This window comes from Ranitomeya imitator, chromosome 2 (genome assembly GCF_032444005.1).
Source record: "Ranitomeya imitator isolate aRanImi1 chromosome 2, aRanImi1.pri, whole genome shotgun sequence".
Taxonomy (NCBI): Eukaryota; Metazoa; Chordata; class Amphibia; order Anura; family Dendrobatidae; genus Ranitomeya; species Ranitomeya imitator.
Window position 1 is genome coordinate 83411200 of NC_091283.1, and position 288358 is coordinate 83699557.

Here is a 288358-nt window from a genome sequence, read left to right on the forward strand (position 1 = left end):
AAAATGCCTAAACACTAACAGGCAGGTCATTGCAACTCACCAGCCTGTTGTGTAGTGGGCAATTCTTCTGCTGTGGATTTACTGTCGGGAAATCAGCTGCCTCTGCTGGCGCAGCGGGCTGTGACTTCTGACATCATTCTGATTAACAGCCTGCTCCCCCAGGTAGGCAGCAGTGATCCAGCTGTCAATCAGAATGACATTGGAAGTTCCGCCCCTTTGACTGAGCAGAGCAGAAAATAAGCCTCTGTTCTGTAAGTGTGACATCAGCAGAGGCTTCTAAATCTCCGGCAGGAGCGTTCTGTGACCTCTTTTTGCTGGGATAGCCAAGAAAAAGATGGACACAAGAGCTAAAATTAACAATTTTATTGAGAAGACTCTAAAATATTACATATAAATACAACAATAAAAACCAGAGTAAAAAAAGAAGATACAATGTAAAAAAAAGAGAGGCAAACCTAGTGTCACACATGGATACAACAATCAGATGAGGAGCAAATCAGCAATCATGAGTATACCAAAAAACATATATATATATATATATATATATATATATATATATAAACATGTAAGGATGTTACAGATAGGTAAAGATGTTAGCCCAACATACAATCTAATCATGGAGAGTAATTATACCAATAGGTGGGCAAATACACCAAAGAGAGAGCTCCTGAATAATTAGCAAACAGCAGGGAGGTTCAGAAGGTAAATTACCATATAGACAAAGTGTCCAATGCAGGCGTTATATAGTGACTCACCCCTAATGGCTCACCAACACAAATACATGTTAAATAATATCCCGGGAGGTCCCATATATATGTGTGAAGAAGACCGAGCCAAGCTATGCCTGCCAAATGGCAGATGGGGAAGAGATGGGGAACATAAGATGCAAGGTACACCAACCTGCTGCCGCCGTGCGTGGAAGGAGAGGCCCCGACGCGCGTTTTGCAAATATTGCTTCCTCGGGGGGCGCTAGTGAGGGGTGAAATGAGGGTCCTTTTATGCAGAACTGCTAAGACTCCAAGCGGCAATGGCGGCACTTACCCGGGCACGGCAGTGACTGGAGGCGGCGGAGTCGGCGTCCAGTGAGAGGGGCCAGATGTGCGACGCAGAGAGGACGCGTATCCACGGCAACCAGGTCACGCCGACCCGGAGAAGCGCATGCCGCTCGGAGAATAATAGAAGGCAGGAAGCGGCAGACAGAAAGTAAGCAACAAGGAGTCCGCAGAGAGCATGTGCACATACCTGACCGGACGGTGAGGGTGACAAGGCGAAAAGGGAGATGAGGACTAGAAAGAGTGATCGCAAGAAAACCGGACACAGCTGCAATAAGAAAAAACACAGGGATATGAGAGTGGGCAGATGACCATATAAATATCAATAACAGTAAGCATAATAAGTGCCGGTCTAGATAGCGCCTGGTTACGCATGAGAACTAATACAAGTGGATAAGGAGAAAAGCACTAAAGGATAGTGAATGTACAGTATGATAATAAGAGCAGGCAAATACCCTGCATATATTGAATAACATTTCTATAGAAAACCCAGACTGAGGTGGTGCTGAGTAAGGAATAAAAAATATATATGTGTGTATGTAGATGAGTGACCTAAATACTAAAGTGAAAAAAAGATCAAAAAGATGCAAAAAATGGGCCACACATTAATCTGCTGCTGTGGACTCTATGAAAAAGACGTGAATGTGAAAGCAGCGCAAAAAATCCTAAAGTGCGCGAAAGGAGCTAACAATAAAAATGAATAAATGATGTCCTAACAAGACTATTGTAGACATGGATGCGTACACAGGCAATAAAAAAGTAATGCATGTCAAAAGACACAAGACAGTGCATACAGGTAAAAAGAGCACAAATGTGTGAATACATACATATTGGGCTGGAGATAAATACCACAAATACAATTGGTAAAAAGAAATATTGGTAGACCTAAAACAAGGGTATATGAAGGGAAATGAAATAATCACCAGAGGTTATATTAAATATTAAATGAATAAGAATTCCTGACTTCTTGATAGGAGAGTCTGTTGTCTTTTTGCTGGGGAAGAATGGAGCCATGCACAACAGGCAGGTAAGTTGCAATTGCCTGCCTGTTAGTGCTTAGGCACATTTTTTTTTATAAAGTCCCAGATATTCCTTTTAAAGAGGTATTTCCATCTCCAAGATCCTATCCCAATATATAGCAGGTGTAATAATAATAATATTAGCAAATACCTCCAATTATAAATGTAGTATAGTTTTTTTCTGATTTCCTATAACTCTTTCATCATGTAAAGGCATTGTAGGACCATAGGTATCCATAGTTACATCCACAAGCAACTAGTTAACTAACTGTCTCACTAACTATCACTATATTAGTGGTCTTAACCATGGATACATAAGGTCCTGCAATGTCTGCCCATGAGGAAAGAGACATAGTGAATCAGAAAAAACTATCCTACATTTCTAAATGGAAGTATTCGCTAATATTATTTTTATAACACGTACAACTAGTGTTGAGCATTCCGATACCGCAAGTATCGGGTATCGGCCGATACTTGCGGTATCGGAATTCCGATACCGAGATCCGATACTTTTGTGGTATCGGGTATCGGTATCGGATACATAGAGATGTGTAAAATAAAGAATTAAAATAAAAAATATTGATATATTTACCTCTCCGGCGGCCCCTGGACTCAGCGCGGGTAACCGGCAGGCTTCGTTGTTCAAAATCAGCGCTTTTAGGACCTGAGAATCACGTCCCGGCTTCTGATTGGTCGCGGGCCGCCCATGTGACCGCCACGCGACCAATCACAAGCCGCGACGTCACCGCAAGCTATTAACACGCTCATTTTTAAAAATGAGCGCGTTAATGACTTTCAAAGACGTAGCGGCTTGTGATTGGTCGCGTGGCCGCGACCAATCACAAGCCGCGACGTCACCGCAAGCTATTAACGCGCTCATTTTTAAAAATGAGCGCGTTAATGACTTTCAAAGACGTAGCGGCTTGTGATTGGTCGCGGCCACGCGACCAATCACAAGCCGCGACGTCACCGCAAGCTATTAACGCGCTCATTTTTAAAAATGAGCGCGTTAATGGCTTTCAAAGACGTAGCGGCGTTAGCGCGTAAAGGACCTGCGAATGACGTCACGGCTTGTGATTGGTCGCGTGGCGGTCACATGGGCGGCCCGCGACCAATCAGAAGCCGGGACGTGATTCTCAGGTCCTAAAAGCGCTGATTTTGAACAAAGAAGCCTGCCGGTTACCCGCGCTGAGTTCAGGGGCCGCCGGAGAGGTAAATATATCAATATTTTTTATTTTAATTCTTTATTTTACACATCCCTATGGATCCCAGGGCCTGAAGGAGAGTTTCCTCTCCTTCAGACCCTGGGAACCATGAGAATACCTTCCGATACTTGATGTCCCATTGACTTGTATTGGTATCGGATATCGGTATCGGCGATATCCGATATTTTTCGGGTATCGGCCGATACTATCCGATACCGATACTTTCAAGTATCGGACGGTATCGCTCAACACTACGTACAACATATCGGGATAGAATTTTGGAGATGGGAATGCCCCTTTAAGAGAATCGGTTACCAAGTTTACCTTTCTCTATGTGAGGACAGCTTAAAATAGGCATAAAGACCCTGAATCCAGTGGTGTGTCAATTACTGGCATTCTTGCTTCAGTTTTGTTATAATCATTGTTTTAGCTGCTGCGGTTAAAAAAAAGCCCAGAAAGATGAATGGTCTGGAGAACCAGATGTAAACTGGGTGCAGGGAATGAAGTGAAATTCCAAATACAATACAGCACTGATTAGCTTAAATTTTTTTTTAGGATTTTGTGGTCTAACAACCTATTTAAAATATTGCTGGATTCTTTGGTCCCCTGAATCAGTGATTCCTTTTGCACATATATTTTGCCCTTTTATATTTTTAACCTTTCAGAACAACTGAGACTTTTTCGATCTTCTTAATAATATAATCGTTATTTATTTTTAATGAACGATGACTATAATAATAACAACCATACTTGGACTTCTTTCTGTGAATTTATGAAGAAGAACTCATTTAGGATAATGGATTGCTATCTTTTTATTTTAGTTTTTCTTTTGCCTTTTGTAGCTCGCAAATCTTCCTCTGGAATACAAATGTGTTTTTATATTCAACTTTGCACAATTTACTTCTCTGTGAAAGCAAATACAGAATCTACATGGAATAAGGTGAGATGTAGTTATAAAACCAATATTTGTTACAAGCTAAGCCATTTCATACTCGGTATTATAGAATTTATAGTCGAAAAATTCTAATTTCAGGCATGTGAACATGATTCACTCTTCTTTTCAATAAACATTAAGCGATCCAGGGAGTAATAATGGCAATACCTAAGGGCCCTGTAAACACTATACCTTTAAAATTTATAGAAGTAGACCAATATGTATATAAAGTTGGAGATATACAGTATATGCAAAACTAGTGTTTACTCATAAAATGCAGATTCCAAATTACATTTCTTGGCAGGACCAACAGCGCAATCCTAATAAGCGCAAAAGTCTTTTTTTCAATGCCATGCAAATTTACTTGTGCTCGTTTCTTTGCATGTGGTTTTTGCTCTATGTGATTTTGTGCTTTGTAAATTGATGTGTTTGTTTTGATTAGTCGTGGAGCTTTATGTACATGTATTATGATTGCAAGCATGGGCCAGTTGAATATATTTAATTAGAAATGAAGCTGAGTATAAGTGTTTTGAATCTCAGGAGCAGTAGGCTGGATCAAATAGAGCCCAGCAGGGATGGAAGCAAGTAAACACACAGAAGGTGGAACACACCAGACATGAAGGTCTAGAAACTCAATCCCATGATACAGATTTTTGTGTTGTAAGGAGGAAGACCGAGCAGCGAGTACCTGTATTGAGCCAGGTCCGGAACTGTCAAGGCTGCGTCCCATGTTGCCCTGGGGAAGAAATAGGGGACCGAAATGATCACATGACCCAGGAAGAGGGGGCGTATTTAAGTCAGAAACAGAGAAGAAAGAGCGCAAAGCAACAGTTAGTTTTCTGCCATCAGGGATAGCACAGCAGGGTGAGAAGCGCGCACCGCACCGTGAGCCCCGGTGGTGCAACGTTCGGCAGCCAACATTTCCGGGTAATGTCAGTGGGACAGTGCATGTAGAGAGTGCTGTGCTCCCAGAGTCAGTTAAGGCTGCGCATAAACAAAGAAGTGTGGGCCAGTTGCAGGACATTGGGCCACAGTACTGTAGGCTGGACTGCATGCCTGAGCTCACGTTTGATTCCGGAATTGGTGCAGCCCTCATTGTTTTGGCTGCACAGGCTCATGGACTAGGGGCTCAACAGGTAAAACTGGAGACAGCCCGTTGCCACCAGAAGCTGGATCACCATCTGTGGGACCCCATCTATTGGCACTACTCTGGCCGCTGCCAGTACAACAACCATCAACGGATCATCTGCAGTGGAGGACCATAAGGACGTGATAAGTTTGATAATTGGACTGCTGTCATCTTACATTTGCTCTTTTTTCAAATTTAACTGTTTAACTCCCTGCGAGGTGACTATTTTATCCTTTATTGTTAAAAAAATAAATAAGTACTGTTAAGGCCCCGTCACACTTAGCGACGCTAAAGCGATCCCGACAACGAAAGGACCTGTCAGGGATCGTTGCTGCGTCGCTATGTGGTCGCTGGTGAGATGTCAAACAGTGAGATCTTCCCAACGACGCAGCAGCGATGCGGCGACCTGTAGCGACCTGTACAATGATGTCGTTGGTCTTTGTGGCCCTGTCACATGGCAGCTATTATGACGATTCAGACCTCGATGAGGGACGTCCTGTGTGACGTTGTAGTCACACAGGCGTGCATTTGTGTTGCCTTTTCCGCGCCCATTCAGTTCCGATTGGTAGTCACTACTGCGTTCTGATTGGTGGCGGCCTTGCCTTATGAGGTGATACAATAGCCCTTCCGTCCTTTGTTCCTGACCGCGTGGTGGTTTGCAGATCGTTGTAGAGTTCTCCGGCCTGCGACTCCTCTTCGATTTATCTATTCTTCAACGGTTCTTCTGACACTTAGGATGGAAGCGCTACTATGTCGCCTTCTGTTGAAGGCATGACCGCCAATCAGAACGCAGTAGCGACCACCAATCGGAGCGGAGGGGTGTGGAAAAGGCAACGCAAATGCATGCCTATGTGTCGGTGTCTGAGTCGTCAACGAGGTCGTTGGTAAGGTGTCAAACACAGCGATGTGTGCTACCCAGCGGGACCTCAATGAACAAAAAAAGGTCCAGGCCATTCCGACACGACCAGCGATCTCACAGCAGGGGCCTGGTCATTGCTACATGTCAAACATAGCGAGATCGCTACTGAGGTCGCTGTTGCGTCACAAAACTTGTGACTCATCTGTGATCTCGCTAGCGACCTCGCTTAGTGTGAAGGTACCTTTATACCATACTGCTCTGCAATCACTGTGTACTGCATTTCAGCACCTACTTACATTGTCTATTTGTCTCAAATAGATCTAGAGAGAAGACGTCACTGATTCACACCAGGCAACCTGCAAAACCCAACATGGAGCATAACAGAAGGTACCTTCACACTAAGCGAGGTCGCTAGCGAGATCGCTGCTGAGTCACAAGTTTTGTGACGCAACAGCGACCTCAGTAGCGATCTCGCTATGTTTGACACGTAGCAGCGACCAGGCCCCTGCTGTGAGATCGCTGGTCGTGTCGGAATGGCCTGGACCTTTTTTTGATCGTTGAGGTCCCGCTGGGTAGCACACATCGCTGTGTTTGACACCTTATCAACGTCCTCGTTGATGACTCAGACACCGACACATAGGCGTGCATTTGCGTTGCCTTTTCCACACCCCTCCGCTCCGATTGGTGGTCGCTACTGCGTTCTGATTGGCGGTCATGCCTTCAATAGAAGGCGACATAGTAGCGCTTCCATCTTAGGTGTCAGAAGAACCGTTGAAGAATAGATAAATCGAAGAGGAGTCGCAGGCCGGAGAACTCTACAACGATCTGCAAACCACCACGCGGTCAGGAACAAAGGACGGAAGGGCTATTGTGTCGCCTCATAAGGCAAGGCCGCCACCAATCAGAACGCAGTAGCGACCACCAATCGGAACTGAATGGGCGCGGAAAAGGCAACGCAAATGCACGCCTGTGTGACTACAATGTCACACAGGACGTCCCTCATCGAGGTCTGAATCGTCATAATAGCTGCCATGTGACAGGGTCACAACGACCAACGACATCGTTGTACAGGTCGCTACAGGTCGTCGCATCGCTGCTGCGTCGTTGGGAAGATCTCACTGTTTGACATCTCACCAGCAACCACATAGCGACGCAGCAACGATCCCTGACAGGTCGTATCGTTGTCGGGATCGCTTTAGCGTTGCTAAGTGTGACGGGGCCTTTAGGGCAGAGGACCCAGGAGCAGTGAGATAAGCCAATGATACCTAGGGAAGGTGTATAACACATGGCCTAGATGTATGGCCAGTTTCACAAAATTTGTAATAAAAATGAGGTGCAAGGGATGTTTGACTTTTTACTTAGAAAGATAAAGCTTCCATCACACATAATGGTTGTGGCTTTTTTTAACTTGTTAAAAAATGCTATGAATTCAATGCATCTTTTTCATTCATTTTGAACTTTCATTTTTTTTCAGGCAAATTTTTCTTCTTAGGCTGGTTTCACACTTGCGTTTTTGAACGCATGCGTTTTTAAAAAAAAACGCATGGTGCAAAAACACATGTAAACGCGTGTAAACGCTGCGTTTAACGCGTGCGTCAAAAAAATGCAGCGTTTACACGCCTTTACATGCGTTTTTGCATGTGTTTGTGTTTTTTTGAGCATTTTTCAAAAAAAAAAAAAAATAAAAAAAAAAGTTACCAGACACAACCAATGGTAATAGAAAGGGCGTATATGATTGGCTCTCAATATATAGACCCTAGGGGTACAGAAATTTTCAGAGCTTGCTACTGTTTCCGGTGTCATGATGGATCTTTCAATGGAGAACTTTTATTTCAAACTGGAGTTCAGCTTCAAGATTTTCCTTGCCTGTGATTTTGCTTGGGAGCAAGACCGAAACCGCCAAAGATGGAGAAGGAGACAGCGTCGGCGTTTTTGGAGGCACCCCATCATTGAAGTGCGTGAGACCCGTGGAGCATATCACACGCTCTATGCGGAGCTGAATGCCAACCCGGAGAAATTCCAGGATTACACGAGAATGTCTCAAGAATCTTTCCGGGATTTACTGTCTCGTGTAGAATGTTCCATATGGCGACAGGACACACGGCTCCGTAGAGCAATTCCACCCGAGGAACGTCTGTTAGTGACATTACGGTACGTTCCAAAACTAAACCAATGACAGTCCAATTTTTTGGTTATGACATGTATTTTTGGTTGTTTTTTTTCTTTTTCTTATTTAAACACACCATTAAGAGCCGATTTTAAATGTTTTTTTTTGTTTCTTTTTCTTCTAGATTTCTTGCCACAGGAGAGAGTTTATCTTCCCTGCACTTCCAATACCGCCTTGGAATATCAACCCTGTCCAGAATTGTTGTGGACACCTGTCATGCGTTATGGAATGTACTCCGTGAGGAGTTTATACCCGTACCCACCGTGAACATGTGGCGGGAAATTTCAAATACCTGCCAGAACCGGATCTGAGTTTTATAATTATAAAAAATATTTTTCGGTAGTGCTCATGGCAATAGCGGATGCGGAGTGTCGCTTCATCGCCGTGGATATTGGAGGTATTGGCTGTGGCAATGATTCCCAGACCTTCAAGAGCTCGGATATGGGCCGTCGGGTGTATGGCAACAATTTTAATTTTCCCCCTCCACAGCCTCTCCCCAACACTCAAGGCCCACCGCTGCCATTTGTTATGGTTGGGGATGAGGCCTTCCAGATGTGTGAAAATCTCCTGAAGCCCTATTCTAGTAGGGACTTGGACCACACTAGAAGAATATTCAACTACAGACTGACCAGGGCCAGAAGAACCGTAGAGTGCGCCTTTGGCATTCTGGTTGCTAAATGGCGCATTCTTGCAACAGCCATCAATCTAAAAGTTGAAACAGTGGACGAGGTGGTCAAAGCCTGTGTGGTTCCACACAATTATATAATGGCTAAGGAGCGACCCCACATTGAACTTGATGAACCAGTTTCACACCCATTGCCTGATTTTCAGCATCACCCGATGCGGTCAACTGCAGCCGTTGGTCTTATGCGGGACCAATTTGCGGCCTATTTTGTGTCCGATATTGGACGGGTGTCATGGAAGGACAATGTTGTGTAAATGTCCTATTGTATGTTTATGTTTACCAATTATTAAATACTGATACTAATTTTTCTAATTAATAAACTTTAGTGTTGGTTGTGTTGACCATGTCTCCTATCTTTTTCCTCTCTAAACAAAGGTTGACCAAAGATGGGCAGTAGATATGTATATCATATTTTGTAATCCAAAACCAGGAGTGGGTGATAGTTGATGAGGTAATAATTTTTATTTTTTCATCATAATTGACCTCTGTTGCACTCCCTATTTTGCTTTACAAAGAATGATATAAAACACGGGCCGCATACTTATAATAATGGAACAAAATTTTTATTTATTTATTGGTAATCTTCTTGACGTCATTGCGTCAAGACTGTCACGCTCTCTATACCCATCAAGTCAAGTGTAAGAAATAATGAATTCATGATAAACATATACATGATCATGAATTCACAATTTCTTACACCTGGCCAGGTGAGCATAGATATGTAGCGTGTGACAACCATTGTCCCATCAGTTTGACTACCATTGTCACATAGTGTGCTATATAAATAAGAGAATATGGTGAATATACAAGGCAGTAATCAACTAAATAGGTCAGGTGTCTATTTTGACATCTGACCGGTTCAGTTGAGTTCTGAACTTGATTTCCACCATTTTCTCTTTGTACAGTGACACTACACTAGGTACAAAAATAAGAGTATGGAAATAACTACTATTTTTTTGGCCAACTCATATCTGTATACTAAAGAAACACATATAGATGTAGTGTTGTATTTTATACTACTGGAGATATGTTTTGGCCAAAAGAATAAGTGTGTGGCGAAGTGTATTGGTTTGTATTGAGAGCGGTGAAAGACACAATAAACCAAGCATAATTGTTGCAAATAAACTTTTTTTTTATTGAGTAAACACAAACAAATTTATTTTTTTGTACCGCGACGGGTTGTACCGCATCGTCTTGGGGTAGAGTGACGTAACTGGGGGGTGTTCAGAACTGAAGCCTGGCTCACCGTGGAGGAGGCAGAGGTGGCAGGAGAAGGGGCAATAAAACTGGAAGGGTCTGGAAGTTCGGGGATGGGGCTTAAAACATGAGGGGCTTGAAACACACTGGAAGGGTGAAACACAACAGACAATAGAGACACATCGGTAGGTGATGGGGGAGGAATAATCAGAGTTTTTTGTTTTTTATGAGTTTTGCCGCTTTTCCTTTGGGTTTTCCCGGTAGGGGGATGTCTTCTTGGGCTAGGTTGTTGAGTGTTGGCGGGAGACACTTCAGGTCCCGGCTCCACAATAACACAGTCCGTCTCCATTGTGGAGCGCTCGGCAACATCTGAGTCCAACACCATTGTAGTGGGGGGGAAAGATAAAGTCCCGCCTGGGTCCTGGTGCCTCGTTGGGGGGGGGAAACTAAAACCCTCCCAGGATCCTGGTGCCTCGTTGGGGGGGGACATAAAACCCTCCCAGGGTCCTGGTGCCTCGTTGGGGGGAACATAAAACCCTTCCAGGGTCCTGGTGCATCGTTGGGGGGGGTAAACAAAGCCCATACCAGTGTCCTGCTGCATTGCTGGTGGGGGGAACATAAAGCCGTGGCAGGGTCCTGCTGCATCGGGGTGGGTCCTGCCCAGAAAGCTATGGCTTGGTCCTGCTGCATCATGGGGGGGCCGGTGCGATACGCCATGCCTGGGTCCTGCTGCATGGGGGGTGGGCCGTCCTATACGCCTGGCCTGGGTCCTGCTGCATCGGGGGGGTGTCCTGCCCGGAAAGCAATGCCTCGGTCCTGCTGTATCGGGGGGGCCGGTCCGATATGACAGGCCTCGGTCCTGCTGCATCGGGGGTGGGCCGGTCCGATATGCCATGGATGGGTCCTGCTGTATCGGGAGGGGGCCGGGCCGATAAGCCACGCCAGGGTCCTGCGTCATCGTGGTATCAGCGGAGGAGGTCCAAGCCGGAGCAGCGGTTGTCACGGTGGTGGCAGTGGGATGTCCAACAGCACTCGTCATCGTGTTGGCGCTGTAGTGGAGTACACCTGTGGATGGAATAGAGGTGGCCATGCAGTGGTATGCAGCAGAGGTAGGAATGGTGTTTAATAGTGACAGTGACGGCACAGTTGGATATGCCGTCACATTACGACTCTGACTCTGCTGCATAGCCTGCACAAAAGCAACATTGCAGGCCTGCATCACACTCAGCTGGAGATCAGGGCTAAGGTGTTCCGACATGCCCTGTTGGATTTGATTAAAAAAATGATGAGCTGGCTTCTGAAGGTCGGCTTTCACTTGATCAATGCTTTTGGCGACATCCTGGATGCGGCAATCTAAGAGGTTATGGGACACATCCATTCTGTCACCTAAAGCCTTGATAGCTTCGTGTAAAACCGAGCTCAAGTGCAAAAACTCGGGCATGAGGGACCTATCCGAAGCCCTCTGTCGCTGCCGGGATGAGCCCGCAAAAATGGGTGCAGCGAAAGAGGACTGCGAAAGGGGAAGACCTGATGGGCCAGACCCCTGGTCTCCAGTGAGTGTGGAAGACCCATCTGGTGCTGCGCTGCTGGATGGCTGGGACGGGTCCGTGGCTGCCGGCTGAAGGACCACTCCAGAACCTGGTGCGACAGTCGTGCAGTGTGTGCTGTGAAAAAAGAACACAGAAAATTAATACCAAAATATAGCAAGACGGTACATCCTGTGGAATTTAAAATTACAGATTATGTCAATGCAATACAACCGGAAGCATGTGAGAAATACTTACGTTCTCATGAGAAGGACCGGTCTTAAAAAGGCCAGCACACGGTGGTATTTGTAGAGCCGGTGCCTTGCTCCGGAACCACTAGCTGCACGATTCTCTGCACGAAGGTCCTTGTTGAAGCGGTCCTTCATGGAACGCCAACGTGTTCTTATTTTGTCCACTGTGAAATAACAAAAACATATAATGGTCAGAAAAAGTACTTTTGGCCATGCTCTCTTGACTGTGTGTGATGACAGAAACTCCAAAAAGTTTCTTTCATCACACACAGTCAAGAGAGCCCGGCCAAGGTCTCTGCTGCTTCACACTGCAGTGCAATACTTACCAAATGCATTACGGACCCGTGGCGGGGCATTCTCCCAGCCATCCCACAACGCTTGGGCCACCTCACTCCACAACCGACGTAGCGTACTATTGACTGCGTGCTGTGGATCCCGGCCGTCCCACAACGGGACTCGCTCCTGGACCAGAGTGATCAGGAGGTCATTATCGATCCGGTCGTCATCCCGTTGTGAAACCTAAAAGTAAAAGAAAATCATATAAGTTTGTTCAATCACATTGGGAAAAAAGAAAAAATAAAGAAGATAAGAAAGGCCAGGAATATGAAAGTCAACTTTCAGAAAAGGATCATACAAGAAAAATTAAAAGAAAATCAAGGGTACAGAAAGGAAGAATCAAGAATATTACAATGAGGACAGTCTGCCTTGTATACATACCCGCTGACGTCTTCCCACCGGACCTTGACTCCGCTGCTCCGTCCCTCTCTGTCCCTCAGTTGAAGTGCTCTATAAAAAAAAATCAAATTGTCTCATGTGTCGATGCGACAGTCAATACTTACCAAGCTGAAGGGCAAAAAACGAACCTCACTGACGTGATCCACTTCTGACTGACGTGGCTCAAACTCTTCATCAGATGAAGACTCCGCAGAAGACATTCTGATGCATGTTGAAAAAAAAAGAAGAAGAAATTAGGACATGTAGATCCAAAAAATTAAAAATAAATGCATTGGCTAGGATATACTCACATTGCTCTGGGTCTTGTCCACCAATGCGTCCGAGCAGGGTCTTGTCTTCTTTGGAGTCTGATGAGAAGTGACCAGAAACTTCCCCCAACCTTCCTTTTATAACCTGCTGCTATGGGGGAGGCTTATCAGTGTCTAGACAGCCTTATCTACAGTCTATTCAACCTTTGTTAAAAAAACGCATGCGTAAAAAAAACGCATGCAAACGCATGCACAAAAAAACGCATGCGTCCCCATTGACGCCAATGCATTTTTGGTCCCAAAAAAACGCATGAAAACACATGCGTTTTTTTGTGTCCAAAAAACGCCCCTCAAAAATACTACAAGTTGCATTTTGGAAAATGAACGCATGCAGTAAAAAAACGCATGCGTTTCAAAACGCGACCAAACGCGTACCACAAAAAACGCATGCGTTTTCAATGTTAAATATAGGGAAAAATAACGCATGCGTTTTTTGGAAAAAAAACGCTGCAGACAAAAACGCAAGTGTGAAACCACCCTTAGTAAGCCTATTAGAAAATGGTTTAAAAAACTTAGCATACCTAAGTATGCTCCATTTAAAAAACAAAACACCAAGGGACAAAACAGCCCATCAACAATTTATTAAGATGTCACAAAAATTTACCTTTTGTATAAAATCTCATATCTACTTATTGAACTACAGGTTTCATGCACAGGGAGACTTCATCAGAAAAGATGTCCTAATTGGCATCTATAAGACCAATATATAGCAGTCATTAAAGGGAACCTGTCACCCCGTTTTTTGAGATTGAGCTATAAATACTGTTAAATAGGGCCTGCGCTGTGCGTTACTATAGTGTATGTAGTGTACCCTGATTCCCCATGTATGCTGAGAAATACATTACCAAAGTCGCCGTTTTCGCCTGTCAATCAGGCTGGTCTGGTCAGGTGGGCGTGTTCACAGCGCTCTTTTCTTCCCCAGCTTTCCGTTGGTGGCGTAGTGGTGTGCGCATGTCCAGAGTTCCGACTTCCCTGCGCCCACGTGAAGACACAGCGCGCGATCTGCGCTGTAATCCCTTGCATCGGTGGGGGCGGCCATCTTCCTGGGGCCGCGCGTGCGCAGATGGAGTGCTCTGCTGCACGGGGCTTCAGGAAAATGGCCGCGGGATGCCGCGCGTGCGCATTAGAGATCGCGGCGGCCATTTTCCCAAAGCCGAGATGCAAACGGCGACTTTGGTAATGTATTTCTCAGCATACATGGGGAATCAGGGTACACTACATACACTATAGTAACGCACAGCGCAGGCCCTATTTAACAGTATTTATAGCTCAATCTCAAAAAACGGGGTGACAGGTTCCCTTTAAGAGGTTAACATCACCTGCTCTAAATGGATTTAGAAATGCACATAAAAAAAAATGATTGTTCCCGTTTGTCAAACACTTCTGTCTTTGAGGTTTATCTAAAATCACATTGCTTGGAAAAAATATATATTAACAATGAATGGGTTGCTTAATATTTTACCACAATGTTAAAATAAGGAGATCAGATACAGTATATGAGCAATACGCAGTCAGCAAAATGTAGACTTTATTGCAATATTTGTCAATACATTACATATAGTTGGAAGTTGTAACTGTTTTTGTTATAGTCAAAGTTGAGTGTCTGTACATAGATGATAAGAGCGTGCTGGCTGCCTTACAATCTGATAGCATAAGGACATAGTGAATGTCAAGACCTCAAAGCAGAGAATAAATACAACTCCGACCAAATATGACTAGCATCATCTCACTTGGTTAGCTCGTCTGAGATCCATGCTTCGCCATCTGGTGTCACACCTGAACAGAATAGGATGAAGCGTGACGTGATCTTGGAATTGCACTTCATTTCCATAATTAGGACTGAATATTGTTGTGTTTGATAGGGCAGCGGGATAAAGAAAACAGCAGATAAATTGCCACCAAACTGTTTAGATAAATGTAAATGTCTACCCCGAGCAGTCGAAACAATTACCATGCCCTATCAGAGAAAACAGATATCTAACAAGTTCTGGCTCTAAAGGTGTAATTATCTCTGCTTTCCCAAACAAGTAGCACATTTGCTAAACATCCCCGAGGTACTAACACAGTTAAAGAAATTAATTATAAACTGTTTATGTCCTTAACATATTGATTGCGCTAATCAAGCCAGTTACTCTTTAAACAGATGCATATTTATGTATTGGGCTCACTCTTTATAGTTGTATTGTATCAGTGAGCTAGATTGTAACATTTTTTTGAAATATTTTTTTAAATATTTTCTTTACTATAAGTTGAGCTTGAAGACCAGACACAGCAATTATGCGAAACGCCCATTAAGTGCTGTGACTAACCTTTTGATTATTATGCATTGTTCTTAGTTTTCATGTGATTTTCGTTCAGGATTTCTCTATCATTCTTAATTTTGTTTTTGCTTTGGTGCTTGTTAGAAAGTTTACTTTTAACAAACCAGTTTCTGTAAAAATTAGTTATTGATTTGCGCTTGCTCATTATATACTTGTGGTTAGTAATTTCACAATTTTTTCTTTTTTTAAACCTGTCACCAGGTCAAAAGTGGCCAGATTTTGCTCATATTTTATTCACACTGCTTCGTTGAATATTCCATTTTGAAAAAAAAAATATTTGCCAAACAGCTCCTAACATATGGGAGCGATTCATCACAGTTTCTTTGCCTTATTTTAGGCAAACTAAAGTTTGGAAAAATTAAATTTTTGTGTGCAAACTCTATACAGTTATTGCACTTGGTCAGATTCCAATGAAGAACCCTAATGCTGCAAGGTGACAAGTTGCAGCTTTCTGATTTACTTTGATAACAAATTCTACCCAATTTTCAATATCTCAATCATGTTTTCACCAAGGCTGGCACATTGGTATTTCAACTATATGTATACACATCAGCAATATATAACTACAGGAAATATGTGCTGAATATGTGTTTAGCTTACAATGCTGCCTATGATAAGTAAAGGAAAGCATATTCTAAGCTGTGAAAACTGTTTAGTCTGTATGAAATTGTAGCCTCTGTTTAAAAGGATCTGCACAGCCATTGGCTTACTGTAAATTCTAGAGACTGAACAGCATCAGTTTATCTAATGCTAACCAGACTGTCAATGGTATATCTGTACTTTAAAGGGATTCTACACTACCTGGGCAACAACTTCTTTAAAGGAGTGTGCCAGCACAGAATGAATGTTCAATCCAAGTACAGGTGCTTGATGCATCATGGAAGGGCCTAACTTTTAAGTGTTCCTTCCCATATACTTGTTTTCCATCTATTTCTGTCCTTCTCTGGATCTATAAGGCCAGAGCTGTCAATCAAAGAAGTTATGGGGCAGTGGACATAAGGGAGGAAACAAGTAGGTGGGAAGGTTCACTTAAGGAGAATCTGTCTGGAGGTTTTTGCTATATAATTTGAGAGCTGACATCTATATCAAGGACAGAGTCTCAATCAAGGAAAAACAGGTGCAAAAGGAGTACAACACCAAAAGTGCAGTATAATAGGTAAGAGCTCAATGATCAAATTCATATAAAATGTAACGTGACAGTGCAGTAATAGCTTCAAAAGACCAAAGTGATCACATCAGCAAAGACACAATAAATCAAATGAGGTAAACAGCAGAACAAAGTGAAGGTTCTGGAGTGGCCATCTCAGTCTCCTGACCTCAATATCATTGAGCCACTCTGGGGAGATCTCAACTGTGCAGTTCATGCAAGACAATTTACAGGAACTGGAGTCTTTTTGCCAAGAAGAGTGGGCAGATTTACCATCTGGGAAAATAAAGAACCTCATCCACAGCTACCACAAAAGACTTCAAGCTGTCCTTGATGTTAAAGGGGCAATACACAGTATTAAGAAATGGGGTATGTAAACTTTTGATCAGGGTCATTTGGATGTTTTGGGTTGTCATTATGATTTAAAAAGAGAAAACACAGCAGTTTGACAATAAATGGCTTCACCCAATCACTAACCATGAGTGGAGAAAAAGTTTTGGTGTTATCATTCATATTCTCTGAAAAAAGGCCAAGAAAGCAAAAATTATGCCGGGGTACGTACATTTTGAGCACAACTGTATATATAGCGCTGACAAACTTATCACGATAGTCATATATAAGTATTGCTCTTACCCATTACTGCTTAGGGTGCCGCACACACCGCCCTGACACGTGTTTCATGTGGGCTTCATCCGGGGGCTTCTTTACATTGAAGAATAATAAAAATATTAAATTTTCCATTTTTTGGTGGATTGATTACTTTATTCTTTCTTATATGTTTACAACTTGGTTGGAGTATATCTATTGCTATTGTCATTTATGGTTCTGTTGTTACGATTTTGTATTATATAATTTGAGAGCAGCATGATGTAGGGGCAGAGACCCTGATTCCTGTGATGTGCCACTTTGCCTTCAGGTTTCAATAAAGTCAGTGTTTTATCAGCACAAGATTATCACTAGATGGTTAGCTGTCGCTGTTCCAGAGATATCAGGGCAGTATCTGCCAGAGCCAGTATGACATTATTGTATCATGTAAGCTCTGCAATCCATCAATGCCAGCTAATGTGCCCCATGAGCGCTGCAGGCTAACAATGTTACGAGTCCTGGCAGTCACAGCACCAGTACAGGAGGTGAACAAATAGTGTTTTTTTTTAAAAAAGGACCATGTTTAATTTAAAAAGTAGTTGTCCAAATAGTGAACAAACTCTTTAAGAGCTTTAAAAGGAACAAATAAATTTAATTGGCATAATGACTAGAGATGAGCGAACCTTTCAAGGTCCATTTCGGTTTTTCCTGTCAGTCACCAGGAAAAGTGGCATCAATTGACCCACAGAAGAAATTTGCGAATGGCACAGCAGCAGTCAGCCATGAGCCATGCATGAGGCATTTAGGGTCTGGCCCAGCATTTACAGCTTGGAATTGAAGTTTAAATGAGGACCTGGTGGTTAAGAGAGCGTTGTAAGTTTTCTTAACTGGGAGACCTTACACCTCATGCAATACCGTCATTCTTTTTTATTCCAGCCACAATCAGATGGCAGAAACCTCTGTTTTATAGACCACTATTGGTAGAAAAATGAAGGGAAGTAACACAGGTAGTTGACTGAAAGTAAGTGCAGGCTTGCCTGTCTGGGAGACCTACTTACACAGGCAACCCACCTGATGGAAACCCAACTTGAAGTCTCCACATTTCTAAAAATGATGTCACACAGCACTAAAGTGGCATCAATTTCCGCAGAGTAGAAATTTTATAATAGGCCTCTGACACACTTTCCACCGCAGGTAACCTACCAAATGGAGACCCAAATTGGAGTCTCCACTTTTCAAAAAAATGTTTGTAACATCAGCAGCAGTAGCAATAGCAGGCACAAAAGACACCACAAAGAAGGAACAGACTGCAATAACCAAGATCAATACATGACACTAAAAACAACACCATTGCCTAGTCTGCCCAATCTGCGACTGTGGTGCAAAAGTCATCGAAGATTCATGACTTGTTCATTATAATGAAAGTTAGGTGGTCTACACTTTGACAGGACAGCCGGATACATTTATCCATCAGGACACCACCAGCAGCATTGAAGACACTTTCTGAGAAAAGGCTGGCTGCTGGGCATGACAAAACCTCCAAGGCATAGTAGGCGAACTCAGGCCACTCTTCCATTTTTGAAGACCAAAATGTAAAAGGGTCCAACACCTCTGATGGCATTGATATTGCGCTCCATATATGCCTGCACATCCTCTTCAGTCGTTCACAACATGTCAGACTTGTACTATGATGGCTGCGGAGTATGGAGGTGGGAGACATTATATCTGCACTGTTGGAATGTATGTCTGATTAAGGCCTCTTTCACACTTCAGTTGTTTGGCGTCAGTCACTACCGACATAGTGACAGATTGACGGATCCGTCACAATTGTTGAGAAACGGTTCTAACGGATCCGTTTTTTTGACGGATCCGTTACTTGGGGATTGTCTGGGAAAAGTATCTACTTTTTGGAGCATGCGCAATTGAAAAAACGGATTGGGGTGACGGATCCGCTAAAAAAACGGTTGCGGCGGATCTGTTGCCCATAGGCGGCCATTCTATGGAATGGCGGATGCGACGGATCCATCGCGATCCGCAATTTTGGCGTTGTCAAAAAACGTTTTAATGTCCGTCTATTTTCAGAAAATGTCCGCCAAATTTCGACGGATCCGTCGCATGGCGGATGGAATGGACGACCATCCGTCACAATCCGTTGCTAATGCAAGTCTATGGGAAAATAACGGATCCGTCAAAAAAATTGACGGATCCGTTATTTGAGGAAAATGGCGGTTTTAGACTGACGCCAAACAACTGAAGTGTGAAAGAGGCCTAAGAGAGAGGTTGAGGGCACAGGTAGAGGCCCCAGAGGAGGTGGAGGAGGCAGAAGCAGTGGAGGAACTGTTAAATACAGAGGTTTGTCCAGCAAGCATTGGGGATTCAAAGACTTGTGGAGCAGCCCTTTGACTGCCTGCTCCTACAGCCACCAGAATCACCCAGTGCCCAGTGATCGAGATGTAATGCTTCTGACCATGTTTGCTCATCCAGGTGTCAGTGGTTAAATTCACCTCCACAGACATACATTTTTTCAGGAAATGGGTGATGTTGTTGGTGACATGCTGGTATAGCATAGGCACAGCTTTCTTTTAGAAGTAATGGCGACTGGGTATCTGGTACTGGGAGACTGCATTGGCCATCAACTTTCAGAAACCATCTGTATACACCAGGCTGAAAAGCAGCATTTCTGTGGCCAACACTTTTGGAGATTGAGAAGTTCAAAGTATTAGCTTTGCCATGTGTAGGAGGAAGCATTCTTTTGCATTACCACAATTGTGGGACCGAGAGCTGGATGCGGTACTGAGAGAGGGTGGAGTACGGAGAACAGGACAAGCTGCTGGACTGTGAGTGAGGTGCAGGCTGAGATGTTATGGTGGATTGAGAAAGATGTGTTGTGCTAAGTGACACAAAAGCAGCAGTCATGACTACTTCCATAACTGCTGACCGACTCTCACTCACCCTGACTGTGGTGGGTAAACAATTAGCGTTTCTCCAGCCAGAGACCTATGTGTGAACACTTGTAATGGTGACAGAGGAGGAAGACGCAAACAGATGGGGTTGATGGGAAAGCTGGTGGTTGGTATGGCCCATTTCTCCGCATCTTAGCATAGTGAGAATCCCACACTAAGGCATGATGATTGCGCATGTGATTGTCAAATTATTGCAATTTTAGCCTCTACTGAGTTTTTTTTTGCAAATTTGACAGATAACATGTGTTGGGTCATCTTTTGCTGTCTCAAAAAAATGCCCAGGCTAGGTAAACCTTGCTGCCCCTGTGAAATACACATTTGCTACCAGTGCTGGCCACAAGCAGAGTTGGGGCTGAGGATGCAGTGCTTGTCATGCTTTCATCTCTTCGTGTCTGTGTGGGAAGCCGCAATGTAACCTCCTCATCTTCCTCCTCCTCCACCTCCTCTGTTGAGCTACTCAGCTGCATATCTCTTGGTTCACAACAAGTGGGATCTACAACCTCATCGTCATCCTCTCTGTTCTCACACTCCTCACCCTGATAGTCACCCATCTCTTCATGCCCTGCCACAGTCCAGTCCACACGCGCCTCTGGCACCTGAGTCTCATCAGGATCACCTCCACCCTTGGTGGTTAACTTCTGGAGACAAGCATCTAAATTCTGCTTGGACCCTACTTCGTCAGTTCCGGATCCAACATGAAAAACAATTTGGGCATTGGTGCAGATGCTTTCCTCGTTGCTTTAGGCCTTGTGGCTGCACTACTATATTATGTCTAACAATTTTTAAGTGGAAATCTGGCTTTCTGATTTGCCTCTGAAACACAATTTTAGCACACACGATTTGGAGTAGCTAATTGGGCCTCGTGGTTGCACCACTATATTAGGCCTAATAAATTTTAACTGGAAATCTGGCTTTCTGATTTGCCACTGAAACAGTTTTAGCACAAATGATTTGTAGTAGCTAAATAAGGCTACTGGAGACTGCCACACAGTTTTTCCCCAAATAATTTGATGCTGGAAGATCTATTTCACACAGGATAACTTCACTTTCAGCACAAGCGCAGGAGTGACCTCTCTGCATGGTGAAACTGAGCAAATCATAGAATCAAAGAATTATAGAATGTTAGAGTTGGAAAGGTCCTCCTGGCTCATCTGGTCCAACCCCCTGCTCAAAGCAGGATTCACTAAATCATCCCAGACCGGTGTCTGTCCAGCCTCTGTTTGAAAACTTCCATTGAAGGAGAACTCACCACCTCTCCTGGCAGCCTGTTCCACTCATTGACCACCCCAACTGTCAAAAAGTTCTTTCTAATATCTAATTTTTGTCTCCTCCCATTCAGTTTCATCCCATTGCTTCTAGTATTTCCTTGTGCAAATGAGAATAAAGATTATCCTTCTACAATGTGACAGCCCTTGAGATATTTGTAGACAGCTACTAAGTCTCCTCTCAGTCTTCTTTTTTGCACGCTAAACATTCCCAAATCCTGCAAATGTTTCTCATATGTCATGGTTTGCAGACCGGTCACTATTCTGGTTGCTCTTCTCTGAACTTGCTCCAGTTTGTTGATGTCTTTTTTAAAATGTGGTGCCCAAAATTGGACACAGTATTCCAGAAGAGGTCTGACAAAAGAGAAGTAGAGGGGGGCAATGACTTCATGTGATCTAGACTGTATGCTTCTGTTAATATATCCCAGAATTGCATTTGCCTTTTTTTGCTGCTGCATCACACTGTTGACTCATGTTCAGTTTATGATCTATTAGTATACCCAAGTCCTTTTCACATGTGCTGTTACTTAGCCCTATTCCTCCCATTCTGTATATGCTTTTTTTATTTTTATTGCCCAGATGTAGTACTTTGCATTTTTCCCTGTTAAAAACCATTCTGTTAGTTGCTGACCACTGCTCCAGTTTATTTATATCTTTTTGAATCCTCTCTCTTCTCTAGTATTAGCTGTCCCCTCCTAGCTTTGTGTCATCAGCAAATTTGATCAGTTTACCTTCAATTCCTTCATCTAAATCATTGATAAAGATGTTGAACAATACAGGGCCCAGGACAGAGCCCTGTGGTACCCCCATGAGACATTCTTCCAAATGGATGTGCAGCCATTTACGACCACTCTTTGCGCCAGCAAAACAAGATGTCCGCTTTTTATATGGCCAAGATGTAACATTGCCAACCAATCACAGAAGACCTTGTGTCATGATGTTGTGGATGGTTTCTGCACCCTGATTGGTTGCCTGAATCAATACACATAAAGTTAAGGGGAAAAAAAGCGCTTGCAGAGGCTGTAACCTCTTCCCATGCTCCTCTAACCTAGACACATCCCCTCCCCTCATCAAACTTGTTCCCCTCCCTCTCTTCATACAGCACCACTATCCTGGCCAAAGTAATAGCAAAAGCATTAGTGGAAATGCAATGATTTACCGAACTGTGACAGACTTTTGCCGACTTTGACAAATGTTTTCCGAACACGTTTGCTCATCTCTCACGCACCCTGAAGAAGGTAGCCGCCGAAATGCACGTCGGGGTGGACAGGAATGGCGTGCATGTGTGCTGTGACCTCCCATTGTGGTATGTATATGGATTAAAACTATATCTGTAATTAGGTCGCATAGGTCCATGACACTAGTTTATTATTGTGATAAATTTGCATGATCTAGTTGCATGCGGAATATGGGCCTTTGGACAATGATTAAGAGATAATCACATGCACCCTGACCTGTCCTTTTGTATGTGCTGGGTTTGACGGAAGGGATTTCTCACTTGCTATGTTTTATGCCTGTTACTATGAAATAAAGTTTTGCACGTTTGTATATTTTTGGACTCTTTGACTGCTTTTTTTAGGAATATACTCTGTATGAATTTGCAGTTGTCCAAATATGGTCCCATTCTGTCCTATTAATACTGTGGTTAAATGATATTGATTATGAAGTAACAGATAATTAGAGACGGATTATGCATTTCATCTCTATTAATGACATATCAGCAGAAAATTATGGCACCAGTAGTGATTGAAACAAGCCCTACATTGTAACAGTCAAGTTCAAAGATGGAAGCAGAAAATTCCATAGCCATGAACTACAACTTCCTAAGGTTAGGGTCACAACTGCGCATATTCTCTTTTTTGAGAGAATCAAGTCAATTATGTTAATCACACTCAGAATTAATTCTGTTTGAGTTTGATCAGAGTGTGATTACAGTTCTGATCTGATTCTCTCAGAAGAGGAGAAGATGGTGAAAAAAAATCGTCATCTCCATTCTCTCATTCCGTTAAAATTTCAACTGAATTCAGATGTTATCTGAGTGCAGTCCAATGTTTTCCATCCTATAAGAAGATCAAACTTGGACATCCTGCTACTTTCTCCCCACACTGACTCCATACAAGGAAAAATCAGACATGTGCATGGCCCCATAGAATAACATTGGTCCGAGTGAGATCCAGTTTTTTGTCAGATTGCAATTGGATGAAAATATGGTAGTCTACACCAGCCTTACTACATAGCAATAACCCAAGGGCTGTACTCTACTTAGTACGCCTCATTCACAGTTATCGTCTTGTAACAGGTCAAAGTCTATACTGTACATACTGTATGTATACAAGCATGATCCTATGAAATCCACTTTGGCTGAAGCATTTAATTTTTTGCTTATATAGCATCATCATTAGTGTTGAGCATTCCGATACCGCAAGTATCGGGTATTGGCCGATACTTGCGGTATCGGAATTCCGATACCGAATTCCGATACTTCCCGCGTATCGGATACCGGAATCGGAAGTTCCCAGAATTCAAATTGCACGCAGCAGCCAATGAGGAATGAATGGAAGTGTGGGCACATCCTGTTTAGCATGGTGGGCATGTAAGTACTGGCAAGGCTGTGATTGGCTGCTGAAATGATGTCACTCTGCACTATAAAAAACGCTGCCGCCATTTTGCGCTCACTCTGCTGTGATTTCAGTTAGGGACAGGACGCTGTGTTCTAACTGAGGGCCAGTTGAGATAGCTAATTGCTTTATTTTGCTTTTCCAAGGCTAATTTAGCAAACGCTGTGTTCACTGTTCAGTTCACCTTGCTCTTGCCTTGCAGCGCTGTTTTAACAGAGTTCTGCAAGGTCTCTCTCAGTGTGTGTGTGTGTGTGCAGCTCACTCTGTAGTCTGTGTGCAGCCATATACCAGGTTGTATTCAGCTCAGGGGGGGTTCACACTGCCTCACACAGTTCTATCCATTGTCCTTTTTTGCTCATAGTGCAGAATGCTGCACATTTTTTCTAAAATTTCCTATTAGTGTCTTTCCACCCGTCCCCAGCCAAATAGTGGAAAAACACTAGATAGGATAACCTAGAGGGGGGGTTTTGGGCCTTGCAGCGCCGTTTACGGCTGTCTGCACTGTCTCCGTGTGAGCGCAGCTCGCCCTGTAGTCTGTGTGCAGCCACAGCCGGTTGTATTCAGTGCAGGGTTTGTCACTGCCTCATACTGTAAAATAACTTGTCCTTTTTTCAAATAGTGCAGCCTGTTGAAATTTTTTTCTAAAATTTCCTATTAGTGTCTTTCCACCCGTCCCCAGCCAAATAGTGGAAAAACACTAGATAGGATAACCTAGAGGGGGGGTTTTGGGCCTTGCAGCGCCGTTTACGGCTGTCTGCACGGTCTCCGTGTGAGCGCAGCTCGCCCTGTAGTCTGTGTGCAGCAACAGCCCGTTGTATTCAGCTCAGGGTTTGTCACTGCCTCATACCGTTAAATAACTTGTCCTTTTTTTCAACTAGTGCAGCCTGTTTAAAAATTATTTAAAAAATTCCTATTAGTGTCTTTCCACCCGTCTCCAGCTAAATTGTGGAAAAACACTAGATAGGATAACCTAGAGGAGGGTTTTTGGGCCTTGCAGCGCCGTTTACGGCTGTCTGCACGGTCTCCGTGTGAGCGCAGCTCGCCCTGTAGTCTGTGTGCAGCCACAGCCCGTTGTATTCAGCTCAGGGTTTGTCACTGCCTCATACCGTTAAATAACTTGTCCTTTTTTTCAACTAGTGCAGCCTGTTTAAAAATTATTTAAAAAATTCCTATTAGTGTCTTTCCACCCGTCTCCAGCTAAATAGTGGAAAAACACTAGATAGGATAACCTAGAGGAGGGTTTTTGGGCCTTGCAGCGCCGTTTACGGCTGTCTGCACAGTCTCCGTGTGAGCGCAGCTCGCCCTGTAGTCTGTGAGCAGCCACAGCCAGTTGTATTCAGCTCAGGGTTTGTCACTGCCTCATACCGTTAAATAACTTGTCCTTTTTTTTCAACTAGTGCAGCCTGTTGAAAATTTTGTAAACAATTTCCTATTAGTGTTTTTCCACCCGTCTCCAGCAAAATAGTGGAAAAACACTAGATAGGATAACCTAGAGGAGGGTTTTTGGGCCTTGCAGCGCCGTTTACGGCTGTCTGCACGGTCTCCGTGTGAGTTAAACTCGCTCTGTAGCCCGATCTGCACAAAAAAAAAAAGTAAAGTTCACCAAACACCACTTAACACTTGTGTAGGCCACATTTTATCAATAATAAAGTCTAGTCCACACTTTACAACATTAGTGTTTCTTACACCTGTTAGGAGGAGCATTTCAGGAATAAGCACACTAAGGCCTTAGTACTTTTCTGCTTATCTTTATCTGTCAACCAAGATGAAGAGGGCAGGGAGTAAGGGTCGTGGGCGTGGGCGTGGAGCACGGAGAGGAGCAGGGAGATGACGTGGTGATTCTGTGCCTGCTGCGGGCACCGGTGACTCATCATCACCCAGTTTCAGCAGGGAACAGTCCTTCATGCGCAGTTTTGTCGGAGAGCGCCGTGCACCGCTGCTGCGTGAAGATCAAATTGAAGCCGTTGTCGGATGGATGGCAGCTAACGCATCGACTTCAATGAGTGCCACATCCTCTCAGGCACAGACCACTGGAGAGCAGCCATCTGTCTCTTCACCACCTGCCAAATTGGCCAGGGAGTCAGAGAGCCCAGGACAGGAGCCGTCTCTACTTCTGTTCTCTGAATCTCTTGGCTTGGAAACAGGGGGCCAGCCAAGCAGTATTGGAGAAATGGAAGAAGAGGCAGTGTGCAGTGATGCCCAACAGCTTTGTCTCTCTAACTCTGAAGAGGCGGGTGGGCCAGTGCCTGCGGTGACCACAGCACAGTACGCATCTGATGATGAAACTCAGGTGCCGCTTTCTGGTGCCTACTGTGCTGCCGAGACTACCCAGGAGGAGCAGTTGGTGGCAGAGGGTAGTGGAGATGATGAGGTCCTTGACCCATCGTGGCGTGAGGAACAGGAAGGTGGTGGGAGCAGCTCAGAGGAAGAGATTCCCCTAACGGGCCAAAGATGGAGAGGGAGGGGGAAGACTGCAGAGCCTGTAGCCTCCACTTTGGCACCAGTTAGGAGCCTGTCTCTTTCAAAAGCCAAAAAGGGCGCTCCCAAGACTTGCAGTGCCTGGTCCTTTTTTGACACAGTTGCAGATGACATTTGTTTTGTCAAATGCAAGCTGTGTCATCAGAAAGTAAAAAGAGGTAAAAGTGTCAGCAACCTCAATACCACAAATATGTGGAAACGTGCGGACCAGGCACGCGGTGGAGTTCCAAAAACACACTGAAGACCTAGGCCAACCAACAGCGGCAGCTACCACCTCTTCAGCTTGTGTTGCTTCTTCCTCCAGCTCACGCACAGCTGGTTCGGCGTCCTCCTTGGATCGCCATGGAAGAACCTCTGGCACTGTTGTCCAGAGACCTAGTGTAATTCCACCCACAGTACCACGTTCCCAGTCATCCTCACACTCCCAGCCTAGTCTACAGCCATGGGTAGTACAGGCATGGGAGAAAAGGCGGGCATTCTCGGCAAACCACCCCCGAGCACAGGCTCTGAATGCAGGCATTGCCAAACTTCTGTCCCTGGAAATGCTCTCATTCAGGCTGGTGGAGACTGACAGCTTCCGTGACTTGATGGCATTGGCAGTCCCACAGTACAAGGTGCCCAGCCGCTTTTACTTCAGCAGGCAAGCTGTCCCTGCCCTGCACAAGCATGTGGAGGGACAAATAAAACACGCGCTACTGAACGCCGTCAGTAGCAAGGTCCACCTCACCACCGATGCGTGGACCAGTCAACATGGACAGGCACTGTGTGTCCTCACTCATTCATTCATTTCCTTACATAGCACTAACCATTGAGTAACCATACTGTGTAGTAAGATATCCTCCATCCCTTAATCTCATTGCATGACATATAGCTTTCTCCTGTACATTATGATAACAGTAATTTTCCACAAATTTTCACTTGGTAATATTCCAAGATCAGCTGTTTTTTTTTACCAGTGACCATCAATGTGCAGCCATGAGCAGCTGGTACTATTGAAACAACCCCATAAAATCATTTTAATTAAGCTACGGCATGAGCTAGAGTGCTGTGAAGGGAAGGAAAAATAGCCAGCACTAACTCATATGGAATAATTACAACTGCTAGCTCTGTTTTACATGACAGTAATGCAGCTGGCATATTTTTTTAGGACAATATTACCTGTATTTCTTGCTGTTCAACAGAGCTTGATTCAGAAGAACTACATTGGGGGTCCAGGTGCTGCATCCACATATACAGTATACAGCATAACGTACGAAGATAAAACTTAACTTGATATATTCTAAAATGGCTATCAGTCCAATAAGAAAGCAACAAGACTCGCATAACAATCATGGTAAAAACTAGTTGATAAACAAAAAATAATGCCCATATTCATGTTTGGGAATATCTTAACAGTGGTCCAGCCAGGGCTACACTATCTTTGTCAATAGCATACACATAGTCCAGCACACACAAGAGATCGCTTGGTTCTTTGCTTAATCACAACATTGTGTAGTTCTTAGTAAACAAAGAGGAATAAATGGAACAATCTCACCAAATTCTTGTAGATACTGTATGTAGTCACCAAGAAGAAGTGTAGTGCAGATGGTTACTAGTGATGAGCGAGTATATTCATTGCTCATGTTTTCCCGGGTATTTGGGCGTGTTTGGAGAGTTGCCTGTTTATTAGGAAATCCCTGCATGTGTTCAGGCTGTCTAGCAGCAGCAAATCATGCAGCTGTGTTGACAAAAACTAAATCTCCGAGTATGCGAAAATTCTAGAAGGACACCCGAGTATGCTCGGGAAATCCCAAGCAATGAGTATACTCACTCATCACTAATGGCTACTTCAAGCCAAAACAAGAGGAGTCCTGGTATACAGCCCTTTCAGTCTCTGATCAGACAGACGTACCCTGATACCCATGACTTCTGCCCTTCCCAGGGCAGTGCATAACTATCCCTTGATTCTAGGCAGGCCTGGACTGTCCAATCATGCCTCCTTTCTTTAAAGTGATTGAACAGGGCATATGGCACCATGTCATCAGAAAAAGGATGGCAAAATACTGAACCAGGTGCTGCACTCCACCTCTGTGTAAGATGCTTTCATGTGACACTTCTGCTGACCCCAAAAAGTTTCAACATATGGCCTATTGCCTTTATGGAGCCAATCAATTTTTTCTGTCTACCTCTGTCAAATTAGTATTTTCCCTTTGTGGCTCCATGACGTAGAAGTTACAAGTCCAAAGGAACTGGCCCTAAATGAGTACCAACTTGACCTAACTGCCCAGGTCAATGCCACTAAATGCCATGTAACTTAGGCATAACATCATTATCCCTTTTGTACTGTCTGAGCCAGAAGAAAAAGTATTTCTTTTGTCTTGTAGGAAAGTCAAGAGGACTGCAGCAGTCATGTGACATATCTGCCAAAAGATAAAGTCACGACACCGTTAGGCTTTAGGTTGTGAGGGAGCACCAGAGAGCTCGTAGGTGAGAATCTGTTAATTTTTCATCTTTCTTTTTACACACAGTGATCCCAATTTGATTATTGAAAGTAGTAGTGGACAGCCCTCTTGATTTACAGCACACAGAAATAAATGGGATCCATTAAAGGATCTTTACTTTTGTTATAAGTCATAACCAGAGATGGGTGGACACCTGGATGTTTGGGCCTGGTGGGTTCTGCTGAACAGTTACAAAAATATCAGGTTTGGGTACCAGAACAGTAGCCCAACCCAAACCCTATTCACTTGAATGGTGGGTCTGAACATCCAGTGATTGCCACACTGTCATGTGCATTATAGTGATCCACCCACGGCAATTAACCCGTTAAATGCTGCTGTCAGAGTTTGACAGCAGCATTTAACATGCATATACATATTTGGTATCCACGTGTTCAGAATCACCCGATTTATCAATATAAAAAAAGAATTAACCCGATTGCTAAATGGCGTAATGAGAAAAAAATTACGAATTTACGTTTTTTGGTCGCCGCAACATTGAATTAAAATGCAATAATGGGCGACGAAAAGATCATATCTATACTAAAGTGGAATCATTAAAAATATCAGCTTGGCATGCAAAAAATAAGCTCTCACTCAAGCCGAGATCACAAAAAATGGAGATGCTACGGGTCTCGGAAAATGACGCAATATTTTTTATTTTTAACAAACTTTGGATTTTTTTTCACCACTTAAATAAAAAAGAAATTAGACATGTTTGGTGTCTATGAACTCATAATTACCTGGAGAATCATAATGGCAGGCCAATTTTAGCATTTGGTAAACATGGTAAAAAACAATCCCAAAAAAGTTGTGGAATCACACTTTTCTTGCAATTTCACCGCAGTTGGAATTTTTTTCCTGCTTTTGAGTACGCAATGTGGTAAAACTAATGGCGTCTTTCAAAAATACAACTTATCCTGCAAAACATAATTCCTCACATGGCCACGTTGACGGAAAAATAAAAAAGTTATGGCTCTGGGAAGAAGGGGAGCGAAAAACAAACGCAAAAATGAAAAAAGGCTGCGGCGCGAAGAGGTTAACCCATGAGAACGTAGCGTGTTACTAATGATAATATTTGAGACTGTGGTCCCAGCTTTCTTCAGGACATTGACCAGTTCCTCCAATGTAGTTTTGGGCTGTTTCCTGATCTTTTACAGAGCCACCCTTACCCCATGAGGCAAGATCTCGCATGGAGCTCTTCCAAGGAAGATTGACAGTCATCTTGTGTTTCTTCCATCTTTGTAATAATTTTGCCAACAGTTGTTGCTTTCTCATGAAGCTGCTTGTCTATTGTCCTGTAGTCCATCTCAGCCTTGTGCAGGTCTACAACATTGTCCCTGTTATCTTTGTACAGCTCGTTGGTATTGGCCATGGTGGAAAGGTTGGAGTGTGATTGATTGATTGTCTTTTATACAGATAACGAGTTCAAACGGGTGCAATTAATACAACAATTAATACAGATTTTGAATGCAGAGTAGGAGGACTTCTTAAAGAAAAACTAACAGGTCTGCGGCAACCAGAATTCTTGCAATAAAACGCAATGTAATTATTTAAAAATCGTGCAATCTGATTTTCAGTTTTGTTTTTAGATTCTGTCTCTCACAGTTGGTGTATACACGATAAAAATTGCAGACCTCTCCATTCTTTGGCAGGTGGGAAAACTTGCAAAATTGGCAGTGTATCACGTGACCGTGACGTCATCGAAGGTCCTTCACTCACTGCATTCTTAGGAACAGAGGCAGACGCTTGCAGCGCTGAGAGCCAGGGTTCGTCGGAGGGGTGAGTATATCCATATTTTTTATTTTTATTCTTTATTTTTTGCATTAATATGGATCCCAGGGCCTGAAGGAGAGTCTCCTCTCCTTCAGACCCTGGGAACCATCCAGGATAGCTCCATGCACTCATACCCGGCGTATAAGACAACCCCCGACTTTTGGGACAATTTTTAGGGGTTAAAAAGTCATCTTATATGCCGGAAAATACAGTACTAGCTCATAGCTAAGTCCTATATATTCAATGAGAACATCAGTGGTTGTGATTCAATTCAAGTTTGCTATGTATGGTATAAGTTATCTTCTGAAAATTTTGTTCAGTAACTTTAAAACAATACTGTATAAATAGCTCATTTTTTCTGAAGGTCATTGACTATATTAATTTTAAAGGGACCAGTAAGTAATTTTTAGTTCGAGAGTTTCCCATAGTTTTTGCTTCACAGATAATGATTCAGTATTTGATGTGTTATTTACACTATTAACCACAGAGAAGCCTATTTCTAGACATTGTACAGCGTCACATAATTGAGACTTCTGTAAAATGATATACTTCTTGACATATTAATCTGTATTGTTGATCCAGGTTTTCCCTGTAAACAGACACAAAGTCATACATTTCATGCAGTGCTTGAAACTATCATATTTCTATCATGTCTTTCTAAAAAACGGAAAGTAGGTACTTTTGAAAAAAATTGACTTGTTTGGTCTAATGGCTTGAAATAACTCCAATTATTGGACAGCTGATATGACCTTTAAAGATTTGCTAAATCAATAATTTCTGTCTTAAGTCTTTGATAAAAGCAACAAATTATATTGTAGAGGGCATCTAGTTAAAAGGTTTAGAAAATATATATTTTTAGAACTGACACAAATTGAATTTAATGTATAGAACTGAAAGTAAAAAATTTCCTGTCATAATCACCAAGGCGACCTACTGAGTTGCTGTTGACTTTATTTTAGAGCTGGTATGGGAAATACAGGTGGTTCTTTGCTTACAATATTCTCCATAGACTTTGTTATCCTACGTTCAAACAATACAGACCAAAAGCTTGGACACACCTTCTCATTTAATGATTTTTCAGTATTTTCATGACTATGAAAATTGTACATTCAGACTGAAGGCATCAAAACTATGAATTAACACATGTGGAATTATATACTTAAAGGGACAATGTCACCTGAATTTGGAGGGAACAATCTTCAGCCACAGGGGCGGGGTTTTCGGGTGTTTGATTCACCCTTTCCTTACCCGCTGGCTGCATGCTGGCTGCAATATTGGATTGATGTTCATTCTCTGTCCTCCATAGTACACGTCTGCGCAAGATTGCCTTGTGCAGGCATGTACTACGGAGGACAGAGAATGAACTTCAATCCAATCTTGCAGCCAGCATGCAGCCAGAGGGTAAGGAAAGGGTGAATCAAACACCCGAAAACCCCGCCCCTGTGGCTGAAGATTGTTCCCTCCAAATTCAGGTGACAGAGTCCCTTTAAGTATGTAATTCCACATGTGTTAATTCATAGTTTTGATGCCTTCAGTCTGAATGTACAATTTTCATAGTCATGAAAATACTGAAAAATCTTTAAATGAGAAGGTGTGTCCAAACCTTTGGTCTGTATTGTATGTCCAGTAATCATTTGTTAGATCGGATCCAGTAACAATCCATTGGCAAAAAAGTAGTGCAGACGCAACTTTTTTGTCCAGCTAAAATGAAATGATTTACCTCTATCCGTTTTTTTTAACATTGAAGTCATATTAATGACAAATAGGTTACTTTCCAATAGAGGTAGATCTTGCAGAAAAATGACATAACTGTCATATGGTACATCTTACCAGCACAAATATGTATGCACTGTAATAGGAAGCTTTAAATTTATGTATTGCTGGGTGCCACCACTGTGTGTCCTCATTTGCACTTTTTTTTAGATATAATGTTATGTATTGTTCAATATGTCAATAAAGATTTTTTGTATTTTTATAAACACTCCGATGTTTCTACTTTTTGAATATGCTAATCTTGGAGTGGTTTTTGTTGGGGCTAAGTGTACTGTAACTTGCTCACGGATCAACATGAGACTGGGTTTGTATTTAACAATATAATTCATGCATACAAGTTTCAGTACTTTGAAACATTGTTATGCTTGCAAACAATATGCAGAATATTTTGTTATGCCAATTTTCTGATATTCATTTAGAGCGAACTTGGTAACATTTCAAAGAACTAAAACATGTCTAAAAACTATTGCAAATTATAAACAGTTTCAGAAATTGCACTACAATAATTGGTCCTCATTCGGTGACACCTCTTTTTTCTTGTCTCTTGTACTCCTGCATCAGATCATCTTTTACAAGTGTCCAACAGTAATCTGCAAGCATTGATCGGTTTCATTTTCCTTGATATCTTTTCTCCATAGCCGCAAAATCTTTGAGAAATCTTTCACCGTGCTTGTTACTTACTGCTCCGCAGTTTGGTGGAAGAAAATCTAGATACAAATGTAAGAAATCAATCTCTAAAAGCATCTTACAACAACAAGATTTTTAGATGTTTTGATGAGATTTTCCACCAACTCTTTATAGTTATCAGCTTTTGAGTTTCACAAAAAATAGTTACCAATAATGCGAATGCTACACATGCAGCCCTTTCCTTGTCCTGCAACAAACGGAGAAACTCCTCATCTTGAAGAAGCTTATGAATCTGAGGTCCAATAAAACTCCTTCCTTTATCTTTGCTTCACTCAATCATGGAAATGTATCAATAAGATACTTGAATTCTTTTGTATTTTTATCTATTGTCTTTACAAAGCTCTTCATTAGATCCAACTTGATATGCAATGATGGTAACAAAATAAAATCTTATGTGAATCAGCAAGTGATGAATGCAGGACAGTTTTACTCCCTGGCTGAAGATAATGATGGAGAGGCCAGTCTCTTTTAGTGTATTGATATTGCACAACTATCCCACACACAGAAAACAGCAGTACTTTGTGTATCCACCCTGTAAACATAGTAAGAGGGTGACCACCTTTAAATCACCACAGAGGAGCCAAAAATGTTGGTGATTGTTCAGGAACCTTAACAGTTGTTTCATGTTGCCAGAGGTTTCTTTCATGTTGACTGCGTAACCAACTGGAATTGAAGGTAGCACATTGCCATTATGCAGCAAGGCAACTTTTCGGCATGTTTTGAATGAATAAATATTGAGCCTCCATTCCTCTGGATTATGACTTATCTTCAGAGCTTCCATTAAACTAATGATGTTGTTGCATGCCACATGATCGCGTTCCCTACTAGGAGATTCCAATGATATTGCCTTGTGCCTAAGAGCTCAGCTTTACTCTTGGCAGATACAAATTTCTAACAAGATCATTCTGTTCAATTTGTGTTAAGATGTGGTTCAGATGAGGTTGCTAGCAAAAAGTCTGGGTTATGAGAAGGAGCTACTTCATGAGACCAAGTGCCCTCTTCTACCCTTGACTTGACTGAAAATGTTTCTGTTGTTTTTGGAAGTGGCAATTCTTCTGTATGTGGTACTGGGTGTGTTGCAGATGGAATGTTTGAATACTGTGAAGTCTACTTCTTCTTCCGTGCACTTCCTTTCCTAGTGGAAGGCACCATGCAGAAATAACAATTGGGACTGCAAAAGGCATAGCTTGCGGCTTCCTATGCAACTACTGGATAAAATGTGATGCACATAAATTGCAGCATATGTGTGGAGCCCAACTCTTGTCCTAATCTCCTATTCTGCAGCAAAATCCAGGTTGAAGGAGTATAACCATCTCAAGGAGGATCACAAGGAAGTCGACACCATGTGACTTAAATATGAGCGTCTGAGCAAAAAGTCTGGATATTTATGAGCTTGCGATATTTCAGTTTTTCTTTTTAATAAATATGAAAAAATTTCTACATTTATTTTTTTTCAGTCAAGATGGGGTGCAGAGTGTACATTAATGAGAAAAAAATGAACTTTTTTGAATTTACCAAATGGCTGCAATGAAACAAAGCGTGAACAATTTAAAGGGGTCTGAATACTTTCCATACCTACTGTAGTCGGGTCATGGTGTGACAGTTTTGTACCTTGCATGTGCAATTATTTGATCACTATATGGTGGTAATATGTGATTCGGTCATGGTACGGCAGTATTTGTTTCTTGTTTGTGATATTATTGGTCATTTTAAAAATTGAAAATTAAATAAAAATATACCAAAATTGTATTGGATATTTTAACAAATGTTTTGTAAGTTATAGTAGAGTAGAGCCCAGCCAATAGAGTCTACCTTATCATGGTGGCGGATTAAAAAATCTTTTGGCCAAAAGAAAAGCTGCTGGCTATGTATGTGATCTGGTGATGGGAACTGTAAATGTGTGATTGGTGATGACGTGGTGCAGAAGTGGAGTTTTTCCAAGAGAGGGCAGTGGCACAGTAGATGATTCGAAGAGTGGAGGTGGGGCTGGGGTGGAGCCTGGGTGAAATCTCAAGGTGTCACTGAAAATGTTGCCAGTATGGGGCCTCAAAATTCCTAGTGGCAGCCCTGGTCAACAGTAAGGTGATGAACAGGCCATGTGATGTATAATAAAATGGTTCTTGATCATAATTGTGCACCTGTTAAAATTTTCAAAAATACCAAAAGCATTATTTCAGATTCACAGATAATAAATATTGGTTGAAACCATATTGGGAGATTCGTGTTTTTATCGATGTCCTGGCAATTTTTCTCCATTGCCCTTAAAATGTCTTAAAACATCATACAGCAACAGCAGTTGAAAAGCAACGCAGGCAAGGTGCAAAAGTATGTAGGATATGTTCTACACAATTCTTTTCTTATCAAGTTTGATGGTGGAATGTTTGCTTAAATGATAGAGGGCCTGAAATGGGGATGGAGGCTCATGGGGCAATAAATTGTTATAATTTCAGATCTATTTTTTTCAGTAGCTTAGTGAAAAGTAGATAACAAAGTTGCAATCAGGTCTTTGTTTTATCCAAATTCTTCCTCTACTTGACCAATAAACCGAGTATGAATTATAAAGTAGGGTAGTTATACTGCTTAGACTTAGAAGTCACTTTATCAAACGGGAGCATTGTTTTATGTGTACTCTCTTTCTTTCTAGTTCATAACCCCATAAAAATATGAGTTATTTTGTAATAGAATGACTAATACACAAATATCTAGTGACCTTAAGGTTTTAATTGCTAAAATTAAAAAAAAACTCATTTTGTTCAGATTCAGGCTAATCTGAAGATAAACATTATTCAGAAGATTAATTTTAAATAGTAGCTTCCAAGTAGGACATACCTTCTTCACAGAATAATGGTGGCATAAAATTGGCTGCTCAGAAGTTATTGCTCGGTAAACAAAACATTAATTTATTCCATAATTGCTTTTGGAGATATCCATTGAAATCCATTATAGTGTCATAAGTATCTGTAGAAGATTCATCATTTGAATGACTGTTAACTATGCAAAATTAGAGACAAATTCTTTACTTAAAACAATAGTTACTCACTTGAGCTTAATGGAATTTGTACTGTATATGTCCATGTTAGAAAATTTGATGGCATAATTGATGGTGTTTATAACAGAATATACAGTGGGGCAAAAAAGTATTTAGTCAGTCAGCAATAGTGCAAGTTCCACCACTTAAAAAGATGACTGGCATCTGTAATTTACATCATAGGTAGACCTCAACTATGGGAGACAAATTGAGAAAAAAAAATCCAGAAAATCACATTGTCTGTTTTTTTAACAATTTATTTGCATATTATGGTGGAAAATAAGTATTTGGTCAGAAACAAACAATCAATATTTCTGGCTCTCACAGACCTGTAACTTTTTCTTTAAGAGTCTCCTCTTTCCTCAACTCATTACCTGTAGTAATGGCACCTGTTTAATCTTGTTATCAGTATAAAAAGACACCTGTGCACACCCTCAAACAGTCTGATTCCAAACTCCACTATGGTGAAGACCAAAGAGCTGTCAAAGGACACCAGAAACAAAATTGTAGCCCTGCACCAGGCTGGGAAGACTGAATCTGCAATAGCCAACCAGCTTGGAGTGAAGAAATCAACAATGGGAGCAATAATTAGAAAATGGAAGACATACAAGACCACTGATAATCTCCCTCGATCCGGGGCTCCACGCAAAATCCCACCCCGTGGGGTCAGAATGATCACAAGAACGGTGAGCAAAAATCCCAGAACCACGCGGGGGGACCTAGTGAATGAACTGCAGAGAGCTGGGACCAATGTAACAAGGCCTACCATAAGTAACACACTACGCCACCATGGACTCAGATCCTGCAGTGCCAGACGTGTCCCACTGCTTAAGCCAGTACATGTCCGGGCTGTCTGAAGTTTGCTAGCGAGCATTTGGATTATCCAGAGGAGTTTTGGGAGAATGTCCTATGGTCTGATGAAACCAAACTGGAACTGTTTGGTAGAAACACAACTTGTCGTGTTTGGAGGAAAAATAATACTGAGTTGCATCCATCAAACACCATACCTACTGTAAAGCATGGTGGTGGAAACATCATGCTTTGGGGCTGTTTCTCTGCAAAGGGGCCAGGACGACTGATCCGGGTACATGAAAGAATGAATGGGGCCATGTATCGTGAGATTTTAAGTGCAAACCTCCTTCCATCAGCAAGGGCATTGAAGATGAAACATGGCTGGGTCTTTCAACATGACAATGATCCAAAGCACACCGCCAGGGCAACGAAGGAGTGGCTTCGTAAGAAGCATTTCAAGGTCCTGGAGTGGCCTAGCCAGTCTCCAGATCTCAACCCTATAGAAAACCTTTGGAGGGAGTTGAAAGTCCGTGTTGCCAAGCGAAAAGCCAAAAACATCACTGCTCTAGAGGAGATCTGCATGGAGGAATGGGCCAACATACCAACAACAGTGTGTGGCAACCTTGTGAAGACTTACAGAAAACGTTTGACCTCTGTCATTGCCAACAAAGGATATATTACAAAGTATTGAGATGAAATTTTGTTTCTGACCAAATACTTATTTTCCACCATAATATGCAAATAAAATGTTAAAAAAACAGACAATGTGATTTTCTGGATTTTTTTTTCTCAGTTTGTCTCCCATGGTTGAGGTCTACCTATGATGTAAATTACAGACGCCTCTCATCTTTTTAAGTGGTGGAACTTGCATTATTGCTGACTGACTAAATACTTTTTTGCCCCACTGTATAACATTACTTTAGGGAACCTAGTAAACTCTTTTTTGATAAACAAAAATATGTAAAAGCCATCCCATCATGTCGAGATGTACACCAATTGAAATGGTCCTATCCTCTAACAGTAAAACCTCCACTTGTGTCAGACGACGTCAATGCAGATGGAGGCAGAGCAGCACCGGATCACAACTGTTCAGACAAGCAGTCATAGGAAGACTTAAAAATGAAATACCTAGCTAAAAAAGGGGGAACAAACCCCTGCTTGTACAAAGTACAGGACAGCAGAGCAAAAAAAAAAGTGTGAAATAGAGTATAAGTTCATATAGGGCAGCATGGTGCCTCAGTGGGGCTGGGGTCATGGGTTCAAATCCCACCAAGGACAACATCTGCAAGGAGTTTGTATGTTCTCCCCATGTTTGCGTGGGTTTCCTCTGGGTTCTCCGGTTTCCTCCCACATTCCAAAGACAGGGATTCTAGATTGTGAGCCCCATCGGGGACAGTGCTGATCATGTATGTAAAGTAATGTGGAATTAATGGTGCCATATAAATGAGTAAAATAAATAAATAAGTATACATGCAACATATAGAAGCATGTTCACATTGTGGCCATTCAGCACACAAAACATAAGGAAGAAAGAAAATGAGGATATACCCTGCAATAAGTAAATGTAATTAAAAATTAATAATATTTATAACTATCATTGGATACTTAGTAAACACTGTTTTTGTCCAAAAAAGAATAAAAGTCATCCCACTGCAACAAGGCTTATCCCAATCAGGACGGTCCTAACATTATCTTATGTCAGATGACATCTATGTAGCAGCAGGAGGGGAGGCAAAACAGGACCTGAGATTTTAGGTCTTAATATTAGAGGATAGGACCATCGTTATTGGGGTACACCTTGTTGGTCAAAAACGGTGTTTAATAAGTACCCTTTATTATTTATATGTACTATTACTTTTTACCTATTTACACCACGGTATATGCACGTTTTGTTTTTATCTTAAGTTTTGTTTTATATATACAGTCATGGCCAAAAGTATTAACACCCCTGCAATTCTGTCAGGTAATACTCAGTTTCTTCCTGAAAATTATTGCAATCACAAATTCTTTGGTATTATTATCTTCATTTAATTTGTCTTAAATGAAAAAACACAAAAAGAATTGTCCTAAAGCCAAATTGGATATAATTCCACACCAAACATAAAAAAGGGAGTGGACAAAAGTATTGGCACCGTTCGAAAAATCACGTAATGATTCTCTAATTTGTGTAATTAACAGCACTTGTAACTTACCTGTGGCGCCTAACAGGTGTTGGCAATAACTAAATCACACTTGTAGCCAGTTAACATAGATTAAAGTTGACTCAACCTCTGTCCTGTGCCCTTGTGTGTACCACATTGAGCGCGGAGAAAAGAAAGAAGACCAAAGAACTGTCTGAGGACTTGAGAAACCAAATTGTGAGGAAGCATGAGCAATCTCAAGGCTACAAGTCCATCTCCAAAGACCTGAATGTTCCTATGTCTACAGTGCGCAGTGTCATCAAGAAGTTTAAAGCCCATGGCACTGTGGCTAACCTCCCTAGATGTGGACGGAAAAGAAAAATTGACAAGAGATTTCAACGCAAGATTGTGCGGATGTTGGATAAAGAACCTAGACTAACATCCAAACAAGTTCAAGCTGCCCTGCAGTCCAACAGTGTCAGCCCGTACTATCCGTCGGCATCTGAATGAAAAGGGACTGTATGGTAGGAGAACCAGGAAGACCCCACTTCTTACCCCAAGACATAAAAAAAGCCAGGCTGGAGTTTGCCAAAACTTACCTGAAAAAGCCTAAAACATATTGGAAGAATGTTCTCTGGTCAGATGAGACAAAAGTAGAGCTTTTTGGGCAAAGGCATCAACACAGAGTTTACAGGAGAAAAAAAGAGGCATTCTAAGAAAAGAACACAGTTCCCTACAGTCAAACATGGCGGAGGTTCCCTGATGTTTTGGGGTTGCTTTGCTGCCTCTGGCACTGGACTGCTTGACCGTGTGCATGGCATTATGAAGTCTGAAGACTACCAACAAATTTTGCAGCATAATGTAGGGCCCAGTGTGAGAAAGTTGGGTCTCCCTCAGAGGTCATGGGTCTTCCAGCAGGATAATGACCCAAAACACACTTCAAAAAGCACTAGAAAATGGTTTGAGAAAAAGCACTGGAGACTTCTAAGGTGGCCAGCAATGAGTCCAGACCTGAATCCCATAGAACACTTGTGGAGAGATCTAAAAATGGCAGTTTGGAGAAGGCACCTTTCAAATATCAGGGACCTGGAGCAGTTTGCCAAAGAAGAATGGTCTAAAATTCCAGCAGAGCATTGTAAGATACTCATTGATGGTTACCGGAAGCGGTTGGTCGCAGTTATGTACATTAATGAGAAAAAAATGAACTTTTTTGAATTTACCAAATAATAATGCCAATACTTTTGTCCACCCCCTTTTTTATGTTTGGTGTGGAATTATATCCAATTTGGCTTTAGGACAATTCTTTTTGTGTTTTTTCATTTAAGACAAATTAAATGAAGATAATAATACCAAAGAATTTGTGATTGCAATCATTTTCAGGAAGAAACTGAGTATTATCTGACAGAATTGCAGGGGTGTTAATACTTTTGGCCATGACTGTATGTAACAGAACATAGGATCACTTTAATGTTAATGTTCGTCTCTACTCTTTGGATTCGGGAACAATTCTCTGCTATATACCTATTATCCAAATTCACTATAATAGCAACTATCAATGGCTTCACAGTTTGATTTCCCCCCTGCTGCCCTATTTTATTACTCGAAAATGCTTTTTCTTCTAGTCTTGGAGCTTCCGTTTAAATATATGAAAGCACTCACTGCTCCGAACTAAAGGGAATATCCCGTTATCATTAGCATTTTTCAGTACAACGTACTTTATGAACCTTTAGAATAAAATTACCATTGTCATTAATCGGCCTTGGACCTTTTTAGATTATTACAGTATATTGAGAATTCCTAACTTGAAATCGCATCCGTTAAAAAGATCAGTAAAATAACAATTCAATTTAGTGAGTGTTTTTTTTTTATCCCAGACAGCAGAGGAGACTGTTCTAATTGGCAAGAGAGTAAATTATAGTGTAATCGCTTGGGTCCCTGGATCATAAAATGACATTTTGATGGAATCATCTGGACATCAGTGAGTGAGATGTGGTTTATTGTGTTCAGCCACCAGGTCGGAAATTAGCGAGACTGCTTTCCAAAGAATTTCTCTCAACCCGACTGATATGTATACATTCACTATCAATAAGAATGTTGACAGTTATGGAATTTTCATTCTCTCCGGACTGTGTATAATTTGAGGAGAAAAGCGGAATGATCTCTATTAAAGATTTAATAAAAGAGCGGTTGGTAAAAATGAAAAAAAATAAAAATTGGTGTCTTTTATCTGAAAATTACAAATGAGAAAACGCACATGAGCGGCATACATAAGCAGTGTATGGGTGTAATTATTCCTGGGGCGGGCTTTTAAGCCTTCCTGAATCTTTTCTGAAAGTAAATCATTATCCAGAGCAGGAGCTGTCATATACGAAGCCTCCAGGCTGGGGGCAGACTCCACAACTTTTTTTTCTAGCTGTTGCTTCATTTTCATTTTTTTTTTTTTTCATTTTGACTAATCCTTTTGATATTAGATCCACCTTGCAAACATGTTCTAAATTGAGAAATTCAATTGTTAAAAAGAGATCATCTTTTTTTTTCTTGTTTCCGGAGACAAAACATGAAATCACATAAGCAAAACAAAGCGAGATTTCACGCAGAGAGCTTTATTTATTAGCTTCTTTGCATATTAATTGCTTGCTCAGCAGTGGATAAATTAGATATTTCCCATCAATTTGACAATCTGAGATTTTTATTTTTTAACTGTTGTTACCCTGGCAATTTTTATAGCTTAGCAGATTTTTGTCAATGCGGCAGATATTTATTTGTTAGAGAGACAAGACTCGCCTTGGAGTACAAGTAGCGAGATGTATCAGAGCTCTCATACTACTGGATGTGATGGTAGAAGGGTCGAAATGGTGAGAGATGGTAACGGGGATGATTTTAATGAACGGGTGTTAGAAAAGCAAATGACAGGACAATTGCAATAATTGTCCACTCTCCCTGATAGGAATTGCCCAGGGAGGATGAATGTAATACAAGACTCTTTAGCAATCAATGTATCCTACAATTTATGGCAATTATCACAGCTAATTGCATTCTTCATAAACCTAATAAATCTATCACATGGTTTGTAAAGAGGCATTTTTATTGCCACAACATTTTAGAACTCAAAGAGAAATTTATTAAGATTGGCATTTCATGCACCGATTTTAGACTCATGGCCCGCTGGAGAGTAAGGGGCATTGAATGTATTAAAAGATTTAGAAAGTGAAATCTACACTAGTCTTTAGCTGATGTGGATTTAAGCTACAATATATATGCAATTTTATGGAGCATATTATAGCAAATTTGTTTGGGAAAAAACACAAAAATTAGCATAAAGAGGACAAAAGGTCACAACATTTTGTAGACATACCACAGGCAACACATTTATGTGATGTGTTGATGCCGGGAAAAATGGTGCAGAAGGGATAATACATTTCAGGTAAAGATATATATTTGTTTTATTGTTTTTCTCTTATGAAAAGATATCTACCACATAGATGGGGGAGGCACTGTTTTTAGCATTTGAAATTTTCCAAACATCTTATTTTTCAACCCAGTTTAAATCTAATTAAAGTGTTTGAACACCTAAGGGACATTTTGTTTTACTTCACTTCATTTATTTTGGGCAACGTAGGCTTTGGTGACAATTGTGCATAGTTTGGCATTGATAGTCTCTTATTTGCCTGGGGTCAAACTTGCGTGTGCAATGCGTGAAACTCGCGCGAGTCTCTCACATCAATACATGGCACTGCCGCCGGCACTCGGGACCAGAGCGTGCGGCTGCATGTATTTGTATGCAGCTGAATGCTCCTCTCCCGAATGCCGACGGCAGTGCCAGGTATTGATGTGGGAGACTCGCGCGAGTTTCACGCATTGCACACGCAAGTGTGACCCCGGCCTTTCTCTGTACATTTTTTGCTACAGAATGAGATTAAGGGAGCACTCACATCAACGTTTAAACTCTGCAAATGCTTTGTGAGAGAACCCCACATTGCATTCGCTACAATGTTAGTCAATGCTCATCTGCGAGTTTTTCCTCATCTGGAATTGGGGGTGAGGAAAAATTGCAGGATGCTGAATATGACATCATGAAGTGGCCGACACTCACTAATGAATCTCAATGGGTCTGAGAAAAAAAAATTCTACAGCACACGGATCACACTGAATGTCAGCTATGAACTCTGGTGAGCTTTCTCACATCAGCGTTAGGCACTGCAGGAGAGTTCTCCTCCTGTGTCAGTGTGTTCCGGCTGGCTTGCTGAGCAGTCCGGAATTGTTGTAAGATTGTGGACATGAGGAATAAAAATAATTACATTGTAAACCTGCTTTGATGATTATTACAACCCACAACCTCAGATCTTTACAAGTGGTGGCAGCAGTGTGATCACCTATCTCTGGATCTCTGGACAGCATACCAGGCAGGGGCAGGCTGGGCCAGGTGGCAGGGAGGCAAATGCCCCCTGGGCCACTCTCCCAGGCGCACACATTGGTGCTGGGGCCGGGAGCTTCCTCTGAGCTATGTGCACGGCCATCTTATCTCGACGGCTGCGCAGCTCTGAGTCTCCGACTCCTCCGCCCTCCCTGGTCTTCTGGTCAGGTGACATGGTTGTAGCTAGAATATATGGGCTCCTTGCAGGTCCTGACTGCAACCCATACAAATGATGATGGAGTAGGGGGCTGTAAAGGATGGAGGGGGCTGAAAATGATAGAGGGGGCTACAAATAATGATGTGAGGGAGGGGACAGGGGACTGCACATGATGAAGTGAGGGAGAAGGGGGACTGCAAATGATGAAGAGAGGGGGAGGAGGACAGCGAATGATGAAGTGAGGGGGACTGCAAATGATGAAGTGAGGGACAAGAGACATCAATTGAATTGAAGTTGGGGGAAAGGGAGAGCAAATGAGGACCTGGGGGAGAGCAAATAATGATGAATTTTCAGGGTGGTGGGAGTAAATTATGTATTGAACGTGGGGGAGAACAGTTGATAATGAATAGAGGGTGGGGTGGAAGAGAGAGAAGACATGACAATGAATTGGGGCCGAAGGCGCATGTAAATTTAATGAATCGGGGAATTGGAAGCAGAGCTCTAGGTAACTACGTGTTATTTTATGTAACCAAAAAATTACCGCACACTCTGACTCAATATGATGCAAAAAGTGTTCAACAAGTTTATTACAAAAAAGTTGCCATGGAATAAACAGAAGCACAATGAATTCAGATTAGACCAAACCGAGCGTTTCGACCCACCAAAGTAGCGAGTCCACACACCATCCCTGCTCGGGATGTGCCGCTACTACACTCTACCACATCAGACTCAGCAGTACTCCTGGTACAGCAATCACACCGGGAGCCAAGAAATCCATCATCCCCATCACCCTAGTACATCCTACAATACTGGGCATAGATGTACTCTGGTTCAAGGACAATACAGGTCCAGCACGTCTAGTCCTGCCTTACCAGTGAGGGTGTGTGGACTCGCTACCTCCCCTCTTTCTTTAGTGAACTATATTGAATTCCATACGGAAGTACTGCAGCTCCAAGCCTTAACAGACACAACTTATGCGCTACAACGCTACCCCTGGCTATTCAATTGTTTGCCATTTGCCTTCATCTGTATTGTCGATGACACTTATGCGCCTTCCTGGGACACCATAGCGACAGGATTTATACTAAAAAGATTGCCCACCTGCTTTCCTCTTTTGCCATTTGTGTACGCACTTCTGAAACCAAGTAACCCCATGAATAAGACCCTGGTGGGTCGAAACGTTGAATTTGGTCTAATCTGAATTCATTGTGCTTCTGTTTATTCCATGGCATCTTTTTTTGTAATAAACTTGTTGAACACTTTTTGCATCATATCGAGTCAGAGTGAGCCGTAATTTTTTGGTTACATGACTCTTTGGGCCTCCGGGTCTGTCTTACCAGCACCTCGTATTATTTTGATCACAGTGAATACCATTATTCCCCCTATATGTGTTATTTTATGCAGAGACAAGTCCTGGCTGGAAGAAATGATGGCGGTCTGCGCTGCATGAAAAAGAAAAGCAAAGATGAGGGACTTCAGCTACAGACGTCACTGGTGAGTCAATGTGCTACCTGTACACTGGCACTATACACTCTATTACCTGTTCACTGTACACTATATACAGAGCACATGTGTATAATGTCACTGGTAATCATGGTATTACCTGTACACTGACACTATATACAGACCTCCTATTTATAATATCACTGGTGATCTCCGTATTACCTGTACAGTGACACTATATACATAGCTCTTTTGTATAATGTCACTGGTGATCTCTGTATTACCTGTACACTATATACAGAGCTCCTGTGCATAATGGCATTGGTGTTGTGTTTTTTTTTAAATTAATGATCAGTATTAGGGTTGAGCGAAACGGGTCGAACATTTTCAAAAGTCGCCGACTTTTGGCTAAGTCGGGGTTTCATGAAACCCGATCCGACCCCTGTGCGGGGTCGGCCATGCGGTACGCGACTTTCGCGCCAAAGTCGCGTTTCAGTGACGCGAAAAGCGCCATTTCTCAGCCAATGAAGGTAAACGCAGAGTGTGGGCAGCGTGATGACATAGGTCCTGGTCCCCACCATCTTAGAGAAGGGCATTGCAGTGATTGGCTTGCTGTCTGCGACGTCACAGGGGCTATAAAGAGGCGTTCCCGCCGACCGCCATGTTACTGCTGCTGATCTGAGCTTAGGGAGAGGTTGCTGCCGCTTTGTCAGAAGCAGGGATAGCGTTAGGCAGGGTCCATTAACCACAAAACCGCTTGTGCTGCAGCGATTTGCACTGTCCAACACCACCCTCGGTGTGCAGGGACAGTGGAAGTTTTTTTTTTTTTTTTTTTCCCCTCAGCGCTGTAGCTCATTGGGCTGCCCTAGAAGGCTCCCTGATAGCTGCATTGCTGTGTGTACGCCGCTGTGCAAACCAACTGCTTTTTTCAAAGCACAAATCCTCTTGTTCCTTCCTTTCTGCACAGCTATCTTTTTTGTTTGTCCACACTTTTTATTTCATTTGTGCATCAGTCCACTCCTTATTGCTGCCTGCCATACCTGGCTGAGATTACTGCAGGCAGGGAGATAGTAGCTGCCTGCCATACCTGGCTGAGATTACTGCAGGCAGGGAGATAGTAATTGTAGGACATTCCCTGTTTTTTTTTTTTTTTTTTTTTTTGGTGGGAGATTAAGATTGGCAATTTGGCATTTCTGCTAGAGTGCCATCCCTGTGTGTGCCATCTCTCTCACATAGTGGGCCATAGAAAGCCTTTTCATTTTTCTGTATTTTTTTTTGTGGGGTGTATAAATTCTCCCTGATAAAAATACAGTGGGAGATTAATATTGGCCTTTGGGCTTGTGTGCCAGTCCTGAGTGTGCCATCTCTCTCACAAATAGTGGGCCATAGAAAGCCTATTTTATTTTTTTTGGGGTTTTATAAATTCTCCCTGAAAAAAAGGGAGATTAATATTGGCCTCTGGGCTTGTGTGCCAGTCCTGAGCGTGCCATCTGTGCCAGCCCTGAGCGTGCCATCTCTCTCACAAATAGTGGGCCATAGAAAGCCTATTTATTTTTTTTTTTGGTTTTATAAATTCTCCCTGAAAAAAAGGGAGATTAATATTGGCCTCTGGGCTTGTGTGCCAGTCCTGAGCGTGCCATCTGTGCCAGCCCTGAGCGTGCCATCTCTCTCACAAATAGTGGGCCATAGAAAGCCTATTTAATTTTTTTTTTGTTTTATAAATTTTCCCTGAAAAAAGGGAGATTAATATTGGCCTCTGGGCTTGTGTGCCAGTTGTGAGCGTGCCATCTGTGCCAGTCCTGAGCGTGCCATCTCTCTCACAAATAGTGGGCCATAGAAAGCCTATTTAATTTTTTTTTGGGTTTTATAAATTTTCCCTGAAAAAAGGGAGATTAATATTGGCCTCTGGGCTTGTGTGCCAGTTGTGAGCGTGCCATCTGTGCCAGTCCTGAGCGTGCCATCTCTCTCACAAATAGTGGGCCATAGAAAGCCTATTTAAATATTTTTTTGGTTTTATAAATTCTCCCAGAAAAAAAGGGAGATTAATATTGGCCTCTGGGCTTCTGTGCCAGTCCTGAGCGTGCCATCTGTGCCAGTCCTGAGCGTCCCATCTCTCTCACAAATAGTGGGCCATAGAAAGCCTATTTTTTTTTTTTTTTGGGTTTTAGAAATTCTCCCTGGAAAAAAAAAGGGAGATTAATATTGCCCTTTGGGCTTGTGTGCCAGTACTAAGCGTTCCATCTCTCTCTCTCTCTCAGTCAGTGGGCCATAGAACGCCTATTTTTGGTTCTATTTGTTTTCTAAATTCTCCCTGAAAAAATCATTTTATTTTATTTGGTTTCTAAATTCTTCCTGATAAAATCATATTTTTTTTATTATTTTTTTTTCTAAAGTCTCCCTGAAAAAAAAAAAAAAAAACAGTGGGAGATTAATATTGGCCTTTCTGCTTGTGTGCCAGTCTTGACTCCTGGGTGCGTCATCTCTCAGTCAGTGGGCCATAGAACGCCTATTTTTGGTTTTATTTGTTTTCTAAATTCTCCCTGAAAAAATCATTTTATTTTATTTGGTTTCTAAATTCTTCCTGATAAAATCATATTTTTTTTATTTTTTTTTTTTCTAAAGTCTCCCTGAAAAAAAAAAAAAAAAAACAACCAAAAAAAACAGTGGGAGATTAATATTGGCCTTTCTGCTTGTGTGCCAGTCTTGACTCCTGGGTGTGCCATCTATCTCTCTCTCTCTCTCTCTCTCTCTCTCTCTCTCTCCAATTGTGGTCCATAGAAAGCCTATATTTTTTTTCCTTGATTTGGGTTCTAAAATCTACCAGAGAAAATAACTACATCAATCATTGGTAGAAAAATATTGGCCTCTGGGTTTGTGTGCCACTCCTGACTCCTGTGTGCGTCATCTCTCAGTCAGTGGGCCATAGAACGCCTATTTTTGTTTTTATTTGTTTTATAAATTCTCCCTGAAAAAATCATTTTATTTTATTTGGTTTCTAAATTCTTCCTGATAAAATCATATTTTTTTTATTATTTTTTTTTCTAAAGTCTCCCTGAAAAAAAAAAAAAAAAAAACAAACAGAAAAAACCGTGGGAGATTAATATTGGCCTTTCTGCTTGTGTGCCAGTCTTGACTCCTGGGTGTGCCATCTCTCTCTCTCTCTCTCTCTCTCTCCAATTGTGGTCCATAGAAAGCCTATATTTTTTTTCCTTGATTTGGGTTCCAAAATCTACCAGAGAAAATAACTACATCAATCATTGGTAGAAAAATATTGGCCTCTGGGCTTGTGTGCCACTCCTGACTCCTGTGTGCGTCATCTCTCAGTCAGTGGACCATAGAACGCCTATTTTTGTTTTTATTTGTTTTATAAATTCTCCCTGGAAAAATCATTTTATTTTATTTGGTTTCTAAATTCTTCCTGATAAAATCATATTTTTTTTATTATTTTTTTTTCTAAAGTCTCCCTGAAAAACAAACAAAAAAAACAGTGGGAGATTAATATTGGCCTTTCTGCTTGTGTGCCAGTCTTGACTCCTGGGTGTGCCATCTCTCTCTCTCTCTCTCTCTCTCTCCAATTGTGGTCCATAGAAAGCCTATATTTTTTTTCCTTGATTTGGGTTCCAAAATCTACCAGAGAAAATAACTCCATCAATCATTGGTAGAAAAATATTGGCCTCTGGGCTTGTGTGCCACTCCTGACTCCTGTGTGCGTCATCTCTCAGTCAGTGGGCCATAGAACGCCTATTTTTGTTTTTATTTGTTTTATAAATTCTCCCTGGAAAAATCATTTTATTTTATTTGGTTTCTAAATTCTTCCTGATAAAATCATATTTTTTTTATTATTTTTTTTTCTAAAGTCTCCCTGAAAAAAAAAAAAAACAAAAAAAAAAAACAAAACCCCCCAAAAAATGGGAGATTAATATTGGCCTTTCTGCTTGTGTGCCAGTCTTGACTCCTGGGTGTGCCATCTCTCTCTCTCTCTCTCTCTCCAATTGTGGTCCATAGAAAGCCTACATTTTTTTTCCTTGATTTGGGTTCCAAAATCTACCAGAGAAAATAACTCCATCAATCATTGGTAGAAAAATATTGGCCTCTGGGCTTGTGTGCCACTCCTGATTCCTGTGTGCGTCATCTCTCATAGTTTGTTACATTTGTTTTCTAAATTCTCCCTGCAAAAATCTATTTTTTTTTTTTGGGGGGGTTTCTAAAGTGTTCCTGAAAAAAATAAAAATAAAAAAAAAATAATAGTGTGACATTAATATTAACATTTGTGCTTCAGTGACAGTCCTGCGTGTGGGGCATCTCTCTAATTTGCAGCCACCAAAAAAAGAGTGTGTAACATTGGGCCTGATTTTCGCTGTGGTCTCACCAACCTGTAAAGGGGTAGCTAAATCATACTGAAGTTATAGCTCACCGTGTAAGTTGTGTGACTGCAACAAATAACGTTAGTTTGGTTACGTTTTTAAAACAATGAGGAAGTCTAGTGGAAGAGGTCGTGGCCGGGGGCGTTCATTGTCAGCTGGTAATGAGGGTAGTGGTAGTGGTGGAGCATCAGGTGGTCGTGGGGAAAAAAATATTGCACCTAAGTCTGGAGCTGTGGAGCCAGGTTCGTCGTCCGGCTACACAAGGCCTCGAACGCTCCCTTTTCTGGGATTAGGAAAACCGCTTTTAAAGCCGGAGCAGCAAGAGCAAGTTTTGGCTTATCTTGCTGACTCAGCCTCTAGCTCTTTTGCCTCATCTCGTGAAACTGGTAAAAGTAAAAGCAGCGCGTCGTTAGTGGATGTTCACGGTCAGGGACAAGTCACTTCCTTGTCCTCTTCAGCAAAAACAACAACAGAGAAGAATGCAGCAGGCGACACAACGGGTTACTCCATGGAGCTCTTTACACATACCGTCCCTGGCTTAGAAAGTGAAGCAGTTAACAGTCCATGCCCATTACAAATTGAATCTGACATGGAGTGCACTGACGCACAGCCACAGCCAGACTACTATGCTGGTCCTTTGACTCAGACCACAACATTGCCCTCGCAGGGTGCTGATCAAGAATCAGACCCTGATGAGACTATGTTGCCCCATCACGAACGCTATACCACCGAACGACACGGTGACACAGACGAAGTTGCGCAGGAGGTACAAGAAGAGTTATTAGATGACCCAGTTCTTGACCCCGATTGGCAGCCATTGGGGGAACAGGGTGCAGGCGGCAGCAGTTCTGAAGCAGAGGAGGAGGAGGGGCCGCAGCAGGCATCAACATCGCCACAGGTTCCATCTGCCGGGCCCGTATCTTGCCCAAAACGCGTGGCAAAGCCAAAACCTGGTGGAGGACAGCGTGGCCATCCGGTTAAAGCTCAGTCTGCAATGCCTGAAAAGGTATCCGATGCTAGAAAGAGTGCAGTCTGGCATTTTTTTAAACAAAATCCAATTGATCAGCGCAAAGTCATCTGTCAAAAATGTTCTACTTCCTTAAGCAGAGGTCAGAATCTGAAAAGTCTCAATACTAGTTGCATGCATAGACATTTAACCACCATGCATTTGAAAGCTTGGACTAACTACCAAACGTCCCTTAAGATTGTTGCACCCTCGGCCAATGAAGCTAGTCATCAACGCAACATCCCTTCCGGCAGTGTAGGACCACCATTTAGCGCACCACCTGCTGTATCTGTGCAGGTATCTTTGCCAGGCCAAAGCAGTCAGGGTCAGGGAATCACCAGTTTCGTAGTAGGAAACACTGCATCTAGGGCACCGGCGGCAACAATACCATCTCCCACCGTCTCTCAGTCTGCCATGTCCACCGGCACCCCCGCTAGTTCCACGATCTCCAGCTCTCCAGTCCAGCTCACCCTACATGAGACTATGGTTAGAAAAAGGAAATACTTAGCCTCGCATCCGCGTACACAGGGTTTGAACGCCCACATAGCTAGACTAATCTCGTTAGAGATGATGCCCTACCGGTTAGTTGAAAGCGAAGCTTTCAAAGACCTGATGGACTACGCTGTACCACGCTACGAGCTACCCAGTCGACACTTTTTTTCCAGAAAAGCCATCCCAGCCCTCCACCAGCATGTTAAAGAGCGCATCGTCCATGCACTCAGGCAATCTGTGAGCACAAAGGTGCACCTGACAACAGATGCATGGACCAGTAGGCATGGCCAGGGACGTTACGTGTCCATCACGGCACACTGGGTAAATGTGGTGGATTCAGGGTCCACAGGGGACAGCAAGTTTGGGACAGTTCTGCCTAGCCCACGGTCTAGTAAACAGTTGTCTGTAGCCGTTCGCACCCCCTCCTCCTCCTCCTCCTCCTCGTCCTCCTGCAGAAGCAAGAGCTCGTCCACAGACCGCAGTCGCACAAACACTCCATCCGCACCTGCCACTGTTGCACACCAGGTCTCCCATTATGGGGCAGCTACTGGCATACGTCAGCAGGCTGTATTGGCTATGAAGTGTTTGGGCGACAATAGACACACCGCGGAAGTTCTGTCCGAGTTCTTGCAGCAAGAAACGCAGTCGTGGCTGGGCACTGTAGATCTTGAGGCAGGCAAGGTAGTGAGTGATAACGGAAGGAATTTCATGGCTGCCATCTCCCTTTCCCAACTGAAACACATTCCTTGCCTGGCTCACACCTTAAACCTGGTGGTGCAGTGCTTCCTGAAAAGTTATCCGGGGTTATCCGACCTGCTCCTCAAAGTGCGTGGACTTTGCGCACATATCCGCCGTTCGCCTGTACACTCCAGCCGTATGCAGACCTATCAGCGTTCTTTGAACCTTCCCCAGCATCGCCTAATCATAGACGTTGCAACAAGGTGGAACTCAACACTGCACATGCTTCAGAGACTGTGCGAACAGAGGCGGGCTGTTATGTTTTTGTGGGAGGATACACATACACGGGCAGGCAGTAGGATGGCAGACATGGAGTTGTCAGGTGTGCAGTGGTCGAAGATTCAAGACATGTGTCAAGTCCTTCAGTGTTTTGAGGAATGCACACGGCTGGTTAGTGCAGACAACGCCATAATAAGCATGAGCATCCCCCTAATGCGTCTGCTGATGCAAAGTTTGACGCACATAAAGGATCAGGCGTCTGCACCAGAGGAAGAGGAAAGCCTTGATGACAGTCAGCGATTGTCTGGTCAGGGCAGTGTACATGACGAGGTACCGGGCGAAGAGGAGGTGGAGGATGAGGAGGATGATGGGGATGAGTATATTTTTAATGAGGAAGCTTTCCCGGGGGCACGGGAAATTGGTGGCGTGGCAAGGCCGGGTTCTGGTTTTTTGAGGGACACAAGTGACGTAGATTTGCCTGCAACTGCCCCTCAACCAAGCACAACCGCAGATTTGACAACGGGAACTTTGGCCCACATGGCGGATTATGCCTTGCGTATCCTCAAAAGGGACACACGCATTACAAAAATGATGAACGATGACGATTACTGGTTGGCTTGCCTCCTTGATCCTCGCTATAAAGGCAAATTGCAAAATATTATGCCACATGAGAACTTGGAACTAATATTAGCAACAAAACAATCAACTCTTGTTGACCGTTTGCTTCTGGCATTCCCTGCACACAGCGCCCGTGATCGTTCTCACACGAGCTCCAGGGGCCAGCAGACCAGAGGTGTTAGAGGGGCAGAAATCAGAAGTGGCGTTGGCCAGAGGGGTTTTCTGACCAGGTTGTGGAGTGATTTTTCTATGACCGCAGACAGGACAGGTACTGCAGCATCAATTCAAAGTGACAGGAGACAACATTTGTCCAGTATGGTTACAAACTATTTTTCATCCCTTATCGACGTTCTCCCTCAACCGTCATTCCCATTTGATTACTGGGCATCCAAATTAGACACCTGGCCAGAATTGGCAGAATATGCATTGCAGGAGCTTGCTTGCCCGGCAGCTAGTGTCCTATCAGAAAGAGTATTCAGTGCTGCAGGTTCAATACTAACAGAAAAAAGGACTCGTCTGGCTACCCAAAATGTAGATGATCTAACCTTCATTAAAATGAACCACAACTGGATTTCAAAATCTTTTGCCCCACCCTGCCCGGCTGACACCTAGCTTTCCTATGAAAAGGTCTTGCCTGTGGACTATTCTGAATGACTTTTCCAATCTCGTAATTTTCTTCACCTGATTGTCCAGCATACGACATGTTTCCACCTCACGAAATGGCCAAACTCCCCACACGGGGCCGTGCTATCGCCACTTTGCGCTTGGACCCTTGAGAGTGCTGTTTGTCTGAAGAGGTGGGTGTGGCCGCTTTTGGTCGACGGCACTGCCACTGGGTCCCTCATAGTACAATAAAGTGTCTCTGGCGGTGGTGGTGCGCACCCAACGTCAGACACACCGTTGTAATATGAGGGGCCCTGTGCCTGTACCACCGGCCACAAGCCAGTTCCCCCCCCCAGCTCAAACAGTGCTCTACCACTAGCAAAATTATCTCTCACAGCTTCACCAATGTGTAGTCTAGGCGCTGACATCCTTCAATGCCTGGCACTGACAATACCATTGTTTTGACATTTTTGTTATGTTAGGCCTTCGAAGCCTGTCTGCGGTCCCTTCTTTCTACAACTACTACACTGACCAGGCCACTGCTGGCCGTGTTACCCTGGAACCAATTTAAAAGTGCCTACAGTCAGCCCAATTTTGTTATGTTAGGCCTTCGAAGACTGTCTGCCGTCACTCCTTCCACTAGACTTCCACTGACCATACACTGCTGCCCATGTACCCCTGGAACCAATTTAAAGTGCCTACAGCCAGCCCAATTTTGTTATGTTAGGCCTTGGAAGCCTGTCTGCGGTCACTCCTTCCACTAGACTTCCACTGACCAGACCACTGCTGCCCATGTACCCCTGGAACCAATTTAAAAGTGCCTACAGCCAGCCCAAGTTTGTTATGTTAGGCCTTCGAAGCCTGTCTGCGGTCACTCCTTCCACTAGACTTCCACTGACCAGACCACTGCTGCCCGTGTACCCCTGGAACCAATTTAAAAGTGCCTACAGCCAGCCCAAGTTTGTTATGTTAGGCCTTGGAAGCCTGTCTGCGGTCACTCCTTCCACTAGACTTCCACTGACCAGACCACTGCTGCCCATGTACCCCTGGAACCAATTTAAAAGTGCCTACAGCCAGCCCAAGTTTGTTATGTTAGGCCTTCGAAGCCTGTCTGCGGTCACTCCTTCCACTAGACTTCCACTGACCAGACCACTGCTGCCCGTGTACCCCTGGAACCAATTTAAAAGTGCCTACAGCCAGCCCAAGTTTGTTATGTTAGGCCTTGGAAGCCTGTCTGCGGTCACTCCTTCCACTAGACTTCCACTGACCAGACCACTGCTGCCCGTGTACCCCTGGAACCAATTTAAAAGTGCCTACAGCCAGCCCAAGTTTGTTATGTTAGGCCTTGGAAGCCTGTCTGCGGTCACTCCTTCCACTAGACTTCCACTGACCATACACTGCTGCCCATGTACCCCTGGAACCAATTTAAAAGTGCCTACAGCCAGCCCAAGTTTGTTATGTTAGGCCTTCGAAGCCTGTCTGCGGTCACTCCTTCCACTAGACTTCCACTGACCAGACCACTGCTGCCCGTGTACCCCTGGAACCAATTTAAAAGTGCCTACAGCCAGCCCAAGTTTGTTATGTTAGGCCTTGGAAGCCTGTCTGCGGTCACTCCTTCCACTAGACTTCCACTGACCAGACCACTGCTGCCCGTGTACCCCTGGAACCAATTTAAAAGTGCCTACAGCCAGCCCAAGTTTGTTATGTTAGGCCTTGGAAGCCTGTCTGCGGTCACTCCTTCCACTAGACTTCCACTGACCATACACTGCTGCCCATGTACCCCTGGAACCAATTTAAAAGTGCCTACAGCCAGCCCAAGTTTGTTATGTTAGGCCTTGGAAGCCTGTCTGCGGTCACTCCTTCCACTAGACTTCCACTGACCACACCACTGCTGCCCGTGTACCCCTGGAACCAATTTAAAATTGCCTACAGCCATGTGTGATTATTTTAGGCCTTCGATGCCTGTCTGCGGTCACTCCTTCCACTAGGCCTCCACTGACCACACCACTGCTGCCCGTGTACCCCTGGAACCAATTTAAAATTGCCTACAGCCAGCCCAATTTTTTTATTTTAGGCCTTCGATGCCTGTCTGCGGTCCATTCTTTCAACTACTACTACACTGACCAGGGCACTGCTGCCCAAGTACCCCTGGAACCAATTTAAAATTGACTACAGCCATGTGTTAATATTTTAGGCCTTCGATGCCTGTCTGCGGTCACTCCTTCCACTAGGCCTCCACTGACCACACCACTGCTGCCCGTGTACCCCTGGAACCAATTTAAAATTGCCTACAGCCAGCCCAATTTTTTTATTTTAGGCCTTCGATGCCTGTCTGCGGTCCATTCTTTCAACTACTACTACACTGACCAGGGCACTGCTGCCCGTGTACCCCTGGAACCAATTTAAAATTGCCTACAGCCATGTGTTATTATTTTAGGCCTTCGATGCCTGTCTGTGGTCCCTCCTTCCACTAGGCCTCCACTGACCTGTCTACTGCGGCCTGTGTACCCCTTGAACCAACCTAATAAAATATTTAAAAAATTAATTTGATTATAAAAAATAAGATCGTGTTGAGATCTCAAATGCAGACATTTTAACAATCAAAACAAACACACAACAAATATCTGGAACTGTACTACAAAGGTCCAACAGCTACAATTTCTTTCTCCTGCAAGAAGTTAACTGAAAGTTTTTTGGAGTTGTTAACACAGATATGGCATCCACCGAGTGTTGTCCTGTCGCGTCTCCTTTAAATTATTTCCAATAAGATGTTAAACTATTAATTTAATAAAATCAATAATTAAAAAAATAATTGAGTAAGTCAAAAGCACATTGCAAATAAACATTAATTACAAATCAAGAAGCATGGCGCGTCCGAGGGTGAGTAGATACCGAATAAGAATATAATCACCCTCGGACGCGCAATGCTTATTTACAACAGCCTTCCTTCCTAAGAATCAGCCCTTCCGTGGTGTAGAGAGAGGTTGTGTTACACTCCAAGGTGTTCCCCAGGTTGCCTTTCCTGAGCTTCGATCTTCCGGCTCTCGTTTAGTAGCTGTTGGAAACTACGCTGCATTAAGCCTACTAATTGTGTATGGGGTGTAGAGACAGGTTGTGTTACACTCCAAGGTTTTCACCAGGTTGCCTTTCCTGAGCTTCGATCTTCATGCTCTCGTTTAGTAGGTGTCGGAAAGTAGGCTGCATTAGGCCTACAAATTGGGTATGGGGTGGAGAGAGATGGTGTGTTACACTCCAAGGTGTTCCCCAGGTTTCCTTGCCATTGCTTCGGTCTTCCGACTCTCGTTTAGTAGTTGTAGAAAAGTACACAGCATTAGGCCTACAAAATGGGTATGGGGTGGAGAGAGATGGTGTGTTACACTCCAAGGTGTTCCCCAGGTTGCCTTTCCTGAGCTTCGATCTTCATGCTCTCGTTTAGTAGGTGTCGGAAAGTAGGCTGCATTAGGCCTAAAAAATGGGGAATGGGGTGGAGAGAGATGGTGTGTTACACTCCAAGGTGTTCCCCAGGTTTCCTTGCCATTGCTTCGGTCTTCCGACTCTCGTTTAGTAGTTGTAGAAAAGTACACTGCATTAGGCCTAAAAAATGGGTATGGGGTGGAGAGAGATGGTGTGTTACACTCCAAGGTGTTCCCCAGGTTGCCTTTCCTGAGCTTCGATCTTCATGCTCTCGTTTAGTAGGTGTCGGAAAGTAGGCTGCATTAGGCCTACAAATTGGGTATGGGGTGGAGAGAGATGGTGTGTTACACTCCAAGGTGTTCCCCAGGTTTCCTTGCCATTGCTTCGGTCTTCCGACTCTCGTTTAGTAGTTGTAGAAAAGTACACAGCATTAGGCCTACAAAATGGGTATGGGGTGGAGAGAGATGGTGTGTTACACTCCAAGGTGTTCCCCAGGTTGCCTTTCCTGAGCTTCTATCTTCAGGCTCTCATTAAATTGTGGTTAAATGGAACAACTGCATTTGGCGTACTAGTTGGTTTGGGGCCTACTATCGGTGTCTGCCACTCCTTGCTGTTCTCCTGGTTTCCTGTCCTGAAATTCCATTTTCAGCCTCTCGTTAAGTAGTTGTTAATGTTAGACTGCATTTGGCCTACTAGTTGGGTTGGGGCCTACTATCGGTGTCTGCCACTCCTTGCTGTTCTCCTCCACTGAACAAAGCTGTGCCGCCTGTTTACTACGGTTGCCAATTTTGAACTGCATTTCGACTACTTACTGATTTGGCCCTACTCTCTGTGTCAGCCTCTCATTCCAGTTGTCCTCCACTGCAATGCCCCCTGGTTATTCCTGTGTTACCAATTTTGAACTGCATTTAGCCCACTTTCTTCTTTGGGCCTATATCTGTGTTTCCACTTCATCGTGCCCATTGCCCAGCCAGTGATAGATGAGTCTGCTGGTACATTGACCCATAACGCAACATTCCCCGTGCACGCTACACAACAACATTGTGACCCTGCTGAAAGTCAGGTTGCTCTTCCCGCATACCATACCACCTTACACGGGGACAAAGAGGAAGGTGCAGATGAAAGTGCAGGTTCCTTCATCAGGTGGGGGGAGGAATACTAGTTGGCGACGTCACTGGCACAGGGCCTCTCATAGTACGCTAAAGTGTTGCTGCCGGTGGGAGGCGCCCCCGCCGTGCAAACACACCGCTGTACTTTGAGGGGCCCTGTGCCAGTGCCAATGCCAACGAGTGGGCCCCCCCTGCTTGCTCAGGTTCACAGCACTTGCAAAGTTGAAATACTTACCTCTCCCTGCTCCACTGCCGTGACGTGGTCCAGATTTCCTGGGCCCACTAATTACTTGAACCAGCCCTACCCCCCACAACTTTAGCCAAATGACCCCCAATTTCAAATGCCTTCCAATTATTATAAGGTAAATTACGCTTGACAAGCTTCATTAAGAAGAATGGATGGTTTTGACATTAAAATGGGCACTCTAGGTGTTTTCCTGGCCCCCACTCACTGCCGACTATGCTGCCCCATTGACTTGCATTGGGTTTCGTGTTTCGGTCGATCCCGACTTTACGTCATAATCGGCCGATTTCACTCGACCCGACTTTGGACATAGTCGGGTATCGCAAAACCCGGCTCGACTCTAAAAAGGTCAAGGTCGCTCAACTCTAATCAGTATTGTATTGTAGTATTCGGTCACTATGTGGTGGTAGTATGTGATCTGGTTATCATGTGGCAGTATTTCTCCCTGTATGTGGTATTATTTGGTCACTATGCGACGGTACTATGTAATCTGGTCATGGTATGGAGGTATTTGTTCCTTGTATGTGGTATTATTCAGTCACTATGTGGTTGTAATATATGGTCTGGTTATGGTGTGACGGTTTTTGTCCCTTGTATAAGGTATTAATGGTCAATCTAAAAAATATTTGTGACTCAAAGAAAAATGAATAAAAATAGAGGGCCCGGCCAAAAGAGTCTACGTTGTCGTGGTGGCTTAAAAATTATTTTGTCACAAACAAAACTGCTGGTTATGTATGTGATCTGGCGTTTGCTTGAAACTGTTAATATCAGATTGGTGAGGACGTGGTTAGGGTTGAGCGAAACGGATCGTTCATTTTCAAAAGTCGCCGACTTTTGGCAAAGTCCGGTTTCATGAAACCCGACCCGATCCCTGTGTGGGGTCGGCCATGCGGTACGCGACTTTCGCGCCAAAGTCGCGTTTCGTATGACGCGCTTGGCGCCATTTTTTTCAGCCAATGAAGGGGCGTGGGCAGAGTGATGACATAGGTCTTAGGGGTGTGGACGCCTATCGCCATGTTGTCGCTTGTGCGCTGTAGCGATTTGCACTGTGTAACACCAGCTTTTCAGTTCAGGGACGGACGGAGGGGAGAGGGGGAGAAAGAGAGAGAGAGAGAGAGAGAAAAAAAAAAAAAAGAAAAAAAAAAAATCCCATTGCCTTTGCATTGGGTTTCGTGTTTCGGTCGATCCTCAACTTTTCGCCATAATCGGCCGATTTCACTCGACTCGACTTTTGAGATAGTCGGGTTTCGCGAAACCCGGCTCGACCATAAAAAAGTCAAGGTCGCTCAATCCTAGACGTGGTGTATAAGATGAGTTTTTCCAAGAGCTGGCGGTGGGACTGTGAAAGGCTCGAGGTGTGGTGGCGGAACTGGGGTGGAGCTTGGGCGGAGTCTCAAGGGGTCCCAAAAATGTTGCCAGTATAGGGCCCCTAGTGGCAGCTTTGACTGTAATCATATGTGTGTTATGCAGGACTGATATCTACGAAAATACGGTTTCTGTAAGGTGGGAAAATTGCTCTTTTTAGTAGCTTTTTTAAATTTATTTAGTAACAGCTTAATGTGTTTCAGTCATTATGTAGTAGAAGGTGTATGGTGGTGTCATTGGTCTTTGTATAGAGTGTTTTGATATGTAGAGACTAGAGTTGAGCGACCTTGACCTTTTTAGAGTCGAGCCGGGTTTCGCGAAACCCGACTATCTCAAAAGTCGGGTCGAGTGAAATCGCCCAATTATGACGTAAAGTCGGGATCGACCGAAACACGAAACCCAATGCAAGTCAATGCGGCAGCATAGTCGGCAGTGAGTGGGGGCTAGGAAAACACCTAGAGTGCCCATTTTAATGTCAAAACCATCCATTCTTCTTAATGAAGCTTGTCAAGCGTAATTTACCTTATAATAATTGGAAGGCATTTGAAATTGGGGGTCATTTGGCTAAAGTTGTGGTGGGTAGGGCTGGTTCAAGTAATTAGTGGGCCCAGGAAATCTGGACCACGTCACGGCAGTGGAGCAGGGAGAGGTAAGTATTTCAACTTTGCAAGTGCTGTGAACCTGAGCAAGCAGGGGGGGCCCACTCGTTGGCATTGGCACTGGCACAGGGCCCCTCAAAGTACAGCGGTGTGTTTGCACGGCGGGGGCGCCTCCCACCGGCAGCAACACTTTTGCGTACTATGAGAGGCCCTGTGCCAGTGACGTCGCCAACTAGTATTCCTCCCCCCACCTGATGAAGGAACCTGCACTTTCATCTGCACCTTCCTCTTTGTCCCCGTGTAAGGTGGTATGGTATGCGGGAAGAGCAACCTGACTTTCAGCAGGGTCACAATGTTGTTGTGTAGCGTGCACGGGGAATGTTGCGTTATGGGTCAATGTACCAGCAGACTCATCTATCACTGGCTGGGCAATGGGCAGGATGAGGAGGAAACACAGATATAGGCCCAAAGAATAAAGTGGGCTAAATGCAGTTCAAAATTGGTAACACAGGACTAATCAGGGGGCATTGCAGTGGAGGACAACTGGAATGAGAGGCTGACACAGAGAGTAGGCCCAAATCAGTAAGTAGTCGAAATGCAGTTCAAAATTGGCAACAGTAGTAAACAGGCGGCACAGCTTTGTTCAGTGGAGGAGAACAGCAAGGAGTGGCAGACACCGATAGAAGGCCCCAACCCAACTAGTAGGCCAAATGCAGTCTAACATTAACAACTACTTAACGAGCGCCTGAAAACGGAATTTCAGGACAGGAAACCAGGAGAACAGCAAGGAGCGGCAGACACCGATAGTAGGCCCCAAACCAACTAGTACGCCAAATGCAGTTGTTCCGTTTAACCACAATTTAATGAGAGCCTGAAGATAGAAGTTCAGGAAAGGCAACCTGGAGAACACCTTGGAGTGGAACACACCATCTCTCTACACCCCATACCCAATTTGTAGGCCTAATGCAGCGTAGTTTCCAACAACTACTAAACGAGAGCATGATGATCGAAGCATTGGCGAGGAAACCTGGGGAACACCTTGGAGTGGAACACACCATCTCTCTACAGTGGAACACACCATCTCTCTACACCCCATACCCAATTTGTAGGCCCAATGCAGCGTAGTTTCCAACAACTACTAAACGAGAGCCGGAAGATCGAAGTAATGGAGAGGAAACCTGGGGAACACCTTGGAGTGTAACACACCATCTCTCTACACCCCATACCCAATTTGTAGGCCTAATGCAGCGTAGTTTCCAACAACTACTAAACGAGAGCCGAAAGATCGAAGCTCAGGAAAGGCAACCTGGAGAACACCTTGGAGTGGAACACACCATCTCTCTACACCCCATACCCAATTTGTAGGCCCAATGCAGCGTAGTTTCCAACAACTACTAAACGAGAGCCGGAAGATCGAAGCAATGGAGAGGAAACCTGGGGAACACCTTGGAGTGTAACACACCATCTCTCTACACCCCATACCCAATTTGTAGGCCTAATGCAGCGTAGTTTCCAACAACTACTAAACGAGAGCCGGAAGATCTAAGCAATGGAGAGGAAACCTGGGGAACAACTTGGAGTGTAACACACCATCTCTCTACACCCCATACCCAATTTGTAGGCCTAATGCAGCGTAGTTTCCAACAACTACTAAACGAGAGCCGGAAGATCGAAGCAATGGAGAGGAAACCTGGGGAACACCTTGGAGTGGAACACACCATCTCTCTACAGTGGAACACACCATCTCTCTACACCCCATACCCAATTTGTAGGCCTAATGCAGCGTAGTTTCCAACAACTACTAAACGAGAGCTGGAAGATCGAAGCTCAGGAAAGGCAACCTGGGGAACACCTTGGAGTGGAACACACCATCTCTCTACACCCCATACCCAATTTGTAGGCCCAATGCAGCGTAGTTTCCAACAACTACTAAACGAGAGCCGGAAGATCGAAGCTCAGGAAAGGCAACCTGGGGAACACCTTGGAGTGTAACAAACCCTCTCTCTACACCACGGAAGGGCTGATTCTTAGGAAGGAAGGCTGTCGGAAAGAAGCAGGGCGCGTCCGAGGGTGATTATATTCTTATTAGGTATATACTCACCCTCGGACGCGCCCTGCTTCTTTATTTGTAATGAATGTTTATTTGCAATGTGGTTTTGACTTACTCTATTTTTTTGGTAAATAATGATTTTATTATTTTCATTGTTTTGCATCTTCTTGGCAATAATATAAAGAAGACGCAACAGGACAACACTTGGTGGATGCCATATCTGTGTTTAAAATTGAAAAAACCTTTCAGTTAACTACTTGCAGGAGAAAGTTATTGTAGCTGGTGGCCATTTTTAGTACTGTACCAGATTTTTGTTGTATGTGTTTGTTTTTAATGTTAAAATGTCTGCATTTGATATCTCTCCAGTATTTTCTTTTTTATAAGCAAAATACTTATTTTTATATTTTCTGATGTTGGTTCCAGGGGTACACGGGCAGCAGTGGTGTGGTCAGTGGAGGCCTAGTGGAAGGAGTGACCGCAGACAGGCATCGAAGGCCTAAAATAATAACACATGGCTGTAGGCAATTTTAAATTGGTTCCAGGGGTACACGGGCAGCAGTGGTGTGGTCAGTGGAGGCCTAGTGGAAGGAGTGACCGCAGACAGGCATCGAAGGCCTAAAATAATAACACATGGCTGTAGGCAATTTTAAATTGGTTCCAGGGGTACACGGGCAGCAGTGGTGTGGTCAGTGGAGGCCTAGTGGAAGGAGTGACCGCAGACAGGCATCGAAGGCCTAAAATAATAACACATGGCTGTAGGCAATTTTAAATTGGTTCCAGGGGTACACGGGCAGCAGTGGTGCGGTCAGTGGAGGCCTAGTGGAAGGAGTCACCGCAGACAGGCATCGAAGGCCTAAAATAATAACACATGGCTGTAGGCAATTTTAAATTGGTTCTAGGGGTACACGGGCAGCAGTGGTGTGGTCAGTGGAGGCCTAGTGGAAGGAGTCACCGCAGACAGGCATCGAAGGCCTAAAATAATAACACATGGCTGTAGGCAATTTTAAATTGGTTACAGGGGTACACGGGCAGCAGTGGTGTGGTCAGTGGAGGCCTAGTGGAAGGAGTAACCGCAGACAGGCATCGAAGGCCTAAAATAATAACACATGGCTGTAGGCAATTTTAAATTGGTTCCAGGGGTACACGGGCAGCAGTGGTGTGGTCAGTGGAGGCCTAGTGGAAGGAGTGACCGCAGACAGGCATCGAAGGCCTAAAAATAATAACACATGGCTGTAGGCAATTTTAAATTGGTTCCAGGGGTACACGGGCAGCAGTGGTGTGGTCAGTGGAGGCCTAGTGGAAGGAGTGACCACAGACAGGCATCGAAGGCCTAAAATAATAACACATGGCTGTAGGCAATTTTAAATTGGTTCCAGGGGTACACGGGCAGCAGTGGTGTGGTCAGTGGAGGCCTAGTGGAAGGAGTGACGCAGACAGGCATCGAAGGCCTAAAATAATAACACATGGCTGTAGGCAATTTTAAATTGGTTCCAGGGGTACACGGGCAGCAGTGGTGTGGTCAGTGGAGGCCTAGTGGAAGGAGTCACAGCAGACAGGCATCGAAGGCCTAAAATAATAACACATGGTTGTAGGCAATTTTAAATTGGTTACAGGGGTACACGGGCAGCAGTGGTGTGGTCAGTGGAGGCCTAGTGGAAGGAGTAACCGCAGACAGGCATCGAAGGCCTAAAATAATAACACATGGCTGTAGGCAATTTTAAATTGGTTCCACGGGTACACGGGCAGCAGTGGTGTGGTCAGTGGAGGCCTAGTGGAAGGAGTCACCGCAGACAGGCATCGAAGGCCTAAAATAATAACACATGGCTGTAGGCAATTTTAAATTGGTTACAGGGGTACACGGGCAGCAGTGGTGTGGTCAGTGGAGGCCTAGTGGAAGGAGTCACCGCAGACAGGCATCGAAGGCCTAAAATAATAACACATGGCTGTAGGCAATTTTAAATTGGTTCCAGGGGTACACGGGCAGCAGTGGTGTGGTCAGTGGAGGCCTAGTGGAAGGAGTGACCGCAGACAGGCATCGAAGGCCTAAAATAATAACACATGGCTGTAGGCAATTTTAAATTGGTTCCAGGGGTACACGGGCAGCAGTGGTGTGGTCAGTGGAGGCCTAGTGGAAGGAGTGACCACAGACAGGCATCGAAGGCCTAAAATAATAACACATGGCTGTAGGCAATTTTAAATTGGTTCCAGGGGTACACGGGCAGCAGTGGTGTGGTCAGTGGAGGCCTAGTGGAAGGAGTGACGCAGACAGGCATCGAAGGCCTAAAATAATAACACATGGCTGTAGGCAATTTTAAATTGGTTCCAGGGGTACACGGGCAGCAGTGGTGTGGTCAGTGGAGGCCTAGTGGAAGGAGTCACCGCAGACAGGCATCGAAGGCCTAAAATAATAACACATGGCTGTAGGCAATTTTAAATTGGTTACAGGGGTACACGGGCAGCAGTGGTGTGGTCAGTGGAGGCCTAGTGGAAGGAGTAACCGCAGACAGGCATCGAAGGCCTAAAATAATAACACATGGCTGTAGGCAATTTTAAATTGGTTCCAGGGGTACACGGGCAGCAGTGGTGTGGTCAGTGGAGGCCTAGTGGAAGGAGTCACCGCAGACAGGCATCGAAGGCCTAATATAATAACACATGGCTGTAGGCAATTTTAAATTGGTTACAGGGGTACACGGGCAGCAGTGGTGTGGTCAGTGGAGGCCTAGTGGAAGGAGTCACCGCAGACAGGCATCGAAGGCCTAAAATAATAACACATGGCTGTAGGCAATTTTAAATTGGTTACAGGGGTACACGGGCAGCAGTGGTGTGGTCAGTGGAGGCCTAGTGGAAGGAGTAACCGCAGACAGGCATCGAAGGCCTAAAATAATAACACATGGCTGTAGGCAATTTTAAATTGGTTCCAGGGGTACACGGGCAGCAGTGGTGTGGTCAGTGGAGGCCTAGTGGAAGGAGTGACCGCAGACAGGCATCGAAGGCCTAAAATAATAACACATGGCTGTAGGCAATTTTAAATTGGTTCCAGGGGTACACGGGCAGCAGTGGTGTGGTCAGTGGAGGCCTAGTGGAAGGAGTGACCACAGACAGGCATCGAAGGCCTAAAATAATAACACATGGCTGTAGGCAATTTTAAATTGGTTCCAGGGGTACACGGGCAGCAGTGGTGTGGTCAGTGGAGGCCTAGTGGAAGGAGTGACGCAGACAGGCATCGAAGGCCTAAAATAATAACACATGGCTGTAGGCAATTTTAAATTGGTTCCAGGGGTACACGGGCAGCAGTGGTGTGGTCAGTGGAGGCCTAGTGGAAGGAGTCACCGCAGACAGGCATCGAAGGCCTAAAATAATAACACATGGCTGTAGGCAATTTTAAATTGGTTACAGGGGTACACGGGCAGCAGTGGTGTGGTCAGTGGAGGCCTAGTGGAAGGAGTAACCGCAGACAGGCATCGAAGGCCTAAAATAATAACACATGGCTGTAGGCAATTTTAAATTGGTTCCAGGGGTACACGGGCAGCAGTGGTGTGGTCAGTGGAGGCCTAGTGGAAGGAGTCACCGCAGACAGGCATCGAAGGCCTAATATAATAACACATGGCTGTAGGCAATTTTAAATTGGTTACAGGGGTACACGGGCAGCAGTGGTGTGGTCAGTGGAGGCCTAGTGGAAGGAGTCACCGCAGACAGGCATCGAAGGCCTAAAATAATAACACATGGCTGTAGGCAATTTTAAATTGGTTACAGGGGTACACGGGCAGCAGTGGTGTGGTCAGTGGAGGCCTAGTGGAAGGAGTGACCACAGACAGGCATCAAAGGCCTAACATAACAAAAATGTCAATACAATGGTATTGTCAGTGGCAGGCATTGAAGGATGTCAGCGCATAGACTAAACATTGGTGGAGCTGTGAGATAATTTTGCAAGTGGTAGAGCACTGTTTGAGCTGGGGTGGGGGGAAACTGTCTTGTGGCCGGCGGTACAGGCCCAGGGCCCCTCATATTACAACGGTGTGTCTGACGTTGGGTGCGCACCACCACCGCCAGAGACACTTTATTGTACTAGGAGGGACCCAGTGGCAGTGCCGTCGACCAAAAGCGGGCTCACCCACCTCTTCAGACAAACTGCACTCTCACGGGTGCTGTCGCCAAGTGTCGATACCACGGCCCCATGTGGGGAGTTTGGCCATTTAGTGAGGTGTAAACATGTCGTATGCTGGACAATCAGGTGCAGAAAATTACGAGATTGGAAAAGGCATTCAGAATAGTCCACAGGCAAGACCTTTTCATAGGAAAGCTAGGTGTCAGCCGGGCAAGGTGGGGCAAAAGATTTCGAAATCCAGTTGTGGTTCATTTTAATGAAGGTTAGATCATCTACATTTTGGGTAGCCAGACGAGTCCTTTTTTCTGTTAGTATTGAACCTGCAGCACTGAATACTCTTTCTGATAGGACACTAGCTGCCGGGCAAGCAAGCTCCTGCAATGCATATTCTGCCAATTCTGGCCAGGTGTCTAATTTTGATGCCCAGTAATCAAATGGGAATGACGGTTGAGGGAGAACATCGATAAGGGATGAAAAATAGTTTGTAACCATACTGGACAAATGTTGTCTCCTGTCACTTTGAATTGATGCTGCAGTACCTGTCCTGTCTGCGGTCATAGCAAAATCACTCCACAACCTGGTCAGAAAACCCCTCTGGCCAACGCCACTTCTGATTTCTGCCCCTCTAACTCCTCTGGTCTGCTGGCCCCTGCAGCTCGTGTGAGAACGATCATGGGCGCTGTGTGCAGGGAATGCCAGAAGCAAACGGTCAACAAGAGTTGATTGTTTGGCTGCTAATATTAGTTCCAAGTTCTCATGTGGCATTATATTTTGCAATTTGCCTTTATAGCGAGGATCAAGGAGGCAGGCCAACCAGTAATCGTCATCATTCATCATTTTAGTTATGCGTGTGTCCCTTTTGAGGATACGTAAGGCATAATCCGCCATGTGGGCCAAAGTTCCAGTTCTCAAATCTGCGGTTGTGCTTGGTTGAGGGGCAGTTTCAGGCAAATCCACGTCACTTGTGTCCCTCAAAAAACCAGAACCCGGCCTTGCCGCGCCACCAATTTCCAGTGGCCCCGGAAAAGCTTCCTCATTAAAAATATAATCATCCCCATCATCCTCCTCGTCCTCCTCCTCCTCTTCGCCCGCTACCTCGTCCTGTACACTGCCCTGGCCAGACAATGGCTGACTGTCATCAAGGCTTTCCTCTTCCTCAGCTGCAGACGCCTGATCCTTTATGTGCGTCAAACTTTGCATCAGCAGACGCATTAGGGGGATGCTCATGCTTATTATGGCGTTGTCTGCACTAACCAGCCGTGTGCATTCCTCAAAACACTGAAGGACTTGACACATGTCTTGAATCTTCGACCACTGCACACCTGACAACTCCATGTCTGCCATCCTACTGCCTGCCCGTGTATGTGTATCCTCCCACAAAAACATAACAGCCCGCCTCTGTTCACACAGTCTCTGAAGCATGTGCAGTGTTGAGTTCCACCTTGTTGCAACGTCTATGATTAGGCGATGCTGGGGAAGGTTCAAAGAACGCTGATAGGTCTGCATACGGCTGGAGTGTACGGGCGAACGGCGGATATGTGAGCAAAGTCCACGCACTTTGAGGAGCAGGTCGGATAACCCCGGATAACTTTTCAGGAAGCACTGCACCACCAGGTTTAAGGTGTGAGCCAGGCAAGGAATGTGTTTCAGTTGGGAAAGGGAGATGGCAGCCATGAAATTCCTTCCGTTATCACTCACTACCTTGCCTGCCTCAAGATCTACAGTGCCCAGCCACGACTGCGTTTCTTTCTGCAAGAACTCGGACAGAACTTCCGCGGTGTGTCTGTTGTCGCCCAAACACTTCATAGCCAATACAGCCTGCTGACGTTTGCCAGTAGCTGCCCCATAATGGGAGACCTGGTGTGCAACAGTGGCAGCTGCGGATGGAGTGGTTGTGCGACTGCGGTCTGTGGACGAGCTCTCGCTTCTGCAGGAGGACGAAGAGGAGGAGGAGGGGGTGCGAACGGCTACAGCCAATTGTTTCCTAGACCGTGGGCTAGGCAGAACTGTCCCAAACTTGCTGTCCCCTGTGGACCCTGCATCCACCACATTTACCCAGTGTGCCGTGATGGACACGTAACGTCCCTGGCCATGCCTACTGGTCCATGCATCTGTTGTCAGGTGCACCTTTGTGCTCACAGATTGCCTGAGTGCATGGACGATGCGCTCTTTAACATGCTGGTGGAGGGCTGGGATGGCTTTTCTGGAAAAAAGTGTCAACTGGGTAGCTCGTAGCGTGGTACATCGTAGTCCATCAGGGCTTTGAAAGCTTCGCTTTCAACTAACCGGTAGGGCATCATCTCTAACGAGATTAGTCTAGCTATGTGTGCGTTCAAACCCTGTGTACGCGGATGCGAGGCTAAGTACTTCCTTTTTCTAACCATAGTCTCATGTAGGGTGAGCTGGACTGGAGAGCTGGAGATCGTGGAACTAGCGGGGGTGCCGGTGGACATGGCAGACTGAGAGACGGTGGGAGATGGTATTGTTGCCACCGGTGCCCTAGATGCAGTGTTTCCTACTACGAAACTGGTGATTCCCTGACCCTGACGGCTTTGGCCTGGCAAAGAAACCTGCACAGATACTGCAGGTGGTGCGGGAAATGGTGGCCCTACACTGCCGGAAGGGATGTTGCGTTGCTGACTAGCTTCATTGGCCGAGGGTGCTACAACCTTAAGGGACGTTTGGTAGTTAGTCCAGGCTTGCAAATGCATGGTGGTTAAATGTCTATGCATGCAACTTGTATTGAGACTTTTCAGATTCTGTCCTCTGCTTAAGGTAGTTGAACATTTTTGACAGATGACTTTGCGCTGATCAATTGGATGTTGTTTAAAAAAATGCCAGACTGCACTCTTTCTAGCATCGGATACCTTTTCAGGCATTGCAGACTGAGCTTTAACCGGATGGCCACGCTGTCCTCCAACAGGTTTTAGCTTTGCCACGCGTTTTGGGCAAGATACGGGCCCGGCAGATGGAACCTGTTGCGATGTTGATGCCTGCTGCGGCCCCTCCTCCTCCGCTTCAGAACTGCTGCCGCCTGCACCCTGTTCCCCCAATGGCTGCCAATCGGGGTCAAGAACTGGGTCATCTATTACCTCTTCTTGTAGCTCGTGTGCAACTTCGTCTGTGTCACCGTGTCGGTCGGTGGTATAGCGTTCGTGATGGGGCAACATAGTCTCATCAGGGTCTGATTCTTGATCAGCACCCTGCGAGGGCAATGTTGTGGTCTGAGTCAAAGGACCAGCATAGTAGTCTGGCTGTGGCTGTGCATCAGTGCACTCCATGTCAGATTCAACTTGTAATGGGCATGGACTGTTAACTGCTTCACTTTCTAAGCCAGGGACGGTATGTGTAAAGAGCTCCATGGAGTAACCCGTTGTGTCGCCTGCTGCATTCTTCTCTATTGTTGTTTTTGCTGAAGAGGACAAGGAAGCGACTTGTCCCTGACCGTGAACATCCACTAACAACGCGCTGCTTTGACATTTACCAGTTTCACGAGAGGAGGCAAAAGAGCTAGAGGCTGAGTCAGCAAGATAAGCCAAAACTTGCTCTTGCTGCTCCGGCTTTAAAAGCGGTTTTCCTACTCCCAGAAAAGGGAGCGTTCGAGGCCTTGTGTAGCCAGATGACGAACCTGGCTCCACAGCTCCAGACTTAGGTGCAATATTTTTTTTCCCACGACCAGCTGATGCTCCACCACTACCACTACCCTCATTACCAGCTGACAATGAACGCCCCCGGCCACGACCTCTTCCACCATACTTCCTCATTGTTTTAAAAACGTAAACAAACTAACGGTATTTGTTGCTGTCACACAAATTACACGGTGAACTATAACTTCAGTATGATTTAGCTACCCCTTTACAGGTGAGTGAGACCACAACGAAAATCAGGCACAATGTTACACACTCTGTTGTTGGTGGCAACAAATGAGAGAGATGCCACACACGCAGGACTGTCACTGAAGCACAAATGTAAATATTAATCTCCCACCGATTTGATTTTTTTTTTTTTTCAGGGAGACTTTAGGAAAAAAAAAATAGAATAAAATGATTTTTTCAGGAAGAATTTAGAAACCAAAGAAAATAAAATGATTTTTTCAGGGAGAATTTAGAAAACAAATAAAACAAAAAAAGGCTTTCTATGGCCCACTGAGTGAGAGATGACGCACACAGGAGTCAGGAGTGGCACACAAGCCCAGAGGCCAATATTTATCTCCCACTGATTGATGTAGTGATTTTTTCAGGTAGATTTTGGAACCCAAATCAAGCTAAAAAAAATAATAGGCTTTCTATGGCCCACAATTGGAGAGAGAGAGAGAGATGGCACACCCAGGAGTCAAGACTGGCACACAAGCAGAAAGGGCAATATTAATCTCCCACTGATTTGTTTTTTTTTTTTTTTTTTCAGGGAGACTTTAGGAAAAAAAAAAAAATAGAATAAAATGATTTTTTCAGGAAGAATTTAGAAACCAAAGAAAATAAAATGATTTTTTCAGGGAGAATTTAGAAAACAAATAAAACAAAAAAAGGCTTTCTATGGCCCACTGAGTGAGAGATGACGCACACAGGAGTCAGGAGTGGCACACAAGCCCAGAGGCCAATATTTATCTCCCACTGATTGATGTAGTGATTTTTTCAGGTAGATTTTGGAACCCAAATCAAGCTAAAAAAATAATAGGCTTTCTATGGCCCACAATTGGAGAGAGAGAGAGAGAGATGGCACACCCAGGAGTCAAGACTGGCACACAAGCAGAAAGGGCAATATTAATCTCCCACTGATTTGTTTTTTTTGTTTTTTTTTCAGGGAGACTTTAGGAAAAAAAAAATAGAATAAAATGATTTTTTCAGGAAGAATTTAGAAACCAAATAAAATAAAATGATTTTTTCAGGGAGAATTTAGAAAACAAATAAAACAAAAAAAGGCTTTCTATGGCCCACTGAGTGAGAGATGACGCACACAGAAGTCAGGAGTGGCACACAAGCCCAGAGGCCAATATTTATCTCCCACTTTTTTTTTTTTGTTCCAGGGAAAATTTATAAACCCAATAAAAAAAATAATAAATAGGCTTTCTATGGCCCACTATCTGAGAGACAGAGAGAGATGGCACGCTTAGGACTGGCACACAAGCCCAAAGGCCAATATTAATCTCCCTTTTTTTTTAAGGGAGAATTTATAAAACCAAAAAAAAATAAATAAATAGGCTTTCTATGGCCCACTATTTGTGAGAGAGATGGCACACTCAGGACTGGCACACAAGCCCAGAGGCCAATATTAATCTCCCACTTTTTTTTTTTTTTCCAGGGAAAATTTATAAACCCAATAAAAAAAATAAAAATAAATAGGCTTTCTATGGCCCACTATCTGAGAGAGAGAGATGGCACGCTTAGGACTGGCACACAAGCCCAAAGGCCAATATTAATCTCCCACTGATTGATTTATTGATTTTTTCAGGTAGAATTTAGAACCCAAATAAAGCAAAAAAAAAAAAAAAATGGCCTTTCTATGGCCCACTGAGTGAGTGATGATGCACACAGGAGTCAGGAGTGGCACACAAGCCCTGAGGCCAATATTTTTCTCCCACTGATTGATGTAGTGATTTTTTCAGGTAGATTTTAGAACCAAAATCAAGCAAAAAAATAAATAGGCTTTCTATGGCCCACTGAGTGAGTGATGATGCACACAGGAGTCAAGAGTGGCACACAAGCCCTGAGGCCAATATTTTTCTCCCACTGATTGATGTAGTGATTTTTTCAGGTAGATTTTATAACCCAAATCAAGCAAAAAAATAAATAGGCTTTCTATGGCCTACTGAGTGAGAGATGACACAGACAGGGATGGCACTCTAGCAGAAATGTCAATCTTAATCTCCCACAAAAAAAAAACAAAAAACAGGGAGTGTCCTTCAATTACTATCTCCCTGCAGTAATCTCAGCCAGGTATGGCAGGCAGCAATAAGGAGTGGACTGATGCACAAATTAAATAAAAAGTGTGTACAAACCAAAAAGATAGCTGTGCAGAAAGGAAGGAACAAGAGGATTTGTGCTTTGAAAAAAGCAGTTGGTTTGCAAAGCGGCGTACACACAGCAATGCAGCTATCAGGGAGCCTTCTAGGGCAGCCCAATGAGCTACAGCGCTGAGGGGGAAAAAAAAAAAATGTAGCTTCCACTGTCCCTGCACACCGAAGGTGGTGTTGGGCAGTGGAAATCGCTACAGCACAAGCGGTTTGGTGGTTAATGGACCCTGCCTAACGCTATCCCTGCTTCTGACGAAGCGGCAGCAACCTCTCCCTAAGCTCAGATCAGCAGCAGTAACATGGCGGTCGGCGGGAACTCCCCTTTATAGCCCCTGTGACGCCGCAGACAGCAAGCCAATCACTGCAATGCCCTTCTCTAAGATGGTGGGGACCAGGACCTATGTCATCACGCTGCCCACACTCTGCGTTTACCTTCATTGGCTGAGAAATGGCGCTTTTCGCGTCATTGAAACGCGACTTTGGCGCGAAAGTCGCGTACCGCATGGCCGACCCCGCACAGGGGTCGGATCGGGTTTCATGAAACCCGACTTTGCCAAAAGTCGGCGACTTTTGAAAATGAACGACCCGTTTCGCTCAACCCTAGTAGAGACAATGATCATATTATATTATGTATTCGCGGTGTGGTGGTGATGGTAGTGGATATTGTGCAGCTATTGCCTTTTATAGTAGTAATATTGATTATATTGGTCTTTGCATTGTGTGTTTTTGGTTAGCAACAGTGGTATACTGCAATTATATATACAGTACATGCTATTTTAAATGGCTAAAGGTTGGTCGTATGGGGAGACATGCACATTGGGGCTTGGGCCCTTGCCATACTGTGTGTTTACATGTCCGTGTTTCTGGAGTTGTATATATGTTTGCTAGTAAGCTCAGTTATGGTACCATATCTAAGCAGTAACCTTGGTTCTGGTACTGTATTGATGTAGTAATCTATATTCTGGTACCATATGTATGCCATAAGCTTGGTTCTGTTTCCGTATCTTGTAGTAGACATAGTAAGCTCTGTTCTGCTCCCTTATCTCTGCAGTAAGCTCAGTTCTGCTCCCATATCTCTTTAGTAAGCTCGGTTCTGCTCCCTTATCTCTGCAGTAAGCTCAATTCTGCTCCCGTTTCTATAGTAAGCTCGGTTCTGCTCCCATAGCTCTGTAGTAAGCTCAATTAATGATAAACTTACCTGGAGCAGCCAGTGCCAGGCAGCAGCTGCCAAGGCAAACAGGATCATGGGGTGCATTAAAAGAGGTCTGGATACACATGATGAGAGCATTATACTGCCTCTGTACAAATCCCTAGTTAGACCGCACATGGAGTACTGTGTCCAGTTTTGGTCACCGGTGCTCAGGAAGGATATAATGGAACTAGAGAGAGTACAAAGGAGGGCAACAAAATTAATAAAGGGGATGGGAGAACTACAATACCCAGATAGATTAGCGAAATTAGGATTATTTAGTCTAGAAAAAAGACGACTGAGGGGCAATCTAATAACCATGTATAAGTATATAAGGGGACAATACAAATATCTCGCTGAGGATCTGTTTATACCAAGGAAGGTGACGGGCACAAGGGGGCATTCTTTGCGTCTGGAGGAGAGAAGGTTTTTCCACCAACATAGAAGAGGATTCTTTACTGTTAGGGCAGTGAGAATCTGGAATTGCTTGCCTGAGGAGGTGGTGATGGCGAACTCAGTCGAGGGGTTCAAGAGAGGCCTGGATGTCTTCCTGGAGCAGAACAATATTGTATCATACAATTAGGTTCTGTAGAAGGACGTAGATCTGGGGATTTATTATGATGTAATATAGGCTGAACTGGATGGACAAATGTCTTTTTTCGGCCTTACTAACTATGTTACTATGTTACTATGTTACTATGTTCTTCTCCCATATCTCTGTAGTAAGCTCAGTTCTGCTCCCACAGAGCTATAGTAAGCTCCGTTCTGCTCCTATGTTTCTGTAGTAATCTCTGTTCTGCTCCCATATCTCTGTAGTAAGCTCTGTTCTGTCCCCATATCTCTGTAGTAAGCTCAGTCCTGCTCCTTTATTTCTGTACTAATTTGTACTTTGGGGGACCTGCCTGGTTGTTGTATGGCTATAGATGTATTATGATTCGTTTGACCCCGTTTTATACCATGAGGGTCTTATACATATGGGGATTTCTGTTTTACTGGCAATAGTTGGAACTTATTTGATACTATTTTTGGTTTCTCTGCAGTTATGCTTTTTCCTCCTATGCCATATTGGCAATACGCATTGGGTGCATTATTAACCATACGCAGGTATGTGGCTTATTTCTTTCTCTATATGTTATTCTTTTTCTATGTGTGTGTATGTGTATATGTATGTGTGTATATACAGTATGTATATATATATATATATATATGTATATGTATATATATATATATATATATATATATATAGTTATATGTTTGTTTCCCTTTGCGACACTTTGTGCATGCACTTTTGTATGGGCTTAGATCTCGGATATACGCTACACTGTTATATATCATTTTTCTGTTTCATCCTGGGATTTCTTTTATTTTGTATCCCTTTCCCCCTTTCTTTAATTTGGCACATCCCTTCTTCCTTGTCTTTAGGATATTTAGGTTTGGATCTACTATTAATAAAATTAATATTATTCTCTTCTTTCTTCACGTTGGTACCTTGTATACATGGAGTCTCCGGTGTCTTCTTTTCTATTAAAAATCTTGCTCTCTGGTGAGATTTATTCAGCCACACATCTTGTTTAAATTTTTCTATTGAATGAATTACAATAATGTAAAATTTACCTGTTTTGTTCTGTTATTATAGACTTCCTTGAAAAAGGCAGTATGTGCTGAAACGTTGGAATTTTGATGTCTGTTACTTTTTGCTGGCTGTCTACTAATAAATCCATTCTTGTTGAGAGTAAAAAGTTGTGGACTTGTTGAGTGCCGAAGGTTATCCTTTATATATTTCTGTAGTAAGCTTGGTTCTGCTTCCATAGCTCTGTAGTAAGTACCATCCTGTTCCCATATCTGTGTAGTAAGCTCAGTTCTGCTCCTATTTCTCTGTAGTAAGCTCGGTTCTGCTCCCATAGCTCTGTAGCAAGATCCGTTTTGCTCCCATATCTCTGTAGTAAGCTCGGTTCTGCTCCCATAGAGCTATAGTAAGCTCCTTTCTGCTCCTATATTTCTACAGTAAGCTCAGTTCTGCTCCAATATTTCTGTAGTAAGCTCAGTTCTGCTCCTATATCTCTGTGGTAAGCTCGATTCTGCTCCTATATCTCTGTAGTAAGCTCCAGTCAGTTTCTTTGCCTGCATAGCAATCTTGGTTCTGGTCTTGTCTCTATGTAGTCAGCTTGCTTTTATTACAGTATCTATGTAGGCAGACAGTTTGTTTCTGCTTCCATATATATTCAGCTAGCTCCGTTCTGTTCCCATATCTATGTACCAGCCTGTTTTTAAAGCCAGTTATCTCTGCTGCCTTAATGCAGTGGCCAGAGGTAAGCAGGGCAAAAGCACCACAACTAGAGGGTCACTGCCTTCTGATTGCCCCCCCCAAGCTGAAAACCAGCCAACTGATACCACGGAAAGTTACTGTGTGGTGACTTGGAAACAGAGATCACAGACTCAATCTGCAAAAGACTCAAGAAGGAGGAGCTGAGAGCCCTTTGCTCTGGGAGAGAGCATTGCCGGAGGACAACTGGGAGAACCTAATACAAGGCTTGGCCAGCTGGGACCATGAACACTCACTGGAGGAGGTCAGTTCAGACATGTAGGAGGGCTGCTCCGTGGAGGGACAACAATTTATGTTCAAACAACCAGGTGACTTAAAAGAATGGGTGGCAGATGGAAAACTGCTCAGTAGGGTTGAGCGAAACGGGTCGTTCATTTTCAAAAGTCGCCGACTTTTGGCAAAGTCGGGTTTCATGAAACCCGATCCGACCCCTGTGCGGGGTCGGCCATGCGGTACGCGACTTTCGCGCCAAAGTCGCGTTTCAATGACGCGAAAAGCGCCATTTCTCAGCCAATGAAGGTAAACGCAGAGTGTGGGCAGCGTGATGACATAGGTCCTGGTCCCCACCATCTTAGAGAAGGGCATTGCAGTGATTGGCTTGCTGTCTGCGGCGTCACAGGGGCTATAAAGGGGAGTTCACGCCGACCGCCATGTTACTGCTGCTGATCTGAGCTTAGGGAGAGGTTGCTGCCGCTTCGTCAGAAGCAGGGATAGCGTTAGGCAGGGTCCATTAACCACCAAACCGCTTGTGCTGTAGCGATTTCCACTGCCCAACACCACCTTCGGTGTGCAGGGACAGTGGAAGCTACATTTTTTTTTTTTCCCCCTCAGTGCTGTAGCTCATTGGGCTGCCCTAGAAGGCTCCCTGATAGCTGCATTGCTGTGTGTACGCCGCTGTGCAAACCAACTGCTTTTTTCAAAGCACAAATCCTCTTGTTCCTTCCTTTCTGCACAGCTATCTTTTTGGTTTGTACACACTTTTTATTTAATTTGTGCATCAGTCCACTCCTTATTGCTGCCTGCCATACCTGGCTGAGATTACTGCAGGGAGATAGTAATTGAAGGACACTCCCTGTTTTTTTTTTTTTTTTTGTGGGAGATTAAGATTGACATTTCTGCTAGAGTGCCATCCCTGTCTGTGTCATCTCTCACTCAGTGGGCCATAGAAAGTCTATTTATTTTTTTGCTTGATTTGGGTTATAAAATCTACCTGAAAAAATCACTACATCAATCAGTGGGAGAAAAATATTGGCCTCAGGGCTTGTGTGCCACTCCTGACTCCTGTGTGCATCATCACTCACTCAGTGGGCCATAGAAAGCCTATTTATTTTTTTGCTTGATTTTGGTTCTAAAATCTACCTGAAAAAATCACTACATCAATCAGTGGGAGAAAAATATTGGCCTCAGGGCTTGTGTGCCGCTCCTGACTCCTGTGTGCATCATCACTCACTCAGTGGGCCATAGAAAGCCTATTTATTTTTTTGCTTGATTTTGGTTCTAAAATCTACCTGAAAAAATCACTACATCAATCAGTGGGAGAAAAATATTGGCCTCAGGGCTTGTGAGCCACTCCTGACTCCTGTGTGCATCATCACTCACTCAGTGGGCCATAGAAAGCCCATTTTTTTTTTTTTTTGCTTTATTTGGGTTCTAAATTCTACCTGAAAAAATCAATAAATCAATCAGTGGGAGATTAATATTGGCCTTTGGGCTTGTGTGCCAGTCCTAAGCGTGCCATCTCTCTCTCTCAGATAGTGGGCCATAAAAAGCCTATTTATTTATTTTTTTTTTATTGGGTTTATAAATTTTCCCTGGAAAAAAAAAAAAAGTGGGAGATTAATATTGGCCTCTGGGCTTGTGTGCCAGTCCTGAGCGTGCCATCTCTCTCACAAATAGTGGGCCATAGAAAGCCTATTTATTTATTTTTTTTTGGTTTTATAAATTCTCCCTTAAAAAAAAAAGGGAGATTAATATTGGCCTTTGGGCTTGTGTGCCAGTCCTAAGCGTGCCATCTCTCTCTGTCTCTCAGATAGTGGGCCATAGAAAGCCTATTTATTATTTTTTTTATTGGGTTTATAAATTTTCCCTGGAACAAAAAAAAAAAAGTGGGAGATAAATATTGGCCTCTGGGCTTGTGTGCCACTCCTGACTCCTGTGTGCGTCATCTCTCACTCAGTGGGCCATAGAAAGCCTTTTTTTGTTTTATTTGTTTTCTAAATTCTCCCTGAAAAAATCATTTTATTTTCTTTGGTTTCTAAATTCTTCCTGAAAAAATCATTTTATTCTATTTTTTTGTTTTTCCTAAAGTCTCCCTGAAAAAAAACAAAAAAAAAACAAATCAATGGGAGATTAATATTGCCCTTTCTGCTTGTGTGCCAGTCTTGACTCCTGGGTGTGCCATCTCTCTCTCTCTCTCCAATTGTGGGCCATAGAAAGCCTATTATTTTTTTAGCTTGATTTGGGTTCCAAAATCTACCTGAAAAAATCACTACATCAATCAGTGGGAGATAAATATTGGCCTCTGGGCTTGTGTGCCACTCCTGACTCCTGTGTGCGTCATCTCTCACTCAGTGGGCCATAGAAAGCCTTTTTATGTTTTATTTGTTTTCTAAATTCTCCCTGAAAAAATCATTTTATTTTATTTGGTTTCTAAATTCTTCCTGAAAAAATCATTTTATTCTATTATTTTTTTTTCCTAAAGTCTCCCTTAAAAAAAAAAAAAATCAAATCAGTGGGAGATTAATATTTACATTTGTGCTTCAGTGACAGTCCTGCGTGTGTGGCATCTCTCTCATTTGTTGCCACCAACAACAGAGTGTGTAACATTGTGCCTGATTTTCGTTGTGGTCTCACTCACCTGTAAAGGGGTAGCTAAATCATACTGAAGTTATAGCTCACCGTGTAATTTGTGTGACAGCAACAAATACCGTTAGTTTGTTTACGTTTTTAAAACAATGAGGAAGTATGGTGGAAGAGGTCGTGGCCGGGGGCGTTCATTGTCAGCTGGTAATGAGGGTAGTGGTAGTGGTGGAGCATCAGCTGGTCGTGGGAAAAAAAATATTGCACCTAAGTCTGGAGCTGTGGAGCCAGGTTCGTCGTCTGGCTACACAAGGCCTCGAACGCTCCCTTTTCTGGGAGTAGGAAAACCGCTTTTAAAGCCGGAGCAGCAAGAGCAAGTTTTGGCTTATCTTGCTGACTCAGCCTCTAGCTCTTTTGCCTCCTCTCGTGAAACTGGTAAATGTCAAAGCAGCGCGTCGTTAGTGGATGTTCACGGTCAGGGACAAGTCGCTTCCTTGTCCTCTTCAGCAAAAACAACAACAGAGAAGAATGCAGCAGGCGACACAACGGGTTACTCCATGGAGCTCTTTACACATACCGTCCCTGGCTTAGAAAGTGAAGTAGTTAACAGTCCATGCCCATTACAAGTTGAATCTGACATGGAGTGCACTGATGCACAGCCACAGCCAGACTACTATGCTGGTCCTTTGACTCAGACCACAACATTGCCCTCGCAGGGTGCTGATCAAGAATCAGACCCTGATGAGACTATGTTGCCCCATCACGAACGCTATACCACCGACCGACACGGTGACACAGACGAAGTTGCACACGAGCTACAAGAAGAGGTAATAGATGACCCAGTTCTTGACCCCGATTGGCAGCCATTGGGGGAACAGGGTGCAGGCGGCAGCAGTTCTGAAGCAGAGGAGGAGGGGCCGCAGCAGGCATCAACATCGCAACAGGTTCCATCTGCCGGGCCCGTATCTTGCCCAAAACGCGTGGCAAAGCCAAAACCTGTTGGAGGACAGCGTGGCCATCCGGTTAAAGCTCAGTCTGCAATGCCTGAAAAGGTATCCGATGCTAGAAAGAGTGCAGTCTGGCATTTTTTTAAACAACATCCAATTGATCAGCGCAAAGTCATCTGTCAAAAATGTTCAACTACCTTAAGCAGATGACAGAATCTGAAAAGTCTCAATACAAGTTGCATGCATAGACATTTAACCACCATGCATTTGCAAGCCTGGACTAACTACCAAACGTCCCTTAAGGTTGTAGCACCCTCGGCCAATGAAGCTAGTCAGCAACGCAACATCCCTTCCGGCAGTGTAGGGCCACCATTTTCCGCACCACCTGCAGTATCTGTGCAGGTTTCTTTGCCAGGCCAAAGCAGTCAGGGTCAGGGAATCACCAGTTTCGTAGTAGGAAACACTGCATCTAGGGCACCGGTGGCAACAATACCATCTCCCACCGTCTCTCAGTCTGGCTTGTCCACCGGCACCCCCGCTAGTTCCACGATCTCCAGCTCTCCAGTCCAGCTCACCCTACATGAGACTATGGTTAGAAAAAGGAAGTACTTAGCCTCGCATCCGCGTACACAGGGTTTGAACGCACACATAGCTAGACTAATCTCGTTAGAGATGATGCCCTACCGGTTAGTTGAAAGCGAAGCTTTCAAAGCCCTGATGGACTACGCTGTACCACGCTACGAGCTACCCAGTCGACACTTTTTTTCCAGAAAAGCCATCCCAGCCCTCCACCAGCATGTTAAAGAGTGCATCGTCCATGCACTCAGGCAATCTGTGAGCACAAAGGTGCACCTGACAACAGATGCATGGACCAGTAGGCATGGCCAGGGACGTTACGTGTCCATCACGGCACACTGGGTAAATGTGGTGGATGCAGGGTCCACAGGGGACAGCAAGTTTGGGACAGTTCGGCCTAGCCCACGGTCTAGGAAACAATTGGCTGTAGCTGTTCGCACCCCCTCCTCCTCCTCTTCGTCCTCCTGCAGAAGCGAGAGCTCGTCCACAGACCGCAGTCGCACAACCACTCCATCCGCAGCTGCCACTGTTGCACACCAGGTCTCCCATTATGGGGCAGCTACTGGCAAACGTCAGCAGGCTGTATTGGCTATGAAGTGTTTGGGCGACAACAGACACACCGCGGAAGTTCTGTCCGAGTTCTTGCAGAAAGAAACGCAGTCGTGGCTGGGCACTGTAGATCTTGAGGCAGGCAAGGTAGTGAGTGATAACGGAAGGAATTTCATGGCTGCCATCTCCCTTTCCCAACTGAAACACATTCCTTGCCTGGCTCACACCTGAAACCTGGTGGTGCAGTGCTTCCTGAAAAGTTATCCGGGGTTATCCGACCTGCTCCTCAAAGTGCGTGGACTTTGCTCACATATCCGCCGTTCGCCCGTACACTCCAGCCGTATGCAGACCTATCAGCGTTCTTTGAACCTTCCCCAGCATCACCTAATCATAGACGTCGCAACAAGGTGGAACTCAACACTGCACATGCTTCAGAGACTGTGTGAACAGAGGCGGGCTGTTATGTTTTTGTGGGAGGATACACATACACGGGCAGGCAGTAGGATGGCAGACATGGAGTTGTCAGGTGTGCAGTGGTCGAAGATTCAAGACATGTGTCAAGTCCTTCAGTGTTTTGAGGAATGCACACGGCTGGTTAGTGCAGACAACGCCATAATAAGCATGAGCATCCCCCTAATGCGTCTGCTGATGCAAAGTTTGACGCACATAAAGGATCAGGCGTCTGCAGCTGAGGAAGAGGAAAGCCTTGATGACAGTCAGCCATTGTCTGGCCAGGGCAGTGTACAGGACGAGGTAGCGGGCGAAGAGGAGGAGGAGGACGAGGAGGATGATGGGGATGATTATATTTTTAATGAGGAAGCTTTTCCAGGGCCACTGGAAATTGGTGGCGCGGCAAGGCCGGGTTCTGGTTTTTTGAGGGACACAAGTGACGTGGATTTGCCTGAAACTGCCCCTCAACCAAGCACAACCGCAGATTTGAGAACTGGAACTTTGGCCCACATGGCGGATTATGCCTTACGTATCCTCAAAAGGGACACACGCATAACTAAAATGATGAATGATGACGATTACTGGTTGGCCTGCCTCCTTGATCCTCGCTATAAAGGCAAATTGCAAAATATAATGCCACATGAGAACTTGGAACTAATATTAGCAACCAAACAATCAACTCTTGTTGACCGTTTGCTTCTGGCATTCCCTGCACACAGCGCCCGTGATCGTTCTCACACGAGCTGCAGGGGCCAGCAGACCAGAGGAGTTAGAGGGGCAGAAATCAGAAGTGGCGTTGGCCAGAGGGGTTTTCTGACCAGGTTGTGGAGTGATTTTGCTATGACCGCAGACAGGACAGGTACTGCAGCATCAATTCAAAGTGACAGGAGACAACATTTGTCCAGTATGGTTACAAACTATTTTTCATCCCTTATCGATGTTCTCCCTCAACCGTCATTCCCATTTGATTACTGGGCATCAAAATTAGACACCTGGCCAGAATTGGCAGAATATGCATTGCAGGAGCTTGCTTGCCCGGCAGCTAGTGTCCTATCAGAAAGAGTATTCAGTGCTGCAGGTTCAATACTAACAGAAAAAAGGACTCGTCTGGCTACCCAAAATGTAGATGATCTAACCTTCATTAAAATGAACCACAACTGGATTTCGAAATCTTTTGCCCCACCTTGCCCGGCTGACACCTAGCTTTCCTATGAAAAGGTCTTGCCTGTGGACTATTCTGAATGCCTTTTCCAATCTCGTAATTTTCTGCACCTGATTGTCCAGCATACGACATGTTTACACCTCACTAAATGGCCAAACTCCCCACACGGGGCCGTGGTATCGACACTTGGCGACAGCACCCGTGAGAGTGCAGTTTGTCTGAAGAGGTGGGTGAGCCCACTTTTGGTCGACGGCACTGCCACTGGGTCCCTCCTAGTACAATAAAGTGTCTCTGGCGGTGGTGGTGCGCACCCAACGTCAGACACACCGTTGTAATATGAGGGGCCCTGGGCCTGTACCGCCGGCCACAAGACAGTTTCCCCAACCCTCAGCTCAAACAGTGCTCTACCACTTGCACTTGCAAAATTATCTCACAGCTCCACCAATGTTTAGTCTATGCGCTGACATCCTTCAATGCCTGCCACTGACAATACCATTGTATTGACATTTTTATTATGTTAGGCCTTCGATGCCTGTCTGTGGTCACTCCTTCCACTAGGCCTCCACTGACCACACCACTGCTGCCCGTGTACCCCTGTAACCAATTTAAAATTGCCTACAGCCATGTGTTATTATTTTAGGCCTTCGATGCCTGTCTGCGGTGACTCCTTCCACTAGGCCTCCACTGACCACACCACTGCTGCCCGTGTACCCCTGGAACCAATTTAAAATTGCCTACAGCCATGTGTTATTATTTTAGGCCTTCGATGCCTGTCTGCGGTCACTCCTTCCACTAGGCCTCCACTGACCACACCACTGCTGCCCGTGTACCCCTGGAACCAATTTAAAATTGCCTACAGCCATGTGTTATTATTTTAGGCCTTCGATGCCTGTCTGCGGTCACTCCTTCCACTAGGCCTCCACTGACCACACCACTGCTGCCCGTGTACCCCTGGAACCAATTTAAAATTGCCTACAGCCATGTGTTATTATTTTAGGTCTTCGATGCCTGTCTGCGGTCACTCCTTCCACTAGGCCTCCACTGACCACACCACTGCTGCCCGTGTACCCCTGGAACCAATTTAAAATTGCCTACAGCCATGTGTTATTATTTTAGGCCTTCGATGCCTGTCTGCGGTCACTCCTTCCACTAGGCCTCCACTGACCACACCACTGCTGCCCGTGTACCCCTGGAACCAATTTAAAATTGCCTACAGCCATGTGTTATTATTTTAGGCCTTCGATGCCTGTCTGCGGTCACTCCTTCCACTAGGCCTCCACTGACCACACCACTGCTGCCCGTGTACCCCTGGAACCAATTTAAAATTGCCTACAGCCATGTGTTATTATTTTAGGCCTTCGATGCCTGTCTGCGGTCACTCCTTCCACTAGGCCTCCACTGACCACACCACTGCTGCCCGTGTACCCCTGGAACCAATTTAAAATTGCCTACAGCCATGTGTTATTATTTTAGGCCTTCGATACCTGTCTGCGGTCACTCCTTCCACTAGGCCTCCACTGACCACACCACTGCTGCCCGTGTACCCCTGGAACCAATTTAAAATTGCCTACAGCCATGTGTTATTATTTTAGGCCTTCGATGCCTGTCTGCGGTCACTCCTTCCACTAGGCCTCCACTGACCACACCACTGCTGCCCGTGTACCCCTGGAACCAATTTAAAATTGCCTACAGCCATGTGTTATTATTTTAGGCCTTCGATGCCTGTCTGCGGTCACTCCTTCCACTAGGCCTCCACTGACCACACCCCTGCTGCCCGTGTACCCCTGGAACCAATTTAAAATTGCCTACAGCCATGTGTTATTATTTTAGGCCTTCGATGCCTGTCTGCGGTCACTCCTTCCACTAGGCCTCCACTGACCACACCACTGCTGCCCGTGTACCCCTGGAACCAATTTAAAATTGCCTACAGCCATGTGTTATTATTTTAGGCCTTCGATGCCTGTCTGCGGTCACTCCTTCCACTAGGCCTCCACTGACCACACCACTGCTGCCCGTGTACACCTGGAACCAATTTAAAATTGCCTACAGCCATGTGTTATTATTTTAGGCCTTCGATGCCTGTCTGCGGTCACTCCTTCCACTAGGCCTCCACTGACCACACCACTGCTGCCCGTGTACCCCTGGAACCAACATCAGAAAATATAAAAATAAGTATTTTGCTTATAAAAAAGAAAATACTGGAGAGATATCAAATGCAGACATTTTAACATTAAAAACAAACACATACAACAAAAATCTGGTACAGTACTAAAAATGGCCACCAGCTACAATAACTTTCTCCTGCAAGTAGTTAACTGAAAGTTTTTTTCAATTTTAAACACAGATATGGCATCCACCGAGTGTTGTCCTGTCGCGTCTTCTTTATATTATTGCCAAGAAGATGCAAAACAATGAAAATAATAAAATCATTATTTACCAAAAAAATAGAGTAAGTCAAAACCACATTGCAAATAAACATTCATTACAAATAAAGAAGCAGGGCGCGTCCGAGGGTGAGTATATACCTAATAAGAATATAATCACCCTCGGACGCGCCCTGCTTCTTTCCGACAGCCTTCCTTCCTAAGAATCAGCCCTTCCGTGGTGTCGAGAGAGGGTTTGTTACACTCCAAGGTGTTCCCCAGGTTGCCTTTCCTGAGCTTCGATCTTCCGGCTCTCGTTTAGTAGTTGTTGGAAACTACGCTGCATTGGGCCTACAAATTGGGTATGGGGTGTAGAGAGATGGTGTGTTCCACTCCAAGGTGTTCCCCAGGTTGCCTTTCCTGAGCTTCGATCTTCTGGCTCTCGTTTAGTAGTTGTTGGAAACTACTCTGCATAAGGCCTACAAATTGGGTATGGGGTGTAGAGAGATGGTGTGTTCCACTGTAGAGAGATGGTGTGTTCCACTCCAAGGTGTTCCCCAGGTTTCCTCGCCAATGCTTCGATCATCATGCTCTCGTTTAGTAGTTGTTGGAAACTACGCTGCATTAGACCTACAAATTGGGTATGGGGTGTAGAGAGATGGTGTGTTCCACTCCAAGGTGTTCTCCAGGTTGCCTTTCCTGAACTTCTATCTTCAGGCTCTCATTAAATTGTGGTTAAACGGAACAACTGCATTTGGCGTACTAGTTGGTTTGGGGCCTACTATCGGTGTCTGCCGCTCCTTGCTGTTCTCCTGGTTTCCTGTCCTGAAATTCCGTTTTCAGGCGCTCGTTAAGTAGTTGTTAATGTTAGACTGCATTTGGCCTACTAGTTGGGTTGGGGCCTACTATCGGTGTCTGCCACTCCTTGCTGTTCTCCTCCACTGAACAAAGCTGTGCCGCCTGTTTACTACTGTTGCCAATTTTGAACTGCATTTCGACTACTTACTGATTTGGGCCTACTCTCTGTGTCAGCCTCTCATTCCAGTTGTCCTCCACTGCAATGCCCCCTGATTAGTCCTGTGTTACCAATTTTGAACTGCATTTAGCCCACTTTATTCTTTGGGCCTATATCTGTGTTTCCTCCTCATCCTGCCCATTGCCCAGCCAGTGATAGATGAGTCTGCTGGTACATTGACCCATAACGCAACATTTCCCGTGCACGCTACACTGCAAGATTGTGACCCTGCTGAAAGTCACTTCCCCCTTCCCGCATACCATACCACCTTACACGGGGACAAACAGGAAGGTGCAGATGAAAGTGCAGGTTCCTTCATCAGGTGGGGGGAGGAATACTAGTTGGCGACGTCACTGGCACAGGGCCTCTCATGGTACGCAAAAGTGTTGCTGCCGGTGGGAGGCGCCCCCGCCGTGCAAACACACCGCTGTACTTTGAGGGGCCCTGTGCCAGTGCCAATGCCAACGAGTGGGCCCCCCCTGCTTGCTCAGGTTCACAGCACTTGCAAAGTTGAAATACTTACCTCTCCCTGCTCCACTGCCGTGACGTGGTCCAGATTTCCTGGGCCCACTAATTACTTGAACCAGCCCTACCCACCACAACTTTAGCCAAATGACCCCCAATTTCAAATGCCTTCCAATTATTATAAGGTAAATTACGCTTGACAAGCTTCATTAAGAAGAATGGATGGTTTTGACATTAAAATGGGCACTCTAGGTGTTTTCCTGGCCCCCACTCACTGCCGACTATGCTGCCCCATTGACTTGCATTGGGTTTCGTGTTTCGGTCGATCCCGACTTTACGTCTTAATCGGCCGATTTCACTCGACCCGACTTTTGAGATAGTCGGGTTTCGCGAAACCCGGCTCGACTCTAAAAAGGTCAAGGTCGCTCAACTCTACTGCTCAGCATATGAGCCTGCAAGATTGGCTGATGATTGATCTGCCAATCAACTGCTATGGGGCTATGTGGTGGAACAGTTCCAGTTAGTGTTGAGCGATACCTTCCGATATCGGAAAGTATCGGTATCGGATAGGATCGGCCGATATTCAAAAAATATCGGATATCGTCGATACCGATACCCGATCCCAATGCAAGTCAATGGGACCAAAATATCGGAATTAAAATAAACCCTTTCTTTTCTTGTAGGTTCATTCTACTTGAAGGAAAACAACTAAGAATAATGCAGGATGTATTTGGGGATGTGGCGGAGACATTAAAGTCATAGAGGTTTAGCCCAATCAAATAGAATAGCATGTTTTTATTTTTTTTTTAAAGACGTTCGGAGTGACAAAGATATTGACTATGTAAATTTTTTTTTTCTTTTGACAGATATTGATGTTTCACTATTCCACGCCTTTCCCCTTCTTTTTTTTTAACTTTTCCCACACTTTCATCTTCATCATCATCAGCATCTTTGACATCAACTTCTTCTTCACCTTATTCATCTTCTTCTTCATCCTTTACCTTTTTTTTTTTTTTTATTACATTCTTCATATTCATTTTATTCAACTATTATTATTCTTCCTATTCTACATATTCATTTTATTCAACTGTTATTATTCTTCCTATTCTACTTCTTCATCATATTCTCATTTGTGACAGGCATTCCCGTAGTTGTTATCTATAAAAGTTGGAAGATTACACCTTCCGTTCTGCCAGTCACAAAAGTTACATTTGTCCGCGTTCAGTTTGGCCTGCAGCATCAGGCTTTATCCAGGGGCACCACAAGGAGGAACGGACTCACCCCCATACACTGCTTAGTCTTCTTCTGCATATAATTTAGATAATAACTTTTGCTCTGATATTAAGTCTTATGCTTAATGTTCTTCTGCTCTTTGTTCTGCAGCCTCTTGTTCTTCTGCTTCTCGGTCTTCCATGTCGTCGTCTCCAGGGTCGTCGTCTCCAGTGTCGTCGTCTCCGCCGTCGTCGTCTCCGCCGTCGTCGTCTCCGCCGTCGTCGTCTCCGCCGTCGTCGTCTCCGCCGTCTTCGTCGTCGTCATCGGGGTGTTCTTCCGGGTCGTCGACGTTAGGGTCTTCAACTTGGAAATGTAGCAGAAGGTACAAGAAGGCTGAAAAAATGCCAAGAACCAGCTGATGGAACTGGAACTCGGATGGCTACCCGAAGGTTCAAGACAAGAGCCTATGGAACTACCGAGGACCAGCTGACGTTACTGGAACCCGGTTACTAAGCAGGAGGTACCCGTGCTAAAAAGCACTACCAAGGACCGCCTGACGTTGGCGGAACTCGGATACCCAGAAGGAGGCACCTAAGCCAAAGGCTCTGCCCGGAACCAGCTGACGGTACTGGAACCAGGATGGGGAGCAGAAGGTACAAGAGCAAAAGACACTGCCGAGAACCAGCTGACGGTACTGGAACCCGGATGGGTAGCCGAAGGTCCAAGAGCCAATGGAACTACCGAGGACCAGCTGACGTTACTGGAACCCGGTTACTAAGCAGGAGGTACCCGTGCCTGAAAGCACTACCAAGGACCACCTGACGCTGGTGGAACTTGGATACCCAGAAGGAGGCACCTAAGCCAAAGGCTCTGCCCGGAACCAGCTGATGGTACTGGAACCAGGATGGGGAGCAGAAGGTACATGAGCAAAAGACACTGCCGAGAACCAGCTGACGGTGCTGGAACCAGGTGGTGGACCCGAAGGCCCTTAGGAGAGGAGAGAACAGCTAGGCCGCCAGGCAGCCGCAGTTACCGAACCCCAACAGTCCTACAGGGGGAGCTTGGCCTACTGGCACTACAGAACCAGCCTTGACTACCAATTCATGCAGCCCACATAGGAAGCTCCTAAACTGGAGGCACCCTGGAGTTGGCTAACACGACCGCACCACGACGGGGCAAGCATAGGCGTCTGAGTGAGCTTGACACAACCCAGAAACAGCTGACGGTGCTGGAACCAGGCTGGGCACGAGGGAGTACCTGTGACAAAAACACTGCCGAGAACCAGCTGGCGGTGCTGGAACCCAGATGCGTTGCCCCAGTGTGCAAGAGCCAATGGCACGACCGAGGACCAGCTGACAGTGCTGGAACCTGGTTACTAAGTTGTAGGTGCCTGCGCTTAAAAGCACTACCAAGGACCGCCTGACGTTGGCGGAACTCGGATACCCAGGAGGAGGCACCTAAGCCACAGGCTCGGCCCGGAAACAGCTGACGGTGCTGGAACCAGGAGGTGGACCCGAAGGCCCACAGGAGAGGAGAGAATAGCTAGGCCGCGAGGCAGCCGCAGTTACCGAACCCCAACAGTCCTACAGGGGGAGCTGGGCCTTGTGGCACTACAGAACCAGCCTTGACTACCAGTTCACGCAGCCCACATAGTAAGCTCCTAAACTGGAGGCACCCTGGAGTTGGCTAACCCGACCGCACCACGACGGGGCAAGCATAGGCGTCTCAGTGAGCTTGACACAACCCGGAAACAGCTGACGGTGCTGAAACCAGGCTTGGCACGAGGGAGTACCTGTGACAAAAACACTGCCGAGAACCAGCTGGCGGTGCTGGAACCCGGATGCGTTGCCCCAGTGTGCAAGAGCCAATGGCACGACCGAGGACCAGCTGACAGTGCTGGAACCTGGTTACTAAGCTGTAGGTGCCTGCGCTTAAAAGCACAACCAAGGACCGCCTGACGTTGGCGGAACTCGGATACCCAGGAGGAGGCACCTAAGCCAAAGGCTCGGCCCGGAACCAGCTGACGGTGCTGGAACCAGGAGGTGGACCCGAAGGCCCACAGGAGAGGAGAGAACAGCTAGGCCGCGAGGCAGCCGCAGTTACTGAACCCCAACAGTCCTACAGGGGGAGCTGGGCCTACTGGCACTACAGAACCAGCCTTGACTACCAGTTCACGCAGCCCACATAGGAAGCTCCTAAACTGGAGGCACCCTGGAGTTGGCTAACCCGACCGCACCACGACGGGGCAAGCATAGGCGTCTCAGTGAGCTTGACACAACCCGGAAACAGCTGACGGTGCTGAAACCAGGCTTGGCACGAGGGAGTACCTGTGACAAAAACACTGCCGAGAACCAGCTGGCGGTGCTGGAACCCGGATGCGTTGCCTATTAAAGATTGTCTTCCTAGAGCCCCAACTAGCGGTGTTGGAGCAAAGGGTAAGCAGGGGGAGCAGAGTGTAGGCCGAAGCCTGCACTGGAGGCAGCTTTGTGTCTGCGTTGCGTTTGCAGGACACTTTGCCGGCTGCACAGTAGGGGAAACAGCTGGCGTTGCTGAACCCCACTAACACAATGGCGGGGGTTTTTCTCTGTGCAGCTAGCACTTGCGGGCAAAAACTAGCGATGTTAGAGCCCGTGGTGAAGCAGGAGGAGGAGGAGAGGAGCAGAGTGTAGGCCGAAGCCTAGTTGAACCAATTTCAAAGGAAACCTTTAACCCCCCTCAGGTGTTACAAAGTACAAGAGACACACCTTGTGCAGTATTAATGCTGCACAAGTGAAAGGTTGCTCTATTAATTTGTCTACTTGCACACGCTGAATGAAAGACGTACACAATTTAGCCCATTCTACAGTCAAACTGTAGTGGATGCGTGACTTGGCTTTTTAAGGAGACGCAGCACAGGTGTCCCAAATAACGCCTTGGTGCTTGGCGCAGCTTCCTGCGCGTTGTTATTTGCTGTACAGGAGTCTGCGCTCTTGTGTTATCCCTTGGCAATGCCCTGTTAGCGCTGCCCGTCTTATGACCTCATTTCATGTTGGCCGGTGCGATTAACGATGGCCATAAATCCCAGACCCACAGTGCCTTTTCATAAAGTCACACTGTGGTGCTGGGATTCGTGGCCTTGAGCAGTAAATATTTTGGCCGCTCACACACGTCCTTACACCTGCTTCAGACTGGGCGGCCTCTGCTGATCCCTTCTCGCATGCCGCGGCCATGAGGCTGCACAGTCTGAAGAAGGCGGAAGGAGATGAGTTAAGACAGGCGAAGATATGCACTGCTCGTGCCCATCAATCACACCCTCGCAGTCAAAATAAGTAAGACAACGAGGAGCATTGTTTCAGGCAGGGCGGACGCACAGGCGCAAGAAGCCAACCAATGATGTCAGAAGACGGGAAGCGCTACCAAGGGGGGTGCTGCGTATCATTAGAAAGGAAAGTCACACCTCAGGGACAGTGGAATGGTCTCAATGAGACACATTTTGTACGTGTTGAGTTCCACATGGGCAAGTAGAAAAAGTCAGCCACCTTGTACAAATGCAGCATTACTGCTGTACAAGGTGGCTGTTATACATAGATACACCTGGGGGTGGGGGGCAGGCTTCCTTCAATTTCAGTTCATGTGCCTGCGTGGCGTTTGCAGGTCACGTTGCCGGCTACACAGCAGGGGAACAGCTGGCGTTGCTGAACCCCACTAACACATTGGCTGGTGTTTTTCTCTGTGCAGCTAGCACTTCCGGGCCAAAACTAGCGGTGTTTGAGCCCAGGGGCAGCAGCAGGAGGAGAGGAGCAGAGTGTAGGCCGAAGCCTGCACTGGTGGCAGCTTTTGGTCGGTTGTGCCAGCGTGGCTTGTGCTGGACACGATGCCGGCTACACAGCAGGGGAACAGCTGGCGGTGCTGAACCCCACTAACACATTGGCTGGTGTTTTTCTCTGTGCAGCTAGCACTTCCGGGCAAAAACTAGCGGTGTTAGAGCCCAGGGTCAGCAGGAGTAGGAGAGGAGCAGAGTGTAGGCCGAAGCCTAGTTGAACCAATTTCAAAGGTAACCTTTAACCCCCCCTCAGGTTTTGCAAGGTACAAAAGCCACACCTTGAACAGCATTAATGCTGCACAAGTCAAAGGTTGCTCTCTTAATTTTGCTCCTTGCACACGCTGAATAAAACACGTACACTATTTAGCCCATTATACTGTCAAACAGTAGTGGAGGCGTGACTTGTCTTTTTAAGGAGACGCAGCACAGGTGTCAAAATTTACACCTAGGTGCTGGGCGCAGATTCCTTACCGTTGTTATTTGCAGTACAGGAGACTGCGCTCTTGTGTTATCCCTTGGCAATACCCTGTTAGTGCATGCCGTCTTATGACCTCATTTCATGTTGGCCGGTGCGGTTAACGATGGCCATAAATCCCAGACCCACAGTGCCTTTTCATAAAGTCACACTGCGGTGCTGGGATTCGTGGCCTTGTGCAGTAAATATGTTCGCCGCTCACACATGTCCTTACACCTGCTTCAGACTGGGCGGCCTCAGCTGATCCCTTATCGCATGCCGCGGCCATGAGGCCGCACAGTCTGAAGAAGGCGGAAGGAGGGGAGTGAAGACAGGCGAACATATGCACTGCTCGTGCCCATCAATCACACCCTCGCAGTCAAAATATATGAGACAACGAAGGGCGTTGTGTCGGGCAGGGCGGACGCACAGGCACAGCCAGCCAACCAATGATGTCAGAAGACAGGCAGCGCTAACAATGGGGGTGCTGCGTGTCATTAAAAAGGAAAGTCACACCTCAGGGATATTGTAATGGTCTCTAATGAGACACATTTTGTACGTGTTGAGATCCACGTGGGCAAGGAGAAAAAGTCAGCCACCTTGTACAAATGCAGCAGTACTGCTGTACAAGGTGGCTGTTATACATAGAAACACCTGGGGGTGGGGGGCAGGCTCCCTTCAATTTCAGTTCATGTGCCTGCGTGGCGTTTGCAGGACACGTTGCCGGCTACACAGCAGGGGAACAGCTGGCGGTGTTGAACCCCACTAACACATTTTCTGGTGTTTTTCTCTGTGCAGCTAGCACTTCCGGGCAAAAACTAGCAGTGTTTGAGCCCAGGGTCAGCAGGAGGAGGAGAGGAGCAAAGTGTAGGCCGAAGCCTGCACTGGTGGCAGCTTTTGGTCGGTTGTGCCAGCGTGGCTTGTGCTGGACACGATGCCGGCTACACAGCAGGGGAACAGCTGGCGGTGCTGAACCCCACTAACACATTTTCTGGTGTTTTTCTCTGTGCAGCTAGTACTTCCGGGCAAAAACTAGAGGTGTTTGAGCCCAGGGTCAGCAGGAGGAGGAGAGGAGCAAAGTGTAGGCCGAAGCCTGCACTGGTGGCAGCTTTTGGTCGGTTGTGCCAGCGTGGCTTGTGCTGGACATGATGCCGGCTACACAGCAGGGGAACAGCTGGCGGTGCTGAACCCAACTAACACATTGGCGGGTGTTTTTCTCTGTGCAGCTAGCACTTCCAGGCTACAACTGGCGGCGTTATAGCCCAGGGTCAGCAGGAGGAGGAGATGAGCAGAGTGTAGGCCGAAGCCTAGTTGAACCAATTTCAAAGGTAACCTTTAACCCCCCCTCAGGTGTTGCAAGGTACAAGAGCCACACCTTGTGCAGCATTAATGCTGCACAAGTAAAAGGTTGCTCTATTTATTTTGCTCCTTGCACACGCTGAATAAAACACGTACACTATTTAGCCCATTATACTGTCAAACAGTAGTGGAGGCGTGACTTGTCTTTTTAAGGAGACGCAGCACAGGTGTCCAAAATAACACCTTGGTGCATGGGCGCAGCTTCCTGAGCATTGTTATTTGCTGTACAGGAGTCTGCGCTCTTGTTATCCCTTGGCCATGCGCTGTGAGCGCTGCCTGTCTTCTGACCTCATTTCAGGTTGGCCGGTGCGGTTAGCGATGGCCATGAAACCCAGACCCGCGGTGTCTTTTCTTTAAGTCACACTACGGGGCTGGGATTCGTGACCTTGCGCAGTACATTTTTTCGCCTGTCACTCATGTCCTTACACCTGCATCAGACTGGGCGGCCTCAGCTGATCCCTTCTCGCATGCCGCGGCCATGAGGCCGCACAGTCTGAAGCGTGGCTTGTGCTGGACACGATGCCGGCTACACAGCAGGGGAACAGCTGGCGGTGCTGAACCCCACTAACACATTGGCTGGTGTTTTTCTCTGTGCAGCTCGCATTTCCGGGCAAAAACTAGCGGTGTTTGAGCCCAGGGGCAGCAGGAGGAGGAGAGGAGCAGAGTGTAGGCCGAAGCCTGCACTGGTGGCAGCTTTTGTTCTGTTGTGCCAGCGTGGCTTGTGCTGGACACGTTGCCGACTACACAGCAGGGGAACAGCTGGCGGTGCTGAACCCCACTGACACATCAGCTAGGGTTTTTTCTGTGTAGACAACACTTCCAGGTGGCAACTGACAGTGTTGAAACCCAGGGAATCAAAGAGGAGCAGAGTGTAGGCCGAAGCCTGCAGTGGAGCAAGTTGAAAGGGAACCTTTAACCCCCCCCCCCAGGCATTTGTTGCTGAAAGAGCCATCTTGTACAGCAGTAATACTGCACATGGAAAATGGTGGCTCCGAAAATTATGCTCCTTGCAAACGCTGAAGTACACACTCAGATAATGTGTCCCCTCACACCGTCAAACCGTCCCGGAAGTGGGACTTTCCTTTGTAATGTGACACAGCACAGCCGTCATTACAACCCCCTTGGTGCCGTGCGCCACCTCCTCAACGTTGTTTGGTTCTGTCATGGAGCCCGCGCTGTAATGTTATCCCTTGGCCATGCACAGTTAGCGGTGCCCGTCTTCTGACATCACTTAGGTGTCAGGCTGGCAGTGCCTGTGCGTCCAAGCTGCCCGAGATCCAACCTCGCAGTGTCATCTAATGTAATCCCACTGCGGGCCAGGGATCCATGGGCATGCGCAGTGCATATCATCGCCTCTCACTCACCTCCTTCCTGCTTCTTCAGACTGTGCGGCGTCACGGCCGTGGCATGCTATTAGGGATCAGCTGACGCCGCCTAGTCTGAAGAAGCGTGAAGAAGGGGAGTGAGAGGCTAGTATATGCACTGCGCATGGCCACGGATACCAGGCCCACTGTGGGATCACATTAGACGACATTGCGAGGTGGGATTTCGGGCAGCGTGGACGCACAGGCGCAGCCAGGCCGACAACAAATGATGTCAGAGGACGGGCAGCGCAAACTGTGCATGGCCAAGGGATAACATAACAGCGCAGGGTCCATGACGGAATCAAACAACGCTAAGGAGGCAACGCACGGTGCCAAGGGGGTAGGAATGACGGCTGTGCTGCATCACATTACAAAGGAAAGTCCCACCCCCGGGACGGTTGGACGGTGTGAGGGGACACATTACATGAGTGTGTAGTTCAGCGTTTCCAAGGAGCATAATTTAAAGAGCGACCTTTTCCTTGTGCAGTATTAGTGCTGCACAAGGTGGCTCTTTCAGTAACAAACGCCTAGGGGAGGGGGGACACAGGTCCCCTTACATTTTAGTTGTGCCAGCGTGGCGGTCGCATGACACGTTGTCAGATACACAGCTGGGGATCAGCTGACGTTACTGAACCCCAATAACAGAGGAGCGACTGTTGACTGTGCAGACAGCACTTCCAGGCACCAACTGGCGGTGTTAGAGCCCAGGGACAGCAGGAGGAGCAGATTGGAGGTATTGCCGCACACACAGCTGGGGATCAGCTGACGTTACTGAACCCCAATAACAGAGGAGCGACTGTTGACTGTGCAGACAGCACTTCCAGGCACCAACTGGCGGTGTTAGAGCCCAGGGACAGCAGGAGGAGCAGATTGGAGGTATTGCCGCACACACAGCTGGGGATCAGCTGACGTTACTGAACCCCAATAACAGAGGAGCGACTGTTGACTGTGCAGACAGCACTTCCAGGCACCAACTGGCGGTGTTAGAGCCCAGGGACAGCAGGAGGAGCAGATTGGAGGTATTGCCGCACACACAGCTGGTGATCAGCTGACGTTACTGAACCCCAATAACAGAGGAGCGACTGTTGACTGTGCAGACAGCACTTCCAGGCACCAACTGGCGGTGTTAGAGCCCAGGGACAGCAGGAGGAGCAGAGGAACAGAGTGTAGGCCGAAGCCTGATTGGAGCAAGTTGAAAGGGAACCTTTAACCCCCCCCCAAGACGTTTGTAGCTGCAAGAGCCATCTTGTGCAGCACTAAGGATGCAAAAGGAAAAGGTTGCTCTTTTAATTATGCTCCTTGCAAACACAGAAGTAAACACTAAAAATGTGTCCCCTTATACCGTTAAACCGTCCCGGAGGTGCGAATTTCCTTCGTAATGGGACACAGCACAGCTGTCATTCCTATCCCCTTGGTGCCGTGCGCTGCCTCCTCAGCGTTGTTTTAAGCTGTCACGGAGCCTGCGCTGTTCTGTTATCCCTTGGCCATGCCCAATTAGCGCTGCCTGTATTCTGACATAATTTGGTGTCAGGCTGTCAGTGCCTGTGCGTCCACGCTGCTCCAGATCCCACCTCGCAGTGTCGTCTAACGTAATCCCACTGCGGGCCTTGGATCCATGGGCATGCACAGTGCATATCCTCGACTCTCACTCCCCTCCTTCCCTCTTCTTCAGACTGTGCGGTGTCACGGCCGTGGTATGCTATTAGGGATCAGCTGACGGCGCACAGTCTAAAGAAGGCGGAGGGAGATGAGCGAGAGCCCGAGGGGAAGATATGCACTGCGCATGCCCATGGATCCCAGGCCCGCAGTGTGATTCAATCATAAGACACTGCGAGGCGGGATCTCGGGCAGCGCGGCCCCACAGGCGCAGCCAGCCTGACACCAAATTATGTCAGAAGACAGGCAGCGCAAATAGGGCATGCCCAAGGGATAACAGAACAGCGCAGGCTCCATGACAGCTTAAAACAACGCTGAGGAGGCAGCGCATGGCACCAAGGGGGTAGGAATGACGGCTGTGCTGCGTCACATTACGAAGGAAAGTCCCAGCTCCGGGACGGTATAACGGTATCAGTGAACACATTTTATAAGTGTTAAGTTCTGCGTGTGCAAGGAGCTAAACTAAAAGAGCTACCTTTTCCTTGTGCAGCATTACTGCTGCACAAGATGGCTATTTCAGTAACAAACGACGGGGGGGGGGGGGCCAGGTTCCCTTACATTTAGGTTGTTGTGCCAGCGTGGCGGTCGCAGGACACATTGCCGGCTACACAGCTGGGGATCAGCTGACGTTACTGAAACCCAATAACACTGGGTCGTATGTTTTTACTGTGCAGCCTGCACTTCTGAGCCGCAACTGGCGGTGTTGGAGCCCAGGAATAGCAGTTCAGGTGGTAGAAAGATGAACACAGCAGGAGACCTGGATGACACCCAATTACTTAATCAGGCAGAGGAGTGGCAAATTCCTGCGAGATCCAGGCCTGGTTCATTTTCAGGAAAGTAAGCTGGTCAACGTTATCGGAGGATAGTCGCATGCGACGGTCTGTTAGTACACCACCTGCGGCACTAAAGACACGTTCCGATAAGACACTAGCTGCAGGGCAAGCCAGCACCTCCAATGCATACTGGCTTAGCTCTGGCCATGTATCCAGCTTAGAGACCCAAAACTTGAACGGGGAAGAGCCATCTGGGAGTACAGTAAGAGGGCAAGCTATGTAGTCTGTCAACATCTGACGGAACCGTTGCCTCCTGCTGACTGGAGCCGCCGGTGATGGTGTAGACATTTGGGGCGGGCACACAAAAGTGTGCCAGAGTTGTGCCATACTGGGCTTGCCTTGGGCAGAGGCACTGCTTCTGCTCCCTCTTTGGGCAGAGCCTCCCCCACTGCCTCGACGCACTGAGCTGCTTTGTAAAGCACTAGCAGCACTCCTCTCAGTTGGACAGGAGAAGATGATGGAATTCACCAGTGTGTCGTGGTACTCCCGCAATTTACGCTCCCGGGTCAACGCTGGGATGAGGTTTTGGACGTTGTCCCGGTAGCGAGGATCGAGGAGGGTGAACACCCAATAATCAGGCATGTTGAGAATGTGGTCGATGCGGTGGTCGTTTCTCAGGCACTGCAGCATGAAATCCACCATGTGCTGCAGACTGCCAACTGGCCCAGAAACGCTGTCCCCTGCTTGAGACATGATCTCTGCCCGCTCGTCATCACCCCACCCTCTCTGTACACACTGACCACTGGACAATTGTGTCGCTCCCTCCTCTGGACGGAGCTCTTCCTCCTCCATTGACTCCTCCTCATCCTCCTCACAAAGTGGCCCCTGCGTACCCCTTTGTGAGGAACCACGTGGCGCTGACTCTCCAGAAGCTGAAGGAAAAGGTGACTCCTCATCCTCCACCTCTTCCACAACTTCATCCCTTAACCCTTGCAAAGTTTGCTGAAGCAGGCAGATAAGGGGGACAGTCATGCTGACTAGTGCATCATCTGCACTTGCCATCCGCGTGGAATAATCAAAAGGATGCAAAACCTGGCAGACGTCCTTCATAGTGGCCCACTCTGTGGTTGTGAAGTCTGATCGGCGCTGACTGCGACTTCTTTGCGCCTAATGCAGCTGGTACTCCATAACTGCTTGCTGCTGCTCACACAACCGCTCCAACATATGTAACGTGGAATTGCACCGGGTAGGTAGGTCACATATGATGCGGTGTTCCGGAAGGCGGAATCGGCGCTGCAGAGCAGCAATGCGGGATCTTGCCAAGCTGGAACGCCGCAAGTGAGCACACTCTAGGCAGACCTTGTGCAGCAGGGCATCAAGATCCGGATAGTCCCTCAGAAAACTCTGCACAACCAAATTGAGCACATGTGCCAGACATGGGATGTGAGTGAGGTTGCCAAGGGCCAAAGCTGCCACCAGATTTCGGCCATTGTCACACACTACCATGCCTGGCTGGAGATTCGCTGGCAGTAACCACACATCGCTCTCCTGTTTGATGGCATTCCAGAGCTCCTGCGCTGTGTGGCTTCGATTCCCCAATAAAACTAGTTTCAAGACGGCCTGCTGACGTTTGGCCACGGCTGTGCTCATGTCGGTCATAGGTAAACGTTCACGGGTCCATGTGGAGGTGGACTGTGACGGCTCCTGCAGAGATGATTCTGAGGAACTTGTGTAAGAGGAGGAGTCAATGCGTACAGACTGGATTCCTGCAATCCTTGGAGTGGGCAGGACACGTCCTGCGCCACTCGCACGATCTGTACCTGGCTCAACAACATTAACCCAATGGGCAGTGAGGGAAACGTATCGCCCCTGTCCATGCTGACTGGTCCACGCATCGGTGGTGAGGTGGACCTTGCTACTGACGGCGTTCAGTAGCGCATGTTTTATGTTTCCCGCAACATGCCTGTGCAGGGCAGGGACAGCTTGCCTGCTGAAGTAAAAGCGGCTGGGCACCTTGTACTGTGGGACTGCCAATGCCATCAAGTCACGGAAGCTGTCAGTCTCCACCAGCCTGAATGAGAGCATTTCCAGGGACAACAGTTTGGCAATGCCTGCATTCAGAGCCTGTGCTCGGGGGTGGTTGGCCGAGAATGCCCGCCTTTTCTTCCATGCCTGTACTACCGATGGCTGTAGAGTAGACTGGGAGTGTGAGGATGACTGGGAAGGTGGTGCTGTGGGTGGAATTACACAAGGTCTCTGGACAACAGTGCCAGAGGTTCTTCCATGGCGATCCTGGGAGGAAGCCAAACCAGCTGTGCGTGAGCTGGAGGAAGAGGCAACACGAGCTGAAGAGGTGGTAGCTGCTGCTGTTGGTTGGCCTACATCTTCAGTGTGTTTCTGTAACTCCACCGCGTGCCTGGTCCGCACATGTTTCCACATATTTGTGGTATTGAGGTTGCTGACATTTTTCCCTCTTTTTACTTTCTGATGACACAGCTTGCATTTGACAAAACAAATGTCATCTGCAACTGTGTCAAAAAAGGACCAGGCACTGCAAGTCTTGGGAGCGCCCTTTTTGGCTTTGGAAAGAGACAGGCTCCTAACGGGTGCCAAAGTGGAGGCTACAGGCTCCGCAGTCTTCCCCCTCCCTCTCCCTCTTTGGCCCGTAAGGGGAATCTCTTCCTCAGAGCTGCTCCCACCACCTTCCTGTTCCTCACGCCACGATGGGTCAACGACCTCATCATCTCCACTAGCCTCTGCCACCAACTGCTCCTCCTGTGTAGTCTCGGCAGCACAGTACGCACCAGAAAGCGTCACCTGAGTTTCATCATCAGATGCGTACTGCGCTGTGGTCACCGGAGGCACTGGCCCACCCGCCTCTTCAGAGTCAGAGAGACAAAGCTGTTGGGCATCACTGCACACTGCCTCTTCTTCCATTTCTCCAATGCTGCTTGGCTGGCCCCCTGTTTCCAAGCCAAGAGATTCAGAGAACAGAAGTAGAGACGGCTCCTGTCCTGGGCTCTCTGACTGCCTGGCCAATTTGGCAGGTGGTGAAGAGACAGATGGCTGCTCTCCAGTGCTCTGTGCCTGAGAGGATGTGGCACTAACTGAAGTCGATGCCGAGGCGTTAGCTGCCATCCACCCGACAACGGCTTCAATTTGGTCTTCACGCAGCAGCGGTGTACGGCGCTCTCCGACAAAGCTGCGCATGAAGGACTGTTCCCTGCTGAAACTGAGTGACGACGAGTCACCGGTGCCCGCAGCAGGCACAGAATCACCACGTCCTCTCCCTGCTCCTCTCCCTGCTCCGCGCCCACGCCCACGTGCCTTACTCCCTGCCCTCTTCATCTTGCTTGACAGATAAAGATAAGCAGAAAAGTACTAAGGCCTTAGTGTGCTTATTCCTGAAATGCTCCTCCTAACAGGTGTAAGAAACACTAATGTTGTAAAGTGTGGACTAAACTTTATTATTTTTCAAATGTGGCCTACACAAGTGTTAAGTTGTGTTTGGTGAACTTTCCTTTTTTTTTTTCTGCAGATCGGACTACAGAGCAAGTTTAACTCACACGGGGACCGTGCAGACAGCCGTAAACGGCGCTGCAAGGCCCAAAAACCCTCCTCTAGGTTATCCTATGTAGTGTTTTTCCACTATTTAGCTGGAGACGGGTGGAAAGACACTAATAGGAAATTATTTTTTTAAATTTTAAACAGGCTGCACTATTTAAAAAAAAAGGAAATTTTTTTTCAAGGTATGAGGCAGTAACGCACCCTGAGCTGAATCCAACCGGCTATGGCTGCACACAGACTACAGGGCGAGCTGCGCTCACACAGAGACCGTGCAGACAGCCGTTAACGGCGCTGCAAGGCCCAAAAAACCCCCTCTAGATTATCCTATGTAGTGTTTTTCCACAATTTAGCTGGAGACGGGTGGAAAAACACTAATAGGAATTTTTTTTTTTAAATTTTAAACAGGCTGCACTATTTGAAAAAAAGGAAATGTTTTTTTAAGGTATGAGGCAGTAACGCACCCTGAGCTGAATCCAACCGGCTATGGCTGCACACAGACTACAGGGCGAGCTGCGCTCACACAGAGACCGTGCAGACAGCCGTAAACGGCGCTGCAAGGCCAAAAAAAACCCCTCTAGGTTATCCTATGTAGTGTTTTTCCACAATTTAGCTGGAGACGGGTGGAAAAACACTAATAGGAATTTTTTTTTTTAAATTTAAACAGGCTGCACTATTTGAAAAAAAGGAAATGTTTTTTCAAGGTATGAGGCAGTAACGCACCCTGAGCTGAATCCAACCGGCTATGGCTGCACACAGACTACAGGGCGAGCTGCGCTCACACAGAGACTGTGCAGACAGCCGTAAACGGCGCTGCAAGGCCAAAAAAAACCCCTCTAGGTTATCCTATGTAGTGTTTTTCCACAATTTAGCTGGAGACGGGTGGAAAAACACTAATGGGAATTTTTTTTTTTAAATTTTAAACAGGCTGCACAGCGTTTTGCTAAATTAGCCTTGGGAAAGGAAAATAAAGCAATTAGCTATCTCAACTGGCCCTCAGTTAGAACACAGCGTCCTGTCCCTAACTGAAATCACAGCAGAGTGAGCGCAAAATGGCGGCAGCGTTTTTTATAGTGCAGAGTGACATCATTTCATCAGCCAATCACAGCCTTGCCAGTAGTTACATGCTCACCATGCTAAACAGGATGTGCCCACACTTCCAATCATTCCTCATTGGCTGCTGCGTTCAGTTTGAATTCTGGGAACTTCCGATTCCGGTATCCGATACGCGGTAAGTATCGGAATTCGGTATCGGAATTCCGATACCGCAAATATCGGCCGATACCCGATACTTGCGGTATCGGAATGCTCAACACTAGTTCCAGTGAGTCAGGATCTGGAGCTTACTGTGAGGTCAGGGAGACCCATGGACCAGCAAGAGGAGGAACTGTTGGGATTTCAGACTTCAGAAAGAGGGTTAGGTTTTCCAAACCCCTAAGTGTGGTCCACATTGCTCTGGATGCATGGGACACTATGCCAGGGAATGCGGGAACATTCTAACTCACATCAGCTGCTTCCTCAATCGGTGAACACTGTGCTGCAATGGGGCTGGAATGCTGAGGAACAGAGGATCCCTCTACCCCAAATTGAAGGGGAAGATGCATATGTGGTAAAAGGACAAGTGTCCCAGACTAGCTGGGGCACCTCAGCGACCATGAACTATCATTTGTAGTCGACTTGGACAGAGGGTTGTGGAGGATTCGGGGCTCCATGACTCAGGCGCCGTAATCACATTGATCAAAGAACATCTAGTAGCAGACCAATGTATTGTTCCTGCCAGCAACATGTTAGTCAATGTAGCGGGAGGAGAATGTCCGAACATTAGTAGGTCCTGACTACATTTACACTGGAGTCACAACCTAAGATCTTCATGCAATCCAATTAAAATATTTGCACCAATGTATCAAAGGTGTCCTGTTTGTGAACAAGGATTACCAGTGGAAATCATTGGAGAGCAAAATATAGGATCCATTAACCAGATAAAAAAAAACACTCTATTTTGATTTGCTTTAAGGGATTGCTCACTCCTTAGGCCTTAAGGTACCTTAACACTGAACGATATCGCTAGCGATCCGTGACGTTGCAGCGTCCTGGCTAGCGCTATCGTTCAGTTTGACAGGCAGCAGCCATCTGGATCCTGCTGTGCCATTGTTGGTCGGAGCAGAAAGTCCAGCACTTTATTTCGTCGCTGGACCTCCCGCAGACATCGCTGAATCGGCGTGTGTGATGCCGATTTAGCGATGTCTTCACTGGTAACCAGGGTAAACATCGGGTTACTAAGCGCAGGGCTGCGCTTAGTAACCCGATGTTTACCCTGGTTACCAGCGTAAACGTAAAAAAAACCAAACACTACATACTTACATTCCGGTGTCTGTCCCCCGGCTCTGTGCTTTCCTGCACTGGCTGTGAGCGCCGGCCAGCCGTAAAGCACAGTGGTGACGTCACCGCTCTGCTTTACGGCTGGCCAGCGCTGACAGTGCAGAGAAGCACAGCGCCGGAGGACTGACACCGGAATGTAAGTATATAGTGTTTGTTTTTTTTACGTTTACGCTGGTAACCAGGGTAAACATCGGGTTACTAAGCGCGGCCCTGCGCTTAGTAACCAGATGTTTACCCTGGTTACCAGGGGACGGCATCGTTGGTCGCTGGAGAGCTGTCTGTGTGACAGCTCTCCAGCGACCACACAGCAATGCTGCAGCGATCAGGATCGTTGTCTAGATCGCTGCAGCGTTGCTTAATGTGACGGTACCTTTATTCACACATCCTTGTTTAAACACAAATGTGAAAAACTGATACCGGTGTCATTGATGTTTTTTACACCAGTGTGTCTGTTTTTACCATCAGTGTGTGATCAGTGTTTTCATTAAAGAATAAATAAAAACATAAATAAACTTGTTTCCTTTAGTGGTACAGAAAGTCCTGCAAGATCCAAAAAACGCTGATACTTGCCCACATGCCCATAGAAAAAAATTAGCAAATCTCATCTTTTCTAACTGTAGAGAGAAGGGAAAGCTGTAAAGGATTTTATAATGTTGTATTAACAAGAAAATAAAAAATAACCTTTGTTGAGGGGGGATCTAATGTGATCCTTCACGGTTGACTCAGTGATTTCCAAATTAATCTACAGGGTGTTGCCGGCAACTGAAAATGACCAGACGGAGACGAATGTCTCTGTTTGGGGGGGATCAAGCAGATCTCTGGGCCCCCGTTTATTGTCTGACTTTTCATAGTCATAGAAATTATACTTCAACCAATCAGCATAAGAACACGTTCACAGTTCTTAACCTATAAGAATGCAGGAACAGTCTGTACGTCAAAGTCTCGTAGAACAATGCACCCTCAGTCTCATGTCCTGGCAGATTGCAACAATCAAGGTCTCATCAAGGTCTCATAACAGCTGTAAACTTTAGCCTACTAACAAAATTTATATCAAAACAACAAAATGGAGTCGAAAAGCACAAAATGGAGAATCTTTCTTAATATGTTCCTTCACATTCCCCCCTAGATAAATTTTGTTAACTAATGTCCAGCATCAGATGTACTATCCCAAGCTATAAGTTCGAGGGGTACTGGTCTTCACATGACTGGTGCCATGTTACCAGCCATGGCTGTTGCGGCGTACCCATCCCCCTTGTATACTAGAGTTTACGAATAACAATTATTGATAACAGTGGTGGGGATCTTTTAAAGATAGCCATGCGCTTGGCTTCAACATCTTCATCAGATAACTTTGTGAAATCGGTGTAGAGAAGAGCAGGGGTGGCAACACTTTTGGTTTCATCATTAGTTGTCTTAGTGCAGAATTTCCTAATACATACAGAAATACACCAAAGAACAAGTTTTAGTATTACATACATGACAAGGATAAAGGCAGCGACATGTAACAAACTTTGCAAGATTCCAGCTATCCAGCCCCCAAATCCCTTAAACCAATTGGCTGGATTAAGAAAGGAGAAGGTGTCTGTCCACCAACTGTCCTTATTACGGTCATTGTCTTTATCATATTGATCTCTGAGTCTTTGAATATTATCTAACTTTAACTTTCACTTTAGAGTACTATTGGGATCTATATAATGACAGCAAGCAGGTCCAATAATCTGACACATACCACCCTGTGCTGCCGTTAAGTAATCCAGTACTACAGTATGTTGATTAGTGACGATTAGTGTTGAGCATTCCGATACCGCAAGTATCGGGTATCGGCCGATATTTGCGGTATCGGAATTCCGATACCGAATTCCGATACTTTTCGCGTATCGGATACCGGAATCGGAAGTTCCCAGAATTCAAACTGAACGCAGCAGCCAATGAGGAATGAATGGAAGTGTGGGCACATCCTGTTTAGCATGGTGGGCATGTAAGTACTGGCAAGGCTGTGATTGGCTGCTGAAATGATGTCACTCTGCACTATAAAAAACGCTGCCGCCATTTTGTGCTCACTCTGCTGTGATTTCAGTTAGGGACAGGACGCTGTGTTCTAACTGAGGGCCAGTTGAGATAGCTAATTGCTTTATTTTCCTTTCCCAAGGCTAATTTAGCAAAACACTGTGTGTTCTTCACTGTTCACCTTGCTCTTGCCTTGCAGCGCTGTTTTAACAGCGTTCTGCAAGGTCTGTGTGTGTGTGTGTGTGTGCAGCTCATTCTGTAGTCTGTGTGCAGCCATATACCCGGTTGTATTCAGCTCAGGGGGGGTTCACACTGCCTCACACAGTTGTCCTTTTTTGCTCATAGTGCAGCCTGCTGCACATTTTTTCTCAAATTTCCTATTAGTGTTTTTCCACCCGTCTCCAGCTAAATTGTGGAAAAACACTACATAGGATAACCTAGAGGGTTTTTTTTGTGCCTTGCAGCGCCGTTTACGGCTGTCTGCACGGTCTCCGTGTGAGCCCAGCTCGCCCTGTAGTCTGTGTGCAGCCATAGCCGGTTGGATTCAGCTCAGGGTTCGTTACTGCCTCATACCTTGAAAAAAATTTCCCTTTTTTTCAAATAGTGCAGCCTGTTTAAAATTTAAAAAAAAAAATTCCTATTAGTGTTTTTCCACCCGTCTACAGCTAAATTGTGGAAAAACACTACATAGGATAACCTAGAGGGGTTTTTTTGGGCCTTGCAGCGCCGTTTACGGCTGTCTGCACGGTCTCTGTGTGAGCGCAGCTCGCCCTGTAGTCTGTGTGCAGCCATAGCCGGTTGGATTCAGCTCAGGGTGCGTTACTGCCTCATACCTTGAAAAAAAATTTCCTTTTTTTCAAATAGTGCAGCCTGTTTAAAATTTTATAAAAAAAATTCCTATTAGTGTCTTTCCACCCGTCTCCAGCTAAATAGTGGAAAAACACTACATAGGATAACCTAGAGGAGGGTTTTTGGGCCTTGCAGCGCCGTTTACGGCTGTCTGCACGGTCCCCGTGTGAGTTAAACTTGCTCTGTAGTCCGATCTGCAGAAAAAAAAAAAGGAAAGTTCACCAAACACAACTTAACACTTGTGTAGGCCACATTTGAAAAATAATAAAGTTTAGTCCACACTTTACAACATTAGTGTTTCTTACAACTGTTAGGAGGAGCATTTCAGGAATAAGCACACTAAGGCCTTAGTACTTTTCTGCTTATCTTTATCTGTCAAGCAAGATGAAGAGGGCAGGGAGTAAGGCACGTGGGCGTGGGCGCGGAGCAGGGAGAGGAGCAGGGAGAGGACGTGGTGATTCTGTGCCTGCTGCGGGCACCGGTGACTCGTCGTCACTCAGTTTCAGCAGGGAACAGTCCTTCATGCGCAGCTTTGTCGGAGAGCGCCGTGCACCGCTTCTGCGTGAAGACCAAATTGAAGCCGTTGTCGGGTGGATGGCAGCTAACGCCTCGGCATCGACTTCAGTTAGTGCCACATCCTCTCAGGCACAGAGCACTGGAGAGCAGCCATCTGTCTCTTCACCACCTGCCAAATTGGCCAGGCAGTCAGAGAGCCCAGGACAGGAGCCGTCTCTACTTCTGTTCTCTGAATCTCTTGGCTTGGAAACAGGGGGCCAGCCAAGTAGCATTGGAGAAATGGAAGAAGAGGCAGTGTGCAGTGATGCCCAACAGCTTTGTCTCTCTGACTCTGAAGAGGCGGGTGGGCCAGTGCCTCCGGTGACCACAGCGCAGTACGCATCTGATGATGAAACTCAGGTGCCGCTTTCTGGTGCGTACTGTGCTGCTGAGACTACCCAGGAGGAGCAGTTGGTGGCAGAGGGTAGTGGAGATGATGAGGTCGTTGACCCATCATGGCGTGAGGAACAGGAAGGTGGTGGGAGCAGCTCTGAGGAAGAGATTCCCCTTACGGGCCAAAGAGGGAGAGGGAGGGGGAAGACTGCGGAGCCTGTAGCCTCCACTTTGGCACCCGTTAGGAGCCTGTCTCTTTCCAAAGCCAAAAAGGGCACTCCCAAGACTTGCAGTGCCTGGTCCTTTTTTGACACAGTTGCAGATGACATTTGTTTTGTCAAATGCAAGCTGTGTCATCAGAAAGTAAAAAGAGGGAAAAATGTCAGCAACCTCAATACCACAAATATGTGGAAACATGTGCGGACCAGGCACGCGGTGGAGTTACAGAAACACACTGAAGATGTAGGCCAACCAACAGCGGCAGCTACCACCTCTTCAGCTCGTGTTGCCTCTTCCTCCAGCTCACGCACAGCTGGTTTGGCTTCCTCCCAGGATCGCCATGGAAGAACCTCTGGCACTGTTGTCCAGAGACCTTGTGTAATTCCACCCACAGCACCACCTTCCCAGTCATCCTCACACTCCCAGTCTACTCTACAGCCATCGGTAGTACAGGCATGGGAGAAAAGGCGGGCATTCTCGGCCAACCACCCTCGAGCACAGGCTCTGAATGCAGGCATTGCCAAACTGTTGTCCCTGGAAATGCTCTCATTCAGGCTGGTGGAGACTGACAGCTTCCGTGACTTGATGGCATTGGCAGTCCCACAGTACCAGGTGCCCAGCCGCTTTTACTTCAGCAGGCAAGCTGTCCCTGCCCTGCACAGGCATGTTGAGGGAAACATAAAACATGCGCTACTGAACGCCGTCAGTAGCAAGGTCCACCTCACCACCGATGCGTGGACCAGTCAGCATGGACAGGGGCGATACGTTTCCCTCACTGCCCATTGGGTTAATGTTGTTGAGCCAGGTACAGATCGTGCGAGTGGCGCAGGACGTGTCCTGCCCACTCCAAGGATTGCAGGAATCCAGTCTGTACGCATTGACTCCTCCTCTTACACAAGTTCCTCAGAATCATCTCTGCAGGAGCCGTCACAGTCCACCTCCACATGGACCCGTGAACGATTACCTATGACCAACATGAGCACAGCCGTGGCCAAACGTCAGCAGGCCGTCTTGAAACTAGTTTCATTGGGGAATCGAAGCCACACAGCGCAGGAGCTCTGGAATGCCATCAAGCAGGAGAGCGATGTGTGGTTACTGCCAGCGAATCTTCAGCCAGGCATGGTAGTGTGTGACAATGGCCGAAATCTGGTGGCAGCTTTGGCCCTTGGCAACCTCACTCACATCCAATGTCTGGCACATGTGCTCAATTTGGTTATGCAGAGTTTTCTGAGGGACTATCCAGATCTTGATGCCCTGCTGCACAAGGTCCGCCTAGAGTGTGCTCACTTGCGGCGTTCCAGCTTGGCAAGATCCCGCATTGCTGCTCTGCAGCGCCGATTCCGCCTTCCGGAACACCGCATCATATGTGACCTACCTACCCGGTGGAATTCCACGTTACATATGTTGGAGCGGTTGTGTGAGCAGCCGCAAGCAGTTATGGAGTACCAGCTGCATCAGGCGCAAAGAAGTCGCAGTCAGCGCCGATCAGACTTCACAACCACAGAGTGGGCCACTATGAAGGACGTCTGCCAGGTTTTGCGTCCTTTTGATTATTCCACGCGGATGGCAAGTGCAGATGATGCACTAGTCAGCATGACTGTCCCCCTTATCTGCCTGCTTCAGCAAACTTTGCAAGGGTTAAGGGATGATGTTGTGGAAGAGGTGGAGGATGAGGAGTCACCTTTTCCATCAGCTTCTGGAGAGTCAGCGCCACGTGGTTCCTCACAAAGGGGTACGCAGGGGCCACTTTGTGAGGAGGATGAGGAGGAGTCAATGGAGGAGGAAGAGCTCCGTCCAGAGGAGGAAGCGACACAATTGTCCAGTGGTCAGTGTGTACAGAGAGGGTGGGGTGATGACGAGCGGGCATAGATCATGTCTCAAGCAGGGGACAGCGTTTCTGGGCCAGTTGGCAGTCTGCAGCACATGGTGCAGTGCCTGAGAAACGACCGCCGCATCGACCACATTCTCAACATGCCTGATTATTGGATGTTCACCCTCCTCGATCCTCGCTACCGGGACAACGTCCAAAACCTCATCCCAGCGTTGACCCGGGAGCGTAAATTGCAGGAGTACCACGACACACTGGTGAATTCCATCATCTTCTCCAGTCCAACTGAGAGGAGTGCTGCTAGTGCTTTACAAAGCAGCTCAGTGCGTCGAGGCAGTGGGGGAGGCTCTGCCCAAAGAGGGAGCAGAAGCAGTGCCTCTGCCCAAGGCAAGCCCAGTATGGCACAACTCTGGCACACTTTTGTGTGCCCGCCCCAAATGTCTACACCATCACCGGCGGCTCCAGTCAGCAGGAGGCAACGGTTCCGTCAGATGGTGACAGACTACATGGCTTGCCCTCTTACTGTACTCCCAGACGGCTCTTCCCCGTTCAAGTTTTGGGTCTCTAAGCTGGATACATGGCCAGAGCTAAGCCAGTATGCATTGGAGGTGCTGGCTTGCCCTGCGACTAGTGTCTTATCGGAACGTGTCTTTAGTGCCGCAGGTGGTGTACTAACAGACCGTCGCATGCGACTATCCTCCGATAACGTTGACCGGCTTACTTTCCTGAAAATGAACCAGGCCTGGATCTCGCAGGAATTTGCCACTCCTCTGCCTGATTAAGTAATTGGGTGTCATCCAGGTCTCCTGATGTGTTCATCTTTCTACCACCTGAACTGCTATTCCTGGGCTCCAACACCGCCAGTTGCGGCTCAGAAGTGCAGGCTGCACAGTAAAAACATACGACCCAGTGTTATTGGGTTTCAGTAACGTCTGCTGATCCCCAGCTGTGTAGCCGGCAATGTGTCCTGCGACCGCCACGCTGGCACAACAACCTAAATGTAAGGGAACCTGTTCCCCCCCCCGGCGTTTGTTACTGAAAGAGCCATCTTGTGCAGCAGTAATGCTGCACAAGGAAAAGGTAGCTCTTTTATTTTAGCTCCTTGCACACGCAGAACTTAACACTTATAAAATGTGTTCACTGATACCGTTATACCGTCCCGGAGCTGGGACTTTCCTTCGTAATGTGACGCAGCACAGCCGGTATTCCTACCCCCTTGGTGCCATGCGCTGCCTCCTCAACGTTGTTTTAAGCTGTCACGGAGCCTGCGCTGTTCTGTTATCCCTTGGCCATGCCCTATTTGCGCTGCCTGTCTTCTGACATAATTTTGTGTCAGGCTGGCTGCGCCTGTGCGGCCGCGCTGCCCGAGATCGCGCCTCGCAGTGTCTTCTGATTGAATCACACTGCGGGCCTTGGATCCATGGGCATGCGCAGTGCATATCTTCCCCTCGGGCTCTCGCTCATCTCCCTCCGCCTTCTTTAGACTGTGCGCCGTCAGCTGATCCCTAATAGCATGCCACGGCCGTGACACCGCACAGTCTGAAGAAGAGGGAAGGAGGGGAGTGAGAGTCGAGGATATGCACTGTGCATGCCCATGGATCCAAGGCCCGCAGTGGGATTACGTTAGACGACACTGCGAGGTGGGATCTGGAGCAGCGTGGACGCACAGGCACTGACAGCCTGACACCAAATTATGTCAGAAGACAGGCAGCGCTAATTGGGCATGGCCAAGGGATAACAGAACAGCGCAGGCTCCGTGACAGCTTAAAACAACGCTGAGGAGGCAGCGCACGGCACCAAGGGGATAGGAATGACAGCTGTGCTGTGAACCATTACGAAGGAAATTCGCACCTCCGTGACGGTTTTACGGTATAAGGGGACACATTTTTAGTGTTTACTTCTGTGTTTGCAAGGAGCATAATTAAAAGAGCAACCTTTTCCTTTTGCATCCTTAGTGCTGCACAAGATGGCTCTTGCAGCTACAAACGTCTTGGGGGGGGGGTTAAAGGTTCCCTTTCAACTTGCTCCAATCAGGCTTCAGCCTACACTCTGTTCCTCTGCTCCTCCTGCTGTCCCTGGGCTCTAACACCGCCAGTTGGTGCCTGGAAGTGCTGTCTGCACAGTCAACAGTCGCTCCTCTGTTATTGGGGTTCAGTAACGTCAGCTGATCCCCAGCTGTGTGTGCGGCAATACCTCCAATCTGCTCCTCCTGCTGTCCCTGGGCTCTAACACCGCCAGTTGGTGCCTGGAAATGCTGTCTGCACAGTCAACAGTCGCTCCTCTGTTATTGGGGTTCAGTAACGTCAGCTGATCCCCAGCTGTGTGTGCGGCAATACCTCCAATCTGCTCCTCCTGCTGTCCCTGGGCTCTAACACCGCCAGTTGGTGCCTGGAAGTGCTGTCTGCACAGTCAACAGTCCCTCTTCTGTTATTGGGGTTCAGTAACGTCAGCTGATCCCCAGCTGTGTATCCGGCAACGTGTCATGCGACCGCCACGCTGGCACAACTAAAATGTAAAGGGACCTGTCACCCCCCCTAGGCGTTTGTTACTGAAAGAGCCACCTTGTGCAGCACTAATACTGCACAAGGAAAAGGTCGCTCTTGAAATTATGCTCCTTGCAAACGCTGAACTACACACTCATATAATGTGTCCCCTCACACCGTCAAACTGTCCCTGAGGTGGGACTTTCCTTTGTAATGTGACGCAGCACAGCCGTCATTGCTACCCCCTTGGCACCGTGCGCTGCCTCCTTAGCGTTGTTTGATTCCGTCCTGGACCCTGCGCTGTTATGTTATCCCTTGGCCATGCACAGTTTGCGCTGCCCGTCCTCTGACATCATTTGTTGTCGTCCTGGCTGCGCCTGTGCGTCCACGCTGCCCGAAATCCCATCTCGCAGTGTCGTCTAATGTGATCCCACAGTGGGCCTGGTATCCATGGCCATGCGCAGTGCATATACTAGCCTCTCACTCCCCTTCTTCACGCTTCTTCAGACTAGGCGGCGTCAGCTGATCCCTAATAGCATGCCACGGCCGTGACGCCGCACAGTCTGAAGAAGCAGGAAGGAGGTGAGTGAGAGGCGATGATATGCACTGCGCATGCCCATGGATCCCTGGCCCGCAGTGGGATTACATTAGATGACACTGCGAGGTTGGATCTCGGGCACCTTGGACGCACAGGCACTGCCAGCCTGACACCTAAATGATGTCAGAAGACGGGCACCGCTAACTGTGCATGGCTAAGGGATAACATTACAGCGCGGGCTCCATGACAGAACCAAACAACGTTGAGGAGGTGGCGCACGGCACCAAGGGGGTTGGAATGACGGCTGTGCTGTGTCACATTACAAAGGAAAGTCCCACTTCCGGGACGGTTTGACGGTGTGAGGGGACACATTATATGAGTGTGTACTTCAGCGTTTGCAAAGAGCATAATTTTCGGAGGCACCATTTTCCATGTGCAGTATTACTGCTGTACAAGATGGCTCTTTCAGCAACAAATGCCTGGGGGGGGATTGGGTTAAAGGTTCCCTTTCAACTTGCTCCACTGCAGGCTTCGGCCTACACTCTGCTCCTCTTTGATTCCCTGGGTTTCAACACTGTCAGTTGCCACCTGGAAGTGTTGTCTACACAGAAAAAACACTAGCTGATGTGTCAGTGGGGTTCAGCACCGCCAGCTGTTCCCCTGCTGTGTAGTCGGCAACGTGTCCAGCACAAGCCACGCTGACACAACAGAACAAAAGCTGCCACCAGTGCAGGCTTCGGCCTACACTCTGCTCCTCTCCTCCTCCTGCTGCCCCTGGGCTCAAACACCGCTAGTTTTTGCCCGGAAGTGCTAGCTGCACAGAGAAAAACACCAGCCAATGTGTTAGTGGGGTTCAGCACCGCCAGCTGTTCCCCTGCTGTGTAGCCGGCAACGTGACCTGCAAACGCCACGCAGGCACATGAACTGAAATTAAAGGGACCCTGCCACCCACCCCAAGGTGTTTCTATGTATAACAGCTACCTTGTACAGCAGTAATGCTGTATTTGTACAAGGTGGCTGACTTTTTCTCATTGCCAACGTGGAAATTAACACGTACAAAATGTGTCTCATTGAGACCATTCCACTGTCCCTGAGGTGTGACTTTCCTTTCTAATGGTACGCAGCACCACCCTTGGTAGCGCTGCCCGTCTTCTGACATCATTGGTTGGCAGCCTGTGCCTGTGCGTCCGCCCTCCCGACACAACCCCCCTCGTTGTCTCATATATTTTGGCTGCGAGGGTGTGATTGATGGGCATGTGCAGTGCATATGTTCGCCTGTCTTAACTCATCTCCTTCCGCCTTCTTCAGACTGTGCAGCCTCATGGCCGTGGTAGGCGATAAGGGATCAGCTGAGGCCGCCCAGTCTGAAGCAGGTGTAAGGACATGTGTGAGTGGCAAACATATTTACTGCACAAGGGCACGAATCAAAGCCACGCAGTGTGGTTTTTTGAAAACACACTGCGGGTCTGGGATTCATGGCCATTGCTAACCGCAACGGCCGACATGAAATGAGGTCAGAAGACAGGAAGCGCTCACAGCGAATGGCCAAGGGATAACAAGAGCGCAGACTCCTGTACAGCAAATAACAACGCTCAGGAATCTGCGCCCAGCACCTAGTTGTAAATTTTGACACCTGTGCTGCGTCTCCTTAAAAAGACAAGTCACGCCTCCACTACTGTTTGACAGTATAATGGGCTAAATAGTGTACGTGTTTTATTCAGCGTGTGCAATGAGCAAAATTAAGACAGCAACCTTTGACTTGTGCAGCATTAATGCTGCACAAGGTGTGGCTCTTGTACCTTGCAACACCTGAGGGGGGGTTAAAGGTTACCTTTGAAATTGGTTCAACTAGGCTTCGGCCTACACTCTGCTCCTCTCCTCCTCCTGCTGACCCTGGGCTCTAACACCGCTAGTTTTTGCCCGGAAATGCGAGCTGCACAGAGAAAAACACCAGCCAATGTGTTAGTGGGGTTCAGCACCGCCAGCTGTTCCCCTGCTGTGTAGCCGGCATCGTGTCCAGCACAAGCCACGCTGGCACAACCGACCAAAAGCTGCCACCAGTGCAGGCTTCGGCCTACACTCTGCTCCTCTCCTCCTCCTGCTGCCCCTGGGCTCTAACACCGCCAGTTTTTGCCCGGACATGCTAGCTGCACAGAGAAAAACACCAGTCAATGTGTCAGTTGGGTTCAGCACCGCCAGCTGTTCCCCTGCTGTGTAGCTGGCAACGTGTCCTGGAAACGCCATGCAGGCACCTGAACTGAAATTAAAGGGAACCAGCCCCCACCCCCCAGGTGTTTCTATGTACAACAGCCACCTTGTACAGCAGTACTGCTGCATTTGTACAAGGTGGCTGACTTTTTCTCCTTGCCCACGTTTAAATAAACACGTACTAAATGTGTCTCATTGAGACCATTCCACTGTCCCTGAGGTGTGACTTTCCTTTCTAATGATACGCAGCACCACCCTTGGTAGCGCTGCCCATCTTTTGACATCATTGGTTAGCTGGCTGCGCCTGTGCGTCTGCCCTGCTCGAAACAATGCCCCTCGGTGTCTTTTTTTTTAGGACAGCGAGGGTGTGATTGATGGGCATGTGCAGTGCATATGTTTGCCTGTGTTCACTCATCTCCTTCCGCCTTCTTCAGACTGGGTGGCCTCATGGCCGCGGCATGCGATAAGGGATCAGATGAGGCCGCCCAGTCTGAAGCAGGTGTAAGGACATGTGTGAGCGGCAAACATATTTACTGCACAAGGGCACGAATCCCAGCCACGCAGTGTGATTTTTTGAAAACACACTGTGGGTCTGGGATTCATGTCCATCGCTAACCGCAACGGCCGACATGAAATGAGGTCAGAAGACAGGAAGCGCTCACAGCGCATGGCCAAGGGATAACAAGAGCGCAGACTCCTGTACAGCAAATAACAACGCTCAGGAAGCTGCACCCAGCACCTAGGTGTAAATTTTGACACCTGTGCTGCGTCTCCTTAAAAAGACAAGTCACGCCTCCACTACTGTTTTACAGTATAATAGCTAAATAGTGTACGTGTTTTATTCAGCATGTGCAAGGAGCAAAAGTAATAGAGCAACCTTTTACTTGTGCAGCATATATGCTGCACAAGGTGTGGCTCTTGTACCTTGCAACACCTGAGGGGGGGTTAAAGGTTACCTTTGAAATTGGTTCAACTAGGCTTCGGCCTACACTCTGCTCCTCTCCTCCTCCTGCTGACCCTGGGCTCTAACACCGCTAGTTTTTGCCCGGAAATGCGAGCTGCACAGAAAAAAACACCAGCCAATGTGTTAGTGGGGTTCAGCACCGCCAGCTGTTCCCCTGCTGTGTAGCCGGCATCGTGTCCAGCACAAGCCACGCTGGCACAACCGACCAAAAGCTGCCACCAGTGCAGGCTTCGGCCTACACTCTGCTCCTCTCCTCCTCCTGCTGCCCCTGGGCTCAAACATCGCTAGTTTTTGCCCGGAAGTGCTAGCTGCACAGAGAAAAATAACAGCCAATGTGTTAGTGGGGTTCAGCACCGCCAGCTGTTCCCCTGCTGTGTAGCCGGCATCGTGTCCAGTACAAGCCACGCTGGCACAACCGACCAAAAGCTGCCACCAGTGCAGGCTTCGGCCTACACTCTGCTCCTCTCCTCCTCCTGCTGCCCCTGGGCTCTAACACCGCCAGTTTTTGCTCGGACATGCTAGCTGCACAGAGAAAAACACCAGTCAATGTGTCAGTGGGGTTCAGCACCGCCAGCTGTTCCCCTGCTGTGTAGCTGGCAACGTGTCCTGCAAACGCCATGCAGGCACCTGAACTGAAATTAAAGGGAACCAGCCCCCACCCCCCAGGTGTTTCTATGTATAACAGCCACCTTGTACAGCAGTACTGCTGCATTTGTACAAGGTGGCTGACTTTTTCTCCTTGCCCACGTTTAAATAAACACGTACTAAATGTGTCTCATTGAGACCATTCCACTGTCCCTGAGGTGTGACTTTCCTTTCTAATGATACGCAGCACCACCCTTGGTAGCGCTGCCCATCTTTTGACATCATTGGTTAGCTGGCTGTGCCTGTGCGTCTGCCCTGCTCGAAACAACGCCCCTCGGTGTCTTTTTTTTAGGACAGCGAGGGTGTGATTGATGGGCATGTGCAGTGCATATGTTTGCCTGTGTTCACTCATCTCCTTCCGCCTTCTTCAGACTGGGTGGCCTCATGGCCGCGGCATGCGATAAGGGATCAGATGAGGCCGCCCAGTCTGAAGCAGGTGTAAGGACATGTGTGAGCGGCAAACATATTTACTGCACAAGGCCACGAATCCCAGCCACGCAGTGTGATTTTTTGAAAACACACTGTGGGTCTGGGATTCATGTCCATCGCTAACCGCAACGGCTGACATGAAATGAGGTCAGAAGACAGGAAGCGCTCACAGCGCATGGCCAAGGGATAACAAGAGCGCAGACTCCTGTACAGCAAATAACAACGCTCAGGAAGCTGCACCCAGCACCTAGGTGTAAATTTTGACACCTGTGCTGCGTCTCCTTAAAAAGACAAGTCACGCCTCCACTACTGTTTTACAGTATAATAGCTAAATAGTGTACGTGTTTTATTCAGCGTGTGCAAGGAGCAAAAGTAATAGAGCAACCTTTTACTTGTGCAGCATATATGCTGCACAAGGTGTGGCTCTTGTACCTTGCAAAACCTGAGGGGGGGTTAAAGGTTACCTTTGAAATTGGTTCAACTAGGCTTCGGCCTACACTCTGCTCCTCTCCTCCTCCTGCTGCCCCTGGGCTCAAACACCGCAAGTTTTTGCCCTGAAGTGCTAGCTGCACAGAGAAAAACACCAGCCAATGTGTTAGTGGGGTTCAGCACCGCCAGCTGTTCCCCTGCTGTGTAGCCGGCAACGTGACCTGCAAACACCACACAGGCACATGAACTGAAATTGAAGGGAGCCTGCCCCCCACCCCCAGGTGTTTCTATGTATAACAGCCACCTTGTACAGCAGTAATGTTGCATTTGTACAAGGTGGCTGACTTTTTCTACTTGCCCACGTGGAACTCAACACGTACAAAATGTGTCTCATTGTGACCATTCCACTGTCCCTGAGGTGTGACTTTCCTTTCTGATGATACGCAGCACCCCCCTTGGTAGCGCTTCCCGTCTTCTGACATCATTGGTTGGCTTGTTGCGCCTGTGCGTCCGCCCTGCCTGAAACAATGCTCCTCGTTGTCTTACTTATTTTGACTGCGAGGGTGTGATTGATGGGCACGAGCAGTGCATATCTTCGCCTGTCTTAACTCATCTCCTTCCGCCTTCTTCAGACTGTCCGGCCTCATGGCCGCGGCAAGCGAGAAGGGATCAGCTGAGGCCGCCCAGTCTGAAGCAGGTGTAAGGACATGAGTGACAGGCGAAAAAATTTACTGCGCAAGGTCACGAATCCCAGCCCCGTAGTGTGACTTAAAGAAAAGACACTGCGGGTCTGGGTTTCATGGCCATCGCTAACCGCACCGGCCAACATGAAATGAGGTCAGAAGACAGGCAGCGCTCACAGCGCATGGCCAAGGGATAACAAGAGCGCAGACTCCTGTACAGCAAATAACAATGCTCAGGAAGCTGCGCCCATGCACCAAGGTGTTATTTTGGACACCTGTGCTGCGTCTCCTTAAAAAGACAAGTCACGCCTCCACTACTGTTTGACAGTATAATGGGCTAAATAGTGTACGTGTTTTATTCAGCGTGTGCAAGGAGCAAAATAAATAGAGCAACCTTTTACTTGTGCAGCATTAATGCTGCACAAGGTGTGGCTCTTGTACCTTGCAACACCTGAGGGGGGGTTAAAGGTTACCTTTGAAATTGGTTCAACTAGGCTTCAGCCTACACTCTGCTCCTCTCCTCCTCCTGCTAACCCTGGGCTCTAACACCGCTAGTTTTTGCCCTGAAGTGCTAGTTGCACAGAGAAAAACACCAGCCAATGTGTTAGTGGGGTTCAGCACCGCCTGCTGTTCCCCTGCTGTGTAGCCGGCATCGTGTCCAGCACAAGCCACGCTGGCACAACCGACCAAAAGCTGCCACCAGTGCAGGCTTCGGCCTACACTCTGCTCCTCTCCTCCTCCTGCTGCCCCTGGGCTCAAACACCGCTAGTTTTGGCCCGGAAGTGCTAGCTGCACAGAGAAAAACACCAGCCAATGTGTTAGTGGGGTTCAGCAACGCCAGCTGTTCCCCTGCTGTGTAGCCGGCAACGTGACCTGCAAACGCCACGCAGGCACATTAACTGAAATTGAAGGAAGCCTGCCCCCCACCCCCAGGTGTTTCTATGTATAACAGCCACCTTGTACAGCAGTACTGCTGCATTTGTACAAGGTGGCTGACTTTTTCTACTTGCCCACGTGGAACTCAACACGTACAAAATGTGTCTCATTGAGACCATTCCACTGTCCCTGAGGTGTGACTTTCCATTCTAATGATACGCAGTACCACCCTTGGTAGCGCTTCCCGTCTTTTGACATCATTGGTTAGCTGGCTGCGCCTGTGCGTCCGCCCTGCTCCAAACAACGCCCCTCGGTTTCTTATTTATTTTGTCAGCGAGGGTGTGGTTTATGGGCACGAGCAGTGCATATGTTCGCCTGTCGTCACTCATCTCCTTCCGCCTTCTTCAGACTGTGCAGCCTCATGGCCGCGGCATGCGAGAAGGGATCAGCAGAGGCCGCCCAGTCTGAAGCAGGTGTAAGGACGTGTGTGAGCGGCCAAAATATTTACTGCTCAAGGCCACGAATCCCAGCACCGCAGTGTGACTTTATGAAAAGGCACTGTGGGTCTGGGATTTATGGCCATCGTTAACCGCATCGGCCAACATGAAATGAGGTCATAAGACGGGCAGCGCTAACAGGGCATTGCCAAGGGATAACACAAGAGCGCAGACTCATGTACAGCAAATAACAACGCTCAGGAAGCTGCGCCAAGCACCAAGGCGTTATTTGGGACACCTGTGCTGCGTCTCCTTAAAAAGCCAAGTCACGCATCCACTACAGTTTGACTGTAGAATGGGCTAAATTGTGTACGTCTTTCATTCAGCGTGTGCAAGTAGACAAATTAATAGAGCAACCTTTCACTTGTGCAGCATTAATACTGCACAAGGTGTGTCTCTTGAAATTGGTTCAACTAGGCTTCGGCCTACACTCTGCTCCTCTCCTCCTCCTCCTGCTTCACCACGGGCTCTAACATCGCTAGTTTTTGCCCGCAAGTGCTAGCTGCACAGAGAAAAACACCCGCCATTGTGTTAGTGGGGTTCAGCAACGCCAGCTGTTCCCCCACTGTGTAGCCGGCAAAGTGTCCTGCAAATGCAACGCAGACACAAAGCTGCCTCCAGTGCAGGCTTCGGCCTACACTCTGCTCCCCCTGCTTACCCTTTGCTCCACCACCGCTAGTTGGGGCTCTAGGAAGACAATCTTTAATAGGCAACGCATCTGGGTTCCAGCACCGCCAGCTGGTTCTCGGCAGTGTTTTTGTCACAGATACTCCCTCGTGCCAAACCTGGTTTCAGCACCGTCAACTGTTTCCGGGTTGTGTCAAGCTCGCTGAGACGCCTATGCTTGCCCCGTCGTGTTGCGGTCGGGTTAGCCAACTCCAGGGTGCCTCCAGTTTAGGAGCTTCCTATGTGGGCTGCATGAATTGGTAGTCAAGGCTGGTTCTGTAGTGCCAGTAGTCCCAGCTCCCCCTGTAGGACTGTTGGGGTTCGGTAACTGCTGCTGCCTCGCGGCCTAGCTGTTCTCTCCTCTCCTGTGGGCCTTGGGGTCCACCACCTGGTTCCAGCACCGTCAGCTGGTTCCGGGCCGAGCCTTTGGCTTAGGTGCCTCCTCCTGGGTATCCGAGTTCCGCCAACGCCTGGCGGTCCTCGGTAGTGCTTTTAAGCGCGGGCACCTACAGCTTAGTAACCGGGTTCCAGCACCGTCAGCTGGTCCTCGGTCGTGCCATTGGCTCTTGCACACTGGGGCAACTCATCCGGGTTCCAGCACCGCCAGCTGGTTCTCAGCAGTGTTTTTGTCACAGGTACTCCCTCGTGCCAAACCTGGTTTCAGCACCGTCAGCTGTTTCCGGGTTGTGTCAAACTCGCTGAGACGCCTATGCTTGCCCCGTCGTGTTGCGGTCGGGTTAGCCAACTCCAGGGTGCCTCCAGTTTAGGATCTTCCTATGTGGGCTGCATGAATTGGTAGTCAAGGCTGGTTCTGTAGTGCCAGTAGGCCCAGCTCCCCCTGTAGGACTGTTGGGGTTCGGTAACTGCGGCTGCCTCGCGGCCTAGCTGTTCTCTCCTCTCCTGTGGGGCTTCCGGTCCACCACCTGGTTCCAGCACCGTCAGCTGGTTCTGGGTCGAGCCATTGGCTTAGGTGCCTCCTCCTGGGTATCCGAGTTCCGCCAATGCCTGGCGGTCCTCGGTAGTGCTTTTAAGCGCGGGCACCTACAGCTTAGTAACCGGGTTCCAGCACCGTCAGCTGGTCCTCGGTCGTGCCATTGGCTCTTGCACACTGGGGCAACGCATCCGGGTTCCAGCACCGCCAGCTGGTTCTCGGCAGTGTTTTTGTCACAGGTACTCCCTCGTGCCAAACCTGGTTTCAGCACCGTCAGCTGTTTCCGGGTTGTGTCAAACTCGCTGAGACGCCTATGCTTGACCCGTCGTGTTGCGGTCGGGTTAGCCAACTCCAGGGTGCCTCCAGTTTAGGAGCTTCCTATGTGGGCTGCATGAATTGGTAGTCAAGGCTGGTTCTGTAGTGCCAGTAGGCCCAGCTCCCCCTGTAGGACTGTTGGGGTTCGGTAACTGCGGCTGCCTCGCGGCCTAGCTGTTCTCTCCTCTCCTGTGGGCCTTCGGGTCCACCACCTGGTTCCAGCACCGCCAGCTGGTTCCGGGTCGAGCCATTGGCTTAGGTGCCTCCTCCTGGGTATCAGAGTTCCGCCAACGCCTTGGGTCCTCGGTAGTGCTTTTAAGCGTGGGCACCTACAGCTTAGTAACCGGGTTCCAGCACCGTCAGCTGGTCCTCGGTCATGCCATTGGCTCTTGCACACTGGGGCAACGCATCCGGGTTCCAGCACCGCCAGCTGGTTCTCGGCAGTGTTTTTGTCACAGGTACTCCCTCGTGCCAAACCTGGTTTCAGCACCGTCAGCTGTTTCCGGGTTGTGTCAAACTCGCTGAGACGCCTATGCTTGCCCCGTCGTGTTGCGGTCGGGTTAGCCAACTCCAGGGTGCCTCCAGTTTAGGAGCTTCCTATGTGGGCTGCATGAATTGGTAGTCAAGGCTGGTTCTGTAGTGCCAGTAGGCCCAGCTCCCCCTGTAGGACTGTTGGGGTTCGGTAACTGCGGCTGCCTCGCGGCCTAGCTGTTCTCTCCTCTCCTGTGGGCATTCGGGTCCACCACCTGGTTCCAGCACCGTCAGCTGGTTCCGGGTCGAGCCTTTGGCTTAGGTGCCTCCTCCTGGGTATCCGAGTTCTGCCAACGCCTGGCGGTCCTCGGTAGTGCTTTTAAGCGCGGGCACCTACAGCTTAGTAACCGGGTTCCAGCACCGTCAGCTGGTCCTCGGTCGTGCCATTGGCTCTTGCACACTGGGGCAACGCATCCGGGTTCCAGCACCGCCAGCTGGTTCTCGGCAGTGTTTTTGTCACAGGTACTCCCTCGTGCCAAACCTGGTTTCAGCACCGTCAGCTGTTTCCGGGTTGTGTCAAACTCGCTGAGACGCCTATGCTTGCCCCGTCGTGTTGCGGTCGGGTTAGCCAACTCCAGGGTGCCTCCAGTTTAGGAGCTTCCTATGTGGGCTGCATGAATTGGTAGTCAAGGCTGGTTCTGTAGTGCCAGTAGGCCCAGCTCCCCCTGTAGGACTGTTGGGGTTCGGTAACTGCGGCTGCCTCGCCGCCTAGCTGTTCTCTCCTCTCCTGTGGGCCTTCGGGTCCACCACCTGGTACCAGCACCGTCAGCTGGTTCCGGGTCGAGCCTTTGGCTTAGGTGCCTCCTCCTGGGTATCCGAGTTCCGCCAACGCCTGGCGGTCCTCGGTAGTGCTTTTAAGCGTGGGCACCTACAGCTTAGTAACCGGGTTCCAGCACCGTCAGCTGGTCCTCGGTCGTACCATTGGCTCTTGCACACTGGGGCAACGCATCCGGGTTCCAGCACCGCCAGCTGGTTCTCGGCAGTGTTTTTGTCACAGGTACTCCCTCGTGCCAAACCTGGTTTCAGCACCGTCAGCTGTTTCCGGGTTGTGTCAAACTCGCTGAGACGCCTATGCTTGCCCCGTCGTGTTGCGGTCGGGTTAGCCAACTCCAGGGTGCCTCCAGTTTAGGAGCTTCCTATGTGGGCTGCATGAATTGGTAGTCAAGGCTGGTTCTGTAGTGCCAGTAGGCCCACCTCCCCCTGTAGGACTGTTGGGGTTCGGTAACTGCGGCTGCCTCGCGGCCTAGCTGTTCTCTCCTCTCCTGTGGGCCTTCGGGTCCACCACCTGGTTCCAGCACCGTCAGCTGGTTCCGGGTCGAGCCTTTGGCTTAGGTGCCTCCTCCTGGGTATCCGAGTTCTGCCAACGCCTGGCGGTCCTCGGTAGTGCTTTTAAGCGCGGGCACCTACAACTTAGTAACCGGGTTCCAGCACCATCAGCTGGTCCTCGGTCGTCCCATTGGCTCTTGCACACTGGGGCAACGCATCCGGGTTCCAGCACCGCCAGCTGGTTCTCGGCAGTGTTTTTGTCACAGGTACTCCCTCGTGCCAAACCTGGTTTCAGCACCGTCAGCTGTTTCCGGGTTGTGTCAAACTCGCTGAGACGCCTATGCTTGCCCCGTCGTGTTGCGGTCGGGTTAGCCAACTCCAGGGTGCCTCCAGTTTAGGAGCTTCCTATGTGGGCTGCATGAATTGGTAGTCAAGGCTGGTTCTGTAGTGCCAGTAGGCCCAGCTCCCCCTGTAGGACTGTTGGGGTTCGGTAACTGCGGCTGCCTCGGGGCCTAGCTGTTCTCTCCTCTCCTGTGGGCCTTCGGGTCCACCACCTGGTTCCAGCACCGTCAGCTGGTTCTCGGCAGTGTCTTTTGCTCTTGTACCTTCTGCTCCCCATCCTGGTTCCAGTACCGTCAGCTGGTTAAGGGCAGAGCCTTTGGCTTAGGTGCCTCCTTCTGGGTATCCAAGTTCCACCAACGTCAGGTGGTCCTTGGTAGTGCTTTCAGGCACGGGTACCTCCTGCTTAGTAACCGGGTTCCAGTAACGTCAGCTGGTCCTCGGTAGTTCCATTGGCTCTTGGACCTTCGGCTACCCATCCGGGTTCCAGTACCGTCAGCTGGTTCTCGGCAGTGTCTTTTGCTCTTGTACCTTCTGCTCCCCATCCTGGTTCCAGTACCTTCAGCTGGTTCCGGGCAGAGCCTTTGGCTTAAGTGCCTCCTTCTGGGTATCCGAGTTCCGCCAACGTCAGGCGGTCCTTGGTAGTGCTTTTTAGCACGGGTACCTCCTGCTTAGTAACCGGGTTCCAGTAACGTCAGCTGGTCCTCAGTAGTTCCATAGGCTCTTGAACCTTCGGGTAGCCATCCGAGTTCCAGTTCCATCAGCTGGTTCTTGGCATTTTCTCAGCCATCTTGTACCTTCTGCTACATTTCCAAGTTGAAGACCCTAACGTCGACGACCAGAAAGACCACCCCGATGACGACGACGACGACGGCGGAGACGACGACGGCGGAGACGACGACGGCGGAGACGACGACACTGGAGACGACGACCCTGGAGACGACGACATGGAAGACCGAGAAGCAGAAGAACAAGAGGCTGCAGAACAAAGAGCAGAAGAACATTAAGCATAACACTTAATATCAGAGCAAAAGATATTATCTAAATTATATGCAGAAGAAGACTAAGCAGTGTATGCGGGTGAGTCCGTTCCTCCTCGTGGTGCCCCTGGATAAAGCCTGATGCTGCAGGCCAAACTGAACGCGGACAAATGTAACTTTTCTGACTGGCAGAACGGAAGGTGTAATCTTCCAACTTTTATAGATAACAACTAAGGGAATGCCTGTCACAAATGAGAATATGATAAAGAAGTAGAATAGGAAGAATAATAACAGTTGAATAAAATAAATATGTAGAATAGGAAGAATAATAATAGTTGAATAAAATGAATATGAAGAATGTAATCAAAAAAAAAAAAGGTAAAGGATGAAGAAGAAGATGAATAAGGTGAAGAAGAAGTTGATGTCAAAGATGCTGATGATGATGAAGATGAAAGTGTGGGAAAAGTCAAAAAAAAAGAAGGGGAAGGGCGTGGAATAGTGAAACATCAATATCTGACAAAATTTAAAAAAAATTTACATAGTCAATATCTTTGTCACTCCGAACGTCTTTAAAAAAAACAAAAAACATGCTATTCTATTTGATTGGGCTAAACCTCTATGACTTTAATGTCTCCGCCACCTCCCCAAATACATCCTGCATTATTCTTAGTTGTTTTCCTTCAAGTAGAATGAACCTACAAGGAAAGAAAGGGTTTATTTTAATTCCGATATTTTGGTCCCATTGACTTGCATTGGGATCGGGTATCGGTATCGGCGATATCCGATATTTTTTGAATATCGGCCGATCCTATCCGATACCGATACTTTCCGATATCGGAAGGTATCGCTCAACACTAGTGACGATGATAAATTGGTTTTGTACAGCAACAGTAGTATTAAGTATATCCAATATATCCCAAATGTGATCATCTAGAAAGTCTGTAGCCCTAAGCAATTTATCCCACATTTGTGTAATCGTAGGGTAAATGGAAATAGAACTGACAATTTTATTGGCTATACCCATCTGTACTACATGTGGTCTCCCTGAAGGGCGGGATGAGTTATCTGCAGCTCTTTTATACAATATATGTTTGGGTATAGTCTGTGTATCCAACTGTTTACTTGAGAGGACAAAGGTGGCCGGGGTCAATCGACCTAGAGTACAAGTGCCCTTTATCCCTACTGGCAACCATTTATAAGCATTGTCTCCACACACTCAGAACATATCAACAGGTAAATCCCATAAGGCAGAATGTTGCAGTACCAATCTATGAACTAAGTCTATGAAGGCTGAGACATTCTGGAGCATACACCAATATGGAAATTGTCCTAGAGGACTACAATAACCTACATCAGGATTCCCACAAGTGGGGGTCCCCGGCACATATCCAGAGAACTCCTTACAGGGTATATTGCCAAGAATGCTAGCACAGATATCTTTAGAACCTTGTAAAAACAGACTAGAAAATGTCCATGACATATTATGTATCATTCTTTCTAACAATATTGGTTTGAAAGCATCAGTAGAATATGAAGTCACATCAAAACTAATTTGTAAACCATACGTTGGAACTTGCCCTAGATTGGTTAGGCTAGTCTTATTCTTAGGTACCCAAGCCCCTCCTTCATAGGCTAGATATTGAAGGTGTGTATCGCTTCATGAAAAGTTACCTTGCCACCAGGGGTACCCAACCCATCCCACAATAGGTATACCAACAGTAGTATTCCATAATTTAACATTATTTGTGGCATTGTTAGCGAATGTGTCAGAACAGTTAGTCCAAGCAAATAACTCCTCAGGCGGGACGGGAATAGCCAAAAAGGGGATACTTGTGGCTGACACTGGTGAATGTGTGCAAATCCAGCAATCTGCCAGAGACTGGGAATTATCCAACAAATCTCTCAGTAATCTTTCATGATGTTGTACAAACTTATTGTTCAAGGATGTTGGGGAATTTAGACTGTCCCATGCGGTTGCCAATGTTATTATAGAAAATACGAAAAACCAATACATTATGTTCTCTTATTTGCTACTAGTCTGTTTGACCAGCTTGCAGTGCGATGCGTGGATCCACGTTGGCCTTCCTTCCAGCTTTACTGACATAGGAGTGATGAGGAGGACTTGGTAGGGACTGTCATACAAGGGTTCTAGTCCGTGTTATCTGACATGCCTTTTCACGACCACAAAATCACCAGGCTTCAAGTTGTGACAAGTGTCGGTCTCTGCTGAATCTGGAAGGGAAGAAGAAACTAGAGCATGGGTGTTAGCTAGATTTTTACTAAGCTGAATAACATATTGAACAGTACAGTCAGTTTCCTCTGATAACTGCTGAGGCTGGAAATTTGCAACTGGGGGCCTAGCACCAAACAATATCTCATATGGGGACAGGCCATGTTTTGCAATAGGGGTAGTATGAATGTGGTACAGTACAATGGGTAGGAGCTCTGGCCATGGAGCCGTAGTCTCCTGCATCATTTTGGTCAATTGTCCCTTCAGTGTGCCGTTCAGCCTCTCAACTTTCCCACTGGATTTTGGATGGTACGGAGTATGGAGGGCTACAGTAGATCCAAGCATTGTCAGAACCTCCTGATACACACAAGAAAAGAAGGCCAGACCTTGGTCACTTTCAACAACTTCTGGAACACCATATCTGCATATAACTTCCATCCCCAGTTTCTTTGCTGTAGTTTTTTCAGTCATGTTGGTAACCGGGAATGCTTCCGGCCAACTGGAGAACATATCAACAACCACCAGACAATATTCATACCTTCCAGACTTAGGCAACATGATGTGGTCCACCTGGAGCCTTTGGAAAGGATAGTCAGGCTTAGCAAGATACTTTGGGGGTACACGTTGAAGTTGACCAGGATTGCAGGTCTGACAGATGTTACATGCACGGTTGAGTGCTGTCAGGACAGTAGAAATACCTGGAGCCCAGTAGAATTTTTGTACCAGGCCAAGGGCCTGTTTTTTTCCTTGATGTGTGGGCCCATGTGCCCATGTGGCAATAGTAGGGTACATCCGCTTAGGGAGACACAAGTTGGTCCTTTTTCCAGAGACCATTGTCCATACGTGCTCCATCAGTTTTCCACTGCTTCACTTCTTCCTTTGGAGACATTCTCTGCATTGTCATTAAACGGTCTCGCGGGGTCCAGCAGAAAACTTCAGTCTGTCATGGATCATCAGGTTCCTGTAGAGTCAGTGTTTCTTGTAACTGTTTACGCTGAGAGCATGTGGTCACCATAGCTGGTATGGTCTGTTCAACGGGTAGGAGAGCAGCAGCTTTTGCTTGCATATCTGCAAAGGCGTTACCAATAGAGTTGAGCGACCTTGACCTTTTTAGAGTCGAGCCGGGTTTCGCGAAACCCGACTATCTCAAAAGTCGGGTTGAGTGAAATCGGCCGATTATGACGTAAAGTCGGGATCGACCGAAACACGAAACCCAATGCAAGTCAATGGGGCAGCATAGTCGGCAGTGAGTGGGGGCCAGGAAAACACCTAGAGTGCCCATTTTAATGTCAAAACCATCCATTCTTCTTAATGAAGCTTGTCAAGCGTAATTTACCTTATAATAATTGGAAGGCATTTGAAATTGGGGGTCATTTGGCTAAAGTTGTGGTGGGTAGGGCTGGTTCAAGTAATTAGTGGGCCCAGGAAATCTGGACCACGTCACGGCAGTGGAGCAGGGAGAGGTAAGTATTTCAACTTTGCAAGTGCTGTGAACCTGAGCAAGCAGGGGGGGCCCACTCGTTGGCATTGGCACTGGCACAGGGCCCCTCAAAGTACAGTGGTGTGTTTGCACGGCGGGGGCGCCTCCCACCGGCAGCAACACTTTTGCGTACTATGAGAGGCCCTGTGCCAGTGACGTCGCCAACTAGTATTCCTCCCCCCACCTGATGAAGGAACCTGCACTTTCATCTGCACCTTCCTGTTTGTCCCCGTGTAAGGTGGTATGGTATGCGGGAAGGGGGACCTGACTTTCAGCAGGGTCACAATCTTGCAGTGTAGCGTGCACGGGAAATGTTGCATTATGGGTCAATGTACCAGCAGACTCATCTATCACTGGCTGGGCAATGGGCAGGATGAGGAGGAAACACAGATATAGGCCCAAAGAATAAAGTGGGCTAAATGCAGTTCAAAATTGGTAACACAGGACTAATCAGGGGGCATTGCAGTGGAGGACAACTGGAATGAGAGGCTGACACAGAGAGTAGGCCCAAATCAGTAAGTAGTCGAAATGCAGTTCAAAATTGGCAACAGTAGTAAACAGGCGGCACAGCTTTGTTCAGTGGAGGAGAATAGCAAGGAGTGGCAGACACCGATAGTAGGCCCCAACCCAACTAGTAGGCCAAATGCAGTCTAACATTAACAACTACTTAACGAGCGCCTGAAAACGGAATTTCAGGACAGGAAACCAGGAGAACAGCAAGGAGTGGCAGACACCGATAGTAGGCCCCAAACCAACTAGTACGCCAAATGCAGTTGTTCCGTTTAACCACAATTTAATGAGAGCCTGAAGATAGAAGTTCAGGAAAGGCAACCTGGAGAACACCTTGGAGTGGAACACACCATCTCTCTACACCCCATACCCAATTTGTAGGTCTAATGCAGCGTAGTTTCCAACAACTACTAAACGAGAGCATGATGATCGAAGCATTGGCGAGGAAACCTGGGGAACACCTTGGAGTGGAATACACCATCTCTCTACACCCCATACCCAATTTGTAGGCCTAATGCAGCGTAGTTTCCAACAACTACTAAACGAGAGCCGGAAGATCGAAGCTCAGGAAAGGCTACCTGGAGAACACCTTGGAGTGGAACACACCATCTCTCTACACCCCATACCCAATTTGTAGGCCTAATGCAGTGTAGTTTCCAAGAACTATTAAACGAGAGCCGGAAGATCGAAGCTCAGGAAAGGCAACCTGGAGAACACCTTGGAGTGGAACACACCATCTCTCTACACCCCATACCCAATTTGTAGGCCCAATGCAGCGTAGTTTCCAACAACTACTAAGCGAGAGCATGATGATCGAAGCATTGGCGAGGAAACCTGGGGAACACCTTGGAGTGGAACACACCATCTCTGTACACCCCATACCCAATTTGTAGGCCTAATGCAGCGTAGTTTCCAACAACTACTAAACGAGAGCATGATGATCGAAGCATTGGCGAGGAAACCTGGGGAACACCTTGGAGTGGAACACACCATCTCTCTACACCCCATACCCAATTTGTAGGCCTAATGCAGCGTAGTTTCCAACAACTACTAAACGAGAGCATTAAGATTGAAGCAATGGAGAGGAAACCTGGGGAACACCTTGGAGTGGAACACACCATCTCTCTACACCCCATACCCAATTTGTAGGCCTAATGCAGCGTAGTTTCCAACAACTACTAAACGAGAGCCGGAAGATCGAAGCTCAGGAAAGGCAACCTGGGGAACACCTTGGAGTGGAACACACCATCTCTCTACACCCCATACCCAATTTGTAGGCCCAATGCAGCGTAGTTTCCAACAACTACTAAACGAGAGCATGATGGTCGAAGCATTGGCGAGGAAACCTGGGGAACACCTTGGAGTGGAACACACCATCTCTCTACACCCCATACCCAATTTGTAGGCCTGATGCAGCGTAGTTTCCAACAACTACTAAACGAGAGCATGATGATCGAAGCATTGGCGAGGAAACCTGGGGAACACCTTGGAGTGGAACACACCATCTCTCTACACCCCATACCCAATTTGTAGGCCTAATGCAGCGTAGTTTCCAACAACTACTAAACGAGAGCATGATGATCGAAGCATTGGCGAGGAAACCTGGGGAACACCTTGGAGTGGAACACACCATCTCTCTACAGTGGAACACATCATCTCTCTACACCCCATACCCAATTTGTAGGCCTAATGCAGCGTAGTTTCCAACAACTACTAAACGAGAGCCGGAAGATCGAAGCTCAGGAAAGGCAACCTGGAGAACACCTTGGAGTGGAACACACCATCTCTCTACACCCCATACCCAATTTGTAGGCCTAATGCAGTGTAGTTTCCAACAACTACTAAACGAGAGCATGATGATCGAAGCATTGGCAAGGAAACCTGGGGAACACCTTGGAGTGGAACACACCATCTCTCTACAGTGGAACACACCATCTCTCTACACCCCATACCCAATTTGTAGGCCTAATGCAGCGTAGTTTTCAACAACTACTAAACGAGAGCCGGAAGATCGAAGCTCAGGAAAGGCAACCTGGAGAACACCTTGGAGTGGAACACACCATCTCTCTACACCCCATACCCAATTTGTAGGCCTAATGCAGCGTAGTTTCCAACAACTACTAAACGAGAGCCGGAAGATCGAAGCTCAGGAATGGCAACCTGGGGAACACCTTGGAGTGGAACACACCATCTCTCTACACCCCATACCCAATTTGTAGGCCCAATGCAGCGTAGTTTCCAACAACTACTAAACGAGAGCATGATGATCGAAGCATTGGCGAGGAAACCTGGGGAACACCTTGGAGTGGAACACACCATCTCTCTACACCCCATACCCAATTTGTAGGCCTAATGCAGCGTAGTTTCCAACAACTACTAAACGAGAGCATGATGATCGAAGCATTGGCGAGGAAACCTGGGGAACACCTTGGAGTGGAACACACCATCTCTCTACAGTGGAACACACCATCTCTCTACACCCCATACCCAATTTGTAGGCCTAATGCAGCGTAGTTTCCAACAACTACTAAACGAGAGCCGGAAGATCGAAGCTCAGGAAAGGCAACCTGGAGAACACCTTGGAGTGGAACACACCATCTCTCTACACCCCATACCCAATTTGTAGGCCTAATGCAGCGTAGTTTCCAACAACTACTAAACGAGAGCCGGAAGATCGAAGCTCAGGAAAGGCAACCTGGGGAACACCTTGGAGTGTAACAAACCCTCTCTCTACACCACGGAAGGGCGGATTCTTAGGAAGGAAGGCTGTCGGAAAGAAGCAGGGCGCGTCCGAGGGTGATTATATTCTTATTAGGTATATACTCACCCTCGGACGCGCCCTGCTTCTTTATTTGTAATGAATGTTTATTTGCAATGTGGTTTTCACTTACTCTATTTTTTTGGTAAATAATGATTTTATTATTTTCATTGTTTTCCATCTTCTTGGCAATAATATAAAGAAGACGCGACAGGACAACACTCGGTGGATGCCATATCTGTGTTTAAAATTGAAAAAAACTTTCAGATTTTTGTTGTATGTGTTTGTTTTTAATGTTAAAATGTCTGCATTTGATATCTCTCCAGTATTTTCTTTTTTATAAGCAAAATACTTATTTTTATATTTTCTGATGTTGGTTCCAGGGGTACACGGGCAGCAGTGGTGTGGTCAGTGGAGGCCTAGTGGAAGGAGTGACCGCAGACAGGCATCGAAGGCCTAAAATAATAACACATGGCTGTAGGCAATTTTAAATTGGTTCCAGGGGTACACGGGCAGCAGTGGTGTGGTCAGTGGAGGCCTAGTGGAAGGAGTGACCGCAGACAGGCATCGAAGGCCTAAAATAATAACACATGGCTGTAGGCAATTTTAAATTGGTTCCAGGGGTACACGGGCAGCAGTGGTGTGGTCAGTGGAGGCCTAGTGGAAGGAGTGACCGCAGACAGGCATCGAAGGCCTAAAATAATAACACATGGCTGTAGGCAATTTTAAATTGGTTCCAGGGGTACATGGGCAGCAGTGGTGTGGTCAGTGGAGGCCTAGTGGAAGGAGTGACCGCAGACAGGCATCGAAGGCCTAAAATAATAACACATGGCTGTAGGCAATTTTAAATTGGTTACAGGGGTGCACGGGCAGCAGTGGTGTGGTCAGTGGAGGCCTAGTGGAAGGAGTGACCGCAGACAGTCATCGAAGGCCTAAAATAATAACACATGGCTGTAGGAAATTTTAAATTGGTTCCAGGGGTACACGGGCAGCAGTGGTGTGGTCAGTGGAGGCCTAGTGGAAGGAGTGACCGCAGACAGGCATCGAAGGCCTAAAATAATAACACATGGCTGTAGGCAATTTTAAATTGGTTACAGGGGTACACGGGCAGCAGTGGTGTGGTCAGTGGAGGCCTAGTGGAAGGAGTGACCACAGACAGGCATCGAAGGCCTAACATAACAAAAATGTCAATACAATGGTATTGTCAGTGGCAGGCATTGAAGGATGTCAGCGCATAGACTAAACATTGGTGGAGCTGTGAGATAATTTTGCAAGTGGTAGAGCACTGTTTGAGCTGGGGGGGGGAACTGTCTTGTGGCCGGCGGTACAGGCTCAGGGCCCCTCATATTACAACGGTGTGTCTGACGTTGGGTGCGCACCACCACCGCCAGAGACACTTTATTGTACTAGGAGGGACCCAGTGGCAGTGCCGTCGACCAAAAGCGGGCACACCCACCTCTTTAGACAAACTGCACTCTCACGGGTGCTGTCGCCAAGTGTCGATACCACGGCCCCGTGTGGGGAGTTTGGCCATTTAGTGAGGTGTAAACATGTCGTATGCTGGACAATCAGGTGCAGAAAATTACGAGATTGGAAAAGGCATTCAGAATAGTCCACAGGCAAGACCTTTTCATAGGAAAGCTAGGTGTCAGCCGGGCAAGGTGGGGCAAAAGATTTCGAAATCCAGTTGTGGTTCATTTTAATGAAGGTTAGATCATCTACATTTTGGGTAGCCAGACGAGTCCTTTTTTCTGTTAGTATTGAACCTGCAGCACTGAATACTCTTTCTGATAGGACACTAGCTGCCGGGCAAGCAAGCTCCTGCAATGCATATTCTGCCAATTCTGGCCAGGTGTCTAATTTTGATGACCAGTAATCAAATGGGAATGACGGTTGAGGGAGAACATCGATAAGGGATGAAAAATAGTTTGTAACCATACTGGACAAATGTTGTCTCCTGTCACTTTGAATTGATGCTGCAGTACCTGTCCTGTCTGCGGTCATAGCAAAATCACTCCACAACCTGGTCAGAAAACCCCTCTGGCCAATGCCACTTCTGATTTCTGCCCCTCTAACTCCTCTGGTCTGCTGGCCCCTGCAGCTCGTGTGAGAACGATCACGGGCGCTGTGTGCAGGGAATGCCAGAAGCAAACGGTCAACAAGAGTTGATTGTTTGGTTGCTAATATTAGTTCCAAGTTCTCATGTGGCATTATATTTTGCAATTTGCCTTTATAGCGAGGATCAAGGAGGCAGGCCAACCAGTAATCGTCATCATTCATCATTTTAGTTATGCGTGTGTCCCTTTTGAGGATATGTAAGGCATAATCCGCCATGTGGGCCAAAGTTCCAGTTCTCAAATCTGCGGTTGTGCTTGGTTGAGGGGCAGTTTCAGGCAAATCCACGTCACTTGTGTCCCTCAAAAAACCAGAACCCGGCCTTGCCGCGCCACCAATTTCCAGTGGCCCCGGAAAAGCTTCCTCATTAAAAATATAATCATCCTCATCATCCTCCTCGTCCTCCTCCTCCTCTTCGCCCGCTACCTCGTCCTGTACACTGCCCTGGCCAGACAATGGCTGACTGTCATCAAGGCTTTCCTCTTCCTCAGCTGCAGACGCCTGATCCTTTATGTGCGTCAAACTTTGCATCAGCAGACGCATTAGGGGGATGCTCATGCTTATTATGGCGTTGTCTGCACTAACCAGCCGTGTGCATTCCTCAAAACACTGAAGGACTTGACACATGTCTTGAATCTTCGACCACTGCACACCTGACAACTCCATGTCTGCCATCCTACTGCCTGCCCGTGTATGTGTATCCTCCCACAAAAACATAACAGCCCGCCTCTGTTCACACAGTCTCTGAAGCATGTACAGTGTTGAGTTCCACCTTGTTGCAACGTCTATGATTAGGCGATGCTGGGGAAGGTTCAAAGAACGCTGATAGGTCTGCATACGGCTGGAGTGTACGGGCGAACGGCGGATATGTGAGCAAAGTCCACGCACTTTGAGGAGCAGGTCGGATAACCCCGGATAACTTTTCAGGAAGCACTGCACCACCAGGTTTAAGGTGTGAGCCAGGCAAGGAATGTGTTTCAGTTGGGAAAGGGAGATGGCAGCCATGAAATTCCTTCCGTTATCACTCACTACCTTGCCTGCCTCAAGATCTACAGTGCCCAGCCACGACTGCGTTTCTTTCTGCAAGAACTCGGACAGAACTTCCGCGGTGTGTCTGTTGTCGCCCAAACACTTCATAGCCAATACAGCCTGCTGACGTTTGCCAGTAGCTGCCCCATAATGGGAGACCTGGTGTGCAACAGTGGCAGCTGCGGATGGAGTGGTTGTGCGACTGCCGTCTGTGGACGAGCTCTCGCTTCTGCAGGAGGACGAAGAGGAGGAGGAGGGGGTGCGAACGGCTACAGCCAATTGTTTCCTAGACCGTGGGCTAGGCAGAACTGTCCCAAACTTGCTGTCCCCTGTGGACCCTGCATCCACCACATTTACCCAGTGTGCCGTGATGGACACGTAACGTCCCTGGCCATGCCTACTGGTCCATGCATCTGTTGTCAGGTGCACCTTTGTGCTCACAGATTGCCTGAGTGCATGGACGATGCGCTCTTTAACATGCTGGTGGAGGGCTGGGATGGCTTTTCTGGAAAAAAGTGTCGACTGGGTAGCTCGTAGCGTGGTACAGCGTAGTCCATCAGGGCTTTGAAAGCTTCGTTTTCAACTAACCGGTAGGGCATCATCTCTAACGAGATTAGTCTAGCTATGTGTGCGTTCAAACCCTGTGTACGCGGATGCGAGGCTAAGTACTTCCTTTTTCTAACCATAGTCTCATGTAGGGTGAGCTGGACTGGAGAGCTGGAGATCGTGGAACTAGCGGGGGTGCCGGTGGACATGGCAGACTGAGAGACGGTGGGAGATGGTATTGTTGCCGCCGGTGCCCTAGATGCAGTGTTTCCTACTACAAAACTGGTGATTCCCTGACCCTGACTGCTTTGGCCTGGCAAAGAAACCTGCACAGATACTGCAGGTGGTGCGGAAAATGGTGGCCCTACACTGCCGGAAGGGATGTTGCGTTGCTGACTAGCTTCATTGGCCGAGGGTGCTACAACCTTAAGGGACGTTTGGTAGTTAGTCCAGGCTTGCAAATGCATGGTGGTTAAATGTCTATGCATGCAACTTGTATTGAGACTTTTCAGATTCTGTCCTCTGCTTAAGGTAGTTGAACATTTTTGACAGATGACTTTGCGCTGATCAATTGGATGTTGTTTAAAAAAATGCCAGACTGCACTCTTTCTAGCATCGGATACCTTTTCAGGCATTGCAGACTGAGCTTTAACCGGATGGCCACGCTGTCCTCCAACAGGTTTTGGCTTTGCCACGCGTTTTGGGCAAGATACGGGCCCGGCAGATGGAACCTGTTGTGATGTTGATGCCTGCTGCGGCCCCTCCTCCTCCGCTTCAGAACTGCTGCCGCCTGCACCCTGTTCCCCCAATGGCTGCCAATCGGGGTCAAGAACTGGGTCATCTATTACCTCTTCTTGTAGCTCGTGTGCAACTTCGTCTGTGTCACCGTGTCGGTCGGTGGTATAGCGTTCGTGATGGGGCAACATAGTCTCATCAGGGTCTGATTCTTGATCATTACCCTGCGAGGGCAATGTTGTGGTCTGAGTCAAAGGACCAGCATAGTAGTCTGGCTGTGGCTGTGCATCAGTGCACTCCATGTCAGATTCAACTTGTAATGGGCATGGACTGTTAACTGCTTCACTTTCTAAGCCAGGGACGGTATGTGTAAAGAGCTCCATGGAGTAACCCGTTGTGTCGCCTGCTGCATTCTTCTCTGTTGTTGTTTTTGCTGAAGAGGACAAGGAAGCGACTTGTCCCTGACCGTGAACATCCACTAACGACGCGCTGCTTTGACATTTACCAGTTTCACGAGAGGAGGCAAAAGAGCTAGAGGCTGAGTCAGCAAGATAAGCCAAAACTTGCTCTTGCTGCTCCGGCTTTAAAAGCGGTTTTCCTACTCCCAGAAAAGGGAGCGTTCGAGGCCTTGTGTAGCCTGACGAAGAACCTGGCTCCACAGCTCCAGACTTAGGTGCAATATTTTTTTTCCCACGACCAGCTGATGCTCCACCACTACCACTACCCTCATTACCAGCTGACAATGAACGCCCCCGGCCACGACCTCTTCCACCATACTTCCTCATTGTTTTAAAAACGTAAACAAACTAACGGTATTTGTTGCTGTCACACAAATTACACGGTGAGCTATAACTTCAGTATGATTTAGCTACCCCTTTACAGGTGAGTGAGACCACAACGAAAATCAGGCACAATGTTACACACTCTGTTGTTGGTGGCAACAAATGAGAGAGATGCCACACGCGCAGGACTGTCACTGAAGTACAAATGTAAATATTAATCTCCCACTGATTTTTTTTTTTTTTTTTTTTTCAGGGAGACTTTAGGAAAAAAAAATAATAGAATAAAATGATTTTTTCAGGAAGAATTTAGAAACCAAATAAAATAAAATGATTTTTTCAGGGAGAATTTAGAAAACAAATAAAACAAAAAAAGGCTTTCTATGGCCCACTGAGTGAGAGATGACGCACACAGGAGTCAGGAGTGGCACACAAGCCCAGAGGCCAATATTTATCTCCCACTGATTGATGTAGTGATTTTTTCAGGTAGATTTTGGAACCCAAATCAAGCTAAAAAAATAATAGGCTTTCTATGGCCCACAATTGGAGAGAGAGAGAGAGATGGCACACCCAGGAGTCAAGACTGGCACACAAGCAGAAAGGGCAATATTAATCTCCCACTGATTTTTTTTTTTTTTTTTTTTCAGGGAGACTTTAGGAAAAAAAAATAATAGAATAAAATGATTTTTTCAGGAAGAATTTAGAAACCAAATAAAATAAAATGATTTTTTCAGGGAGAATTTAGAAAACAAATAAAACAAAAAAAGGCTTTCTATGGCCCACTGAGTGAGAGATGACGCACACAGGAGTCAGGAGTGGCACACAAGCCCAGAGGCCAATATTTATCTCCCACTGATTGATGTAGTGATTTTTTCAGGTAGATTTTGGAACCCAAATCAAGCTAAAAAAATAATAGGCTTTCTATGGCCCACAATTGGAGAGAGAGAGAGAGATGGCACACCCAGGAGTCAAGACTGGCACACAAGCAGAAAGGGAAATATTAATCTCCCACTGATTTTTTTTTTTTTTTTTTTTTTCAGAGAGACTTTAGGAAAAAAAATAATAGAATAAAATGATTTTTTCAGGAAGAATTTAGAAACCAAATAAAATAAAATGATTTTTTTCAGGGAGAATTTAGAAAACAAATAAAACAAAAAAAGGCTTTCTATGGCCCACTGAGTGAGAGATGACGCACACAGGAGTCAGGAGTGGCACACAAGCCCAGAGGCCAATATTTATCTCCCACTGATTGATGTAGTGATTTTTTCAGGTAGATTTTGGAACCCAAATCAAGCTAAAAAAATAATAGGCTTTCTATGGCCCACAATTGGAGAGAGAGAGAGAGATGGCACACCCAGGAGTCAAGACTGGCACACAAGCAGAAAGGGCAATATTAATCTCCCACTGATTTTTTTTTTTTTTTTTTTTTCAGGGAGACTTTAGGAAAAAAAAATAATAGAATAAAATGATTTTTTCAGGAAGAATTTAGAAACCAAATAAAATAATATGATTTTTTCAGGGAGAATTTAGAAAACAAATAAAACAAAAAAAGGCTTTCTATGGCCCACTGAGTGAGAGATGACGCACACAGGAGTCAGGAGTGGCACACAAGCCCAGAGGCCAATATTTATCTCCCACTGATTGATGTAGTGATTTTTTCAGGTAGATTTTGGAACCCAAATCAAGCTAAAAAAATAATAGGCTTTCTAAGGCCCACAATTGGAGAGAGAGAGAGAGATGGCACACCCAGGAGTCAAGACTGGCACACAAGAAGAAAGGGCAATATTAATCTCCCACTGATTTTTTTTTTTTTTTTCAGGGAGACTTTAGGAAAAAAAAATAATAGAATAAAATGATTTTTTCAGGAAGAATTTAGAAACCAAATAAAATAAAATGATTTTTTCAGGGAGAATTTAGAAAACAAATAAAACAAAAAAAGGCTTTCTATGGCCCACTGAGTGAGAGATGACGCACACAGGAGTCAGGAGTGGCACACAAGCCCAGAGGCCAATATTTATCTCCCACTTTTTTTTTTTGTTCCAGGGAAAATTTATAAACCCAATAAAAAAAATAATAAATAGGCTTTCTATGGCCCACTATCTGAGAGACAGAGAGAGATGGCACGCTTAGGACTGGCACACAAGCCCAAAGGCCAATATTAATCTCCCTTTTTTTTTAAGGGAGAATTTATAAAACTAAAAAAAATAAATAAATAGGCTTTCTATGGCCCACTATTTGTGAGAGAGATGGCACGCTCAGGACTGGCACACAAGCCCAGAGGCCAATATTAATCTCCCACTTTTTTTTTTTTTTTCCCAGGGAAAATTTATAAACCCAATAAAAAAAAAAATAAATAAATAGGCTTTCTATGGCCCACTATCTGAGAGAGAGAGATGGCACGCTTAGGACTGGCACACAAGCCCAAAGGCCAATATTAATCTCCCACTGATTGATTTATTGATTTTTTCAGGTAGAATTTAGAACCCAAATAAAGCAAAAAAAAAAAAAAATGGGCTTTCTATGGCCCACTGAGTGAGTGATGATGCACACAGGAGTCAGGAGTGGCACACAAGCCCTGAGGTCAATATTTTTCTCCCACTGATTGATGTAGTGATTTTTTCAGGTACATTTTAGAACCCAAATCAAGCAAAAAAATAAATAGGCTTTCTATGGCCCACTATTTGTGAGAGAGATGGCACGCTCAGGACTGGCACACAAGCCCAGAGGCCAATATTAATCTCCCGCTTTTTTTTTTTTGGTTCCAGGGAAAATTTATAAACCCAATAAAAAAATAAATAAATAGGCTTTCTATGGCCCACTATCTGAGAGAGAGAGATGGCACGCTTAGGACTGGCACACAAGCCCAAAGGCCAATATTAATCTCCCACTGATTGATTTATTGATTTTTTCAGGTAGAATTTAGAACCCAAATAAAGCAAAAAAAAAAAAAAAAGGGCTTTCTATGGCCCACTGAGTGAGTGATGATGCACACGGGAGTCAGGAGTGGCACACAAGCCCTGAGGCCAATATTTTTCTCCCACTGATTGATGTAGTGATTTTTTCAGGTAGATTTTAGAACCCAAATCAAGCAAAAAAATAAATAGGCTTTCTATGGCCCACTGAGTGAGAGATGACACAGACAGGGATGGCACTCTAGCAGAAATGTCAATCTTAATCTCCCACAAAAAAAAAAAAAAAAAAACAGGGAGTGTCCTTCAATTACTATCTCCCTGCAGTAATCTCAGCCAGGTATGGCAGGCAGCAATAAGGAGTGGACTGATGCACAAATTAAATAAAAAGTGTGTACAAACAAAAAAGATAGCTGTGCAGAAAGGAAGGAACAAGAGGATTTGTGCTTTGAAAAAAGCAGTTGGTTTGCACAGCGGCGTACACACAGCAATGCAGCTATCAGGGAGCCTTCTAGGGCAGCCCAATGAGCTACAGCACTGAGGGGGAAAAAAAAAAAATGTAGCTTCCACTGTCCCTGCACACCGAAGGTGGTGTTGGGCAGTGGAAATCGCTACAGCACAAGCGGTTTGGTGGTTAATGGACCCTGCCTAACGCTATCCCTGCTTCTGACGAAGCGGCAGCAACCTCTCCCTAAGCTCAGATCAGCAGCAGTAACATGGCGGTCGGCGGGAACGCCCCTTTATAGCCCCTGTGACGCCGCAGACAGCAAGCCAATCACTGCAATGCCCTTCTCTAAGATGGTGGGGACCAGGACCTATGTCATCACGCTGCCCACACTCTGCGTTTACCTTCATTGGCTGAGAAATGGCGCTTTTCGCGTAATTGAAACGCGACTTTGGCGCGAAAGTCGCGTACCGCATGGCCGACCCCGCACAGGGGTCGGATCGGGTTTCATGAAACCCGACTTTGCCAAAAGTCGGCGACATTTGAAAATGAACGACCCGTTTCGCTCAACCCTAGTTACCAACAGTCTGTGGACTGTTCCTAGGAGCGTGCTCCTTAACTTTGGTAATGGCCACCTGAGTAGGTAATTTGATTGAGTCCATGAGGGTTTTAACAGCTTCAGCATTCTTCACTGGAGTTCCGGCGGTAGTAATAAACCCTCGATTGGCCCATAGGGCTCCGAAATCATGAGCAATACCAAATGCATACTGTGAGTCCGTATATATATTAGCCTGCCTGTCTTTGGCCAGAACACATGCAGTAGACAGAGCCTGAAGTTCTACTTCTTGTGCTGACAGGGAGGTAGGAAGTGCAGCTTCGGGCACTACAGTATCTTCCGTAGTAACAGCGTATCCGGTGTGGAATCTGCCAAACTCATCAGCATATCTTGAACCATCTTTCAGGGCATTGTAGAGAGGTTGCATTATACGGGATGCGTCCTGTATCCACTGATGACAATAAGTACATAGTCCAAGAAAACGCTGCAGCGCAGTCTCATCTTTTGGGAAAGGGAGGGAGCTGATGGCTGTTTTTCTTTCTTCTGTGAGGTGTCTGGCACCCTGAAGGAGACAGTGACCCAAAAATATCACTTGACCAAGGCAGAACCGAAGTTTTGAGGCCAAAACCCGACAGTTCAGATCTGCCAGATACTTGAGGAGACTAACAGTGGCAACAATGGCTTCCCACTCTGTCCATGCACACAACAAAAGATTACCCACATACTGAAGCAGCGTGACATAAGGATATTCTAACTGCCAGGGTAAAAGACACTCGCCCATATTTTGTTGTGAATTCTGTGGCAGAGCTCCCTCCTGTGGTCACAAGTGGTACTTCGGCTGATTCTCTCTGGGAGCTTCCGTTTGTGGAGGAAACTGGTACTGATGCTTCTGATTTTCCTCCCTCAGGTGATCTGGTGAGGTCGTTAGGTGCTTCTCTACTTAACCCCACCTAATGCTTTAATTCATGCTTCCTGTCAATGTTCCAGTGTTGGACTCGTGTTTCTCTGGATCATTCCTGTGGCCTGCTGCTCTGCATAGCTAAGTGCTTCTTTGCTATTTGTTGCTATTTTTTCTGTCCAGCTTGTCTATTTGTTTTGCTGGAAGCTCTGGGACGCAAAGGGTGTACCTCCGTGCCGTTAGTTCGGTACTGAGGGTCTTTTTGCCCCTTTGCGTGGTTTTCTTTAGGGTTTTGTGTAGACCGCAAAGTTATCTTTCCTATCCTCGTTCTGTCTAGAATATCGGGCCTCACTTTGCTGAATCTATTTCATCCCTACGTTTGTTTTTTCATCTTACTCACAGTCATTATATGTGGGGGGCTGCCTTTTCCTTTGGGGTATTTCTCTGAGGCAAGGTAGGCTTATTTTTTCTATCTTCAGGCTAGTTAGTTTCTCAGGCTGTGCCGAGTTGCATAGGTAGCGTTAGGCGCAATCTTCGGCTGCCTCTAGTTGTGTTTGGAGAGGATCAGGGATTGCGGTCTGCAGAGTTCCCATGTCTCAGAGCTCGTTCTATTATTTTGGGTTATTGTCAGATCACTGTATGTGCTCTGACCTCCATGTCCATTGTGATACTGAATTGCCTCTCACAACAGTACAGGAAGCCAAAAGTACTAATGATTCTCAATAGAGGGAAAAAAGAAGTTCTGAGACCATTTTTTTTTCTTGGCTTTGTGTTTTGTCTTTTTTTTCCCCTAGACATTTGGGTGGTTCAGTACACAGGTGTAGCGATGGACATTAGAAGTCTGTCTTCATTTGTGGATCAGCTCTCGGCAAGAGTACAAAAGATTCAAGACACTATTGATCAGAAATCTATGTTAGAACCAAGAATTCCTATTCCTGATTTGTTTTTTGGAGATAGAACTAAGTTTCTGAGTTTCAAAAATAATTGTAAGTTATTTCTGGCCTTGAAACCTCGTTCCTCTGGTGATCCAGTTCAACAGGTTTTGATTATTATTTCTTTTTTGCGCGGCGACTCTCAGGACTGGGCATTTTCTCTTGCGCCAGGAGATCCTGCATTGAGTAATATCAATGCGTTTTTCCTGGCGCTCGGATTGCTGTACGATGAGCCTAATTCAGTGGATCAGGCAGAAAAGAATTTGCTGGCTCTTTGTCAGGGTCAGGATGAGATAGAGGTATATTGCCAGAAATTTAGAAAATGGTCAGTGCTCACTCAATGGAATGAATCTGCGCTGGCAGCTATGTTCAGAAAGGGTCTCTCTGAAGCCCTTAAGGATGTCATGGTGGGATTTCCTATGCCTGCTGGTTTGAATGAGTCTATGTCTTTGGCTATTCAGATCGGTCGACGCTTGCGTGAGCGTAAATCTGTGCACCATTTGGCGGTATTACCTGAGCTTAAACCTGAGCCTATGCAGTGCGATAGGACTTTGACCAGAGTTGAACGGCAAGAACACAGACGTCTGAATGGGCTGTGTTTCTACTGTGGTGATTCCACTCATGCCATCTCTGATTGTCCTAAGCGCACTAAGCGGTTCGCTAGGTCTGCCACCATTGGTACGGTACAGTCAAAATTTCTTCTGTCCGTTACCTTGATCTGCTCTTTGTCATCATATTCTGTCATGGCGTTTGTGGATTCAGGCGCTGCTCTGAATTTGATGGACTTGGAATATGCTAAGCGTTGTGGGTTTTTCTTGGAGCCCTTGCAGTGTCCTATTCCATTGAGAGGTATTGATGCTACGCCTTTGGCCAAGAATAAGCCTCAATACTGGACCCAGCTGACCATGTGCATGGCTCCTGCACATCAGGAGGATATTCGCTTTCTGGTGTTGCATAATCTGCATGATGTGGTCGTGTTGGGGTTGCCATGGCTACAAGCCCATAATCCAGTATTGGATTGGAAATCCATGTCGGTGTCCAGCTGGGGTTGTCAGGGGGTACATGGTGATGTTCCATTTTTGTCAATTTCGTCATCCACCCCTTCTGAGGTTCCAGAGTTCTTGTCTGATTACCGGGATGTATTTGATGAGTCCAAGTCCGATGCCCTACCTCCGCATAGGGATTGTGATTGTGCTATCAATTTGATTCCTGGTGGTAAATTCCCAAAAGGTCGACTGTTTAATTTATCCGTGCCTGAGCACACCGCTATGCGCAGTTATGTGAAGGAATCCCTGGAGAAGGGGCATATTCGCCCGTCATCGTCGCCATTAGGAGCAGGGTTCTTTTTTGTAGCCAAAAAGGATGGTTCGCTGAGACCTTGTATAGATTATCTCCTTCTTAATAAGATCACTGTTAAATTTCAGTACCCCTTGCCTTTGTTATCTGATTTGTTTGCTCGGATTAAGGGGGCTAGTTGGTTCACCAAGATTGATCTTCATGGTGCGTATAATCTGGTGCGAATCAGGCGAGGCGATGAATGGAAAACTGCATTTAATACGCCCGAGGGTCATTTTGAGTATCTAGTTATGCCATTCGGACTTGCCAATGCTCCATCAGTGTTTCAGTTCTTTATGCATGACATCTTCCGAGAGTACCTGGATAAATTCCTGATTGTGTACTTGGATGACATTTTGATCTTCTCGGATGATTGGGAGTCTCATGTGAAACAGGTCAGAACGGTTTTTCAGGTCCTGCGTGCTAACTCTTTGTTTGTGAAGGGATCAAAGTGTCTCTTTGGTGTGCAGAAGGTTTAATTTTTGGGGTTCATCTTTTCCCCTTCTACTATTGAGATGGATCCTATTAAGGTCCAAGCCATCCATGATTGGACTCAGCCGACATCTCTGAAAAGTCTGCAATAGTTCCTGGGCTTTGCTAATTTTTATCGTCGCTTCATCTGCAATTTTTCTAGTATTGCCAAACCATTGACCGATTTGACCAAGAAGGGTGCTGATTTGGTCAATTGGTCTTCTGCTGCTGTGGAAGCTTTTCAAGAGTTGAAGCGTCGTTTTTCTTCTGCCCCTGTGTTGTGTCAACCTGATGTTTCTCTTCCGTTCCAGGTCGAGGTTGATGCTTCTGAAATTGGAGCAGGGGCTGTTTTGTTGCAGAGAGGTTCTGATTGTTCAGTGATGAAACCATGCGCTTTTTTTTCCAGGAAGTTTTCGCCTGCTGAGCGGAATTATGATGTGGGCAACCGAGAGTTGCTGGCCATGAAGTGGGCATTCGAGGAGTGGCGTCATTGGCTTGAAGGAGCTAAGCATCGCGAGGTGGTATTGACTGATCATAAGAACCCGACTTATCTCGAGTCTGCTAAGCGTTTGAATCCTAGACAGGCTCGTTGGTCGCTGTTTTTCGCCCGTTTTGACTTTGTGATTTCGTACCTTCCGGGCTCTAAAAATGTGAAGGCGGATGCTCTGTCTAGGAGTTTTGTGCCCGACTCTCCGGGTTTATCTGAGCCGGCGGGTATCCTCAAGGAAGGAGTAATTGTGTCTGCCATCTCCCCTGATTTGCGGCGGGTGCTGCAAAAATTTCAGGCTAATAAACCTGATCGTTGTCCAGCGGAGAAACTGTTTGTCCCAGATAGGTGGACAAATAAAGTGATCTCTGAGGTTCATTGTTCGGTGTTGGCTGGTCATCCTGGAATCTTTGGTACCAGAGAGTTAGTGGCTAGATCCTTTTGGTGGCCGTCTCTGTCGCGGGATGTGCGTTCTTTTGTGCAGTCCTGTGGGATTTGTGCTCGGGCTAAGCCCTGCTGTTCTCGTGCCAGTGGGTTGCTTTTGCCCTTGCCGGTCCCGAAGAGACCTTGGACACATATCTCTATGGATTTTATTTCAGATCTTCCCGTCTCTCAAAAGATGTCAGTCATTTGGGTGGTCTGTGATCGCTTTTCTAAGATGGTCCATCTGGTACCCTTGTCCAAGTTGCCTTCATCCTCTGATTTGGTGCCATTGTTCTTCCAGCATGTGGTTCGTTTGCATGGCATTCCAGAGAATATCGTTTCTGACAGAGGTTCCCAGTTTGTTTCGAGGTTTTGGCGGGCCTTTTGTGGTAGGATGGGCATTGACTTGTCTTTTTCCTCGGCTTTTCATCCTCAGACTAATGGCCAGACCGAACGAACCAATCAGACCTTGGAAACCTATCTGAGATGCTTTGTTTCTGCCGATCAGGATGACTGGGTGTCCTTTTTGCCTTTGGCTGAGTTCGCCCTTAATAATCGGGCCAGCTCGGCTACCTTGGTTTTGCCATTTTTCTGCAATTCTGGGTTCCATCCTCGTTTCTCTTCAGGACAGGTTGAGTCTTCGGACTGTCCTGGTGTGGATACTGTGGTGGACAGGTTGCAGCAGATTTGGACTCATGTAGTGGACAATTTGACCTTGTCCCATGAGAAGGCTCAACGTTTCGCTAATCGCAGACGCCGTGTGGGTCCCCGACTTCGTGTTGGGGATCTGGTTTGGTTATCTTCTCGTCATATTCCTATGAAGGTTTCCTCTCCAAAGTTTAAACCTCGTTTCATTGGTCTTTATAGGATTTCTGAGGTTGTTAATCCTGTGTCTTTTCGTCTGACCCTCCCAGATTCTTTTTTCATACATAACGTCTTCCATAGGTCATTGTTGCGGAGAAACGTGGCACCTATGGTTCCATCTGTTGACCCTCCTGCCCCGGTTTTGGTGGAGGGGGAATTGGAGTATATTGTGGAGAAGATTTTGGATTCTCGTGTTTCAAGACGGAAACTCCAGTATCTGGTTAAATGGAAGGGTTATGCTCAGGAGGATAATTCCTGGGTTTTTGCCTCTGATGTCCATGCTCCCGATCTTGTTCGTGCCTTTCATGTGGCTCATTCTGGTCGGCCTGGGGGCTCTGGTGAGGGTTCGGTGACCCCTCCTCAAGGGGGGGTACTGTTGTGAATTCTGTGGCAGAGCTCCCTCCTGTGGTCACAAGTGGTACTTCGGCTGATTCTCTCTGGGAGCTTCCGTTTGTGGAGGAAACTGGTACTGCTGCTTCTGAGTTTCCTCCCTCAGGTGATCTGGTGAGGTCGTTAGGTGCTTCTCTACTTAACCCCACCTAATGCTTTGATTCATGCTTCCTGTCAATGTTCCAGTGTTGGACTTGTGTTTCTCTGGATCATTCCTGTGGCCTGCTGCTCTGCATAGCTAAGTGCTTCTTTGCTATTTGTTGCTATTTTTTCTGTCCAGCTTGTCTATTTGTTTTGCTGGAAGCTCTGGGACGCAAAGGGTGTACCTCCGTGCCGTTAGTTCGGTACGGAGGGTCTTTTTGCCCCTTTGCGTGGTTTTCTTTAGGGTTTTGTGTAGACCGCAAAGTTATCTTTCCTATCCTCGTTCTGTCTAGAATATCGGGCCTCACTTTGCTGAATCTATTTCATCCCTACGTTTGTTTTTTCATCTTACTCACAGTCATTATATGTGGGGGGCTGCCTTTTCCTTTGGGGTATTTCTCTGAGGCAAGGTAGGCTTATTTTTTCTATCTTCAGGCTAGTTAGTTTCTCAGGCTGTGCCGAGTTGCATAGGTAGCGTTAGGCGCAATCTACGGCTGCCTCTAGTTGTGTTTGGAGAGGATCAGGGATTGCGGTCTGCAGAGTTCCCACGTCTCAGAGCTCGTTCTATTATTTTGGGTTATTGTCAGATCACTGTATGTGCTCTGACCTCCATGTCCATTGTGATACTGAATTGCCTCTCACAACATATTTTTTGCAAACTGATTGGGACTGTTTTGGGCCCCTTGTGGCATAACTGTCCATGTCAATTGTCGTTCCTGATAAGTGAATGCAGACAGAAACTGGCAATCTGGGTGTAATGGAATGCTAAAGATGACATTGGCGAGGTCGATGACTGTGAACCAAGCGGCATCCTGAGGTATCTGGGACAAAAGAGTATGTGGATTAGGCACCACCGGAGTTTCTAGAACAGTAACTGCATTAACTGCCCGTAGGTCTTGTACCAGCCGGTACACAGGGGGTTGGCCGGGTGGGGTCTTTTTCTTAACAGGAAATAAGGGCGTGTTACATGGGGAAACACAGGGTACCAGGGCACCATTATCGAGTAACGTTTGTATTTGCCCCTTGAGATCATGTTTCAAAGGGTATTGATGGACTTTGGGAAAAGGGGCACCAGATTTGAGAAACACTTTTACTGGTTCTACAGGCATTATTGGGGGTGGATCTGGGCCTATCAGGGCCATCATAACCGTTGGAAGGGCATGTAAGATACACATCTCATTATGTTCATCTGCATAGGGGTTATATAATGTAAGTACCATCTCACCATCATCTTGGAATTGTATTCTGGAGCGGAACTGTGATAATAAATCTGCCCCCAGTAAATTTACCGGACATGTAGGAGAGATTACGAACTGAGCAGTAACTTCAGGGAAAGGACCCACAGGGATAGGTTTTGTAAGAGTATATTTATTGGGTTTGCCATCTACTCTAATTAAAACAAGCTCTTGATCTGAGAATTGACATGGCAGGGCTTGGGAGGGAGATTCCCAGACATAGGGTTAAAAAGGGATATTGGAGTATGGGACTGGATTTGAGTACGGTGGGAGGGCTGGAGCTGGAGTCTGGGCCACTGATAAGGAACCAGCTGCGTCCTTGTAACTGTGGGGGGGGGGGGGTGCTGAGATTGGAGCAGAAATCACTGCGGCTACTGGTTTAACCCTTGCTTTCCCTGTTGATGCAGAGCAGGTTAAGTTCTGAAAACCCTTTTTTTTTTATACTACTTTTAATGCATCATCCGGAGTGGAAGTCTCAATATCGGGTCTGACTGACATTATTGCCTCTTTCAATTCAGATTTAAGGCCGGACATCAAAGCTACTACAAAAAGGTGTGTATGGGCTTTATTTTACAATGAGAATCCCAAATCTTTAAATACTACCATAACACGCCCATAGAACTTCTCGGCAGTCCAGGATATATTGGTGCCTTGGGGTTAAGGGGCATAGGGCTTACAGTCGGGAGTAGTGTTGAGCATTCCGATACCGCAAGTATTGGGTATCGGCCGATATTTGCGGTATCGGAATTCCGATACCGAATTCCGATATTTCCCGCGTATCGGATACCGGAATCGGAAGTTCCCAGAATTCAAACTGCACGCAGCAGCCAATGAGGAATGAATGGAAGTGTGGGCACATCCAGTTTAGCATGGTGGGCATGTAAGTACTGGCAAGGCTGTGATTGGCTGCTGAAATGATGTCACTCTGCACTATAAAAAACGCTGCCGCCATTTTGCGCTCACTCTGCTGTGATTTCAGTTAGGGACAGGACGCTGTGTTCTAACTGAGGGCCAGTTGAGATAGCTAATTGCTTTATTTTGCTTTTCCAAGGCTAATTTAGCAAACGCTGTGTGTTCAGCTTGCTCTTGCCTTGCAGCGCTGTTTTAACAGCGTTCTGCAAGGTCTGTGTGTGTGTGTGTGTGTGTGTGTGTGTGTGCAGCTCACTCTGTAGTCTGTGTGCAGCCATATACCCGGTTGTATTCAGCTCAGGGGGGGTTCACACTGCCTCATACAGTTCTATCCATTGTCCTTTTTTGCTCATAGTGCAGCCTGCTGCACATTTTTTCTAAAATTTCCTATTAGTGTTTTTCCACCCGTCTCCAGCTAAATTGGGGAAAAACACTACATAGGATAACCTAGAGGGGGGTTTTTGGGCCTTGCAGCGCCGTTTACGGCTGTCTGCATGGTCTCCGTGTGAGCGCAGCTCGCCCTGTAGTCTGTGTGCAGCCACAGCCAGTTGTATTCAGCTCAGGGTGCGTCACTGCCTCATACCGTGAAAAAACTTTTCCTTTTTTTCAAATAGTGCAGCCTGCTGTAAATTTTTCCAAAAATTTCCTATTAGTGTCTTTCCACCCGTCTCCAGCTAAATAGTGGAAAAACACTACATAGGATAACCTAGAGGAGTGTTTTTGGGCCTTGCAGTGCCGTTTACGGCTGTGTGCACGGTCTCTGTGTGAGCGCAGCTCGCCCTGTAGTCTGTGTGCAGCCACAGCCGGTTGTATTCAGCTCAGGGTGCGTCACTGCCTCATACCATTGAAAAACTTGTCCTTTTTTCAAATAGTGCAGCCTGTTGAAAATTTTTCCAAAAATTTCCTATTAGTGTCTTTCCACCCGTCTCCAGCTAAATAGTGGAAAAACAGTACATAGCCGTTTACGGCTGTCTGCACGGTCCCCGTGTGAGTTAAACTCGCTCTGTAGCCCGATCTGCAGAAAAAAAAAAATAAAGTTCACCAAACACCACTTAACACTTGTGTAGGCCACATTATATAAATAATAAAGTCTAGTCCACACTTTACAACATTAGTGTTTCTTACACCTGTTAGGAGGAGCATTTCAGGAATAAGCACACTAAGGCCTTAGTACTTTTCTGCTTATCTTTATCTGTCAACCAAGATGAAGAGGGCAGGGAGTAAGGCACATGGGAGCGGGCGTGGGCGCGGAGCAGGGAGAGGAGCAGGGAGAGGACGTGGTAATTCTGTGCCTGCTGCAGGCACCGGTGACTCATCATCACTCAGTTTCAGCAGGGAACAGTCCTTCATGCGCAGCTTTGTCGGAGAGCGCCATGCACCGCTGCTGCGTGAATATCAAATTGAAGCCGTTGTCGGATGGATGGCAGCTAACGCATCAGCATCGACTTCAATTAGTGCCACATCCTCTCAGGCACAGAGCACTGGAGAGCAGCCATCTGTCTCTTCACCACCTGCCAAATTGGCCAGGCAGTCAGAAAGCCCAGGACAGGAGCTGTCTCTACTTCTGTTCTCTGAATCTCTTGGCTTGGAAACAGGGGGCCAGCCAAGCAGCATTGGAGAAATGGAAGAAGAGGCAGTGTGCAGTGATGCCCAAAAGCTTTGTCTCTCTGACTCTGAAGAGGCGGGTGGACCAGTGCCTGTGGTGACCACAGCGCAGTACGCATCTGATGATGAAACTCAGGTGCCGCTTTCTGGTGCGTACTGTGCTGCTGAGACTACCCAGGAGGAGCAGTTGGTGGCAGAGGGTAGTGGAGATGATGAGGTCCTTGACCCATCGTGGCGTGAGGAACAGGAAGGTGGTGGGAGCAGCTCTGAGGAAGAGATTCCCCTAATGGGTCAAAGAGGGAGAGGGAGGGGGAAGTGTTGTGAGTTCTGTTTTTGGGCTCCCTCTGGTGGTTACTGATGGTACTGGGTGACTTGTGTTCTCTGCGGTCTCTGGTGTCCACCTGTTCCATCAGGTTATGGGAGTTTCCTATTTAACCTGGCTTTTTTGTCATTTCCTCGCCGGCTATCAATGTATTCAGCGTGTCTTTTTACCTCTGCTCCCTGCGTCTGTTATCTTCAGGACAAGCTAAGTTTTGATTTTCCTGTTCCACGTTTTGCTTTATTTTTGTCTTAGTCCAGCTTGCAGATATGTGATTCCTTGCTGCTGGTTGCTCTAGTGGGCTGAAATTACTCCTCATGTTCCATGAGTTGGCACATGAGTTCAAGTAATTTCAGGATGGTTTTTTGAAGGGTTTTTCGCTGACCGCGTAGTTCACTTTTGTATCCTCTGCTATCTAGCTTTAGCGGGCCTCATTTTTGCTGATTCTATTTTCATAACTACGTATGTGCTTTCCTCTCATTTCACCGTTATTACATGTGGGGGGCTGCTATTTCTGTGGGGTGTTTCTCTGGAGGCAAGTGAGGTCTGTGTTTCTTCTGATAGGGGAAGTTAATCCTTCGGCTGGCGCGAGACGTCTAGGAATCATCGTAGGCACGTTCCCCGGCTACTGCTAGTTGTGTGTTTAGGTTCAGGATCGCGGTCAGCTCAGGTTCTATCACCCTAGAGCTTGTTTTGTTTTTGTGCTTGTCCTTTTGTGATCCCCTGCCATTGGGATCATGACAGTATAGCCGGACCAAAAAAAAATTGGTCATCGTTTTGGCTGAAGTAGGAGGAAAAGTAGTCTGAGGAAGTTTTTTTTTTTTTCCCCTCCTCAGTGTTTGCTGCCTAGCCTTAATTGCTGCTTGGCTGCTTCTTTCCTCCTCTTAATCCTTGAATGGCTCTGACCTCAGCTGTTTTTTCATGGACGTCCAGAGTTTGGCTTCCAGCCTGAATAATCTTGCTGCTAAGGTTCAAAATATACAAGATTTTGTTGTACATACGCCTATGTCTGAACCTAGAATTCCTATCCCAGAGTTTTTTTCTGGAGATAGATCTAGTTTTCTGAATTTTAGGAACAATTGCAAGTTGTTTCTTTCCTTGAAATCTCGCTCCTCTGGAGACCCTGCTCAGCAGGTCAAGATTGTTATATCTTTCCTGCGGGGTGACCCTCAGAATTGGGCATTTGCATTGGCACCAGGGGATCCTGCGTTGCTCAATGTGGATGCGTTTTTTCTGGCATTGGGTTTGCTCTATGAGGAACCTAACCTAGAGATTCAGGCTGAAAAAGCTTTATTGGCTCTCTCTCAGGGGCAAGATGAAGCAAAAATATATTGTCAGAAATTTCGGAAATGGTCGGTGCTTACTCAGTGGAATGAGTGCGCTCTGGCTGCAAAATTCAGAGATGGCCTTTCTGAGGCCATTAAAGATGTTATGGTGGGGTTCCCGGCGCCTACAGGTCTGAATGAGTCCATGACTATGGCTATTCAGATTGATCGGCGTTTACGGGAGCGCAAACCTGTGCACCATTTGGCGGTGTCTTCTGAACAGGCACCTGAGATAATGCAATGTGATAGAATTCAGTCCAGAAGTGAACGGCAAAATTATAGGCGGAAAAATGGATTGTGTTTTTATTGTGGTGATTCAGCTCATGTTATATCAGCATGCTCTAAACGCACAAAAAAGGTTGATAAGTCTGTTGCCATTGGTACTTTACAGTCTAAGTTCATTCTGTCTGTGACTCTGATTTGTTCATTATCATCCATTTCCGTCGATGCCTATGTGGATTCAGGCGCTGCCCTGAGTCTTATGGATTGGTCATTTGCCAATCGCTGTGGGTTTAGTCTGGAACCTCTGGAAGTTCCTATTCCTTTGAAAAGAATTGACTCTACACCTTTGGCTATGAATAAACCTCAGTACTGGACACAAGTGACCATGCGTATGACTCCCGTTCATCAGGAGGTGATTCGTTTCCTGGTACTGTATAATTTACATGATGTCTTAGTGCTTGGTCTGCCATGGTTACAAACTCATAACCCAGTCCTGGACTGGAAAACAATGTCTGTGTTAAGCTGGGGATGTCAGGGGGTTCATGATGATGCATCTCCGATTTCTATCGCTTCATCTACTCCTTCTGAGGTTCCGGTATTTTTGTCTGATTATCGGGAGGTTTTTGAGGAGCCTAAGCTCAGTTCGCTTCCTCCTCACAGGGATTGCGATTGTGCTATAGATTTGATTCCTGGCAGTAAATTCCCTAAAGGTCGTTTGTTCAATCTGTCAGTGCCAGAGCATACTGCTATGTGGAATTATGTTAAGGAGTCCTTGGAAAAGGGACATATCCGTCCATCTTCGTCCCCTTTGGGAGCAGGTTTTTTTTTCGTGGCCAAAAAAGATGGTTCCTTGAGGCCTTGCATAGATTATCGTCTTTTGAATAAGATTACAGTCAAATATCAGTATCCTTTGCCATTGTTGATTGATTTGTTCGCTCGCATTAAGGGGGCTAAATGGTTCACTAAGATTGATCTTCGGGGTGCGTATAATCTTGTGCGGGTAAGGCAGGGTGATGAGTGGAAAACCGCATTTAATACGCCTGAGGGCCATTTCGAGTATTTGGTGATGCCTTTTGGACTTTCGAATGCTCCTTCTGTCTTCCAGTCTTTTATGCACGATATTTTCCGTGAATATCTGGATAAATTTATTATCGTGTATTTGGATGATGTTTTGGTTTTTTCTGATGACTGGGAGTCTCATGTTCAGCAGGTCAGGAAGGTGTTTCAGGTCCTGCGGGCCAATTCTTTGTTTGTAAAGGGTTCTAAATGTCTCTTTGGAGTCCAGAAGATTTCTTTTTTGGGGTATATTTTTTCCCCTTCTACTATTGAGATGGATCCCGTCAAGGTTCAGGCTATTTGTGACTGGACGCAGCCTACATCTCTTAAGAGTCTACAGAAGTTTTTGGGCTTTGCTAATTTTTATCGTCGCTTCATAACTAATTTTTCTAGTGTTGTTAAGCCTTTGACGGATTTGACTAAGAAGGGTGCTGATGTTACTGATTGGTCTCCTGCGGCTGTGGAGGCCTTTCAGGAACTTAAGCGCCGGTTTTCTTCTGCTCCTGTGTTGCGTCAGCCAGATACGTCGCTTCCTTTTCAGGTTGAGGTTGATGTTTCCGAGATCGGAGCGGGGGCGGTTTTGTCACAGAGAAGCTCCGATGGTTCAGTGATGAAGCCATGTGCGTTCTTTTCTAGAAAATTTTCGCCCGCTGAACGGAATTATGATGTTGGTAATCGGGAGCTTTTGGCCATGAAGTGGGCATTTGAGGAGTGGCGTCATTGGCTTGAGGGTGCTAGACATCGTGTGGTGGTCTTGACTGATCACAAAAATCTGATGTACCTTGAGTCTGCCAAGCGTCTGAATCCTAGACAGGCTCGTTGGTCACTGTTTTTCTCCCGTTTCAATTTTGTGGTTTCATACCTGCCAGGTTCAAAGAATGTTAAGGCGGATGCTCTTTCTAGGAGTTTTATGCCTGACTCCCCTGGAAATTCTGAGCCCACTGGTATCCTTAGGGATGGGGTGATTTTGTCGGCTGTCTCCCCAGACTTGCGACGTGCTTTGCAGGAGTTTCAGGCGGATAAACCTGATCGTTGTCCGCCGGAAAGACTGTTTGTTCCGGATAAGTGGACCAGTAGAGTCATCTCCGAGGTCCATTCTTCTGTGTTGGCAGGTCATCCTGGAATATTTGGTACTAGAGACTTGGTGGCCAGGTCTTTTTGGTGGCCTTCCTTGTCGAGGGATGTGCGTTCTTTCGTGCAGTCTTGTGGCGTTTGTGCTCGGGCTGAGCCTTGCTGTTCTCGGGCCAGTGGATTGTTGTCACCTTTGCCTATCCCGAAGAGGCCTTGGACGCACATTTCCATGGACTTTATTTCGGATCTCCCTGTCTCACAAAAAATGTCCGTCATATGGGTTGTGTGTGACCGCTTTTCTAAGATGGTTCATCTGGTACCTTTGCCTAGGTTACCTTCCTCCTCTGAGTTGGTCCCTCTGTTTTTTCAAAACGTGGTCCGTTTGCATGGGATTCCGGAGAACATCGTTTCTGACAGGGGATCCCAGTTTGTGTCTAGATTTTGGCGGACGTTCTGTGCTAAGATGGGCATTGATTTGTCCTTTTCGTCTGCATTCCATCCCCAGACGAATGGCCAGACGGAACGAACTAATCAGACTTTAGAAACTTATTTAAGGTGTTTTGTTTCTGCTGATCAAGATGACTGGGTTTCCTTTTTGCCGCTTACCGAGATTGCCCTAAATAATCGGGCTAGTTCTGCTACCTTGGTTTCTCCTTTCTTTTGTAATTCGGGGTTTCATCCTCGTTTTTCCTCTGGTCAGGTGGAGCCTTCTGATTGTCCTGGAGTGGACATGGTGGTGGATAGGTTGCATCAGATTTGGAGTCATGTGGTGGACAATTTGAAGTTGTCCCAGGAGAGGGCTCAGCAGTTTGCTAATCGCCGTCGCCGCGTGGGTCCTCGACTTCTTGTTGGGGACTTGGTGTGGTTGTCTTCTCGTTTTGTTACTATGAAGGTCTCTTCTCCTAAGTTCAAGCCTCGGTTCATCGGTCCCTTTAGGATCTTGGAAATTCTTAACCCTGTGTCGTTTCGTTTGGATCTCCCGGCATCGTTTGCTATTCATAATGTGTTCCATCGGTCGTTGTTGCGGAGGTATGAGGTACCTGTTGTTCCTTCGCTTGAGCCTCCTGCTCCGGTGCTGGTGGAGGGTGAATTGGAGTATGTTGTGGAGAAGATCTTGGATTCTCGTGTTTCCAGACGGAAACTCCAGTATTTGGTCAAGTGGAAGGGTTATGGTCAGGAGGATAATTCTTGGGTGATTGCCTCTGATGTTCATGCTGCCGATTTGGTCCGTGCTTTTCATAGGGCTCATCCTGGTCTCCCTGGTGGTTCTCATGAGGTTTCGGTGACCCCTCCTCAAGGGGGGGGTACTGTTGTGAGTTCTGTTTTTGGGCTCCCTCTGGTGGTTACTGATGGTACTGGGTGACTTGTGTTCTCTGCGGTCTCTGGTGTCCACCTGTTCCATCAGGTTATGGGAGTTTCCTATTTAACCTGGCTTTTTTGTCATTTCCTCGCCGGCTATCAATGTATTCAGCGTGTCTTTTTACCTCTGCTCCCTGCGTCTGTTATCTTCAGGACAAGCTAAGTTTTGATTTTCCTGTTCCACGTTTTGCTTTATTTTTGTCTTAGTCCAGCTTGCAGATATGTGATTCCTTGCTGCTGGTTGCTCTAGTGGGCTGAAATTACTCCTCATGTTCCATGAGTTGGCACATGAGTTCAAGTAATTTCAGGATGGTTTTTTGAAGGGTTTTTTGCTGACCGCGTAGTTCACTTTTGTATCCTCTGCTATATAGCTTTAGCGGGCCTCATTTTTGCTGATTCTATTTTCATAACTACGTATGTGCTTTCCTCTCATTTCACCGTTATTACATGTGGGGGGCTGCTATTTCTGTGGGGTGTTTCTCTGGAGGCAAGTGAGGTCTGTGTTTCTTCTGATAGGGGAAGTTAATCCTTCGGCTGGCACGAGACGTCTAGGAATCATCGTAGGCACGTTCCCCGGCTACTGCTAGTTGTGTGTTTAGGTTTAGGTTGTGTTTGTGATCCCCTGCCATTGGGATCATGACAGGGAAGACTGCGGAGCCTGTAGCCTCCACTTTGGCACCCGTTAGGAGCCTGTCTCTTTCAAAAGCCAAAAAGGGCGCTCCCAAGACTTGCAGTGCCTGGTCCTTTTTTGACACAGTTGCAGATGACATTTGTTTTGTCAAATGCAAGCTGTGTCATCAGAAAGTCAAAAGAGGTAAAAGTGTCAGCAACCTCAATACCACAAATATGTGGAAACATGTGCAGACCAGGCACGTGGTGGAGTTACAAAAACACACTGAAGATGTAGGCCAACCAACAGCGGCAGCTACCACCTCTTCAGCTCATGTTGCCTCTTTCTCCAGCTCACGCACAGCTGGTTCGGCTTCCTCCCAGGATCGCCATGGAAGAACCTCTGGCACTGTTGTCCAGAGACCTAGTGTAATTCCACCCACAGCACCACATTCCCAGTCATCCTCACACTCCCAGTCTACTCTACAGCCATCGGTTGTACAGGCATGGGAGAAAAAGTGGGCATTCTCGGCCAACCACCCCCGAGCACAGGCTCTGAATGCAGGCATTGCCAAACTTCTGTCACTGGAAATGCTCTCATTCAGGCTGGTGGAGACTGACAGCTTCCGTGACTTGATGGCATTGGCAGTCCCACAGTACCAGGTGTCCAGCCGCTTTTACTTCAGCAGCTGTCCCTGCCCTGCACAAGCATGTGGAGGGACACATAAAACACGCGCTACTGAACGCCGTCAGTAGCAAGGTCCACCTCACCACCGATGCGTGGACCAGTCAACATGGACAGGGGCGAAACATTTCCTTCGCTGCCCATTGGGTAAATGTTGTTGAGCCAGGTACAGATCGTGCGAGTGGCGCAGGACGTGTCCTGCCCACTCCAAGGATTGCAGGAATCCAGTCTGTACACATTGACTCCTCCTCATACACAAGTTCCTCGGAATCATCGCTGCAGGAGCCATCACAGTCCACCTCCACATGGACCCGTGAACGTTTACCTGTTATGACCGACATGAGCACAGCCGTGGCCAAACATCAACAGGCCGTCTTGAAACTTGTTTATTTGGGGAATCGAAGCCACACAGCGCAGGAGCTCTGAAATGCCATCAAGCAGGAGAGCGATGTGTGGTTTGTGCCAGCGAATCTCCAGCCAGGCATGGTAGTGTGTGAGAATGGCCGAAATCTGGTGGCAGCTTTGGCCATTGGCAACCTCACTCACATCCCATGTCTGGCACATGTGCTCAATTTGGTTGTGCAGAGTTTTCTGAGGGACTATCCGGATCTTGATGCACTGCTGCACAAGGTCCGCCTAGAGTGTGCTCACTTGCGGCGTTCCAGCTTGGCAAGATCCCGCATTGCTGCTCTGCAGCGTAGGTTTCGGCTTCCTGAACAACGCATTATATGTGACCTACCTACCAGGTGGAATTCCACGTTACATATGTTGGAGCGGTTGTGTGAGCAGCAGCAAGCAGTAATGGAGTACCAGCTGCATCAGGCGCAAAAAAGTCGCAGTCAGCGCCGATCAGACTTCACAACCACAGAGTGGGCCACTATGAAGGACGTCTGCCAGGTTTTGCGTCCTTTTGATTATTCCACGCGGATGGCAAGTGCAGATGATGCACTAGTCAGCATGACTGTCCCCCTTATCTGCCTGCTTCAACAAACTTTGCAAGCGTTAAGTGATGATGTTGTGGAAGAGGTGGAGGATGAGGAGTCACCTTCTCCATCAGCTTCTGGAGAGTCAGCGCCACGTGGTTCCTCACAAAGGAGTACGCAGGGGCCGCTTTGTGAGGAGGATGAGGAGGAGTCAATGGAGGAGGAAGAGCTCCGTCCAGAGGAGGGAGTTAGACAATTGTCCAGTGGTCAGTGTGTACAGCGAGGGTGGGGTGATGACGAGCGGGCAGAGATCATGTCTCAAGCAGGGGACAGCGTTTCTGGGGCAGTTGGCAGTCTGCAGCACATGGTTGATTTCATGCTGCAGTGCCTGAGAAACGACCGCCGCATCGACCACATTCTCAACCTGCGTAAAATGCGGGAGTACCACGACACACTGGTGAATTCCATCATCTTCTCCTGTCCAACTGAGAGGAGTGCAGCTCAGTGCGTCGAGGCAGTGGAGGAGGAGGCTCTGCACAAAGAGGGAGCAGAAGCAGTGCCTCTGCCTAAGGCAAGACCAGTATGGCACAACTGTGGCAAACTTATGTGTGCCCGCCCCAAATGTCTACACCATCACCGGCGGCTCCAGTCAGCAGGAGGCAACGGTTCCGTCAGATGGTGACAGACTACATGTCTTGCCCTCTTACTGTACTCCCAGACGGCTCTTCCCCATTCAAATTTTGGGTCTCTAAGCTGGATACATGGCCAGAGCTAAGCCAGTATGCATTGGAGGTGCTGGCTTGCCCTGCGGCTAGTGTCTTATCAGAACGTGTCTTTAGTGCCGCAGGTGGTGTACTAACAGACCATCGCATGCGACTATCCTCCGATAACGTTGACCGGCTTACTTTTCTGAAAATGAACCAGGCCTGGATCTCGCAGGAATTTGCCACTCCTCTGCCTGATTAAGTAATTGGGTGTCATCCAGGTCTCCTGATGTGTTCATCTTTCTACCACCTGAACTGCAATTCCTGGGCTCCAACACCGCCAGTTGCGGCTCAGAAGTGCAGGCTGCACAGTCAAAACATACGACCCAGTGTTATTGGGTTTCAGTAACGTCAGCTGATCCCCAGCTGTGTAGCCGGCAATGTGTCCTGCGACCTCAACACTGGCACAACAACCTAAATGTAAGGGAACCTGTCCCCCCCGGCGTTTGTTACTGAAAGAGCCACCTTGTGCAGCAGTAATGCTGCACAAGGAAAAGGTAGCTCGTTTAGTTTAGCTCCTTGCACACGCAGAACTTAACACTTATAAAATGTGTTCACTGATACCGTTATCCCGTCCCGGAGCTGGGACTTTCCTTCGTAATGTGACGCAGCACAGCCGTCATTCCTACCCCCTTGGTGCCGTGCGCTGCCTCCTCAGTGTTGTTTTAAGCTGTCACGGACCCTGCGCTGTTCTGTTATCCCTTGTCCATGCCCAAATTGCGCTGCCTGTCTTCTGACATATTTTGGTGTCAGGCTGGCGGCGCCTGTGCGCACGCGCTGCCCGAGATCCCGCCTCGCAGTGTTTTCTGATTGAATCACACTGCAAGCCTGGGATCCATGGGCATGCGCAGTGCATATCTTCCCCTCTGGTTCTCGCTCATCTCCCTCCGCCTTCTTCAGACTGTGCGCCGTCAGCTGATCCCTAATAGCATGCCACGGCCGTGACGCCGTACAGTCTGAAGAAGAGGGAAGGAGGGGAGTGAGAGGCAAGGATATGCACTGTGCATGCCCATGGATCCAAGGCCCGCAGTGGGATTACATTAGACGACACTGCGAGGTGGGATCTGGGGCAGCGTGGACGCACAGGCACTGACAGCCTGACACCAAATTATGTCAGAAGACAGGCAGTGCAAATTGGGCATGGCCAAGGGATAACATAACAGCGCAGGGTCCGTGACAGCTTAATATAACGCTGAGTAGGCAGCGCACGGCACCAAGGGATCAGGAATGACAGCTGCGCTGCGTCCCATTACGAAGGAATTTCGCATCTCCGGGATGGTTTTACGGTATAAGGGGACACATTTTTAGTGTTTACTTCTGTGTTTGCAAGGAGCATAATTAAAAGAGCAATCTTTTCCTTTTGCATCCTTAGTGCTGCACAAGATGGCTCTTTCAGCTACAAACGTCTTGGGGGGGGTTAAAGGTTCTTTTTCAACTTGCTCCAATCAGGCTTCGGCCTAAACTCTGTTCCTCTGCTACTCGTGCTGTCCCTGGGCTCTAACACCGCCAGTTGGTGCCTGGAAGTGCTGTCCGCAAAGTCAACAGTCGCTCCTCTGTTATTGGGGTTCAGTAACGTCAGCTGATCCCCAGCTGTGTGTGCGGCAATACCTCCAATCTGCTCCTCCTGCTGTCCCTGGGCTGTAACACCGCCAGTTGGTGCCTGGAAGTGCTGTCCACACAGTCAACAGTCGCTCCTCTGTTATTGGGGTTCAGTAACGTCAGCTGATCCCCAGCTGTGTGTGCGGCAATACCTCCAATCTGCTCCTCCTGCTGTCCCTGGGCTCTAACACCGCCAGTTGGTGCCTGGAAGTGCTGTCTGCACAGTCAACAGTCGCTCCTCTGTTATTGGGGTTCAGTAACGTCAGCTGATCCCTAGCTGTGTGTGCGGCAATACCTCCAATCTGCTCCTCCTGCTGTCCCTGGGCTCTAACACCGCCAGTTGGTGCCTGGAAGTGCTGTCTGCACAGTCAACAGTCGCTCCTCTGTTATTGGGATTCAGTAACGTCAGCTGATCCCCAGCTGTGTATCCGGCAACGTGTCATGCGACCGCCATGCTGGCACAACTAAAATGTAAGGGGACCTGTCCCCCCCTAGGCGTTTGTTACTGAAAGAGCCACCTTGTGCAGCACTAATACTGCACAAGGAAAAGGTCGCTCTTTAAATTATGCTCCTTGGAAACGCTGAACTACACACTCATGTAATGTGTCGCCTCACACCGTCAAACCGTCCCGGAGGTGGGACTTTCCTTTGTAATGTGACGCAGCACAGCCATCATTCCTGCCCCCGTGCGCTGCCTCCTTAGCGTTGTTTGATTCTGTCACGGACCCTGCGCTGTTATGTTATCCCTTGGCCATGCACAGTTTGCGCTGCCCGTCCTCTGACATCATTTGTTGTCGTCCTGGCTGCGCCTGTGCGTCCACGCTGCCCGAAATCCCACCTCGCAGTGTCGTCTAATGTGATCCCACAGTGGGCCTGGTATCCATGGCCATGCGCAGTGCATATACTAGCCTCTCACTCCTTTTCTTCACGCTTCTTCAGACTAGGCGGCGTCAGCTGATCCCTAATAGCATGCCACGGCCGTGACGCCGCACAGTCTGAAGAAGCAGGAAGGAGGGGAGTGAGAGGTGATGATATGCACTGTGCATGCCCATGGATCCCAGGCCCGCAGTGGGATTACATTAGATGACACTGCGAGGTTGGATCTCGGGCAGCTTGGACACACTGGCACTGCCAGCCTGACACCTAAATGATGTCAGAAGACGGGCACCGCTAACTGAGCATGGCCAAGGGATAACATTACAGCGCGGGCTCCGTGACAGAATCAAACAACGTTGAGGAGGTGGCGCACGGCACCAAGGGGGTTGGAATAACGGCTGTGCTGTGTCACATTACAAAGGAAAGTCCCACCTCCGGGACGGTTTAACGGTGTGAGGGGACACATTATATGAGTGTGTACTTCAGTGTTTTCAAGGAGCATAATTTTAAGAGCCACCATCTTCCATGTGCAGTATTACTGCTGTACAAGATAACTCTTTCAGCAACAAATGCCTGGGGGGGGGGTTAAAGCTTCCCTTTCAACTTACTCCACTGCAGGCTTCGGCTTACACTCTGCTCCTACTGCAGACCCTGGGCTCTAACACCGCCAGTTGTTGCCCGGAAGTGCTAGCTGCACAGAGAAAAACACCTGCCAATGTGTCAGTGGGGTTCAGCAACGCCAGCTGTTCCTCTGCTGTGTAGCCGGCAACGTGTCCAGCACAAGCCACGCTGGCACAATAACAGACATTTTCCTGCCTCCAGTGCAGGCTTCGGCCTACACTTTGCTCCTCTTTGCACCTGAACTGAAATTAAAGGGAACCTGCCCCCCACCCCCAGGTGTTTCTATGTATAACAGCCACCTTGTACAGCAGTAATGCTGCATTTGTACAAGGTGGCTGACTTTTTCTCCTTGCCCACGTGGAACTCAACACGTACAAAATGTGTCTCATTGGAGACCATTACATTGTCCCTGAGGTGTGACTTTCCTTTTGAATGACACGCAGCACCACCTTTGGTAGCGCTGCCCGTCTTCTGACATCATTGGTTGGCTGGCTGTGCCTGTGCGTCCGCCATGCCCGACACAACGACCCTCGTTGTCTGATCTATTTTGACTGCGAGGGTGTGATTGATGGGCATATGCAGTGCATATGTTCGCCTGTCTTCACTCATCTCCTTCCGCCTTCTTCAGACTGTGCGGCCTCATGGCCGCGGCATGCGATAAGGGATCAGCTGAGGCCGCCCAGTCTGAAGCAGGTGTAAGGACATGAGTGAGCGGCAAACATATTTACTGCGCAAGGCCATGAATCCCAGCCCGGCAGTGTGACTTTATGAAAAGACACTGCGGGTCTGGGATTCCTGGCCATCGATAACCGCACCGGCCAACATGAAATGAGGTGAGAAGACAGGCAGCGTTCACAGCGCATGGCCAAGGGATAACAAGAGCGCAGACTCCTGTACAGCAAATAACAGCGCTCAGGAGGCTTCGCCCAGCACCAAGGCGTTATTTTGGACACCTGTGCTGTGTCTCCTTAAAAAGGCAAGTCAATCACGCCTCCAATACAGTTTGACTGTATAATGGGCAAAATTGTGTACGTGTTTCATTCAGCGTGTGCAAGTAGAAAAATTTATAGAGCAACCTCTGACTTGTGCAGCATTAATGCTGCACAAGGTGTGGCTCTTGTACTTTGCAACACCTGAAGGGGGGGTTAAAGGTTACCTTTGAAATTGGTTCTACTAGGCTTAGGCCTACACTCTGCTCCTCCTGCAGACCCTGGGCTCTAACAATGCCAGTTGGGGCCCGGAAGTGCTGGCTGCACAGAGAAAAACACCTGCCATTGTGTCAGTGGGGTTCAGCAACGCCAGCTGTTCCCCTGCTGTGTAGCCGGCAACGTGTCCAGCACAAGCCACGCTGGCACAACAGACCTAAAGCTGCCACCAGTGCAGGCTTCGGCCTACACTCTGCTCCTCTCCTCCTCCTGCTGACCCTGGGCTCTAACAACGCCAGTTTTTGCCCGGACGTGCTAGCTGCACAGAGAAAAACACCAGCCAATGTGTCAGTGGGGTTCAGCAATGCCAGCTGTTCCCCTGCTGTGTAGCCGGCAACACTTTTTCTCCTTGCCCACATGGAACTCAACACGTACAAAATGTGTCTCATTGGAGACCATTACACTGTCCCAGAGGTGTGAATTTCCTTGCTAAGGATACGCAGCACCCCCCTTGGTAGCGCTGCTTGTCTTCTGACATCATTGGTTGGCTGCTTGGGCTTGTGCGTCCGCCCTGCCCGACAGAACGCCCCTCGTTGTCCCATATATTTTGACTGCGAGGGTGTGATTGATGGGCATGTGCAGTGCATATGTTTGCCTGTGTTCACTCATCTCCTTCTGCCTTCTGCAGACTGGGTGGCCTCATGGCCGCGGCATGCGATAAGGGATCAGCTGAGGCCGCCCAGTCTGAAGCAGGTGTAAGGACATGTGTGAGCGGTGAACATATTTACTGCACAAGGCCATGAATCCCAGCCCAGCAGAGTGAATTTTTGAAAACACACTGGGGGTCTGGGATTCATGGCCATCGATAACCGTACCGGCCAACATGAAATGAGGTGAGAAGACAGCCAGCGCTCTCAGCGCATGGCCAAGGGATAACAAGAGCGCAGACTCCTGTACAGCAAATAACGCTCAGGAGGCTGCGCCCAGCACCAAGGCGTTGTTATTGGACACCTGTGCTGCGTCTCCTTAAAAAGACAAGTCGCGCCTCCAATACAGTTTTACTGTACAATGGGCAAAAGTTGTGTACGTCTTTAATTCTGCGTGTGCAATGAGCAAAATTTAAAGAGCAACCTTTCACTTGTGGAGCATTACTGCTGCATAAGGTGTGGCTCTTCTACATTGTAACACCTGAGGGTGGGTTAAAGGTTACCTTTGAAATTGGTTCAATTAGGCTTCGGCCTACACTCTGCTCCTCTCCTCCTCCTGCTAACCCTGGGCTCTAACACCGCCAGTTTTTGACCAGAAGTGCTAGCTGCACAGAGAAAAACACCAGCCAATGTGTCAGTGGGGTTCAGCAACGCCAGCTGTTCCCCTGCTGTGTAGTCGGCAACGTGTCCAGCACAAGCCATGCTGGCACAACAGACCTAAAGCTGCCACCAGTCCAGGCTTCAGCCTACACTCTGCTCCTCTCCTCCTCCTGCTGACCCTGGGCTCTAACACCGCCAGTTTTTGCCTGGACGTGCTAGCTGCACAGAGAAAAACACCAGCCAATGTGTCAGTGGGGTTCAGCAACGCCAGCTGTTCCCCTGCTGTGTAGCTGGCAACGTGACCTGCAAACGCCACGCAGGCACCTGAACTGAAATTAAAGGGACCCTGCCCCCCACCCCCAGGTGTTTCTATGTATAACAGCCACCTTGTACAGCAGTAATGCTGCATTTGTACAAGGTGGCTGATTTTTTCTCCTTGCCCACGTCGAACTCAACAAACACGTACAAAATGTGTCTAATTAGAGACCATTATAGTGTCCCTGAGGTGTGACTTTCCTTTTTAATGACACGCAGCACCCCCATTGGTAACGCTGGCCGTCTTCTGACAACGTTGGTTGGCTGCCTGTGCCTGTGCGTCCGCCCTGCCCGACACAACGCTCCTCGTTGTCTGATCTATTTTGACTGCGAGGGTGTGATTGATGGGCATGAGCAGTGCATATCTTCGCCTGTCTTCACTCCCCTCCTTCCGCCTTCTTCAGAATGTGCGACCTCATGGTCGTGGCATGCAATAAGGGATCAGCTGAGGCCGCCCAGTCTGAAGCAGGTGTAAGGACATGTGTGAGCGGCGAACATATTTACTGCACAAGGCCACGAATCCCAGCTCCGCACTGTGACTTTATGAAAAGACACTGTGGGTCTGGGATTCATGGCCATCGTTAACCGCACCGCCCAACATGCAATGAGGTCATAAGACGGGCAGCGCTCACAGCGCATGGACAAGAGCTAACAAGAGCGCAGACTCCTGTACAGCAAATAACAACGCTCAGGAGGCTGCGCCCAGCACCAAGTTGTTGTTTTTGGACACCTGTGCTGCGTCTCCTTAAAAAGACAAGTCACGCCTCCAATACAGTCTTACTGTATAATGGGTAAAATTGTGTACGTGTTTCATTCAGCGTGTGCAATGAGCAAAATTTTAAAAGCAACCTTTCACTTGTGGAGCATTACTGCTGCACAAGGTGTGGCTCTTCTACTTTGTAACACCTGAGGGAGGGTTAAAGGTTAACTTTGAAATTGGTTCTACTAGGCTTCAGCCTACACTCTGCTCCTCCTGCAGACCCTGGGCAGACCCAGTTTTTGCCCGGAAGTGCTAGCTGCACAGAGAAAAACACCAGCCAATGTGTCAGTGGGGTTCAGCAATGCCAGCTGTTCCCCCGCTGTGTAGCCAGCAATGTGTCCTGCAAAAGCAACGCAGACACAAAGCTGCCTCCAGTGCAGGCTTCGGCCTACACTATGCTCCCCCTGCTTACCCTTTGCTCCAACACCGCTAGTTGGGGCTCTAGGAAAACAATCTTGAATAGGCAACGCATCCGTGTTCCAGCACCGCCAGCTGGTTCTCGGCAGTGTTTTTGTCAAGGGTACTCCCTCGTGCCCAGCCTGGTTCCAGCACCGTCAGCTGGTTCCGGGTAGTGTCAAGCTCACTGAGACGCCTATGCGTTGCCCCGTTGTGTTGCAGTCGGGTTAGCCAACTCCATGGTGCCTCCAGTTTAGGAGCTTCCTATGTGGGCTGCGTGAATTGGCAGTCAAGGCTGGTTCTGTAGTGCAAGTAGGCCAAGCTCCCCCTGTAGGACTGTTGGGGTTTCGTAACTGCCGCTGCCTCGCGGCCTAGCTGTTCTCTCCTCTCCTGTGGGCCTTGGGGTCCACCACCTGGTTCCAGCACCGTCAGCTGGTTCCGGGCCGAGCCTTTGGCTTAGGTGCCTCCTCCTGGGTATCCGAGTTCCGCCAACGCCAGGCGGTCCTTGGTAGTGCTTTTAAGCGCGGGCACCTACAGCTTAGTAACCGGGTTCCAGCACCGTCAGCTGGTCCTCGGTCGTGCCATTGGCTCTTGCACACTGGGGCAACGCATCCGGGTTCCAGCACCGCCAGCTGGTTCTCGGCAGTGTTCTTGTCACAGGTACTCCCTCGTGCCAAGCCTGGTTTCAGCACCGTCAGCTGTTTCCGGGTAGTGTCAAGCTCACTGAGACACCTATGCGTTGCCACGTCGTGTTGCGTTCGGGTTAGCCAACTCCAGGGTGCCTCCAGTTTAGGAGCTTCCTATGTGGGCTGCGTGAATTGGCAGTCAAGGCTGGTTCTGTAGTGCCAGTAGGCCAAGCTCCCCCTGTAGGACTGTTGGGGTTCGGTAACTGCAGCTGCCTCGCGGCCTAGCTGTTCTCTCCTCTCCTGTGGACCTTCTGATCCACATCCTGGTTCCAACACCGTCAGCTGGTTCCGAGCAGAGCCTTTGGCTTAGGTGCCTCCTTCTGGGTATCCGAGTTCCGCCAACGCCAGGCGGTCCTTGGTAGTGCTTTTAAGCGCGGGCACCTACAGCTAAGTAACCGTGTTCCAGCACCGTCAGCTGGTCCTCGGTGCCATTGGCTCTTGCACACTTGGGCAACACATCCGTGTTCCAGCACCGCCAGCTGGTTCTCGGCAGTGTTTTTGTCACGGATACTCCCTCGTGCCCAGCCTGGTTCCAGCACCGTCAGCTGTTTCCGGGTAGTGTCAAGCTCACTGAGACGCCTATGCTTTGCCCCGTCGTGTTGCGGTCGGGTTAGCCAACTCCATGGTGCCTCCAGTTTAGGAGCTTCCTATGTGGGCTGCGTGAATTGGCAGTCAAGGCTGGTTCTGTAGTGCCAGTAGGCCAAGCTCCCCCTGTAGGACTGTTGGGGTTCGGTAACTGCGGCTGCCTCGCGGCCTAGCTGTTCTCTCCTCTCCTGTGGACCTTCTGATCCACATCCTGGTTCCAGCACCGTCAGCTGGTTCCGGGCAGAGCCTTTGGCTTAGGTGCCTCCTTCTGGGTATCCGAGTTCCGCCAACGCCAGGCGGTCCTTGGTAGTGCTTTTAAGCGCGGGTACCTACAGCTTAGTAACCGTGTTCCAGCACCATCAGCTGGTCCTCGGTGCCATTGGCTCTTGCACACTTGGGCAACGCATCCGTGTTCCAGCACCGCCATCTGGTTCTCGGCAGTGTTTTTGTCACGGGTACTCCCTCGTGCCCAGCCTGGTTCCAGCACCGTCAGTTGTTTCCGGGTAGTGTCAAGATCACTGAGACGCCTATGCGTTGCCCCGTCGTGTTGCGGTCGGGTTAGCCAACTCCAGGGTGCCTCCAGTTTAGGAGCTTCCTATGTGGGCTGCGTGAATTGGCAGTCAAGACTGGTTCTGTAGTGCCAGTAGGCCAAGCTCCCCCTGTAGGACTGTTGGGGTTCGGTAACTGCGGCTGCCTCGCGGCCTAGCTGTTCTCTCCTCTCCTGTGGACCTTCTGGTCCACAACCTGGTTCCAGCACCGTCAGCTGGTTCCGGGCAGAGCCTTTGGCTTAGGTGCCTCCTTCTGGGTATCCGAGTTCCGCCACCGCCAGGCGGTCCTTGGTAGTGCTTTTAAGCGCGGGTACCTACAGCTTAGTAACCGTGTTCCAGCACCGTCAGCTGGTCCTCGGTGCCAATTGCTCTTACACACTTGGGCAACGCATCCGTGTTCCAGCACCGCCAGCTGGTTCTCGGCAGTGTTTTTGCCACGGGTACTCCCTCGTGCCCAGCCTGGTTCCAGCACCGTCAGCTGGTTCCGGGTAGTGTCAAGCTCACTGAGACGCCTATGCGTTGCCCCGTTGTGTTGCAGTCGGGTTAGCCAACTCCATGGTGCCTCCAGTTTAGGAGCTTCCTATGTGGGCTGCGTGAATTGGCAGTCAAGGCTGGTTCTGTAGTGCAAGTAGGCCAAGCTCCCCCTGTAGGACTGTTGGGGTTTCGTAACTGCCGCTGCCTCGCGGCCAAGCTGTTCTCTCCTCTCCTGTGGACCTTCTGATCCACATCCTGGTTCCAGCACCATCAGCTGGTTCTCGGCCGTGTCTTTTGCTCTTGTACCTTCTGCTCCCCATCCTGGTTCCAGTACCGTCAGCTGGTTCCGGGCAGAGCCTTTGGCTTAGGTGCCTCCTTCTGGGTATCCGAGTTCCACCAACGTCAGGTGGTCCTTGGTGGTGCTTTCAGGCACGGGTACCTCCTGCTTAGTAACCGGGTTCCAGTAACATCAGCTGGTCCTCGGTAGTTCCATTGGCTCTTGGACCTTCGGCTACCCATCCGGGTTCCAGTACCGTCAGCTGGTTCTCGGCAGTGTCTTTTGCTCTTGTACCTTCTGCTCCCCATCCTGGTTCCAGTACCGTCAGCTGGTTCCGGGCAGAGCCTTTGGCTTAGGTGCCTCCTTCTGGGTATCCGGGTTCCGCCAACGTCAGGCGGTCCTTGGTACTGCTTTTTAGCACGGGTACCTCCTGCTTAGTAACCGGGTACCAGTAACGTCAATTGGTCCTCGGTAGTTCCATTGGCTCTTGAACCTTCGGGTAGCCATCCGAGTTCCAGTTCCATCAGCTGGTTCTTGGCATTTTCTCAGCCTTCTTGTACCTTCTGCTACATTTCCAAGTTGAAGACCCTAAAGACGACGACCCGGAAGACCACCCCAAAGATGACGACGACACCAGAGACGACAACCAGTGAGATGATGACAACCCTGGAGATGACGACCCTGAAGACCACCCCGATGACGACAACGGCGGAGACGACGATGGCAGAGACGACGACCCTGGAGACGACGACCCTGGAGACGACGACATGGAAGACCGAGAAGCAGAAGAACAAGAGGCTGCAGAACAAAGAGCAGAAGAACATTAAGCATAACACTTAATATCAGAGCAAAAGATATCTAAATTATATGCAGAAGAAGACTAACCAGTGTATGGGGGTGAGTCCGTTCCTCCTCGTGGTGCCCCTGGATAAAGCCTGATAATAATAATAATAATAATCTTTATTTTTATATAGCGCTAACATATTCCGCAGCGCTTTACAGTTTGCACACATTATCATCACTGTCCCCGATGGGGCTCACAATCTAAATTCCCTATCAGTATGTCTTTGGAATGTGGGAGGAAACCGGAGTGCCCGGAGGAAACCCACGCAAACACAGAGAGAACATACAAACTCTTTGCAGATGTTGTCCTGGGTCGGATTAGAACCCAGGACTCCAGTGCTGCAAGGCTGCAGTGCTAACCACTGCGCCAACGTGCTGCCCTGATGCTGCAGGCCAAACTGAACGCGGACAAATGTAACTTTTGTGACAGGCAGAACGGAAGGTGTAATCTTCAAACTTTTATAGATAACAACTACGGGAATGCCTGTCACAAATGAGAATATGATGAAGAAGTAGAATAGGAAGAATAATAATAGTTGAATAAAATGAATATGTAGAATAGGAAGAATAATAATAGTTGAACAAAATGAATATGAAGAATGTAATAAAAAAAATAGGTAGAAGATGAAGAAGAAGATGAATAAGGTGAAGAAGAAGTTGATGTCAAAGATGCTGATGATGATGAAGATGAAAGTGTGGGAAAAGTAATAAAAAAGAAGGGGAAGGGCGTGGAATAGAGAAACATCAGTATCTGACAAAATAAAAAAAATTTTACATAGTCAATATCTTTGTCACTCCGAACATCTTTAAAAAAAAAAAATATATCATGCTATTCTATTTGATTGGGCTAAACCTCTATGACTTTAATGTCTCCGCCACCTCCCCAAATACATCCTTCATTATTCTTAGTTGTTTTCCTTCATGTAGAATGAACCTACAAGGAAAGAAAGGGTTTATTTTAATTCCGATATTTTGGTCCCATTGACTTGTATTGGGATCGGGTATCGGTATCGGCGATATCCGATATTTTTTTAATATCGGCCGATCCAATCCGATACCGATACTTTCCGATATCGGAAGGTATCGCTTAACACTAGTCGGGAGTAGAGGCTTAATTTCCTGGGGAGGGACCATATTATCTAGCAAGGAGACCCCCTCTCCCAAATTTTTAATTGTTTGCTTTCCCGACACATTAATCTCAGTCACTTTCTCAGTTCTTCATGCACCACAAACATCCAGTTTTTTGTCATAGTAATAGACAACTTTCCTTTTTCAACGTAACAAAAACAAATCCGAATTCACTTCCTCTGTTAATTCTTAATTTGCTATATATCAACCACTCAACTTGAAACAGATGAATCTTTTACCAATCTTTCAATCACACTGATAACCAAACTATCACTTACAAGTTTCCTTCTAATACAAGGCACCATATTTTACTTTAAACTTACAATATTGTTGTTTTAAACAAAACACAGATATCCCAGCGCGTTCTACACCAAGGACATAAAATTCAGAGAGGACGCAGCTTCGTGCCCCCTCCATACCAGAGACACAGAGATAAGAATTTACAGCATTCCTCAACACAGAAAGAAGAAAGGCACAGCGCAGCTGTTTGACCCCTCCCATCGGGTATCTTAGAAATCTACACACAGAAACAGAATACAGCAGTTCTCAGACTTAATTAATTTCTACAAAACCTTCATCACACAATTCATGTGCCAGACCACTGAATTCCTCAGCGTCTTTAAGCAAACCATTATCAGTTAACCTTCCCTTGTTCTTTCTGATACCTTCATGCCATAATGTAGGCTGTAGCCTCCCGCCCTTAGGAAAACCCATGATTGAGAATATTTTTCCTGCATTCCTGACAGATTTCTTTCCCCGTCTTTGAATCATGAGACTAATAGTATCAGTTCCATCACACAAATTCAAATTATTCTTTTTCTTCCATAATGAAAACACGATTCTCCTTTAGAGCTAAATATCCTTACTTAGTCGTGCACAATGCCAGAGCGGCCATATTAGTTTTGTTCCACTGGGTCTACCTGTCCCCCTCTAGGACAACCGAAAAACGCGGTACTCAGCGAAAGGAGGAGGGCGTCTCAGACTTTCCCTCCGGATACCTCTAGAAATACACATATATATCTATATATTCCTGAGTTACGCATCCTACCCATCTTCGATCACCTCACCGCGCCTGATTCTAACAATGATCAGGAATTCAGGATATTTTGACTATAAAGAGAATTACATCACTGGTCAATCCGGGGTGTCCGTCCCTTATGAGGTACGGTTCGAGCACTGGGCTCCCAACGGAACTACACCTCTATATGATTCCACCCAAGAATCACCCCACCATCGGGGACAAACCTTAGATCCTCTTTGCAGCACAAACAGAGGAAAACCACACCAAACGGTCAGTCTGAACAGTATAACTGCCAACTTACCGTGGTTATTGTGGGGGATGATCAGTCCCAATTTTCCAGTGCCTGTGTCCGGTCCGAGGGTCCTTTGTCTTGTTGTCTTCTGGGGGGCAGAGGCGTTCCTGTTTGGGCCCCACGTTTTCGGGCGCCAACTGTTGAGGGGGGATCTAAAGTGATCCTTCACGGTTGACTCAGTGATTTCCAAATTAAGCTACAGGGCGTTGCCGGCAACTGAAAATGACCAGACGGAGACGAATGTCTCTGTTTGGGGGGGATCAAGCAGATCTCTGGGCCCCCGTTTATTGTCTGACTTTTCATAGTCATAGAAATTATACTTCAACCAATCAGCATAAGAACACGTTCACAGTTCTTAACCTATAAGAATGCAGGAACAGTCTGTACGTCAAAGTCTCGTAGAACAATGCACCCTCAGTCTCATGTCCTGGCAGATTGCAACAATCAAGGTCTCATCAAGGTCTCATAACAGCTGTAAACTTTAGCCTACTAACAAAATTTATATCAAAACAACAAAATGGAGTCGAAAAGCACAAAATGGAGAATCTTTCTTAATATGTTCATTCACAACTTATGTGCCTTATATTGTGATTCTGTCAGGGATATTTGTGGGTGAGTCTTGCAAGCAATGAACTATACGCCAAGTTTCGTTGTCCTTATTGGAAATGGTCACATAAAAGTAAATTACTGACTGTTTTCTCTGGTTCTCGTGTATTTAAGCATTTAAGTATTAATAAATGTCTGCCAATGTATCTGCTCTTATTAACTTGTTAACAATCTCTTGAATCCTGAAGCAGTGAGCAGACTACCTGCAAGTTTGGGAATGATGTGATCTTAACAGCACGACGTGGAGACATCAGACATCATTTCATTTATTATGCTGCTCTTTGAAAACTTTCATTGGAAATTTAATAAGAGCTTGTCGGAGAGTGACAAACAAAACACTGGCCGTAAGTAATTGCACAAGAGGAAATATGCTATGTGTATATGAAAACAAATACGTGAAGTGTATAGGCTCTTCAGCTAAGCCTGGTTGCCATTCGTACTAGCGGGCTTTGAATCATGTTGTTTGGCCTTTGCCTTTGACATTTTCCTTTCCTGTAATCTCTACAATCCACATTGCAGTTGTCAAGATGAGAAATAAGCACTTTCTAAATCCTTTCTTTCTTTTATTCCATGACTCCTACTATTGTTATTACACTATATTTTTAAATTAATTCCAAAGATTATTAGCAAATTTCAGTAACAATGGTACCTTTTTTTCTTTGCCAGATCTTAGAATTGGACTACATTTTTGTTTTTACTTATAGTATATGTTTATATATTGCATGACACTTTTTAATAAACATGTATTTAATTTTCTACTGTACGTTATGTATACCTGTCCAATAGGCTCCTGTCTATAAAAAATTATGGTAAAGCCCACGTAATAGTCCTTAAAGGCTCTGGTAACAATGTTTTTATTGATATCCTATCTTCAGACCATCAATATCTGATCTGTGGGGATGCGACACCTGGCACCCCTGATAATAAGCTGTTACCGGTGGTGTCTGGAAGTTCTCAGATGCTGCTTGAACATTGCAGCTCCATCAAAACTATATTGGCCATGTCGGGGTACTTTAGATCCCCCTTATTAATTTGAATTGGAGGTAGATCTGCAGTTCTAGGCCGTGGCCTCTATAGAAATGAAGGAGATGCTATGCTCCTGCAATATTTGAGAACTTCTGACCACCACCAGTACCGGTAAGAACTGGTCATTGAGATGCCAGTTAACGCACCCCCGTCAATGAGATATTGATGACCTATCCTAAGGATAGTTCATTCATAAAAAGTAGTAGCCAAAGCTTTTAATAATGCATCTCATTATCTAACTGAACTAATCATGACGTCAGTTATTTGACTCACAAAATTTTATTTTTGCAATGTTTGGTATTCATTTAAGGGAAGATGCAGACAACCATATTTTTGGTACAAGCGTGATTCAAGTAAACATTATAATAAATAGCAGCATGCCTAATTAGCATCCAATAATAGGATCACACTCGTCCACGCAAGTCAAATAATCGTGTAAAAAATCATGTTGCAATTGGATGATATCTGAGTGCAGTCTGATTTTCATTGACTGACAGAGTGAAGAAAATGGGGAACTTTTTTCCATCTTCTCATCCAAGAAAAATGGATCACAGTATCAGAGTATTATAGTCAATCTGATTCTCTCAGATGAGAGAAAATATGGTTGTTTGACCCTGGTTTAATATTTATCCATATCCTGGCTCCATTTTCATGCAATGTCTCTGCAGACCCCTTTTATGCTCTCTTTATTCCTATTAAATGGTCCCTCTAAAAAGGAAACTTTCTATAGGTACTGATTTCCGGGAATTAGCAATCACCAAAAAGATTTACCAATTCCTTTGAGAGTCCTAAATATCTTTCTCTAGGAGCCTTGACATTTTGAGTGATGATTTTTTTTTTAATTTTATTAAAATAATTGCTATCAACATTGAGTCACCATGAACTTTGTAATTATTTATTTTAGAAATATCTGTAAGGCTATGTTCCCAAAATGAGCATTTGGGGACTTTTTAATGTTGCAGCACCAGTTCTGCATTTGTTAAGGAAATTATTTTTTGTTGCTTTTTGTCAAGCAGTTTTATAGTGTTTTTGTTGCTGCTTTTTTCTTTTTTCGTCATATTTTACCCCCTTCACGCCATGGTCATTTTCCGTTCCTTCATTTTCGATTTTTGTTCCCCTTCTTCCAAGAGCTATAACTTTTTTTATATTTCCATTAATATATCCATATTGGAGCTAGTTTTTTGAAGGACAAGTTGCGCTTTTGAATAGTAACATTGATTTTACCACATAGTACACTGTAAAATGGGAAAAAAAATCCAAGTGTCGTAAAATTGCAAAAAAAAAAAACAGATACCAAACATGTATAGTTTTTCTTTAAGTGGTGAAAAATCTTTTGCACATTTGCATTTTTTATGTTTTTCAGATTTTTAATATCTCACTTTTTACTTTCTTTAATGCTGCCCTTCGAAGACTTGACGCTGCAATCGACCGAACACCTGTGCTATATATTGCAGTGTTTCAGCATGGGGAGTGTTCTGCAGTCCCTTTGATGTCATGGCGACCTATCAGCGCCACGTGATCACGTGACAGGGGAGCCGATGCGTTGCCGGAATTAGGAGAGACTGACAGAGGGATTTAACTGGTTAACAGCAACGGGTGGTGGTCAGATCCACCCGCTGCTGTTAAATGCATATGACAGCTGATTAAATCATCTTTCATGTACTGGGAAAGATATGGGCTCAGTATCGGACACAGCACACAATGCAAATATACTTTATATGTCATGAAGGGGTTGAATAAAGCTGATGTGTTTTTGATACTTTCTGGTATTTGGCTTTGACAAAACTTTATTTATATAGTTGTGTACAGATTACATTTTCATGCATTTCAGCAGTGAAAACACACTAAAAGCGCATGTGCAATTTTTACCTGCGCATTTTCCGCATATAGTGCATGTCTCTGAGAAAAATCTGCACATAAAACACTGCGTACCCACAATGACATGTTGAGAATTTGAAACTTGCACCACAGGCCCTTTCTGCTGAGTAATAAAGAAGCACAATGGGCAGGACATTTCTATAAATCCCATCCACTTTGCTGGAACTGGAAGACGCTGCATTTTTGACATAGTGAAAATACATAGGTCAAAAACACATCAAAAACTCATTGTTGTCACATAGCCTAAAAATTATTGAGCCAGATGAATGAGTGTTTTTCTTTTTGGCGGATGTTTGCTGCTCCATTCAGAAGGACCAATAATTGGGGAATAAACATTACTAGGATTACTCATTCCAGACTAGTATGACATCTAAACAGTCTTGCAGTTAACCAAAAAAATTGGATGTGGTAGTTTTTAAGCAGACTTAAAATCATCATTTTAGGCAGCATATCACCCCATACAATCAGATGATGAGCTGCCGATAAATATGTAATGCCAAATATATTCCATGACCTGGATTCATCATCTGCAAATTTTATGTTTTACTCTTCTTTTTACCTTTGTGGCATTTGCTATCTTTTTTTTGCACCAAATTCTGCAAAATGGTGCACACAGTTCCTGAATTTGGAGCATAAACAAAATGCTCTTTAATATGTCTTTAACAATTTTTTCTGCCAATTTTTAGTCCAAAAAGTCACAGATCATGTAATATTTTACACATTAGTCTTTAACTGCACTTACCGTATATACTCGAGTATAAGCCGACCCGAGTATAAGCCGACCCCCCCTAATTTTGCCACAAAAAACTGGGAAAACTTATTGACTCGAGTATAAGCCTAGGGTAGGAAATGCAGCAGCTACCCGTGAATTTCAAAAATAAAAATAGATGCTCCATTCCGTTCATTATGGCCCCATAGATGCTCCATATAAAGCTGTGCCACATATAATGCTGCAGACTGTTCATTATGGCCCCATATAAAGCTGTGCCATATATAATGCTCTATACTGTTCATTATTGCCCCATGGATGCTCCATATAAAGCTTTGCCATATATAATGCTGCTGCTGCAATAAAAAAAAATCACATACTCACCTCTCTTCGCTCAGGACGCCGACGCTTTTAATATTTACCTGCTCCTCGTGCGGCTCCGTCTCCAGCACTGACGCTCAGCAGAGGGCGCGCACTGACTACGTCACCGCACCCTCTAACCTGAGTATCACAGCTAGAAGACGATGAAGGCGGAACCGCACCAGAACGAGGAGCAGGTAAATATCGCGCGGCGCTCCCGGTATACTTACCTACTGCTGGTGCGGTCCCTGCAGTCCCTGCTTCTTCCACCGCTGCATCTTCTTCCTGCATTGAGCGGTCACAGTTACCGATCATTACAGTAATGAATATGCGGCTCCACCTCTATGAGAGGTGAAGCCGCATATTCATGACTGTAAAGAGCGGTCCCATGTGACCGCTCAATACAGGAAGAAGATGCAGCGGTGGAAGAAGCAGGGACTGCAGGGACCGCACCAGCAGTAGGTAAGTATACGGGAGTAGGTAAGTATAACTAGACAGCCCCCGCTCCCCCTCCCCTGCCGACCCCGGGTATGACTCGAGTATAAGCCGAGAGGGGGACTTTCAGCCCCCAAAAAATTGGCTGAAAATCTCGGCTTATACTCGAGTATATACGGTAAATAAAATTCCCCCTGAAATCTTACTCTAAGCAGTTACTAAGTTAGGAGGAAGATGTAAAAATGTGCAAATATTTAGACATTTTGAAAATTTGCATTTCATGACACTTTAAACATCTTTATAAGCAATGTTGCCAAGGAATAATAATAATAATAACAATAAACAAGCTTAACAAAGATGGACAACTTTAATAATGGTGCAAAGCTTATAAAGAATAAGGCCCAAATACTACAAAAAAGATAAATCGGGGTCTATATACACAGAATGATGACATTAAATATTATTCTTTGCACATGGAATAGTAATCGGACTGTGTAAACAAGCCATTAAAACGATAGATTATTATTATTAAATTATTATAGATGTAGCCAATCAGTGTTTGTTTGTCAGATGCAATCCTGCCATATAAACCATGTGTAGGGTAGCAAACCCCTTGTTTTAGGATATACTGGTTCTAACTTGTTCTAGAACAATTAAGGGAAATATCTAAATCACATAAACTGAAATACACTTTTCAAAAAAATAAAGGGAACACTTAAACAACAGAATATAACTCCAAGTAAATCAAACTTCTGTGAAATCAAACTGTCCACTTAGGAAGCAACACTGTTTGACAATCAATTTTACATGGTGTTGTGCAAATGGAATAGACAACAGATGGAAATTATTGGTAATTATCAAGGCACCCTCAATAAAGGAGTGGTTCTGCAGGTGGGGACCACAGAACACATCTCAGTACCAATGCTTTCTGGCTGATGTTTTGGTCACTTTTGAATGTTGGTTGTGCTTTCACACTCGTGGTAGCATGAGATGGACTCTACAGGCCACACAAGTGGCTCAGGTAGTGCAGCTCATCCAGGATGGCACATCAATGCGAGCTGTGGCAAGAAGGTTTGCTGTGTTTGTCAGTGTATTGTCCAGAGGCTGGAGGCGCTACCAGGAGACAGGCCAGTACACCAGGAGATGTGGAGGGGTTCGTAGGAGGGCAACAACCCAGCAGCAGAACTGCTACCTCAGCCTTTGTGCAAGAAGGAACAGGAGGAGCACTGCCAGAGCCCTGCAAAATGACCTCCAGCAGGCCACAAATGTGCATGTGTCTGCACAAATGGTTAAAAATCCACTCCATGAGGTTGGTCTGAGTGCCTAACGTCCACAGATGGGGGTTGTAGAAAAAGAGACCCTGATTCCAATGATGTATCATTTAGTTTACTGGGTGAAGCAGTTCTGACACAATCAGAGTACTTAGATGCAAAATGCAGCATAGCAGAAAATGCTAACGCTGTCTACTCCCAGCTCTGTGAGTACATATTGTAGTCTATAATTAACTATAATTATTAACTATATTTGGGATTTGGTTTTACTAATAAATTTTAAATTTTATCACCTTAAGGTTAAAGAGTCATCGTCGTTTTAATATGGTTTATGTTTTTAATAAATCAATAGTATATTTGAAAATAAGAAACTTTTAGAAAATCTAATCAGAGAAATTTTCAATTTTCTCCAGGACTCGAAGTCATCATTTATTCTCGAAATTAACAGGCAAAATTCGTATTCAGTAAGGACTGATTTTTACTTTTTTGAAATAAGAAAAGTGTATATAGTGTCTTATGAGTAGCATCTGAATACATTGAATATGCATTGAACACACATTATATCTGGGAATTGGAATTTTGAGAATGTATCAGTCCTATAGGAGAAAGAATCAGATTTCTCTGATTAGATGTATTAAAAAGTATGCAAAAAATAGAGATAAACGGACCCGTAGAAGTGCTGGTGAGCGCAAAACGGCCGCCTTCAGCACTGGCTCGCACACTCCTTCATCTAATAACCATGTATAAGTATATAAGGGGACAATACAAATATCTCGCTGAGGATCTGTTTATACCAAGGAAGGTGACGGGCACAAGGGGGCATTCTTTGCGTCTGGAGGAGAGAAGGTTTTTCCACCAACATAGAAGAGGATTCTTTACTGTTAGGGCAGTGAGAATCTGGAATTGCTTGCCTGAGGAGGTGGTGATGGCGAACTCAGTCGAGGGGTTCAAGAGAGGCCTGGATGTCTTCCTGGAGCAGAACAATATTGTATCATACAATTATTAGGTTCTGTAGAAGGACGTAGATCTGGGTATTTATTATGATAGAATATAGGCTGAACTGGATGGACAAATGTCTTTTTTCGGCCTTACTAACTATGTTACTATGTTACTATGTTATCTGTTCTCCTGGCCATGATGTTTTAACCCCTTAATCCCATATGACGTACTATCCCGTCCAGGTGACCTGGGAATTAATTCCCAGTGACGGGATAGTACGTCATATGCGATCGGCCGCGCTCACGGGGGGAGCGCGGCCGATCGCGGCCGGGTGTCAGCTGACTATCGCAGCTGACATCTGGCACTATGTGCCAGGAGCGGTCACGGACCGCTCCCGGCACATTAACCCCCGGCACACCGCGATCAAACATGATCGCGATGTGCCGGCGGTACAGGGAAGCATCGTGCAGGGAGGGGGCTCCCAGCGTGCTTCCCTGAGACGATCGGTACACGGTTATGTACTCACCATGTACCCAGCGTCTTCTCCCTGCAGTCCCCAGATCCAAAATGGCCGCTGGGCTGCATCCGGATCCTGCAGAGAGCACTTCCGGGTCGCCTGCAGCTCTGTAAGCCTGCAGCGAGATCGCCGATCTTACAGAGTGCTGTGCAAACTGTAAGATCGGCGATCTGTGATGTCCCCCCCTGGGACAAAGTAAAAAAGTAAAAAAAAAAAAAAAAAAAAAAAATTACTAAATAAATAAATAAATAAAAAAATATTCCCATAAATACATTTCTTTCTCTAAAAAAAAAACAAAAAAACAATAAAAGTACACATATTTAGTATCGCCGCGTCCGTAACGACCCGACCTATAAAACTGTCCCACTAGTTAACCCCTTCAGTGAACACCGTAAGAGAAAAAAAAAAAACGAGCCAAAAAACAACGCTTTATTATCATACCGCCAAACAAAAAGTGGAATAACACGCGATCAAAAAGACGGATATAAATAACCATGATACCACTGAAAACGTCATCTTGTCCCACAAAAAAAGAGCCGCCACAAAGCATAATAGGCAAAAAATAAAAAAGTTATAGTCCTGAGAATAAAGCGATGCCAAAATAATTAGTAACATAACATAGTAACATAGTTAGTAAGGCCGAAAAAAGACATTTGTCCATCCAGTTCAGCCTATATTCCATCATAATAAATCCCCAGATCTACGTCCTTCTACAGAACCTAATAATTGTATGATACAATATTGTTCTGCTCCAGGAAGACATCCAGGCCTCTCTTGAACCCCTCGACTGAGTTCGCCATCACCACCTCCTCAGGCAAGCAATTCCAGATTCTCACTGCCCTAACAGTAAAGAATCCTCTTCTATGTTGGTGGAAAAACCTTCTCTCCTCCAGACGCAAAGAATGCCCCCTTGTGCCCGTCACCTTCCTTGGTATAAACAGATCCTCAGCGAGATATTTGTATTGTCCCCTTATATACTTATACATGGTTATTAGATCGCCCCTCAGTCGTCTTTTTTCTAGACTAAATAATCCTAATTTCGCTAATCTATCTGGGTATTGTAGTTCTCCCATCCCCTTTATTAATTTTGTTGCCCTCCTTTGTACTCTCTCTAGTTCCATTATATCCTTCCTGAGCACCGGTGCCCAAAACTGGACACAGTACTCCATGTGCGGTCTAACTAGGGATTTGTACAGAGGCAGTATAATGCTCTCATCATGTGTATCCAGACCTCTTTTAATGCACCCCATGATCCTGTTTGCCTTGGCAGCTGCTGCCTGGCACTGGCTGCTCCAGGTAAGTTTATCATTAACTAGGATCCCCAAGTCCTTCTCCCTGTCAGATTTACCCAGTGGTTTCCCGTTCAGTGTGTAATAGTGATATTGATTCCCTCTTCCCATGTGTATAACCTTACATTTATCATTGTTAAACCTCATCTGCCACCTTTCAGCCCAAGTTTCCAACTTATCCAGATCCATCTGTAGCAGAATACTATCTTCTCTTGTATTAACTGCTTTACATAGTTTTGTATCATCTGCAAATATCGATATTTTACTGTGTAAACCTTCTACCAGATCATTAATGAATATGTTGAAGAGAACAGGTCCCAATACTGACCCCTGCGGTACCCCACTGGTCACAGCGACCCAGTTAGAGACTATACCATTTATAACCACCCTCTGCTTTCTATCACTAAGCCAGTTACTAACCCATTTACACACATTTTCCCCCAGACCAAGCATTCTCATTTTGTGTACCAACCTCTTGTGCGGCACGGTATCAAACGCTTTGGAAAAATCGAGATATACCACGTCCAATGACTCACCGTGGTCCAGTCTATAGCTTACCTCTTCATAAAAACTGATTAGATTGGTTTGACAGGAGCGATTTCTCATAAACCCATGCTGATATGGAGTTAAACAGTTATTCTCATTAAGATAATCCAGAATAACATCCCTCAGAAACCCTTCAAATATTTTACCAACAATAGAGGTTAGACTTACTGGCCTATAATTTCCAGGTTCACTTTTAGAGCCCTTTTTGAATATTGGCACCACATTTGCTATGCGCCAGTCCTGCGGAACAGACCCTGTCGCTATAGAGTCACTAAAAATAAGAAATAATGGTTTATCTATTACATTACTTAGTTCTCTTAGTACTCGTGGGTGTATGCCATCCGGACCCGGAGATTTATCTATTTTAATCTTATTTAGCCGGTTTCGCACCTCTTCTTGGGTTAGATTGGTGACCCTTAATATAGGGTTTTCATTGTTTCTTGGGATTTCACCTAGCATTTCATTTTCCACCGTGAATACCGTGGAGAAGAAGGTGTTTAATATGTTAGCTTTTTCCTCGTCATCTACAACCATTCTTTCCTCACTATTTTTTAAGGGGCCTACATTTTCAGTTTTTATTCTTTTACTATTGATATAGTTGAAGAACAGTTTGGGATTAGTTTTACTCTCCTTAGCAATGTGCTTCTCTGTTTCCTTTTTGGCAGCTTTAATTAGTTTTTTAGATAAAGTATTTTTCTCCCTATAGTTTTTTAGAGCTTCAATGGTGCCATCCTGCTTTAGTAGTGCAAATGCTTTCTTTTTACTGTTAATTGCCTGTCTCAGGCTGGTTTCACATTGGCGTTTTTTCGGGTGCGTTTTTGCGGTAAAAAACGCAAAAAAACGCATGGTGAAAAAACGCATGTAAACGCGTGTAAACGCTGCGTTTTTTTGACGCATGCGTTTTTGCATGTGGTGAAAAAAAGCGGCGTTTTGACGCGTTTACATGCGTTTTTACATGCGTTTGCGTTTTTTAAATGCATGCTGAGAAATGTGTGACAGCTGCCAATCATCAAAATAAAGTAAAAAAACCCACTATAAACAGAAATAGTTAAGGTTAGGGTTAGGGATAGGGGTAGGGTTAGGTGTAGGGATCATAACCCTAACCCTAAAGGGATCCTACCCCTAACCCTACCCCTAACCCTAACCCTAAGGGATCCTAACCCTAACCCTACCCCTAACCCTAACCCTACCCCTACCCCTAACCCTAACCATAAAGGGATTAGGGTTAGGGTTAGGATCCCTAAGGGTTAGGGGTAGGGTTAGGGTTAGGGTTAGGGGTAGGGTTAGGGTTAGGGTTAGGGTTAGGATCCCTTAGGGTTAGGGGTAGGGTTAGGGTTAGGGGTAGGGTTAGGGGTAGGGTTAGGGGTAGGGTTAGGGTTAGGATCCCTTAGGGTTAGGGGTAGGGTTAGGGTTAGGGGTAGGGTTAGGGTTAGGGGTAGGGTTAGGGTTAGGGGTAGGGTTAGGGGTAGGGTTAGGGTTAGGGGTAGGGTTAGGTTCCCTTTATCACCTTTATATTGGGGGGTGGCATATCAGTGTGTTTTCTGTTTTTTTAATAAAAAAACGCATGCGTTTTTTACCGCAAAAAACGCATGCACCAAAAAACGCATGCGTCCCCATTGACTCCAATGTATTTTTTGACCCAACAAAAACGCATGAAAACGCATGCGTTTTTTTTTGGTCCAAAAAACGCTTCTAAAAATACTACAAGTAGCATTTCAGAAAATGAACGCATGCAGTAAAAAAACGCATGCGTCAAAAAACGCGACCAAACGCGTACACAAAAAAACGCATGCGTTTTCAATGTTAAATATAGGGAAAAAAAACGCATGCGTTTTTTTGAAAAAAAAAGCTGCAGACAAAAACGCAAGTGTGAAACCACCCTTACTTCTTTGTTTAGCCACATTGGGTTTTTCCTATTTCTAGTCCTTTTATTCCCACAAGGTATAAACCGCTTACACTGCCTATTTAGGATGTTCTTAAACATTTCCCATTTATTATCTGTATTCTCATTTCTGAGGATATTGTCCCAGTCTACCAGATTAAGGGCATCTCTAAGCTGTTCAAACTTTGCCTTCCGAAAGTTCAATGTTTTTGTGACTCCCTGACAAGTCCCCCTAGTGAAAGACAGGTGAAACTGCACAATATTGTGGTCGCTATTTCCTAAATGCCCAACCACCTGCAGATTTGTTATTCTGTCAGGTCTATTAGATAGTATTAGGTCTAAAAGTGCTGCTCCTCTGGTTGGATTCTGCAGCAATTGTGAAAGATAATTTTTCTTGGTTATTAGCAGAAACCTGTTGCCTTTATGGGTTTCACAGGTTTCTGTGTTAATATCCGGGTAGTTAAAGTCCCCCATAACCAGGACCTCATTATGGGTTGCAGCTTCATCTATCTGCTTTAGAAGTAGACTTTCCATGCTTTCCATGCTTTCTGTTATATTTGGGGGTTTGTAACAGACCCCAATGAGAATTTTGTTACCATTTTTCCCTCCATGAATTTCAACCCATATGGACTCGACATCCTCATTTCCTTCGCTAATATCCTCCCTTAAAGTGGACTTTAGACAAGACTTTACATAGAGACAAACCCCTCCTCCTCTCCCCTATTTTTTCTATAAAATAGCTTTTATCGTATAAAAGCGCCAAAACATAAAAAAATAATATAAATGAGGTGTCGCTGTAATCGTACTGACCCGACGAATAAAACTGCTTCATCCACTTTACCAAACGCAGAACGGTATAAACGCCTCCCCCAAAAGAAATTCATGAATAGCTGGTTTTTGGTCATTCTGCCTCACAAAAATCGGAATAAAAAGTGATCAAAAACTGTCACATGTCCAAAAATGTTACCAATAAAAACATCAACTCGTCCCGCAAATAAAAAGACCTCACATGACTCTGTGGACCAAAAAATGGAAAAATTATAGGTCTCAAAATATGAAGATGCAAAAACTTTTTTGCTATAAAAAAAGCGTATTTTAGTGTGTGACGGCTGCCAATCATAAAAATCCGATATAAAAAACGCTATAAAAGTAAATCAAACCCCCCTTCATCACCCCCTTAGTTAGGGAAAAATAATAAAATTAAAAAAATGTATTTATTTCCATTTTCCCATCAGGGCTAGGGTTAGGGTTAGGGCTAGGGTTAGGGCTAGGGTTAGGGTTGGGGCTAGGGTTAGGGCTAGGGTTAGGGTTAGGGCTAGGGTTAGGGTTGGGGTTAGGGTTGGAGCTAAAGTTAGGGTTGGGGCTAAAGTTAGGGTTAGGGTTGGGGCTAAAGTTAGGGTTAGGGTTGGGGCTAGGGTTTGGGCTAGGGTTGGGGCTAGGGTTGGGGCTAGGGTTAGGGCTAGGGTTAGGGCTAGGGTTAGGGTTGGGGCTAGGGTTAGGGTTGGGGTTAGGGTTGGAGCTAAAGTTAGGGTTAGGGTTGGGGCTAAAGTTAGGGTTAGGGTTGGGGCTAAAGTTAGGGTTAGGGTTGGGGCTAAAGTTAGGGTTAGGGTTTGAATTATATTTACGGTTGGGATTAGGGTTGGGATTAGAATTAGGGATGTGTCAGGGTTAGGGGTGTGGTTAGGGTTACCGTTTGGATTAGGGTTAGGGGTGTGTTAGGGTTAGGGTTTCAGGTAGAATTGGGGAGTTTCCACTGTTCAGGCACATCAGAGGCTCTCCAAACGCGACATGGCATCCGATCTCAATTCCAGCCAATTCTGCGTTGAAAAAGTAAAACAGTGCTCCTTCCCTTCCGAGCTCTCCGGTGCGCCCAAACAGGGGTTTACCCCAACATATGGGGTATCAGCATACTCAGGACAAATTGGACAACAATTTTTGTGGTCCAAGTTCTCTTGTTATCCTTGGGAAAATAAAAATGTGGGGGGCTAAAAATCATTTTTGTGGGAAAAATAAGATTTTTTTTATTTTCGCAGCTCTGCGTTGTAAACTGCAGTGAAACACTTGGGGGTTCAAAGTTCTCACAACACATCTAGATAGGTTCCTTGGGAGGTCTAGTTTCTAATATGGGGTCATTTGTGGGGGGTTTGTACTGTTTGGGTACATCAGGGGCTCTGCAAATGCAACGTGACGCCTGCAGACCAATGCATCTAAGTCTGTATTCCAAATGGCGCTCCTCCCCTTCCGAGCTCTGCCATGCGCCCAAACAGTGCTTCCCCCCACATATGGGGTATCAGCGTACTCAGGACAAATTGGACAACAACTTTTGGGGTCCAATTTATCCTGTTACCCTTGTGAAAACACATAACTGGGGGCTAAAAAATCATTTTTGTGAAAAAAAAAGAATTTTTATTTTCACGGCTCTGCGCTATAAACTGTAGTGAAACACTTGGGGGTTCAAAGTTCTCACAACACATCTAGATAAGTTCCTTGGGGGGTCTAGTTTCCAATATGGGGTCACTTGTGGGGGGTTTCTACTGTTTGGGTACATCAGGGGCTCTGCAAATGCAACGTGACGCCTGCAGACCAATCCATCTAAGTCTGTATTCCAAATGGCGCTCCTTCCCTTCCGAGCTCTGCCATGTGCCCAAACAGTGCTTCCCCCCACATATGGGGTATCAGCGTACACAGGACAAATTGGACAACAACCTTTGGGGTCCAATTTATCCTGTTACAATTGTGAAAATACAAAACTGGGGACTAAAAAATCATTTTTGTGAAAAAAAAAAGAATTTTTATTTTCACGGCTCTGCGTTATAAACTGTAGTGAAACACTTGGGGGCTCAAAGCTCTCAAAACACATCTAGATAAGTTCCTTATGGGGTCTACTTTCCAAAATGGTGTCACTTGTGGGGGGTTTCAATGTTTAGGCACATCAGGGGCTCTCCAAACGCAACATGGCGTCCCATCTCAATTCCAGTCAATTTTGCATTGAAAAGTCAAATGGCGCTCCTTCCCTTCCGAGCTCTGCCATGCGCCCAAACAATGGTTTACACCCACATATGGGGTATCAGCGTACTCAGGACCAATTGCCCAACAACTTTTGTGGTCTAATTTCTTCTCTTACCATTGGGAAAATAAAAAATTGGGGGCAAAAATATCATTTTTGTGAAAAGATATGATTTTTTTATTTTTACGGCTCTGCATTATAAACTTCTATGAAGCACTTGGTGGGTCAAAGTGCTCACCACACATCTAGATAAGTTCCTTAAGGGGTCTACTTTCCAAAATGGTGTCACTTGTGGGGGGTTTCAATGTTTAGGCACATCAGGGGCTCTCCAAACGCAACATGGCGTCCCATCTCAATTCCAGTCAATTTTGCATTGAAAACTCAAATGGCGCTCCTTCCTTTCCGAGCTCTGCCATGCGCCCAGACAATAGTTTACACCCACATATGTGGTATCAGCGTACTCAGCACCAATTGCACAACAACTTTTGTGGTCTAATTTCTTCTCTTACCCTTGGGAAAATAAAAAATTGGGGGCAAAAAATCATTTTTGTGAAAAAATATGATTTTTTATTTTTACGGCTGTGCATTATAAACTTCTATGAAACACTTGGTGGGTCAAAGTGCTCACCACACATCTAGATAAGTTCCTTAAGGGGTCTACTTTCCAAAATGGTGTCACTTGTGGGGGGTTTCAATGCTAAGGCACATCAGGGGCTCTCCAAACGCAACATGGCGTCCCATCTCAATTCCAGTCAATTTTGCATTGAAAAGTCAAATGGCGCTCCTTTCCTTCCGAGCTCTGCCATGTGCCCAAACAGTGGTTTATCCCCACATATGGGGTATCAGCGTACTCAGGACAAATTGTACAATAACTTTTGGGGTCCATTTTCTCCTGTTACCCTTGGTAAAATAAAACAAATTGGAGCTGAAATAAATTTTGTGTGAAAAAAAGTTAAATATTCATTTTTATTTAAACATTCCAAAAATTCCTGTAAAACACCTGAAGGGTTAATAAACTTCTTGAATGTGGTTTTGAGCACCTTGAGGGGTGTAGTTTTTAAAATGGTGTCACACTTTGGTATTTTCTATCATATAGACCCCTCAAAATGACTTCAAATGAGATGTGGTCCCTAAAAAAAAAATGGTGTTGCAAAAATGTGAAATTGCTGGTCAACTTTTAACCCTTATAACTCCCTAACAAAAAAAAATTTTGGTTCCAAAATTGTGCTGATGTAAAGTAGACATGTGGGAAATGTTACTTATTAAGTATTTTGCATGACATATCTCTGTGATTTAAGGGTATAACAATTCAAAGTTGGAAAATTGCAAAATGTTCAAAATTTTTGCCAAATTTCCATTTTTTCCCAAATAAACACAAGTTATATTGAATAAATTTTACCACTATCATGAAATACAATACGTCACGAGAAAAAACAATGTCAGAATCGCCAAGATCCATTGAAGCGTTCCAGAGTTATAACCTCATAAAGGGACAGTAGTCAGAATTGTAAAAATTGGCCCGGTCATTAACGTGCAAACCACCCTCGGGGCTTAAGGGGTTAAACGTTGAAATAAAGCAAGATTTTTAAGGATCGGTGAGTGCTATCCGTTTTTTCCATTTTTTGCATACTATTTATGATGTTTTTTCTTGGATAAGCACCCGATATCCTATGGTTTTATTTGACTCATGTGTGCCACATACAGTTAGGGCCAGAAATATTTGGACAGTGACACAAGTTTTGTTATTTTAGCTGTTTACAAAAACATGTTCAGAAATACAATTATATATATAATATGGGCTGAAAGTGCACACTCCCAGCTGCAATATGATAGTTTCCACATCCAAATCGGAGAAAGGGTTTAGGAATCATAGCTCTGTAATGCATAGCGTCCTCTTTTTCAAGGGACCAAAAGTAATTGGACAATGGACTCTAAGGGCTGCAATTAAATCTGAAGGCGTCTCCCTCGTTAACCTGTAATCAATGAAGTAGTTAAAAGGTCAGGGGTGGATTCCAGGTGTGTGGTTTTGCATTTGGAAGCTGTTGCTGTGAGCAGACAACATGCGGTCAAAGGAACTCTCAATTGAGGTGAAGCAGAACATCCTGAGGCTGAAAAAAAAGAAAAAATCCATCAGAGAGATAGCAGACATGCTTGGAGTAGCAAAATCAACAGTTGGGTACATTCTGAGAAAAAAGGAATTGACTGGTGAGCTTGGGAACTCAAAAAGGCCTGGGCGTCCACGGATGACAACAGTGGTGGATGATCGCCGCATACTTAATTTGGTGAAGAAGAACCCGTTCACAACATCAACTGAGGTCCAGAACACTCTCAGTGAAGTAGGTGTATCTGTCTCTAAGTCAACAGTAAAGAGAAGACTCCATGACAGTAAATACAAAGGGTTCACATCTAGATGCAAACCATTCATCAATACCAAAAATAGACAGGCCAGAGTTAAATTTGCAGAAAAACACCTCAAGAAGCCAGCTCAGTTCTGGAAAAGTATTCTATGGACAGATGAGACAAAGATCAACCTGTACCAGAATGATGGGAAGAAAAAAGTTTGGAGAAGAAAGGGAACGGCACATGATCCAAGGCACACCACATCCTCTGTAAAACATGGTGGAGGCAACGTGATGGCATGGGCATGCATGGCTTTCAATGGCACTGGGTCACTTGTGTTTATTGATGACATAAGAGCAGACAAGAGTAGCCAGATGAATTCTGAAGTGTACCGGGATATACTTTCAGCCCAGATTCAGCCAAATGCTGCAAAGTTGATTGGACGGCGCTTCATAGTACAGATGGACAATGACCCCAAGCATACATCCAAAGCTACCCAGGAGTTCATGAGTGCCAAAAAGTGGAACATTCTGCAATGGCCAAGTCAATCTCCAGATCTAAACCCAATTGAGCATGCATTTCACTTGCTCAAATCCAGACTTAAGACGGAAAGACCCACAAACAAGCAAGACCTGAAGGCTGCGGCTGTAAAGGCCTGGCAAAGCATTAAGAAGGAGGAAACCCAGCGTTTGGTGATGTCCATGGGTTCCAGACTTAAGGCAGTGATTGCCTCCAAAGGATTTGCAACAAAATATTGAAAATAAAAATATTTTGCTTGGGTTATGTTTATTTGTCCAATTACTTTTGACCTCCTAAAATGTGGAGTGTTTGTAAAGAAATGTGTACAATTCCTACATTTTCTATCAGATATTTTTGTTCAACCCTTCAAATTAAACGTTACAATCTGCACTTGAATTCTGTTGTAGAGGTTTCATTTCAAATCCAATGTGGTGGCATGCAGAGCCCAACTCGCGAAAATTGTGTCACTGTCCAAATATGGCCCTAACTGTATGTGATTATCAGACTTTGCTGCAAAGTGGTGCCGTCACTTTTTTTTTCTCTCCTTTTTTATTGTAGATGTATTAAAAAGTTTCTTATTTTCACAATTATTATTGATCTATGAACTAAAAATGAAAATGACAGTTACTCTTTAAAGAGAACCTGTCACCATGAAAATGCAGTTCAATCTGCAAGCACCGTGTTATACAGCAGGAGGAGCTGAGCTGATTGATCTATAGTATTGTAGGAAAATATTCAGTATAACCTGTGATTTAGCTATTTAATCCTCTGCTCTTTCTTGGGTCTGCAGTCCAGTAGGAGGTCCAGTGTGTGACTGACAGTGTGTATACAAAGATAGCTGTCAGTCACTGATGAGATCTCCCACTAGACCAAAAATCCAAGAAAAAGCAGAGGATTAAATAATTAAAACATTTTCTCTGAAAACTATATATCCATCTGCTCAGTCCCCCGTGCTCTATACCATGGCGCCTGCAGATCAGCCAGCATATTCATGGTGACATAGTCCTTTAAGTTTCCACAATTAGTTTTTTGTACATTTTTCACTGCACAAAAAATGCAACGTCATATAGTTCCAACAAAGTGGATGGGATTTCTAGAAATCTCATGTCATCTGTGCTTTTTTACACTGTGCAAACGGATCTGTGGTACTTTTTTGAAACCCAAAACATGTCATTTTTTTCTGCGAGTGCATTGAGTTTTATGTGCAGATTTTCCTCATTGAATATCATTAGATACGGAAAATCAACCAGTAAAAAACACACGTGCATTTTTTGTCTGTTCTTATAGCAGAATCGCACTAAAAATTCATGTAATCTCCACATGGCTATGTAAGAGGCCGGGGCCAGGGCTGCTGTCATGGCCAACAGTAACTCCTGTATCACCCCCTGGCCCCCTCCCAGCACAAGATCATGTTTTCTTCTCTGAGTACTTTGGTGCTGCTTCTCTGAGTCATCTGGGATCTCCCGACATGGGAGTGTATTCCCTACAGATAGCTCCACAATTAAAGAGTCACAGTCCGGCTTCACTTTAACTTCTTTACTTAACTCAGCATTATCCAGGGCTCAGTCATTCACAACACTTGGCAACACTTTCCCTTGCCGCTCCTCTCTGCTGTTAAGCCTTTCCCCGGGACGGTTCTTTTCCTCCGGTCCCTCAGTGGCTTCAATGCCAAGAATTCCTGCTTCTCAAGGGGGTATTCTCTGTCATTTTGCTCCAGTCCTTAGAATAGCGACCCACGCAAAAATCTGCCAAGTCTTGGATACCTTGCTCCCGTTCTCCTTAGCCTTCTTCCTGTAGCACTGCAGTCCCACTTATACTGCACCGCTATCTCTCATGTTGCTGTGCTTCGTTCTGTACTCTGGCCCCCTGGATACTAACTGCTGGGCCCACTCTTCTGACTAACGTTGCGGGGCACGGTGGTGCCCTGGACTAGCCAGCCCTGTGTTCCATACTGGCGCCCCGGCCCCAATTGACTAAAAACAGGAAGACCTAACTAACTTATCCCACTGTGCCTCTCCTACAGTTAACTATGTGTTTGCACTAACTACACTATCTCTATAATGCACACATCTCGTGGCCAACTTGGGGTACTGCTCCCCTAACACTAAACCTAATGACCGGCCCTGGGTATTAACTTTCCTTATCAAACAGTAAATGTGCAAATAATCCGACATGTACATATATAGAGTAATACACTCTTGGTGTAGCAGTATCTCACCTACTATAGAATTGTCTAAGGGTCACTTCCATCTTTCTGTCTCTCTGTAACGGAAATCCCAAGTCGCTGATTGGTTGTGGCAAAACAGCCATGACCAATCAGCGATGAGCACAGTCCGGCGGCAAAATGGATGCTCCTTACTCCCTGCAGTCAGTGCCCGCTCTGTATTCCCCTCCAGTCAGCGCTCACACAGGGTTAATGGCAGCGCTAATGGACCGCGTTATGCCGCGGTGTAACGCACTCCATTAACGCTGCTATTAACCTTGTGTGACCAACGTTTTACTATTGATGCTCCCTATGCAGCGTCAATAGTAAAAAGATCTAACGTTAAAAATAATTGCAAAAATAAAAAATGAGTATATGCTCACCGTCCGTTGGCCCCTCGGATCTAGAACAGGCCTTTCACGCTCCTCGCGACGTTCCAGTGACCGTTCCATGCATTGCAATCTCGCGAGATGATGATGAAGCGGTCTCGCGAGACCGTACGTCATCATCTCGCGAGACCGCAATGCACTCTTCAGACTGGAGCGTGCGAGGAGCGTCAGTAACAGCTTCGAACCGGGGGCCAACGGAAGGTGAGTATATAACTATTTTTTATTTTAATACTTTTTTTAACAGGGATATGAGACCCACATTGCTACATACTGCGTGGGCTGTGCAATATACTACATGGGCTGTGCAATATACTACGTGGGCTGGGCAATATACTACATGGGCTGTGCAATATACTACGTGGGCTGGGCAATATACTACGTGGGCTGGGCAATATACTACATGGCGGGGCAATATACTACGAGGGCTGGGCAATATACTACGTGGGCTGGGTAATATACTAATGTGCAATATACTACGTGGCTGGGCAATATACTACGTGGGCTGTGCAATATACTTTGTGGCTGTGCAAAATACTACGTGGCTGTGCAATATCCTATGTGGGCTGGGCAATATACTGCGTGGGCTGTGCAATATACTACATGGCTGTGCAATATACTACATATGCTGTGCAATATACTACATGGGCTGTGCAATATACTACCGTGGGCTGGGCAGTATACTACGTGGGCTGGGCAATATACTACGTGGGCTGTGCAATATGCTAAGTGGGCTGGGCAATATATTATGTGGGCTGTGTAATATACTATGTGGCTGTGCCATATACTACGTGGGCTGTGCAATATACTACATGGGCTGTGCAATATATTACGTGGCTGTGCAATATACTACGTGGGCTGGGCAATATACTACGTGGGCTGTGCAATATACTACGTGGCTGTGCTGTACACTACGTGGGCTGTATTATACACTACGTGGCCTGTGTTATACACTACATGGCCTGTGTTATATACTGCGTGCGTGGGCTGTAATATACTATGTCGCTGTGTTATATGCTATGTGGGCTGTTATACACTCCGTGGGCTGTGCTATATACTCTGTGGGCTGTTATATACTATGTGGCTGTGCTGTATGCTCTGTGGGCTGTGCTATATACTACGTGGCTGTGCTATATACTACATGGCTGTGCTCTATACTACATGGCTGTGCTATATACTACGTGGCTGTGCAATATACTACGTGGCTGTGCTATTTACTACATGGGCTGTAATATACTACGTGGCTGTGCTATATACTACATGGCCGGCCGCGAACAATCAGCAACAGGCGCAGTCCGGCCGCGAATTGGCGCGGGATTTGAACCACTCTTCGCTTATTAGTCGCGGCCGGCCGAATCCTGTGTATTCAATGTATTATTCTAAAATCTTCATAAATAAACTACATACATATTCTAGAGTACCCGATGCGTTAGAATCGGGCCACCATCTAGTATTGTCATATTGGCAAACAAATTAAGGATATATATTATCACATTTCCTACAGCTATATAAAAATGGTTTTAATCATACCCAAGTATTGCAAATTTTCATTACATTTCTCAGTGTGATTTTTATATGCATTTTAAAAGCTATAATTTTTTGCGTTCAACACATGGTCACGCAAAGATTTCGCAACTATTTATTTTTATATGCCTTCCTTGCTCTTTTTTTTACAATTTTTAAGGTTTAGTGAGAGTGGTCAGACTTACTGCAGACCTCCAGAAGTGAAGTAAATTTTAGCAAAATTTTATTAAAGTCCACTGCTACTTAGTTACCTGATTCTATAGCATGTACAGCCTAAAAACGCCCCAAATGTATTAAGTGTGTGACTCCTAATGAAAAGTGGTTCACCCTAAGGCTCCCATACACATTGGACTATATTGGTCAAACCAACCAATATTGGCGAGCTCATCTCTCTCCTAACAGATAATGTCAAGGAACAAAAAAAATGGGAAGTCCAAATTTGAACTGATGATTTCTTTGTTCTCGGCTATATAAGCCACAGTAAGGAAAGTGCGGTAGCAACTGATCCGTGGTGAACACTAGCCGAATGCACCTATGTTGGGGGTCGGGAAAGATAGCTGCCAGCCATATAATTGGCTGAAACAATTGAATATCTGCCCCCTATGTATTGTGTGTGGGGGGGCTCCTGACTCCAACATTCTTTTTTTCTAGACTGGCATAAAAATCCCCCGTGTCTTATTCTAATCAAGCCTGATGTGAGGAAAGTAAGCCACAATATAATTTTGCCGGCTGAGACACGAGTAGGTGTTAAACATAGTTTCATACTTTCATGTATTGGTATCTCACATTAAAGGCAATGTTTAGGACTGACATATTGATGACCTGTCCTTGGGATAGCTTATAAATATGAGATAGGTGGGGGTGCCTGGTGTTGGTCCACTATTTATCAGCTGTTACCAGCTCCAGCAGCAGCTGGATATAGTGCCCATTCTGGTTATTACATAGTAACATAGTTAGTAAGGCCGAAAAAAGACATTTGTCCATCCAGTTCAGCCTATATTCCATCATAATAAATCCCCAGATCTACGTCCTTCTACAGAACCTAATAATTGTATGATACAATATTGTTCTGCTCCAGGAAGACATCCAGGCCTCTCTTGAACCCCTCGACTGAGTTCGCCATCACCACCTCCTCAGGCAAGCAATTCCAGATTCTCACTGCCCTAACAGTAAAGAATCCTCTTCTATGTTGGTGGAAAAACCTTCTCTCCTCCAGACGCAAAGAATGCCCCCTTGTGCCCGTCACCTTCCTTGGTATAAACAGATCCTCAGCGAGATATTTGTATTGTCCCCTTATATACTTATACATGGTTATTAGATCGCCCCTCAGTCGTCTTTTTTCTAGACTAAATAATCCTAATTTCGCTAATCTATCTGGGTATTGTAGTTCTCCCATCCCCTTTATTAATTTTGTTGCCCTCCTTTGTACTCTCTCTAGTTCCATTATATCCTTCCTGAGCACCGGTGCCCAAAACTGGACACAGTACTCCATGTGCGGTCTAACTAGGGATTTGTACAGAGGCAGTATAATGCTCTCATCATGTGTATCCAGACCTCTTTTAATGCACCCCATGATCCTGTTTGCCTTGGCAGCTGCTGCCTGGCACTGGCTGCTCCAGGTAAGTTTATCATTAACTAGGATCCCCAAGTCCTTCTCCCTGTCAGATTTACCCAGTGGTTTCCCGTTCAGTGTGTAATGGTGATATTGATTCCTTCTTCCCATGTGTATAACCTTACATTTATCATTGTTAAACCTCATCTGCCACCTTTCAGCCCAAGTTTCCAACTTATCCAGATCCATCTGTAGCAGAATACTATCTTCTCTTGTATTAACTGCTTTACATAGTTTTGTATCATCTGCAAATATCGATATTTTACTGTGTAAACCTTCTACCAGATCATTAATGAATATGTTGAAGAGAACAGGTCCCAGTACTGACCCCTGCGGTACCCCACTGGTCACAGCGACCCAGTTAGAGACTATACCATTTATAACCACCCTCTGCTTTCTATCACTAAGCCAGTTACTAACCCATTTACACACAATTTCCCCCAGACCAAGCATTCTCATTTTGTGTACCAACCTCTTGTGCGGCACGGTATCAAACGCTTTGGAAAAATCGAGATATACCACGTCCAATGACTCACCGTGGTCCAGCCTATAGCTTACCTTGCAGCTCAGATCTCACTCATTTCCGTAGTAGCTGTAATGCAATAAAGGGGAATGGTCACAACTTAGCGTACAAAGCTGTGTTGTACAGGCTCTGTACTTTAATAGTTTTTTCAGAATGGATGAGAACTTGAGCACCAGTGCCACCTATTGTAAGTACCAATCCTTAAAGTCAATTTCAACCCTTTTATGAGCCTAGAAACATGATTTAGGATAAGAAATTAAACCAGACATTCCTTTTGCAGAAACATGCTTTGTGGTGTTTGCCCCTCATCAGTGCAAAGCAGGAGGTCTGATTTGGCTGGGTGAGAGGAATCTGACAGGAAGTCTAAGGAGTAATATTTCTCCTTGTGGAGAATGTCATGTCATCCCAAGGAAATTTTTAGGCCATGAATATTTCTCTGGTAAATGAGGACTGCATGGCCTTTAAATCTCCTTATGCTGACATGGCATTGTCCATAAGGAGAAATATTACCCTTTAGACATACAGACTATTGGTAGTCACTAGTGACGAGCGTGTGTACTCATAACTCGAGTTTCTCCGAGCATGCTAGAGTGGTCTTCGAGTATTTTGGCGTGCTCGGAGATTTTGTTTTTGCTCATGCAGCTGCATGATTTGCGACTGCTAGACAACTTAAATACATTATTATTATTATTTATTATTATACATTTTTATAGCGCCATTTATTCCATGGCGCTTTACATGTGAATACAGGGCAAATATAGACAAATACATTAAACATGAGCAGATATCAGGCACACGGGTACATAAGGAGGGAGGACCCTGCCCGCGAGGGCTCACAGTCTGCAGGGGATGGGTGATGATTAGTGTTGAGCGATACCTTCTGATATCGGAAAGTATCGGTATCGGATAGGATCGGCCGATATTCAAAAAATATCGGATATCGCCGATACCGATACCCGATCCCAATGCAAGTCAATGGGACCAAAATATCGGAATTAAAATAAACCCTTTCTTTCCTTGTAGGTTCATTCTACATGAAGGAAAACAACTAAGAATAATGCAGGATGTATTTGGGGAGGTGGCGGAGACATTAAAGTCATAGAGGTTTAGCCCAATCAAATAGAATAGCATGTTTTTTTTGTTTTTTTTTAAAGACGTTCGGAGTGACAAAGATATTGACTATGTAAATTTTTTTTTATTTTGTCAGATATTGATGTTTCACTATTCCACGACCTTCCCCTTCTTTTTTTTTTTTACTTTTCCCACACTTTCATCTTCATCATCATCAGCATCTTTGACATCAACTTCTTCTTCACCTGATTCATCTTCTTCTTCATCCTTTACCTTTTTTTTTTTTTTTATTACATTCTTCATATTCATTTTATTCAACTATTATTATTCTTCCTATTCTGCATATTCATTTTATTCAACTGTATTATTCTTCCTATTCTACTTCTTCATCATATTCTCATTTGTGACAGGCATTCCCGTAGTTGTTATCTATAAAAGTTGGAAGATTACACCTTCCGTTCTGCCAGTCACAAAAGTTACATTTGTCCGCGTTCAGTTTGGCCTGCAGCATCAGGCTTTATCCAGGGGCACCACGAGGAGGAACGGACTCACCCCCATACACTGCTTAGTCTTCTTCTGCATATAATTGAGATAATATCTTTTGCTCTGATATTAAGTGTTATGCTTAATGTTCTTCTGCTCTTTGTTCTGCAGCCTCTTGTTCTTCTGCTTCTCGGTCTTCCATGTCGTCGTCTCCAGTGTCGTCATCTCCGCCGTCGTCGTCTCCGCCGTCGTCGTCTCCGCCGTCGTCGTCGTCGTCATCGGGGTGGTCTTCCGGGTTGTCGTCGTCGTCGTCGTCATCAGGGTGGTCTTCCGGGTCGTCGACTTTAGGGTCTTCAACTTGGAAATGTAGCAGAAGGTACAAGAAGGCTGAGAAAATGCCAAGAACCTGATGATGTAACTGGAACTCGGATGGCTACCCGAAGGTTCAAGAGCCTATGGAACTACCGAGGACCAGCTGACGTTACTGGAACCCGGTTACTAAGCAGGAGGTACCCGTGCTAAAAAGCACTACCAAGGACCGCCTGACGTTGGCGGAACTCGGATACCCAGAAGGAGGCACCTAAGCCAAAGGCTCTGCCCGGAACCAGCTGACGGTACTGGAACCAGGATGGGGAGCAGAAGGTACAAGAGCAAAAGACACTGCCGAGAACCAGCTGACGGTACTGGAACCCGGATGGGTAGCCGAAGGTCCAAGAGCCAATGGAACTACCGAGGACCAGCTGACGTTACTGGAACCCGGTTACTAAGCAGGAGGTACCCGTGCCTGAAAGCACTACCAAGGACCACCTGACGTTGGTGGAACTTGGATACCCAGAAGGAGGCACCTAAGCCAAAGGCTCTGCCCGGAACCAGCTGACGGTACTGGAACCAGGATGGGGAGCAGAAGGTACAAGAGCAAAAGACACTGCCGAGAACCAGCTGACGGTGCTGGAACCAGGTGGTGGACCCGAAGGCCCACAGGAGAGGAGAGAACAGCTAGGCCGCGAGGCAGCCTCAGTTACCGAACCCCAACAGTCCTACAGGGGGAGCTGGGCCTACTGGCACTACAGAACCAGCCTTGACTACCAGTTCACGCAGCCCACATAGGAAGCTCCTAAACTGGAGGCACCCTGGAGTTGGCTAACCCGACCGCACCACGACGGGGCAAGCATAGGCGTCTCAGTGAGCTTGACACTACCCGGAAACAGCTGACGGTGCTGGAACCAGGTTTGGCACGAGGGAGTACCTGTGACAAAAACACTGCCGAGAACCAGCTGGCGGTGCTGGAACCCAGATGCGTTGCCCCAGTGTGCAAGAGCCAATGGCACGACCGAGGACCAGCTGACGGTGCTGGAACCCGGTTACTAAGCTGTAGGTGCCCGCGCTTAAAAGCACTACCAAGGACCGCCTGACGTTGGCGGAACTCGGATACCCAGGAGGAGGCACCTAAGCCAAAAGCTCGGCCCGGAACCAGCTGACGGTGCTGGAACCAGGTGGTGGACCCCAAGGCCCACAGGAGAGGAGAGAACAGCTAGGCCGCGAGGCAGCCGCAGTTACCGAACCCCAACAGTCCTACAGGGGGAGCAGGGCCTACTGGCACTACAGAACCAGCCTTGACTACCAGTTCACGCAGCCCACATAGGAAGATCCTAAACTGGAGGCACCCTGGAGATGGCTAACCCGACCTCACCACGACGGGGCAAGCATAGGCGTCTCAGTGAGCTTGACACTACCCGGAAACAGCTGACGGTGCTGAAACCAGGTTTGGCACGAGGGAGTACCTGTGACAAAAACACTGCCGAGAACCAGCTGGCGGTGCTGGAACCCAGATGCGTTGCCCCAGTGTGCAAGAGCCAATGGCACGACCGAGGACCAGCTGACGGTGCTGGAACCCGGTTAGTAAGCTGTAGGTGCCCACGCTTAAAAACACTACCAAGGACCGCCTGACGTTGGCGGAACTCGGATACCCAGGAGGAGGCACCTAAGCCAAAGGCTCGGCCCGGAACCAGCTGACGGTGCTGGAACCAGGTGGTGGACCCCAAGGCCCACAGGAGAGGAGAGAACAGCTAGGCCGCGAGGCAGCCTCAGTTACCGAACCCCAACAGTCCTACAGGGGGAGCTGGGCCTACTGGCACTACAGAACCAGCCTTGACTACCAGTTCACGCAGCCCACATAGGAAGCTCCTAAACTGGAGGCACCCTGGAGTTGGCTAACCCGACCGCACCACGACGGGGCAAGCATAGGCGTCTCAGTGAGCTTGACACTACCCGGAAACAGCTGACGGTGCTGGAACCAGGTTTGGCACGAGGGAGTACCTGTGACAAAAACACTGCCGAGAACCAGCTGGCGGTGCTGGAACCCAGATGCGTTGCCCCAGTGTGCAAGAGCCAATGGCACGACCGAGGACCAGCTGACGGTGCTGGAACCCGGTTACTAAGCTGTAGGTGCCCGCGCTTAAAAGCACTACCAAGGACCGCCTGACGTTGGCGGAACTCGGATACCCAGGAGGAGGCACCTAAGCCAAAGGCTCGGCCCGGAACCAGCTGACGGTGCTGGAACCAGGTGGTGGACCCCAAGGCCCACAGGAGAGGAGAGAACAGCTAGGCCGCGAGGCAGCCGCAGTTACCGAACCCCAACAGTCCTACAGGGGGAGCAGGGCCTAATGGCACTACAGAACCAGCCTTGACTACCAGTTCACGCAGCCCACATAGGAAGATCCTAAACTGGAGGCACCCTGGAGTTGGCTAACCCGACCTCACCACGACGGGGCAAGCATAGGCGTCTCAGTGAGCTTGACACTACCCGGAAACAGCTGACGGTGCTGAAACCAGGTTTGGCACGAGGGAGTACCTGTGACAAAAACACTGCCGAGAACCAGCTGGCGGTGCTGGAACCCAGATGCGTTGCCCCAGTGTGCAAGAGCCAATGGCACGACCGAGGACCAGCTGACGGTGCTGGAACCCGGTTAGTAAGCTGTAGGTGCCCACGCTTAAAAGCACTACCAAGGACCGCCTGACGTTGGCGGAACTCGGATACCCAGGAGGAGGCACCTAAGCCAAAGGCTCGGCCCGGAACCAGCTGACGGTGCTGGAACCAGGTGGTGGACCCCAAGGCCCACAGGAGAGGAGAGAACAGCTAGGCCGCGAGGCAGCCGCAGTTACCGAACCCCAACAGTCCTACAGGGGGAGCAAGGGCCTACTGGCACTACAGAACCAGCCTTGACTACCAGTTCACGCAGCCCACATAGGAAGCTCCTAAACTGGAGGCACCCTGGAGTTGGCTAACCCGACCGCACCACGACGGGGCAAGCATAGGCGTCTCAGTGAGCTTGACACTACCCGGAAACAGCTGACGGTGCTGAAACCAGGTTTGGCACGAGGGAGTACCTGTGACAAAAACACTGCCGAGAACCAGCTGGCGGTGCTGGAACCCGGATGCGTTGCCTATCAAAGATTGTCTTCCTACAGCCCCAACTAGCGGTGTTGGAGCAAAGGGTAAGCAGGGGGAGCAGAGTGTAGGCCGAAGCCTGCACTGGAGTCAGCTTTGTGTCTGCGTTGCGTTTGCAGGACACTTTGCCGGCTACACAGTGGGGGAACAGCATGTGGTGCTGAACCCCACTAACACATTGGCTGGTGTTTTTCTCTGTGCAGCCAGCACTTCCGGGCAAAAATTAGCGGTGTTATAGCCCAGGGGCAGCAGGAGGAGGAGAGGAGCAGAGTGTAGGCCGAAGCCTAGTTGAACCAATTTCAAAGGTAACCTTTTACCCCCCCTCAGGTGTTACAAAGTACAAGAGCCACACCTTGTGCAGCATTAATGCTGCACAAGTAAAAGGTTGCTCTATTAATTTTTCTACTTGCACACGCTGAATGCAACACATACACAATTTAGCCCATTCTACAGTCAAACTGTAGTTGAGACGTGACTTGTATTTTTAAGGAGACGCAGCATAGGTGTCCCAAATAACGCCTTTGTGCTTGGCGCAGCTTCCTGAGCGTTGTTTTTTGCTGTACAGGAGTCTGCGCTCTTGTGTTATCCCTTGGCAATTCCCTGTTAGCGCTGCCCGTCTTATGACCTCATTTCATGTTGGCCGCTGCGGTTAACGATGGCCATAAATCCCAGACCCACAGTGCCTTTTCATAAAGTCACACTGCAGTGCTGGGATTCGTGGCCTTGAGCAGTAAATATTTTCGACGCTCACACACGTCCTTACACCTGCTTCAGACTGGGCGGCCTCTGCTGATCCCTTTTCGCATGCCGCGGCCATGAGGCCGCACAGTCTGAAGAAGGCGGAAGGAGATGAGTGACGACAGGCGAACATATGCACTGCTCGTGCCCATAAACCACACCCTTGCTGACAAAATAAATAAGACAACGAGGGGCGTTGTTTCACGCAGGGCGGATGCACAGGCGCAGCCAGCTAACCATGATGTCAAAAGACGGGAAGCGCTACCAAGGGGGGTGCTGCGTATCATTAGAAAGGAAAGTCACACCTCAGGGACAGTGGAATGGTCTCAATGAGACACATTTTGTACGTGTTGAGTTCCACGTGGGCAAGGAGAAAAAGTCAGCCACCTTGTACAAATGCAGCAGTACTGCTGAACAAGGTGGCTGTTATACATAGAAACACCTGGGGGTGGGGGGCAGGCTCCCTTCAATTTCAGTTCATGTGCCTGCATGGCGTTTGCAGGTCACGTTGCCGGCTACACAGCTGGGGAACAGCTGGCGGTGCTGAACCCCACTGACACATTGGCTGGTGTTTTTCTCTGTGCAGCTAGCAATTCCGGGCAAAAACTAGCGGTGTTAGAGCCCAGGGTCAGCAGGAGGAGGAGATGAGCAGAGTGTAGGCCAAAGCCTCCACTGGTGGCAGCTTTTGGTTGGTTGTGCCAGCGTGGCTTGTGCTGGACACGATGCCGGCTACACAGCAGGGGAACAGCTGGCGGTGTTGAACCCCACTAACACATTGGCTGGTGTTTTTCTCTGTGCAGCTAGCACTTCAGGGCAAAAACTAGCGGTGTTAGAGCCCAGGGTCAGCAGGAGGAGGAGAGGAGCGAAGTGTAGGCCGAAGCCTAGTTGAACCAATTTCAAAGGTAACCTTTAACCCCCCCTCAGGTGTTGCAAGGTACAAGAGCCACACCTTGTGCAGCATTAATGCTGCACAAGTAAAAGGTTGCTCTCTTCATTTTGCTCCTTGCACACGCTGAATAAAACAGGTACACTATTTAGCCCATTATACTGTCAAACAGTAGTGGAGGCGTGACTTTTCTTTTGAAGAAGACGCAGCACAGGTGTCAAAATTTACACCTAGGTGCTGGGCGCAGACTCCTTACTGTTGTTATTTGCAGTACAGGAGAGTGCGCTCTTGTGTTATCCCTTGGCAATACCCTGTTAGTGCAGGCCATCTTATGACCTCATTTCATGTTGGCCGGTGCGGTTAATGATGGCCATAAATCCCAGACCCACAGTGCCTTTCCATAAAGTCACACTGCGGTGCTGGGATTCGTGGCCTTGTGCAGTAAATATGTTCGCCGCTCACACATGTCCTTACACCTGCTTCAGACTGGGCGGCCTCAGCTGATCCCTTATTGCCTGCCACGGCCATGAGGCCGCACAGTCTGAAGAAGGCGGAAGGAGGGGAGTGAAGACCGGCGAACATATGCACTGCTCGTGCCCATCAATCACACCCTCGCAGTCAAAATATATGAGACAACGAGGGGCGTTGTGTCGGGCAGGGCGGACGCACAGGCACAGCCAGCCAACCAATGATGTCTGAAGACGGGCAGCGCTAACAATGGGGGTGCTCCGTGTCATTAAAAAGGAAAGTCACACCTCAGGGACATTGTAATGGTCTCTAATGAGACACATTTTGTACGTGTTGAGTTCCACGTGGTCAAGGAGAAAAAGTCAGCCACCTTGTACAAATGCAGCAGTACTGCTGTACAAGGTGGCTGTTATACATAGAAACACCTGGGGGTGGGGGGCACGCTCACTTCAATTTCAGTTCATGTGCCTGCGTGGCGTTTGCAGGTCACGTTGCCGGCTACACAGCAGGGGAACAGCTGGCGGTGCTGAACCCCACTAACACATTGGCTGGTGTTTTTCTCTGTGCAGCTCGCATTTCCGGGCAAAAACTAGCGGTGTTTGAGCCCAGGGGCAGCAGGAGGAGGAGAGGAGCAGAGTGTAGTCCGAAGCCTGCACTGGTGGCAGCTTTTGGTCAGTTGTGCCAGCGTGGCTTGTGCTGGACACGATGCCGGCTACACAGCAGGGGAACAGCTGGCGGTGCTGAACCCCACTAACACATTGGCGGGTGTTTTTCTCTGTGCACCTACCACTTCCAGGCTACAACTGGCGGTGTTATAGCCCAGGGTCAGCAGGAGGAGGAGAGGAGCAGAGTGTAGGCTGAAGCCTAGTTGAACCAATTTCAAAGGTAACCTTTAACCCCCCCTCAGGTGTTGCAAGGTACAAGAGCCACACCTTGTGCAGCATTAATGCTGCACAAGTAAAAGGTTGCTCTCTTAATTTTTCTCCTTGCACAAGCTGAATAAAACACGTACACTATTTAGCCCATTCTGCTGTAAAACAGTAGTGGAGGCGTGACTTTTCTTTTTAAAGAAAAGCAGCACAGGTGTCGAAATTAACACCTTGGTGCATGGGCGCAGCTTCCTGAGCGTTGTTATTTGCTGTACAGGAGTCTGCGCTCTTGTTATCCCTTGGCCATGCGCTGTGAGCGCTTCCTGTCTTCTGACCTCATTTCATGTCGGCCGTTGCGGTTAGCGATGGACATGAATCCCAGACCCACAGTGTGTTTTCAAAAAATCACACTGCGTGGCTGGGATTCGTGGCCTTGTGCAGTAAATATGTTTGCCGCTCACACATGTCCTTACACCTGCTTCAGACTGGGCGGCCTCATCTGATGCCTTATCGCATGCCGCGGCCATGAGGCCACCCCGTCTGAAGAAGGCGGAAGGAGATGAGTGAACACAGGCAAACATATGCAGTGCACATGCCCATCAATCACACCCTCGCTGTCCAAAAAAATAAGACACCGAGGGGCGTTGTTTCGAGCAGGGCAGACGCATAGGCGCAGCCAGCTAACCAATGATGTCAAAAGACGGGCAGTGCTAACAAGGGTGGTGCTGCGTATCATTAGAAAGGAAAGTCACACCTCAGGGACAGTGGAATGGTCTCAATGAGACACATTTAGTACGTGTTTAATTAAACGTGGGCAAGGAGAAAAAGTCAGCCACCTTGTACAAATGCAGCAGTACTGCAGTACAAGGTGGCTGTTATACATAGAAACACCTGGGGGTGGGGGGCAGGCTTCCTTCAATTTCAGTTCATGTGCCTGCGTAGCGTTTGCAGGACACGTTGCCAGCTACACAGCAGGGGAACAGCTGGCGGTGCTGAACCCCACTAACACATTGGCGGGTGTTTTTCTCTGTGCACCTAGCACTTCCAGGCTACAACTGGCGGTGTTATAGCCCAGGGTCAGCAGGAGGAGGAGAGGAGCAGAGTGTAGGCCGAAGCCTAGTTGAACCAATTTCAAAGGTAACCTTTAACCCCCCCTCAGGTGTTGCAAGGTACAAGAGCCACACCTTGTGCAGCATTAATGCTGCACAAATAAAAGGTTGCTCTCTTAATTTTTCTCCTTGCACACGCTGAATAAAACACGTACACTATTTAGCCCATTCTACTGTAAAACAGTAGTGGAGGCGTGACTTTTCTTTTTAAAGAAAAGCAGCACAGGTGTCGAAAATAACACCTTGGTGCATGGGCGCAGCTTCCTGAGCGTTGTTATTTGCTGTACAGGAGTCTGTGCTCTTGTTATCCCTTGGCCATGCGCTGTGAGTGCGTCCTGTCTTCTGACCTCATTTCATGTCGGCCGTTGCGGTTAGCAATGGACATGAATCCCAGACCCACAGTGTGTTTTCAAAAAATCACACTGCGTGGCTGGGATTCGTGGCCTTGTGCAGTAAATATGTTTGCCGCTCACACATGTCCTTACACCTGCTTCAGACTGGGCGGCCTCATCTGATCCCTTATCGCATGCCGCGGCCATGAGGCCACCCAGTCTGAAGAAGGCGGAAGGAGATGAGTGAACACAGGCAAACATATGCACTGCACATGCCCATCAATCACACCCTCGCTGTCCAAAAAAATAAGACACCGAGGGGCGTTGTTTCGAGCAGGGCAGACGCACAGGTGCAGCCAGCTAACCAATGATGTCAAAAGACGGGCAGCGCTAACAAGGGTGGTGCTGCGTATCATTAGAAAGGAAAGTCACACCTCAGGGACAGTGGAATGGTCTCAATGAGACACATTTAATACGTGTTTAATTAAACGTGGGCAAGGAGAAAAAGTCAGCCACCTTATACAAATGCAGAAGTACTGCTGTACAAGGTGGCTGTTATACATAGAAACACCTGGGGGTGGGGGGCAGGCTTCCTTCAATTTCAGTTCATGTGCCTGCGTGGCGTTTGCAGGACACGTTGCCAGCTACACAGCAGGGGAACAGCTGGCGTTGTTGAACCCCACTGACACATTGACTGGTGTTTTTCTCTGTGCAGCTAGCATGTCCGGGCAAAAACAGGCGGTGTTAGAGCCCAGGGTCAGCAGGAGGAGGAGAGGAGCAAAGTGTAGGCCGAAGCCTGCACTGGTGGCAGCTTTTGGTTGGTTGTGCCAGCGTGGCTTGTGCTGGACACGATGCCGGCTACACAGCAGGGGAACAGCTGGCGGTGCTGAACCCCACTAACACATTGGCTGTTCTTTTTCTCTGTGAAGCTCGCATTTCCGGGCAAAAACTAGCGGTGTTAGAGCCCAGGGTCAGCAGGAGGAGGAGAGGAGCAAAGTGTAGGCCGAAGCCTTCACTGGTGGCAGCTTTTGGTCGGTTGTGCCAGCGTGGCTTGTGCTGGACACGATGCCGGCTACACAGCAGGGGAACAGCTGGCGGTGCTGAACCCCACTAACACATTGGCTGGTGTTTTTCTCTGTGAAGCTCGCATTTCCGGGCAAAAACTAGCGGTGTTAGAGCCCAGGGTCAGCAGGAGGAGGAGAGGAGCAGAGTGTAGGCCGAAGCCTAGTTGAACCAATTTCAAAGGTAACCTTTAACCCCCCCTCAGGTGTTGCAAGGTACAAGAGCCACACCTTGTGCAGCATTAATGCTGCACAAGTAAAAGGTTGCTCTATTTAGTTTGCTCCTTGCACATGCTGAATAAAACACGTACACTATTTAGCCCATTATACTGTCTAACAGTAGTGGAGGCGTGACTTGTCTTTTTAAGGAGACGCAGCACAGGTGTCAAAATTTACACCTAGGTGCTGGGCGCAGATTCCTGAGCGTTGTTATTAGCTGTACAGGAGTCTGCGCTATTGTGATCCCTTGGCCATGCGCTGTGAGCGCTGCCTGTCTTCTCACCTCATTTCATGTTGGCCGTTGCGGTTAGCAATGGATATGAATCCCAGGCCCGCAGTGTGTTTTCAAAAAATCACACTGCGTGGCTGGGATTCGTGGCCTTGTGCAGTAAATATGTTTGCCGCTCACACATGTCCTTACACCTGCTTCAGACTGGGCGGCCTCAGCTGATCCCTTATCGCCTACCACGGCCAGGAGGCCGCACAGTCTGAAGAAGGCGGAAGGAGATGAGTTAAGACAGGCGAACATATGCACTGCACATGCCCATCAATCACACCCTCGCAGCCAAAATATATGAAACGAGGGGGGTTGTGTCGGGCAGGGCGGACGCACAGGCACAGTCAGCCAATTAATGATGCCAGAAGACGGGCAGCGCTACCAAGGGGGGTGGTGCGTGTCATTAAAAAGGAAAGTCACACCTCAGGGACAGTGGAATGGTCTGTAATGAGACACATATTTTACGTGTTTAATTCTACGTGGGCAAGGATAAAAAATCAGCCACCTTGTACAAATGCAGCAGTACTGCTGTACTAGGTGGCTGTTATACATAGAAACACCTGGGGGGGTGGGGCCAGGTTCCCTTTAATTTCAGTTCATGTGCCTGCGTGGCGTTTGCAGGTCACGTTGCTGGCTACACAGCAGGGGAACAGCTGGCGTTGCTGAACCCCACTAACACATTGGCTGGTGTTTTTCTCTGTGCAGCTAGCACTTCCGGGCAAAAACTAGCGGTGTTTAAGCCCAGGGTCAGCAGGAGGAGGAGAGGAGCAGAGTGTAGGCCGAAGCCTGCACTGGTGGCAGCTTTTGTTCTGTTGTGCCAGCGTGGCTTGTGCTGGACACATTGCCGACTACACAGCAGGGGAACAGCTGGCGGTGCTGAACCCCATTGACACATCAGCTAGTGTTTTTTCTGTGTAGACAACACTTCCAGGTGGCAACTGACAGTGTTGAAACCCAGGGAATCAAAGAGGAGCAGAGTGTAGGCCGAAGCCTGCAGTGGAGCAAGTTGAAAGGGAACCTTTAACCCCCCCCCCAGGCATTTGTTGCTGAAAGAGCCATCTTGTACAGCAGTAATACTGCACATGGAAAATGTGGCTCTGAAAATTATGCTCCTTGCAAACGCTGAACTACACACTCATATAATGTGTCCCCTCACACTGTCAAACCGTCCCGGAAGTGGGACTTTCCTTTGTAATGTGACACAGCAAAGCCGTCATTCCAACCCCCTTGGTGCCGTGCGCCACTTCCTAAACGTTGTTTGGTTCTGTCACGGAGCCCGCGCTGTAATGTTATCCCTTGGCCATGCACAGTTAGCGGTGCCCGTCTTCTGACATCATGTAGGTGTCAGGCTGGCAGTGCCTGTGCGTCCAAGCTGCCCGAGATCCAACCTTGCAGTGTCATCTAATGTAGTCCCACTGCGGGCCAGGGATCCATGGGCATGCGCAGTGCATATCATCGCCTCTCACTCACCTCCTTCCTGCTTCTTCAGACTGTGCGGCGTCACGGCCGTGGCATGCTATTAGGGATCAGCTGACGCCGCCTAGTCTGAAGAAGCGTGAAGAAGTGGAGTGAGAGGCTAGTATATGCACTGCGCATGGCCATGGATACCAGGCCCACTGTGGGATCACATTAGACGACACTGCGAGGTGGGATTTCGGGCAGCGTGGACGCACAGGCGCAGCCAGGATGACAACAAATGATGTCAGAGGACGGGCAGCGCAAACTGTGCATGGCCAAGGGATAACATAACAGCGCAGGGTCCATGACGGAATCAAACAACGCTAAGGAGCCAGCGCACGGTGGCAAGGGGGTAGCAATGACGGCTGTGCTGCGTCACATTACAAAGGAAAGTCCCACCTCCGGGACGGTTGGACGGTGTGAGGGGACACATTACATGAGTGTGTAGTTCAGCGTTTGCAAGGAGCATAATTTCAAGAGCGACCTTTCCCTTGTGCAGTATTAGTGCTGCACATGGTGGCTCTTTCAGTAACAAACGCCTATGGGGGGGGGACAGGTCCCCTTACATTTTAGTTGTGCCAGCGTGGCGGTCGCAAGACACGTTGCCGGATACACAGCTGGGGATCAGCTGACGTTACTGAACCCCAATAACAGAGGAGCGACTGTTGACTGTGCAGACAGCACTTCCAGGCACCAACTGGCGGTGTTAGAGCCCAGGGACAGCAGGAGGAGCAGATTGGAGGTATTGCTGCACACACAGCTGGGGATCAGCTGACGTTACTGAACCCCAATAACAGAGGAGCGACTGTTAACTGTGCACACAGCACTTCCAGGCACCAACTGGCGGTGTTAGAGCCCAGGGACAGCAGGAGGAGCAGATTGGAGGTATTGCCGCACACACAGCTGGGGATCAGCTGACGTTACTGAACCCCAATAACAGAGGAGCGACTGTTAACTGTGCACACAGCACTTCCAGGCACCAACTGGCGGTGTTAGAGCCCAGGGACAGCAGGAGGAGCAGATTGGAGGTATTGCCGCACACACAGATGGGGATCAGCTGACGTTACTGAACCCCAATAACAGAGGAGCGACTGTTAACTGTGCACACAGCACTTCCAGGCACCAACTGGCGGTGTTAGAGCCCAGGGTCAGCAGGAGGAGCAGAGGAACAGAGTGTAGGCCGAAGCCTGATTGGAGCAAGTTGAAAGGGAACCTTTAACCCCCCCCCCAAGACGTTTTGTAGCTGAAAGAGCCATCTTGTGCAGCACTAAGGATGCAAAAGGAAAAGGTTGCTCTTTTAATTATGCTCCTTGCAAACACTGAAGTAAACACTAAAAATGTGTTCCCTTATACCGTTCAACCGTCCCGGAGGTGCGAATTTCCTTCGTAATGGGACACAGCACAGCTGTCATTCCTATCCCCTTGGTGCCGTGCGCTGCCTCCTCAGCGTTGTTTTAAGCTGTCACGGACCATGCGCTGTTATGTTATCCCTTGGCCATGCCCAATTAGCGCTGCCTGTCTTCTGACATAATTTGGTGTCAGGCTGTCAGTGCCTGTGCGTCCACGCTGCTCCAGATCCCACCTTGCAGTCTCGTCTAACGTAATCCCACTGCGGGCCTTGGATCCATGGGCATGCACAGTGCATATACTCGACTCTCACTCCCCTCCTTCCCTCTTCTTCAGACTGTGCGGTGTCATGGCCGTGGCATGCTATTAGGGATCAGCTGACGGCGCACAGTCTAAAGAAGGCGGAGGGAAATGAGCGAGAGCCCGAGGGGAAGATATGCACTGCGCATGCCCATGGATCCCAGGCCCGCAGTGTGACTCAATCAGAAGACACTGCGAGGCGGGATCTCGGGCAGCACGGCCGCACAGGCGCAGCCAGCCTGACACCAAATTATGTCAGAAGACAGGCAGCACAAATAGGGCATGCCCAAGGGATAACAGAACAGCGCAGGCTCCGTGACAGCTTAAAACAACGCTGAGGAGGCAGCGCATGGCACCAAGGGGGTAGGAATGACGGCTGTGCTGCGTCACATTACGAAGGAAAGTCCCAGCTCCGGGACGGTATAACGGTATCAGTGAACACATTTTATAAGTGTTAAGTTCTGCGTGTGCAAGGAGCTAAACCAAAAGAGCTACCTTTTCCTTGTGCAGCATTACTGCTGCACAAGATGGCTCTTTCAGTAACAAACGACGGGGGGGGGGACAGGTTCCCTTACATTTAGGTTGTTGTGCCAGCGTGGCGGTCGCAGGACACATTGCCGGCTACACAGCTGGGGATCAGCTGACGTTACTGAAACCCAATAACACTGGGTCGTATGTATTTACTGTGCAGCCTGCACTTCTGAGCCGCAACTGGCGGTGTTGGAGCCCGGGAATAGCAGTTCAGGTGGTAGAAAGATGAACACAGCAGGAGACCTGGATGACACCCAATTACTTAATCAGGCAGAGGAGTGGCAAATTCCTGCGAGATCCAGGCCTGGTTCATTTTCAGGAAAGTAAGCCGGTCAACGTTATCGGAGGACAGTCGCATGCGACGGTCTGTTAGTACACCACCTGCGGCACTAAAGACACGTTCCGATAAGACACTAGCCGCAGGGCAAGCCAGCACCTCCAATGCATACTGGCTTAGCTCTGGCCATGTATCCAGCTTAGAGACCCAAAACTTGAACGGGGAAGAGCTGTCTGGGAGTACAGTAAGAGGGCAAGCCATGTAATCTGTCACCATCTGACGGAACCGTTGCCTCCTGCTGACTGGAGCCGCCGGTGATGGTGTAGACATTTGGGGCGGGCACACAAAAGTGTGCCAGAGTTGTGCCATACTGGGCTTGCCTTGGGCAGAGGCACTGCTTCTGCTCCCTCTTTGGGCAGAGCCTCCCCCACTGCCTAGATGCACTGAGCTGCTTTGTAAAGCACTAGCAGCATTCCTCTCAGTTGGACAGGAGAAGATGATGGAATTCACCAGTGTGTCGTGGGACTCCCGCAATTTACGCTCCCGGGTCAACGCTGGGATGAGGTTTTGGACGTTGTCCCGGTAGCGAGGATCGAGGAGGGTGAACACCCAATAATCAGGCATGTTGAGAATGTGGTCGATGCGGCGGTCGTTTCTCAGGCACTGCAGCATGAAATCCACCATGTGCTGCAGAGTGCCAACTGGCCCAGAAACGCTGTCCCCTGCTTGAGACATGATCTCTGCCCGCTCGTCATCACCCCACCCTCGCTGTACACACTGACCACTGGACAATTGTGTCGCTCCCTCCTCTGGACGGAGCTCTTCCTCCTCCATTGACTCCTCCTCATCCTCCTCACAAATTGGCCCCTGTGTACCCCTTTGTGAGGAACCACGTGGCGCTGACTCTCCAGAAGCTGATGGAAAAGGTGACTCCTCATCCTCCACCTCTTCCACAACATCATCCCTTAACCCTTGCAAAGTTTGCTGAAGCAGGCAGATAAGGGGGACAGTCATGCTGACTAGTGCATCATCTGCACTTGCCATCCGCGTGGAATAATCAAAAGGACGCAAAACCTGGCAGACGTCCTTCATAGTGGCCCACTCTGTGGTTGTGAAGTCTGATCGGCGCTGACTGCGACTTCTTTGCGCCTGATGCAGCTGGTACTCCATAACTGCTTGCTGCTGCTCACACAACCGCTCCAACATATGTAACGTGGAATTCCACCGGGTAGGTAGGTCACATATGATGCGGTGTTCCGGAAGGCGGAATCGGCGCTGCAGAGCAGCAATGCGGGATCTGGCCAAGCTGGAACGCCGCAAGTGAGCACACTCTAGGCGGACCTTGTGCAGCAGGGCATCAAGATCCGGATAGTCCCTCAGAAAACTCTGCACAACCAAATTGAGCACATGTGCCAGACATGGGATGTGAGTGAGGTTGCCAAGGGCCAAAGCTGCCACCAGATTTCGGCCATTGTCACACACTACCATGCTTGGCTGGAGATTCGCTGGCAGTAACCACACATCGCTCTCCTGCTTGATGGCATTCCAGAGCTCCTGCGCTGTGTGGCTTCGATTCCCCAATGAAACAAGTTTCAAGACGGCCTGCTGACGTTTGGCCACGGCTGTGCTCATGTCGGTCATAGGTAAACGTTCACGGGTCCATGTGGAGGTGGACTGTGACGGCTCCTGCAGAGTTGATTCTGAGGAACTTGTGTAAGAGGAGGAGTCAATGCGTACAGACTGGATTCCTGCAATCCTTGGAGTGGGCAGGACACGTCCTGTGCCACTCGCACGATCTGTACCTGGCTCAACAACATTAACCCAATGGGCAGTGAGGGAAACGTATCGCCCCTGTCCATGCTGACTGGTCCACGCATCGGTGATGAGGTGGACCTTGCTACTGACGGCGTTCAGTAGCGCATGTTTTATGTTTCCCTCAACATGCCTATGCAGGGCAGGGACAGCTTGCCTGCTGAAGTAAAAGCGGCTGGGCACCTTGTACTGTGGGACTGCCAATGCCATCAAGTCATGGAAGTTGTCAGTCTCCACCAGCCTGAACGAGAGCATTTCCAGGGACAACAGTTTGGCAATGCCTGCATTCAGAGCCTGTGCTCGGGGGTGGTTGGCCGAGAATGCCCGCCTTTTCTCCCATGCCTGTACTACCGATGGCTGTAGAGTAGACTGGGAGTGTGAGGATGACTGGGAAGGTGATGCTGTGGGTGGAATTACACAAGGTCTCTGGACAACAGTGCCAGAGGTTCTTCCATGGCGATCCTGGGAGGAAGCCAAACCAGCTGTGCGTGAGCTGGAGGAAGAGGCAACACGAGCTGAAGAGGTGGTAGCTGCCGCTGTTGGTTGGCCTACATCTTTAGTCTGTTTCTGTAACTCCACCGCGTGCCTGGTCCGCACATGTTTCCACATATTTGTGGTATTGAGGTTGCTGACATTTTTCCCTCTTTTTACTTTCTGATGACGCAGCTTGCATTTGACAAAACAAATGTCATCTGCAACTGTGTCAAAAAAGGACCAGGCACTGCAAGTCTTGGGAGCGCCCTTTTTGGCTTTGGAAAGAGACAGGCTCCTAACGGGTGCCAAAGTGGAGGCTACAGGCTCCGCAGTCTTCCCCCTCCCTCTCCCTCTTTGGCCCGTAAGGGGAATCTCTTCCTCAGAGCTGCTCCCACCACCTTCCTGTTCCTCACGCCACGATGGGTCAACGACCTCATCATCTCCACTACCCTCTGCCACCAACTGCTCCTCCTGGGTAGTCTCGGCAGCACAGTACGCACCAGAAAGCGTCACCTGAGTTTCATCATCAGATGCGTACTGCGCTGTGGTCACCGGAGGCACTGGCCCACCCGCCTCTTCAGAGTCAGAGAGACAAAGCTGTTGGGCATCACTGCACACTGCCTCTTCTTCCATTTCTCCAATGCTGCTTGGCTGGCCCCCTGTTTCCAAGCAAAGAGATTCAGAGAACAGAAGTAGAGGCGGCTCCTGTCCTGGGCTCTCTGACTGCCTGGCCAATTTGGCAGGTGGTGAAGAGACAGATGGCTGCTCTCCAGTGGTCTGTGCCTGAGAGGATGTGGCACTAACTGAAGTCGATGCCGAGGCGTTAGCTGCCATCCACCCGACAACGGCTTCAATTTGGTCTTCACGCAGCAGCGGTGCACGGCGCTCTCCGACAAAGCTGCGCATGAAGGACTGTTCCCTGCTGAAACTGAGTGACGACGAGTCACCGGTGCCCGCAGCAGGCACAGAATCACCACGTCCCCTCCCTGCTCCTCTCCCTGCTCCGCGCCCACGCCCACGTGCCTTACTCCCTGCCCTCTTCATCTTGCTTGACAGATAAAGATAAGCAGAAAAGTACTAAGGCCTTAGTGTGCTTATTCCTGAAATGCTCCTCCTAACAGGTGTAAGAAACACTAATGTTGTAAAGTGTGGACTAAACTTTATTATTTTTCAAATGTGGCCTACACAAGTGTTAAGTTGTGTTTGGTGAACTTTACTTTTTTTTTTTTGCAGATCGGGCTACAGAGCTATTTTAAATCACACTGAGACCGTGCAGACAGCTGTAAAAGGCGCTGCAAGGCCCAAAAAACCTCCTCCAGGTTATCCTATTTAGTGTTTTTCCACTATTTAGCTGGAGACGGGTGGAAAGACACTGATAGGGAATTTTTTTTTTAAATTTTAAACAGGCTGCACTATTTGAAAAAAAGGAATTTTTTTTTCAAGGTATGAGGCAGTAACGCACCCTGAGCTGAATCCAACCGGCTATGGCTGCACACAGACTACAGGGCGAGCTGCGCTCACACAGAGACCGTGCAGACAGCCGTAAACGGCGCTGCAAGGCCCAATAAACACCCTCTAGGTTATCCTATGTAGTGTTTTTCCACAATTTAGCTGGAGACGGGTGGAAGAACACTAATAGGAAATTTTTTTTTTAAAGTTTAAACAGGCTGCACTGTTTGAAAAAAAGTAAATTTTTTTTCAAGGTATGAGGCAGTAATGCACCCTGAGCTGAATCCAACCGGCTATGGCTGCACACAGACTACAGGGCGAGCTGCGCTCACACAGAGACCGTGCAGACAGCCGTAAACGGCGCTGCAAGGCCCAAAAAAACCCCTCTAGGTTATCCTATGTAGTGTTTTTCCACAATTTAGCTGGAGACGGGTGGAAAAACACTAATAGGAATTTTTTTTTTTTAATTTTAAACAGGCTGCACTATTTGAAAAAAAGGAAAATTTTTCTCAAGGTATGAGGCAGTAACGAACCCTGAGCTGAATCCAACCGGCTATGGCTGCACACAGACTACAGGGCAAGCTGGGCTCACACGGAGACCGTGCAGACAGCCGTAAACGGCGCTGCAAGGCCCAAAAAACCCCCTCTAGGTTATCCCATGCAGTGTTTTTCCACAATTTAGCTGGAGACGGGTGGAAAAACACTAACAGGAAATTTGAGAAAAAATGTGCAGCAGGCTGCACTATGAGCAAAAAAGGACAACTGTGTGAGGCAGTGTGAACCCCCCCTGAGCTGAATACAACCGGGTATATGGCTGCACACAGACTACAGAGTGAGCTGCACACACACACACACAGAGACCTTGCAGAACGCTGTTAAAACAGCGCTGCAAGGCAAGAGCAAGGTGAACAGTGAAGAACACACAGCGTTTTGCTAAATTAGCCTTTGGAAAGGAAAATAAAGCAATTAGCTATCTCAACTGGCCCTCAGTTAGAACACAGCGTCCTGTCCCTAACTGAAATCACAGCAGAGTGAGCGCAAAATGGCGGCAGCGTTTTTTATAGTGCAGAGTGACATCATTTCAGCAGCCAATCACAGCCTTGCCAGTACTTACATGCCCACCATGCTAAACAGGATGTGCCCACACTTCCAATCATTCCTCATTGGCTGCTGCGTTCAGTTTTAATTCTGGGAACTTCCGATTCCGGTATCCGATACGCGGGAAGTATCGGAATTCGGTATCGGAATTCCGATACCGCAAATATCGGCCGATACCCGATACTTGCGGTATCGGAATGCTCAACACTAGTGATGATACATGTGGGGATTGCCAGTTTGTTAAGCAACCCCCACATGTATTCAAGCTGTCTAACAGTCACAAATCTATCGGTCGCAAACTCGAGCATGCTTGTGAAAACCTGAGCAACGAGTATACTTGCTCATCACTAGTAGTCACCATTAGAGAGAACGGGGATTCTCGATGTTGATATATCCTCTGGATAGTTCATCTATTTGTCAGTTCTGCACAACCCGTAGATAACAAGTGGTGTTATCTAGATTCATTCCTTTGAGATTATAATGGCAGGGAAAATAAATCATTTTTTCTTTACTTATTAACTCTTTAGAGCTGATATTTCATTATTCATAAATGGTAGAATATCTCTCTGTACTGTCTGATTTTGTTTTTACATGTATCCCCTAAAGTGTAAAATGGAATCTGTTGGATCCATATAAATGTATTATCATTATTATTATTTCAGTAATGTTCAACACCTTTTCTTTGTGAGGGTATTTCAAGAAATTTCACTATGTTTCTTTCTAAAATACTTAGGTTTTATTGACTGTCACTAACAAAAATACATTTCTCTCATCTTCATTATGAATTTTACACACAGTAATTTGAGGTTCTATTACAAGAAATGTGAAATTTATGAAGGTCATAGTATCTTGAGGGAATTCATCTACTTAAATGTAATGTTGTTGAGCTGCATTATAAATGTAACTTCTGGATATTGGTAAGCTACATAATTTATGCTCTGTTGTTTTATTGATAAGGATTTGTCTATGTCGACACTCATTTAAGTGATTTTAAAACAGCATAGAAAGATGACACAGCATTTTACTCTGTCAGTGTTTAAAATGCGTATGTTTCAATTCGGTGACATACAATAAGGTAGAGATCATCCACTTCAGCCCAGAGGATTTCGAAATGTAGCGAATAGACGTCAACTGCTTATGATGGAATTTTAATGCGTGTCGAGGTCTGTTTTTCTCAGTAAATTTCTATTTCTGTGCAGCATCTAAAAGCTACACGAATTAAGGACAATTGTGCTCTGCGGAGAAATTAAGTGATGTAGTATAAAATGTTATACATCAGAAATGTTTGGTAGTTTTGGAGTCTATACTACTTTACAGACTTTATTTGTATTCCATGCTCTTCCTGACCTTCTGGGGTTGCTGAGCTTACTAGTGCCTTCCTCTCTTTAGAGAAGGTTCAAATGTTCATGATTTTTCTGATCCTAGAACTTCTGCTATTTCTCTATTTTCCTTATTCACTTTTTAAGCCTAATTATGGCCTTCATCACTAGCATTGACACCTTTTTAGACTGCATATTGGGAGCTACAATGAACAGCTAGAAAATCCTACTTGATTGGTTTTATAACATTGGTACAAGATGGAAGGATTCTCTTTTAGGAAATGACTGCTGACTTCAATGGGTCAGACATTGGCAGCTTTACTTTTTTAGTCTCCATGCCAGGTCTTACAAGTGGTCCGGAGTTTCTCAGTGACATTATCTCCCAAGACCTTTTAAGGCTCATTAGGACAACAATCTAATATAGATTCTGACACCAACTTCTGCTCAGTTCTGCTTGAGACTTGCCATGTTCCTCTTCATATGCCCTCCCAAATTCTGTGGCTTCAGGTGTGTCCTGCTTTGCTTGTTTGTCTGCTGTCCATCATAGTTTGTTGTCTGAGTCCTTACTGTTCCATATGCCTTCCAGCCAGCTGTGCCAATGCCCTGGATCTGTGTTTTCACCCTGACCTGCAATTTAATGAGTCCATCTCATCAAGTGAGCCTAAAAACTTTTTTTAACAAAACAGTGACACAACAACTCAGGGATATATTCATATATCAATAGCTAATATATATATATAGATATATATATATATTAGCTATTGAGCCCGTTCTATGCCCGGGTGGCGAGCATTTATATTGGTATATGGTCTCCATCCTGTCATGTGCTGCTCCATCTTGCACCCCCATCCTGTCATGTGCTTCTCCATCCTGCGCCCCCATCCTGTCATGTGCTGCTCCATCCTGCGTCCCCATCCTGTCATGTGCTGCTCCATCCTGCGTCCCCATCCTGTCATGTGCTGCTCCATCCTGCGCCCCCATTCTGTCATGTGCTGCTCCCATCCTGTCATGTGCTGCTCCATCCTGCGCCCCCATTCTGTCATGTGCTGCTCCCATCCTGTCATGTGCTGCTCCATCCTGCGCCCCCATTCTGTCATGTGCTGCTCCCATCCTGCGCCCCCATTCTGACATGTGCTGCTCCCATCCTGTCATGTGCTGCACCCATCCTGGGCCCCCATTCTGTCATGTGCTGCTCCCATCCTGCGCCCCCATTCTGACATGCGCTGCTCCCATCCTGCGCCCCCATTCTGACATGTGCTGCTCCCATCCTGCGCCCCCATTTTGACATGCACTGCTCCCATCCTGCGCCCCCATTCTGACATGCGCTGCTCCCATCCTGCGCCTCCATTCTGACATGTGCTGCACCCATCCTGCACCCTCGTTCTGTCATGTGCTGCTCCCATCCTGCGCCCCTGTTCTGTCATGTGCTGCTCCCATCCTGCACCCCCGTTCTGTCATGTGCTCCCATCCTGCGCCACCGTTCTGTCATGTGCTGCTCCCATCCTGCGCCACCGTTCTGTAATTTGCTGCTCCTATCAATATGCCCTGTACACTGCTCCACAAAGGTTTATGGCCCCCATAAGATGCTCCATATTATATGCCCCTGTACACTGCTCCATAAAGGTTTATGGCCCCCATAAGGTGCTCCATATTATATGCCCCCGTACACTGCTGCAGAAAGGTTTATGGCCCCCATAACATGGTCCATAGTGTATGCCCCGTATGCTGCTGCGATATATATATAAAAAAAATACCATACTCTCCTATCGTCGCTGGGCGATGAGTGCTGGGGGGCCTGAGCAGGCGGGGACACCGGCGCGCTGTGGGGGTCAGGTGCTGGTATCGCCGCTAGCTCAGGCCCCCGACACTTGCTATATTCACTGGCCCTGATCCAGCGCTGCGTGCCGCTCCGTGTTCCGGCTCCTCTGGCTTTGACTGTTCAGTCAGAGGGCGGTGCGCATTAAGCGCATCATCGCGCCCTCTGAACTGTGAACGTCACAGGCAGAGGACCCGGGAGACGGAGCTGCATGCAGCGCTGGAACGGGGGACAGGTGAATATACTTACTCTCCTGGCGCGTCCCTGCCTCTCTGGTGGAGATCGCGGTGTGCGTTCAGTGTTTACGCATACCGCGATCTCCTGGGAGCGTCACTCTGTGGGGTCCAGACTGCGCCGGCGCTTGCGCTTGCGCAGTCTATAAAGGCTTTGGACAGAGTGACGCTCCCAGCGTTATATTATAGATATGATAGACAAAACTTGTACCTCAGAAAACTAAATGTCCTATTATTTGTTGCTTTTCATGCACCTTGCATGATAAGGGATTGTGATTTATTGATAAGGGGACTGGCCTGTCTGAAAGGTGATCTGTTATAAAGTTTATCACCATTGGACAAAAAAAATAGGAGCATTAAAAAGTCCTCCTATGAAGATTTGTTTTAAATAAATCTGTGTACATGTACATGTATTATAGTGCGTATGAATCACCTACACCCACCTTCTCTGGTATGCAGCGCCATTCCGCTCCTCAACCTCAGTGACATCACCGCTCTTTGGACTATCTGGCTCACTCTATGCTCTATGAATGAGCAGGATATCTCTTTCATAATGTAATTCTATGGAGCCTCATTCTGCTGCTCTGTAGGCTTACATTGTAGAACCCATTTCTAGATCAAATGGAGCACAGTTTAACCCAGAGAGGTTGAAGAGCAGTGATGCCACTGAGAAGTGGATCATGGAGAACATGGAGGTAGTTGAGTTTGGTAACACACACAAACTACACTACACTACAAATAAATATGAACAGATTAGTGGATATTTCTATAGCTGATTGCATATCTTGCACATGCTCAGGTGCCTACTTGCAACTGGAAATACTGGGCTAGAATGAACACCTGGCCAGAAATGCAGTGCGACAAAGGCACAGAGAACCAGAGAGTGGGTAGGGAACAGCAGAAATTGAAAAGAAAAATCATACTCGCCCATAACTTGCATTTGCAGCCACCTCTGCTGCTCCCTGTCCGTGCCTCGATTGCATTACATGTCTGGCCGGTGTTCAATCTAGGCTGAGACTTCCAGCTGCGAGCAGACCCTGAAGCAGGCACAGTAAACTCTCAGGACGGCTCACAGCTGGAAACCTTGAGCTAAAGTGAACACTTGGTGGGAGATGTGATGTCAGGGAGGCACAGATGACTGGACAGCAGGCAGGGAGAAGCAGAGGTGATCAGAGAGGTGAGCTTTGAGATATGTTTTTTTCCTTTTAATCTTTTGCCAGCCTTCTACTCATTAGCAAGATGGTGGCTGTAGTTGGCCGTCATCTTGCTGAATTTGCACAGTGCACATTACAATACATCTGCATTCATTTGAATTCTGATTTGTGTACAGCTCAAGTAGAATCAATTCCACTCAAATACATTTTCCCCTTTTTGATATATGTGTATTCATGAGTGCAAGCACTGCTAAAGTAAGATGTAAAAACTAATTCATATTCTTATTGTAAAGCTTTAGATATGTAGGTAAAACAATAATCTAATATGAGGAGAAAACAAAAAAGAAAACGCTAAGCTTTAAAGTTTAACACTGTGACCATAAAATGTGCTAATGAAGAGAGTCGAAATGAGCAATGTGCATTTAACAACAAAAAAGACAATTCTTTGGCAAGGCAAAGTCCAGCTGAGGTGTAAACAACACATTAGCCAAGAAATGTGTAATCACTGTAGGACGTAGATATAAAAAAAATCAAATATTCCCATGGATCTCCAAAGCTCATGCATTACAACATTTCAAATATTACCTTTCATATTTCTGGAATGGTTTTCGGCTTTCATCCTTTGTTCCAAATTTTAATCAAAGCTGGAAACATGGTAATTGATGTTTGGACAACGGGACAAAAACTTTAACAAGAAAAGACTAAAAGACACTCAAAACAATTTACAGTTGTGTAGAAAAAGCGTCATCAAACTGGTCCCATTTACATATTATCTTCAATATACAAAAACAAATGGTTTAATTGAATTCCTGACTAAGAACTTAAACATATTGATTGATTGCAAAATACTATAGTGCCCCTTGGAAAGCATAGAGTTTAATTCGAAGACTGTGATCAGTCAGTCACAACTGTTTAGTGCTTAGAAGACCTCATTTGCTCTCTGGCCAAAAGAGCAACATTATAGTCATACATTGAAGAGATGAATATAAAGTAGTCACCCAGGGAAAAAAAAACTAATCAGAAAATGAAAATCAAATTGTATTGTGACGTCTGTCGAATGGCTGGTAGTCATTTTCAATTCCCATAGCATGAAGTTAATTTAATTAAAAATGACACAACATAAAACAATATTGGAGGCTTATTCGAAAGCTCTGGTATAATCCATATGGATATGAATGGGGTGGATAAAGATTGCAATTTGTGCTATGAATCTAACACCTGGAGATTGACATAGATCAATGGCACGGCTTCTTAAGCTCTGTATGATGTTACGTTAATAACAAATATAGCTCTGAAATTATGCAACAAAATGTAAAATCCTTCTTGTAAAGAATTAATCAATTTTCTGTAGACTTAGAGCTTAATTATCATTCAGATTCCAGATAGCAGTCTGTTTGAGGCACTGTTACTAAATTGTGCTGCATAGACATAGCATAGTGACAGAATATTCTTGTCAACTCTAGTGGCATTTTGATGCAGTAAGTCTGTCTTACTGTCAGCTATTTGCATCATGGGTGAAGATTAGTATCTCCTGAGAATGTGATCTGCATGTCAGAGAAGAATGGAACACTCAACACTACGATGCCTTCTAGCACCGCCAAATACCACAAATGTCATTCTATATACAGTATATAAAAATAAAAAAAATTATGTACCTTGCATATATTAAATAATCTGGAGATTATGTAGCATAGTAATAAACTCTGAATTACTAAACTATTTATAATTTATTAAACTTACTTATATAGCGCTAATATATTTTAGAGACATCTTTGAATAACTGTTATTTTTATACTTATTCTTAAATATTATTATTGAATAAATATGATAAATTGTGATTTATATTTTATAATAAAATGTTTATTATTGTTGCACTATTTATGATTTAGAATGTATTATTATTTTGACACATTATTAACAGTTTAACAAAAATATTTTTATGATTATTATTAAATGTAATTATTAAATTAATATTATAAATGATTATTTCTATTATATAAATACATTATTTATTATTAAATATTTATTTACGACAAAATATTTTTATTAATAGTTGATATTTTATGAATAATTGTATTTGTAACAATTGTGATTATGATAGAATATTAGTATTGTATAAAAATTAACATATTATTTCTACATTTATAACTAATTCTTGTTATGTATTATTTACAATTAACTTACTATTTTTAATATTTGATGAATTATTATATTTTTATCATTATTGTTATTGAATAAACATAAATTATTGTTCATATTTTATTAATAGATTCAATATAGCTTTTTTTATTACATTGGTAATTTATTTGCAAATTCGAGATGCAGATTTTGAATTTTCTGGACCCCAATGCAAAATCAATGATAAAGCCCACCTAGATGTAGTGTATGTCACATTAATACTCGTCTCTTGATATGGGGTAGACCTATTTGTTTTCTGCTTCTTCTATAGTCACACTTCTTGGTCTCTTTGTGTCATAGTACAGATAAATATAGGTGATCGGCATAAATGAGGGAAAAAATAGATTCACCAAGGGTGAGTGCGTAAATTTGAGACAGAAGTGAAAATGGTGGGTGTGACCATCTTTTGGAATTGTGCTGTATGTGCACAACTCCACTGAAAGACTTGAATATAGATACACGATTCAGCCACTCTCTGGCATTTAGCCTCACTCTTTCCACTTGCCCTGATGCAGTGACAAATGGGGTGATAGTTTGGGGGGGGGGTTGATGTCACCCTTTTATTGTCAGGTGACATAAAGCCCATTACTAACCTCATTGTCATATTGTATAAAAAGCACACACTCAGAATAAAGTCCTTTAATTGCAAGAATGACACAAACTCATTTAATGGATCTAAATTAAACCATGCTTACATTATTGCCTAGTCTGCAGAAGCCAATGTCTCCTGTAACAGAATTAAAATAATTAATCACAATATTTCTGACCTGTTTGATGAGAAGATAATAATCTATTTGTCTGGGGATGGATCTAGCTCTGCTGCATATGAATGGCAGGCTGCATCTCTTTTCTGTACAGCTGTAATGGTTAGCAGAGTCCTCCTTCTCCTGCTCTCTTTCTCTCCTGCAGAGTGTAATCTCTAAGGCTGCCGTCACACGATCAGTATTTGGTCAGTATTTTACATCAGTATTTGTAAGCCAAAACCAGGAGAGGAACAAATAGAGGAAAAGTATAATAGAAACATATGCACCACTTCTGCATTTATCACCCACTCCTGGTTTTGCCAACAAATACTGATGTAAAATACTGACCAAATTCTGCTAATGTGACGGCAGCCTTATAGATAACAAAGTCCTCTTTCTTCTGCTCTTGCTCACTTTCTTTCCTGTAGGGTGCAAGATCTCATGGTCAGCGCGTTTTTTTCTCTCTCTTCTCCTTCATATATTTTCCGAGCAATTGGAAGATTTCCAATATTGAGATTTTTTTTTACTGTTAAACAATTTTGGGGGAAAATTTGACAAATTCAATGAATCTGAATTTAAAGGGAAGGTGCCATAAAATTTTTTCCAGCAATTGAAAAATGTAAAGAATTAATGTTTACATTTTCTTAAAAAAATATTATCATTTGTTCATAATTTAGTAAAATATGAAAAATCATTTTAAACAGTTTGGCATTTTCACTCTTAAACACTAGGGGGAGCAGCTGCTGAAATTTGACAAAAACCTAGTGTACAACTAGCTCACATTACTGCACTGCAGTAATTATGGGCGGAGTCTGGTGACGTGTGTGATGTCACTCCTCTCCTTCTGGGTGTTTGCTAAGGGATAAGAGAGGATTCAGGAACACAGTGAGCAGCCATTTTGTTGGTGACTGCTAAGTTATACTGATAAGTAAACAGTCACAGAGGATGGCAGGCAGCAAGGATTCTGGGGGACATATGGTGGAGGGAGCAGGGTGACAGCAGCACAGAGTATTTCAGGAGAGCAGTGTGCAGCTCAATGGCACCATGTTCGGTGCGCATAACACCCAGGGATTTACATAGAGCGCTTTCTTTTATACACATGGATGGACCGTCTGCTCCACAAAAATCCAGGAAACATTTCTGCTGATTGATGGCCTGCTCTGATCCAGACATTGCATGCAAAGAACCCATTCGCCTCCTCAGATCTTGTCCTGGTGATGTGTGAAAGCGAGGTGACAGGCGAAGTACAGGGTTATACTGGGAAGCAGGTTGGGGGGAAATGTAGCCACATAGTAACAATAAAAATAAGACCCCTCTCTTCAGCTGCCTCACCAGCCCTCCTCTGACTGCACCTAACTGTAGGTCATGCTGCCCCCTCTATTACCCAGACTCATGTGCAGGTGCTCTGCCAGATCCACCCTAGAATGTTTCCCCTTTCTGAAGATAATACTGCCATATAGATCACACATAATACCGCCATATAGCTCACACATAATACTGTTATATAGTTCTCACATAATACCACCACATAGATCACACATAATACTGTCAAATAGATCACACATAATACTGTCAAGTAGATCACACATATCACCACATAGATCACACATAATGCCGCCAGTGTTCTCACATACCACCATATGCTTCTCACACAATACCGCCATATAGATCACTAGGGTTGAGCGAAACGGGTCGAACATTTTCAAAAGTCGCCGACTTTTGGCGACGTCGAGTTTCATGAAACCCGATCCGACCCCTGTGCGTGGTCGGCCATGCGGTACGCGACTTTCGCGCCAAAGTCGCGTTTCAATGACGCAAAAAGCGCCATTTCTCAGCCAATGAAGGTAAACGCAGAGTGTGGGCAGCGTGATGACATAGGTCCTGGTCCCCACCATCTTAGAGAAGGGCATTGCAGTGATTGGCTTGCTGTCTGCGGCGTCACAGGGGCTATAAAGGGGAGTTCCCGCCGACCGCCATGTTACTGCTGCTGATCTGAGCTTAGGGAGAGGTTGCTGCCGCTTCGTCAGAAGCAGGGATAGCGTTAGGCAGGGTCCATTAACCACAAAACCGCTTGTGCTGTAGCGATTTCCACTGCCCAACACCACCTTCGGTGTGCAGGGACAGTGGAAGCTCCTTTTTATTTTTTTTTTTTCCTCAGCGCTGTAGTTCATTGGGCTGCCCTAGAAGGCTCCCTGATAGCTGCATTGCTGTGTGTACGCCGCTGTGCAAAGCAACTGCTTTTTTCAAAGCACAAATCCTCTTGTTCCTTCCTTTCTGCACAGCTATCTTGTTTGTTTGTCCACACTTTTTATTTAATTTGTGCATCAGTCCACTCCTTATTGCTGCCTGCCATACCTGGCTGAGATTACTGCAGGGAGATAGTAATTGAAGGACAGTTCCCTTTTTTTTTTTTTTTTGTGGGAGATTAAGATTGACATTTCTGCTAGAGTGCCATCTCTGTCTGTGTCATCTCTCACTCAGTGGGCCATAGAAAGCCTATTTATTTTTTTGCTTGATTTGGGTTCCAAAATCTACCAGAAAAAATCACAGCATCAATCAGTGGGAGAAAAATATTGGCCTCAGGGCTTGTGTGCCACTCCTTACTCCTGTGTGTGCCATCTCTCACTCAGTGGGCCATAGAAAGCCTATTAATTTTTTTGCTTGATTTGGGTTCTAAATTCTACCTGAAAAAATCAATAAATCAATCAGTGGGAGATTAATATTGGCCTTTGGGCTTGTGTGCCAGTCCTAAGCGTGCCATCTCTCTCTCTCTCTCTCAGAGAGTGGGCCATAGAAAGCCTATTTTTTAATTATCTTATTGGGTTTATAAATTTTCCCTGGAAAAAAAAAAAAAGTGGGAGATTAATATTGGCCTCTGGGCTTGTGTGCCAGTCCTGAGCGTGCCATCTCTCTCACAAATAGTGGGCCATAGAAAGCCTATTTATTTTTTTGGTTGATTTGGGTTCATAATTCTACCTGAAAAAATCAATCAATCAATCAGTGGGAGATTAATATTGGCCTTTGGGCTTGTGTGCCAGTCCTAAGCGTGCCATCTCTCTCTCTCAGATAGTGGGCCATAGAAAGCCTATTTATTATTATTTTTTTTATTGGGTTTATAAATTTTCCCTGGAAAAAAAAAAAAGTGTGAGATTAATATTGGCCTCTGGGCTTGTGTGCCAGTCCTGAGCGTGCCATCTCTCTCACAAATAGTGGGCCATAGAAAGCCTATTTATTTTTTGGGTTGATTTGGGTTCCTAATTCTACCTGAAAAAATCAATCAATCAATCAGTGGGAGAAAAATATTGGCCTCAGGGCTTGTGTGCCACTCCTTACTCCTGTGTGTGCCATCTCTCACTCAGTGGGCCATAGAAAGCCTATTAATTTTTTTGCTTGATTTGGGTTCCAAAATCTACCTGAAAAAAATCACTAAATCAATCAGTGGGAGATTAATATTGGCCTCTGGGCTTGTGTGCCACTCCTGACTCCTGTGTGCGTCATCTGTCACTCAGTGGGCCCTAGAAAGCCTATTTTTTGTTTTATTTGTTTTCTAAATTCTCCCTGAAACAATCATTTTATTTTCTTTGGTTTCTAAATTATTCCTGAAAAAAATCATTTTTTTTGTATTTTTTTTTCTCTCAAGTCTCCCTGAAAAAAAAAAAAAAAAAAAATCTGTGGGAGATTCATATTGCCCCTTCTGCTTGTGTGCCAGTCTTGACTCCTGGGTGTGCCATCTCTCTCTCTCTCCCCAATTGTGGGCCATAGAAAGCCTATTAATTTTTTTGCTTGATTTGGGTTCCAAAATCTACCTGAAAAAAATTACTAAATCAATCAGTGGGAGATTAATATTGGCCTCTGGGCTTGTGTGCCACTCCTGACTCCTGTGTGCGTCATCTGTCACTCAGTGGGCCCTAGAAAGCCTATTTTTTGTTTTATTTGTTTTCTAAATTCTCCCTGAAACAATCATTTTATTTTCTTTGTTTTCCAAATTATTCCTGAAAAAAATCATTTTTTTTTGTATTTTTTTTCTCTCAAGTCTCCCTGAAAAAAAAAAAAAAAAAAAAAAATCTGTGGGAGATTCATATTGCCCCTTCTGCTTGTGTGCCAGTCTTGACTCCTGGGTGTGCCATCTCTCTCTCTCTCCCCAATTGTGGGCCATAGAAAGCCTATTAATTTTTTTGCTTGATTTGGGTTCCAAAATCTACCTGAAAAAAATCACTAAATCAATCAGTGGGAGATTAATATTGGCCTCTGGGCTTGTGTGCCACTCCTGACTCCTGTGTGCGTCATCTGTCACTCAGTGGGCCCTAGAAAGCCTATTTTTTGTTTTATTTGTTTTCTAAATTCTCCCTGAAACAATCATTTTATTTTCTTTGGTTTCTAAATTATTCCTGAAAAAAAACATTTTTTTGGTATTTTTTTTTCTCTCAAGTCTCCCTGAAAAAAAAAAAAAAAAATCTGTGGGAGATTCATATTGCCCCTTCTGCTTGTGTGCCAGTCTTGACTCCTGGGTGTGCCATCTCTCTCTCTCTCCCCAATTGTGGGCCATAGAAAGCCTATTAATTTTTTTGCTTGATTTGGGTTCCAAAATCTACCAAAAAAAATAACTAAATCAATCGGTGGGAGATTAATATTGGCCTCTGGGATTGTGTGCCACTCCTGACTCCTGTGTGCGTCATCTGTCACTCAGTGGGCCCTAGAAAGCCTATTTTTTGTTTTATTTGTTTTCTAAATTCTCCCTGAAACAATCATTTTATTTTCTTTGGTTTCTAAATTATTCCTGAAAAAAATCATTTTTTTTGTATTTTTTTTTCTCTCAAGTCTCCCTGAAAAAAAAAAAAAAAAAAAAAAATCTGTGGGAGATTCATATTGCCCCTTCTGCTTGTGTGCCAGTCTTGACTCCTGGGTGTGCCATCTCTCTCTCTCTCCCCAATTGTGGGCCATAGAAAGCCTATTAATTTTTTTGCTTGATTTGTGTTCCAAAATCTACCGAAAAAAATCACTAAATCAATCAGTGGGAGATTAATATTGGCCTCTGGGCTTGTGTGCCACTCCTGACTCCTGTGTGCGTCATCTGTCACTCAGTGGGCCCTAGAAAGCCTATTTTTTGTTTTATTTGTTTTCTAAATTCTCCCTGAAACAATCATTTTATTTTCTTTGGTTTCTAAATTATTCCTGAAAAAAATAATTTTTTTTGTATTTTTTTTTCTCTCAAGTCTCCCTGAAAAAAAAAAAAAAAAAAAATCTGTGGGAGATTCATATTGCCCCTTCTGCTTGTGTGCCAGTCTTGACTCCTGGGTGTGCCATCGCTCTCTCTCTCCCCAATTGTGGGCCATAGAAAGCCTATTAATTTTTTTGCTTGATTTGGGTTCCAAAATCTACCTGAAAAAAATCACTAAATCAATCGGTGGGAGATTAATATTGGCCTCTGGGCTTGTGTGCCACTCCTGACTCCTGTGTGCGTCATCTGTCACTCAGTGGGCCCTAGAAAGCCTATTTTTTGTTTTATTTGTTTTCTAAATTCTCCCTGAAACAATCATTTTATTTTCTTTGGTTTCTAAATTATTCCTGAAAAAAAATCATTTTTTTTGTATTTTTTTTTCTCTCAAGTCTCCCTGAAAAAAAAAAAAAAAAAAAAATCTGTGGGAGATTCATATTGCCCCTTCTGCTTGTGTGCCAGTCTTGACTCCTGGGTGTGCCATCTCTCTCTCTCTCCCCAATTGTGGGCCATAGAAAGCCTATTAATTTTTTTGCTTGATTTGGGTTCCAAAATCTACCTGAAAAAAATCACTAAATCAATCAGTGGGAGATTAATATTGGCCTCTGGGCTTGTGTGCCACTCCTGACTCCTGTGTGCGTCATCTGTCACTCAGTGGGCCCTAGAAAGCCTATTTTTTGTTTTATTTGTTTTCTAAATTCTCCCTGAAACAATCATTTTATTTTCTTTGGTTTCTAAATTATTCCTGAAAAAAATCATTTTTTTTGTATTTTTTTTTCTCTCAAGTCTCCCTGAAAAAAAAAAAAAAAAAAAATCTGTGGGAGATTCATATTGCCCCTTCTGCTTGTGTGCCAGTCTTGACTCCTGGGTGTGCCATCTCTCTCTCTCTCCCCAATTGTGGGCCATAGAAAGCCTATTAATTTTTTTGCTTGATTTGTGTTCCAAAATCTACCGAAAAAAATCACTAAATCAATCAGTGGGAGATTAATATTGGCCTCTGGGCTTGTGTGCCACTCCTGACTCCTGTGTGCGTCATCTGTCACTCAGTGGGCCCTAGAAAGCCTATTTTTTGTTTTATTTGTTTTCTAAATTCTCCCTGAAACAATCATTTTATTTTCTTTGGTTTCTAAATTATTCCTGAAAAAAATCATTTTTTTTGTATTTTTTTTTCTCTCAAGTCTCCCTGAAAAAAAAAAAAAAAAAAAATCTGTGGGAGATTCATATTGCCCCTTCTGCTTGTGTGCCAGTCTTGACTCCTGGGTGTGCCATCTCTCTCTCTCTCCCCAATTGTGGGCCATAGAAAGCCTATTAATTTTTTTGCTTGATTTGTGTTCCAAAATCTACCGAAAAAAATCACTAAATCAATCAGTGGGAGATTAATATTGGCCTCTGGGCTTGTGTGCCACTCCTGACTCCTGTGTGCGTCATCTGTCACTCAGTGGGCCCTAGAAAGCCTATTTTTTGTTTTATTTGTTTTCTAAATTCTCCCTGAAACAATCATTTTATTTTCTTTGGTTTCTAAATTATTCCTGAAAAAAATCATTTTTTTTGTATTTTTTTTTCTCTCAAGTCTCCCTGAAAAAAAAAAAAAAAAAAAAATCTGTGGGAGATTCATATTGCCCCTTCTGCTTGTGTGCCAGTCTTGACTCCTGGGTGTGCCATCTCTCTCTCTCTCCCCAATTGTGGGCCATAGAAAGCCTATTAATTTTTTTGCTTGATTTGGGTTCCAAAATCTACCTGAAAAAAATCACTAAATCAATCAGTGGGAGATTAATATTGGCCTCTGGGCTTGTGTGCCACTCCTGACTCCTGTGTGCGTCATCTGTCACTCAGTGGGCCCTAGAAAGCCTATTTTTTGTTTTATTTGTTTTCTAAATTCTCCCTGAAACAATCATTTTATTTTCTTTGGTTTCTAAATTATTCCTGAAAAAAAACATTTTTTTGGTATTTTTTTTTCTCTCAAGTCTCCCTAAAAAAAAAAAAAAAAAATCTGTGGGAGATTCATATTGCCCCTTCTGCTTGTGTGCCAGTCTTGACTCCTGGGTGTGCCATCTCTCTCTCTCTCCCCAATTGTGGGCCATAGAAAGCCTATTAATTTTTTTGCTTGATTTGGGTTCCAAAATCTACCAAAAAAAATAACTAAATCAATCGGTGGGAGATTAATATTGGCCTCTGGGATTGTGTGCCACTCCTGACTCCTGTGTGCGTCATCTGTCACTCAGTGGGCCCTAGAAAGCCTATTTTTTGTTTTATTTGTTTTCTAAATTCTCCCTGAAACAATCATTTTATTTTCTTTGGTTTCCAAATTATTCCTGAAAAAAATCATTTTTTTTGTATTTTTTTTTCTCTCAAGTCTCCCTGAAAAAAAAAAAAAAAAAATCTGTGGGAGATTCATATTGCCCCTTCTGCTTGTGTGCCAGTCTTGACTCCTGGGTGTGCCATCTCTCTCTCTCTCCCCAATTGTGGGCCATAGAAAGCCTATTAATTTTTTTGCTTGATTTGTGTTCCAAAATCTACCGAAAAAAATCACTAAATCAATCAGTGGGAGATTAATATTGGCCTCTGGGCTTGTGTGCCACTCCTGACTCCTGTGTGCGTCATCTGTCACTCAGTGGGCCCTAGAAAGCCTATTTTTTGTTTTATTTGTTTTCTAAATTCTCCCTGAAACAATCATTTTATTTTCTTTGGTTTCTAAATTATTCCTGAAAAAAATCATTTTTTTTGTATTTTTTTTTCTCTCAAGTCTCCCTGAAAAAAAAAAAAAAAAAAAATCTGTGGGAGATTCATATTGCCCCTTCTGCTTGTGTGCCAGTCTTGACTCCTGGGTGTGCCATCTCTCTCTCTCTCCCCAATTGTGGGCCATAGAAAGCCTATTAATTTTTTTGCTTGATTTGGGTTCCAAAATCTACCTGAAAAAAATCACTAAATCAATCAGTGGGAGATTAATATTGGCCTCTGGGCTTGTGTGCCACTCCTGACTCCTGTGTGCGTCATCTGTCACTCAGTGGGCCCTAGAAAGCCTATTTTTTGTTTTATTTGTTTTCTAAATTCTCCCTGAAACAATCATTTTATTTTCTTTGGTTTCTAAATTATTCCTGAAAAAAATCATTTTTTTTTGTATTTTTTTTTCTCTCAAGTCTCCCTGAAAAAAAAAAAAAAAAAAAAAATCTGTGGGAGATTCATATTGCCCCTTCTGCTTGTGTGCCAGTCTTGACTCCTGGGTGTGCCATCTCTCTCTCTCTCCCCAATTGTGGGCCATAGAAAGCCTATTAATTTTTTTGCTTGATTTGGGTTCCAAAATCTACCTGAAAAAAATCACTAAATCAATCAGTGGGAGATTAATATTGGCCTCTGGGCTTGTGTGCCACTCCTGACTCCTGTGTGCGTCATCTGTCACTCAGTGGGCCCTAGAAAGCCTATTTTTTGTTTTATTTGTTTTCTAAATTCTCCCTGAAACAATCATTTTATTTTCTTTGGTTTCTAAATTATTCCTGAAAAAAAACATTTTTTTGGTATTTTTTTTTCTCTCAAGTCTCCCTGAATAAAAAAAAAAAAAATCTGTGGGAGATTCATATTGCCCCTTCTGCTTGTGTGCCAGTCTTGACTCCTGGGTGTGCCATCTCTCTCTCTCTCCCCAATTGTGGGCCATAGAAAGCCTATTAATTTTTTTGCTTGATTTGGGTTCCAAAATCTACCAAAAAAAATAACTAAATCAATCGGTGGGAGATTAATATTGGCCTCTGGGATTGTGTGCCACTCCTGACTCCTGTGTGCGTCATCTGTCACTCAGTGGGCCCTAGAAAGCCTATTTTTTGTTTTATTTGTTTTCTAAATTCTCCCTGAAACAATCATTTTATTTTCTTTGGTTTCTAAATTATTCCTGAAAAAAAATCATTTTTTTTGTATTTTTTTTTCTCTCAAGTCTCCCTGAAAAAAAAAAAAAAAAAAAATCTGTGGGAGATTCATATTGCCCCTTCTGCTTGTGTGCCAGTCTTGACTCCTGGGTGTGCCATCTCTCTCTCTCTCCCCAATTGTGGGCCATAGAAAGCCTATTAATTTTTTTGCTTGATTTGGGTTCCAAAATCTACCTGAAAAAAATCACTAAATCAATCAGTGGGAGATTAATATTGGCCTCTGGGCTTGTGTGCCACTCCTGACTCCTGTGTGCGTCATCTGTCACTCAGTGGGCCCTAGAAAGCCTATTTTTTGTTTTATTTGTTTTCTAAATTCTCCCTGAAACAATCATTTTATTTTCTTTGGTTTCTAAATTATTCCTGAAAAAAAACATTTTTTTGGTATTTTTTTTTCTCTCAAGTCTCCCTGAAAAAAAAAAAAAAAAAAAAAAATCTGTGGGAGATTCATATTGCCCCTTCTGCTTGTGTGCCAGTCTTGACTCCTGGGTGTGCCATCTCTCTCTCTCTCCCCAATTGTGGGCCATAGAATTAATTTTTTTGCTTGATTTGGGTTCCAAAATCTACCAAAAAAAATAACTAAATCAATCGGTGGGAGATTAATATTGGCCTCTGGGCTTGTGTGCCACTCCTGACTCCTGTGTGCGTCCTCTCTCACTCAGTGGGCCCTACAAAGCCTTTTTTTTTTTTTTTTTTCCTAAATTCTCCCTGAAACAATCATTTCATTTTATTTGTTTTATAAATTCTTCTGTAAAAATTTTTTTTTTTTTAATTTTTTTTTTCTGAAGTCTCCCTTTTAAAAAAAACAAACACAAATCAGTGGGAGATAAATATTTACATTTGCGCTTCAGTGACAGTCCTGCGTGTGTGCCATCTCATTTGTTGCCAACAACAACAGAGTGTGTAACATTGTGGCTGATTTTCGTTGTGGTCTCACCCACCTGTAAAGGGGTAGCTAAATCATACTGAAGTTATAGCTCACCGTGTAAGTTGTGTGACAGCAACAAATACCGTTCGTTTGTTAACGTTTTTAAAACAATGAGGAAGTCTGGTGGAAGAGGTCGTGGCCGGGGGCGTTCATTGTCAGCTGGTAATGAGGGTAGTGGTAGTGGTGGAGCATCAGCTGGTCGTGGGAAAAAAAATATTGCACCTAAGTCTGGAGCTGTGGAGCCAGGTTCGTCGTCTGGCTACACAAGGCCTCGAACGCTCCCTTTTCTGGGAGTAGGAAAACCGCTTTTAAAGCCGGAGCAGCAAGAGCAAGTTTTGGCTTATCTTGCTGACTCAGCCTCTAGCTCTTTTGCCTCCTCTCGTGAAACTGGTAAATGTCAAAGCAGCGCGTCGTTAGTGGATGTTCACGGTCAGGAACAAGTCGCTTCCTTGTCCTCTTCAGCAAAAACAACAACAGAGAAGAATGCAGCAGGCGACACAACGGGTTACTCCATGGAGCTCTTTACACATACTGTCCCTGGCTTAGAAAGTGAAGCAGTTAACAGTCCATGCCCATTACAAGTTGAATCTGACATGGAGTGCACTGATGCACAGCCACAGCCAGACTACTATCCTGGTCCTTTGACTCAGACCACAACATTGCCCTCGCAGGGTGCTGATCAAGAATCAGACCCTGATGAGACTATGTTGCCCCATCACGAACGCTATACCACCGACCGCCACGGTGACACAGACGAAGTTGAACACGAGCTACAAGAAGAGGTAATAGATGACCCAGTTCTTGACCCCGATTGGCAGCCATTGGGGGAACAGGGTGCAGGCGGCAGCAGTTCTGAAGCGGAGGAGGAGGGGCCGCAGCAGGCATCAACATCGCAACAGGTTCCATCTGCCGGGCCCGTATCTTGCCCAAAACGCGTGGCAAAGCTAAAACCTGTTGGAGGACAGCGTGGCCATCCGGTTAAAGCTCAGTCTGCAATGCCTGAAAAGGTATCCGATGCTAGAAAGAGTGCAGTCTGGCATTTTTTTAAACAACATCCAATTGATCAGCGCAAAGTCATCTGTCAAAAATGTTCAACTACCTTAAGCAGAGGACAGAATCTGAAAAGTCTCAATACAAGTTGCATGCATAGACATTTAACCACCATGCATTTGCAAGCCTGGACTAACTACCAAACGTCCCTTAAGGTTGTAGCACCCTCGGCCAATGAAGCTAGTCAGCAACGCAACATCCCTTCCGGCAGTGTAGGGCCACCATTTTCCGCACCACCTGCAGTATCTGTGCAGGTTTCTTTGCCAGGCCAAAGCCGTCAGGGTCAGGGAATCACCAGTTTCGTAGTAGGAAACACTGCATCTAGGGCACCGGTGGCAACAATACCATCTCCCACCGTCTCTCAGTCTGCCATGTCCACCGGCACCCCCGCTAGTTCCACGATCTCCAGCTCTCCAGTCCAGCTCACCCTACATGAGACTATGGTTAGAAAAAGGAAGTACTTAGCCTCGCATCCGCGTACACAGGGTTTGAACGCACACATAGCTAGACTAATCTCGTTAGAAATGATGCCCTACCGGTTAGTTGAAAGCGAAGCTTTCAAAGCCCTGATGGACTACGCTGTACCACGCTACGAGCTACCCAGTCGACACTTTTTTTCCAGAAAAGCCATCCCAGCCCTCCACCAGCATGTTAAAGAGCGCATCGTCCATGCACTCAGGCAATCTGTGAGCACAAAGGTGCACCTGACAACAGATGCATGGACCAGTAGGCATGGCCAGGGACGTTACGTGTCCATCACGGCACACTGGTTAAATGTGGTGGATGCAGGGTCCACAGGGGACAGCAAGTTTGGGACAGTTCTGCCTAGCCCACGGTCTAGGAAACAATTGGCTGTAGCCGTTCGCACCCCCTCCTCCTCCTCTTCGTCCTCCTGCAGAAGCGAGAGCTCGTCCACAGACCGCAGTCGCACAACCACTCCATCCACAGCTGCCACTGTTGCACACCAGGTCTCCCATTATGGGGCAGCTACTGGCAAACGTCAGCAGGCTGTATTGGCTATGAAGTGTTTGGGCGACAACAGACACACCGCGGAAGTTCTGTCCGAGTTCTTGCAGAAAGAAACGCAGTCGTGGCTGGGCACTGTAGATCTTGAGGCAGGCAAGGTAGTGAGTGATAACGGAAGGAATTTCATGGCTGCCATCTCCCTTTCCCAACTGAAACACATTCCTTGCCTGGCTCACACCTTAAACCTGGTGGTGCAGTGCTTCCTGAAAAGTTATCCGGGGTTATCCGACCTGCTCCTCAAAGTGCGTGGACTTTGCTCACATATCCGCCGTTCGCCCGTACACTCCAGCCGTATGCAGACCTATCAGCGTTCTTTGAACCTTCCCCAGCATCGCCTAATCATAGACGTTGCAACAAGGTGGAACTCAACACTGCACATGCTTCAGAGACTGTGTGAACAGAGGCGGGCTGTTATGTTTTTGTGGGAGGATACACATACACGGGCAGGCAGTAGGATGGCAGACATGGAGTTGTCAGGTGTGCAGTGGTCGAAGATTCAAGACATGTGTCAAGTCCTTCAGTGTTTTGAGGAATGCACACGGCTGGTTAGTGCAGACAACGCCATAATAAGCATGAGCATCCCCCTAATGCGTCTGCTGATGCAAAGTTTGACGCACATAAAGGATCAGGCGTCTGCAGCTGAGGAAGAGGAAAGCCTTGATGACAGTCAGCCATTGTCTGGCCAGGGCAGTGTACAGGACGAGGTAGCGGGCGAAGAGGAGGAGGAGGACGAGGAGGATGATGGGGATGATTATATTTTTAATGAGGAAGCTTTTCCGGGGCCACTGGAAATTGGTGGCGCGGCAAGGCCGGGTTCTGGTTTTTTGAGGGACACAAGTGACGTGGATTTGCCTGAAACTGCCCCTCAACCAAGCACAACTGCAGAATTGAGAACTGGAACTTTGGCCCACATGGCGGATTATGCCTTACGTATCCTCAAAAGGGACACACGCATAACTAAAATGATGAATGATGACGATTACTGGTTGGCCTGCCTCCTTGATCCTCGCTATAAAGGCAAATTGCAAAATATAATGCCACATGAGAACTTGGAACTAATATTAGCAACCAAACAATCAACTCTTGTTGACCGTTTGCTTCTGGCATTCCCTGCACACAGCGCCCGTGATCGTTCTCACACGAGCTGCAGGGGCCAGCAGACCAGAGGAGTTAGAGGGGCAGAAATCAGAAGTGGCGTTGGCCAGAGGGGTTTTCTGACCAGGTTGTGGAGTGATTTTGCTATGACCGCAGACAGGACAGGTACTGCAGCATCAATTCAAAGTGACAGGAGACAACATTTGTCCAGTATGGTTCCAAACTATTTTTCATCCCTTATCGATGTTCTCCCTCAACCGTCATTCCCATTTGATTACTGGGCATCAAAATTAGACACCTGGCCAGAATTGGCAGAATATGCATTGCAGGAGCTTGCTTGCCCGGCAGCTAGTGTCCTATCAGAAAGAGTATTCAGTGCTGCAGGTTCAATACTAACAGAAAAAAGGACTCGTCTGGCTACCCAAAATATAGATGATCTAACCTCCATTAAAATGAACCACAACTGGATTTCGAAATCTTTTGCCCCACCTTGCCCGGCTGACACCTAGCTTTCCTATGAAAAGGTCTTGCCTGTGGACTATTCTGAATGCCTTTTCCAATCTCGTAATTTTCAGCACCTGATTGTCCAGCATACGACATGTTTACACCTCACTAAATGGCCAAACTCCCCACACGGGGCCGTGGTATCGACACTTGGCGACAGCACCCGTGAGAGTGCAGTTTGTCTGAAGAGGTGGGTGAGCCCGCTTTTGGTCGACGGCACTGCCACTGGGTCCCTCCTAGTACAATAAAGTGTCTCTGGCGGTGGTGGTGCGCACCCAACGTCAGACACACCGTTGTAATATGAGGGGCCCTGGGCCTGTACCGCCGGCCACAAGACAGTTTCCCCCCACCCCAGCTCAAACAGTGCTCTACCACTTGCAAAATTATCTCACAGCTCCACCAATGTTTAGTCTATGCGCTGACATCCTTCAATGCCTGCCACTGACAATACCATTGTATTGACATTTTTGTTATGTTAGGCCTTCGATGCCTGTCTGTGGTCACTCCTTCCACTAGGCCTCCACTGACCACACCACTGCTGTCCGTGTACCCCTGGAACAAATTTAAAATTGCCTACAGCCATGTGTTATTATTTTAGGCCTTCGATGCCTGTCTGCGGTCACTCCTTCCACTAGGCCTCCACTGACCACACCACTGCTGCCCGTGTACCCCTGGAACCAATTTAAAATTGCCTACAGCCAGCCCAATTTTTTTATTTTAGGCCTTCGATGCCTGTCTGCGGTCCATTCTTTCAACTACTACTACACTGACCAGGTCACTGCTGCCCGTGTACCCCTGGAACCAATTTAAAATTGCCTACAGCCATGTGTTATTATTTTAGGCCTTCGATGCCTGTCTGCGGTCACTCCTTCCACTAGGCCTCCACTGACCACACCACTGCTGCCCGTGTACCCCTGGAACCAATTTAAAATTGCCTACAGCCATGTGTTATTATTTTAGGCCTTCGATGCCTGTCTGCGGTCACTCCTTCCACTAGGCCTCCACTGACCACACCACTGCTGCCAGTGTACCCCTGGAACCAATTTAAAATTGCCTACAGCCAGCCCAATTTTTTTATTTTAGGCCTTCGATGCCTGTCTGCGGTCCATTCTTTCAACTACTACTACACTGACCAGGTCACTGCTGCCCGTGTACCCCTGGAACCAATTTAAAATTGCCTACAGCCATGTGTTATTATTTTAGGCCTTCGATGCCTGTCTGCGGTCACTCCTTCCACTAGGCCTCCACTGACCACACCACTGCTGCCCGTGTACCCCTGGAACCAATTTAAAATTGCCTACAGCCATGTGTTATTATTTTAGGCCTTCGATGCCTGTCTGCGGTCACTCCTTCCACTAGGCCTCCACTGACCACACCACTGCTGCCAGTGTACCCCTGGAACCAATTTAAAATTGCCTACAGCCAGCCCAATTTTTTTATTTTAGGCCTTCGATGCCTGTCTGCGGTCCATTCTTTCAACTACTACTACACTGACCAGGTCACTGCTGCCCGTGTACCCCTGGAACCAATTTAAAATTGCCTACAGCCATGTGTTATTATTTTAGGCCTTCGATGCCTGTCTGCGGTCACTCCTTCCACTAGGCCTCCACTGACCACACCACTGCTGTCCGTGTACCCCTGGAACCAATTTAAAATTGCCTACAGCCATGTGTTATTATTTTAGGCCTTCGATGCCTGTCTGCGGTCCATTCTTTCAACTACTACTACACTGACCAGGTCACTGCTGCCCGTGTACCCCTGGAACCAATTTAAAATTGCCTACAGCCAGCCCAATTTTTTTATTTTAGGCCTTCGATGCCTGTCTGCGGTCCATTCTTTCAACTACTACTACACTGACCAGGTCACTGCTGCCCGTGTACCCCTGGAACCAATTTAAAATTGCCTACAGCCATGTGTTATTATTTTAGGCCTTCGATGCCTGTCTGCGGTCACTCCTTCCACTAGGCCTCCACTGACCACACCACTGCTGCCCGTGTACCCCTGGAACCAATTTAAAATTGCCTACAGCCAGCCCAATTTTTTTTATTTTAGGCCTTCGATGCCTGTCTGCGGTCCATTCTTTCAACTACTACTACACTGACCAGGTCACTGCTGCCCGTGTACCCCTGGAACCAATTTAAAATTGCCTACAGCCATGTGTTATTATTTTAGGCCTTCGATGCCTGTCTGCGGTCACTCCTTCCACTAGGCCTCCACTGACCACACCACTGCTGCCCGTGTACCCCTGGAACCAATTTAAAATTGCCTACAGTCAGCCCAATTTTTTTTATTTTAGGCCTTCGATGCCTGTCTGCGGTCCATTCTTTCAACTACTACTACACTGACCAGGTCACTGCTGCCCGTGTACCCCTGGAACCAATTTAAAATTGCCTACAGCCATGTGTTATTATTTTAGGCCTTCGATGCCTGTCTGCGGTCACTCCTTCCACTAGGCCTCCACTGACCACACCACTGCTGTCCGTGTACCCCTGGAACCAATTTAAAATTGCCTACAGCCATGTGTTATTATTTTAGGCCTTCGATGCCTGTCTGCGGTCCATTCTTTCAACTACTACTACACTGACCAGGTCACTGCTGCCCGTGTACCCCTGGAACCAATTTAAAATTGCCTACAGCCAGCCCAATTTTTTTATTTTAGGCCTTCGATGCCTGTCTGCGGTCCATTCTTTCAACTACTACTACACTGACCAGGTCACTGCTGCCCGTGTACCCCTGGAACCAATTTAAAATTGCCTACAGCCATGTGTTATTATTTTAGGCCTTCGATGCCTGTCTGCGGTCACTCCTTCCACTAGGCCTCCACTGACCACACCACTGCTGCCCGTGTACCCCTGGAACCAATTTAAAATTGCCTACAGCCAGCCCAATTTTTTTTATTTTAGGCCTTCGATGCCTGTCTGCGGTCCATTCTTTCAACTACTACTACACTGACCAGGTCACTGCTGCCCGTGTACCCCTGGAACCAATTTAAAATTGCCTACAGCCATGTGTTATTATTTTAGGCCTTCGATGCCTGTCTGCGGTCACTCCTTCCACTAGGCCTCCACTGACCACACCACTGCTGCCCGTGTACCCCTGGAACCAATTTAAAATTGCCTACAGCCAGCCCAATTTTTTTATTTTAGGCCTTCGATGCCTGTCTGCGGTCCATTCTTTCAACTACTACTACACTGACCAGGTCACTGCTGCCCGTGTACCCCTGGAACCAATTTAAAATTGCCTACAGCCAGCCCAATTTTTTTATTTTAGGCCTTCGATGCCTGTCTGCGGTCCATTCTTTCAACTACTACTACACTGACCAGGTCACTGCTGCCCGTGTACCCCTGGAACCAATTTAAAATTGCCTACAGCCATGTGTTATTATTTTAGGCCTTCGATGCCTGTCTGCGGTCACTCCTTCCACTAGGCCTCCACTGACCACACCACTGCTGCCCGTGTACCCCTGGAACCAATTTAAAATTGCCTACAGCCAGCCCAATTTTTTTATTTTAGGCCTTCGATGCCTGTCTGCGGTCCATTCTTTCAACTACTACTACACTGACCAGGTCACTGCTGCCCGTGTACCCCTGGAACCAATTTAAAATTGCCTACAGCCATGTGTTATTATTTTAGGCCTTCGATGCCTGTCTTTGGTCACTCCTTCCACTAGGCCTCCACTGACCACACCACTGCTGTCCGTGTACCCCTGGAACAAATTTAAAATTGCCTACAGCCATGTGTTATTATTTTAGGCCTTCGATGCCTGTCTGCGGTCCATTCTTTCAACTACTACTACACTGACCAGGGCACTGCTGCCCGTGTACCCCTGGAACCAACATCAGAAAATATAAAAATAAGTATTTTGCTTACAAAAAAGAAAATACTGGAGAGATATCAAATGCAGACATTTTAACATTAAAAACAAACACACAACTAAAATCTGGTACAGTACTAAAAATGGCCACCAGCTACAATTACTTTCTCCTGCAAGTAGTTAACTGAAAGGTTTTTTCAATTGAAAACACACATATGGCATCCACCGAGTGTTGTCCTGTCGTGTCTTCTTTATATTATTGCCGAGAAGATGCAAAACAATGAAAATAATAAAATCATTAATTACCAAAATAATAGAGAAAGTCAACACCACATTGCAAATAAACATTCATTCCAAATAAAGAAGCAGGGCGCGTCCGAGGGTGAGTATATACCTAATAAGAATATAATCACCCTCGGACACGCAATGCTTATTTCCAACAGCCTTCCTTCCTAAGAATCAGCCCTTCCGTGGTGTAGAGAGACGTTGTGTTACACTCCAAGGTGTTCCCCAGGTTGCCTTTCCTGAGCTTCGATCTTCCGGCTCTCGTTTAGTAGTTGTTGGAAACTACGCTGCATTAGGCATTCAAATTGGGTATGGGGTGTAGAGAGATGGTGTGTTCCACTCCAAGGTGTTCCCCAGGTTGCCTTTCCTGAGCTTCGATCTTCCGGCTCTCGTTTAGTAGTTCTTGGAAACTACACTGCATTAGGCCTTCAAATTGGGTATGGGGTGTAGAGAGAGGGTTTGTTACACTCCAAGGTGTTCCCCAGGTTGCCTTTCCTGAGCTTCGATCTTCATGCTCTCGTTTAGTAGTTGTCGGAAACTACACTGCATTAGGCCTACAAATTGGGTATGGGGTGTAGAGAGAGGGTTTGTTACACTCCAAGGTGTTCCCCAGGTTGCCTTTCCTGAGCTTCGATCTTCCGGCTCTCGTTTAGTAGTTGTTGGAAACTACGCTGCATTAGGCCTTCAAATTGGGTATGGGGTGTAGCGAGAGGGTGTGTTACACTCCAAGGTGTTCCCCAGGTTGCCTTTCCTGAGCTTCGATCTTCCGGCTCTCGTTTAGTAGTTGTTGGAAACTACGCTGCATTAGGCCTTCAAATTGGGTATGGGGTGTAGCGAGAGGGTGTGTTACACTCCAAGGTGTTCCCCAGGTTGCCTTTCCTGAGCTTCGATCTTCCGGCTCTCGTTTAGTAGTTCTTGGAAACTACACTGCATTAGGCCTTCAAATTGGGTATGGGGTGTAGAGAGAGGGTTTGTTACACTCCAAGGTGTTCCCCAGGTTGCCTTTCCTGAGCTTCGATCTTCCGGCTCTCGTTTAGTAGTTGTTGGAAACTACGCTGCATTAGGCCTTCAAATTGGGTATGGGGTGTAGAGAGAGGGTTTGTTACACTCCAAGGTGTTCCCCAGGTTGCCTTTCCTGAGCTTCGATCTTCCGGCTCTCGTTTAGTAGTTGTTGGAAACTACGCTGCATTAGGCCTTCAAATTGGGTATGGGGTGTAGAGAGAGGGTGTGTTACACTCCAAGGTGTTCCCCAGGTTGCCTTTCCTGAGCTTCGATCTTCCGGCTCTCGTTTAGTAGTTCTTGGAAACTACACTGCATTAGGCCTTCAAATTGGGTATGGGGTGTAGAGAGAGGGTGTGTTACACTCCAAGGTGTTCCCCAGGTTGCCTTTCCTGAGCTTCAATCTTCCGGCTCTCGTTTACTAGTTCTTGGAAACTACACTGCATTAGGCCTACAAATTGGGTATCGGGTGGAGAGAGATGGTGTGTTACACTCCAAGGTGTTCCCCAGGTTTCCTTGCCATTGCTTCGGTCTTCCGACTCTCGTTTAGTAGTTGTAGAAAAGTACACTGCATTAGGCCTACAAAATGGGTATGGGGTGGAGAGAGAGGGTGTGTTACACTCCAAGGTGTTCCCCAGGTTGCCTTTCCTGAGCTTCTATCTTCAGGCTCTCATTAAATTGTGGTTAAATGGAACAACTGCATTTGGCGTACTAGTTGGTTTGGGGCCTACTATCGGTGTCTGCCACTCCTTGCTGTTCTCCTGGTTTCCTGTCCTGAAATTCCTTTTTCAGGCTCTCGTTAAGTAGTTGTTAATGTTAGACTGCATTTGGCCTACTAGTTGGGTTGGGGCCTACTATCGGTGTCTGCCACTCCTTGCTGTTCTCCTCCACTGAACAAAGCTGTGCCGCCTGTTTACTACGGTTGCCAATTTTGAACTGCATTTCGACTACTTACTGATTTGGCCCTACTCTCTGTGTCAGCCTCTCATTCCAGTTGTCCTCCACTGCAATGCCCCCTGGTTATTCCTGTGTTACCAATTTTGAACTGCATTTAGCCCACTTTATTCTTTGGGCCTATATCTGTGTTTCCACTTCATCGTGCCCATTGCCCAGCCAGTGATAGATGAGTCTGCTGGTACATTGACCCATAACGCAACATTCCCCGTGCATGCTACACAACAACATTGTGACCCTGCTGAAAGTCAGGTTGCTCTTCCCGCATACCATACCACCTTACACGGGGACAAAGAGGAAGGTGCAGATGAAAGTGCAGGTTCCTTCATCAGGTGGGGGGAGGAATACTAGTTGGCGACGTCACTGGCACAGGGCCTCTCATAGTACGCAAAAGTGTTGCTGCCGGTGGGAGGCGCCCCCGCCGTGCAAACACACCGCTGTACTTTGAGGGGCCCTGTGCCAGTGCCAATGCCAACAAGTGGGCCCCCCCTGCTTGCTCAGGATCACAGCACTTGCAAAGTTGAAATACTTACCTCTCCCTGCTCCACTGCCGTGATGTGGTCCAGATTTCCTGGGCCCACTAATTACTTGAACCAGCCCTACCCCACACAACTTTAGCCAAATGACCCCCAATTTCAAATGCCTTCCAATTATTATAAGGTAAATTACGCTTGACAAGCTTCATTAAGAAGAATGGATGGTTTTGACATTAAAATGGGCACTCTAGGTGTTTTCCTGGCCCCCACTCACTGCCGACTATGCTGCCCCATTGACTTGCATTGGGTTTCGTGTTTCGGTCGATCCCGACTTTACGTCATAATCGGCCGATTTCACTCGACCCGACTTTTGAGATAGTCGGGTTTCGCGAAACCCGGCTCGACTCTAAAAAGGTCAAGATCGCTCAACTCTATAGATCACCCATAATGCTGCCATATAGATCACACATAATACTGCCATATACTAATCACATATTACGGTCATATAGATCACACATAAAACCACCATATAATTCTCACCTAGTACTGCCACATAGATCACACATAATCCCACAATATAGTTCTCATATACCACCTCATATAGTTTTTACATCATTCCACAATACTGATGAAACATAATACCGCCATATAGATCACATATAATACCGTCACATAGATCACACAATACTTGGCAGCATAATGTGTGATATTATATATATATAAATATATATATTTATATACATATACCGTATTTTCCAGCATATAAGACGACTGGGCGTATAAGACAACCCCCAACTTTTCCAGTTAAAATATAAAATCTTCTCAAAAGTCGGGGGTTGTCTTATATGCCGGGTGTCGTCTTATAGGGTGGGTGCGGAGCAATCTGCGGTCAAAGTATATAGTGGGTGGGAGTGGTCCCGATGCCGAGGTGAGGGAGCGCCTCACCAGGAAGGTGTAAGTGAAGCAAACTGTCAGCGTCTGGGATGCCAGGGTTATGCAAAAAAGAGAGAGAGCGGTGCTGTGCCTAGAAAAACACTCCTCTCTCACTAATCTGGCTCACCCTTGTATCCTATTATCTCCTTCTCTGCCTCTGCTTCACTTACACCTTCCCGGTGAGGTGCCCCCTCACCTCGTCATTGGGACCGCTCCCCCCACAATATGCGGCGACCGCAGATTACTCCGCACCTGCCCTATAAGACGACACCTGGCGTATAAGACGATACCCGACTTTTGAGAAGATTTTCAAGGGTTAAAAAGTAGTCTTATATGCCAGAAAATACAGTGTGCATATATATATATATATATATATATACTAGATTGTGGCCCGATTCTAACGCATCGGGTATTCTAGAATATGCATGTCCCCGTAGTATATGGACAATGATGATTCCAGAATTCGCGGCAGACTGTGCCCGTCGCTGATTGGTCGAGGCAACCTTTATGACATCATCGTCGCCATGGCAACCATTATGACATCATCGTCGCTATGCCCGTTGCTGATTGGTCGAGGCCGCCAGGCCTAATCAGAGACGCAGGATGTCTACGTCCTTTATGACATCATCGTCGCTGTGCCCGTTGCTGATTGGTCGAGGACTGGAGGCCTCGACCAATCAGAGACGCGGGATGTCTACGTCCTTTATGACATCATCGTCGCTGTGCCCGTTGCTGATTGGTCGAGGCCTGGCGGCCTCGACCAATCAGAGAGCCGGGATTTCCAGGACAGACAGACAGACAGACAGACAGACAGACAGACGGAAAAACCCTTAGGCAATTATATATATAGATATATATATATATATATGTATATATATATATATATAATATCTCGGCATAATGTGTGGTCTTTATGGGAGTATTATGTGATAAATATATATGGCGGCATTATACGTGATCCATATGGTATTGTGCTGCTCTAGGGAGGTCACAGAGATGCATGGTGGAAGGAGCAGGGTGACAGGAGCACAGTATTTCAGGAGAACAGTGTACTGGTCTATAGGGGGAATGTGCTCACGCTCACATGCTCACAACTGTATACTTAGGCTTTATTGGCTACTAAAATGGGGAACACCCCCCAAAAAAGATGTGGGGGCCCCTATAATTAATAACCAGCAAATGCTATGCAGACAGCTGCGGGCTGACATTAATAGCCTAGGAAGGGGCCATGGATATTGTCCCCCCAGGCTAAAAACAACAGCTCTCAGTTGCCTTTTACATGCGCCTCTTCTGGCACTTTGCCTGGCAATTTCCACTTGCCCTGTAGCGGTAGCAAGTGGGGTTCATATTTGTGGGGTTAATGTCACCTTCATATTGTCCGGTGACATCAAGCCCACGGCTTAGTAATGGAGAGGCATCTATAAGGCACCCATCCATTACTAATCCTATAGTTGTATTGTAAATAAAGACTCGGCCAGAATAAAGTCCTTTATTAATCTTTTTTAAACCATACTTACCGCATAATCCTCGACTCCCTCGTCTCCTACAACAAAAATAATAAACCACAATGGGGTAAGACATGCAGGGGGGAGAGGAGTGCATAGGAGAGAATTAGATACTGACTGCTGAGACGTGTATATAATCCTGTCCTGTGTGATACCGACTGCTGAGCTGTGTATCTAATCCTGTCCTGTGTGATACCGACTGCTGAGCCGTGTATCTAATCCTGTCCTGAGTGATACTGTGCTGAGCCGTGTATCTAATCCTATCTTGTGTGGTACTGTACACAGGACAGGATTAGATACACAAGACTAGATTAGATACAGAGCTCAGCAGTCAGTGTCACACAGGACAGGATTAGCTGCACAGAACATGATTAGCTACACAGGACAGGATTAGCTACACGGGACAGGATTAGCTACACCGGACAGGATTAGCTACACAGGACTAGATTAGCTACACAGGACTAGATTAGCTACAGAGGACAGAGGTAGCAGTAGTAGGTGGTATATAGAGGCAGGTAGCAGTGGTATATAGAGGAAGGTAGCAGTGGTATATAGAGGCAGGTAGCAGTGGTATATAGAGGCAGGTAGCAGTGATATATTGAGGTAGGTGGTATATAGAGGCAGGTAGCAGTGGAATATAGAGGCAGTTAGCAGTTGTAGGTGGTATATAGAGACAGGTAGCAGTGGTAGGTGGTATATAGAGGCAGCTAGCAGTGGTGTATAAAGGCAGGTAGCAGTGGTATATAGAGGCAGGTAGCAGTTGTAGGTGGTATATAGAGGCAGGTAGCAGTGGTAGGTGGTATATAGAGGCAGGTAGCAGGGGTATATGGAGGCAGGTATCAGTGGTAGGTGGTATACAGAGGCAGGTAGCAGTTGTAGGTGGTATATAGAGGCAGGTAGCAGTGGAAGGTGGTATATATAGGGGCAGGTAGCAGTGGTAGGTGGTATATAGAGGCAGGTAGCAGTGGTATATAGGAGCAGGTAGCAGTGGTAGGTGGTATATAGGGGCAGGTAGCAGTGGTAGGTGGTATACAGAGGCAGGTAGCAGTGGTAGGTGGTATATAGAGGCAGGTAGCAGCGGTATATAGGGGCAGATAGCAGTGGTGGGTGGTATATAGTGGCAGGTAGCAGTGATATATAGGGGCAGGTAGCAGTGGTATGCAAAGGCAGGTAGCAGTGGTATATAGAGTCAGGTAGCAGTTGTACAGTAGGTGGCATATAGAGGCAGGTAGCAGTGGTAGGTGGTAAATAGAGGCAGGTAGCAGTGGTATATAGAGGCAGGTAGCAGTGGCAGGTGGTATATAGAGGAAGGTAGCAATGGTATATAGAGGCATGTAGCAGTGGTAGGTGGTATATAGATTCAGGTAGCAGTGGTAGGTGATATATAGAGGCAGGTAGCAGTGGTATATAGGGGCAGGTAGCAGTGGTAGGTGGTATACAGAGGCAGGTAGCAGTGGTAGGTGGTATATAGAGGCAGGTAGCAGTGGTAGGTGGTATATATAGGGGCAGGTAGCAGTGGTAGGTGGTATATAGGGGCAGGTAGCAGTGGTAGGTGGTATATAGAGGCAGGTAGCAGCGGTATATGGGGGCAGGTAGCATTGGTGGGTGGTATATAGTGGCAGGTAGCAGTGGTAGGTGGTATATATAGGGGCAGGTAGCAGTGGTAGGTGGTATATAGGGGCAGGTAGCAGTGGTAGGTGGTATATAGAGGCAGGTAGCAGTGGTATATAGGGGCAGGTAGCAGTGGTAGGTGGTATACAGAGGCAGGTAGCAGTGGTAGGTGGTATATAGAGGCAGGTAGCAGTGATATATAGGGGCAGGTAGCAGTGGTATATAAAGGCAGGTAGCAGTGGTATATAGAGGCAGGTAGCAGTTGTAGGCATATAGAGACAGGTAGCAGTGGTAGATGGTATATAGAGGCAGATAGCAATGGTATATTGAGGCATGTATGTTGTGAATTCTGTTGTCGAGCTCCCTCCTGTGGTCGTGAATGGTACTTCGGTGAGTTCTGTCCATGGGCTCCCTCTGGTGGCTGTGAGTGGAGCTGCTGCTTCTGAGGTTCCTTACACAGGTGACGTGGTTTATCCTTTGGTTGGCTGCTCTATTTAACTCCACTTAGATCGTTACTCCATGCCAGCTGTCTATGTTTCTGCATTGGTTCAGTTCGCTCTTGGATCTTTCTGGTGACCTGTCTACTCCAGCAGAAGCTAAGTTCCTGATAGTATCTAATTCGTTCATTGTTTTCTTGTCCAGCTGGATATCATGGTTTTGTCTTGCTAGCTGGAAGCTCTGGGATGCAGAGTGGCATCTCCGCACTGTTAGTCGGTGCGGAGGTCTTTTTTGCACACTCTGCGTGGTCTTTTGTAGTTTTTTTTGTGCTGATTGCAAAGCTACCTTTCCTATCCTCTGTCTATTTAGTAAGGCTGGCCTCCCTTTGCTGAAACCTGTTTCATTTCTGCGTTTGTGACTTTCATCTTTACTCACAGTCAATATATGTGGGGGGCTGCCTTTTCCTTTGGGGAATTTCTCTGAGGCAAGGTAGGCTTTATTTTCTATCTCTAGGGCAAGCTAGTTCTTAGGCTGTGACGAGGCGCCTAGGGAGCGTCAGGAGCGCTCCACGGCTATTTCTAGTGTGTGTGATACAATTAGGGATTGCGGTCAGCAAAGCTCCCCCATCCCAGAGCTTGTCCTGTGTGAGTTTTAACTATCAGGTCATTCCGGGTGCTCCTAACCACCAGGTCATAACAGTACAGCTGGCCCAAAGTATTAATGCATCTCAATAGAGGGATAAGAGAAGTCCTGAGACCATTTTTTTTCTTTGCACTGTGTTTTGTCTTTCTTTTCCCCTAAACCTTTGGGTGGTTCAGGACACAGGTGTAGATATGGACATTCAAGGTCTGTCCTCTTGTGTGGATCATCTCACTGCAAGGGTACAAAACATTCAAGATTTTGTGGTTCAGAATCCGATGTTAGAGCCTAGAATTCCTACTCCTGATTTATTTTCTGGGAATAGATCTAAGTTTCTGAATTTCAAAAATAATTGTAAACTGTTTCTAGCTTTGAAACCCCGCTCCTCTGGTGACTCCGCTCAACAAGTAAAAATCATTATTTCTTTGTTGCGTGGTGACCCTCAAGACTGGGCATTTTCCCTTGCGCCAGGAGATCCTGCATTGCGTGATGTTGATGCGTTTTTTCTGGTGCTTGGATTGCTTTATGATGAACCAAATTCCGTGGATCAGGCAGAGAAAATCTTGCTGGCATTGTGTCAGGGTCAGGATGAAGCGGAGGTGTACTGTCAGAAGTTTAGAAAGTGGTCTGTGCTTACTCAGTGGAATGAATGTGCCCTGGCGGCAATTTTCAGAAAGGGTCTTTCTGAAGCCCTTAAGGATGTCATGGTGGGATTTCCCACGCCTGCTGGTTTGAATGAGTCTATGTCCTTGGCCATTCAGATCGATTGGCGCTTGCGTGAGCGCAAAGCGGTGCACCATTTGGCAGTGTTCTCTGAGAATAGGCCTGAGCCTATGCAGTGTGATAGGATTTTGACCAGAGCTGAACGGCAAGAACACAGACGTCGGAATGGACTGTGTTTTTACTGTGGTGAATCCACTCATGCTATCTCCAATTGTCCTAAGTGCACTAAGCGGTTCGCTAGGTCTGCCACCATTGGTACGGTACAGTCTAAATTTCTTTTGTCCGTTACTCTGATTTGCTCTCTGTCGTCCTATTCTGTTATGGCATTTGTGGATTCAGGCGCTGCCCTGAATTTGATGGACTTGGAGTTTGCCAGGCGCAGTGGTTTTTCCTTGGAGCCCTTGCAGTATCCTATTCCATTGAGAGGAATTGATGCTACGCCTTTGGCCAAGAATAAACCTCAATACTGGACGCAATTGACCATGTGCATGGCTCCTGCACATCAGGAGGATATTCGCTTTTTGGTGTTGCATAATCTGCATGATGTGGTCATTTTGGGGTTGCCATGGCTACAGGTCCATAATCCAGTATTGGATTGTAAATCTATGTCTGTGTCCGGCTGGGGTTGTCAAGGGGTACATGGTGATATTCCATTGTTGTCAATTTCGCCTTCCACTCCTTCTGAAGTCCCTGAGTTTTTATCAGATTACCGGGATGTATTTGAGGAGCCCAAATCCGGTGCCCTACCTCCTCATAGGGATTGTGATTGTGCTATTAATTTGATTCCCGGAAGTAAGTTTCCTAAGGGCCGACTGTTTAATTTATCTGTGCCAGAGCACGCTGCTATGCGGAGTTATATAAAGGAATCCTTGGAGAAGGGTCATATTCGCCTGTCGTCGTCACCATTGGGAGCAGGGTTCTTTTTTGTGGCCAAGAAGGATGGCTCTTTAAGACCTTGTATTGATTACCGCCTTCTTAATAAGATCACAGTCAAATTTCAGTATCCTTTGCCGCTGATGTCTGATTTGTTTGCTCGGATTAAGGGGGCTAGTTGGTTCACCAAGATAGATCTTCGAGGGGCATATAATCTTGTGCGAATTAAAAAGGGCGATGAATGGAAAACAGCATTTAATACGCCCGAGGGCCATTTTGAGTACCTGGTTATGCCATTCGGGCTTTCCAATGCTCCATCTGTGTTTCAGTCCTTTATGCATGACATCTTCCGAGAGTACCTGGATAGATTCATGATTGTATATTTGGATGACATTTTGGTCTTTTCGGATGATTGGGAGTCTCATGTGAAGCAGGTCAGAATGGTGTTCCAGGTCCTTCGTGCGAATTCCTTGTTTGTGAAGGGGTCTAAGTGTCTCTTTGGAGTTCAGAAGGTTTCATTTTTGGGTTTCATTTTTTTCCCCTTCTACTATCGAGATGGACCCTGTTAAAGTTCAGGCCATTTATGATTGGACTCAACCGACATCTGTGAAGAGCCCACAGAAGTTCCTGGGATTTGCTAATTTTTACCGTCGCTTCATCGCTAATTTTTCTAGTATTGCTAAACCGTTGACTGATTTGACCAAGAAAGGTGCTGATGTGGTCAATTGGTCCTCTGCGGCTGTAGAGGCTTTTCAGGAGTTGAAGCGTCGTTTTTCTTCTGCCCCTGTGTTGTGCCAGCCAGATGTTTCGCTCCCGTTTCAGGTCGAGGTTGATGCTTCTGAGATTGGAGCAGGGGCTGTTTTGTCGCAAAGAAGTTCTGATGGCACGGTGATGAAACCATGTGCCTTCTTTTCTAGAAAATTCTCGCCCGCTGAGCGCAATTATGATGTTAGCAATCGAGAGTTGTTGGCCATGAAATGGGCATTCGAGGAGTGGCGACATTGGCTTGAAGGAGCTAAACATCGCGTGGTGGTCTTGACAGATCACAAGAATTTCACTTATCTCGAGTCTGCCAAACGGTTGAATCCTAGACAGGCTCGATGGTCGCTCTTTTTCTCCCGTTTTGATTTTGTGGTTTCATACCTTCCTGGATCTAAGAATGTGAAGGCTGATGCCCTGTCAAGGAGTTTTGTGCCTGACTCACCGGGTGTTCCAGAGCGGGTATTCTTAAAGAGGGGGTAATTTTGTCTGCCATCTCCCCTGATTTGCGGTGCGTGCTGCAGAAGTTTCAGGCTGATAGACCTGACCGTTGTCCAACGGAGAAACGGTTTGTCCCTGATAGATGGACTAGTAGAGTTATCTCTGAGGTTCATTGTTCGGTGCTGGCTGGTCATCCTGGAATCTTTGGTACCAGAGATTTGGTGGCTAGATCCTTTTGGTGGCCTTCTTTGTCACGGGATGTGCGTTCTTTTGTGCAGTCCTGTGGGACTTGTGCTCGGGCTAAGCCCTGCTGTTCTCGTGCCAGTGGGTTGCTTTTGCCCTTGCCGGTCCCGAAGAGGCCCTGGACGCATATTTCCATGGATTTTATTTCTGATCTCCCTGTTTCTCAAAGGATGTCGGTCATTTGGGTGGTTTGTGATCGCTTTTCTAAGATGGTCCATTTGGTACCCTTGTCTAAATTGCCTTCCTCCTCTGATTTGGTGCCATTGTTTTTCCAGCATGTGGTTCGTTTGCATGGCATGCCGGAGAACATCGTCTCGGACAGAGGTTCCCAGTTTGTTTCGAGGTTTTGGCGGTCCTTTTGTGCTAAGATGGGCATTGATTTGTCTTTTTCTTCGGCTTTCCATCCTCAGACTAATGGCCAAACCGAACCAACTAATCAGACTTTGGAAACATATCTGAGATGCTTTGTTTCTGCTGATCAGGATGATTGGGTGTCCTTTTTGCCTTTGGCTGAGTTCGCCCTTAATAATCGGGCCAGCTCGGCTACTTTGGTTTCTCCTTTTTTCTGCAATTCTGGTTTCCATCCTCGTTTCTGTTCAGGGCAGGTTGAGCCTTCGGACTGTCCTGGTGTGGATACTGTGGTGGACAGGTTGCAGCAGATTTGGACTCATGTGGTGGACAATTTGACATTGTCCCAGGAGAAGGCTCAATGTTTCGCTAACCGCCGGCGCTGTGTTGGTCCCCGACTTCGGGTTGGGGATTTGGTTTGGTTGTCATCTCGTCATGTTCCTATGAAGGTTTCCTCTCCTAAGTTTAAGCTTCGTTTCATTGGGCCATATAAGATTTCTGAAGTTCTTAATCCCATGTCATTTCGTTTGGACCTTCTAGCTTCTTTTGCCATCCATAATGTGTTCCATAGGTCGTTGTTGCGGAGATACGTGGCGCCTATGGTTCCCTCCGTTGATCCTCCTGCCCAGTGTTGGTCGAGGGGGAGTTGGAGTATGTGGTGGAGAAGATTTTGGATTCTCGTGTTTCAAGACGGAAACTCCAGTACCTGGTCAAGTGGAAGGGTTATGGACAGGAAGATAATTCCTGGGTTTTTGCCTCTGATGTTCATGCTGCCGATTTAGTTCGTGCCTTTCATTTGGCTCATCCTGATCGGCCTGGGGGCTCTGGTGAGGGTTCGGTGACCCCTCCTCAAGGGGGGTACTGTTGTGAATTCTGTTGTCGAGCTCCCTCCTGTGGTCGTGAATGGTACTTCGGTGAGTTCTGTCCGTGGGCTCCCTCTGGTGGCTGTGAGTGGAGCTGCTGCTTCTGAGGTTCCTTACACAGGTGACGTGGTTTATCCTTTGGTTGGCTGCTCTATTTAACTCCACTTAGATCATTACTCCGTGCCAGCTGTCTATGTTTCTGCATTGGTTCAGTTCGCTCTTGGATCTTTCTGGTGACCTGTCTATTCCAGCAGAAGCTGAGTTCCTGATAGTATCTAATTCGTTCTTTGTTTTCTTGTCCAGCTGGATATCATGATTTTGTCTTGCTAGCTGGAAGCTCTGGGATGCAGAGTGGCATCTCCGCACCGTTAGTCGGTGCGGAGGTCTTTTTTGCACACTCTGCGTGGTCTTTTGTAGTTTTTTTTGTGCTGATCGCAAAGCTACCTTTCCTATCCTCTGTCTATTTAATAAGTCTGGCCTCCCTTTGCTGAAACCTGTTTCATTTCTGCGTTTGCGACTTTCATCTTTACTCACAGTCAATATATGTGGGGGGCTGCCTTTTCCTTTGGGGAATTTCTCTGAGGCAAGGTAGGCATTATTTTCTATCTCTAGGGCTAGCTAGTTCTTAGGCTGTGACGAGGTGCCTAGGGAGCGTCAGGAGTAGTGTTGAGCATTCCGATACCGCAAGTATCGGGTATCGGCCGATACTTGCGGTATCGGAATTCCGATACCGAGATCCGATACTTTTGTGGTATCGGGTATCGGTATCGGATACATAGAGATGTGTAAAATAAAGAATTAAAATAAAAAATATTGATATATTTACCTCTCCGGCGGCCCCTGGACTCAGCGCGGGTAACCGGCAGGCTTCGTTGTTCAAAATCAGCGCTTTTAGGACCTGAGAATCACGTCCCGGCTTCTGATTGGTCGCGGGACGCCCATGTGACCGCCACGCGACCAATCACAAGCCGCGACGTCACCGCAAGCTATTAACGCACTCATTTTTAAAAATGAGCGCGTTAATGGCTTTCAAAGACGTAGCGGCTTGTGATTGGTCGCGTGGCCGCGACCAATCACAAGCCGCGACGTCACCGCAAGCTATTAACGCGCTCATTTTTAAAAATGAGCGCGTTAATGGCTTTCAAAGACGTCGCGGCTTGTGATTGGTCGCGTGGCCGCGACCAATCACAAGCCGCGACGTCACCGCAAGCTATTAACGCGCTCATTTTTAAAAATGAGCGCGTTAATGACTTTCAAAGACGTAGCGGCTTGTGATTGGTCGCGGCCACGCGACCAATCACAAGCTGCGACGTCACCGCAAGCTATTAACGCGCTCATTTTTAAAAATGAGCGCGTTAATGGCTTTCAAAGACGTAGCGGCTTGTGATTGGTCGCGTGGCCGCGACCAATCACAAGCCGCGACGTCACCGCAAGCTATTAACGCGCTCATTTTTAAAAATGAGCGCGTTAATGACTTTCAAAGACGTAGCGGCTTGTGATTGGTCGCGGCCACGCGACCAATCACAAGCCGCTACGTCTTTGAAAGTCATTAACGCGCTCATTTTTAAAAATGAGCGCGTTAATAGCTTGCGGTGACGTCGCGGCTTGTGATTGGTCGCGTGGCGGTCACATGGGCGGCCCGCGACCAATCAGAAGCCGGGACGTGATTCTCAGGTCCTAAAAGCGCTGATTTTGAACAAAGAAGCCTGCCGGTTACCCGCGCTGAGTTCAGGGGCCGCCGGAGAGGTAAATATATCAATATTTTTTATTTTAATTCTTTATTTTACACATCCCTATGGATCCCAGGGCCTGAAGGAGAGTTTCCTCTCCTTCAGACCCTGGGAACCATGAGAATACCTTCCGATACTTGATGTCCCATTGACTTGTATTGGTATCGGATATCGGTATCGGCGATATCCGATATTTTTCGGGTATCGGCCGATACTATCCGATACCGATACTTTCAAGTATCGGACGGTATCGCTCAACACTAGTCAGGAGCGCTCCACGGCTATTTCTAGTGTGTGTGATAGGATTAGGGATTGCGGTCAGCAGAGCTCCCACATTCCAGAGCTTGTCCTGTGTGAGTTTTAACTATCAGGTCATTCCGGGTGCTCCTAACCACCAGGTCATAACACATGTAGCAGTGGTAGGTGGTATATAAAGGCAGGTAGCAGTGGTATATAGAGGCAGGTAGCAGTTGTAGGTGGCATATAGAGGCAGGTAGCAGTGGTAGGTGGTATATAGAAACAGGTAGCAGTAGTATATAGAGGCAGGTAGCAGTGGCAGGTGGTATATAGGGGCAGGTAGCAATGGTATATAGAGGCATGTAGCAGTGGTAGGTGGTATATAGAGACAGGTAGCAGTGTTATATAGGAGCAGGTAGCAGTGGTAGGTGGTATATAGGGGTAGGTAGCAGTGGTAGATGCATAAGAAAAAAAAACCCTGTATTTACTGTACCTTCCCTCCTCTCCCAGGAAGTGCTGCATCCTGTTCAGGGCAGAGCAGTGTGACATCTCCCTGCTATGAACAGGTCGGCAGTGAGCAGTGATTGCAGCCTGTACTGTAATACTAAGTACAGACTGCAATCACAGCTCCTCGCTGCAGATACTCACCTCGGACCATCGCTTCCCAGCAGCAGCTTTTCCCTGGCAGCTCCTGCCATCACACGCACTGAGCTGTGTGTGCGATGACAGAGGAAAATAAAGCAACAAAATGGCTGCGAACTCCTCCCCCAGCTGTGACCTAGCAGCCCAGTGGACATGCCCAGGTCACAGCTAAGAAGAAGGAGGAGCGGCCACAGTGAAAGAGATGCGGTCGGCGTCCAACCGTTAGCTCCTATGCCCATGGCTGCCGTAAGTGAGGTGTGCAAGTGTCGTGCCCAGACACTTACACCCACACTAATGAAAACGGCAGCCTCCAGCGGTAAAAGTAAAAGTCAATGAATAAAAAAGTATGAAAGTAGTACATTTACTTTTGTATTAAAAATAATTGATTATATAATCAATAATTAATAATACAAAAACTAAAATCACGCCACCTTCCCTTTAAATAGATCCACTTGTCTCCTACAGACATCAAAATATGTGATATAACATTTATAAATCCATAACAGGTAATCACTCCAAAGTCTCTGCAATGGAGGAGTGGTGTTAATGGACACATACGCACACAACAGCTAAATGGGATGTGGAAAGTGTTGATCTATCGGTTACCAGGGTAGCCAAGTGATGTGACACTATTGTTATATTTGATTTAGATTACTCTAATGCACAGTATTGATGATGTTTTATCATTTATCATTTACAGTAGTTTAATTTTTAATTACACCTTTTTTTATTCCATGATTAAATAAAGCAATGGTTCTTTTTCAACATTTGTTCACATATATGCTAATTCTATAGGCATCAAGTGATGTAAATATAATTTTAGTTTTCAAAATGTAATTTAATATTTTGATTTTAATTTTTGGGGGCTATTATTCTGCAGGTTGTATACAAATGCAAAACATCAACATGAAATTCATCCCTGGGTATAAATGTCTAGTCTATCATATACAATAAAAATTTGTATAAAATAATGTATTTATTACCGATATAGTAGATTAGATATTATCTAGTAGAAAATAAAATAAAACTACCTTTAACAATAAAGGATGGTAAATATCCCTGAATTATTGATCGGGATTCCAAGATGTAAAAGGTAGACATATTACAGAACATTACTGTAGATAGGGCTAAAAAAATGATGTGTTTTAACTTTGAAGTTCATCCAAATTCCTTCAGCTTATTAGCTCTTTTTCACAGCAGTTAAAATGTGGCACACTGTAAGATCAGTGTTGAAACTTCAAGTACACCTTTTTTCAACCCTTTCTTTATGACATCTAAACTTGTTTTTTTCTTTGAACTGTGGCACATGCATCTGTTCCCGTCAGGTACTCTTCACGCAGGCTTGGAATTAACAGAGAGTATCCATAACTTGATTGATGATGACTTTAACAGCAGAAAGAGGCATTTATATTTACGAAAAGACATGGATTTTTTTTTAACTTAGGTGTTATAACTATATTAATGGGCATCATAAGTCTTTTGAAGTGCAACATATTCTTTGCTGGCTAATCAGTATTTTCCGCCTCTATCCCTCCAGCTACTCTGTAGTTTATAATGTATTTTGTGTTAACCTGTCCAAACATATAAGTTTTTATTAAAATATGCAATTTTAGACAACAAATCTGACCAAGTATAGATGCTATACTTCTCTCTTGCTTGCTGAGATTATCAACACTTTACATTTATAGCACAACTCCCTTACATGGTCCTGCAAATTATACCAAATTTTCATATTTATGAAGTTAGAAACAAGATAACTCCGCTACACACAGCATGATTGTGCCCCTGAAAAAAGCTACAAGGGGAAACATGCTAGAATATGTTGTGTAAGAAGAATATTTTAAGGTTACCCCAATTGTGGTTGTGGAGTCATCTGATCAGAGCCAGATCTGGGAGATTTATACTGATAACCTATCCTTAAGATAAGTCAATATTTGATAAGTAGGTGTGCAACAACTGGCATCGCCGCAGATCTGCTGTTCCCAGTGCTGGAAGCAGCCAGATTTGCTGAATTGAGGAACTGCACAGCCCCGTAAACTGTATAGTGACCGCGGTCAGGTACTACACATCCTCCCCCTATTGGTTCTAATAAAGCTAGGTTCACATTACGTTATGTGAACCCGTTTAACGGACTACGTTACACCGCGGCATAACGCGGTGTAATGTAGTCCGTTAATGCCGCCATTGCTTGTAATGGCGAATGCATCGCTAGCGCATGCCCATATTGGGCGTGCGCTAGCGATATGCCGTCATTTGAGTGACGGACCGCGAACGCTGCTTGCAGCGTTTGCAGTCCGTTACTTGCTAGCGCAGATCGGGGATCTGCGCTAGCGGGATAGGCAAACACGATCCCTTTTGGGACATTGCGTTAGCGCAGTTCGTAGCGCTATGCGCTAAACAGACTTCCCTAATGCAATGTGAACCTAGCCTAATAGGGGTGGATTTGCACTACCCAGCTCTGGTTGCTTTTCCATTGCTGGAGCTAGGCTTTGTACTCGGTACATCCAGGCACCACCTGCACCAAGAACAGCTGATCAGCGGGGTGATGGTTGTCATACACCTACGAATCAGATATTGATGACCTATCCTATGGGTAGAACATCACTATAAAAGTCCCTGGCAACCCATATAATAATGTCAGGTTCTGATCAGATGACCCCACAACCACTGAGGAGGTGTCCTACAGCTACTTCCAATGCTAGCAGCAGCTGTTCAGTGTGGGTGCCAAGTGTCACACTTTCACCGATCAAATATGTATGACATCTTGTAAGGGTAGGCCATCAATATAAAAGTCCCAAACAGCCCCTTTAAAAGGTAATTACTTTTTCATTTTTAAAAATAATTTTGTCCACTACAGAATTTTTATTCCTTTAAAAAAAAAGACATGTAATTGGATTCCAAACCCAAAACCAAACAAGTGACTGGTTGCAATTCTAGAACGGACAGTTTATAATTATGTAGGGAAGTAATAGCAACTTCCATACACATTAAAACATAACAACCAAAAAAGTTAAGCATAATTAATACTTTTCAATAGATATTAGTTACCTGGCTTCTTAGTTTTATTCAACCTTAAACTAATACAACACAGGGAAGAATAAGGAGAAAAGAGATAAGGAAAGAAAATTAGCAGATTTAAAACACTATACATGGCTAAAGTGACAGGCTTCGTCTTTTACACTTAGCCATGGGGTGTCTTTTAGTACAGCTCTTTTCAGTTGAAGAAAAAGTGACTTATGCAGGTCATGTAAAAACATTGGTCAGTATAATGTGTAACTAATTGTCTTTTGATCCTTTACATGTGTTTATTCTAAGCAATAACCCTCTAATTCCCAGCTCATACTAAGAAATGAAATCGCTAACGAACCAAAGTATAGAATGTGCCATTGTACAAGCTGCTTTGTAGTAAAGTAAACTGTCCATTTAATATTGTTTACAAATGTACAAAAATCTAACACATTTATAATTATGGCTGCAAATCTGATTAACTTACCATCTGCTTAGAGTGCCTTTAGAGACCCTTTCGTTACTCTTGATAAAAGTTGGTTTAAAACCTGAAAAGAGAGTGCATTCTCAAAAAAAAAGAACTGCCCTGAAACTGGTATTCTAAAAGTGTAAAGACGCAAAATACAACTTTTTTGGGATTACATGGATAATTGTTGTATTTAGCTCTAACATTTTGTGAATGCACTTTGTTGACATTATGTAATGTTTAATCACTAACAAGTAGTGTTGAGCGATACTGTCCGATACTTGAAAGTATCGGTATCGGATAGTATCGGCCGATACCCGAAAAATATCGGATATCGCCAATACCGATATCCGATACCAATACAAGTCAATGGGACATCAAGTATCGGAAGGTATTCTCATGGTTCCCAGGGTCTGAAGGAGAGGAAACTCTCCTTCAGGCCCTGGGAACCATAGGGATGTGTAAAATAAAGAATTAAAATAAAAAATATTGATATGCTCACCTCTCCGGCGGCCCCTGGACATCACGCTGGTCACCGGCCGGCTTCTTTGTTTAAAATGAGCGCCTTCAGGACCTGCGAATGATGTCGTGGGTTCTGATTGGTTGCGTGCCGCCCATGTGACCGGCACGCGACCAATCAGAAGCCGCGACGTCATTCGCGGGTCCTTAATTCCGAGAATTAGGAGTTTGTGAATGAGAATGACGTCGCGGCTTCTGATTGGTCGTGTGCCGGTCACATGGGCGGCACGCGACCAATCAGAACCTGCGACGTCATTCGCAGGTCCTGAAGGCGCTCATTTTAAACAAAGAAGCCGGCCGGTTACCAGCGTGATGTCCAGGGGCCGCCGGAGAGGTGAGCATATCAATATTTTTTATTTTAATTCTTTATTTTACACATCCCTATTGATCCGATACCGATACCCGATACCACAAAAGTATCGGATCTCGGTATCGGAATTCCGATACCGCAAGTATCGGCCGATACCCGATACTTGCGGTATCGGAATGCTCAACACTACTAACAAGTAGAGTTGGTGTAAATTAATTGGCATGTTCCATTCCATCAACCACAGCCGTTCTTACCCACGCTCTTCTTTTGGTTAGCCAGATTGGTGCGATGTCACATCCAAGGAACACTGCTATGAAAACATTGTGACATATAGCGGATTATCATACCTTGTACAGTGGTGGTCAATGCCTGGGCCATCCCAGATCAGTTTGGTTTGTATGACAGAGCCATTGTTCATCTTTTAACCTTTCCAGTATTGAGATTCATGCAAATGTATTCATTGCAAATTAATTATTTGAGGAAAGTTTGGCAAAGTCACCAAATTCATATTTCAAAACATCTGCCCATTTCTAAATGTGGCCTACATTTAATCTCAAGTAACATAAGACTCTATGCTGCCATGCAGATATAGCCTAAAATTGTCATCAAAACAAGAAAAAACTACAAGCAACTCTTAAAATAATGTCTTTCTCATTAAACAGATTCTGTAGGCACAGAATGACTGTTCAAACCAAATACAGGTGCTCGGTGCACCATTGGCATGGCCAATCATTTATATACACATTCCCCTGCTTGTTTTGCCTTTATTTCCGTTCTTCTCTGGCTATGAAGCCAGAGCTGTCAATCAAAGAAGGGGTGGAGATAGATGGAAAATAAACAGGTGGGAAGGTGCACATAAAAGATTGCCCTACCCAGTGATGTACCGAGCATCTGTACTTGATATTAAGAGTCATTCTGTGCTGACAGAGTCCCTTTAACCTCATCCCCAGGTGATTTTTCTTTTTTTTTTTTTTGCTTATTTTCTTCTTTCTCCCAAGAGTTGTAACTATATTTTTTCATTGAGAGAGTTTGAGGTGCAGTTTTGACCAAACCATTCATTTTACCAAATAATGTACTGAAATGAAAATAGGACAATGGGATAAACATTCTAAGTGAGCTGAAATAATTAAAAGAAAAACACAATTCCACCATTGTTTTTTGGGTTTTACATCATTCATTGAGTGGTACAGAAAACATGACCCGACAAGATGACTCTTCAGGTCAGTAAGATTATGGCAATACCAATCTTATATTGTTTTGTTATATTTTATTGGTTAAAAATTCATCTTTGTAAAAATAAAAGTTTTTTGTTGCCATTTTGCGAGATCAATTAGATAGGCCTGCAAAAATTTTTTTTTCAGAGCTGTTTTGGTTATTCCACGTAATCTTTATGTTTTTACATGCGCTGAATCTGAAAATGACCACCATTTTGTCATAGGACATCACGTTTTCTGACAATTTAAGTAACTATTTTAAATAAGACAATACCTCAAAATAAATGACAATAGACTCAAAATTAATTTTTTATTACAAATGTTTCATGAAAATCATTTTTTAACTGCAATACACTCACTAACACACTAAAATCGATTCTTCTTCCCTGTGAGGCTGCTCTTGATACATTTACGCTTGTTAGTAGCATCTGGGATGTCTCTCTGAAGCTTCCAACAGTAGTCTGCCATCATTGTAATGCTCCATCTTCCCTGATATCTTCTTTCCATCTCTTTAATGTCCTGGTTGAATCGTTCACCTTGCTCTTCACTCACAGCTCCCAAATTTTCAGGAAAGTTGTCAAGGTGGGAATGGAGGAAATGCACTTTCAAACTCATCAGGCAACCTAAAGCTTGAAATGCTTTCAGCATTCGTCCGACAATTTTTTTGTAGTCAGGGTCTTTGTTATTGCCTAAAAATTTCTCTATGACCTCTTTAACCCCTCTCTGACCTTAGACGTACTATCCCGTCGAGGTGCCCTGGGCCTATCTGACCCTCGACGGGATACTATGTCATAACGATCGGCCGCGCTCACGGGGGGAGCGTGGCCGATAGCGGCCGGGTGTTAGCTGCCTGTCGCAGCTGACATCCGGCACAATGTGCCAGGAGTGGTCACGGACCGCCCACGGCACATTATCCCCCGGCACATCGCGATCAAACATGATCGTGATGTGACAGCGGTATAGGGAAGCATCGCGCAGGGAGGGGGCTCCCTGCGGGCTTCCCTGAGACCCCCGCAGCAACGCGATGTGATCGCGTTGCTGCGAGGGTCTCCCTACCTCCCTCCCTGCTCCAGGCCTGGATCCAAGATGGCCGCGGCATCCGGGTCCTGCAGGGAGGGAGGTGGCTTACCAAGTGCCTGCTCAGAGCAGGCGCTTGGTAAGCCTGCAGCGCTGTAAGTCAGATCAGTGATATGACAAAGTGCTGTGCAAACTGTCAGATCGTCGATCTGTGATGTCCCCCCCTGGGACAAAGTAAAAAAGTTAAAAAAAAATTTTTCCAAATGTGTAAAAAAAAAAAAAAAATTCCTAAATGATGAAAAAAAAAATATTATTCCCATAAATATATTTCTTTATCTAAATAAAAAAAAAAACAATAAAAGTACACATATTTAGTATCACCGCGTCCGTAACGACCCCATCTATAAAACTATATCACTAGTTAACCCCTTCAGTGAACACCGTAAAAAAAAAAACGAGGCAAAAACAACGCTTTATTCTCATACCGCCAAACAAAAAGTGGAATAACACGCAATCAAAAACACGTATATAAATAACTATGGTACCGATGAAAACGTCATCTTGTCCCGCAAAAAACGAGATGCCAAACAGCTTTATCAGCAAAAAAATAAAAAAGTTATAGTCCTCAGAATAAAGCGATGCAAAAATAATTATTTTTTCTGTAAAATAGTTTTTATCATATAAAAGCACCAAAACACAAAAAAATGATATAAATGAGATATCGCTGTAATCGTACTGACCCGAAGAATAAAACTGCTTTATCCATTTTACCAAACGTGGAACGGTATAAACGCCTCCCCAAAAAGAAGTTCATGAATAGCTGGTTTTCGGTCATTCTGCCTCACAAAAATCAGAATAAAAAGCGATCAAAAAATGTCACGTGCCCGAAAATGTTACCACTAAAAACATCAACTCGTCCCACAAAAAACAAGACCTCACATGACTCTGTGGACTCAAATATGGAAAAATTATAGCTCTCAAAATGTGGTAATGCAAAAAAATATTTTTTGCAATAAAAAGAGTCTTTCAGTGTGTGACGGCTTCCAATCATAAAAATCCGCTAAAAAACCCGCTATAAAAGTACATCAAAATCCCCCTTCATCACCCCCTTAGTTAGGAAAAATAAAAAAATAAAAAAATGTATTTATTTCCATTTTCCATTAGGGTTAGGGCTAGGGTTAGGGATAGGGTTAGGGCTAGGGTTAGGGTTAGGGCTAGGGTTAAGGCTAAGGTTATGGTTAGGGCTAGGGCTAGGGTTAGTGTTAGGGCTAGGGTTAGGGCTAGGGTTGGGGCTAGGGCTAGGGTTAGGGCTAGGGTTAGGGATAGGGTTAGGGCTGGGGCTAGGGTTAAGGCTAGGGCTAGGGTTAGGGCTAGGGTTAAGGCTAGGGTTAGGGTTAGGGCTAGGGTTAGGGTTAAGGCTACAGTTAGGGTTGGGGCTAAAGTTAGGGTTAGGGATGGGGCTAAATTTAGGGTTAGGGTTTGGATTACATTTACGATTGGGAATAGGGTTGGGATTAGGGTTAGGGGTGTGTCTGGGTTAGGGGTGTGGTTAGGGTTACCGTTGGGATTAGGGTTAGAGGTGTGTTTGGATTAGGGTTTCAGTTATAATTGGGGGGTTTCCACTGTTTAGGCACATCAGGGGCTCTCCAAACGCGACATGGCGTCCGATCTCAATTCCAGCCAATTCTGCGTTGAAAAAGTAAAACAGTGCTCCTTCCCTTCCGAGCTCTCCCGTGTTCCCAAACAGGGGTTTACCCCAACATATGGGGTATCAGCGTACTCAGGACAAATTGGACAACAACATTTGGGGTCCAATTTCTCCTGTTTCCCTTGGGAAAATAGAAAACTGGGGGCTAAAAAATAATTTTTGTGGGAAAAAAAAGATTTTTTATTTTCTCGGCTCTGCGTTATTAACTGTAGTGAAACACTTGGGGGTTCAAAGTTCTCACTAGGGTTGAGCGACCTTGACTTTTTTAGAGTCGAGTCGGGTTTCGCAAAACCCAACTATCTCAATAGTCGGGTCGAGTGAAATCGGCTGATTATGACGTAAAGTCGGGATCGACCGAAACACGAAACCCAATGCAAGTCAATGGGGCAGCATAGTCGGCAGTGAGTGGGGGCAAGGAAAACACCTAGAGTGCCCATTTTAATGCCAAAACCATGTATTCTTCTTAATGAAGCTTGTCAATCTTAATTTCCCTTATAATAATAGTTAAGGTAAGGTAAGTATTTAAACTTTGCAAGTGCTGTGATCCTGAGCAAGCAGGGGGGGGGCCTACTCGTTGGCATTGGCACTTGCACAGGGCCCCTCAAAGTACGGCGGTGTGTTTGCACGGCGGGGGCGCCTCCCACCGGCAGCGACACTTTTGCATACTATGAGGGGCCCTGTGCCAGTGATGTCGACAACGAGTATTCCTCCCCCCACCTGATGAAGGAACCTGCACTTTCATCTGCACCTTCCTCTTTGTCCCCGTGTAAGGTGGTATGGTATGTGGGAAGAGGAACCTGACTTTCAGCAGGGTCACAATCTTGCTGTGTAGCGTGCACGGGGAATGTTGCGTTATGGGTCAATGTACCAGCAGACTCATCTATCACTGGCTGGGCAATGGGCAGGATGAGGAGGAAACACAGATATAGGCCCAAAGAATAAAGTGGTTTAAATGCAGTTCAAAATTGGTAAAAGGACTAACCAGTGGGCATTGCTTTGTTCAGTGGAGGACAACTGTAATGAGAGGCTGACACAGAGAGTAGGCCCAAATCAGTAATTAGTCTAAATGCAGTTCGAAATTGGCAGCAGTAGTAAACAGGCGGCACAGCTTTGTTTAGTGGAGGAGAACAGCAAGGAGCGGCAGACACCAATAGTAGGCCCCAACCCAACTAGTAGGCCAAATGCAGTCTAACATTAACAACTACTTAACGAGAGCCTGAAAATGGAATTTCAAAACAGGAAACCAGGAGAACAGCAAGGAGCGGCAGACACTGTTAGTAGGCCCCAACCCAACTAGTAGGCCAAATGCAGTTGTTCCATTTAACAACTATTTAACACGAGCCTCAAGATTGAAGCAATGGAGAGGCAACCTGGGGAACACCTTGGAGTGGAACACACCGTCTCTACACCCCTGACCCAACTTGTAGGCCGCATGCAGTGTTGTTTTCAACAACAACTAAACGAGAGCCAGAAGATTGAAGCAATGGAGAGGCAACCTGGAGAACACCTTGGAGCGGCAGACACTGGTAGTAGGCCCCAACCCAAGTACTAGCCCCACTGCAGTTAGATTTACCAAAAAATACTAAACGAGAGCCTGAAGATCAAAGCTCAGAAAAGGCAACCTGGAGAACACCTTGGAGCGGCAGACACTGGTAGTAGGCTTTTAACCCAAAATTTTGGTCAATGGAGTTTATAAAATGTTCCAGGGGTACACAGGCAGCATTGGTGTGGTAAGCGGAGGACAATTTCTATTTGGGACTGCAGACAGACTTAGTAGGCTGTCCCCTGTGGACCATGCATCCACAACATTAACCCAGTGCGCCGTAATGGACATGTAACCTTTCGTGGACATGCCTACTGGTCCATGCATCTGTTGTCAGGTGCACCTTTCTACTATTACATGATGGTGGAGGGCTGGGATGGCTTTTCTTGCAAAAGAAGTGACGACTGGGTAGCTCTTACCTTGGTACAGCGTAGTCCATCTGGGCTTTATAATTATAAATAAAAGATAAAAAGTAGGCTGTATGCACTTTATAATAGGTTCCAGGGGTACGCGGGCAGCAGTGGTCTGGTCAGTGGAGGAGTAGTAGAAAGAACGTACCGCAGACAGGCTTCGAAGGCCTAACATAAAAAAAAATTGGGCTGTAGGCACTTTTAAATTCGTTCCAGGGGTACACAGGCAGCAGTAGACAGGTCAGTGGAGGCCTAGTGGAAGGAGGGACCGCAGACAGGCTTCGAAGGCCTAACATAAAAAAAATTGGGCTGTAGGCACTTTATAATTGGTTTCAGGGGTACACGGGCAGCATTGGTCTGGTCAGTGGAGTAGTAGTAGAAAGAAGGGACCGCAGACAGGCTTCGAAGGCCTAACATAATAAAATTGGGATGTAGGCACTTTATAATTGGTTCCAGGGGTACACGGGCAGCATTGGTCTGGTCAGTGGAGTAATAGTAGAAAGAAGGGACCGCAGACAGGTTTCGAAGGCCTAACATAATAAAATTGGGATGTAGGCACTTTCTAATTGGTTCCAGGTGTACACGGGCAGCAGTAGACAGGTCAGTGGAGGCCTAGTGGAAGGAGGGACCGCAGACAGGCTTCGAAGGCCTAACATAATAAAATTGGGCTGTAGGCAATTTATAATTGGTTCCAGGGGTACACGGGCAGCAGTGGTCTGGTCAGTGGAGGCCTAGTGGAAGGAGGGACCGCAGACAGGCTTTGAAGGCCTAACATAATAAAATTAGGCTGTAGGCAATTTATAATTGGTTCCAGGGGTACACGGGCAGCAGTGGTCTGGTCAGTGGAGGAGTAGTAGAAAGAACGGACCGCAGACAGGCTTCGAAGACCTAACATAAAAAAAATTGGGATGTAGGCACTTTATAATTGGTTCCAGGGGTACACAGGCAGCAGTGGTCTGGTCAGTGGAGGAGTAGTAGAAAGAACGGACCGCAGACAGGCTTCGAAGGCCTAGCATAAAAAAAATTGGGCTGTAGGCACTTTATAATTGGTTCCAGGGGTACACGGGCAGCATTGGTCTGGTCAGTGGAGTAGTAGTAGAAAGAAGGGACCGCAGACAGGCTTCGAAGGCCTAACATAATAAAATTGGGATGTAGGCACTTTATAATTGGTTCCAGGGGTACACGGGCAGCAGTAGACAGGTCAGTGGAGTAGTAGTAGAAAGAAGGGACCGCAGACAGGCTTCGAAGGCCTAACATAAAAAAAATTGGGCTGTAGGCACTTTATAATTGGTTCCAGGGGTACACGGGCAGCATTGGTCTGGTCAGTGGAGTAGTAGTAGAAAGAAGGGACCGCAGACAGGCTTCGAAGGCCTAACATAATAAAATTGGGATGTAGGCACTTTCTAATTGGTTCCAGGGGTACACGGGCAGCAGTGGTCTGGTCAGTGGAGGAGTAGTAGAAAGAACGGACCGCAGACAGGCTTCGAAGGCCTAACATAAAAAAAAAATTGGGCTGTAGGCACTTTTAAATTCGTTCCAGGGGTACACGGGCAGCAGTAGACAGGTCAGTAGAGGCCTAGTGGAAGGAGGGACCGCAGACAGGCTTCAAAGGCCTAACATAATAAAATTGGGCTGTAGGCAATTTATAATTGGTTCCAGGGGTACACGGGCAGCATTGGTGTTGTCAGCAGAGGCCGATTGTAATGAGTGTCTGCCAGTTAGTAGTCCCAAACAATAAATACATGTTAATCTCTCGCATGACAACAAAACGAAACCACCAAAGGGTGCAATCATTCGGTACTGGGGTGGGCTCCTCTGCGTAGTTTCAGACCTAGTAATTTGGCACAAAGTATTTACTTGGGTAAATATAGGACACTGCCCCTGACTATGTTAAGTACCATCATACATGTCAACACAATGGTATTGTCAGTGGCAAGAATTTACGGATGTCAGCGCATAGACTAAACATTGGTGGAACTGTGAGAGATAATTGTGCAAGTGGTTTAGCAATGTTTGAGCTGGGGGTGGGGGAACTCTCTTGTGGCCGGCAGTACAGGCACAGTGCCCCTCATGTTACAACAGTGTGTCTGACGTTGGGTGCGCACCACCACCGCCAGAGACACTTTATTGTACTATGAGGGACCCAGTGGCAGTGCCGTCGACCAAAAGCGGGCACACCCACCTCTTCAGACAAACAGCACTCTCACGGGTGCTGGCGCCAAGTGGCGATACCACGGCCCCGTGTGGGGAGTTTGGCCATTTAGGGAGGTGTAAACATGTCGTATGCTGGACAATCAGGTGCTGCAAATTACGAGATTGGAAAAGTCATTCAGAATAGCCCACAGGCAAGACCTTTTCATAGGAAAGCTAGGTGTCGGCCGGGCAAGGTGGGGCAAAACATTTCGAAATCCAGTTGTGGTTCATTTTAATGAAGGTTAGATCATCTACATTTTGGGTAGCCAGACGAGTCCTTTTTTCGGTTAATATTGAACCTGCAGCACTGAATACTCTTTCGGATAGGACACTAGCTGCCGGGCAAGCAAGCTCCTGCAATGCATATTCTGCCAATTCTGGCCAGGTGTCTAATTTGGATGCCCAGTAATCAAATGGGAATGACGGTTGAGGGAGAACATCGATAAGGGATGAAAAATAGTTAGTAACCATACTGGACAAATGTTGTCTCCTGTCACTTTGAATTGATGCTGCAGTACTTGTCCTGTCTGTGGTCATAGCAAAATCACTCCACAACCTGGTCAGAAAACCCCTCTGTTCAACGCCACTTCTGATTTCTGCCCCTCTAACACCTCTGGTCTGCTGGCCCCTGCAGCTCGTGTGAGAACGATCACGGGCGCTGTGTGCTGGGAATGCCTTAAGCAAATGGTCAACAAGAGTTGATTGTTTGGTTGCTAATATTAGTTCCAAGTTCTCATGTGGCATTATATTTTGCAATTTGCCTTTATAGCGATGATCAAGGAGGCAGGCCAACCAGTAATCGTCATCGTTCATCATTTTAGTAATGCGTGTGTCCCTTTTGAGGATACGTAAGGCATAATCCGCCATGTGGGCCAAAGTTCCAGTTGTCAAATCTGCGTTTGTGCTTGGTTGAGGGGCAGTTTCAGGCAAATCTACGTCACTTGTGTCCCTCAAAAAACCCGAACCCGGCCTTGCCACGCCACCAATTTCCAGTGGCCCCGGAAAAGCTTCCTCATTAAAAATATAATCATCCCCATCATCCTCCTCATCCTCCTCCTCCTCTTCGCCCGCTACCTCGTCCTGTACACTGCCCTGGCCAGACAATGGCTGACTGTCATCAAGGCTTTCCTCTTCCTCTGCTGCAGACGCCTGATCCTTTATGTGCGTCAAACTTTGCATCAGCAGACGCATTAGGGGGATGCTCATGCTTATTATGGCATTGTCTGCAGTAACCAGCCGTGTGCATTCCTCAAAACACTGAAGGACTTGACACATGTCTTGTATCTTCGACCACTGCACACCTGACAACTCCATTTCTGCCATCCTACTGCCTGCCCGTGTATGTGTATCCTCCCACAAAAACATAACAGCCCGCCTCTGTTCGCACAGTCTCTGAAGCATGTGCAGTGTTGAGTTCCACCTTGTTGCAACGTCTATGATTAGGCGATGCTGGGGAAGGTTCAAAGACCGCTGATAGGTCTGCATACGGCTGGAGTGTACGGGCGAACGGCGGATATGTGAGCAAAGTCCACGCACTTTGAGGAGCAGGTCGGATAACCCCGGATAACTTTTCAGGAAGCACTGCACCACCAGGTTTAAGGTGTGAGCCAGGCAAGGAATGTGTTTCAGTTGGGAAAGGGAGATGGCAGCCATGAAATTCCTTCCGTTATCACTCACTACCTTGCCTGCCTCAAGATCTACAGTGCCCAGCCACGACTGCGTTTCTTTCTGCAAGAACTCGGACAGAACTTCCGTGGTGTGTCTGTTGTCGCCCAAACACTTCATAGCCAATACAGCCTGCTGACGCTTGCCAGTAGTTGCCCCATAATGGGAGACATGGTGTGCAACAGTGGCAGCTGCGGATGGAGTGGTTGTGCGACTGCGGTCTGTGGACGAGCTCTCGCTTTTGCAGGAGGATGAGGAGGAGGAGGAGGGGGTGCGAACGGCTACAGCCAACTGTTTCCTAAACCGTGGCCTAGGCAGAACTGTCCCAAAATTGCTGACCCCTGTGGACCCTGCATCCACAACATTCACCCAGTGTGTCGTGATGGACACGTAACGTCCCTGGCCATGCCTACTGGTCCATGCATCTGTTGTCAGGTGCACCTTTGTGCTCACAGATTGCCTGAGTGCATGGACGATGCGCTCTTTAACATGCTGGTGGAGGGCTGGGATGGCTTTTCTGGAAAAGAAGTGTCGACTGGGTAGCTCGTAGCGTGGTAAAGCGTAGTCCATCAGGGCTTTGAAAGCTTTGCTTTCAACTAACCGGTAGGGCATCATCTCTAACGAGATTAGTCTAGCTATGTGGGCGTTCAAACCCTGTGTACGCGGATGCGAGGCTAAGTACTTCTGTTTTCTAACCATAGTCTCATGTAGGGTGAGCTGGACTGGAGAGCTGGAGATCGTGGAACTAGCGGGGGTGCCGGTGGACATGGCAGACTGAGAGACGGTGGGAGATGGTATTGTTGTCGCCGGTGCCCTAGATGCAGTGTTTCCTACTACGAAACTGGTGATTCCCTGACCCTGACTGCTTTGGCCTGGCAAAGAAACCTGCACAGATACTGCAGGTGGTGCGGAAAATGGTGGCCCTACACTGCCGGAAGGGATGTTGCGTTGCTGACTAGCTTCATTGGCCGAGGGTGCTACAACCTTAAGGGACGTTTGGTAGTTAGTCCAGGCTTGCAAATGCATGGTGGTTAAATGTCTATGCATGCAACTTGTATTGAGACTTTTTCAGATTCTGACCTCTGCTTAAGGTAGTTGAACATTTTTGACAGATGACTTTGCGCTGATCAATTGGATGTTGTTTAAAAAAAATGCCAGACTGCACTCTTTCTAGCATCGGATACCTTTTCAGGCATTGCAGACTGAGCTTTAACCGGATGGCCACGCTGTCCTCCAACAGGTTTTGACTTTGCCACGCGTTTTGGGCCAGATACGGGCCCGGCAGATGGAACCTGTTGCGATGTTGATGCCTGCTGTGGCCCCTCCTCCTCCGCTTCAGAACTACTGCCGCCTGCACTTTGTTCCCCCAATGGCTGCCAATCGGGGTCAACAACTGGGTCATCTATAACCTCCTCTTCTAGCTCGTGCGCAACTCCGTCTGTGTCACCGTGTAAGTCGGTGAAAGAGCGTTCGTGACAGGGCAACATAGTCTCATCAGGGTCTGATTCTGGATCAGTACCCTGCGAAGGCAATGTTGTGGTCTGAGTCTAAGGACCAGCACAGTAGTCTGGCTGTGGCTGTGCATCAGTGCACTCCATGTCAGATTCAACTTTTAATGGGCATGGCCTGTTAACTGCTTCACTTTCTAAGTTTGTCCGCACACGAGCACCATAGACGATGTCAAGTGGAATTTTTTCCTTCAACGCTACAGAGACAGCTGAAATCCTATCCAAAGTGACTGCATCCAGTGACTTTCTCCAGATCCCCACGCAAGAGATTAAACATAGGGATCTGGAACATGAGTCAAAAAGAGCAGTCAATCTTGAACTACATATCATCACTCTTGCTGAATACCTCCGTGTCCAACGCATACCAAGGGGCCTACGGGTCCCCTTACAACCCACTTTCTTTAAGGACGACAAGGAATATTGCACTAAATTCGAGCACATTTTAAACAAGTGCTCTGCTGATTTGATGACATTAACCTTGTCTTATTTGCAACAGAACCTGGATACCGTCAACTCGCAGATATGTGCCATAGAAAACCAGTTAACGAGCACCATGTCCCAGGAGGCCTTCCAAGATCTCAAAGCACAAAACTAGGAGACCCTGCGCACACACAGACTCGACCTGGAAAAAAAGAAAAGGTCGAAGTTTTTAAGGGACACCGAAGATTACCTCCAGAACAGAGTGTACCAGTGGCGGGAACCCCAGCGAGGCTTCAGGCGTCGGACCTCCCTAAGTTCCTCAGGCTCGGCCGACAGCAGACCTGGCACCTCAAATACCTACACATCCAGCAATTTTTTAGGCAACAGCCGGGGATGCTCAAAAGGAAGACGAGGCGGGTGGGCCAATGTCGCCGGGGACTCCAGAAGCCACATGTCGACCAGATCACAGGTACGCAACCCCCACTGGTGATTAACATCTCGTCAAAATCCATGGACACTTCCCAATTGACTTTACTCCAGAAAGGCTTGTCCTTCTGTCCAACTTATAAGTTCAATTCGTTTGAACTCAATATGGATTTACAGAGGTTCTTCCGTAACCTCCGTTTACGTGTCCATTTTTCCACTCATCTACCTTCAGGTGACCCTCCCTCACAGGCGGGACAATCTCTCCTAGGCCTCCAGGGCTTGGGCCTTCGTTCCCCAAGCTCTTTTATGCCTCCCAAAAATAGTCCACCTATCGAGACTTTTATCTCGCTGGTGGAAAGGGACATTGATGCCTTCCACCGCGATTTACACTTGGGCAAATTCCACTCTCACACTAACTTATTGCCATCCGAGAAACTGGCCCTTGATCAGTTATCTGCTGATAAAACACTTGTGGTTAAACCCGCTGATAAGGGCGGGGCAATAGTGATCATGGATCGGGCTGACTATATGGAAGAGGCTTACAGGCAATTGAATGACTCTGATATATACAGAGTAACCTCACAAAATCCTCTCAATAATATTGCCCAGAATATCAAGACCCTACTTGAGTTCCATGAACAGGAGGGCACTATTGACAATAAGCTCAGGAGTTTCCTTATCAAAACTGATCCCATAACTCCTATTTTCTATCTTCTGCCCAAAATCCATAAACGCCTGTTCAAACCTCCTGGACGTCCTATAGTGTCCCTTACTGACTCCATTCTATCCCCTCCTGCTATAGTGTTGGAAAAGATTCTTACGCCTTTGGTCAAATCTACCAGCTCTTTTATCCTTGACACTAATGATTTCCTGGGACTCATTAGGGCACTGGGCGCTATCCCCTCCTCCTCCTTGTTGGTCACCTGGGACGTGAGCAGCCTTTACACGTCCATAACACATGAGAAAGGCATATTAGCTGTAGACAGACTCCTCAATGAAGCAGGCACCCACATAAAGATACGTCGCTTTTGCACGGATCTTTTAAACTTAGTTCTCAGGGAGAACTACTTTATGTTTGAGGACACCTTCTTTATTCAACAACAGGGCACCGCTATGGGCTCGCACGTAGCGCCCCCGTATGCTATTGCGTATATGTCATCCTTCGAGCAAGATTTTGTATACACCCATCCTCTATTTCAAACCCACTCGCGCTTATGGCACCGCTACATAGATGACATATTCTGCATCTGGGATGGGACTATTGACTCACTTATCTCTTTTGACCAACACCTTAACAACGTGTGGCCAGAATTAAAATTCACTTTGCAACATAACATGGATCGGATAAGCTTTCTGGACACCCTTATCTTTTAAAAACGATCATGGTGAGTTATCTATTGACCTATTCCTAAAACCCACTGACAGGAACAGTCTCCTGCATTACAATAGTTGCCACCCCCCCTCCATTAAAAATGCGATCCCGAAATCACAATTCCAACGGATACACAGGATATTTTCGGATGAAACCACCAGAAACACTAGACTAAATGAGATGCAACAAAAATTTTCTAACCGTGGTTATCCACAAAAGACACTACTTCTAGCTAGACAGACTGGTGTTACCAACAGGTCTAACGATAATAATAAACATATCCCCTTTGTCAGCACTTTTCATCCGTTTTCCAATATAGTACAATCTACCATTAGACGCCATTGGGGTTTATTGCAGAAAAGTTATCCGACTATCCCTGAGTTTAAGTTACCCTTTTTATCCTGTTTTCGCAGGGCAAAAAACTTACGGGACAAACTAGTGAAGGCGGATGGGGGTTCCAGGAGCACCATATCCAGACAAACTTTTTTACAGACACAAAAGCGGGGTACATTCCCCTGTCTTGGCTGCCTCCAATGTAATAACGTTCAAAAAGGTTCCAAAGTGTTCCATCCACACACGGGTCAGGGCATCCCGATTAGGGGCTATTTTACATGCGACTCCTCATACGTAGTATACCTCATTAAATGCCCCTGCGGGCTTGCCTATGTTGGGGAAACCACCCAACCCATTAGGGACAGGGTCTCACAGCATAAATCCACTATTCGCTGCAATAAAAACCATCTGCCCCTTCCATATCACTTCCATCAAAAGAACCATAATATCGCGCAACTTAGGTTCCAGGTTCTGGAACAAATTGAACCCAATAGGAGAGGTCTTAATAGGATTAAAATCCTCAAAAAAAGAGAGGCTTTCTGGATTTTTACCCTCCAGACCCTAGAGCCTAAAGGTCTTAATAGGGAATATGACGTATCGGCCCTTTTGTAAATTATTGTACATTGTTGTTGTATTTTGTATATTATGTATATACTAATTTGTTCTTTTCTTCTTTCCTCTAGAATCGCTAGATTGCACTACGTTCACTATACTGGGCACCGTTTATACCCTGCACGGTATGACATCAAAATCTTCCCCTATTCTATTATGGGTCCTGTTTCCTTTCTTTTTTTTTTTTTCTTCTCTTCTCTTTCTTGTCTTCTATTTCTTTGCATAGCGCTATAGCTATGCGCTTCCTCCCCTAGTCATCTTCTTTACACTGCCTCATTCACACACTTATTGTATGGTCAGGCACTTTTGCCTGCGGTCACATGACCACTCCCAGCGTCCTGTACACTTAGGGACTTTTTCCCCTCTCTGCCCTCCCCTTCCCACTAGCGCTGTCTGTGCATGCACCTTCTGTGGGTGGTCACATGACCATGATTACGTCATGAGTCACCAGGACTTATACCCGGAAGTGCCGCCCCTCCTGCAGCATTGCTCCTCTCTGCCCTGCTCCACTGAGCGCTTAGGATCCAGGTATGTCAGCGGTTACTGCGCCTCTCCCCTCCTTTATTTACTGTTCTCTGCCCCATTGTGTATTTCCTGACCTGGTCACATTCTCTCCTCACAGCACCGCTACTCCCCTCAGGCTCTGTGCCTTTTCATGATGCGGCACTCTCCATTGTGATCCTCCAGGTACATACACTCACTGCTTATCTGGCTCTCCATTAGTATTCATTATGTGTGGTGTCCCTGTTAACCCTTTCCCCTCGGCTTTGGCTTTTTGCAGCATACTGCAGCTCTTGGATTTTCTGTTCTTGCTAACACTCATCCAGGCTTTTTGGCTTCCTCATCCAGGTAGTATGTTGCTCCCACTTACTCCATTACTCTACCTCTCTTCTGTGTGTAGCTCCAGACGTTCATTTTCCATTAGGCATCATTTACATCATTCTCCTTTTCCACTTTTCTCTTTCAGGACCCATGTTACCTACGTTTTTTGTTCTCTCTTCCTCATTCATTTTCTTTTTTTTTTTTTTTCCTGTTTTCTGGGATGCCCAGTTACATTTATGTGCACAGACTCACGTATCCCTTATTCTTCTAGGTCCTCACGTTAGACCATCCACTATGCTATTCCATATAGCTTCACTGGAGGCGTATTCTGTATCTCATGTCTGCGTTTCTAGTATCTGTAGAGTGCATTCCTGCTATGTATCCTTTTGTTTACTCTCCTCACTGAACTAGACCCTCTCGGCCTGAGGTCATACTATTACCAGCGTCCTTCCATCTCCAGCACTATTGTTACTTCCCTTATCCAGCATCTCAGCACGGACTATATCTCCACCTCGCACGGAGCACCTATTGTTCTGGATAGACTCATCTCTCTGGCACATGTCTCCCTGAACCAGATGGAGCATCAAGTAGATTTTTGTTTTTTCACCATTAGATCTGTTTTTCGTTTTTTGCATTATATGACGAATATTTCCGCATCATGTGACACTGTATTCATTTATATGTTTCAAAGTCAATGTCAAAGAAACGCTCTGACGAAGGTCCGGTGTGGACCGAAAACGTTTAGCACTTTTGTTTGTCTGGATGCATCAATAAACTAAGAAGCTTTTCTTCTCAAATTGAGTGCCAAGTTTTATTCATCTGCTTCACTTTCTAAGCCAGGGACGGTATGTGTAAAGAGCTCCATGGAGTAACCCGTTGTGTCACCTGCGGCATCCTTCTCTGTTGTTGTTTTTGCTGAAGAGGACAAGGAAGCGACTTGTCCCTGACTGTGAACATCCACTAACGACGCACTGCTTTAACATTTACCAGTTTCAAAAGAGGAGGCAAAAGAGCTAGAGGCTGAGTCAGCAAGGTAAGCCAAAACCTGCTCTTGCTGCTTCGGCTTTAAAAGCGGTTTTCCTACTCCCAGAAAAGGGAGCGTTCGAGGCCTTGTGTAGCCAGACGACGAACCTGGCTCCACAGCTCCAGACTTAGGTGCAATATTTTTTTTCCCACGACCACCTGATGCTCCACCACTACCACTACCCTCATTACCAGCTGACAATGAACGCCCCCGGCCACGACCTCTTCCACCAGACTTCCTCATTGTTTTAAAAACGTAACCAAACTAACGGTATTTGTTGCTGTCAAACAACTTACACGGTGAGCTATAACTTCAGTATGATTTAGGTACCCCTTTACAGGTGGGTGACACCGCAAGGAAAAGCAGGCACAATGTTACACACTCTGTTTTTGGTGGCACCAAATGAGAGAGATGCCACACACGCAGGACTGTCACTCAAGCACAAATGTCAATATTAATCTCCCACTGTTTGTTTTTATTTTTTCAGGGAGAATTTAGAAACCCCCCCAAAAAAATGATTTTTTCAGGAAGAATTTAGAAAACAAATAAAAAAAGTTGATTTTTCCAGAGAGAATTTAGAAACCAAATAAAAAAAGAAAACAAAAAGGCTTTCTATGGCCCACTATCTGAGAGAGAGATGGCACACCCAGGAGTCAGGACTGGCACACAAGCAGAAAGGCCAATATTAATCTCCCACTGTGTTAGGACTGGCGGAACGCACCAAGTATAAGGTGTAATGGTATTAGGTGCGTTCGCAGTCCGAGGTCCACCGTGCAGGTGAAAACCCTGCTGCTAGTAGAGACGGACGAGATGGCGGTACAATATGAATACACACTTGGTTTAACTTTACCCAGTGTGAAGGAAGCGAACCCTGTTGAGTCACAGGGCCGCGGTACCGCACCAAGAGAATATATTTAGAGGCACGAGAGTGCGTGCGGTGCCGCACTGGCGGACGCCACTAACCACCCAGGCTTGGGTTAGGAAAGCGCAGAGAAAGCTCACGGCGCCGCACTGGCAGCCACAGCAATAAGACGCTGTAATGTGTGTACCGTGCTGATGGCTAAGTCGGGCGCTAGGTAGCAATCACCCACCTTCCGTGAGCAGTCAAACAATAGGGAGGGGATTTTATAGAACGACTTTCACTCACAACACACACACATTTACAAAAGACAATACTAGCGCATGGCCGTGCGGCCATGCGAGGCTTAAATAGCTGCAGCATGTTTAGGACCTTCAAAAGAAGGACCAATGGAGTGCTGCAGCACCTGAGCATGTGACTCTGGATCTCCACTGAGAGATCTCGCCCTGGGCATGCTCAGAGTGCAAAGCAGGATTTAGTCCTAGCAGCTACAAGGACCTTAGCTGCAGTATCTGATCATGTGACCCTCGATCTCCACTGAGAGATCTTACTCTGGGCATGCTCAGAATGTAAAAAGCAGGACTTAGCCCCAGAAACGTCCGCTCGCCGCTGCCCAGCACTGACTTCAATGGGAGAAGCAGGAAACGCAGCAGTAACTCTAAGCACAGAGCCAGACTGAGCGAGACGCTGGGATCAATGTCTCTGCTGAGCAAGCTCCACTGCGGCAGGAGAAGAATGGGAGACCGCAGCGGAGATGGCCCGAGATTCCCCCTGTGCAGAGGCAGGAACTCGACCCCTAACATTACCCCCCCTAGGGCCCCCCTCCCTGGGCCTCGCTACGTTCGAAGGCAGCAATGAGCTGCGGAGCCCGAATGTGCTCAGCAGGCTCCCAGGACCTGTCCTCAGGGCCATAACCCTTCCAATCCACCAAATAGAATTTTTTACCACGTACCACCTTGTACCCCAAAATAGCGTTCACCTCGTAATCATCCGTAGACGAACCCGATGTCCCGGCAGATGACTCAGAAAACCGGGACATGTACAGTGGGGCAAAAAAGTATTTAGTCAGTCAGCAATAGTGCAAGTTCCACCACTTAAAAAGATGAGAGGCGTCTGTAATTTACATCATAGGTAGACCTCAACTATGGGAGACAAACTGAGAAAAAAAAATCCAGAAAATCACATTGTCTGTTTTTTTAACATTTTATTTGCATATTATGGTGGAAAATAAGTATTTGGTCAGAAACAAACAATCAAGATTTCTGGCTCTCACAGACCTGTAACTTCTTCTTTAAGAGTCTCCTCTTTCCTCCACTCATTACCTGTAGTAATGGCACCTGTTTAAACTTGTTATCAGTATAAAAAGACACCTGTGCACACCCTCAAACAGTCTGACTCCAAACTCCACTATGGTGAAGACCAAAGAGCTGTCAAAGGACACCAGAAACAAAATTGTAGCCCTGCACCAGGCTGGGAAGACTGAATCTGCAATAGCCAACCAGCTTGGAGTGAAGAAATCAACAGTGGGAGCAATAATTAGAAAATGGAAGACATACAAGACCACTGATAATCTCCCTCGATCTGGGGCTCCACGCAAAATCCCACCCCGTGGGGTCAGAATGATCACAAGAACGGTGAGCAAAAATCCCAGAACCACGCGGGGGGACCTAGTGAATGAACTGCAGAGAGCTGGGACCAATGTAACAAGGCCTACCATAAGTAACACACTACGCCACCATGGACTCAGATCCTGCAGTGCCAGACGTGTCCCACTGCTTAAGCCAGTACATGTCCGGGCCCGTCTGAAGTTTGCTAGAGAGCATTTGGATGATCCAGAGGAGTTTTGGGAGAATGTCCTATGGTCTGATGAAACCAAACTGGAACTGTTTGGTAGAAACACAACTTGTCGTGTTTGGAGGAAAAAGAATACTGAGTTGCATCCATCAAACACCATACCTACTGTAAAGCATAGTGGTGGAAACATCATGCTTTGGGGCTGTTTCTCTGCAAAGGGGCCAGGACGACTGATTCGGGTACATGAAAGAATGAATGGGGCCATGTATCGTGAGATATTGAGTGCAAACCTCCTTCCATCAGCAAGGGCACTGAAGATGAAACGTGGCTGGGTCTTTCAACATGACAATGATCCAAAGCACACCGCCAGGGCAACGAAGGAGTGGCTTCGTAAGAAGCATTTCAAGGTCCTGGAGTGGCCTAGCCAGTCTCCAGATCTCAACCCTATAGAAAACCTTTGGAGGGAGTTGAAAGTCCGTGTTGCCAAGCGAAAAGCCAAAAACATCACTGCTCTAGAGGAGATCTGCATGGAGGAATGGGCCAACATACCAACAACAGTGTGTGGCAACCTTGTGAAGACTTACAGAAAACGTTTGACCTCTGTCATTGCCAACAAAGGATATATTACAAAGTGTTGAGATGAAATTTTGTTTCTGACCAAATACTTATTTTCCACCATAATATGCAAATAAAATGTTAAAAAAACAGACAATGTGATTTTCTGGATTTTTTTTTCTCAGTTTGTCTCCCATAGTTGAGGTCTACCTATGATGTAAATTACAGACGCCTCTCATCTTTTTAAGTGGTGGAACTTGCACTATTGCTGACTGACTAAATACTTTTTTGCCCCACTGTATACGGGCTTAAGGAGGGACACATGAAAGGTGTCGGTGATACCAAGGCGTGGAGGAAGGGCCAGACGGTAGACCACAGGATTAACCTGTTCGAGGACCTTGAAGGGACCCAAGTAGCGAGGTGCAAACTTAGTGGACTCTACATGCAGCCTGATGTTACGGGCGGAGAGCCACACTAAATCGTCAGGAGCAAAAGTCGGGGCAGGGCGCCGATATGCATCGGCGGAGGACCTCATTCTCTCCTTTGAGGCCCGAATGGCATTCTGAGTGCGGTCCCAAATGTCCCGTGCCTCGCCTGCCCAGTATGCCACCCTGGAGTCAGCAGAGGACACGGGCATAGGCACAGGAACCCACGGATGCTGGCCGTAATTAAGGAGGAAAGGTGTCTGACCAGTGGAGTCGGCTACAGCATTATTAAGGGCGAACTCTGCCCATGGTAATAAAGATGCCCAGTCATCCTGCCTGGCTGAAACAATATGTCGTAGATATGTGACCAGAGTCTGATTGGCCCTCTCTACCAACCCATTCGTCTCGGGATGATATGCGGAAGAGAGATTTAACTCAATGCTGAGAAGACGACAAAGCTCTCTCCAGAACCGAGACGCAAACTGGGGACCCCGGTCACTGACAATTTTGTCTGGCATGCCGTGTAGGCGGAAGATGTGTCTTATGAACAACGCTGCCAAGGCCCGTGCAGAAGGTAACCGTGGGAGCAGCACCAAATGCACCATTTTCGAGAAATGATCGGTAATAACCCAAATGACGGTACAGCCGTGAGACTTGGGCAAACCCACTACAAAGTCCATCCCGACCATCTCCCAGGGCCTGTCTGCCACCGGCAAGGGATAGAGTAACCCAGACGGTCGTTGTCGAGGAGACTTATTTTTGGCGCATGAGACACACGCCAGAACGTAATCTCTGACATCTCGGAGCATATGCGGCCACCAGTACGTCCTCGCCAGCAGCTCAGATGTCCTTTTTGTCCCAAAGTGTCCACCCACCCTGGAGGAATGAGCCCAAGAGAGAACCTCCGGTCGCAAATTTATGGGCACAAAAGTCTTGCCCGGAGGCACAGACTCAAGCGACACCAGAGCCACGGTTCTCAAGCTCTCAGAAGGAACAATGAGCCGAGGCTCTCCTTCCTCCTCCTCAGATGACACAACAGAGCGAGAAAGGGCATCAGCTCGAATGTTCTTCTCCCCAGCGAGATAATGGAGGGTGAAGTGGAATCGGGAGAAGAATAAGGACCATCTGGCCTGGCGAGAATTTAGCCGCTGTGCTGTTTGCAAATATAGCAAATTTTTGTGGTCTGTGAAAACTTGAAAGGGAAAACGAGCCCCCTCCAAGAGATGTCTCCACTCTGAGAAAGCCATTTTCATCGCTAGCAACTCCCTGTCCCCGATGGAATAATTCCTCTCCGCTGATGTGAAGGTCTTGGAAAAGAAGAAGCACGGGTGCTTCCGACCTTGAGCATCCTTTTGGAAGAGGACTGCTCCAGCACCAACGGAAGAGGCATCCACCTCCATTATAAACGGCTTATCGACATCGGGACGATGTAGGATGGGAGCGCTAGCAAAATGAGACTTAGTAGAAGAAAAGGCCCTGGAGACCTCTTCAGACCACACTTTGGGATTTGCTCCCTTCTTGGTGAGGGCTACCAAGGGAGCTACCAGAGTTGAGAAGTGGGGAATGAACTGGCGGTAATAATTAATGAACCCCATAAAGCGCTGCACCGCCTTAAGAGAATGGGGCTCTTGCCAGTCCATCACAGCCTGTAGTTTGGCAGGATCCATAGCCAATCCCTGGGCGGAGATGATATAGCCCAGGAACGGTAAAGACTCCTGCTCAAACATACACTTCTCCAACTTTGCATAAAGAGAGTTTGCCCGTAGGAGGTCGAAGACTCTGCCAACATCTCTCCGGTGGGAGTCAATATCTAGAGAAAAGATGAGAATATCATCCAGATAGACTACAACCGAGGTGGAAAGCATATCCCGGAAGATGTCGTTGACAAAGTCTTGGAAAATGGCTGGGGCATTACAGAGCCCGAAGGGCATCACCAGATACTCATAGTGCCCATCTCTGGTGTTAAACGCCGTTTTCCATTCGTCCCCCTCACGGATGCGAATCAGGTTGTAAGCACCCCGCAGATCTAGTTTGATAAACACCCTTGCTCCCCGAAGCCTATCGAAAAGCTCAGATATCAAGGGCAAAGGATACTTGTTCTTAACGGTGATAGCGTTAAGACCCCTGTAGTCTATGCATGGACATAGTTCCCCATTCTTCTTCTGCACGAAAAAGAACCCTGCCCCAGCAGGTGACACTGACTTCCTGATGAACCCTCTTGCCAGATTCTCTTGAATGTACTGAGACATTGCCTCCGTCTCCGGAAGAGATAATGGATAGACTCGACCCCGGGGAGGCTCAGCACCAGGCAAGAGATCAATAGGACAGTTATAGGGGCGATGGGGCGGAAGGGTCTCCACCGCCTTTTTGGAGAACACGTCTGCATGCGACCAATATTGCTTGGGGAGAGAGGATAGATCTGCGGGTACCTCTGTAGTAGCAACCTGAACGCACTCTCGGTGACACCTACCCCCACATGATTCACCCCATCCCAGAATTCTGCCTGAGGACCACTCGATGTGAGGAGAGTGGTACCGTAACCAAGGTATCCCCAACAGGACCTCATCAATCCCCTCAGGAATGATGAGCAGAGATATAATCTCCTGATGGGATGGTGACATGGACAGAGTAAAAGGGATGGTCTGATGTGTTATCTGTGCGGGCAGTGTCGACCCATTCACCACTCGTACCGTTACTGGTTGAGGTAGCATAGCCAGGGGTATTGCGTGATGTTGGGCGAAGGCAGAAGACATAAAATTGCCCTCCGCCCCAGAATTCACGCAGAGGTCTACCGAGTGGGAGGATGAGCCTAATGTTATTGTCCCCTTAAAGGATAATTTGGAGGCAAATGTCGCCGTGTCTAGTGCACCTCCACCTACTACTACTAGACGCTGATGTTTCCTCGACCGCTGGAGACATCTGGTGGCAAGATGTCCTGACTGTTGGCAAACATGACAAACCTGGAGTGCACGAGCGGTCCGGGACTTAGATCCCGCTCGTGACACTACCATAGGCTCATGGGACTCAGGAGCCTGGACTGGAGATTCCAAAGGTTTGGCGAAGGTGGGAGCCACCCGAAACCTTTGCCTACACTGGGCTCGCTCTAACTTCCGCTCGTGAAAACGGAGGTCAATACGAGTGGATACTGTTATTAATTCCTCCAGTATGGCGGGAATCTCCCTAGTGGCCAGGGCGTCCTTAACGTGGTCAGCCAGCCCCCTCCAAAATATAGGAATAAGGGCCTTATCCGACCACTCCAGCTCAGATGCTAGCGTGCGGAAGTGGACGGCAAACTGGCTGACCAAGGACGAGCCCTGAGTCAATGCCAACAGTTGGAGCGCCGTATCATGGGTGACACGAGGTCCTAAAAAGACCTGTTTCAGAGTGCTCAGGAATAACGGAGCACTCTGCACCACATGATCGCCACGCTCTCACAGCGGCGTAGCCCACTGCAACGCCCTGTCCGACAATAAAGATACGATAAAGCCAGAAGCTCGAGATGTATTGAGCACTGACTCACGAAACCCCTACAGGACTTACTGTCACCAGAAAATTTCTCTGGTAGCGGGAGGCGAGATAGCGTCGGTACAGGGCGGCAGTGGACAAGGTAGCTGCAGCCACACTTGCAGCCTGAACAGCGACAGCAGTAACATCCACAGCTGAGGTTGAACGCTCAAGAGCCGCCAACCTTCCCTCCAGCTGCTGGATGTACCGCTGTGAACGCTGATCGTCCGTCATTACTAGCCAGACCTTGGCGCTAGTATTATGTTAGGACTGGCGGAACGCACCAAGTATAAGTTGTAATGGTATTAGGTGCGTTCGCCGTCCGAGGTCCACCGTGCAGGTGAAAACCCTGCTGCTAATAGAGATGGACGAGATGGCGGTACAATATGAATACACACTTGGGTTAACTTCACCCAGTGTGAAGGAAGCGAACCCTGTTGAGTCACAGGGCCGCGGTACCGCACCAAGAGAATATATTTAGAGGCACGAGAGTGCGTGCGGTGCCGCACTGGCGGACGCCACTAACCACCCAGGCTTGGGTTAGGAAAGCGCAGAGAAAGCACACGGCGCCGCACTGGCGGTCACAGCAATAAGACGCTGTAATGTGTGTACCGTGCTGATGGCTAAGTCGGGCGCTAGGTAGCAATCACCCACCTTCCGCGAGCAGTCAAATAATAGGGAGGGGATTTTAAAGAACGACTTTCACTCACAACACACACACATTTACAAAAGACAATACTAGCGCATGGCCGTGCGGCCATGCGAGGCTTAAATAGCTGCAGCATGTTTAGGACCTTCAAAAGAAGGACCAATGGAGTGCTGCAGCACCTGAGCATGTGACCCTGGATCTCCACTGAGAGATCTCGCCCTGGGCATGCTCAGAGTGCAAAGCAGGATTTAGTCCTAGCAGCTACAAGGACCTTAGCTGCAGTATCTGATCATGTGACCCTCGATCTCCACTGAGAGATCTTACTCTGGGCATTCTCAGAATGTAAAAAGCAGGACTTAGTCCCAGAAACGTCCGCTTGCCGCTGCCCAGCACTGACTTCAATGGGAGAAGCAGGAAACACAGCAGTAACTCTAAGCACAGAGTCAGACTGAGCGAGACGCTGGGATCGACGTCTCTGCTGAGCAAGCTCCACTGCGGCAGGAGAAGAATGGGAGACCGCGGCGGAGATGGCCCGAGATTCCCCCTGTGCAGAGGCAGGAACTTGACCCCTAAAACACTGTTTTTTTTTATTTTTTCAGGGAGAATTTGGAAACCCCCCCAAAAAAATAGATTTTTTAAGGAAGAATTTAGAAAACAAAATAAAAAAAGTGATTTTTTTCAGAGAGAATTTAGAAACCAAACAAAAAAACAAAACAAATAGGCTTTCTATGGCCCACTATCTGAGAGAGAGAGATGGCACACCCAGGAGTCAGGACTGGCACACAAGCAGAAAGGCCAATATTAATCTCCCACTGTTTTTTTTTATTTTTTCAGGGAGAATTTAGAAACCCCCCCCAAAAAAAAATGATTTTTTAAGGAAGAATTTAGAAAACAAAATAAAAAAAGTGATTTTTTTTCAGAGAGCATTTAGAAACCAAACAAAAAAAAAACAAATAGGCTTTCTCTGGCCCACTATCTGAGAGAGAGAGATGGCACACCCAGGAGTCAGGACTGGCACACAAGCAGAAAGGCCAATATTAATCTCCCACAGTTTTTTTTTATTTTTACAGGGAGAATTTAGAAACCCCCCAAAAAATGATTTTTTAAGGAAGAATTTAGAAAACAAAATAAAAAAAGTGATTTTTTTCAGAGAGAATTTAGAAACCAAACAAAACAAAACAAATCGGCTTTCTCTGGCCCACTATCTGGGAGAGAGAGATGGCACACCCAGGAGTCAGGACTGGCACACAAGCAGAAAGGCCAATATTAATCTCCCACTGTTTTTTTTTTTTTTTTTTCAGGGAGAATTTAGAAACCCCCCCCAAAAAAAGATTTTTTAAGGCAGAATTTAGAAAACAAAATAAAAAAAGTGATTTTTTCAGAGAGAATTTAGAAATCAAACAAAAAAAAACAAATAGGCTTTCTATGGCCCACTATCTGAGAGAGAGAGATGGCACACCAAGGAGTCAGGACTGGCACACAAGCAGAAAGGCCAATATTAATCTCCCACAGTTTTTTTTTATTTTTTCAGGGAGAATTTAGAACCCCCCCCAAAAAAAATGATTTTTTAAGGAAGAATTTAGAAAACAAATAAAAAAAAGTGATTTTTTCAGAGAGAATTTAGAAACCAAACAAAAAAACAAAAAACAAATAGGCTTTCTATGGCCCACTATCTGGGAGAGAGAGATGGCACACCCAGGAGTCAGGACTGGCACACAAGCAGAAAGGCCAATATAAATCTCCCTCAGTTTTTTTTTATTTTTTCAGGGAGAATTTAGAAACACAAAAAAAAATGATTTTTAAAGGAAGAATTTAGAAAACAAATAAAAAAAAAGTGATTTTTTCAGAGAGAATTTAGAAACCAAATAAAAAAAAAAAAAAATAGGCTTTCTATGGCACACTATCTGAGAGAGAGAGATGGCACACTCAGGACTGGCACACAAGCCCAAAGGGCAATATTAGTCTCCCACTTTTTTTTTTTTTCAGGGAGAATTTATAAAACCAATGAAAAAAACATAAATAGGCTTTCTATGGGCCACTATTTGAGAGAGAGATGGCACGCTCAGGACTGGCACACAAGCCCAAAGGGCAATATTAATCTCCCACTGTTTTTATTTTTTTCAGGGAAAATTTATAAAACCAATGAAAAAATAATAAATAGGCTTTCTATGGCCCACTATTTCACAGAGAGATGGCACGCAAGCCCAAAGGGCAATATTAATCTCCCACTGTTTTTATTTTTTTCAGGGAGAATTTATACAACCAATGAAAAAAAAATAAATAGGCTTTCTATGGCCCACTATTTGACAGAGAGATGGCACGCTCAGGACTGGCACACAAGCCCAAAGGGCAATATTAATCTCCCACTGTTTTTTTTTTCAGGGAAAATTTATAAAACCAATGAAAAAATATTAAATAGGCTTTCTATGGCCCACTATTTCACAGAGAGATGGCACGCTCAGGACTGGCACACAAGCCCAAAGGGCAATATTAATCTCCCACTGTTTTGATTTTTTTCAGGGAGAATTTATACAACCAATGAAAAAAAAATAAATAGGCTTTCTATGGCCCACTATTTCACAGAGAGATGGCACGCTCAGGACTGGCACACAAGCCCAAAGGGCAATATTAATCTCCCACTGTTTTTTTTTTTTAAGGGAGAATTTATAAAACCAATAAAAAATAAATAAATAGGCTTTCTATGGCCCACTATTTGAGAGAGAGATGGCACGCTCAGGACTGGCACACAAGCCCAAAGGCCAATATTAATCTCCCACTGGTTTTTTTTTCAGGGAGAATTTAGAAACCCCACAAAAAAAACAGAAAAAAAAATTAGGCTTTCTATGGCCCACTATGTGAGATGGCACACACAGGGATGGCACTCAAGCAGAAATGCCAATCTTAATCTCCCACAGCTTTTTTTTTTAGGGAGAATTAAAAAAAAAAAAACAAACACAGGGACTGTCCTACAATTACTATCTCCCTGCAGTAATCTCAGCCAGGTATGGCAGGCAGCAATAAGGAGTGGACTGCTGCACAAATGAAACAAAAAGTGTGGACAAACAAACAAGATAGCTGTGCAGAAAGGAAGGAACAACAGGATTTGTGCTTTGAAAAAAGCAGTTGGTTTGCACAGCGGCGTACACACAGCAATGCAGCTATCAGGGAGCCTTCTAGGGCAGCCCAATGAGCTACAGCGCTGAGGAAAAAAAAATGTAGCTTCCACTGTCCCTGCAAACAAAGGTGGTGTTGGACAGTGGAAATCGCTACAGCACAAGCGGTTTGGTGGTTAATGGACCCTGCCTAACACTATCCCTGCTTCTGAAGAAGCGGCAGCAACCTCTCCCTACGCTCAGATCAGCAGCAGTAAGATGGCGGTCGGCGGGAACGCCCCTTTATAGCCCCTGTGACGCCGCAGACAGCAAGCCAATCACTGCAATGCCCTTCTCTAAGATGGTGGGGACCAGGACCTATGTCATCACGCTGCCCACACTCTGCGTCCACCTTCATTGGCTGAGAAATGGCGCTTTTCGCATAATTGAAATGCGACTTTGGCGCGAAAGTCGCGTACCGCATGGCCGACCCCGCACAGGGGTCGGGTCGGGTTTCATGAAACCCGACTTTGCCAAAAGTCGGCGACTTTTGAAAATGAACGATCCGTTTCGCTCAACCCTAGTTCTCACAACACATCTAGATAAGTTCCTTGGGGGTCTAGTTTCCAATATGAGGTCACTTATGGGGGGTTTCTACTGTTTAGGTACATTAATGGTTCTGCAAACGCAATGTGACGCCTGCAGACCAAATCATCTAAGTCTGCATTGCAAATGGCACTCCTTCCCTTTTGAGCTCTGCCATGCACTCAAACGGTGGTTCCCCCCATATATGGGGTATCAGCGTACTCAGAACAAATTGGACAAAAACTTTTGAGGTCCAATTTCACCTGTTACCCTCGGGAAAATACAAAACTGGGGGCTAAAAAATAATTTTTGTAGGAAAAATTTTTTGTTTCATTTTCACGGCTCTGCATTATAAGCTTCTGTGAAGCCCTTGGTGGGTCAAAGTGCTCACCACACATCCAGATAAGTTCCTTAGGGGGTCTACTTTCCAAAATGGTGTCACTTGTGGGGAGTTTCACTGTTTAGGCACATCAGTGGCTCTCCAAATGCAACATGGCGTCCCTTCTCAATTCCTGTCAATTTTGCATTGAAAAGTCAAACGACGCTCCTTCCCTTCCGAGCTCTCTTATGCGCCCAAACAGTGGTTTACCCCCATATATGGGGCATCAACATACTCATGACAAATTGTACAACAACTTTTGGGGTCCAATTTCTTCTCTTACCCTTGGGAAAATAAAAAATTGGGGGCAAAAAGATGACTTTTGTGGAAAAATATGATTTTTTTTATGGTTCTGCATTATAAACTTCTGTGAAGCACTTGGTGGGTCAAAGTGCTCAACACACCTCCAGATAAGTTACTTAGGGGGTCTACTTTCCAAAATGGTGTCACTTGTGGGGGGTTTCAATGTTTAGGCACATCAGTTGCTCTCCAAACTTAACATGGCGTCCCGTCTCAATTCCTGTCAATTTTGCATTGATAAGTCAAACGGTGCTCCTTCCCTTCCGAGCTCTCCCATGCGCCCAACCACCACATATGGGGTATCAGCGTACTCAGGACAAATTGTACAACAACTTTTAGGGTCCAATTTCTTCTCTTACTCTTGGGAAAATAAAAAATTGGAAGCAAAAAATGATTTTTGTGAAAAAATATGATTTTTTATTTTTACGGTTCTGCATTATAAACTTCTGTGAAGCACTTGTTGGGTCAAAGTGCTCATTACATCTCTAGATAAGTTCCTTACGGGGTCTACTTTCCAAAATGGTGTCACTTGTGGGGGTTTCCACTGTTTAGGCACATCAGTGGCTCTCCAAATGCAACATGGCGTCCCATCTCCATTCCTGTCAATTTTGCATTGAAAAGTCAAATTGCCCTCCTTCACTTCCGAGCTCTGTCATGCGCCCAAACAGTCATTTACCCCCACATATGGGGTGTCGGCGTACTCAGGAGAAATTGTACAATAACTTTTGGGGTCCATTTTCTCCGGTTACCCTTGGTAAAATAAAACAAATTGGAGCTGAATAAATTTTTTGTGAAAAAAAGTTAAATCTTCATTTTTATTTAAACATTCCAAAAATTCCTGTGAAACACCTGAAGGGTTAATAAACTTCTTGAATGTGGTTTTGAGCACCGTGTGGGGTGCAGTTTATAGAATGGTGTCACACTTGGGTATTTTCTATCATATAGACCCCTCCAAATGACTTCAAATGAGATGTGGTCCCTAAAAATAAATGGTGTTGTAAAAATGAGAAATTGCTGGTCAATTTTAACCCTTATAACTCCCTAACAAAAAAAAATTTTGGTTCCAAAATTGTGCTGATGTAAATTAGACATGTGGGATATGTCAGTTATTAAGTATTTTTTGTGACATATCTCTGTGATTTAATTGCATAATAATTCAAAGTTGGAAAATTGCAAAATTTTCCAAATTTATGCCAAATTTCCGTTTTTTTCACAAATAAACGCAGGTAATTTCAAAGAAATGTTACCACTATTATAAAGTACAATATGTCACGAGAAAACAATGTCAGAATCACCAGGATCCGTTGAAGCGTTCCAGAGTTATAACCTCATAAAGGGACAGTGGTCAGAATTGTAAAAATTGGCCTGGTCATTGACGTGCAAACCACCCTTGAGGGTAAAGGGGTTAAATGCAAGCCACCCTTCTTTTTGAGGATATTCACCACAAATTTCAAACAATCATGCTTCTTGGTCAGTCATACTACATTATGCATTGATCATATCAATCTGCTTCTTATTTGTTTTTACTTCTGCTTTCTCACAACTCACCCACCCTTTAACACATTCTGGTCACTCTCTCTATTTCCACCCCTCCCTTCTCCCCTCACCCATGTATAACTCTGAGGCTCTACTGACATTTCTTACCTACTCCAAACCAGCCACTACCCCCAAGCAGCACTCAAAACGTTCATACAAATCATCCCACCACCTAATCTTTCTGTTTTTTCTCCTTCTACTAGTTGCAGGTGACATCTCCCCCAACCCTGGACCTCCCTACACCAGCATACATTACTCTCCTCCAGCTACATTTAGAAACCCTGCTAATCTTATTAACATTCAGTGCATGCCTTCTCATATTGCTTTCCACTGTGCTCTCTGGAATGCACGGTCTGTGTGTAACAAACTAACTTACATTCACAATCTTTTCCTCTCTAATTCCCTTAACCTTCTGGCTATTACAGAAACCTGGATCCAGCATTCAGACACCACTCTCGTTTGGTGGGCGGAAATTTTCACATACTACCAGACCTGAGAACAGATAGGGTGGAGGTGTTGGTTTGCTCCTTTCATCACAATGTGCTTTCCAGGTCATCCACCGGGTTCCCTCACTCACATTTCCTTCCTTTGACGTCCACGCTGTCAGACTCTTTAAGCCCTTCTCCTAGCGAGTGGCGGTTGTTTATCACCCTCCAGGCTCCTCCCGCCAGTTTCTAGACCACTTTGCCACCTGGCGTACTCACTTTCTATCCTGTGACATCCCTACCCTCATCATGGGAGACTTTAACATCCCCATCAATGATCCCCCTTCCAATCTGCCTCTCATCTTCTTTCTCTAACTTCTTCATTCGGCCTCTCACAGTTTACTAATTCTCCTACGCAATAGGATGGGAAAACTCTGGACCTGGTTTTCTCCCATCCCGGCTCGCTGCGCGACTTTACTAACTCCCATCTCCCGCCTTCAGACCACAACCTTCTTTCCTTCTCTGTCAAGAATTGTCTCCTTACCCGGGACACCCCCACTTACCACACTTATCGGAATACACGTACCATTAATACCCAGCAGCTTGTGGATAATCTCCACACATCTCTTGCCCCATCTCCTCCCTCTCCTGTCCAGACTTAGCATTGTCACACTTCAATAATACACTGAAGAATGCCCTAGATGAAGCAGCACCTT

At 46.3% G+C, this 288358-nt stretch overlaps 1 long non-coding RNA gene across 4 annotated transcripts; it reads left to right on the top strand.

Annotated features, from left to right (window-relative positions):
- Positions 1-269371: 269371 nt before the first annotated feature.
- Positions 269372-273312, top strand: LOC138667207 (uncharacterized). 4 transcript variants are annotated; one of them, XR_011318641.1, is made up of 4 exons: positions 269372-269419; positions 271765-271818; positions 272787-272893; positions 273009-273312. It is a non-coding gene; the product is annotated as an uncharacterized lncRNA (long non-coding RNA). The 4 variants fall into 4 exon arrangements; XR_011318642.1 differs by lacking the exons at positions 269372-269419; positions 271765-271818 and adding an exon at positions 272180-272221; XR_011318643.1 differs by lacking the exons at positions 269372-269419; positions 271765-271818 and adding an exon at positions 272355-272380.
- The last annotated feature ends 15046 nt before the right edge of the window (positions 273313-288358 follow it).